Genomic DNA, 288,358 nt, shown 5'->3' with positions numbered 1-288,358 from the left:
ATGCCGTCCTTAAGTGTCAAGGATTGTTTTCTCAAAGGCACGTTTTACATGAAAGAAAATAAGGAAAGAACATCAGTGTCAGAGCTTCCCTCCCTCCAATGAAATTACTGTTGAGCATGCTTTGTGTTCTGCGGTAAAGGCATGTACTGATAACACCGCCAATGAATCACTTAGTACCCACCTCAGCTGTAGGAGGCAGGATGATGTTACTGCCCCTATCTCGTGATGGTTCAATGTTGCTCTCAGGGAATACATGAATGATGTGAGGGTGCTGGAAAAGAAGCACATTTCTTTTGGGCTATGAACATAAAGCTGGCCATTTAGCCCAGCAGTTCCCTGCCAGTGGTTATGTTACTCGTGCGTCTTTCCATCCATTCCCATTTAATCCTGCCTACTACTATCACCAGTTGTGTTCACAGCAAGAGCATTCACATTTCTGCTACCACTGGACACGGCATGCTTGTTTCTTTTAGTGCTCAGTCTCTTCTTGCTGAATATTCCCCAAGTGCTTGACCCCTTTGGACGCCCTCTTTGCTTGACAGGCAGCAACTGGCAATTGCGGAGTCTCACAAGGCTCTGCATGGTTGTTTCAACGTCGGATGGGGAAACAGGTGGCTGTGTGTCCATGAGCACTGCCCTGATGGGTGTAGGAGCAGGTAACTGTGTGCCCATGAGCACTGCCCTGATGGGTGTAGGAGCAGGTAACTGTGTGTCCATGTGCACTGCCCTGATGGGTGTAGGAGCAGGTGACTGTGTAACTGAGCAGCAAGAGAGGGTACCGCAGGTAGGGGAAGTGGAGATTTGAACAGGCAGGCATATGTATGGTCCATCAGATCATTAGGCCAGGGGGTGAGACGCTCAGTATCCAGGGTTTGTGACACGTGACTGATGTCTAGCGCGCGGCCACCTCCATCCGAAGGTGCTTCCGGGCAATTGTTGGGCATAGTAAATGGCTCCATCTCATCAGCCAGTCCTTGCTGCCAGCGGAGAGTCTGTTGCCGCAGCCAGTCCAGTCTCCTCATGAATGCTGCCGTTCCACTCTGCAGAACGGCCTGTTGTAGCTGGTACAATTGATCTGAAAGCAAGCGGTATTTTTCATTGTGGCTGAGGGGCCTTGGCTGTTCCTCTGTAATCACAATGGCAGCAGCCATGCCTGTCGTCGTTGGTGTCTGAGATGCACGCCAGCGACAATTGGGGGCGAGCCTGTCCAAAGGCAGACCCAGATGCCTCTGCACAACAACAGCATGTTTGCAGGGCAACAAAGTCTGAATGGAGAAGATGCAGCTGCAGGTAGCCTGGCAATCATGTATCTGCAGTGTGTACTGTTTGGCGCCAGAAATCACAGTCACTGTGCCTTCATCCTGCTACATGCGGTGGCCCAGACAATGGAAATGTTTTCAGAGCAACTCACAACAGGGACTGGAGAACATGCGGTGGCCCAGCCAATGGAAATGTTTTCAGAGCAACTCACAACAGGGACTGGAGAACATGCGGTGGCCCAGACAATGGAAATGTTTTCAGAGCAACTTACAAAGGCAGAGCAACTTACCTTGGAACAATCTCCTGTGTCAAATAAAAATGAAGCAAATCTCCAAAACGAATAAATAATTCAGATAAAATGCGAGAAAATGCCCGACGAAACCTCCCCTCCATCCACTTTCAAAAAGTCGCGCCGAAGCTTTGACACATGCACAGAGGCCAAACTGGCACGTCAGCGAGGAAGACGAAATAACGCGATGACGTCATCTACGCATGCGCACAACGGTCCTGGCAGGTCGGACCGCAGCGCATGCGCAGAGATGAGGAGACTGTGTGCGCATGCGCGTACCATGTCATCTGCGCATGCGCAAAGCGGTCCTGGTAAGCCGGACCGCAGCGCATGCGCAGGGGGATGAGACCGTCTGCGCATGTGCGCACCGCGGCGCATCCTGATGACGTGTCCGATGAAGTAGCGTTGTCATGAATTACTTTGTTTCAGTAAATCTTGCTTTCCTATCTGCTTCCATGTTGTGAAATGGCTGATTTTATTACAGTAAATTTGGAGTGAAAATGAGTGTTCTTTATGCAAACTCATGTCTCGGGGCATCACTAACAAGATGGATCTGATTTCAGTTTGCCTCATGAAAAGGGGTCAATTGGTGCTGTGCCATATTTTTTTCTCTTCCCATATCCATCGGGATGAAGGGTCAACTTTGCATGTGTTTCAGAGCAAGATAATGGATTTCATCGTTCAGAGGACACATTACTGAGATTGGACAGGTGCAGTTCCAGGAGTGGTTTACATTTCTCTAGCTATGCTGAGATTCAAGTGCACAAGACATTAAAAGCAGCACTTCGAGAATAAAACCATTTAAAAAAAAGACAAAAGGTATAGAATGTAAAAGTCAAGTCTTAATGTATAAAACCTTAGTTAGAGTACTGTGCAGTTTTGGGCTCCACATTATGGAGCGGATGTTTAGGCAATGGAGAGAGCACAGCGCAGACTTACTGGAGTGTTGCCTGGTATGAGGAAATATGAAAAGAGTTGGGATTATGGGGGAACTTGGTAATGGTGTTTAAAATTTTGAAGGGGAGAGTCAGAGTATATAGAATCAAACTGTTTCCGGTGGTTAGGGGCATAGAATACATGGACATTGATGTAAAAGATTTGGGACAGAGAATGGGAGAAACATTTTTTATATAGCTGGCAAAGCTCTGGAATGCGCTTGTGGAATATTAATGATTGAAGCAGAAACCACGTAACCATTTAAGACTAAGTTAGAAAGGTGTTGAAGGAAAAGGGAATAAAGGTATTTAGAAACTAAGTGGGAACATGGGATTGATTAGGACTATTGCTAGATAAACACCAACATGGCAATTTTCTGTGTTGTATTTCTAAGTAATTCTACAATCAATTACTACATTCATTTGGATTTATTTTAAACTGTTATGTCAAAATGTAACTGCAAATAGAACTCTCCATATTTCAATCAAGACAGATTAAATTACTGTGAATGTAGTTTAGGATTAACCTCTTTAATTGCTATCCACTTGCTGTGAATTTCAATTAAACAGTGTTAAGTGGAATTATCAACTGGTTGATACAGTGTAGGTTTGTGATTGGCTGGCCAACCAATTATGGAGTAATTTGTCAATAATTCCACAAATTGAGGAATACAATTAATTGAGACTGTGAGCATTACGACGTAATGAATGTCTCCTTTCTCAAAGGACCTGTGTTTTGATGGTAACTAGAAAGAACATTTAACCCATTGGTTTAGATGACAGTATCATGCAGGATAGATTTGCTTTGGAGTGGGTACAGTGCAGATTTACCACACCAGAATGATACTGGGGTTTAAAGGATTAAATTATGATGACAGGTTGAATAAATCTGTATTCCATTGAGGTTAGAAGATTGAGGGGTGCTTAAAATGTTAAAAGGATTCTATAGGATAGAAACAGAGAAACTATTACCTCTGATGCAGGAATCAAGAGCGAGGGGACAGAATCTTAAAATTAGAATCAGACCATTTAGGAGAGAAATCAGGAAGCAGATTTTCACACAAAAGGCGCAGTAGAAATCTGGAATTCTCTGTCCCAAAAGGTTGTGGATGCTTGGTCAATTAGAACTTTTAAGATTTAAATTGATAGATTTTTGTGAGGTAAGATTATCAAGAGATATGGAGTGAAGAAAGGTAAATGGAGTTGAGGTACAGGTTTTTTTTTTTAATTTCCAAAATATACTTTATTCATAAAAATCTGTAAAAATTACATTGCCAAACAGTTTCCAAACAGCACCAAAAAATACAAACATTGCAAGGGAGATCAGTTTCCTTCAATACTGTCATGAGTTTCTTCCAACCCTTCCGTTTCACAATTGTCATGTCAATTACAGTTTTACATTTACAGCAATTGAGAGTTGAGGTACAGGTCAGCTGTGATCTAATTGATCAGTGAGGATCTGAATGACCTACTAGTGTTCCTATTAAACCTCCTTATTGCTCTCCTTTACACAGACTGGTGTTGGTGACAGGTGGTCTGAGGTTTCATGCATAATAGTGATGTCGAGCATGATGCCATCCCCCCCCCCCCACTCTTTCCCCCCCCCCCCACTCTTCCCCCCCCCCCCACTCTTTCCCCCCCCCCCACTCTTTCCCCCCCCCCACTCTTTCCCCCCCCCCACTCTTTCCCCCCCCCCACTCTTTCCCCCCCCCACTCTTTCCCCCCCCCACTCTTTCCCCCCCCCCACTCTTTCCCCCCCCCCCACTCTTTCCCCCCCCCCACTCTTCCCCCCCCCACTCTTTCCCCCCCCCACTCTTTCCCCCCCCCACTCTTTCCCCACCCACTCTATCCCCCCCCACTCTTTCCCCCCCCACTCTTTCCCCCCCCACTCTTTCCCCCCCCCCACTCTTTCCCCCCCCACTCTTTCCCCCCCCCCCACTCTTTTTCCCCCCCCCACTCTTCCCCCCCCACTCTTTCCCCCCCCACTCTTTCCCCCCCCACTCTTTTTCCCCCCCCACTCTTTTTCCCCCCCCACTCTTTTTCCCCCCCCACTCTTTTCCCCCCCACTCTTTCCCCCCCCCCACTCTTTTCCCCCCCCCACTCTTTCCCCCCCCCACTCTTTTCCCCCCCCACTCTTTTTCCCCCCCACTCTTTTTCCCCCCCCCCCACTCTTTTCCCCCCCCCCACTCTTTTCCCCCCCACTCTTTCCCCCCCCTCTTTTTCCCCCCCCCCACTCTTCCCCCCCCCACTCTTCCCCCCCCCACTCTTCCCCCCCCACTCTTCCCCCCCCCGACTCTTCCCCCCCCCACTCTTCCCCCCCCACTCTTCCCCCCCCCACTCTTTCCCCCCCCACTCTTCCCCCCCACTCTTCCCCCCCCCACTCTCTTCCCCCCCCACTCTCTTCCCCCCCCACTCTCTTCCCCCCCCCACTCTTCCCCCCCCCCACTCTTCCCCCCCCACTCTTTCCCCCCCCCACTCTTCCCCCCCCCACTCTTTCCCCCCCCCCACTCTTTTCCCCCCCCACTCTTTCCCCCCCCACTCTTTTCCCCCCCCACTCTTTTCCCCCCCACTCTTTTTCCCCCCCACTCTTTTTCCCCCCCACTCTTTTTCCCCCCCACTCTTTTCCCCCCCCACTCTTTCCCCCCCCACTCTTTCCCCCCCACTCTTTCCCCCCCCACTCTTTCCCCCCCCACTCTTTCCCCCCCACTCTTTCCCCCCCCACTCTTCCCCCCCCCACTCTCTCTCCCACCCCCCACTCTCTCTCCCCACCCCCCACTCTCTCCCCCCACCCCCCACTCTCATCCCCCCCACCCCCCACTCTCCTCCCCCCCACCCCCCACTCTCCTCCCCCCCACCCCCCACTCTCCTCCCCCCCACCCCCCACTCTCCTCCCCCCCACCCCCCACTCTCCTCCCCACCCCCCACTCTCCTCCCCCCACCCCCCACTCTCTCCCCCCCCCTCTCTCCTCCCCCCACCCCACCCACTGTTTCTCTGTAGTTTGACTTGGAGGCTCTTTCACAAGGTGCTCAGGTTCCATGCATCAAATACCTTGCTGACTAACTAAGAGTGTACCAAAAGATTCCCTAAGTTGCCTGGCTGTCTTTGAGGAGTCTAACACTCCCAGTCTGGCACTTTACCACATGACTTCACTGTTTAATAGCTCCAGTTCAGCAAAACCTTCTTTCCCAAATTAGTTTTCTAATCAGAAATTAATGTGGGAGGAAAATAGCTTTTGCTTTAAAGCACTAGAATTGTGTTTTTTTGATTGATAGCAGGACCAACAATTCGCAGAATTTGCCACATGTTCCTGTTTATAAGTACTGCAAGTAATACGAGTACAAGATGGCTCCTAGGTGCTGTAGTTCAGCTGCACAGTGCATTTTGGACTACAGTTCATAAGAGTGATGTTGTGAGTTTGAGAATCTTTTTACCTGGGTAGGCCTCTAACTCAAGTGTGACAAAACTTGGGCCTGTAGTTGGAAATGTTACAGAGATTTCAGGGAAGAGAACTCTAGGAGTACGGTTTGTTGTATTGTCAATTATTGAATGTTTATTCTTTTGGAATGTTATTTTTAGTACTACAGCCTCAGGGCATTGAGAAAGAAAGATGATGGCTGGAAGAATTTCGAAAAATATTTTGAGCAATTTCATTGGGTCCCTTTCTCCTAGCAAGTTATTTGTTGGTAGTTTTTTTTTGTTATTGGTTTTCGATTGGAAGCTTTTTCACTGTTTGCTCATTCTTCATTGGTAGTTTTCCTACCTTCTTGCAGTTTGTGGGTTCAAAACAAGCTCGCAGACAAAAATTCTTGTGAGCCCAGATGGGCAGGTTGAATATTAATGGTCTCCCTGCCTTGTCCTTTTCAAGCTCCCAGCTTGCTCTTGGTTTGCTTTGTCATGTTCTGCCAACATCACCCAGCTCTGATCTGCGTCTGTTCCAACAGCCTTACAAACAGTCACATGCCATTATTATCTTACCACAGTAAAAACTGCTCCTTCGACAATTGCTACACAGAGTTTCCAAATCTAGTTGGACGTATTCCAGGACAGTTCATCGCATGACATCTTACATTCATTCCTCCACCCTTATGCTTCTGCCGCTGGTCACCCAACATGTCTATCCTTGCCGAGCAACCATTGGAAAGCAAACAGGTTCCTCATTGCTCGATTGGATGATTTTTGACTGTCAATTAAGCAACCTTTTTTTTCCTAGCTCCAATATGTTAATAACTAAGAGGATTGGAAGACTGGAAAGATATTTTGTTCCTAATTCCATAATTGAATTCTTACAACCAGAATAATGAATTCAACAAGGACACAATCACAGTGAAGATTACAGATATGGCATTTCAGCCACATGGTCAAAGGCTATTTTTGAGAACTGTACAGAAATACATCAGCTGTCCTCCAAAGATTAGAGCCCTAGCTTCATAGTTCAAATAAATAAAAGCTGCCATCTGTTGCCATTTGAAAGAAAATAAGGAAACCCGAGTCGTTTAAATATGTTATTACCGTTAAATGACTATTTCTAATAAAGTTACAGTGATCATGCAGAATTCATGATGGAATGGGGAGACAGACAGCTAATTAAAGCATGAGGCATGAGCTAAGCACTTTCAATAGTTAATGGGGTCTCTACTGCAGAATAAAACCTACTGAATCATTCATTATAGCTAATAACATGATTCAGCTGATTCTTTCTGATGAAGACTGAAAAGACTCTGTTAACTGCTCCTGGATGTCAGTTTACATCTCTCTAATATTTTTAGATATTTTTAGACTGTATATTAAACAAAGCCCAAATTAAGAATTGATTATTGGACTTTTCCACAAGTTAAGACATTAAATTTTAGAATCCTGTGACATTATATCGTAGAGGTAGAGTTAGCAATCCTCAGGATTGTTGTGGAGTCTCCAGCAATCACAACAACTTGCATTTACATAGGATTTTAACATAATAAATGTCCCAAAGTGCTGCACAGGGCATTATCAGACAAAATTTGACATCAGGCCACATAAAGAGATATTAGTACAAGTGACCAAAAGCTTGGTCAAAGAGGATGGTTTTAAGGAATATCTTTAAAGGAGGAGAGTCAGGGAAACAGGCAGGCATTTCTGTGGCCACGGACGTGAATCCAGGATGGTGTGTTGCCTACCTGGTGCCAGGGTCAAGGATGTCACTGAGCGGCTGCAAAGCATCCTGAAGTGGGAGGGTGAACAGCCAGCAGTCGTGGTGCACATTGGAACCAATGACATTAGTAGAAAGAGGGATGTGGTCTTGCAGTCAGAATTTAGATTACTCCCAGTGCCACGTGCAAGTGAGTATAGAAATAGAAGGATAAGACAGATGAAAGCGTGGCTGGAAAGATGGTGCAGGAGGGAGGGCTTTAGATTCCTGGGACATTGGGACCGGCTTTGGGGGAGATGGGACCTGTATAGGCCGAATGGGTTGAAAATACTAAAAAAAAAAGAGCTGGCACAGACAGGATGGGCCAAGTGGCCTCTTTCTGTGATTCTATGAGAGGTAGAGAGGCAGAGATTAGGGTCTGGACTGCTGTAGACCCTTGAATTAAAGATCAAACTTTCCAACATTACACAAGCAAATCAGAAGAAAAATCATAGAAGCGTTTAAAAAAAAAAAATTGTGCTTTCTTTTCATTTTCTTTGACACACTTTTCTTCTCGACAGTCTTGTTAGTTATAGCGTGGCTGCTATAATGATTGTGCTCTGTAGCTAAGATGCTAATTTCCACAGATTTTATGTGCGGTGTTATTTTAAAATTGAGTTTGTATTTGACCATCAGTTTGATTTGAGTAGTGTTATTGGTTCTGGAGCATAAGTATGAACTGTAATAGGGCATGCGTATGCTCTTCAAAGTTGGCTCGGTTGGTAGCATTCTCTTGCCTGAGTCAAAATTGTGCTTTTAAGCAACATTCCAGGGTTTGAGCATATAATCTAGAGTGACCAGTCCGGCGGAGTAATTGAGGACGTGATGCATTGTCACAGGTGCTGTCGTTCAGGGTAGATTAAACCAAAGCCCCATTTGCCTGTTCCAGGATTCAGTTTGAAAACAAAGATCTCATGCCAGTATTTGAAGAAAGGCCAGGACCACAATCCTCCTTCAACCAACACCAACAAATGGTCATGGCTGCTGTTTTGGTCTGCATAACATCTTTCATCAGTCATTCCATTTCAAAATCATTCATTGTTCATGAAGTTCTTGAGATGTTTTGAGATCTGTCAAGCATTTTATTCTTCTGATTGATCCCTACCAAACATGTGCTCAGTCATAGCTAATCGCATGTGCGATTCAGCAACTTTTAACCATTATCTTGATTTGCAGGCGGTTGCTCCATAGCTCCCAGGCCTGTCCTCCATTCTGAGTGCCCTCAGCCCTTTCCTCCTGCTTTCATATGTTGCAGTGTTGCGTCTTAGTACTGATGGAAGATATTAACATTCATCCATTTGCTGATTGCAGAATGTTTCAGCAGCTGTTGGTTTAAATTGATTGTCGTAGGATTACATTTTGCATGTGTATATAGTTGATACTTATGTAAATTATTATACAAGTATTTTAATTTGTGCTGAAAGCCTATTTTGAAAGTTGTACAAAATTATCTTTCAAGAACAGGGCGGCACAGTGGCGCAGTGGTTAGCACCGCAGCCTCGCAGCTCCAGCGACCCGGGTTCAGTTCTGGGTGCTGCCTGTGCGGAGTTTGCAAGTTCTCCCTGTGTCTGCGTGGGTTTCCGCCGGGTGCTCCCACAGCCAAAGACGTGCAGGTTGTGTAAATTGGCCATTGTAAATTGCCCCTAGTGTAGGTAGGTGGTAGGAGAATGGTGGGGATGTGGTAGAGAATATGGGGTTAATGTTTTTTTTTTCTTTGGCCTCCTTATCTCGAGAGACAATGGATAAGCGCCTGGAGGTGGTCAGTGGTTTGTGAAGCAGCGCCTGGAGTGGCTATAAAGGCCAATTCTAGAGTGACAGGCTCTTCCACAGGTGCTGCAGAGAAATTTGTTTGTCGGGGCTGTTACACAGTTGGCTCTCCCCTTGCGCCTCTCTTTTTTCCTGCCAACTACTAAGTCTCTTCGACTCGCCACACTTTAGCCCCGTCTTTATGGCTGCCCGCCATAATGCCCGTGTAGGTAGGTGGTAGGAGAATGGTGGGGATGTGGTAGAGAATATGGGGTTAATGTAGGATTAGTATAAATGGGTGGTTGTTGGTCGGCACAGACTCGGTGGGCTGAAGGGCCTGTTTCAGTGCTGTATCTATAAATAAATAAAAAAAGTAAAATGAACACACAGGAACACAAGAAATAGGAGCAGGATTAGACCATATGGTCCATCGAGCCTGCTCTGCCATCAATACGATCATGGCTGATCTTGGACTTCAACTCCACTTTCCCGCCCGCTTGCCTTATCCCTTGATTCCCTGAGAGACCAAAAATCTTTCTATCTCAGCCTTAAATATATCCAATGATGGAGCATCCACAACCCTCTGGGATAAAGAATTCCAAAGATTCACAACCCTTTGAATGAAGTCATCTCTCCTCATCTGACTCCTAAATGCTCGTCCCCTTATCCTGAGACCCTGCCCCTGTGTTTCAATGCGGAAACAATCTCTCAGTGTCTACCCTATCCAGCCCCTTCAGAATCTTGTATGCTTTAATGAAATTCCTCTCATTCTTCTAAACTCCAGAGAATATAGTCCCAATTTACTGAGCTTCTCATCCCAGGGACCAATTTAGTGAACCTTTGTTGTACAGTCTCCAATGCAAGTATATCCTTTTTTAAATGTCATGAGTCCTGCAGAAACCAAATTTAATTTTAAAGAAATTTTATTCAGCAGTCCAAACGCAAGTTGGGAGAGGGGGTTGGGTGGCCCAAGGCCAGCATTCCAAAGCTGGGAAATAGGAACACAACTACTGGAAATGAGGGGGAGGGCAGAAAGAGCAAAGTAAGCATTGGAATACAGAAATTACTAGACAATGAAGACCAAAATAGATCCAGTTTTCCTTCTAGCTGCCTATTAGTCACATGAGTCAACAATAATGGAGTTGTTTGTCTCATTGTGACAATCAACCTCTACAAAAAGATGCTGAAAGAAAAAGAAACTGGAGCGCAGAGACTACCATAAGATGAGGAAGGAGATATGAGAGAAGTTAAGTAGGAGGAAGGTACTGGGGGGGGGGGGAAGGAAGAACTAGAAAAGAGGTAACACCATTCTTGCGAACAAACTATTGAAATCTGTCTTGAAATTTGGCATGTTTAAATCTACTGATGCTTCAAAGAGGAGTATTATTTTGATAAAAGTCGAGTCGCAGCTTCCAATTTGATACCAATCAATTCATTCTTTCATCCTTTCTGAGTATGGCATGCTCTGCATTGTTGAAAATGTGACCATTTATTTCTGGCTGCAGGTGATGGAACATTCAGAGATTGCGCTGCAACATTCTGATAAACCTATTGATTGTTGTTTCAGATCTATAGGTACCTACCCGGCTTTGACTGGTTCTTCCTAGATCCAATCACCGAGAGTGGTATAATATTCCCAAGCGATGAGAAGTAAGTCAGTTATTTTTAAGAACATTTTAATGTAACAAATGTTTTAAAAAAAGTAATTATTTGGGCATTTGCAATACTAATTCTGTTTGTTCCACTAGTGGTAGGGAATATAGGATTAGTATAAATGGGTGGTTGTTGGTCGGCACAGACTCGGTGGGCCGAAGGGACTGTTTCAGTGCTGTATCTCTCTATGGCTCTATGAGCCCCCCACAATAATCAGACTGATTTTAATTGATGTTCTGCAGTGATGATGCATTCAAGTACTGATGGGAAAAAGTTTACATCTAGTGTCAGCCGTGGCTCAGTTGGTCGCACTCACCTTTGAGTCAGAAAGTTGTGGACCCCACTACACGGTCTTGAGCACATAATTCAGGCTGACACTCCAGTACAGTATTAAGGGTGTGCTGTACTGTCAGAGGTACTGTTTTTCAGTTCAGACGTAAAACTGAGGCCCCCTCAGATAGCCATAAAAGATTCCATAGCACTATTTATAGAAGAGCAGGCGAATTCTTTCCGGTATTCTGGACAATATTTATCGCTCAACTATCATCACTAAAACAGATGTTCTGGTCGTTATCATATTGCTGTTTGCGAGAGACGTTGCTATGCGCAACTTTGCTGCCGCATTTCCTACATTACAGCAATGACTGCATTTCAAAAGTACTTTGTTAGCTGTATAGCACTTTGGGATGTCCTGAGGTTGTGAAATACGATGCAAGTCTTTTTTCTTCTACAACCATTTGAAGCCAATTGCTTATGCAAAATATTTCAACCAACTCTGGCTGTTGATTTAAACTGATTGCTCAATGAATTATATTTTACATGTGTATATAACTTTGTTATTTATGTCAATTAATAAGTGGATATTTTATTGTGCTTAAAACCTAGTTTGAAAGTTTTTGCCTAGCAAACGTTTCCAGTTTAAACATTAACTTCATTTTAATAAAAACAAAATACTGCGGATGCTGGAAATAAAAACAGAAAGTGCTGGAAATACTCAGCAGGTCTGGCAGCATCTGTGGAGAGAGAAACAGAGTTAATGCTTCAAGTCTGTGACCTTTCATCAGAACTGCAAAGGTTAGAAATGTAATAGGCTTTGAGCAAGTGAACACTTTGGAAGGGTCAGAGGGGTGTCAGATTGAGGAAGGTTGTCTAGGCAGATAAGTGGATGGGCACTTAGTTCCTGGATCCGACAGTCCGCTGCTGGGTTTAGCTGCTGGGTTTCCCGAGGCTTGGGAAACCTGGCCATCCAGAGTTAAATTCAAAATGTTGCCAAAAAATGAGGATTGTCGTTTCATTATAGTTTTTAAAGTGCCAACATGGCTCCTGGGAGCCGGTTGGTCGCCCACCCCACCTCACTATCCCATGTGGAAGTAGGCGGGTTAGGGTCGGGATTCAAATTTTTAGCACTTTAACCTTCTACCTGACCCAAACCCACCTTTTTTGGGGGGGTTAAAATCGCTCCACCCCAGCATTTGAGCATATCATCGTGGCTGACATTTAAAATTAATGCTGAGGGAATACTGCATTGTTGGAGGTGTTGCCTTTCATCGAATAGAATCTTAAAATCTTACATCACAGGAAGAGGCCATTCAGCTCTTTAAAGCTTAGTCTTATTTGTAGGCAAATTCAGAACATAGTTTTTGTGAGAGTTAAACACAGGTTTGCAGAGCTAATATCATTCCTGTTATCCCAGTGCGACAAAATTCTGAGACTGTTGGGCATGAACTCAATTCTCATTGGCTTAATGCTATGTGATTGCACAAAACAGCCCTTCCTGAGAGGAAGAGAAAAACTAACCATCACTTACCCTCATTGAATGAATACATTTCCTTTTATCAGTTTTCAAACATGCATGTTTGCTATATAACTTTCTAGTTTTTTATTATCCTTTTAAAGAATAGTAACTTGAAAGCCAGTATGTTGGTCAAGTATTATAGGTTAAGCAATATTAAGAACCAAGAACAACAACTTATATTTATATAGTGCCCTTATCATAATATTACATCCTATGGTGCGTCATGGGAGCATCATATAACAAAATACAACACCGAGCCACTTAAGGTGATATTAGGTCAAGGTGACCAAAGGCTTGGTCAAAGAGGTATGTTTTAAGAAACATCTTAAAGGAGGAAAGCGAGCTAGAGAAGTGGAGAGGTGCAGAAGGGAATTCCAGAGCTTAGACCATAGGCAATTGAAGGCGCGCCCTCCAATGGTGGAGTGATTAAAACCAAGGATACTCGAGGCCAGAATTAGATGAGCACAGATATCTCGGAGGATTGTAGGGGTGGAGGAGATTAGAGATAGGGAGGGACGAATCCATGGAAGAATTTGCAAACAAGGATGAGAATTTTAAAATCAGAACTTTGCTTGACTGGAAGCCAATGTAGGTCAGCAAGCACAGGGGAGATAGGTGAACGGGACTTGGTGCAAGTTAAGACATAGACAGCAGAGTTTTGGATGACCGCAAGTTTACAGAAGGTAGAATGTGGGAGACCAGCCAGGTGTGTTTTGGTAACAAAGGCATGAATGAGTGTCTCAGCAGCAGATGTGCTGAGATGGGGCGAACACTACGGAGGTGAAAATAGGCAGTCTTAGTGATGATGCAGATATGTGGTCGGAAGCTCACCTTAGGGTGAAGTATGACACCAAGGTTGCAAACAGACTGGTTTAGTCTCAGACTGTTGCCAAGGAGAGGGAGGAAGTTGGTAGATGGGGAATGGAGTTTGGAGCATGGACCAAAAACAATGGATTTGGTCTTCCCAATATTTAATTGGAGGAAATTTCTTCTCATTCAGCACTGCATGTCGGATAAGCAGTCTGATAATTTAGCAACATTGGAGGAGTTGAGGGAGGTGATGGTGAGATAGAGCTAGGTGTTGTCAGCATAAAGGTGAAAACTAACGCTTTGCTTATGGATGAGGTTGCCGAGGGGCAGCATGTGGACGAGAAATAGGAAGGGGCCAAGGATAGATCCTACGGAGACACCAGAGATAACGATGCAGGAGCAGGAAGAGAGGCCATTGCAAGTGATACTCTCGCTATGATCAGATAGATAAGAATAGAACTAGGTGAGAGCAGTCCCACCCAGCTTGGCTGACAATGGAGAGACGTTGGAGGTCATAAAGTTATACAGAAACAGGCCCTTCAGCCCATTGTGTCTGTGCCAGCCATCAAGCACCTATCTAATCCCATTTTCCAACACTTGGCCCATAGCCTTGTATGCTATGGCATTTCAAGTGCTCATCTAAATGCTTCTTAAATGTTGAGGGTTCCTGCCTCTACCACCCCTCAGGCAGTACGTTCCAGATTCCAGCCACTCTCTGGGTGAAAAAAATGTTTCCTCAAATCTCCTCTAAACCTCCTGCCCCTTACCTTAAATCTATGCCCCCTGGTTATTAACCTCTCTGCTAAGAGAACAAATTTCTTCCTATCTAACCTATCAATGCCCCTCATAATTTTGTATACCTCAATCAGGTCCCCCCTCAGCCTTCTCTACTCTAAAGACAACAACCCTAGCCTATCCAGTCTCTCTTCATAGCTGAAATGCTCCAGCCCAGGCAACGTCCTGGTGAATCTCCTCTGCACCCTCTCCAGTGCAATCACATCGTTCCTGTAGTGTGGTGCCCAGAACAGCTGTGGCCTAACTGGCATTTTATACAGGTCCATCATAACGTCCCTGCTGTTATATTCTATGCCTCGGCTAATAAAGGCAAGTATCCCATATGCCTTACATATCTACCTGTGCTGCTGCCTTCAGTGATCTATGGACAAGTACACCAAGGTACCTCTGACCCTCTGTACTTCCTAGGGTTCTATCATCCATGGTATATTACCTTGCCTTATTAGTCCTCCCAAAATGCATTACCTCACACTTCTCAGGATTAAATTCCATTTGCCACTGCTCCACCCATCTTACCAGCCCATCTATATCATCCTGTAATCTAAGGCTTTCTTCCTCACTATTTACGACACCACCAATTTTCGTGTCATCTGCAAACTTACTGATCATACCTCCCATATTCACATCTAAATCATTAATGTACACTACAAACAGTAAGGGTCCCAGCACCGATCCCTGAAGTACACCACTGGTCACAGGCTTCCACTCGCTAAAACAGCTCTCAACTATCACTCTTTGCCTCCTGCCACTAAGCTAATTTTGGATCCAATTTGCCAAATTGCCCTGGATCCCATGGGCTCTTGCCTTCTTGACCAACCTCCCATGCAGGACTTTATCAAAAGCCTTACCGAAGTCCATGTAGACTACATCAACTGCTTTACCCTCATCTACACATCTAGTCACCTCAAAAAATTCAATCAACTTTGTTAGACACGAAATCAAGCATGTTGGACACAGGTGTGTGTGGTGTGGTCAGCCGTGTCAAAGGTGAGGATAGGTCGGGAATGATGAGGAAGGAAAGTTTACCTTTGTCACAGTCACATAATAGGATGTCATTTGTGACTTTGTTAAGAAATGTTTCAGTACTGTTGCAGGGGTGAAAACCTGAATGGAGGGACTCAAACATGGAGTTCTGGGAAAGATGGGCACAGATTTGAGAGGTGATAACACATTCAAGGACTTTGGAGAGGAAAGATAGTTGGAGATGGGCCGGTAGTTTGCAAGGGTCAAGGTTTTTTTTTTGAGGAAAGGGGTCATGACAGCAGATTTAAAGGACACCTGAAGAGAGAGAACCATTAACAATATTGGCTAACATGGGGACCAGGAGGGGGAGTTGGGTGGTTAGCAGTTTAATGGGAATAAGGTCAGTGGAGCAGAAGCTGGGTCTCATGGACAAGATAAACTTGGAGAGGGCATGAGGGGAGATAGGAGAGATACTAGAGAAAGATGTGAGGTCAGGGCTAGGGCAGGGGGAGCATTATAGGAAGTTTGGCCTGGTGGGCTAGTAGAAGAGACAGCTGATCGGATGGTCTCGATCTTGGTGATAGAGAAGTCCATGAACACCTCGCACTTATTGTTGGAGGTGAGGCGGTGGGGGGGGGAGCTAAAGAAGATGGGTTGCAGTAGAGAAAAGAAGTCAGGGATTATCTTTGCATTCCAGGATGATAGTGGAATAGTGAGCAGTTTTAGCAGACAAGAGCAGGACCCAATAGTGCTTTATGTGGTCCAGCCAGATCTGGCGGTGGATGGCTAAACCAGTTGTCCACCATATCCTTTCAAGTCTGCGGCCCTTGGACTTAAGGGAGCAGAGATGAGGGTCATGCCAAGGGGAATGGCCAGGGTGAGAGGAGAAGAGAGCATGTTGAGTTGGAGATTGAAATCACTGAGGCTGAATGAAGGGTGGAAGGTGAGGTGCTCAAAGGAGGAAAAAGTGGCAGTAGGCGGTTAGGCCAAGGTGTGATCTGGCAATGAGAACCACACTGCCACCGAGATGGTATAGCCAGGCATGGTGTTATTACCCCTCAGCCAGATTTCCATTGAGGTCATGATGTTGATGCAGTCATCCACAATAAGTTCACGATGTCAAGGACCTTGTTCACAAGTGAACGGACATTCAGGAGGGAAATGCGCAGAGAGGCGGTGAGAGCTGATCCGCTGGTATAGTCCACAGGGTCAGCAGTGGGAGGAATGAGTTTGATAGGAAGGAGATTGGCAAGATTAGCCCCCATCTAGTGCACTGTGCAGGAAGGTCAACGCGAGAATAGGGGCAATTGGAGTTGCTGCTTGTAATGAGTTGGCATCGGTTGCCTCAATGAGCCCTTCGGAGGATGTCGAGAGACACAGAGGGAAGCTCTAAGCTTATCTAAGAGGAAGTCAAGCTTGGAACAGCAGCAAAGGAGCAGGAAGGACGAGAAGTACTGAAGGGTTGGGGTAGGGAATTGGGAGAGCAGAGTACCCGAGAGTGGAGAAGTGAAAGAAGGCATGATGATGGAGATGGGTCCAGGAGGAGTAAAGAGAAAAGAAGTTGAAAAAAATGAGCAAAAATGGAAATAGAGTGATGGGCTCAGGTTCGGCATGGCAGCCAAAATGTGCACGCCAATGGATGCCGGGAAAGCTCAAGTGAAATAGGCCTGATTACATAAAAATTAGGATACATAAAAACCTGATAGGAAAAGGGAAATAGGAAATAGATAGGAGATAATAGAAAGGAGTTAAAATCAGAGCTCCCATGGTGAGATAACGATGGCGTTGTTAGGGTGGAGTCAGCATGGAGAATCAATGAACTGTTGTCATGGGGTCTTGAGAATGTTAAATATACAGTTTAAAGTGCAATGGCAGCGGGAAGGAGTGAGACTGAGTGAGACCGGCAGGGAGCGGAGAGCAGTCGGACCTGTGTGAGAGCAGTCCAGGCGCGCGGAGTTTTGAAAAAAAAAAGTCAACAGTGACATCACAGGAAAGCTGGAAGGTGATTGGTTGGTGAGTAACTGCTGTTAGGGAATAGCTCTAAATAGCTGGCTTAGTAACTAAGGTAAGAAAGGTCTACAGTTTATTTTCAGATATAGTAAGTAGTGTTTTTTAGGGAGTTCCATAGTAACGAGGACCAGGGAAGAAGGGCCCTAGAGTAATTGATATTATTTGATATCAAGCATCTTCCAAAAGGTTTAATTTAAAGGGTTAAGTCATGGCAGGAGAGCTCAAAGCTGTGGTGTGCACCTCGTGCTCTATGTGGGAAGCCGGGAACGATTCCAGTGCCTGGCACCAGCATGTGTGCAGTAAGTTTTAGTTTTAGTTTTAGTTTTAGAGATACAGCACTGAAACAGGCCCTTCGGCCCACCGAGTCTGTGCCGACCATCAACCACCCATTTATACTAATCCTACACTAATCCCATATTCCTACCACATCCCCACCTTTCCCTATATATTTCCCTACCACCTACCTATACTAGGGGCAAATTTGTAATGGCCAATTAACCTATCAACCTGCAAGTCTTTGGCGTGTGGGAGGAAACCGGAGCACCCGGAGGAAACCCACGCAGACACAGGGAGAACTTGCAAACTCCGCACAGGCAGTACCCAGAATCGAACCCGGGTCCCTGGAGCTGTGAGGCTGCGGTGCTAACCACTGCGCCACTGTGTCTCCAGCTGCAGCTCCTGGAAGCCCGGGTTTCAGAGCTGGAGCGGCAGCTGGGGACACTGGAGCATCCGCGAGGTGGAGAGTATCGTGGATAGCACGTACAGAGAGGTGGTTACACCGCAGGCTCAGACACCACAGGCAGGAAGGGAATGGATGACCACCAGGCAGAGCAAGAGGACTGCAAAACAGATATACTACATTGGATACTGTTGGGGGAGGAATGGCCTCTCAGGGGAAAGCAGCAACAGCCCAATTCATTGCACTATGGTTGGCTCTGCTGCACAGGGGAGGAGTAAAAAGTGTGGGAATGCAATAGTTATAGGGGATTCAATTATAAGGGATATAGATAGGCATTTCTGTGGCCGCAAACGAGACTCCAGGATGGTATGTTGCCTCCCTGGTGCTAGGGTCAGGGATGTCTCAGAGCGGTTACAGGACATTCTGAAGGGGGAGGGTGAACAGCCAGTGGTTGTGGTACACGTTGGTACAAACGACGTAGGTTTTATAAAAAAAAAGGATGAGGTCCTAAAAGCAGAATATAGGGAGTTAGGAAGTAAGTTGAAAAGTTGGACCTCAAAGGTAGTGATCTCAGGATTACTACCAGTACCACATGCTAATCAGAGTAGAAATAGCAGGATATATCAGATGAATACGTGGCTGAAGAGATGGTGTGAGGGGGAGGGTTTTAGATTCTTGGGACTGGTTCTGAGGGAGGTGGGACCGGTACAAACTGGACGGGTTACAGCTGGGCAGGACCGGGACTGATGTCCTAGGGGGAGTATTTCTAGAGTGGTTGGGGAGGGTTTAAACTAAAATGGCAGGGGGATGGGAACCTTTGCAAGGAGTCAGAGGAGGGGGGGATCAAAGACAAGAACAAAAGACAGTAAGGAGAATAAGAAAAGTGATGGGCAGAGAAATCAAGGGCCAGACTCAAACGGGGCCACAATGAAAAATAGTGGGAAGGGGACAAGTAATGTTAAAAAGACAGGCCGTTTTGTGCCTTAACGCGCGGAGCATTCACAATAAAAATTGGATGAATTAATCATGCAAATAGATGTAAACGGGTCAGGATTACGGACACATGGCTGCAGGGTGACCAGGGATGGGAAATGAACATCCAGGGGTATTCAGTATTTAGGAAGGACAGACAAAAAGTAAAAGGCAGTGGAGTTGCATTGCTGGTTAAAGAGGAAATTAACGCAATAGTGAGGAAGGATATTCATTCTGATGATTCGGGGAATCTGTATGGGTAGAGCTGAGAAACACTAAGGGGCAAAAAACGTTAGTGGTGTTGTATATAGACCCCCAAACTGTAATTATGGGTGACTTTAATCTGCATATAGATTGGGCAAATCAAATTAGTCACAATACTGTAGAGGAGGAATTTATGGAGTGTATACAGGATGGTTTTCTGGACCAATATGTTGAGGAACCAACTAGAGAACAGGCCATCCTGGACTGGGTATTGTGTAATGAGAGAGGAATAATTGACAATCTAGTTGCCTGAGACCCCTTGGGGATGAGGAACCATAATATGATAGAATTCTTCATCAAGATGGAGAGTGACGTAGTTGATTCTGAGACTAGGGGTCCTGAATCTTAATAAAGTAAACTACGAAGCTATGAGGCGCGAGTTGGCTATGATGGATTGGGAAACGTTACTTGGAGGGATGACGGTGGATCGGTAATGGCAAACATTCAAAGAGCACATGGATGAACTGCAACAATTGTTTATTCCTGTCTGGCGCAAAAGTAAAACGGGAAAGGTAGCCAAACCAGGGCTTACAAGGGAAATTAGAGATAGCATTAGATCCAAGGAAGAGGCATACAAATTTACGAGAAAAAACAACCGAACTGAGGATTGGGAGCTGTTTAGAATTCAGCAAAGGAGGTCCAAGGGATTGATTAAGAAGGGAAAAATAAAGTACGAGACTAAGCTTGCGGGGAACATAAAAACTGACTAAAAGTTTCTATAGGTATGTGAAGAGAAAAAGATTGGTGAAGACAAATGTCGGTCCCTTACAGTCAGAAACGGGAATTTATTATGGGGAACAAAGAAATGGCTGACCAACTAAATGCATACTTTGGTTCTGTCTTCACAAAGGAGGACACAAATATCATACCAGAAATGTTGGGGAACACAGGATTTAGTGAGAGGGAGGAACTGAAGGAAATTAGTATTAGTAGAGAAATGGTGTTGGGGAAATTGATGCGATTGAAGGCTGATAAATCCCCAGTGCCTGATAATCTACATCCCAGAGCACTTAATGAAGTGGCCCTAGAAATAGTGGATGCATTGGTGGTCATCTTCCAAGATTCTATAGACTCTGGAACAGTTCCTACAGATTGGTGGGTAGCTAATGTAACCCCACTATTTAAAAAGGGAGTTAGAGAGAAAACAGGGAATTATAGACCAGTCAGCCTGATGTCGGTAGTGGGGAAAATTCTAGAGTCCATTATCAAAGATTTTATAGCGGAGCACTAAGAGAACTTAGAGAATCGGACAGAGTCAGCATGGATTTACGAAAGGGAAATCATGCTTGACAAATCTACTAGAATTCTTTGAGGTTGTATTTAGTAGAGTTGATGAGGGAGACCCAGTGGATGTGGTTTATTTGGACTTTCAGAAGGCTTTCGACAAAGTCCCACATAAGAAATTAACGTATAAAATTAAAGTGCATGGGATTGGGGGTAGTGTATTGCGATGGATAGAGAATTGGTTCGCAGACAGGAAACAAAGAGTAGGAATAAACGGGTCTTTTTCCGAATGGCAGGCAGTGACTAGTGGGGTACTACAGGGATCGGTGCTAGGCCCCCAGCTATTCACAATATATGTTAATGATTTAGATGAGGGAACTAAATGTAATATCTCCAAATTTGCAGATGACACAAAACTGGGTGGGTGGGTGAGTTGTGAGGAGGATGCAGAGAGGCTTCAGGATGATTTGGACAAGTTGAGTGAGTGGGCTAATGCATGGCAGATGCTGTATAATGTGGATAAATGTGAGGTTATCCACTTTGGTAGCAAAAACAGGAAGGTGGATTATTATCTGAACGGCTATAAACTGAGAGAGGGGAATATGCAGCGAGACCTGGATGTTCTCGTACACAAGTCGCTGAAGGTAAGCATGCAGGTGCAACAGATGGTAAAAAAGGCAAATGATATAAGAACATAAGAAATATGAGCAGGAGTAGGCCATTCAGCCCCTCAAGCATGCCCCATCATGGCTGATCTGTCCCAGTCCTCGACTTCTCTTTCGGGCCTGCTCTGCCTAACACTCGACTCCCCGAGATTTCAAAAATCTGTCTACTTCCTCCTTAAATACATTTAGTGACCTAGCCTCCACAACTCTCTGAGGCTTGAATTCCAGAGATTCACCACCCTCTGAGAGCAGAAATTCCTTCGCATCTCAGTTTTAAATGTGTGCCCCCTTATTCTGAAACTATGTCCCCGAGTTCGAGATTCCCCCACTAGTGGAAACATCTTCTCAACATCTACCCTGTCGAGCCCCCTTAGAATCTTATATGTTTCAATAAGATCACCCCTCATTCTTCTGAACTCCAATGAATAAAGGCCTAACCTGTTTAGCCGCTCTTGATAAGACAGCCCCTTCATCCCAGGAATCAGCCTGGTGAACCTTTTCTGAATTGCCTCCAATGCTAGTATATCCTTCTTTAAATATGGGGACCAAAACTGTACGCAGTACTCCAGGTGTGGCCTCACCAACACCCTGTACAGTTGTAACAGGACTTCCCTATTTCTAAACTCTAAACCCCTAGCAATAAAGGCCAAAATTCATTTGCCTTCCTAATTACTTGCTGCACCTGCATGCTAACCTTTTCATGCACAAGAACACCGAGATCCCTCTGTACTGCAGTATTTTGTAGTCTTTCTCCATCGAAATAATAATCTTCCTTTGTATTCTTCCTACCAAAGTGGATTACCTCACACTTTCCCACATTGAACACCATCTGCCAAGTTTTTGCCCACTCACTTAACCTATCTATATTCCTTTGCAGATTTTTTGTGTCCTCATCACAACATGCCTTCCCACCATACGATTTTCGTATCGTCAGCAAATTTGGATACACTAACTCTGTCCCTTCTTCTAAGTCATTAATGTAGATAGTAAATAGCTGAGGCCCTAGGACCGATCCTTGTGGCACCCCACTAGTTACAGTATGTTGGCCTTCATAGTGAGAGGATTCGAGTACAGGAGCAGCGATGTCTTGCTGCAATTATACAGGGCCTTGGTGAGGCCACACCTGGAATATTGTGTGTAGTTTTGGTCTCCTTATCTGAGGAAGGATGTTCTTGCTATAGAGGGAGTGCAGCGAAGGTTTACCAGACTGATTCCTGGGATGGCAGGACTGACGTATGAGGAGAGATTGAGTCGGTTAGGATTATATTCGCTGGAGTTCAGAAGAGTGAGGGGGGATCTCATAGAAATCTATAAAATTCTAACAGGACGTGACAGGGTAGATGCAGGAAGGATGTTCCCGATGGTGGGGGAGTCCAGAACCAGGGATCATAGTCTAAGGATACGGGGTAAACCTTTTTGGACTGAGATGAGGAGAAATTACTTCACCCAGAGAGTGGTGAGCCTGGGGAATTCGTTACCACAGAAAGCAGTTGGCGGAGCAGGCTTGAAGGGCCGAATGGCCTACTCCTGCTCCTGTTTTCTATATTTCTATGTTTCTATACACTGCCTGAATTGGGATACCTTCACTTTACAGTGAGTAAGATAGATACGTTTCATTCTCAGCATCTTAAACCTAGTTGCTTTCTTGATCTAAATCTAGTGGCCCTTTTTTGCCCTCAGGTAGCCCTGATAGGAGTACGGAGAGTCACCTTCTCTGAACTGTGCAATGGAGACATTAAACTTGACAGCTCCCTTCAAGAAACAGGCCAACTTTGATTAAAGGTGTCACCTCCATTTTGAGTGTGGTATTTAAAACTACGATTTAAAACTAAGCAAAAATTAGAGATACTATGGTCAAAAATCTTGTTTCTGTCACTGCCATGACTGCATGTTCTTTTTATGTCTGTTTTGCTCAATTTTGTGTTAATTGCTTTTCTCTTTTACTTTTCCTCCAGTGTGCAGCATATCACCTGTCCATTGCTGATTCTTCATGCAGAAGATGATGCCGTCATCCCCTTTCATTTGGGAAGAAAGGTGTGTCACACCCTATGAGACCCAAACTTTCAGTGCTTGAATGAGCGTGATTATTTTTGTTAATATCTTTCTCAATGAAGCCTTGCAGCCTGCAGTTTTGCAAATGCAAGATGGCGATGAAGGTCCAATAAAGGTTTTTAATAATTCTGTTGTAAGATTAGTAATTTCCAGGCTTAGAGCCTAGTTCCTGATATCATACTGGTGTCAGCTGTGACTTGTGTAGTTAAACTACAGTCCCATCTGCCCTCTTAGGTGGAAGTAAAAGATCCCATGCCACTATTCGAAGAAGGGCTGGGAGTTCTCCCAATGTCTTGGGCAATATTTATCCATCAACCAACACTTAAAACAATCTATCTGGTCTTTGTTACATTGCTGTTTGTGGGACTTTGCTGTGTGCAAATTGGCTGACACGTATCCTACATAACAACAGTGACTATACTTCAAAAATACTTCATTAGCTGTAATGCGCTTTGAGAAGTCATGATGTTGTGAAGTATATATAAGTTTGTTCTTTTTTATCTAAATTCTTCTTCACAATTAATTAAGGCGAGTTAATTAAGTTACTACTTGCACTTACGTACTTGCTGCTAATCAGATTCCCAGTAAAACTTCCAAAAGGAAATGCAAATAAAAATAAAATCATTCACAGTTTAAACAGTTAGAAAAGTTTCCTTGGAGATTGCAGTCACATGTGAAACACAGGCAGCTGCAATTATTTTTAGTTCATCCCCATTTGAAAAGGCTCATCCACTGGGACCAGTCAAAGTGCATTCTGTAATCACAGTCCAAAGCATTTGAGTTGCACTGATTTTCAGTAATTTCAAAATAACTTTAATATTCTTATCCAAGATACTACTTTGGCCCTTGCTGGAATTATTGTATCCAATTCTAGCACCACACTTTTGAAAGGATTTGGAGAGGGTACACAAGAGACTTACGAGAATGGTTCCAGAGATAAAGATTACAATAGACTGTGGGGGGAAGTTGGGGTTGTTCCCCTTAGAATAGCAAAGGCTAAGAGGAGATTTAATAAAGGTATTTAAAATTGTGAAGGGTTTAGCTAGAGTAGATAAATAGAAACTGTTTCCGATGACTGAAGATTGATAACTAGAGGGCACAGATTTACTGTAATTAGCAAAAGAACCAGAGGCAACATGAAAAACCTTTTTTATGTATTAAGTGGTTAGGATTTGGAATCTACTGCCTGATAGGGTGGTGGGTACAGATTTAATAAGTAGCCTTCAAATGGAATTGGATAAATACTTGGAGAAAAAATTGCAGGGATATGTGGAAAGAGCGGGAGAGTGGGACTAACTGGTTTGCTCTTCAAAAGAACCAGTGCAGACTCAATGGCCGAATGGTCGTCTGTGCAGTACTATTCTATGATTGGCACTCAGCCAATTGTGATGGTGTGCTAGAGGTTTAACTTGCCTTGCCCTACCATTTTTCCAATCCCTGTTGTAGGAAAACTCTTGAGTAAAGGCCCCCGGGATTGGGTTGGAGTCTCCAGGAATTGAAGATTAATCTCCAGGACACTGCTATGAGCAGCACTATAGAAAAATCATTGGATATTAAAAAAAACTTTGAACACTTTTATGAGTTATAAAACTATTGGAGATGGGAAAAATGGCTATTTGACAGTTTAGAATTATCCAATTGAATATTGAAGAGTTTGCTTGCCCTGGCTTGGGAAGTCAGGGAGTCACGAGGATGGACATGTTGAGCGACCATGACAAGAGTGTGGGAGCAGAACAGTTGGCAGCAGGAGGTCATGCGATGAAACCTCCATGAAAACATTCAACCCGAATTGGGAACCCTAGTAAAAGCCAGTCACCTCCCTATCAGGTAGGGGAAAATCACCAAGTGTTATCCCCAGGCCATACTCATCCATCCTTTAGTAGTTACTCCAAATCAGCTTTATCAGCAGCTCAAATACTGGATGTTTCGCAACCCTTTCAGTCATACATGATATACAGTGAAGGAGGTTGGAGAAACTGACTCAGCAGATCAGGGGAACTGGCTGAAGATAGAAACATTTTAAATGTTCAGAGCTTTTATATTACAAAATTCTCTGCAATTTAACAAGAGGAAACAAAACATTTTTGCAATAGTTATTCACTCCAATATTAAGAGAATAGATGGAAGAGTAGAATCTTAGCACAGTATAGCACAGAAAGAAGCCATTCAGCCCATTGAGTCTGCACCAGAGCAAACCGGGTAAATACCACTCCCCTGCTCTTTCATCATAACCCTGCAATTTGTTTCCTCCTTCAAGTATTTATCCAATTTTGTTTTGAAAGCTTGTGATTTAGGCTAGGGAGAGTCAGGGAGAACCAATGAAGGAAAAAGGGAGAAAATAGCCTAAAAATGATTAACATGCAGTCTAATGAATGGGAGACTCCCAAAAGTGATGACATGCACAATAAATATCTTCTCCATCTGTGGGCCAGAAAATGTTGTCTTGCATTCTCTTGTGATTCATATTTTTCCCTTAAATACATAACACATCTATATATGTTGTGTTCTCAGTTTGATATTGGTACATATTCAAAAGACTATATGCTGATGGACACACAGTGAGGGGTGGGGTGGGTATGGCACAGGTAGGAAATCTGGTCACATTATAAGACACTGGATGAGTTTTACTACCACTGCATTATCTGAGCTGATTGTCACTCTAGTACAATCTTCATTCGGCATCCTCAGCACAACACTTCAGCGGGCCTGGCCTGGGGAATAGGCTGTCTTCAAGGAATGACAAAAACCTTGGAGAGTGAGAGTCTTTCTTAATTCCATGAGCATTAAAACTTTTTGTTTCTCCACAGCTTTATGAGATTGTTGCATCCTCACAGAGTAGTAGGAAAGTGCAATTTATTCCCTTCCACAAAGAACTTGGCTACAGGCACAAGTACATATACAAGAGCCCACAGCTTCCTCAGATATTAAGGTAAATGTTTTCTAACAGTAATGTGCTCTCATTGTTCCACTTCTGTCTGTCCCTTTGCAGTTACTACATCTCCAGTTTTGTTCAGTAAGAATATCATGATATGGAGCTAAAGGGGCGGGGTGGGGGGGGGTGGGTGGTTGTTGCGTGGTGGGTAAATAGAGTTCGGGTACAGATCAGCTACAAGAACATAAGAAATAGAAATAGGAGCAGGAGTAGACCAAATGGTCCCTTGAGCCTGCTCTGCCTTTTATTGCGATCATGGCTGATCTTCTGCCTCAACTCCACATTCCTGCCCGCTCCCAATATCCCTTGATTCTCTGAAAGATCATAAATCTGTCTATCCCAGCCTTTATATTTAATGATGGAGCATCCACAACCCTTTACGGTAGAGAATTCCAAAGATTCACAACCCTTTGAGTGAAGAAATTTCTCTTCACCTCAGTTTTAAATGATCAACCTCTTATCCTAAAACTGTGCCCCCATGTTCTAGATTCCCCAGCCAGGAGAAACAAATCTCAGTGTCTACCCTGCTAAGCCCCTTCAGAATCTTGCATGTTTCAATGAGATCACCTCTTATTCTGCTAAACTCCAGAGCGTCTTGGTCCAACTTACTCAGCCTCCCATTATAGGACAATCCTCCTTTCGCAGGAACCAATCTAGTGAACCTTCACTGTACTGCCTCCTTCCTTAGATATGGAGACCAAAACTGCGCACAATACTCCAGGTGTAGTCTCACCAAAGCCCTATACAATTGTAGCAAGACTTCCTTATTATTCTACTCCAGTCCCCTTGAAATCCAACATGCCATTTGCCTTCCTAATTGCTTGCTGTACCTGCATGCTAACTTTCTGTGTTCTTTGTACAAGTACACTCAAGTCTCTTTGAACATCAACATTTAAAAGTTTCACTCCTTTTTTTAACAAAAAATTCTGCTTTTCTATTCTTACTACCAAAGTGAATAACCTCACGCTTCCCCACATTTTACTTTACTTGCCACTGCTCACTTAACCTGTCTATATCGCTTTGCAGCCACATTGTGTCCTGCTTCCAGCTTACATTTCCACCGAGCTTAGTATCATCAGCAAACTTAGTTATATTACTCTCAATCTCTTTATCTAAGTCATTAATATAGATTGTAAATAGTTGAGGCCCCAGCACTAATTCTTACGGCACTCCACTAGTTACAGCTTGCCAACTTGAAAATGCCCCGTTTATCCCTACTCTCTCCTTCCTGTCCGTTAACCAATCCTCTATCCATGCTAATATATTGACCCCAATTCCATGAGTCCTTATCCTGCCACCTTTTGTGTGGCACCATATTGAATAATGTTTGGAGATCTAAGTATACTACATCTATAGCTCCCCTTTAACTATACTAGTCACATCCTCAAAAAAACTCTAATAAATTTGTCAAACACTATTTCCCTTTCCAAGAATCATGTTGACTCTGTCTGATCATACTATGATTTTCTAAGTACATTGTTAAGACTTCCTTAATAATAGATTCCTGCATTTTCCCGACAACTGATGTCCGGCTCACTGGGTTGTAGTTCCCTGTTTTCTCTCTCCCTCCTTTTTTGAAAAGCAGTGTTTCATTTGCTAACTTCCAATCCACTGGTACTGTTGTAGAATCTAGCAAATTTTGGAAAATTATAACCAGTGTATCCGCTTTGTCTGTAGCTACCTCTTTTAGAGCCCTAGGATGTTGACCATCAGGTCCTGGGGATTTCTCAGATTTTACTCCCTTAAGTTTCTCTGATAATTTTTCTATGCTGATATTAATTACTTAAAATTCCTCTCTCTTATTAGCTCCTTGGTTACCCTCTGTTTCCCACTTTTTACCTTTTAATCCATTTACCCAATCTGCCTTAGCCAGCTCATCCCTCATGCCTATGCAATTGGCTTTATTTAAGTTTAAGATTTTTGTTTTGGGCTGGAGAATGTCACTCTTAAAATTAGTATGGAATTCAATTGTGTTATGATCACTTTTTTCAGAGAATCTTTTACTATAAGATCACTAACTTACCTTCCTTATTATATAATATTAGATGTAAAATAACTTTGTCCCTAGTTCAGGGGTCGCCAACGCATTGATCGCGAGCTATTGGTAGCTTGTGTCGGCCTTTGAGTAGCTCGCATAATGCTCCTGATTGCTCACATCATCCTGCTAGCATTAACCTGCACATGTGCATCCCGATGTTGCCAAGTGCATTAACGTCACCACATACTGACGTCATAACAGGAAGAATGAACAGCGATAAAAGCCAAGGGAGCGGCAAGCAGGGTGCTGAGCAGTGAGCAAGCGGGGGAGCGAATGGTGAGGGTCCGTTCAAGTGGCAAACGGGGAGCAGGCAGTGATAAGCAGGGGTGGGGAATGAGCGGTGACTGGTGAAGAGGGAGGGAGCGAGTAGGCTGGGGTTGGGGGGGGGGGTCGCTGCGGGTTGTGAAGATAAGCGGCTATAGGGCCTTTTGTGCTAAATTGAGCAGCGCCATCTTTATTACTGAGAGCTGCCTGAGACATTGTGGACATTTCAGTTATTTGCGAGTAGTGCGGCACCTAGTGGTGTTGTCAGCAAATGTGTTATTTTCCTTTATCATAAGTAGCTGTCACTCAGGAAAAGGTTGGCAACCCCTAACCTAGTTGGTTTCACAAGCTATTGTTCTAGGAAGCTGTTGTGAAAGCATTTTACAAACTTATCTTCCAGATTATCTTTGTCCGTTTGAGTTGTCCGGCCTTTATGAAGATGAAAGTCCCCCATGATTATTACACTGCCTTTGTTACAAGCTCCAATTATGTCTTTCTTAGTGCTCAGTACAATTATATAACTACTGTTAGGGGGCCTATAAACTATTCCACCAGCATTTTCTGACCCTTGTTATTCCTAAACTTCACCTATACTGATTCTACTTCCTGATCAATTGAGCCAAGATCTTTATTTCTGTCTTTATATTATCCTTTATTATCAGTGTTACCCTGCATCCTTTTCCATTCTGCCTGTTGAGTACCCTAGAATATTTATTTCCCAACCTTGGTCACTTTGTAGCCATGTCTCTGTAATGGCAATTATATAAATCCATTTATCTCTAATTGTGCTGCTAGTGCATCTGGTTATAAATGCTTTGTGCATTCAGATATGAGCATATGAATTAGGAGCAGATAAAGAGCCTTTAATTTTTTTTTACCACTATTCTTTGCATGGTCTTTATTTGCTGATGCACTATTGCTGTTAAAACTCTTTGTGTCCCTTCCTGTCCAATCCTGCTTGTGTTTACCAAGTTGCCACTCTGCTCTATTTCCTCGATTGATCTGTAGATAGCTAAATCTCCCTTCACATGACCCCTCCCCTTTCCTCTTAGTTTATAGCACTATCCACAGCCCTAGTTATACAATTCGTCAGGACACTGATCCCAGCCCGGTTTAAGTGAAGCCCATCCCAACAAAACTATGATTGAATTGAATGGTGGAGTATGCTCGAGGGACTGAATGGCCTATTCATACATAAATACGAACATACGCAGGAGTAGGCCATTCAGCCCCTCAAGCCTGCTGTGCAATTTGATAAGATCATGGCTGATCTGATTGTGGCCTCCACTCTACGTTCCTGTCTACCTGCTATAACCTTTGACTCCCTTGTCAATCAAGGATCCCTGTAACTCAGCCTTAAAAATATTCAATGACCCTGTCTCCACTGCTCTCTGGGGAAGAAAATTCAATAGACTAACAACCCTCAGAGAAAAATTTCTTCTCATCGCCAATTTCCTAGGTGTGTGGCTATACAAATTTCCTAGTGGCTTCTGGCCTAAAAATGTTTGAAATGGTTGGAGTCTGCACAAAAGAGCCTGAAACCCATTGCAACCAAAAGCAGTCCCAATATACTTGAGTTCAGGAGTCCATCTCCAATGACTAACTTTCCAACTTTCTTTACTTCAGCAGAAGAGAGAGGGGGACAAACTGGGAGATCAATATTGTTGATAACAGGGGAAGGAAGAGAAAATGTGAGAGATCCACTTTGGGTTGAGAGTGAGGATAAGCAAGACCTCTTGATTTTAGGAAGCATACCAGGAGACATCCTGTTTAGGAAGATGGGAAGTGAGGTTGAGACCGTGTTTTGGAAGGGAAAGAAAGAGAGGTTGTTTTATGGACTGGGTGGGTGAGAAAAGGGAGCGAGAGGTACCTTATTGTGAGGAGAAGTAATCTGTCGAGATAAGAGGAGGAGATATGCTGTTCACTGGGGTGGGAGCAATTCTTGCTTTACCAGGAATGGGCTGAAAGGTTGTTGTCGGAGTCTAGGGAGCAATTGTTAAAAAACAGCATCACTCTGCTATCCCATGGGTAATGCCACAGAAAATTCATTGCTGATAGAAATGTTTGTGAGCCGTTATAAATCTTTTTCTTTCCCTTGGCCCAGGAAGTTCTTAACTGACCCAAGCTCCCATCAGTAATGAGGTGGACCACAGCAAACAGGTACATCTTCGAAGCCGCATGAAGACTTCAGTTTATATCAAGCGACTTGCATGACTTCTGTTGATTTGCATTCCACAAACCTATTTCATTTGAAGACAAAATGAAAATAATGCGTCTTGGATTTTTTTTGGTTACGCGCGAGGGAGCTCAGTTAACAGCACAGCTGAAGAATGAAGTGAAGGACTTAATATTTGAGAGTTTAGTTCTTGTTATAAAGAAATGAAGGCATACATTTTTTTCAAGACCACATTGATTGAATTCTTGCATATAGAGTGAAATATGGTTAAACTTCCAAAATACAAAAATAATTTAAGGATGATCTGGGTATTTTCAAAATATGAGTCTCGATCACACTCCATTTGTTGCTTCTGAATCACAGGTCTTTATTTCCAGCTGCAGCACTTTTATTTTTGAGAGTCCAGACCTGTTCATTTCTTAAGCCCAATAGTGTCGCATGTATCAATGGACATGCCTTTTCAGTTCTCTTGTGCCAGGTGAAGGTTTTATGAAGCTCATAAGATGTAATGACTTTCCAGCAATTCGGTTTGGTGCGAAAACCCTTGAAGGTTCGTACCTTTAGGCTGAGTTCAGGTGAGTCTGTCTCAGTATAATATCAAAGTATTTAAATAGACAATGTCAGCTGTAAACAATGGCACTATCTAGTATACTAAACAAATAATTTGTTTTTCTTCCAATTTCATGCCCATGTCTGTCTCTTGCTATTGTTATGCCCTCCTTCAGATAGAATGGGGGGAGGTGGGGATGGCAACTGTATATACCAGTCAGATGAAGGTTATTGTCTACTTGTTAAATGTAACAGTCCTATGCAAAATGACTGTGAACAGTCTCCTCCCAGTTCCTAGTGGATCTGAGCCTTATAGCACAAAATGGACAAAGTTGCTCAGGGAGGCCATAATGATGTCTGGTGTGGGAAAATCCATCCATTGGTAATCTGTTGAGGTTGGCGTACCTTGTGCTATATAGCTACGCTATAGGAGACCTTGATGCTGACATTTGGTGATAGAATTGACCAAACTATTTAAGTTCCCACCATTTTGATGAGCACAAAATTCCACCCAATTTTTTTAAAATTCCAAGCTAAATACTTAAAATTGGATCAAATGTTGGCCTGTATTTGCATCGATTATACCACTATAAGGCTATTGAGTGTTTTACGATTCCAGATAGTTTGAGAAGTTTGTGAAAGATTTCCATTGTCATGTCGACAAACAGTGGGCATTAGTGTGATCACCAGAACAAACCAAAAGAATTGCAGCTAACTGACCTGCTTATTACTTGTTTTGTGACCTATTATAATGTTGCTTATTCTATTAGTTCACTGGGCAATGCTACAACTGTAACAATACTTGAGTGAAATATTAAATTACTGGTTGGCTTCTGGGATATGACATAACATTCTACTAATATTGAAATAAAATCAGTTGCTGTAAAGTATGTTCTGAACAAAATATATACACCAATGTAAATAGTATAGCATTCATTATTAAGAGCAGAACTCTTATTTACACATTGCATTGTTACAGTGAAGAAGATTAAATGTTGATTAGAAATGATTGCCTAGTTTGCAGTCAGTAAGGGAAAGCAAACTCCTTGTGTAGATGCATAGTACAACTTATTTATTAAAACATTTACAAAATTGTCTTAAAACAGCTCAAATGTACCCTGAGCTAAGAGAATAAAATTAAAACTTGCAACTGTTGGAAAGCTGGAGTGAAAATAGACAATTTTTAAAAAAACACAACAGACCTGTTAGCATGAGAAAGGAAAAGACAAGTTAATGTTTTGGGTGACTATCATTCCCAATGAAACATGCATCTGCCATTACTTTCTCAGATTTGTCCATTTCCTGAATTGTTTTAGTGAAAATCACATTGACCTGTTTCAACAGTTGGAAAAAAAAGTTTCTTGGCCCTCCAGGAGGAGATGGATAGGATGCCTCCACTACCAGGACCAAATGTGTTATTGCTTCAAGAACAACATGTAGTCAGCCCCTTTGACTGGGGTAAGATTACATAGATTTTTACAGCACAGGCCAAACAATTCTTTGCAAGTGTTTATGCTCCACATGAGCCTCCTCCCGCCCTACTTCATCTCACCCTATCTATCATCATATCCTATTCCTTTCTCCCTCAGGTACTTATGTATCTTCCCTTTGATTGTCTAAGGACACCTAGCAAGGGCTTGTAAGCCATATCTGTCACTATCTCTCTGAAGTGGAAATATATCTTGACTGGTTCTTAGCTTCAAGAAGCAAAGATTCAAATAGACATTGTTTCTCTTTCTTGTGTATATGTTCATGGAAAATAACAGGGAGCCAAGTCAGGGTCTAGAGTACATCATATTTGACTTAGTTTGTCATGTATCTTTTATTATGAGATGTGCTATTGATCCCAATGTAGCGGATCTTTGGGCATCTAGACTTCAGTTTAATTCTGCCAGTCTCCATTTGTTAGAAATGGAGTTTAACAAGATATTGACTTGTCTAAGCTGGGACACATTTACATGCCAAATCTACTGATAATGTCTTGCGTGGATAGCTGATATTCTTCCCCCTACTATCACTTGGATTCAGTGAAAGACTATTGCGTAGAAGACCCCCAAGTAGAAATTTGGCGTGGGTTCTCCTGATCCCCTGCCATATCAATTTCTTAACCAGTTCTGAAAACCATGAAGATGTCATTCTTGGCTCAATTGGAGCACTGTCACCTCTGAGTCGGAAGGTTGTGGCTGTTAGCTCAATTACAGAGACTTGAGCACATAATCCAAGCTGAAACTCCAGTGCGGTACTGAGGGAATGCTGATTCTGAGGTGCTGTCTTCTGGATTCTTTGTTAAACCAAGGCACCATCTGCCTTCTCAGGTGGACACATAAGATCCCATTCAGTATTTTGAAGAGGAGCTGGGAGTTCTCCCAGTGTCCTAGCCGATATTTATCCCTCGACCAACACCTACAAATCCTGCCATCTCATCGTCATTTATCTCATTCTGTTTGTGGAGCTTTGCTGCGTGTAAAGTGGCTGTTCTTTCCTTACATTACATCAGAGTACACTTCAAAAGTAACTTCATTAGCTGTAAAGTACTTTGGATTGTCCTGAGGTCATGAAAGGCACTATATAAATGCTGGCCATTTTTCACCCATTCATCTTCCTTGAACAGATATCTCTGGCAACCAACTTGCTTTAGGCGTGAAGTGATTATTTCAGGGACCCCAGCAATAGCACTCTCACCTCATGAGTCAGACTGACTTGGGTTCATGCACCACTCCCGGGACTTGAGCCCATAATCTGGGCTGATATGTTGGTGCAGTACGAAGGCTTTGGGACAAGATGTTTGCCTGTTTAGGTGATTGTAAAAGATCCCATGTTATTAGAGGAGCAGGGAAGATCTGTGTGTGTCTTGGCCAATATTTATCCCTCAAACAACACCAGATCAACTGGAATTTTATCTCATTACTGTTGTTTGTAGGCAAAGCTCCTACAGTGACTACACTTCAAAGGTGATTCGCTGGCTGCAAAGCCCTGTGGGATGTTCTTAGGGCATGAATGGAGTTGTACATTTGCAAGTTCCTTCTTTCCAACTGCCTCTGTCCACAACTAGGAGGACTGCCCATGTGATCTTCCCTGCCTCCATACCCCACTTCCCCCTTCTTAACACTCATTTATTGAGAAGGTGCTTGATGGCCGGCACAGACATGATGGGCTGAAGGGCCTGTTTCTGTGCTGTATAACTCTATGACTCTACTCTTTGGCTCTCCACAAGTGCACTGCTGAAATCATGGGGATTGACTCTGTACTCGCACCCTTACCAAGGCATGAAGTGTTACTGGTCCAATGCGGTGCACTGGTTGGTTATTTATCGTTGGTTATTCATCGTTGTTGTAATTCTGTAATACTGTAAATGCATTAATGACCTCATGCCTGAACTGTTACTAGCTACTGCATTCGTTAGAAAAAAATAATTTTAGTAGAAGAGCTATAATCATTTTTTAAAGGATGAATATAATTTCGTTCATTTTGGTGAGCATTGAGTTTTCAATTGAAAGAAATTAAGTTGTAGAATTTTTGAGTCATTAAAATATTCAGAATCAATCAAAGTCCTTTAAACCTTTTCATAGAATTTTACAGCAGAGGTGGTGGCAATAATGCCAGCTCATTGCAAAAGCTATCCAATTTAGAACCACTCCTATGCTATTTCCCCTAATCCTGTAATTTTCTCCCTTTCATTTATCCAATTCTCCTTTGAAAGTTTGTATTGAATTAGCTTCCACCATCCTTTCAGGCAGTTTTTCTTCTCCAAAACAGTATGAACATCTTTCAGTGCTTATTATCTGTTGATCTTTTTGGAATTTCGAGCTGTTAGTCCTCTCACCTTCCTGTGATTGATTGGAACTTAGTTCCCTATCTTGCCTCTTGAGTTTGATGATTGTAGGTTTAAGCCCCACTGCAGAACCTTGGAGCTCATGATCTAAGCTGACATTCAGTGCAGCAGGGAGCAAGTGCTGCATTGTTGGATGTGCCAGTTTTTGGACAAGATGTTAAAAACTAAGGCTAATTCTGCCTGTTCCAATGATCCAAGTAAACATATAAGAACCTGGAGAATTATTTGAAGAGGGGCAGGGAGTTTTTCCAGCTCCTGGCCAATATTTATCCCTCAAACAAGGCCATCACCAGAATCGGACTGACTGGTCATTCAGCTATCTCATTGCTGTTAGTAGGATCTTGCCCATGTGCGAAACAAATGCTTTGTTTACTTATATAAAAAATCACTGCACTTTGAAGTAATTCATTGATGTGAAACATTTGAGATATTTTCAAGAGATGTGACAAGCTGCTAAATAAATGCAATTCTTTATCAAAAATTAAAACAAGCTTTGAATTTATAATTCACAAAAAAACATGCCCCCTGTACTTAGTGTTCTAATTTTGGCTGCTTTTGTTTTAGTCCACTTTTCCCTGGTTAAAAGGAAAAAAAAATCCAAAATAAATGCCAGCACGTGAGATTAGGGACAGTGTGTTATAACACATCACTGGGGACTTGATCTACCTCCTGTTGTTTTTTTTTCAACATCAATGATGTGTATTGTGATTGCTGAATTAGTGAGTTTGGAATAATTTAGAAACTAAATTCAAGTTGTGAACTGGTTCTTTTCATTAGGATTGGACAGCACAGGACCATTCTACCTGCCAGTTTCTCATTTACTCTATCAAAATGCATAATTTGAGCACCTCTATTAAATCTCCTCTTAACCTTCTCTGCTCCAAGAAGAACCAACATAGCGATTCTAGTCTCTCCACATTACATTAGGTACTTTGCATTTCTCCCATAGAGGTGCTTCAATTCCTGTGGTTTGGTTGAAGTACATTTAGGTTTTATTTAGGGCAGCTGGATTCCTGGTTGTTTGCCCAGTTTATGATGTCAGGGTAGATTTTCAGCTCTTGGGTAATTCCCCCTTTTTGATGCCATCAATAGTGTGTGTTGTAACAGATGATGCAATTGTTAATTACATTACTTAATAATTCTTTGGGGATGCATATGTAGGCAATTAAATAAATGACCACCCAATAAAGTGCTCACATGCTAAACAGCAGAGAAATGTAAATTGCAAAGTGAAGAGGATTGTCAGTAATGAATGACTTTTCCATTTGGGGGCCATGACCATTTAAAAGAAATATTTGCTCTGAGGGAGAGGAAAGCACTTTGTGTGTCCTCAGAGATTAGAATTAGAATTAGAATTAGAATTAGAATATTACAGCGCAGTACAGGCCCTTCGGCCCTCGATGTTGCGCCGATCATCTGACCTACACTATTCCATTTACATCCATATGTCTATCCAATGACCACTTAAATGCCCTTAAAGTTGGCGAGTCTACTACTGTTGCAGGCAGGTCGTTCCACGCCCCTACTACTCTCTGCGTAAAGAAACTACCTCTGACATCTGTCCTATATCTTTCACCCCTCAACTTAAAGCTATGTCCCCTCGTGTTTGCCATCCTCATCCGAGGAAAAAGACTCTCACTATCCACCCTATCTAACCCTCTGATTATCTTGTATGTCTCTATTAAGTCACCTCTCCTCCTCCTTCTCTCTAACGAAAACAACCCCAAGTCCCTCAGCCTTTCCTCGTAAGACCTTCCTTCCATACCAGGCAACATCCTAGTAAATCTCCTCTGCACCCTTTCCAAAGCTTCGACATCCTTCCTATAATGCGGTGACCAGAACTGCACGCAATACTCCAGGTGCGGCCTCACCAGAGTTTTGTACAGCTGCATCATGACCCCGTGGCTCTGAAACTCGATCCCCCTACTAATAAAGGCTAACACACCATATGCCTTCTTAACAGCCCTATTAACCTGGGTAGCAACTTTCAGGGATTTATGTACCTGGATACCAAGATCTCTCTGCTCATCTACACTACCAAGAATCTTCCCATTAGCCCAGTACTCTGCATTGCTGTTACTCCTTCCAAAGTGAATCACCTCACACTTCTCTGCATTAAACTCCATTTGCCATCTCTCAGCCCAGCTCTGCAGCCTATCTATGTCCCTCTGTACCCTACAACACCCTTCGACACTATCCACAACTCCACCGACCTTCGTGTCATCCGCAAATTTACTAACCCACCCTTCTACACCCTCATCCAGGTCGTTTATAAAAATGACAAACAGCAGTGGCCCCAAAACAGAACCTTGCGGTACACCACTAGTAACTAAACTCCAGGATGAACATTTGCCATCAACCACCACCCTCTGTCTTCTTTCAGCTAGCCAATTTCTGATCCAAAGCTCTAAATCACCTTCAACCCCATACTTGCGTATTTTCTGCAATAGCCTACCGTGGGGAACCTTATCAAACGCCTTACTGAAATCCATATACACCACATCCACGGCTTTACCCTCATCCACCTGTTTGGTCACCTTCTCGAAAAACTCAATAAGGTTTGTGAGGCACGACCTACCTTTCACAAAACCGTGCTGACTATCGCAAATGAACTTATTCTTTTCAAGATGATTATAAATCCTGTCTCTTATAACCTTTTCCAACATTTTACCCACAACCGAAGTAAGGCTCACAGGTCTATAATTACCAGGGCTGTCTCTACTCCCCTTCTTGAACAAGGGGACAACATTTGCTATCCTCCAGTCCTCCGGCACTACTCCTGTCGACAATGACGACTTAAAGATCAACAACAACGGCTCTGCAATCTCCTCCCTGGCTTCCCAGAGAATCCTAGGATAAATCCCATCTGGCCCAGGGGACTTATCTATTTTCACTCTTTCCAAAATTGCTAACACCTCCTCCTTGTGAATCTCAATCCCATCTAGCCTAGTAGGCTGTATCTCAGTAATCTCCTCGGCAACATTTTCTTTCTCTACTGTAAATACTGACGAAAAATATTCATTTAACGCTTCCCCTATCTCCTCTGATTCCGCACACAACTTCCCACTACTATCCTTGATTGGCCCTGTTCTAACTCTTATCATTCGTTTATTCCTGATATACCTATAGAAAGCCTTAGGGTTTTCCCTGATCCTATCCGCCAATGACTTCTCGTGTCCTCTCCTTGCTCTTCTTAGCCCTCCCTTTAGATCCTTCCTGGCTAGCTTGTAACTCTCAAGCGCCCTAACTGAGCCTTCACGTCTCATCCTAACATAAGCCGCCCTCTTCCTCTTGACAAGCGCTTCAACTTCTTGAGTAAACCACGGCTCCCTTGCTCGACAACTTCCTCCCTGCCTGACAGGTACATACTTATCAAGGACACGCATTAGCTGCTCCTTGAATAAGCTCCACATTTCGTTTGTGCCCATCCCCTGCAGTTTCCTTCCCCATCCTACACATCCTAAATCTTGCCTAATCGCGTCATAATTTCCTTTCCCCCAGCTATAATTCTTGCCCTGCGGTATATACCTGTCCCTGCCCATCGCTAAGGTAAACCTAACCGAATTGTGATCACTATCGCCAAAGTGCTCACCTACATCTAAATCGAACACCTGGCCGGGTTCATTACCCAGTACCAAATCCAATGTGGCATCGCCCCTGGTTGGCCTGTCCACATACTGTGTCAGAAAACCCTCCTGCACACACTGGACAAAAACAGACCCATCTAAAGTACTCGAACTATAGTATTTCCAGTCAATATTTGGAAAGTTAAAGTCCCCCATAACCACTACCCTGTTACTCTCGCTCCTGTCGAGAATCATCTTCGCTATCCTTTCCTCTACATCTCTGGAACTATTCGGAGGTCTATAGAAAACTCCCAACAGGGTGACCTCTCCTCTCCTGTTTCTAACCTCGGCCCATACTACCTCAGTAGACGAGTCCTCAAACGTCCTTTCTGCCGCTGTAATACTTTCCTTGATTAACAATGCCACACCCCCCCCTCTTTTACCCTCTTCTCTGTTCTTTCTGAAACATCTAAATCCCGGAACCTGCAACATCCATTCCTGCCCCTGCTCTACCCATGTCTCCGAAATGGCCACAACATCAGGATCCCAGGTACCAACCCATGCTGCAAGCTCACCCACCTTATTCCGGATGCTCCTGGCGTTGAAGTAGACACACTTTAAACCAAGTTCTTGCTTGCCAGTGCCCTCTTGCGTCCCTGTAACCTTATCCCCTACCTCACTACTCTCAACAGCCTGTACACTGGCACTGCAATTTAGGTTCCCATTCCCCTGCTGATTTAGTTTAAACCCCCCCGAAGAGCACTAACAAATCTCCCCCCCAGGATATTGGTACCCCTCTGGTTCAGGTGAAGACCATCCTGTTTGTAGAGGTCCCACCTACCCCAGAAAGAGCCCCAATTATCCAGGAAACCAAAACCCTCCCTCCTACACCATCCCTGCAGCCACGTGTTCAACTCCTCTCTCTCCCTATTCCTCTCTTCGCTAGCACGTGGCACAGGCAACAACCCAGAGATAACAACTCTGGTTGTTCTCGCTCTAAGCTTCCACCCTAGCTCCCTGAATTTCTGCCTTAAATCCCCATCTCTCTTCCTACCTATGTCGTTGGTGCCTATGTGGACCACGACTTGGGGGTGCTCCCCCTCCCCCTTAAGGATCCCAAAAACACGATCGGAGACATCACGTACCCTGGCACCTGGGAGGCAACACACCAACCGTGAGTCTCTCTCGTTCCCACAGAACCTCCTATCTGTTCCCCTAACTATGGAGTCCCCAATGACTAATGCTCTGCTCCTCTTCCCTTTTCCTTTCTGAGCAACAGGGACAGACTCTGTGCCAGAGACCTGCACCCCATTGCTTACCCCTGGTAAGTCGTCCCCCCCAACAGTATCCAAAACGGTATACCTGTTGTTGAGGGAAACGGCCACAGGGGATCGCTGCACTGCCTGCTGGTTCCCTTTCCTTCCCCTGACGGTAACCCATCTACCTACTTCTCAGAGGGGGAGGAGAGAAAGTTTAATATATTTACTTCCATCCAACGCTGGGATCAGCACACACAAGTATGACACCAGTTCTCTCTCGATTGGAGATGAATCCTTTTTATCCAACCAAGAAACCCAACATGGTTCAATTTCATAAGGACTCAAGTAGCAAGCAATAGGACAATAAAACTGATCATTCTGTAACCAATAATAAAACAGTGTACTAGTTTTGGGTTTGTACTGTAATTAAATCTGTATGAATATGTAGTAAAAGGACTTGCATTTATATACAACCTTTCACATCTCATGGCATGTCAAAGCACGACAGCCAATGAAATCCTTTTGAAGTGTAGTTACTGTTGTATTTTAGAAAACATGGCAGCTGATTTCAACATAGCAAGATTGTATGAACAACAATGTGATAATGGCCAGATAATCTGTTTTAGTAATGTTGGTTGAGGGATAAATATTGGCCAGGACCGTGAGAGAACTCCTTTCCCCTTTTTCAAAGTAGTGCCATGAGATCTTTTACATCTATCTGAGAGGGCAGACATTGCCTCAATTCAAAATCTCATCTGAAGGTTGACAACCTCCACCTGTATATCACTTACTCAGCACTGCACTAGAATGTTGCTCTAAATTGCAGGCGTAAATTACTGGATTGGGGCTTGAACCCACAATCCACTGACTCAGATGCGAGAGCACTACTGAGCTACAGCAAATACCTAAATAGGTAGTAGTCAGATAACACACACATGACCAGATAATGATCGAAAGTTCAGTAATTTATATATATTCATTTATTAGTTGAGGGCGGAGCTGGGATGTTTCTGTTGATGTCTAAGACTAATAGCTAGTATACAATTAGTGAGGCTGCCATTTAACCTGTTTATCTTAGTTTTAACCATTTTGCTGTAGTGGGAAGCAAAGTCTTATGGAAGATTGCTCTCCTGCTTAATCAGGTTTATTTGTAGTTTATTCTAGGAGTAACAGCTGTATAGAAAATTATGGGTATCAGTAATGGGTGCTACTCTTGCTGAACTGCTGTTCATGGATGTGATTATAGTTGCCCTATGTGCAAAACAGAGAGATAAATTACTTATTTTTTAACAAATGCTACTGATTACAGAGTTGCTTCAAATTATTTATTGGTTAAACTTGCAATAGTCTGTAGTATATGTGGCCTCAGTGTGTGTGTGTGTGTCTATACTGCCACTTGATATCTGCACTGAAGCTCACTCCCTGTTCAAACATGGAGTTCAGGCTGAATTAAAACCTACATGTTTAAATTAAAAATCATTGTCTTGTTTTACAAAAGGGAGTGGTCCTGTATTTGTTCTCCAGGTTTAGATGTTTAGCCACGAATTAAACATTAGAGTTTCACTCTTGATAAAATGCTCTAAATTCTCCCTCAGAGTCTCTGTGTCTAGGGAAAACTGCTTTGTTAGAGGATTGCCGGTGCAATTGGTTGAAGTATAATAGTTAAACAAGCAGGCAACCAATTCACTTGACTGTAGACTGTGCTAATAATTTAAATATTAATATTTTGTTTATTGGCTACTTGTAATCAATTTTTAAAAATAAAGCACATTCCATTTCAGCATATCTGAGCCATGTCTGACACCTGGGATTATTTTGAATAATGAAGAGATTTGATTATTGCAAGTTATTAATTTCAAGAGTTAGAATGCTTCAGCATAGTCACTTGGAAGCTCCAAAGAAAAGTTACACAATTGTGGCGGCTTAGGTTTTAAAGGTGAGTAACTGGAACCATGACTCTGCTAGAAATATATCTTCCAAACACGTCAAATCTTTCTCGAAGATGTGTAAAAGTGTCCCTGAAGGAGATGTTTTTGCATGCAGACTGAATCCAGACCACTTGGAGAAGTGCTTCTGGTATTCTTCATTTGAACCTCATTCAGCACAGAACATGGAACTATTCTAACACTTTATCAGCTTATGGCATTTAATACAGGTTAGTTCTCCAACCACTCCAATTTATCATGAAATGCAAATGTATTATAAATGGGTCCACAATTTTATTCTAAAACAAAAATAGGTGTAAGTAAGATCAATATTGTTACATCTTTGGCAGAGGTGTAAAAAACATTTTCTTCAGTGATACATTCAGTGCCCTCATGGCTAAATGCATTGTTCCAGCAGCACAGGCTATTTACATGACAGTGTTAGATATCTGTGTTTTCACACTAAAAAGTATACATCACAGTCTTGGCCCATATGCCAGCGATAATCAATTTGTTTGGCCCTGATTTTTGCAGTGGTAATAAATGCAAAACTGTTTTCAGTGTTTGCCGCCATTACTCCACTGAAAGTGACAGCGATTTCTGAAGTCTGCACATGCACAGTGTAATGCATAAATCCAGAAGTTGTTGTCAGTGATTCAACACTTCTCCAGAGACAGTGCTGTTGAGGCAACCCCCCCACCCCCCACCACCTCTGCCCCACCCGCCCCCCACCCCCACCAGACTACAATCAATAGAAATCAATTGAATTGATGACAACTTACACTCTTGTACTGTCAGCCTCATCATAAGGGCGGCACAGTGGCGCAGTGGTTAGCACCGCAGCCTCACAGCTCCAGGGACCCGGGTTCGATTCCGGGTACTGCCTGTGTGGAGTTTGCAAGTTCTCCCTGTGTCTGCGTGGGTTTTCTCCGGGTGCTCCGGTTTCCTCCCACAAGCCAAAAGACTTGCAGGTTGATAGGTAAATTGGCCATTATAAATTGTCACTAGTATAGGTAGGGAAATATAGGGACAGGTGGGGATGTTTGGTAGGAATATGGGATTAGTGTAGGATTAGTATAAATGGGTGGTTGATGTTCGGCACAGACTCGGTGGGCCGAAGGGCCTGTTTCAGTGCTGTATCTCTAATAATAAAAATAAAAATAAAATAAAAACCCTTGAAGAAGTTACACCTTGTTGAATAAGGTGCAACTGCGTTTTTAATGGCATACTGACTTCATAATTATTGCCAAACACCCTCAATGGTCTCAACAAAGCTATTTTTTTATTTGTGGAATGTCAGATTTCTCAATAATGATAAATCCACATTTTTAAAAAAAGCTTAATTTTTATTTCAGCTTCTATCCTAATCCAACTGAAGTTTAAATTAAAAGTGAAGGATATTAAGTGCTTTTTACCTGGTTTGCTGTGTGTGAATACTTCAATGTGATTGGTTGCTTGCTGACATCATTGCTGCTACGGGCCAAGACATCCTCTTGACTTGATGCTGTTGGAAAAGGGGGAAACCATGCCACAGCAATTGCTGGAGTTTTGTGTGCATCTATCTTTGAGGTCAGTGATGAGTGCCCTTGCTTTGCCGCTGACCGCATAATGTTTTGATTTTATATACTTCAGCATGTCGCTGGGTCAAATGTCTGGAGCTCCCTGTTCAACAGAAGTGTGAGAGCGCCTTCACACAGACTACAGCTGTTGAAGAAAAAGGCCAAATAAATGCTGACCTTGCCAGTGTCCAACAATGAATTTTTTAAAAAGAGTGCTAATTACTAGCTATGGTTCACAAGTTCCCTGTGTGTGTTGAAGTACACTTTAAGGTGCCCTGATAAGAGGTTTTTAAATTCATGAAGGGGTTCAGTAGAGTAGAAGTCGAGTTGTTTCCACTTGTGAGGGAAATCAAAATTAGGGCCCATAAATATAAGATAGTCACCAACAAATCCATTAAAGAACTCAGGAGAAACTTATTTAATTAAGGGAGTAGTAAAAGAGTGTAGAACCTGTTTGGCAATGGTGCAATGAGCTTTGCATACTTCAAACTTTTCAAGACTTCAATAACAGTTTTTTTTGCCACATGTGGACAATAGGAAGTAGTTGAATAGCCCTGTGAACATCAAACATATTGGCATCTAGCAATGTCTTGTGAATGGTTTTGGAGGGGGACAGTCAATTGATCTTGCACATTTTGTAAGCTGCTAAATCTAGGACTTTGCTTGAACATTAACTGATTTTATGTACTGTATATTTTTAAATAAACAAAGATCCTGCGTACCTCAAGCTTGCCATTCATTTAGTCTCAGCTGCCTTCCTTGTTTCATAGGTGTTGCCGCACATTGGTGAGGGCCTGCTCTTCTTTGTTTTATATTCTTGTGTTTATTGAGTGAGATGATGTGATAAACACTGGCCCAGAGTTTCCTCCATGTTTTTGTCCAGATATGCCTGTAATCTGGATGCATCATGTGGATTAAAGGATCTTGGAATTAACATATTTAACTACAATATGCTCTAAATTTCTTCCATCTTTTACATCCATCCATCAAATCCTCCATCTGAGTTTCTGCCACAAAACTGGCTCTGCCCCTCCACTCTCAAACATGTATATCTTCCAATCCTGTTTGGTGGGGAGAGTTTCTTGACATTGCAATCAGATGTTCACGCACAGCAGGCATGAAAGTTGTTCTGATAGCTTAATTGCAATTCTTTAAAAAAAAATAATTTCTCCTGGCTGAGACCTGCTCAGTATTTTCTGTTTCTTTGAAACCATTTTTAATGGCACAGTATGAGTCACAGTAGGAGAGAAAAGGTTCCTAAACATGCTTTTCCTGCTGTGCATGAATAATGAAACGCGTTGAAACTATTACATTTTAAGACTCAAGGAAAAAATATGCTGGTGTGGGTGTGACATTTCCTTGGGTCCCCATTGTTTAGGCCCATTTGATATTATTTATTTATTTAGAGATACAGCACTGAAACAGGCCCTTCGGCCCAAGGGCATAATCTAATGAGATTGGTTGGACACTTAAGTGTCATTTGTAAAATAGACACAGATTCAGGCCCAAGGAGGAAACTCAAGGCTGATAAATGACATTTATGAAGTTCACAAGGAGAAAAATATATATATTTCAGTTCCAGTGAGAAACTTGAGACCTAATCTCACTAATCACTGTCATGTTACTTTAATGCTTTTTTTCTTTCTCATTCCAGCTCACTAAAAGGTCAATTTTAACTTTTGAGTGTCCAATTGGCAAGCAAAATACCAAAGATGTTTTTGAGGCCCGGGGGCCTCATTTAAATAGAACATGTCAAGCTGCTTCCCCCAAAAACAGATATCCCTGTGCTGCTCTCTAGATTCAGGCTAGTGCCATACCAGGCACGCTAAGTGGGGCATGTGGGGGAAGAACAGGACAGCAGTCGCCCAGAGAAGGCTGCTCCTGGGTCGTGGCCTCTATCACGAGTGAAACTTATGGGAGAGTGTGTAGTGTAAGGTCTGACTGCTTCTGCCCTAAAATGACAGTCAAGATGCCATGTCATAGCACCCTGATTTGCATATTTAAAGGTGGGCCTTCCACCTGAAGCAGTTTGGTACTTTAGCCTCCCAACAGAAGCTCCTGTGAGAACTGCAGCAGGTGGATTATCAGTATGAACAGGAGTAACCCCGTTTTGAGTTCATGTTTTGTCAAGTTAGAATCAATCCAAGTATCTTTGGTCTCGTGCACTGCTGCAGACAAGGGTATGGTAGTGTTGTGATTATGTTACTAGATAACGACCCGGAAAATGTTAGTTCAAATCCCACCATTGGAGTTTGAGAATTTGAATTCAATTTTCACAAATCTGTAAATAAGATGCTGGTCTTTGTAAAACGTGACCATGAAGCTGTATTATAGAACCATAGAATGGTGACAGCACAGAAGGTGGCCCTTCAGCCTCTCATGACCATACTGGCTCTCTGCAAGAGCAACTCACCTAGTCCCACTCCCCTGCCTTTTCCCACTAGCCCTTCAAATTTTTTTTCTTTAGGTAATTGTCCAATTCTCTTTTGGAAGTGCCAATTGACTCTATGTCCACCACACTCTCAGGCAGTGCATTTCAGATCCTAACCACTCGCTGTATTAAAAAAAAAACTTTTCCTCATGTCAGCATTGCTCCTTTTGCCAATCATCTTAAATCAGTGCCCTCTGGTTCTTGATCCTTCCACCAACAGGAACAATTTCTCTCTATCTACTCTGTCCAGACCGCTTGTGATTTTGAGCACCACTATCAAATCTCCTCTTAATCATCTCTTCTCCAAAGCAAACAGCCCCAGCTTCTCCAACCCATCCACTTAACTAAAGTTCCTCATCCCTGGAACCACTCGTGAATCTTTTCTGCATCCTATCTAATCCCTTTCAAGATTGTCGAAAAAGACCCTCAACTGGTTCACTAATGTCCTTCAGGGAAGGAAACCTGCTGTCTTCACCTAGTGACTCAACCCACACCAATGTGGTTGGCTCTTAACGATCTGAAGTGGCCTAGCAAGCGCCTAGGTTGTATCGAAACACTACCAGTGGCTCAAGAAGGTGGCTAACCACCACCTGCTCAGGGCACCCAGAGAGACAATAATCTTTAGTAGAATAAAACATCTCAATGCACTTCACAGAAGCATTATAAAACAAAATATGACACTAAGCCACATAAGGAAATATTAGGGGAGATGACCAAAAACTTGGTCAAAGAAGTAGATTTTAAGCAGGGTCTTAAAAGAGAAAAGTGAGGGCGAGAGGTTCAGGGAGGGAATTCCACAGCTTAAGGCCTAGGCAGCTGGAAAAGATTAGAGATATGGAGGGGAATGGCCACAACGGGATTTGAAATCAAGGATGAGAATTAAGGGGAGGTGGTGGCTTAGTGGTATTGTCACTGGACTAATAACCCAGAGACCCAGGGTATTGCTCTGGGGACATGGGTTCAAATCCCACCACAGCGAAAGGTGGAATTTGAATTCGATTAGTAAATCTCGAATTAAAAAGTTAGTCTAATGGCCATGAGACTATTGTTGATTGTTGTAAAAACCCATCTGGTTCACCAATGTCCTGTAGGGGAGGAAATCTGCTGTTCTTACCTGGTCTGGCCGACATGTGACTCCAGACCCACAGCAATGTGGTTGACTCTTACATGCCCTCTGAAATGGCCTAGCAAGCCACTCAGTTGTATCTAACCGCTACCGTCAATAAAAAGGAATGAAACCAGACGGATCACCCGACATCGACCTAGGCACCGGAAACGACAACGGCAAACCCAGCCCTGTTGACCCTGCAAAGTCCTCCTTACTAACATCTGGCGGCTTGTTCCAAAATTGGGAGAGCTGTTCCACAGACTAGTCAAGCAACAGCCTGACATAGTCATACTCACGGAATCATACCTGACACTGTCCCAGACACTGCCATTGCCATCCCTGGATATGTCCTGTCCCACCGGCAGGACAGACCCAACAGAGGTGGCGACACAGTGGTATACAGTCGGGAGGGAGTTGTCTTCAACATCGACTCTGGACCCCATGAAGTCTCATGGCATCAGGTCAAACATGGGCAAGGAAACCTCCTGCTGATTACCACCTACTGCCCTCCCTCAGCTGATGAGTCAGTACTTCTCCATGTTGAACAGCACTTGGAGGAAGCACTGAGGGTGGCAAGGGCACAGAATGTACTCTGGGTGGGGGACTTCAATGTCCATCACCAAGAGTGGCTTGGGTAGCACCACTACTGACCAAGCTGGCCGAGTCCTAAAGGATATATCTGCTAGACTGGGTCTGCGGCAGGTGGTGAGGGGAAAACATACTTGACCTCATCCCCGCCAATCTGCCTGCCGCAGATGCATCTGTCCATGACAGTATTAGTAGGAGTGACCACCGCACAGTTGTTGTGGAGACAAAGTCCTGCCTTCACATTGAGGATACCCTCCTTTGTGTTGTGTGGCACTATCACCGTGCGAAATGGGATAGAATTCAAACAGATCTAGCAATGCAAAACTAGGCATCCATGAGGCCATCAGCAGCAGCAGAATTGTACTCAACCATAATCTGTAACCTCATGGCCCGGCATATCCCTCACTCTAACATTACCATCAAGCCAGGGAGACCAACCCTGGTTCAATGAAGAGTCCAGGAGGGCATGCCAGGGAGCAGCACCAGGCATGCCTTAAAATGAGGTGTCAACCTGGTGAAGCTACAACACAGGACTATCTGCGTGCCAAACTGCGTAAGCAGCATGCGATAGCCAGAGCTAAGCGATCCCACAACCAACAGATCAGATCTAAGCGCTGCAGACCTGCCACATTCAGCCGTGAATGGTGGTGGACAATTAAACAACTAACTGGAGGAGGTTGCGCCACAAATATCCCCATCCTCAATGATGGGGGAGCCCAGCACATCAGTGCGAAAGATAAGGCTGAAGCATTTGCAACAATCTTCAGCCAGAAGTGCTGAGTTGATGATCCATCTCAGCCTCCTCCTGAAGTTCCCAGCATCATAGATGCCAGACCTCAGCCACTTCGATTCACTCCATGTGATATCAAGAAATGACTGAAGGCATTGGATACTGCAAAGGCTATGGGCTCTGACAATATTCAGGCAATAGTACTGAAGACCTGTGCTCCAGAACTTGCCTCCCCCCCACCCCCCAACCCAGCCAACTACCACCCCATAAGCCTACTCTCAATCATCAGTAAAGTGATGGAAGGTGCCATCAACAGTGCCATCATGTAGCACTTGCTTAGCAATAACTTGCTCAATGACACTCAGTTTGGATTCCGCCAGGGCCACTCAGCTCCTGACCTCATTACAGCCTTGGTTCAAATATGGACAAATGAGCTGAATTCAAGAGGTGCGGTGCGAGTGGCTGCCCTTGACATCAAGGCAGCATTTGACCGAGTATGGCATCAAGGAGCCCTAGCAAAACTGAGGTCAATGGGAATCGGGGAAAATCCTCCGCTGGCTGGCGTCATACCTAGCGCAAAGGAAGATGGTTGTGGTCGTTGGAGGTCAATCATCTGAGCTCCAGGGCATCAATGCAGCAGTTCCTCAGGGTCATATCCTAGGCCCAACCATCTTCAGCTGCTTCATCAATGACCTTCCTTCAATCATAAGATCAGAAGTGGAGATGTTCGCTGATGATTGCACAATGTTCAGCATAATTTGTGACTCCTCAGATGCAGAAGCAATCCGTGTAGAAATGCAGCAAGACTTGGACAATATCCAGGCTTGGGCTGACAAGTGCCAAGCAATGACCATCTCCAACAAGAGAGAATCTAACCATCTCCCCTTGACATTCAATGGCATTACCATCACTGACTCCCCCACTATTAACATCCTGGGGCTACCATTGACCAGAAACTGAACTGGAGTAGCCATATAAATACCGTGGCTAGAAGAGCAGGTCAGAGGCTAGGAATCCTGCGGTGAGTAACTCACCTCCTGACTCCCCAAAGCCTATCCACCATCTACAAGGCACAAGTCAGGAGTGTAATGGAATACTCTCCACTTGCCTGGATGGGTGCAGCTCCAGCAACACTCAAGAAGCTCGACACCATCCAGGACAAAGCAGCCCGCTTGATTGGCACACCATCTACAAACATTCACTCCCTTCACCACCAACGCACAGTGGCAGCAGTGTGTACCATCTACAAGATGAATTGCAGCAATGCACCAAGGCTCCTTCGGTAGCACCTTCCAAACTTGTGACCTCTACCACCTAGAAGGACAAGGGCAGCAAATGCATGGGAACACCACCACCTGCAAGTTCCCCTCCAAGTCACACACCATCCTGACTCGGAACTATATCACCTTTCCTTCACTGTCGCTGGGTCAAAATCCTGGAACTCCCTTCCTAACAGCACTGTGGGTGTACCTACCTCACATGGACTGCAGCGTTTCAAGAAGGCAGCTCACCACCTTCTCAAGGGCAATTAGGGATGGGCAATAAATGCTGGCCTAGCCAGCGACTCCCACATCCTATGAATGAATTTTTTAAAAATTGAAGTTTTTTAAAGCAGGGGGCCAGCAAGCACTGGGGTGATGGATGAATAGCGTTTGGTGTGGTGCAAGTTAGGATATGGGCAACAGAGTTTTGGATGGCATGTTTACTGAGGATAGAATGTGGGAAGCCAGTCAGAAGAGTTGGAATGGTCAAGTCTGGAGTTGACAAAGACATAGATGAGGGTTTCACCAAAAGACCTGAGGTGGGATGGAGATGGGCAATGTTATGGCAGTGGAAATGAGCAGTTTTAGTGAAAGCGCGGATATGTGGTTGAAAGTTCATCTTGGGGTCAAACATGGCAGAAATATGAATTGGATAATTATCTGAAGAGAAAAAATTTGCAGGTCTATGGGGAAAATACAGGGGAGTGGGACTTGGTGAGTTGCTCTTACAGAGAGCCAGCATGAACACGACAGGCCAAATGGCCTCCTTCTGTGTTCTAACTATTCTATGAAACGACATCCTGGTTCAGCCTCAAAGTTTCAAGGGAGGGAGCTGGAATCAGTGGCTATGGAATAGAATTTGTGGCGGGGCCCGAAGACAATGACTTCAGTCTTCCCACTATTTAATTGGAGAAAATTTCTGTTCATCTACAACTGGAAGTCAGCTAAGCAGTCTGACAATTTAGAAACAGTGGAGGGGTCGGGAGAAGTGGTGGTGAGGCAGAGCTGGGGGGCCGTCAGCGTACTTGTGGAAACTGATGTGTGTTCGAATGATGTTGCCGAGGGGCAACATGTAGATGAGAACTAGGAGGGGGTCCACGGATTGCACGGTAACTGTGCAGGAATGTGCAGAGAAGTTACTGATGCTTATTCTCTGGCTACGATTAGATGGATAAGAATGAAACCAAGCGAGTACAGTCCCACCCAACTAGACAATGGTGGCGAGGCGTTGGAGGAAGATGGTATGATCCAGGGTGTCAAAAGACTGCAGATTGGTCGAGAAGGACAAGGAGGGATAATTTGCCTTTGTCACATATGTCATTTGTGACTTTGACGAGCCGTTTCTGTACTGTGGCAGGGGCAGAAACCTGATTGGACAGACAGTAAATGCTGGCTTTGCCAGGTCCACCCACATCTCAAGAATAAATAAACCAATTTTTAAAAAACTTCAAGAACAATGGTTCATCTTATTACTGCCCACTCTGCAGCTCTGCGGTCGGAAGGTGAACTTCGCTCCTACTTAGCTCCTTTCTCAATTTTCCTGCTAGAATCTGTCAAAGAAACCAGGTGGGAGATGATTAGAAATGTATTTTCAAAAGGGAATTTGTTATACATATGGAAAGGGAAAACTTGCAGGGTTATAGGGAAAGAATTTGCTAACCACTTCCAGTGGGGTGAGCGGGGAATTGGATTAATTAGATATGCGTTTCAAAGTGTACTGTGGTGCTTATAGTAGATGTGCTGTTTTAAGAAAATGAACTGATGATGCTTGCTTAGGTAATATATTCATAGTGGCTATTGCTTCACAGAACACTGGGTAGGATGGGGATGGATGCGTATGGGAGCATAATGTGTTGCTTCAGTTGTTGGTATACTTTGATGGGGAGTGCCATCTAGTGGCAAACACTGACTGCAGCTGGATGGGTACAATTTGTGATTTAGTTTCATAGATTATTGAGGCAGTAAAATTAAATATATTGAAAAGATTAGAGTTGGCATGTTGATTTCTTAGCCTTAAATTTGGCAGTTTTTATTGCATAATAAGCATTTTTTTTTCTCTTTCTTTTGGGCCTCCTTATCTCGAGAGACAATGGATACGCGCCTGGAGGTGGTCAGTGGTTTGTGAAGCAGCGCCTGCAGTGGCTATAAAGACCAATTCTAGAGTGACAGGCTCTTCCACAGGTGCTGCAGAGAAATTTGTTTGTCGGGGCTGTTGCACAGTTGGCTCTTCCCTTCCGCCTCTGTCTTTTTTCCTGCCAACTACTAAGTCTCTTCGACTCGCCACATTTTAGCCCTGTCTTTATGGCTGCCCGCCAGCTCTGGCGAATGCTGGTAGATATTCATATTTAGTGATTTGTTGGAACCCTGTATTCATCAAATTCATTTATTATAAGGTCATGGCTTGATGCACAGAGAGGGAATTCCAGTCATTACTCAGGACATTCAGTGAAGTTCCAACTAACATTAGGCATAGGCCTGGCAATTTTTAAGCCAATAGACCTATCCCAGACCCCATTAAGCTCCCATGGTCTGGCTCCCTTTCAATGCCCACTCTCTAGTTCCTTTAAACTCCCACTCCCTGGCTACTTCAAATGTCCACTCTCCAGTCTCTGTTGCAATCTTGCTCTGCTGAAATTCCTTTACTGACTCCTTCATTTTTTTTCCCTTGCTGCTTACCAGGGTCTTGCCCTGCTCCACTACTGTAGAAAGTGGAGTGGAAACAAAGGTTTACAAATACAGAAAAGAGGAGACAGAAGAGGAGAGAGATGAAAGTGAGGAAGAGGAGTGAAAGAGAAGTTAGAGAGAAAAACGGGAGTGAAAGAGGAGACAGCCCTCACATTTTGTCAACATTCAAAGTACATTTTAATTTCCAGCTAAATGATAGGAAAGTAACATTTTAGGTCATTCTGGAAGTGAAGCTGCTTTGCAACAATATTTACATCCATTTGTACCAGTGCTGGAAAATGTAAACAATACAAATAAAATGTTTGCACCATCTCATCTAAAATGGGCTTGATAACATTAACAAGAACAACTATATATAGTTTTGCTGTGTTACAATATGTCAGTGCACCAAAAGCCTGTGTTGTGGGACTGAATAGGATGGGGATGGGTTTGGGAGGTCCTAGTTTGTAATTGGACACATTGAAGTTACCAACGGGTATTAGCAGAGGACTTGGCAGCACTTTCTCTGCTTACCCTCTTGGTCAGGTAATGGTGCCTTAAACATGAAACAAAAGCCTCCTCAGTAACACCCGTGGCTAAGTGGCAGCCCTCTCATCTTGGAATCAGAAGGTTGTAGATTCAAGTCCCATTCCAGTGCCTTGAACACATCATCCAGACTGATGCTCAAGTGCAATACTGAGGGAGTGCTTCCTGTTGGAGTTGCCATCTCTCAAATGAGACGTTAAACTGAGTCCCCGTCTGCCCTTTCAGGTGGACATAAAATTTCTCTAAAAGCAAAATACTGTGGATGCTGGAAATCTGAAATAAAAACAGAAACAGCTGGAAATGTTCAGCAGGAATGGCAGCGTCTGTGGAGAGAGAAACAGAGTTAACTTACCTGATGAAAGATCACAGACCTGAAACGTTAACTCTGCTTCTCTCTCCACAGATGCTGCCAGACCTGCTGAGTATTTCCAGCACTTTCTGTTTTTATTTTACATATAAAATTTCACTACTTTTAATAAGAACAGGTTAAGTTTTCCCCCCATGTCCTGGACAATATTTATCCCTCAACCAACATCACTAAAATGGATGATCTGGTCATTGCTGCTTGTGGGGCCTTGCTGTGTGCAAACTGGCTTCTGCGTTTCCTGTATTACCACAGTGTCTACACTTAAAAAGTACTTTGTTGGCTGTAAAGCACTTTGGGACATCCTGAGGTCATGAAAGGAACTATATAAATGCAAGTTCTTTCGTTTACTGATACATTATGGAAAAATGTTTTTCTCTTCCTATTTTTGAACCATTCTTTACATTATTTTTATTTTTCCTTCGTTTCTATTTATCGTTTCTTGCTTCAGAGAGCGAACCAGAGGCAGGAAGGGCCTCTTGTAAACAAGGCCAGGGAACACTGGTGCAGCAGAAAGATGAAAGCTCCTGTTCCAATGAGCTCAAATCCAGTACACACTTTAACCACATCCAGGTTTGACAGAGTTTGAGGAAACGGATATCATATGAAAAAAAATTCAGTTCATTGACAGACCAGGTTGGGTTCCTTGAAAACACAGTGCAGGATCCAGAAGGCACCAATAACTAACCGAGGACATATAGTAGGTCATTGTTTTACTGACTGTTCCCCTCCGCTTACTTCATTAAAGATGTATCTTTGAACTGCAAAGTTGATCCAAATGTCCAACAAATCAATAAAAAAGGCCAGACCGTGACTTTGAATGAGGAAATCACCACACATGTTGCGAATGAATGTTTTAATTTATTCTTAAATCCTCTCTCAGGTTTTGTTTCAAGCCTTCATAACTGCTCCTAACTTCAGTAAAGGTTGTCCCAATGCTCATGCATAAGGAAATCCCTGACTAGCTTACTTGTAATTACAGGTACTACACTCAAGAGAACCACCATCAAATTAAACAGTACAGTCACCTGTTAAAGGCATTAGCGGAAGAAACAGTACAAAAGCTATTTATCCCTCAACCACTGTGTCTGCTCACTGGACACAACCAAGATTATTAAACATCTAGCGCAAAAAATAAAAATGCACAATCAAAAGGTTAACCTTTCTCCGAACAACAGACAAATCTATAATTCTTTAAAGAAATCTACATAAAAAAAACTGATCTATGTAACAGACATCAAACATCCCTTCACTTAAACACGTTTTAATAAGGTGCACAGCAAGTGTGTTTTATGAGACAAAAACTAATGCAAGGCCATTTCCATAATAAACACTAATCTGATACATGGGCAGAGGCATGGGACAAAACACATCAGCCTCAAATGCACACACTGCCCATCTTGATAACTGACAGGCACTTAATGTACTAAGCTTTGGGTTCATTAGGAGGAGGAATCTTCACATCAGAGGGCTCAACCCCCCAGATCTCTCTGGCATACTGCGTGATGGTCCTATCACTCGAGAACTTGCCAGAGCTCGCGATGTTTTTAATTACCGTCTTGGTCCAATCCTTTGGATTCTGTGAACAAAGAACATCACTCATTGATTTGCAAGACATGGCTAGAAAAATAAAGCTTGATAAAATTCACAGACAGAAACAGGCACCAACGCACAGACAGGAGCAGCATGATACTGACAGACAGAAACAGGCACCGAGACACAGGCAGAAACTGCATGGTACTGAGACACAGACAGAAACTGCATGGTACTGAGACACAGACAGAAACTGCATGGTACTGACACAAAGACAGAAACAGACACTGAGCTAGAGACTCTCAGACAAGACAGGCACTGAGAGACTGAGGCACTTAAACTGAGATCCACATACAACACATACTACTTATCTACAGATAATCACTCTGTCACACACATACAATTCTAACCAATAATTTTCTGATGACATTTTACCAATCCCTGATTTGTTCTGTGCAGTGGCTCCCTGAAAAGGGAGGGGGGCTGTCGGAGGCGGGGGAAGGGCAGTGTAGCGCGACAGGTGGCAGGGGTCGTGGAGGGTCCATTGCCAAGTGATCTTTACAGGGCAGGATAGGCTGATGATGGCCTTCCCACCCAGAGGCCAATTGTGGCCCTTAAGTGGCCTATTAATGGCCAATTAAGGGCTTCTTCCTACCACTGCTGGGGTCTTACCAGCGGCAGGGGGGTACCTTCGCCACACGGGAAGGATGCCTTGTAACACGAGGCATCCTCCATGGGGGCTTGGGTGGGGGGGGTTCCCTCCTTCATGACCAATTTGTGGCCGACAGAGGACCCCCACCGGGGACCACTCCCCCCCCGGGACTGCCCTCCCCCTGAACTACATGACCACCCACCTGCCCCACCTCGCCGGGGCCTTCTGAACTGGCCCCGGCGACCCTGCCTCAACTACCTCCGGTCCGGGGTTCCAGCAATGGGCCTGGGTCTGAGGCCTCTGCAGTGCTGTTCCTGGTGGCACTGCTGATACTGCTGAGCAGCTGGCCCGCTGATCGGCCTGCAGCTCTTGGAGGCGGGATCCCCATCTTTAAAGGGACAGCAATCCCAGCTCCTGAAACTTTGAAGTTAAAAAGACCACAGGATCACTCCAGGGGTAGGGGGTGGTGTAAAAAGGCTGAGGCGAGCTTTCCCCCATCTTATCAGCCCGACACCAGGAGCCCCGGTTCCAGCATAAAATCTAGCCCATTGTGTGGAGCTTGTCGACATTTTAATCTGCTAAGGTGCAAGGATTTCCTTCTATTTACTAAATGAAAATTTCAGTGTTGAGGCTCATACTTGTGACTACTCAATAAAAAGAGTTACTGTGGAGATTGTATACAGGGGGCTACAGATTCATTGATCACTATTTATGTCAGTCAGTCCTGTAGAATGATCAATACCAGTATTCCAAATCAAAACACATCTGATTGTATGTCATAAAATCATCAAATGTTACCACACAGAAACAGACCAATGACTCATCATATGCCAGTGTGTTTTCTTTACTGTCTAATCTCTCCCTGATTCTTTCCCCCTGCATTTGTTTAGATAATTTATAACAGAGTCTGATTGGAATGAGGGAAATGTAAACAGGGGCATTTAACTCCACATTGTGAAACTCAAATTTTACATTTCTCCCCAGAGACAATCAAGATAGTGGCTGGAATTTAACACCCCATCCACCCCATGCCAGAAAATCAGGTGGGAGGCGGTGGTGCTGTACCCCTCCTCTACCTATCCCTGCTGCTATTTTACCAGCGGCAGGGTCAATGGCAAACGGCCCTCCCTCCCTTAAGCCAACCGAGGCCCTTGTGGCCAATTAATTGCCACTTAAGGGCCTCTTCCCACCGCTGCTGGTATTTTACCAGTGGTGGATAGACACCGGCGCCTGAGGAGGCTGTCTAGTACCACATGGTGGCCTCCTTGCAGGCTTGAGAGGGTGGGGTGGACCCTCCTGATCAGGCACACTGTGCCCCATGGAGGTCCCCCCCTAGCAGCACCGACCCCCCCGCTCTACACTCCGACCCCCCCCACCCCCACCCTCGCTCCCAACCCCGGAACCTAGTTGATTGTCTCCGGCAAGGCCTGACTCCCGCTTACCTTTTTGGAGGCCAATGTCCATGGTTCTCTTCTTGCTGGGTGCAATCCTAACTGTGGCCACTACTCCCAGTGGCACTGCTGGGATTGAAGAGCTGCCAGCCCATGATTGGCCAGCAGCTCTTGGAGGCGGGACCTCCCGCCTCAGAAAGGCTGAAGCCCCAATTGAAGCCAATTATCCTCAGCCATAAAAAATAGCAGCGTGGCTTTCAGACCCGGTGGAGATGGGCTCACTCCTGGCTTTCTAGCTGGTAGGCAGGGCCACCACCTCAATGCTAAATTCCCACCATTGGGTGGTGCAGTGGGTTGGCACTGACCCTTCACCCTAGGAAATGGGTTCAAATCTAGCACTGACTGACCTGATGAAAAGTCACACCCGTTAGTTAAATGTCAAGGTCTTACATGAAATTAATCTGTGCCATTTCAATTCTGGTCATAGACTGCACCTCATAATGCTCCATGCTCCAGCACTAATAACCATCTCTGTAATAAGCACAAAACTCACTGATTGATACAAATCAAATGCCTGATCCCCAGGCATTCAGCTGACTTCCCTGCAGGCCTCAGGACTAAGTTTGATTAATTACTTGGTTATGGGCCTTCTATTTCTCCCTCTCTCTGCTTGGAAATAGCTTAATAATATCCTCTCTGACTGCCCCACCTTTAGAATCATATAAAGTTTATGGCACAGAAAGAGACCACTTGGCCCCTCATGTCTGGGCCGGCCGAAAAATTAGTCACCGAGTCTAATCCCACCATCCAGGTTGGTCGGTAGCCCTGCAGGTTATGGCATTTGAGGTGCATATCCAGACACATTTTAAATGAGTTGAGGGTTTCTGCCTCTACTACCCTTTCAGGCAGTGAGTTCCAGACCCCCACCACCCTCTGGGTGAAAACATTTTTCCTCATCTTCCCTCCAATCCTTCTACTTTAAATCTATGCCCCCTAGTCACTGACCTCTCTGCTAAAGCAAATAGGCCCTTCATATCCATTCTATCCAGGTCTCTCACAATTTTGTACATTTCAAATCAAATCTCCCTTCACTCTTCTCTGTTCCAAGGAGAACAACCCCAGCCTATCCAATCTTTCCTCACAGCTGCATTTTTCCAGTCCCCGCAACATCCTCATAAATCTCCTCTGTACCCTCTCTAGTGCAATTACATCCTTTCTGTAATGAGGTGACCAGAAATGCACACAGTACTCAAGTTGTGGCCTAACCAATGATTTTTGCAGTTCCAGCATAACCTCCCTACTCTTATATTCTACACCTCGGCTAATAAAGGAAAGTATTCCATATGCCTTCTTAACCACATTATCGACAAGTCCTGCTACCTTCAGAGATCTGTAGACATTCACTCCAAGGTCCCTCACTTCCTCTATACCTCTCAGTATTCTCCCATTAATTGTGTATTCCTTTGCCTTGTTTGATCTCCCCAAATGCATCATCTCACACTTCTCTGGGTTGAATTCCATTTGCCACTTTTCTGTCCATCTGACCAGACCATCAATATCTTCCTGCAGCCTACAGCTATCCTCCTCGCTATCTACCACACAGCCAATCTTTGTCATCTGCAAACTTCTTGATCATGACCCCTACATTTACGTCCAAATTGTTAATATATACCACAAAAAGCAGGGGACCCAGTACTGAGCCCTACGAAATGCCACTGGAAACAGCCCTCCAGTTGCTGAAACACCAGTCAACAACTACCCTTTGTTTCCTGTCACTGAGTCAATTTTGTATCCACCTTGCCACATTTCCCTGGATCCCATGGGCTTTTATTTTTTTTTTAAACCAGTCTGCCATGTGGGACCTTGTCAAAAGCCTTGCTAAAATCCATGTAGACCTTCTCTTCCATTGTCTGCCACATTCACATTTAGTTCCCTACTTAGGAAAGTGATGTGCCTTTCCTGCTGGGTGGTGGAGTATCTTTTCTGGGTAGGGCAATACCTGTGATGGTGAACTACAGCACTTCTTTCAATAAACTGGTCCTCAGCATTTATAGCAGCCCTGATGCACCGGTAAAACCATGAAACAGATAGAACAGCTTTACAGCACAGGGTATTATGGGTATTGTAGCTATTATTAACGAATGACTGACACACCGAGTGACCAATGATGGGAGTGTGGGGGCAGTTGGAGGTCGTGCAATGAAACCTCCCACAATATGGTTCAGAGTTGGCAAGCCAATGGAGTGATTCACCAAGTGTATTTGGAGACCGCATTAACACAATAAGCCCTGCAGGAGTCTCACCTTATAAAGCTCACTAACTTTCTCTTGACATTTGATGTATGCTTCGAAGTCAGCAAACACTTTAAACCTGCAAGAAATGAAAGCCAAGATTAAGTGCCCAATACAAAGACCCTGCAAACAGCCAGCCCAAAGAGAAGGACTGGATTAAATACACCAGTACTTAAACACAAATGTCAGATAGAAGCACACAGTTATTTGGAATAACTAATTCAGCTTGTGTATGTATGGCCAGGGTTTCAAATGAGAACAAAAAAATGTCAAACAGCATTTGGCAACTTTGTCTTTTGAAATCTCAACTAAATTAATATCTGTTCGATAGGCAGAGAGCTTGGAGACAGAGCTGAATGAATCACAATTGGAAGTTGAGAATTTGGTGATAGCAGGAATGCAGTGGAGAGGAGGAAAGTGGTTTCTCATGTCAAACATGAAACAGAGGAGCTGCAGAACCCAAAGATTCTAAAGTATCTAGGTTAAATATTTGGATACTTAATATTTAGGTGCTTTGTGTTTAGTACCTCAATGGTTCTTGATAAGCTCAGTAAATAATTTATCGGCAGGAGGTACCTGAACAGAGTTGGGACTAATAACCTTGTGAGCAGGTTAACTAGTGCGGTGGGGGGAGGGTTTAAATTAATTTCACAAGGAGTTGGGCACCCAGTATGTAGTATTAAAAAGGAGAAACAAGGTGCACAGAGAGACAGCATGAGAAATAATACAGAATTAGGTAGGATCATAGAAAATACATGGAGTACATATATGTAAAAGCACGAAGCGTGGTTAGTAGAGTTGGTGTGCTGCAGGCGCAATTAGCCATGGCGGAAATATGATGTAGTGGTGATAACAGACCTGGCTCAAAGAAGGGGAGGATTGAATGCTTAATATCCCTGGGCAAAAGGTATTCAGGAACGAGAGGGAAGTAGAAAGAGGGGTAGCAATTTTGATTAAGGAAAATATGACAGTGCTAGTAGGTCTTTGAGGGGTCATAGACAGAATCTATTTAGTTGGAGTTAAGAAACAATAAAGGAGCTTCTATGCTTCTTAGTGTATTTTACAGGTCACCAAATAGTGGGAAGGAGATAGAAGAGCAGATTTGCAAAGAAATTACTGAGCTGCAAGAACTATAATGTGAGACTTTAACTACCCCAATAAGGGCAGCGAAGGGGAAGAATTTCTGGAGTCCAGTATATTTCCTGACCAATGAGGAAGAAGGCCTTGCTGGTTCTAGTCCTAGGGAATGAAGAGATCATGTGGAGGATATCAGAATCAGGGAACATATTGGGGATAATGATCATAGTATCATAAGGTTTAGATTATTTATGGAGAAGGACAAGGAACAATTTAGAATAAAAATACTGAACTGGAGGAGGGCTAATTTCAGTGAATTGAGGAAGAATCTGGCCTGGGTAAACTGGAGTCAACGTTTGCCAGGCAGAAATGTAATGGAGAAATGGACAGCCTTTGAACAGGAGATGGTTCGGGTACAGTCTAGTACATTCCTACAAGGGGAAATGGGAGGGAAACCAAAGCCAGAGCTTCCTGGATGAAGAAGGAGCTGGGGAGTAGGATGCAGCAGAAAAAGGGGACGTATGACAAATATCAGCTTAGTATTACAAGGGGCAATCAGGATGAATATAAACAGTACAGAGAAGTGAACAGGGAAGTGAAAATGAAATAAGGGCAAAGAGAATAGATTGGCTGCTAACATAAAATGGTATCCAAAAGTCCTCAATAGGCATATTAACGGTAAAATGGTTGTCAGAGGTGCAGTGGGCCGATGAGGGCCCAAAATGGAGATCTTTTGGTGGAGGAAGAAAGCATGGCTGAGTATTTTGCATTGGTGTTCACGAAGGAAAAGTGTTCTGCCAAAGCTGTGGTAAACAAGGAAGTTGCTGGAATATTAGATGATTAAAATAGATAAAGAGGCAGTACTAGAAAGGCTGGTAGTAATTAAAGTGGATAAGTCACATAGTCAGGATGGGATGCATCCTAAGTAGATGAGGGAAATAAGGGCAGAAACTGTGGAGGTTCTGGCCACAATTGTCCAATCCTTCTTAGATACAGGGATGGTGCCAAAGGACTGCAGGATTATAAATATTCAAAAAAAGGGGAGAATGATGAATTTGGCAATTATTTGGCACTTTAAAGTCAATAGTGGGAAGGTTTTTAGAAACAATATTCTGGGAGAAAATGAACAGTTGCTTGGACAAGCAAAGGGGAGCCAGCACGGACTTGTTAAGGGCAAATTGTGTTTGACTACCTTGAGTTTGTTGATGAGGTAACAGAGAGTGGTTGAGGGCAGTGCAGTTGATGTGTATAAGAACTTTCAAAAGGCACTTGATCAAGTACCACATACTAGGTTTGGTTGCGGTGGGGAAGAGACAGTTGCCCACCTTCTGGAATGTGCCTTTGCAAAGCAGGTGTGGAAAGAGATGCAGTGGTTTTTGTCGAGGTTCATCCCAAGCAGCTCTGTAACAGGAGTCTGCGCTCTACGGGCTGTTCCCAGGGACGCACACCGAGATAAACATCAACTGCTGCTGGAGGACTATCAATTCGGTGAAAGACACTCTTTGGTCTGCCCGAAACTTGCTGGTGTTCCAGCGCAAACAGTTGTCCACGACTGAATGTTGCAGACTGGCACATTCCAAGGTCCAGGACAACGTCCTGAGGGACGCACTAAAGCTTGGGGCAGCCACGGCAAAAGCTCAACGGGGAAAGACCACTGTGTAAGGTCCCCCCACCAAGGTGAACTGAGGGTCTGGATCCACGGAAAACCCTTCGGGCTGTATCCAGAAAATATTTGTTTGCTGCAAAAAGTACATGACAGGTAAAATGAAATGGAAGGGTTGTGAGGCAACTCACTCCTGTATTGAAGGAAACTGATCTCCTTTGCACTCTTTGTATTGTTGACTTGGTGCTGTTTTGAACTGTTTTGTAATGTTTTTTTTTATACAGTTTTTTATGAATAAAATATATTTTGGAAATAAAAAACATATTAGGCTTGTTAATAAAATTGAGTCCCAAGGAATAGAAGGGGCAGTAGCAGCTTGGACACAAAATTGGCTAAGGAACAGAAAACAAGAACTGTGGTGAATGGCTTTTTTTTTTGGACTGAAGGGGTGTCCCCCAAGGTTCAGGGAACATGACTACTGCTGTTTTTGATATACATTAATGACTTGGACTTGGGGGTACAGAGCACAATTGTGAAATCTAGATAGGACATGAAACTTGGAAATGTTGTGAACAGTGAGGAAGATAGTAATAGACTTTAAAAGTGCACAGACAGGCTGGTGCAATGGGTGGATACCTAGTAGATAAAATTCAATGCAGAAAAGTGTGAGGAGATACTTTTTGGTAGGAAGAATGAGACGACAATATATGCTAAATTGTATAATTTTAAAGAGGGTGCCAGAAGAGGGAGATCTTAGGGGTGTTTGTGACCAAATTTTGAGGGTGGGAGGACAACAGTTAATAAAGCATATGAGATTGTGGGCTTTACAAATAGAGGTACACAGTGCAAAAGCCAGGAAGTTGTGCTAAACTTAATATAAAGCACTAGTCCAGCCCAGTATTGTGTCCAATTTTGGGCACCACACATTAAGAAGGACGTGAAGGCTTTGGAGGGGATACTGAAGAGATTTATTAGAATGGTTCCAGGGATGAGGGGATAGACTGCATAAGCTGGGACTGTTCTCCTTAGAGCAGAGAAGAGTAAGAGATTTAAGAGAGGTGTTTAAAATGATGAAAGGTTCAGACAGAATAAATAAAAAGAAACTGTTTCCAATGGCTGAAGGGCCAACAACCAGAAGGCATAGATTTAAGGTGATTAGCAAAAGAACCAGAGGTGAGATGAGGCAAAACCTTTTTTTAAACCTGAGTGGTTAGGATTTGGAATGCACTGCCTGAATAGGTTCAATAGTAGCTTTCAAAGGAGAAGAAACTGCAGGGATATGGAGAAAGAGCGGGTGAGTGGGGACTAACTGGATTGCTCTTCAAAAGAGCAAGCGCAGTGTCAATGGGCCGAATGGCCGCCTTCTGTGCTGTACGATTCTATGTTGATCATGGATGTCATAAAAGGAGATTATGAGATCCATGATCAAAATAGAATCATACAGGAGCATCCATTAGTCTGCAGAACTACATGGTCCTCGTTTAACATCGACTATGACACTGTGGGATGAATTTTATGAGCATGCTGCAAATCGCAGCAGTGCGCCTTGAAGTTGGCGCTCCGCCTGGCTCAAGCGGCTGCCGCTGAGCTCCCACGATATTTCACGTGGGGCCCGATTTAAATGGAGGGGGCGGAATGGCCAGCCTGATGACGTAGAGGGGGCAGTCACTCCGTCCCCGGCAATGGCGTCCGGTGCCACTGCACAGGCGCCAGCACCATTTTTAAAGGGCTTCAAGCCGACAGATGATTTGAATGTTTAATTGGAACATGACCTTTAATTTAAATAAAAATAGTAACGTACACATCAAAGCCCCTTTTCCACCCCCCAATCATAAACCAATACATTTATTTCCCTCTCCCCACCCCCCCCCCCCCACCTGAAAAACAATTTTTACCGGTCCCGACCTTTCACCCCCAAACTTTATGATCTTTGCCCTTCAACCCCTTCCCACCATCCCCTCAAGCAATGGAATAAGTTTTCACTGCTCCCCACCCCCCGCTCCCCTGACCTGAAAATTAAACTCCTCCTCTCTCTCCACCAGTGTCTCGTATTTGAATCCTCAAACAGGGATACGAAGGCGTGGGACTTCCAGCCACTGGCTGGAATATCGGCGTGGGTTGGCCGCCAAGTCCAGGTAAGTAAATTAACATGCATTTGCTTTAATTTTATGAGACAAATGAAGGCTCTGCTGCTGTGCGGTGGGGGTGGGGGTGGGGGTGGCCGCACCGGTAAAATACGGCGGGGTCTTCTTGGCGTCGGGGGGTCAAGGCAGGACTCTCCCGGAAGAATTTTCCGCCCCCCACCCCCCAAACAACTCCAGACATCAGAGGCCAGGTAAAATTCAGCCCTATGTAACAGATATTAGGTAACATATGTATGGAGTCAAGGACCTCACTGCCCATTTACCTTCACTGGAAAAGGTCATAGCGTAGATCAATGTTATAGACCAACAATCAAGCAATCACAACTGTAAGAATCCACACTGGGGGAGAAAGGAGGAGTGTAGGGGTGTGAAGGGGAAAGTTAGATGGGAACATCCAGAAGAGTTAACTGCTATAAATATGAGTCATTGCACAATTCATTGTTCAGCCAATGTAACACAGTGGTGATGTTACTGGACTAGTAATCCAGAAGCCGAACTAATGCTCCAGAGGCACAAGTTCAAATCTCACCACAGCAGCTGGTGAAATTTAAATTCAATGAAATTAATAAATCTGGAATAAAAAGCTAGTCTCAGTAACGATGATCACAAAAACTACCGGACTGTAATAAAAACCCACTAATGTCCTTTTGGGAAGGAAATCTGCCATACTTACCCAATCTGGCCTACATGTACCTTCAGACCTGCAGCAATGTGGTCGACTCTTAACTGCCCTCTGAAATGGCATAGCAAGCCACTCAGTTGTATCAAAACCCTACAGAAAAGTTAAATAAGAATAGGTCCATCTGGCACTGCCTGAGGCAAAGGAAATGACAAAGGCACAACCTGCCCAGTTGACCCTGCAAAATCCTCCTCACTAACATCTGAGGTCTTGTGCTAAAATTGGAAGAGCTGTCCCACAGACAAATCAAGCAACAGCCTGACACAGTCATAGTCACAGAATCATACCTTAAAGCCTTCATCAATGACCTTCCTTCCATCATAAGGTAACAGTAGAGATGTTCGCTGATTATTGTACAGTATTCAGTTCCATTCACAATTCCTCAGATACCCGCATGCAGCAAGACCTAGACAACATTCAGGCTTCAGCTGCTAAGTGGCAAATAACATTTGTGCCACACAAGCGCCAGGCAATGACCATCTCCAAGAGAGAATCTAACCATCTACCTTCAACATTCAATGGCATTACTATCACTGAATCCCCCACCATCAAACTAACATGGGGGGTTACCATTGACCAGAAACTTAACTGGACCAACAATACAAATACTGTGGCTTCAAGAGGTCAGAGGCTGGGAATTCTGTGGCAGGTAACTCACCTCCTGACTCCCCAATGCCTGTCCACCATCTACAAGGCACAAGTCAGGAGTGTGATGGAATACTCTCCACTTGCCTAGATAAGTGTGCTCCAACAACACTCAAGAAGTTCGACACCATCCAGGACCTTAAACATTCACTCCCTCCACCACTGGCACTATAGCAACTCATCAAGCCTCCTGCGACAGCACCTTCCAAACCTGTGGCCTCTATCACCTAGAAGGAGAAGGGTAGCAGACATATGGGACCACCACCACCTGCAAGATCCCCTCCAAGCCACACGCCATCCTGATTTGGAACTATATCGCTGTTTCCTCACTGCAGCTGAGTCAAATCCTGGAGCTCCCAAACAGCACTGTGGTGTACCTACACTACATGGACTGCAGTGGTTCAAGGCAACGGCTCACCACCACCTTCTCGAGAGCAATATGAATAGGCAACAAATGCTGGCTTTGACAGCGATGCTCACATCCCATGAACTAATAAAAAAAAATACTTTGTGTAAAACAGCTTTAAAAAAGAAACTGTATCTTGATGCCAGTCAAAGCTTCCCATCTCATTTGGAACAAGTGACAGAACTGGTCAGGCGGCTGAGCCTAGTGCAGAAAAGATACGAGGTAGCAATCAAAATGGAGGCAAGTGAACAAAGAACAGTACAGCACAGGAACAGGCCATTCGGCCCTCCAAGCCTGCGCCGATCTTGATGCCTGCCTAAACTAACACCTTCTGCAGTTCCGGGGCCCATATCCCTCTATTCCCTTCCTATTCATGTATTTGTCAAGATGTCTCTTAAACGTCACTATCGTATCTGCTTCCAGCACCTCCCTGGCAGCAAGTTCCAGGCACTCACCACCCTCTGTGTAAAAAAACTTGCCTCGCACATCCCCTCTAAACTTTGCCCCTCGCACCTTAAACCTATGTCCCCTAGTAACTGACTCTTCCACCCTGGGAAAAAGCTTCTGACTATCCACTCTGTCCATGCCGCTCATAACTTTGTAAACCTCTATCATGTCGCCCCTCCACCTCCGTCGTTCCAGTGAAAACAATCCGAGTTTTTCCAACCTCTCCTCATAGCTAATGCCCTCCAGACCAGGCAACATCCTGGTAAACCTCCTCTGTACCGTCTCCAAAGCCTCCACGTCCTTCTGGTAGTGTGGCGACCAGATTTGCACGCAATATTCCAAGTGTGGCCTAACTAAGGTTCTGTACATGACTTGCCAATTTTTATACTCTATGCCCCGACCAATGAAGGCAAGCATGCCGTATGCCTTCTTGACTACCTTATCCACCTGCGTTGCCACTTTCAGTGACCTGTGGACCTGTACGCCCAGATCTCTCTGCCTGTCAATACTCCTAAGGGTTCTGCCATTTACTGTATACCTCCCACCTGCATTAGACCTTCCAAAATGCATTACCTTACATTTGTCCGGATTAAACTCCATCTGCCATTTCTCCGCCCAAGTCTCCAACCGATCTATATCCTGCTGTATCCTCTGACAATCCTCATCACTATCCGCAACTCCACCAACCTTTGTGTCGTCCGCAAACTTACTTATCAGACCAGATACATTTTCCTCCAAATCATTTATATATACTACAAACAGCAAATGTCCCAGCACTGATCCCTGCAGAACACCACTAGTCACATTCCTCCATTCAGAAAAACACCCATCCACTGATACCCCCTCTGTCTTCTATGACCGAGCCAGTTCTGTATCCATTTTGCCAGCTCACCTCTGATCTCGTGTGACTTCACCTTTTGTACCAGTCTGTCATGCGGGACCTTGTCAAAGGCTTTACTAAAGTCCATATAGATAACATCCACTGCCCTTCCTTCATCAATCATCTTTGTCACTTCCTCAAAAAACTCAATCAAATTAGTAAGACACGACCTCCCCTTCACAAAACCATGCTGTCTCTCGCTAATAAGTGCGTTTGTTTCCAAATGGGAGTAAATCCTGTCCCGAATAATCCTCTCTAATAGTTTCCCTACCACTGACGTAAGGCTCACCGGCCTATAATTTCCTGGATTATCCTTGCTACCCTTCTTAAACAAAGGCACAACATTGGCTATTCTCCAGTCCTCTGGGACCTCACCTGTAGCCAATGAGGATGCAAAGATTTCTGTCAAGGCCCCAGCAATTTCTTCCCTTGCCTCCCTCAGTATTCTAGGGTAGATCCCATCAGGCCCTGGGGACTTATCTACCTTAATGCTTTGCAAGACACCCAACACCTCCTCCTTTTTGATAATGAGATGACTGAGACTATCTGCACTCCCTTCCCTAGGCTCATCATCCACCAAGTCCTTCTCTTTGGTGAATACTGATGCAAAGTACTCATTTAGCACCTCGCCCATTTCCTCGGGCTCCACACATAGATTCCCATCTCTGTCCTTGAGTGGGCCAACCCTTTCCCTGGTTACCTTCTTGCTCTTTATATATGTATAAAAAAGGCTTGGGATTTTCCTTAATCCTGTTTGCCAATGACTTTTCATGACCCCTTTTAGCCCTCCTAACTCCTTGCTTCAGTTCCTTCCTACTGTCTTTATATTCCTCAAGTGCTTCATCTGTTCCTAGCCTTCCAGCCCTTACAAATGCTTCCTTTTTCTTTTTGACTAGGCTCACAATAGCCCGTGTTATCCAAGCTTCCCGAAACTTGCCAAACTTGTCTTTCTTCCTCACAGGAACATGCTGGTCCTGGATTCTAATCAGCTGATGTTTGAAAGACACCCACATGTCAGATGTTGATTTACCCTCAAACAGCCGCCCCCAATCTAAATTCTTCAGTTCCTGCCTAATATTGTTATAATTAGCCTTCCCCCAATTTAGCATCTTCACCCGAGGACTACTCTTATCCTTGTCCACAAGTACCTTAAAACTTATGGAATTATGGTCACTGCTCCCGAAATGCTCACCCACTGAAACTTCGACCACCTGACCGGGCTCATTCCCCAATACCAGGTCCAGTACGGCCCCATCCCTGGTTGGACTATCTACATACTGTTTCAAGAAGCCCTCCTGGATGCTCCTCACAAATTCTGCCCCATCCAAGCCCCTAGCACTAAGTGAGTCCCAGTCAATATAGGGGAAGTTAAAATCACCCACCACCACAACCCTGTTACCTTCACATCTTTCCAAAATCTGTCTACATATCTGCTCCTCTACCTCCCGCTGGCTGTTGGGAGGCCTGTAGTAAACCCCCAACATCGTGACTGCACCCTTCCTATTCCTGAGCTCCATCCATATTGCCTCTCAGGTCTCTCTGTGAATTTATTACATAAACATAACTAGGAAACTACGGCAAAAATTTTTGAGGCACACGACAGATACTTTCTCTGACGGCTCAATGGCACTGAATGTCAGAACATCAACTTTCGATGTCATGGAATATCACGCTATAGTTTTGACAGGCCTTTTCTAGTTGGTTTCTCATCTCAGCTGTACTGGATGGGAACATGAGGACCTATCTTGCCAGGACTTAGTATCAAGCATCAAACCAATTCAGAACCCAAGTTATTGTTACACCAGGTATTAGTTATTTACTATTTACTTAGAACCTGTCTGACCTGGCTAGGTGAAGTTTAACAGCTTGGTGGGAAATGGTAGTTATTATTAATACCAAAGCAACACAAAAGGGCCCTGATATACTTGTACGATATACTTTTATTAAATAGGTCAGAATGTTTATTTAAACAAAAGTAATCAAGTAAACATTTTGTAAGACAGTATTTTAAAAATTATTGTGGAATTATGTCCTGAAACTTGGTAATTGCTACAGGATTCTGGAGGGTGCAGTTTTTCAACATGTGGGAATTTCAACATACAGCAGGGAAGGATAAAAGCTAGGAAAATACTAAAATATATTAGTGTATTGCACTTAAAAAAAAATCATTCTTGGGATGCAGGCATCCCTAGTTGCCCAAGTTTGGTACAACTGAGTGGTTTTTTAGGTCACTTCAGACTGGCAATTAAGGGTCAACCATTTTAGTGTGGGACTGGAGTCACATATAGAGCAGACTGGGTAAGGAGGCAGAGTTCTTTCCCTAAAGGACACTAGTGAACCAGTTGGGTTTTTAACAATCTGACAGCTTCATGGCCACTTTTACCAGATTTAAAAAAAATTCAAATTCTCCAACTGCCCAGATAGGTTTTGAACTCTTGTCTCTAGATTACTCGTTCAGTAACATGGCCATCGTGCTGTATGTGCCAGTGGGTAATCCATCAGTGGGTGCATCTGTCTGATGCCAGTTACCTGTCATGGTGCATCAACATATCAACTATGTCTTTAAACAGCTCTGGCTCTTTAGGGGAGAAATATCCACCACTAATCTGATCCATGGCTTGCCTCAGCTCTGGCAGCTTGTCGAAGTAGTCTCTGGCATTGTACCTGTACAGGACACAAAATCAAAGAGTAAGTTGTACACAAGCTCTTCTTCCACAGGCGCAATTAAGGAACTGGAGGAGGCCATTTGGCTTTTCAAACATGTTCCGCTATTCATGACTGACCTGCACCTCAACTCCATTTACCCGTCTTTGCACATATCCCTATAAGATGCAGCTAAAACATTTCCTGGGCAGTCAAGTGCTCTGTTATGGACTATTTGATACAGGTGAGGAACTAGAAATACCATTGGGCAAATATTGCAACAAGAATGACCGACTTTCACAGCAATGCTCCTCCCTGCATCATGCAAGAGGAATACTGATGGGACAAGATTTGGACTGTGTCCATGGGGACTAGTTATCTACAAATGGAAGTTTCAAATACTATTTACAATTCACAATTACTTTCACTGTGTAAAATGGTAAAGGAACAGACAGACAAGCAGAGCAATATGTTGACAAAGAAAGACTTGCATTTATAGAATGCGTTTCACGACCTGAGGACGTTGCAAAGCACTTTGCAACCAACAAAGTACTTTTGAATTGAAGTCACAGTTCTAACGTAGGAAACGCAGAAGCCAATTTGTGCATAGCAAAGTCCCACCAACAGTAATGTGATAATGGTCAGATAATCGGTTCTTAGTGGTGCTGAGTGAGGGATAAATGTTGGCCAAGACACCGAATAGAACTCTCCTGCTCTTCTTCCTCCATTAGTGCCGGTGGATCTTTTATGTCTACCTGAGATGATGGATAGGGCCTTTGTTTAACGTCTCATCCAAAAGTTTGCACATCTAACACAGCAGTACTGCACTGGAGTGTAAACCTGGATTTTGTGCTCAAGTCTCTGGAGTGGGGCTTGAATCCATGACCTTCTGACTCAGACAAGAGTGCTACTACTGAACCATGACTGACATTCAATAAAGACATAGATCTCATCTGTGTGTTGGAGCAAGTCATCATCTGTTAATTTATTACCAACCCCTTTTTATCAAGTGCCTCGACATCGTCCACTCTCATCCCGAAGATGAAGAGGTTCTCCTCTCCCGCCTCTTCTGCCATTTCTACGTTAGCACCATCCATGGTTCCTATTGTTAGGGCTCCGTTCAGCATAAACTTCATGTTCCCAGTGCCCGAGGCCTCTGTACCGGCTGTTGAAATCTGCTCAGACAGGTCGGACGCAGGAATCACTGTTACGAGAAATGAAAATGGTGGGGGGGGGGGGGAGGCAAAAAAGCAACAGCTTAGCTCTACTGTTTTACAAATGTTGGAAATGCTTTGTTTCCACCTTTGCTGGGTTGATTCTTTCAAATTCTAGCTCCACTCTACAACAACTTGCATTTATATAGCACCTTTAATGTAGTAAAACATCCCCAAGCCCTTCAGAGGAATGTAATTAGACACAAACTGACAACGAGACATCTAAGGAGATATTAGGGCAGGTGACCAAAAATTGATCAAAGTGGTAGGTTTTGAGGAGGCTTTTAAAGGAGATGAGAGCGGTGGAAAGGTTTAGGGAGGGAATTCCAGAGCTTAGGACCTAGACAACTGAAGGCACAATTGCCAATGGTGGGGCAAAGGAAGTGGGGGATGCACAAGAGGCTAGATTTGGAAGATAGTAGCAATCTCGGGGGGGGTGGGGGGGAGGGGTGTAGGGCTGGAAGAGGTTAGAGATGGGGAGGAGCAAGGGATCTAAAAAGGATGAGAATTTTAAAATTGCAACATTGAGAGACTGGGAACCATCATAGGTTAGGAAGCACAGGAGGTGGTGGGTGAATAAGCTTTGGTGCAAGTTAGGATACAAGCAGCAGAGTTTTAATGAATAACCAACAGTCCTTTATTCTAATGAACATCCTTTCACTGTTCTGTTGTTTCCTTATCCAATATGCATTATGTATTACTCACAAATTTTGATTCTAGTCTCTGAGTAAGGTTTTTCCTCTTTGGTTTGCCACCTGGCCATATATCCAGATATCCTCAGCAAATTTTATGCCCCCAGCACGAGGGATCTAAAAGGTAGTCTATTGCTCTCCATTTCTGGAGGTCTTGAATGGAATCTATTCTTCATTCAATTTGGATGGGACCATATTAGCTGCTTCAAATATGGTTGTGTAATTGTTGCAGTCCTCGAAAAGTCCAATTCAAAACTTAGAGAAATGTTTGTACCAGTTCCTGTTAGTAGTTTTTTCATTATCACATCAGATTAAGAAAGACTTGCATTTATATAGCGCCTTTCACTATGTTGTGACATCCAAAAGCACTTCACAACCAATGAACTACTTTTGAAGTGTCGTTCACTGTTGTAATGTAGGGAAATGCAGCAGGCAATTTGCGCACAGCAAGGTCCCACAAACAACAATATGATAATAACCAGATTATATATTTTAGTGATGTTGCTTGAGCGATAAATATTGGCCAGGACACCAGGAAGAACTCTCCAGCTCTTCTTTGAAATAGTTTCGTGGCATCCTTTACATTCATCTGAGAGGAGAAGTGGGGCCTCGGTCTGACTTCTCATCCTAGATTGCAGCTCTCCCTCAATATGGCACTGGAGTGTCAGCATAGATTTTGTGCTCAAACCTGTGGACTTGAGCCCACCTTGAAACACACTTGAAACCTTCTGACTCAGAGGCTTGAGTGCTACCGCAGACACCCGAGACAAATATAGAATTTTTTTAATGCTCGTTTTCTGTCATTAGTTTGAGTAATAAGCTAACACCTTTGAGTGAAAGTCACAGTTCAGCTTGCCTATAATTTACTTAATTGTACTGAGCTTATTCTTTAATGCTACTGGAAGAAATGAACAACATATGTAAGTGTTTCATTGATTGGGTGGTTTGGTATATTGCTCCTTAAAAAGTGAAAGAAAATCATGGAAGGAATTTGTGCTCAAAGTCCTCACTGACTCCTGGGGAAAAAAAAAGTTATGATCTGCCTGAAAAATTGGTGGAAACAGATTCAATTGTAATGATCAAAACGGTACTGGATAAGCACCTGAAAAAGAAAAAATTGTAGGGTCAAGGGGAAAGAGCAGTATAGTGGGACTAATTGGATAGCTCTTTGAAAGAGCTGACAGAGGCAAGATGGGCTGATTGGCCTCCTTCTGTGCTGTACAATTCTAAGTCAACTTTACTACTCCATGGAAAATGTCTACTTCCCTACAAGGTTATCCCATGATGTCAATGAAAAGGAGGAAACCATGCTATCCAACAACAAACGGTTTGTTTTTAATGGCCTGCAGCTTGATATCAACCTAGGAACTGACGCAGAGCCACCCAACTACAGGACAATACAGCACTCGCTGGGTGTGTACTGTGTCTTGGTAGCACATTTTTTCAGGGTCCAACAACTTCGTCTTTTGGGATATTACCCTGCTCTACCTTTGCCTCAGTCCATCTGTTGGTGTTGAAATGTCATCTATGCTTTTGCTGTCTCAAATGCTTCCTTGGCTGGCCTCCCATTCTCCACCCTCCAGAAATCAAACCCAAATATTGAGATTCCCTCCATAAACCTGTATGCCTCTCTACCCTTTTCTCCTCCTTTAAGACATTCTAAATTTTTGGTCCCCTGTCCTTAATATCTCTTCATGTGGCTTAAGTGACAAATTTGTGTCTGATAATGCTACTGTGAAGCACATTGTGACATTTTACTACATTTAAAAGATGCTATATATGCACTCATGCATGGAGAAATGATGAACTATATAACGAACGTATAAAACAAACCCAAAAACTGGCACTTTTCCTGAAAAACAAGATGGAGTCAAGAGGTCAGGTGACCTTATCTTGTACTACCAATACACATGGAAACTAAAGAACCCTGAGTCAATCTTCATGTCTGGTCCAGCCTTGGAGAAGGCGTTAAGATGTAAAAGGCACATTCTGCGTTAATGGCTACCTCTCCTCAACAAATTGTGTTAACAATGGCATAAAAGACATGGTGGGCTAGATTTTACAGCCCCCCTGACGTCAGGGGGTCATGGCAGGGGGGGTCCTGAAAATGCCTTCGGCAGAGGCACATCATGGGCCTCAATGCCAGGCGGGCCCAGCCTGATATTGCTGGTGGCGCCGAGGCCTCGTGATGGCCCCCCCACCACTTGGCGTCGGGAGCCAAATCTAAATATTTAAATAAATGCAAATGAATGAATAAATGATTTACCCGCTTCCACCGTCTGTTCCGGTGCCACATTGGTGCCGGTGGCCGGTGCTGACGTGCCTTTGGATCCCCGTGCAGTGGGAGGGGAGCAGGGTAAAACTAATTTCATTGGTCTGGGGGTGGTGGGAAGAGGTAAAGTTTAAAGTTGATGAACTTTGGGCGGGGGGAGGGGGGCGGTGGTGGGGAGGTCAGGAGCACAAGGCAAGTGTTTTGGGGAGGTTTTTATTTCCATGGTTCTTTTGGGGGGTGGGGGGCGGGAAGAGGGTCAGGATAAATTTATTTCAATTTTTGCAAACACTATCTTTAAAAATTTAAATGGTAATATAGGGCTTGAAGCCCTTTAAAAATGGCATTGGTGCCTGCACAGTGGCGCCTGACACCGTTGCCGGGGGGCAGACTGCCCACCCCCTCCATGTCATTGGTGGGGAACGGTCCGCCCCGGCCATGTTTAATATCGCTGAGGCTCCGCAAAGCTCGGCCTGCACGTGCCAAAAAAAGATTATTCTAACGTTTTATCAATCACCTGCTAAGCCAGATTTGGAATACTTTGTTCAGTATTGGACACACTACTGGGGGAGAACTCTTCACTGGTTGAAGTCATATCTAGCACAAAGGAAGATGGTTGTGGTTGTTGGAAGGCAATCATCTCAGCTCCAGGACATTGCTGCAGGAGTTCCTCAGGTTACTGTCCTAGGCCCAACCATCTTCAGCTGCTTCATCAATGATCTTCCCGCACTCATAAGGTCAGAAGTGGGGATGTTCGCTGATGATTGCACAGTGTTCACTACCATTCACAACTCCACAGATACTGGCGCAGTCCATGCCCGCATGCAGCAAGACCTGGACAACATTCAGGCTTGGACTGATAAGTGGCAAGTAACATTCGTGCCACACAAGTGCCAGGCAATGATCATTTCCAACAAGAGAGAATCTAACCATCTCCCCTTGACATTCAATGGCATTAGCATCGTTGAATCCCCCACCAACAACATCCTGGGGGTTACCACTGACCAGAAACTGAAATGGATCAGCCATATAAATACTGTGGCAACCGGAGCAGGTTATTGGCTAGGAATTTTGTGGAGAGTAACTCACCCTCTAACTCTCCACAGCCTGTCCACAAAGCACAAGTCAGGAGTGTGTTGGAATACTCTCTACTTGCCTGGATGAGTGCAGCTCCAACAATACTCGAGAAGCTCAACACCATCAAAGACAAAGCAGCCACTTGATTGGCACCCAATCCACCACCTTAAACATTCACTCCCTCCACCACCAGTGCACAGTGGCTGCAGTGTGTACCACCTACAAGATGCCTACAGCAATTCACCATGGTTCCTTCGACAGCACCTTCCAAACCTGTGATCTCCATCACTTAGAAGGACAAGGGCAGGAAACACTTGGGAACCACCACCTGCAAGTTCCCTTCCAAGTCACACTCCATTCTGACTTAGAACTATATTGCTGTTCCTTCACTGTCGCTGGGTCAAAATCCTGGAATTCCCTCAATAACACCACTGTGGATGTACCGACACCACATGGATGCAGCAGTTCAATAAGGCAGCTCACCACCATCTTCTCAAGGGCAATTAGGGATGAGCAATAAATGCTGACCTTGCCCGCGATGCTCGCTTCTCAGGAGCGAATTTTTAAAAAATGATATTGGTGCACTTGAGAAGGCTTTGAAAAAACTGACAAGAATAATACCAGTCTTAGGCCTCTAAATTACAGAAAGAGCCTTAAGAGCTGAAGCGCTTTCGCTGACTGGATTAATTCATGTAAATGCAAATGGACAATTCAATTAAGAATTTTGATCAAAGAACACATGTTCGAAGTTAGCAAGTCTCAGAAAAGATTAAAAATTCCATACTCCCCTGCCAGTACCACCTCCCCAAACTGAATAATAAATACCTTGACAATAGTTCTTGATCCTATGTTGACTACCCTTTTCGAAAAGGAGCTGTTGAATGTCTGATTGGGGATGAGATGGGTGATGAAAGATAGGTATAGTCTGCGACAATAATGGTGCACTTTAAAAAAAAAAATTCTTGGAATGTGGATGGCATTTATTGCCCATCCCTAGCTGCCCTAACAAGGTGGGTGATGGGGCTTCTAGCAGTTTGGTACAAATGAGCGGCTTGCTAGGTCACGTCCGAGGGTAGTAAAGAGTCAACCAAATTGTTGTGGGACTGGACTCTATGTAGCCCAGACTAAGTAAGGACAGCAGATTTTCTTCCCTAAAAGGACACGGGTGAACTTGTTGGGTTTTTCTGACAATTTGACAGTTTCAGAGCCATTTTTACTGATAGAAGCTTTTTATTTACATTTTTTTTTAAAAACTGCATTCAATTCTCAAACCGCCAGTGGGATTTGAACTCACGTTCTTCTGATTATTAGTCCAGGCTTCTGAATTACTAGTCCAATGACATAACAAATACACTACTGTACCCATACATATTGCTGCAACAGAGTTCGTCGTGGTGGGTTAATGTATTCTATTCATGGAAGAGACCAAGGTTAAATAGTGGAGAGGTGAGATGGATGAATGTTCTGTCCTTGATTTATCTCTGGGATCAGGGTGTATTTATATAGAACTTTCCCCTGTGAGGTTAAATTGACAGGGTAGAGTCTACAATAGGATAGTTTGTAGCTGGCCTGTGGAAAGAGCAGGCTTAGAATGGTAACGAACTTTTCTCGTTCATACTTTGCTCTTGAGGGTTGAAGCTTTTTTAAACATCTATATCAGAAGTCTTCAGTTAAGAAACAATTTTCTTTGGTGGGGGCATCCAGAACAAGGGGACATAACATTAAAACGAGAGCTAAGCCATTTGAGGGTGATGTCAGGAAGCAATTCTTCACACGAAGGGTAGTGGAAATCTGGAACACTTCCCCCTCCCGCCTGACCCCCGCCACCCCCAAAAGCTGTTGAGGCCAAGTCAGTTGAGAATGTCAAAACTGAGACTGATTGATGTTGGGTTAAGGAGCTAAAGCAGGTAGATAAGAGTTAAAATACAGATCATAATGATCTAATTGAATGGCGGAATAAACAGAACATTCATCCATCTCACGTCTCTACTATTTAATCTTAGCTTGCTTCCATGAATAGATAATGTTGACCCACCACCCACCATTACTAACTCTGTTGCAGCAGTATGTACTGGTACAGTAGTGTGTTTATATTACTGGACTAGTAATTCAGAAGCCAGGACTAATAATAAGAACATGGCAGTTTGAGGGGCTGAATGGCTGCTTTTGTTCCTATGTTCAACACATTTCAACATATTGTTTGCCATTGCTCCATGACCTTTTGGTCAGCTATGTGGCCTTGTCCAATCTACACCTTCTCCTTTGTTATCTCTTGCTCCACCCCCACCTCACTTGCTTATAACCTGTGACATTTTTAATATTTGTCAGTTCCGAAGAAGGGTCACTGACCCGAAACATTAACTCTGCTTCTCTTTCCACAGATGCTGCCAGACCTGCTGAGTGGTTCCAGCATTTCTTGTTTTTATTTCAGATTTCCAGCATCCGCAGTATTTTGCTTTCATTTGTTCCTATGTTGTTGTTTTACTATATTATTACATAAATTTACAGTTTCTGGAAATCTGACTGATTAGAACCATGTCTCATGGTTTTCGTTTCCTCTCTGGCAATAGCCAACAAATTTAAACACAAGTACAAGAGGATTAGATTCCTGTGACTCTGTCTGCATTACCTTTCTCAGCCAGAGACACCCGGTAGTTCTCCAGGAAGATGACCTTCAATCTGTCACCCACAATTGGGTCATTGTTGACGACATTTCCAACAGAAGTGATGAGTTTGATGATTATCTTGGCCATATGATAGCCTGGAGCTGCCTGTAAAGGACCAGGGGAAACACAATGAGCAGGTAGCATGGCCCAACCTGTACAAGAAACATCCAGTAACTTTATTGGCAAAATGGATATATGAAAATAAATGGGCCAGTTGGCAAATTGTCAAGATACAATGAAATATATACGTATCTATATAAATATACACACACACATATGTAAAATATATACATATATCTCATCAGCCTGATCCTGTGTCAAGGTAGGATCATAGGAACAGGAGTAGGGTATTTAACCCTCAAGTCTCTTTCACCATTCAATTAGATTATAGCTGATCTTAACTCCACCTACCCGCTTTGGCTCCATATCACAAAATCTATCAATCTCAGTTTTGAAATTTTCAATTGACCTAGGCTTACAGCCTTTTGAGGGACAGTTCTAAATTTCCACTGTCCTTTATTTGAAGAAATGCTTCCTAACATCACCCCTGAATGGTCCTGCTCTAATTTTAAGGTTATTCCTCCTTGTTTTGGACATTCCCGCTAGCTACCCTATCAAAATCTTTAATCATCTTAAATACCTCAAAAGATCATCCCTTAATCTATACTCAAGGCAACAGAATACAGTCTGTGCAACCTGTCCTCATAATTTGGCCCTTTACCCCCAGCATTATTATGCCAAATCTGCACTGTACACCTTCCAAAGTCAATATATCCTTCTTGAAGTGCAGTGACTGGGCCGAAGGTAGTACTCTAAATAGGATCTAACCAGAATTTTATACAACCATAACATAACTTCCATCCCTTTGTATTCCAGCCCCCATGAGATAAAGGCCAACAAAGTAATAAAAACAAGAAATGCTGGAGTCACTCAGCAGGTCTGGCAGCATCTGTGGAAAGAGAAGCAGAGTTAACGTTTCGGGTCAGTGACCCTTCTTCGGAACTTGCACTTGTTACAATTGTCATAATTAGAAGTACAAACACGACAGATACAAATGAAAGTTAAACAGCTAGAAATTGGTTTGCTCACATTTTCAGGTGTGGGGGGTTGCAATTCACCTGCGCCCGGTCTGACTGAGACAGGCAGCACGCAAACTTTGTGCTGCCTCCTCATTTCCATGATTGTAATATTCGGCCAAGTGCAATCCAAGCTGCTGTCTGGCTGAACGCTCAACAGGGGGCCCAGCATCGTGCGTGGCAAGGACGTATCCCAGCTAGCCTGCACCTTTTAAAGGCAGCCTGCCTTTCTTGGAGGGCAGCTGCAGTCATTAGAAGGAAGCTGCTGATGACAGTCTCTGCACGAACTGGATGGAAAGAAAAGTACCCCAGATGGAGCAACAGGAAAGGGAGAGCTCCCAGATTCTCGGATGCGGCACTGGAGGCCTTAGTCCTTTTGGCTGACAGCAGAAGAAGCCATGTTTCCACAAAGGGACTGGAAGCTCTGAAGAGCACCCTAGGAAGGGTGTGACCAGGGAGGTTAATTCAGAGTCTTGACCAAGGACCTGGCAGTAGTGCCGTAGGTTCAATATCCTCACACAAGTGGTCAAGGTCAGTGACTGCATCTTCACATGCCATCTTCTACCCAACACATCACCAACCTCTCTCGCTGTTCACTGCAACATACCCCCATCACTGACTCATTTGCAGTCCCTAGCAGTCAGGAATCAGCCTTAACATTCAAATACTCTATCTCACTCTCTCACACACCTTCCAGCCTCACACCCACCTCTCGCTTCTTCTACACACCTCCAGCTATTCACATCTTCCAAACAAAGTGCAACACAATCACTGACATTCTTCCCTCTCTCTTGTAGGACAAGGTGGCTCATAACTGATGCGCATCACTTAAGCTCATTGCAGTAGACTGTACTCCACACCATGGACCAGCTGTGGTAGAGGCCGTTGCATCTGGCATCAAGTATCAGCGAGATCATTCAGGATGACAGTATGTTTCTAACTATGGCTCTTCTCAAACCCCACGTCATCCTTATCCTGCTAACTGACATGAAGTGCAAGCTGCCGAAGATGTGACCGTGGACCTCTTGCTTTCCACGCCATCCCACCCCACTTCCCTCACCTTAATCCTCCCCTTCTGATTTTCTGCTTTCAGATACTCAAGAACTGCTGCATGGACTGCTATTGCAGCCTCAGGAGGAAGGGCAAGATCGGCAGTGAACCTCCGATGTTGAAGCGGCATCACTTGATCTGACATTCGCAGCCACCATCTCAGATACTGACAGTACGCGCATCTTAGAGGGTAGCATATTGTTGGGATCTGAACATAGTGAATCACCGAGCACGAGTGGGCTGCGGCCAGGCCAGAGGGATAGAACAGTTCATTTGCCAGCTCTCTGGAGAGCATGGTCACAGATGAATTCTGCTACATGGGACTCAGATGAGGACTTCGATGGGACAGCCTATAGCAGAATGCTGATAACCATGCACATTGGCAGGCCTGCCAGACAGCGTCTTGTCACTGTCAAGGAGCATGGAGGAGTTCGGCTCTAATGTGGCACAGTGCATGGAACCGATCTTTTCCACCATGGAAGCAGTGGCTGACTCCATGCAGCATTTGTGGATCCAAAAGTAATGCAGCATCTGGTGGCTATTGTCTCAGCTTCCACTGCAGCACAGGCACAAGCCACTGTAAGAAATGGCTGTCTAATACACTTATAAAATCTTAAGAAGATTAATTGAATATTATAGAAATAGCTCTCTCTCTCTTAATAAAGATTCTATAGCAGTCAGCCAGAGCGGACAAGTACCGGACAGCGTACGCCTATTATCTCTAGCATGACTCTAGCACTGGCTCTGAAACAAGACATTCCGAAAGCTGATAAGTTGGAGCCTCATACCCTCTCTAGACCAGTGTCTGGCTGAAGTTTACAAACGATAACAAGCACGAGATAAGGTGAAAGGTGACTTCAGGAGACAGAGTGATGAGCATGGGAGGAGTTCACTTTTAGTATCTGTCCCTCGATGATTGGGCAATTGGAATCAAACAAGTTATTGACATAGGGTAAACTACCAGTCCCAAGAAATAAAGCATATAAACATGTGCTCGGGATGGAAATCGTCAGTCTTCTTCGGACAGAAGGAGAGCTTACTAAAACTTGGCTTCGCTGAGTGTTAGGCTATAGCCTAGCACTTTGGTTAGCTCAAAAAGACTTGGGACCCTGTGGACCAAAGAGACCACCAACATCTCACCTGCCTCATCCATTGGGGAGACTGCCAACACCATTCTGCCCCACCTCATGATCTGGGAACTGTAATCTTTCCAACCTGTCGTATGTCTTTTCTGTCCATTTAGGTTACGCATCATCACATTTAAACTATTGCTTCTTAATATACATTATATTTAAACTGTTGCTTCTTAATAAACTGCTTCAATATCACATTATCAGCTCAACCCCCTCCTTTGGGTATCTGTGACTCCGAACCTAAATCTTACACTATCAATGTCTCAGTGCTGCAATGGCAGTTCAGATGGAACTCACGAGATCCATTCTTGCCGTCATGCAGAGTCAGACTGCTGTCATCATGGCTACAGATTTCAGTTCTCATTTATAAGCTTTCGTGTCAATCCAGCAATATGTCCTCCAACAGGTTACTAGGATTGTTGAAGTGCTGCCTTGGGAGAGTGGCAGTGGCACCCTGGAGCATAAACCTGCTGTCCTCTCTCAGGATGACCGTATTTGTGCTCCTACCACTGCACTCCAACAGTCCTCTTGATGTTGCCTCTCAGTCAGCCAACCCAGACTGCTGTCATCAATGCCAAGGTGGTGCAGTCTGAAGCAAGGCCTTGTAGGCCCAGTGTTGCTTGAGGCCGCCTGCAAGGCTCCCCCAGTGAAATAAAGGCCTGCTACCCGACGGGACCTGATGACATGTGTCGGGTTCGGGTCAGGTCGGGCTGGCTCTGACATTCTCTATCACCACCTCAGGTATGTGACTCTAATATTAATTTACTTTTTGGACTTTAAAGGTGGTTTTGTTACAGTTATTTTAAGCTTCTGCAGGTAAGGAACAAAGTGAAAAATGGAAGGTAGGTTAACTGATGGTCGGGTTGGGTCGGGCGTAGGAAAAAATGGAAGGACTCAGGCTGGGTCAGGCTCGGGGTCGGATGGGGTTCTGTCGGGCTCGGGTCGGGTCTTATTTGCAGACCCGAGCAGGCCATTACAGTGAAAGTCAGTAGCCTTCCACCAGCCACGCTGCAGCCACAGGGATAGCACTGCCGAAGAGCACTAGCACAGGCAAAGGCATCTGCAAGAGAGGCACTAAAGGAATGCAAAGGACTGAATAGTTGAGTTTCTTTTGTGTTACTGGATAAAGGTGTTACGGAAGGGCCTTTGATGGTGGCTTTTATTGCAGGAATTTGGCCAAACTAATGCTGTAATGGGATGTCACTAATAGATGAGAAGGTGGGGAGTAGAGGACCAATGGTGATGAAGGGATGATGTCCTAAGGGAACCGGAGTCTCAGCAGGTGCTCGTGGACAGCCAGTGTTGAGTGAAGGGGTCTCAGATGCCTCCTCCTCTTTCCGAAGTGGCCTCTGTATGCTTGGTGGCAGTGGCTGTGCCCTCATAATAGTGAGGATGCAGGGAACATAACAGACCACTATAAGCTTGGGAGACACGCTCCGATGAATATTGTAGGGGTCCACCCCACCTCACCCCAAAGTGATCCAGGCAGCAGAACCATTGTTTAAAAACGTTGTTGGTCTGCTCAATGATGTTTCTGATGGCAGCATGGCTCTCGTTGTATGTCCTCCTGTGGACCGGTGGTGGAGGAGGTTTATGAGCCTTGTGTACAGTGCGTAACTCATTTCTCCAAGCAGCCAGCCTCTGGCTCTGCGTGGTGGCTTGGAAACAATGGGAACTGCAGACTGCCTCAGGTGAAAGGCGTTGTGGCTGCTGCCAGGATGGTGAGTAGTCACTGACCTGATGGTTTGGCCATGGTCACACACCAACTGCACATTAATGGAATGGAATCTTTTGCATTTTACATTTTCCTGTTGGCATGTGGGGTCCGCAGAGCCACGATGTCTCCTGCACTATTGGGAATCCCACTATCTTGGTAAAGTCACATGTCCTTTCATCCTGTTTTTTTCTGGTTAGAAAGAAGACAAATTACTCACCTCTCCTCACATACAGGGCCCCTATCATCTCTCAGATGTAGCAATGGACAGCGAACTGGATATGTTTGCAATGTTGCCTGCTCCGGCCTGCAAGGATCCGGTTGCGTAAAAGTTTAGGGCCAAGGTGATACAGATGGCCTTCACCCTACAGCCATCTCCTTGGTGAATCTCAAGCACCTCAGGCATTGGTCCTAGCTGAGCAGCAGATATGAAAAGTATTCCCTGAAAATCCTGGCTGGATAGGGCCTTCTGTGGAGAGCCCTTCTCCTCCCTCCGCGCAGAGCTTCCCCGCTCTGCAGGCTCTGCTCCATATACCTGTCCTGTTGCAGACACAGAGGCACTGGAATTACAGTCCCCATAACTAATGCAGCCTTTGTGTGGACAGTGTTACGACCTTCTTTGGGCCTCCTTATCTCGAGAGACAATGGATACGCGCCTGGAGGTGGTCAGTGGTTTGTGAAGCAGCGCCTGGAGTGGCTATAAAGGCCAATTCTGGAGTAACAGGCTCTTCCACAGGTGCTGCAGAGAAATTTGTTTGTTGGGGCTGTTGCACAGTTGGCTCTCCCCTTGCGCCTCTGTCTTTTTTCCTGCCAACTACTAAGTCTCTTCGACTCGCCACAATTTAGCCCTGTCTTTATGGCTGCCCGCCAGCTCTGGCGAATGCTGGCAACTGACTCCCACGACTTGTGATCAATGTCACACGATTTCATGTCGCGTTTGCAGACGTCTTTATAACGGAGACATGGACGGCCGGTGGGTCTGATACCAGTGGCGAGCTCGCTGTACAATGTGTCTTTGGGGATCCTGCCATCTTCCATGCGGCTCACATGGCCAAGCCATCTCAAGCGCCGCTGACTCAGTAGGGTGTATAAGCTGGGGATGTTGGCCGCTTCAAGGACTTCTGTGTTGGAGATATAGTCCTGCCACCTGATGCCAAGTATTCTCCGAAGGCAGCGAAGATGGAATGAATTGAGACGTCGCTCTTGGCTGGCATACGTTGTCCAGGCCTCGCTGCCGTAGAGCAAGGTACTGAGGACACAGGCCTGATACACTCGGACTTTTGTGTTCCGTGTCAGTGCGCCATTTTCCCACACTCTCTTGGCCAGTCTGAACATAGCAGTGGAAGCCTTACCCATGCGCTTGTTGATTTCTGCATCTAGAGACAGGTTACTGGTGATAGTTGAGCCTAGGTAGGTGAACTCTTGAACCACTTCCAGAGCGTGGTCGCCAATATTGATGGATGGAGCATTTCTGACATCCTGCCCCATGATGTTCGTTTTCTTGAGGCTGATGGTTAGGCCAAATTCATTGCAGGCAGACGCAAACCTGTCGATGAGACTCTGCAGGCATTCTTCAGTGTGAGATGTTAAAGCAGCATCGTCAGCAAAGAGGAGTTCTCTGATGAGGACTTTCCGTACTTTGGACTTCGCTCTTAGACGGGCAAGGTTGAACAACCTGCCCCCTGATCTTGTGTGGAGGAAAATTCCTTCTTCAGAGGATTTGAACGCATGTGAAAGCAGCAGGGAGAAGAAAATCCCAAAAAGTGTGGGTGCGAGAACACAGCCCTGTTTCACACCACTCAGGATAGGAAAGGGCTCTGATGAGGAGCCACCATGTTGAATTGTGCCTTTCATATTGTCATGGAATGAGGTGATGATACTTAGTAGCTTTGGTGGACATCCGATCTTTTCTAGTAGTCTGAAGAGACCACGTCTGCTGACGAGGTCAAAGGCTTTGGTGAGATCAATGAAAGCAATGTAGAGGGGCATCTGCTGTTCACGGCATTTCTCCTGTATCTGACGAAGGGAGAACAGCATGTCAATAGTCGATCTCTCTGCACGAAAGCCACACTGTGCCTCAGGGTAGACGCGCTCGGCCAGCTTCTGGAGCCTGTTCAGAGCGACTCGAGCAAAGACTTTCCCCACTATGCTGAGCAGGGAGATTCCACGGTAGTTGTTGCAGTCACCGCGGTCACCTTTGTTTTTATAGAGGGTGATGATGTTGGCATCGCGCATGTCCTGGGGTACTGCTCCCTCGTCCCAGCACAGGCATAGCAGTTCATGTAGTGCTGAGAGTATAGCAGGCTTGGCACTCTTGATTATTTCAGGGGTAATGCTGTCCTTCCCAGGGGCTTTTCCGCTGGCTAGGGAATCAATGGCATCACTGAGTTCCGATTTGGTTGGCTGTATGTCCAGCTCATCCATGACTGGTAGAGGCTGGGCTGCATTGAGGGCAGTCTCAGTGACAGCATTCTCCCTGGAGTACAGTTCTCGGTAGTGCTCAACCCAGCGGTCCATCTGTTTGCGTTGGTCAGTGATTATGTCCCCCGATTTAGATTTGAGGGGGGTGATCTTCTTGATGGTTGGCCCAAGAGCTCTCTTCATGCCATCATACATTCCTCTGATGTTTCCGGTGTCTGAGGCCAGCTGAATATGACTGCATAGGTGTTGCCAGTAGTCGTTTGCGCAACGCCTAGCTGTTCTTTGTGCAGTACTTCTGGCTGCTTTAAGTGCTGCGGATGTTAAATCGCTGGGGGCTTTCTTGTAGTTCAAAAGTGCAATGCGCTTAGCGGCTATGACAGGTTCCAGCTCTTCATTATGAGATTGAAACCAGTCTGCATTTCTCTTCGCACTTTTGCCGTAGGTGGTCAAAGCTGACTCATAGATGGCGTCTCTGATGTGGGCCCACTTGGTCTCAGCATCCCCTGTGGGAGTGTTTTGAAGGGCTGTTACAAGTGAATTTAGAAATTTTTGTAACAGCTGTGGGTGAGAAATTCTGCTCGTGTTGATGCGCGGGTGGCCCTTCTGCTTGGAATGATGCAACTTCTTTGGTCTGAGTCTAACCTTGCTGCACACCAGGGAGTGGTCGGTGTCGCAGTCCGCACTGTGGAAGCTGCGTGTGATTTGAACACTGTTTAAGGCGGCTCGCCTTGTGACAATGAGGTCTAGCTGGTGCCAACGACGTGATCTTGGGTGCCTCCATGAAACCTGGTGACAGGGTTTAGTGTGAAAGAACGAGTTGGTGATGCAGAGGTTATGATAGGTACACAACTCAAGCAGTCTCTGCCCGTTCTCATTCATCCTTCCAACGCCATAGCGCCCAAGGCAGGAGGGCCATGAGTCATGGTCGGCCCCAACCCTGGCATTAAAGTCCCCCAGCAGGAATAGGTGTTCGGTGTTGGGGATGCTGCTAATGATGTTATGGAGTTGTTCATAGAACTGGTCTTTAGCTTCAGGTGCGGAACAGAGTGTTGGAGCATAGATGCTGAGTAGGTGTACTGGACCAGAGGTGGTGAGCAGTCGGATGGACAGTATGCGTTCCGAGCCATTTGAGGGAGGCTCTATCATGCTGAGCAAGGAGTTTCTGATGGCGAAGCCCACTCCATGCTGTCTTGGTTCTTCAGGATCCCTGCCCTGCCAGAAGAAGGTGTAGTCTTGCTCTGCTAGAGAGCCCTTCTCCTCCCTCCGCGCAGAGCTTCCCCGCTCTGCAGGCTCTGCTCCATATACCTGTCCTGTTGCAGACACAGAGGCACTGGAATTACAGTCCCCATAACTAATGCAGCCTTTGTGTGGACAGTGTTACGACCAAGGCGGGAGTAATGCACTGTTAATTCAGTCCCATTACTCCACAGGTCATAGCATAAAAAATAAAGTTTCCCACCTACCGAAGACCAGCCAGATTAAACACTGTATTTTTCCCCCAGAATAAAGCACACCAAATCACGTTTCATTAAACAAAAACTTTAACTATTTATTAGAAATAAAAATAGGTCTTTACTAACAAAATAAATCTATACATGAAAAAACCCTCATTTCCTTAACCCTCATGCACACACACATACATTCAAAAAGAAACTGTTAACCAGTTTCAAAAGGGGTTTTTGGGTTGTAACTGTTTCTTAGGAATAGAAGGAATAATAAAAAATAATTGAGGTTCATGCTCTGGTAGGATATTTTCAGTACAGTGCGGTGTGTCAGAGTCAAATAGTCAGATGCCACTCGAAGTCTCTCCAGGCAAGGTTGATGAGCAGTCTGTGATGGGTAGGTGTTTACAGCAATTTAACTGCAGCAGGCATCACATAGGTCTTCCATCAGGGGTGTAGCAACAGATCTGCTTGGGTTTTGAAGCAGCAGTCTAGCAGTAGAAGAATACAGGAGGCAGCAGGAATCTCTCTGGATGCAGAAATTCTTCAGAGACTGGAGCCAGCAGGAATCTACTACTTTTCAAATGCAGGATTCCTTTTCAAGACATGCAAGTTCTCCTTTACAAAGAGAGAGGTAGCACTTTTCTGGGTCTTTTCTTTCTGGCTACAGGCAGGTCAAACAAAGATTTCAAATGTCTGCTCTTTGTCCAATTCACAGGCTTTTAAAGGGTCCAAAGTGAAAAAAGCACCTTCCTGAATATGGTCACATGTCCAGACACAGCGTCTCCCCCTGGTCACTCAAGCTGCTCTGAAGAAAGGACAAACCCCTGTGATTTCCTTGAAACTGCTGACCTTCCTGTCCTTTTACAAGTTTAACTTCCTTTCAAAACATTGCTGGAATTCCAATTATTTTGCAGGTGTCCTTCACTGAGCAAAATCCTTCTTTCTTATTTTTTAAACACATAGAAGTCCAAGATTTTAGTACAAAATATAAAACCTTTGTGACAACAGGTCACAAAACTCCTCTGCCCTCCCTGTATCAATGCAGCAACACTCCCATCCAAATCCAGCAATCCACCACAACACCTCCAAAAAGATACCGCAATACTTCCACAAACATTGCAACAGCAGAAATGTGTCAAAAGTACTTCACCTGCAAGTTGGATGGTTGGTCCTTTAACTAGCACTAGTGAGGTGGTGGTTCTCCCATGCAGCTGAACACCTGTGAAGCTATGAGTGATTTGCACAGATGGTCACAGAACCTGTGCGGTCCAATTTTGCAGAACATGTGTCAAATCAGCCAAAAGGCTGTTTGAAGTCATGATCTGCCCACTGCGAAAACTTCCAGTGCATGGCATGGCACACCTGCACTAGCACCCTTCCCAGCATGGGGTGCTGCACGAACCGCACCAGAAGTGGCCAGAAACACTGCACACACCATTTTTCAGATCCAGGTTTTCTTAGCAAACCCCAATGGCGTTAGAGAGTCCAATTTTGCAGCCAAACTCTCAAGTGAGATTTTCCAACATTTTATAAAATATTATTTTTAAATAGGTGAATTTGGAGTAGAGTTGCTTCCCGTTTTTCTCCCGATATAGGTGAACTTCCTAGCCACTCTCAATGCCTTCTATATCCAGCCAAATATTCCCATGTCCTTAGAACAGCTCAGCTGGAGCCTCCCAGCATGGTCATTGGGAACTGGATGGAAGTTAAACCTGTGCGTTGCTGTGTCTCTCTCAGTACTGAATCACTGCAACACCACTATCTCGTATACCAAAGTTAGAGGACAGAACTGTGGAAATTAGTTCCAACATATGGCACAAGAGCTGGTAGCGGGTGGGCTTGTAACCAACATTCCCCTATGTGGCAATGACTGGGAGTGACATTGGGAGTCAAGGTGAATCGAATGGAAAGTCAAATACTTCCAACACAGGAATATAGATGGGGAAAACTAAATAGGCCAACTGATTGAAAGCATTTTTTGCTCAACTCTTGACAGCCAGTTATGGAGTGGCAGAATTCCTCAGACTGCCTTCTTGGCCAGCAGGGAACAGGGCACTAGGAAATTTGGTGGTGGGGAGAGGAAGAGAAATGAGGCCAACAGATTTTAGAGGAAAAATATGTCACAAATAATAAAATCTCACCATACTATATATGTGTGAAATAGTACAAGCATTATCAACCTCTGTCACATAAAGTTGAAGTGTGCATTTTCACTGTCAATAAATCTATGCTTACCCAGTTTCAAATAAATATAAGCAAAGTTACCACTGGTTCCAAGAACTTCCTGATTCTTTCAGCTATGACCTATTCTGTGACTACACACACTTAATACAATAATTACACTACAGGTTCTGTCGCACATGCCAATACACCTTCAGCTGCTATCTCGTAACACTGTTTAATCCATTTTGTCCTACATCACACGGCACATTCATCTTCAAGATGGCATCTAAAACAAAATGGATTGTGAAACCTCAGTGCAACAAGAAAACCAATCACTGACGACGGGAGGGGGGGGGGGGGGGGGTGGGGGGGAAATGACGCGGGGAGATGGAAGGGTTGAATTCCACAGGTGTTAACTTGACCCCTACATTGGATTACTTGGAAGAAAAAATAATAATGTGGCTTTATATAGGCCTTTAACATTGTAAAATGTCCCAAGGTGCTTCATAGGCGTTCAAGGTGCCTACTCCTGCTCCTAATTTGTATGTTTGTATGAAACAAAATTTGACACCGAGCCACATTTCAGGATAGGTGACCAAAAGTTTGGTCAAAGAGCTAGGTTTTACAGAGCGTCTTAAAGGACCAGAGATAGGTAAAGAGGTGGAGAAGTTTAGGGGAGTGAATCCCAGAGATTACAGCCTACACAGCTGAAGGCATGGTCACCAGTGGTGGGACAATGGGAATGGACAGGTCGTCAGAATTGGAAGAGTGCAAATATTTCACCAATCTGCAGATCTGGAGGAATTTACAGAGATAGAGAGGTTATGGAGGAATCTGAACATGAGAATGAGAATTTTAAAATCAAGGCATCGTCTCATCTTACTCTTGTTTCTAAAAGCTCGGACAAAGCGCATCATTCAGGCAGCTACAAACACAACCTTCTACGACCAGAAACACTGGTTTCTCTAAAGGAACGTGACCCGCTGCTAAAATGAGATCCCTTCACTTTTCCTTACCTTCCCTCCAATCAGGACTGTCCTTGGCACAAAGACTTTGTTTGGCTCCTTTTTGATACCTGAAATAAATGAGAGATCGTTTCAAAATAAAACACTGTTACTGCTACCTTTGATTTTCATGTTTACAAATGCAATATGAACATCTACGATTACTATTACAACTTCTACAATTACTACTAAATTTCCATCAGCTCAATACTGACTATGTTGTGGAAGTAAATTTTTAAAATTCAGTCTCTGAATGTATGCATCACTGGTAAAGACATTTATTGGTCATCAATAGGTGCTCTTAAGAAGGTGGTGGTAAGCCACCTTCTTGAACTGCTGAATCCATTTGGTGTAGGTACTCCCACAGTGTCATTAGGTAGGGGGTTCAAGGATTTTGACCCAACCACAATGAAGGATTGGCACTAAATGTCCAAATCGTGACTTAGAGAGGAACTTGGAGGTGGTGGTGTTCCCATGCTCCTGCTGCCCTTATTCTTCTAGGTGGTGGAGATTATGGGTTTGGGAGATGTTGAAGAGTTGATGTAGTGCATCCTTTAGACAGCACAAACTGCAGCCAAAGTATGCTGGTCGAGTGGATGCTTAAATTCACTCCACTGCTGTTGGTTCTGAACAAACCTGGCTGCCTGAGTCATCTGTATCCCCTGCTGTGACAAGTCATTCTTGGCATTGTCTATCCAGTGCTTCCTTGGTCCTCCTCAGCTTCTTAGCTCAAAGCAAGCTCAAATTAGGTACTTTACAGCTCTCCAGCCTCAACATTGAGTTCAACTTTACATCATAACCACTACTCCAATTTTCTTGAACAGGTGCTGGAAATGGCTGTGTTTATTTGCACTGCAAGTGGGTCAGACCAATTGGTTTCCTTGGAGGACAAGACACACCCAACAGTTAGTCTGGAATGTAATTTGATCCTGCCTGCTGTAAAGTAATTTGATCAGTCATTGTCAGGCAAGCTCCAAAGCTCAGAGTGCTAATACTACCGCTTTCAGAGAACAGAAAGGGCTCACATTCCTGAGTTAGGTGCACTCATTGCATGCTTTCAATACATACTTCAAAGAGTTAAGCAACACCTTGATTTTTAACATTCTCATCCTTGTTTTTAAATCTCCCTATGGCCTGGCCCCTCCCTATCTCTACAATCTCCTCTAGCCCTACAACCCTCAGATTTCTGCGCTCCTCTAATTCCAGCCTCTCAGTGCTCACAATCCCGAGCTCAGAGAATATGCAGCGCTCACACTCCCAAGCAGTGAACAGGCCTTGTTGCAAGTTAGGATATGTGCAGTAAAGGCCTGCTACTCGACCTGAACCTGTTGGGACCTGACAGCATGTGTCAGGTTCGGGTCAGGTCGCACTTCCGGGTCTGGCATTTGGGCTCGGGTTGGGTCGGGCTGGGCCGGATTGGACACACTCCATCACCACCTCAGGTAAGTGACTCTAATGTTAATTTACTCTTTGGACTCTAAAGATGGTTTTGTTCCAGTTATTTTAAGCTTGTGCAGGTAAGGAACAAAGTGAAAAACAGAAGGTAGGTTAACTGATGGTCGAGTTGGCTCAGGCGCGGGAAAAAATGGAAGGACTCAGGCCGGGTCGTGCTTGGGGTTGGATGGGGTTCCGTCAGGTTCGGGTCAGGTTTCATTTACAGCCCCGAGCAGGCCTTTAGTGTGCAGCAGAGTTTCAACAAGCTCAAGTTCATTGAGGGTGGAAGATGGGAGGCTGACCAGGAGAACACTGTAATAGTCAAGCTTGGCAAATAACACATAAATTTAATGTAACGGGATGTCGGTAGGATCACAGAATAAACAGCACAGTGGCACAGTGGTTAGCACCGCAGCCTCACAGCTCCAGCAACCCGGGTTCAATTCTGGGTACTGCCTGTGTGGAGTTTGCAAGTTCTCCCTGTGTCTGCGTGGGTTTCCTCCGGGTGCTCCGGTTTCTTCCCACATGCCAAAAAGACTTGCAGGTTGATAGGTTAATTGGCCATTATAAATTGCCCCTAGTATAGGTAGGTGGTAGGGAAATATCGGGACAGGTGGGGATGTGGTAGGAATATGGAATTAGTGTAGGATTAGTATAAATGGGTGGTTGATGGTCGGCACAGACTCGGTGGGCCGAAGGGTCTGTTTCAGTGCTGTATCTCTAAACTAAACTAAACTCTCATTCATTTAAGAACCACCCCAGTTTCTCTACTCTCATTTCATAACTGAAGTCCTTCATCCTTGTAAATTTTAGTAAATTTTCTCTGCACCCTCTTTAAGGCCTTGGCATCCTTCCTGAAGTGTGGTGCCCAGCATTGGCCACACTGTCTCAGCTGAAGCCTGAACAGTTTTTAAAAAGGTTTAAGACTAACTTCCTTGCTTTTGTACTCTATGCTTCAATTAATAAAGTCAAGGATCCTGCAAGCCTTTTAACAGCCTTCTCTACTTGACCTGCTGCTTTCAGAGACTTGTTTATGTACACTCGCAGCTCTCTCTATTCTGCACCCCTTTTAAAAGTGCACCATTTAGTTTATAATGTCCCTCCTATTCTTCCTACTTCTCCCTCCAGCCCTTAGTCCCCCACCAAATTCCTCCACCTTCGAAGCCCTAGTCCCCAATGAAACCATTATTCTCTCTCACCCTAGCCGTTCCCCCGGTACAGACCTCATCTCCACATCTCAAGTCCAAGGGACGTGGACTTGAAAGGATATGGAGGTCAACTGGTTTAGCCATTCACCGCGAGATCTGGCTGGACCACATAAAGCTCTATCAGGTCCTGCTCTAGTCTGCTAAAACTGCTTAATATTCCAGGATCATCCTAGAATACAAAGATAACCCCTGGCTTCTTTTCACTACTTTAAGCCATCTTCTTAAATCCCTCTTCCCTGTTTCCTCCAGCCTCATGCCAAAAAAAAAAGTGCGAGGAGCTCATGAACTTCTTTGTCACCAAGACTGAGACCATCAGATCAGCTGCCTCTGCCACTTCCCTCACTTCCCCTAGCCCACTGGGCCAAACTTCCTCTAAGGCTCCTCTGCCCTAGCCTGAACTTTTATCTTTCTCCAGTTTCTCCATCTCCCCCATGCCCTCTCTGAGATCATCTTTATATGAGGCTCGCCTTCTGCTCTCAATCCTATTCCCATGGAACTGCTGACCACCCAACTTCCCTTCCTGACCCTCATGTTAGCTGATATTGTTAATGGTTCTCTCTCCTCAGGTTCTGCCCCTCTCTCCTTCAAATCTGCCGTCATCGCCCATCACTTCAAAAAAAAACAACCCTCGACCCCTCTGTACATGCAAACTACGGTCCCATTTCCTCTCCGAAGTCCTTGAACGTATTGTCGTTCTTCCAAATTCCTGCCCATCTGTCCTGGAACTTCATGTCTGAATCCCTCCAAACAGGTTTACACCTCTGCCACAGTACGAAATGGCTCTTTTCAAAATCACAAATGACATCCTATGTGACAGCGGCAAAGGCAAATTAGCCCTCCTTGCCCTTCTCGACCAGTTTGCAGCCTTTGACACAGCTGATCACACCATCCTTCTCCAACCATCCATCATGCAGCTGAGAGGTACTGCACTTGCCTGGTTCCATTCTTATCTATCTAATCGTAACCAGAGAATCGCCATCAATGGCTTCTCTTCCCATTCCTGCACAGTTACCTCTGGTGTCCCCAAGTATCTATCCTTGGCCCTTTCTATTTCTCATTTACATTTTGCCCCTCGACAACATCATCCAAAAGCACATCAGTTTCATACGTATGCTGACGACATCCAGCTCTACCTCACCACCACCTCTCTCGACCCCTCCACTATCTCTAAACTGTTAGACTGCTTGTCTGACATCCAGTATTGGATGAGCAGAAATTTCCTCCAATTAAGTATTGGGAAGACTGAAGCCATTGTCTTTGGACCCCGCTACAAACTCCAATCCCTCATCACCGACTCCATTTCTCTCTCTGGTAATTGTCTGAGGCTCACCCAAATTGTTCCCAACATCGGTGTCATATCTGACCCGAGATGAGCTTTCATCCACATATCCGTGCTGTTGCCAAGACCACCTATTTCCACATCTGTAACATTGTCCAACTCCGCCCCTACCTCAGCTCTTCTGCTACTGAAAGTTATCCATGTCTTTGTTACTTCCAGAGTCGACCAATCTAACACACTCCTGGCCAGCCTCTCACATTCTACCCTCTGTAAACGAGATCATCCAAAACTCGGCTGCCCGTGTCTTAACTTGCACCAAATCCCATTTACCCATCCCCTCTGTGCTCGCTGCTCTATACCGACTCTCAATTCAGCAACTCCTTGACTTTAAAATTCTCATCCTTGTTTTCAAATCCCTCCATTGCCTGGCCCCTCCCTATCTCTTCTAGCCCTACAATCCTCAGATATCTGCGCTCCTCTAATTCCAGCCTCTCAAGCATTCCCAATTTTAATTGCTCCATGCCTAAGCCCTAAGCTCTGCAATTCCCTCCCTAAAGCTCTCCGTCCCTCTACCTCACTTTCCTCCTTTCAACCCAAGTCTTTGACTAAGTTTTTGGTCATCTACCCTAATATTTCATGTGGCTCAGTGTCATATCTTGTTTTATAATGCCTCTGTGAAGTGCCTTGGGACGTTTTATTAAGTTAAAGGCGCTATATAAATATGTTGTTATTATTCTGCCCCCAACCCCACCGAGTTCCTGATCTTCTCCCCTCCTCAACCCCCAACACTACACCCCCTCCTCAGGGTTCCTGACCTACCCTAACCCTGACCTTCTCCCCTCACCCCACTCAGAGTCTCTGGCTTTCTCTCTCCCTCTCAAGAGTCTCTGGCTTACTTCCACCCCAGAGTTCCTGATCCCCTCAAAGCAAAAGAAAAGTCTGTGAGGAAACATGGTTCTGGCCACTAAGCACATGCATAGCCGTAAATGAGGTGCACATGCATAGTTCTGTTGGATGGACAGGGCTGTCTTTGGGCTCAGCCGTCATGTAGGCACTTTTGTCATTTAAATCACTCCTGTTCACCACTTAATCGCCCTTTGTTCTCTTCCCCCAACCATCCCTGCCAGCTCCCTTTTTACCCTGGCTCTGCATTTGCGTAAAAACTGTCCAATTTCTGATTTCTTCCAGTTCTGATGAAAAGTCAGCAACCTGAAACAGTGGGGGGAATTTTAATACTGGCAATGGGGGGGAAACCAATGCCAAGATTCCCATGATGCCTCTTTTCCAGAAGGCCCGCCGAATTTAGTGCGAAGCACTTAATTGGACAGCGAAGGGCCTTCCATAAGATTTAGGACCCCGTCGCCAGAAGTCCTGGCCTTGTATAGTTGCCCGCCAATCAGAGGCTGGCAGCTGCAGGGCCACCGCAGATGGTGGCTGCTGCTGTAGCTGCAGTGACCAGACACCAAGAAGTGGTGCTGGAACCAGGTTTAAGGTAGGTCAGGGTGAGAGGAGTCTCGCTGGTGGGGGTCAGCAGCAAGGACAGGTAGATGGCTCTCAGCATACCCCCCACCCCTTCCCGATGCTGGGTATCTCGTTCAGGCACTAAGTGCCTTTGAATGAGGGACCCCTCCCCCACTCCCTCAATCAGGAAGCTGTTCACACGGTTTTTCATGCCATGGTTTTTCGTGCCGTGCTTCCCGTGTGGCAAAAGGGCCAACGCCACATGGTTAATTGTGGCTGTGGTGGGAAGAGGCCCTTAATTGGGAGTTAATTACCCAATTAAGGGCCTCAATTGGCAGCATGGTGGGAAGGCCATTCCTAGGCCTTCCCGCCCGAGACTAAATTTTGGAGGAGACTGGATGGTGGTGGGGTCCCTCCAGTACAACTATAACACTGGCATCTACCTGACAATGTGGAAAATTGCCCAGGTATGTCCTGTGCACAAAAGCAGGACAAATCCAACCTGGTCAATTACCAACCCATCAGTCTACTTTCGATTATCAGAAAAGTGATGGAAGGTGTCATCACCTATTAGGTGACACTTACTCAGCAATAACCTGGTCAAGGAAGCTCAGTTTGGGTTCCGACAGGGCCACTCAGCTCCATAGCTCATTACAGCTTTGGTCCAAACATGGACAAAAGAGCTGAACTGAAGAGGTGAGGTGAGAGTGACTGCCCTTGACATCACGGCAGCTTTTGACAGAGTGTGGCATCAAGGAGCCCTAGCAAAACTGGAGTCAATGGGAATCGGGGAAACTCTCTATGGTTGGAGTCATACCCAGCACAAAGGAAGATGGTTGTGCTTGTTGGAGGTCAATCATCTCAGCTCCAGGACATCACTGCAAGAGTGCCTCAGGGTAGTGTCCCAGGCCTAACCATCTTCAGCTGCTTCATCAATGACCTTCCCTCCATCATAGGTTAGAAGTGGGGTCGTTTACTGATGATTGCACAATGTTCAGCACCATTCGCAACTCCTCAGATACTGAAGCAGTACATGTCCATATTCAACAAGACCTGGACAACATTTAGACTTGGCCTAAAAACTTGCAAGTTACATTTGTGCTACACAATTGCCAGGCAATGACCATCTCCAGCAAGAGAGAATCTAACCATCTCCTCTTGACATTCAATCGTATTACCATCACTGGGGCTCAACATCCTGGGGCTTACACTGACCAGAAATTGAACTGGATCAGCCATATAAGTACAACAGCAGGTCAGAGGCCGGGAATTCTGCGGAGCGTAACTCATCTCCTGACTCCCCAAAGCCTATCCACCATCTACAAAACACAAATCAGGAGCGTGATGGAATACTCTCCATTTGCCTGGATGGGTGCAGCTCCAAAAACACTCAAGAAGCTTGACACCAGCCAGGACAAAGCAGCCCGCTCAATTGGCACCCAATCCACCACCTTAAACATTGCCTCCCTCCACCACCGAGGCACAGTGGCAGCAGTGTGTACCATCTACAAGACGCGCTGCAGCAATGCACCAATGTTCCTTTGACAACAAAAAAACCTGTGGCCTCTACCACCTAGGAGGACAAGGGCAGCAGATGCATGGGAACACCACCACCTGCAAGCTCCTTTCCAAGCCACACACCATCATGACTTGGAACTATATCACTGTTCCTTCACTGTCACTGGGTCAAAATCCTAGAACTCCCTTCCTAACAGCACTGTGGGTGTACCTACACCACGTAGACTGCAGTGGTTCAAGAAAGCGGCTCATCACCACCTTCTCATGGGAAGTTAGGGATGGGCAATAAATACAGGCCTAGATAGCAACGCCCAGATCCCATCTCTGCCTGTGTCCCCTCACTCTCTGTGTCTCCGAAAAGGCGGGGAACCCCACCTCTGCTTTCTTTCCCAGCCCCCCTGGAGAAACCCTCCAGTCTTTTGCTGTCAAAGTTTAAGGGGGCCGGATCCCCATCCCATTAATGACTTAATCCGGACAGGCAACCAGCCCCCAAGAGCTGCTGGCCTATCACAGGGCCGACAGCTCAGCAGTATTGGCAGTGGCACCGGGAGCGGTGGCCACTGCCGGTACTGCAGAGGCCTCAGACAGGCCCAGCGCTGGAACCCCACAGAAGAGGTAGGTGAGGTGGGGTCACTGGGACCAGTCCAGAAGGCCCTGACAAGTGGGAAGGGTGGGGTTGTGGGTAGCTGGTCCAGTGGGAGGGAGTCCTGGGAGGTACAGCCTTTCCTGGTGGGGGTCCTCTGTGAGCCACAAATTGCCCACGAAGGAGGGACCCCTCCCCCACCAAGCCTGCACGGAGGATGCCTCGTTTTCGAGGGTGTCCCCACCACTGGTAAGATCTCAATGGTGGCGGGAAGAGGCCCTTATTTGGCCTCTGGGCAGCAAGGTCATCATTGGCTTATCCCGCCACCAGGAGAATTTGAACCGGGATTCCCAATGCATTCCGTGGGATGGTGATTCTGCCCCGATTTTCTGGTAACCCCCAACCCCCACGAAAGCCACCGCTGGGATGAGAACAAAATCCTGCCCTTTGTGTCTGTGTGTCCCCCTCTCACTCTGGCCGATATTTTAAGCCCCCCCAAAAGAGCAGCCTGCTGGTGGGTGGGGGGCGTAAAATGGAATGAGAGGCAGGGGGTGGGGGGGGGCGGGTGCATGAGGGGGTCAAAATATTCCAGAACTCGCTGGAGGGTCCCAGCGGATTGGAAAAACGCTAATGTGATGCCCCTGTTCAACAAGGGAGGGAGACAAAAAGCAGGAAACTAGGCCAGACAGCCTAACATCGGTCGTTGGGAAAGTGCTAGAGTCCATTATTAAGGAAGAAATAGCAGGACATTTAGAAAACCTTAAAGCAATCAAACAGAGACAACATGGTTTTGTGAAAGGGAAATTATGTTTGACAAATTTGCTAGAGTTCTTTGAGGATATAACAAGCAGAGTTGATAAAGGGGGACCAGTAGATGTAGTGTATTTAGATTTCCAGAAGGCATTCAACAAGGTGCCACTTGAAAGATTATAGCACAAGATAGGAGCTCACGGTATTGGGGTAATGTATTAGCATGGATTGAGGATTGGTTAACTCACAGAAGACAGAGAGTCGGGATTAATGGGTCTTTTTCAGGTTGGAACGACGTAACTAGTGGAGTGCCACAAGGATCAGTCTTAGGGCCTCAATTATTGACTATCTATATGAATGACCTGGAGGGGGCAGAGTGTAATATATCCAAATTTGCTGATGATACAAAAATAGGTGGGAGGGCATGTTGTGATGAGGACATAAGGAATCTGTAAGGGGATACAGATAGTTTGAGCGAGTGGGCAAAAACTTGGCAGATGGAGTTTAATGTAGGAAAATGTGAGGTCATGCACTTTGGTAGGAAGAATCAAAAGGCAGACTATTATTTAAATGGAGAAAGACTTCAAAAAAGTGCAGCACAGAGAGATCTGGGTGTTCTTGTGCGTGAAACACAAGATGATTCACTAGGCTGATTCCTGGGATGAAGGGGTTGACTTATCAAGAACGGCTAAACAGGTTAGGCCTTTATTCATTAGAGTTTAGAAGAATGAGGGGTGATCTTATTGAAATATACAAGATTCTATGGGGGCTTGACAGGATAGATGTTGAGATGATGTTTCCACTTGTGGGGGAATCTCGAACCAAGGGACATAGTTACAGAATAAGGGGACACTCATTTAAAACTGAGAGGCATAGGAATTTCTTCTCTCAGAGGGTAGTGAATGTTTGGAATTCTCTATCCCAGAGAGTTGTGGAGGTTAGATCACAAAGTATTTAAAGAGGAAGTAGATAGATTTTTGGAATAAGGGGGAGTTGAGGGCTATGAGGAGCTGGCATGAAAGAGGAATTGAGGTCTGGGGCAGATCAGCCATGATCTTATTGAATGGTGGGTCTGGCTTGAGGGGCTGAATGGCCTACTCCTGCTCCTGTTTCTTATGTCCTTCCCGCACCGCTCCCGCCTCTGCTGCCAATTTACGCGGGGCGGCAAGAAACTACCTGCCCGCCCCAGGCCCTTAAGTGGCCAATTATCCTCCACTTAAGGGTCTCTGCCCGCCGCCACATGCATTTGACGTTTGGCTGGCAGGCGGCTGAGGCCTCAGAAAACCTGCCTAATAAAACTAGGCAGCCTTCTCGGGAGCTGGGGAGGGAACCATCCTGATCGGGCACCCTGTGCCTCATGGAGGGCCAGCCCCGAAGCCCAAACTGCCCCAAATGCACAACATGCCTCACCTCCTGTAGCCTTGTCGGGGCCCAACCAATTGCCCGCGGCGAGGCCCCAAAAACTTACCTCATTAAGGGCCAGCCGTCATCCTCCTTCTGCAGCTGGGTGTAGTCCCAGCACTGGCCACAGCTCCCGGTGGCGCTGCTGGCCCGCTGATTGGCCGACAACTCCATTAGGCGGGACTGCCTGCCTCAATGAGGTGGAAGTCCCACCCAAGACCAATTAATGGTCTGGGAACCGTAATATCCAGTCTGGATCCCCAAGTCAGGCGGAGGAAGGATCACCACAGACTCTGGGCAGAGCACTGCTGGCTAGGCTAGCATTTATTTCCCATTCTTAATTGCCCTGGAGAAGGTGGTGGTGAGCTGCCTTCTTGAACCACAGCAGTCCATGTGGGGTAGGTACACCTCTAGTGCTGTTAGGAAGGGAGTTCCAGGATTTTGACCCAACGACAGTGAAGGAATGGCGATATAGTTCCAAGTCATGATGGTGTGGGGCTTTGAGGGGAACTTGCAGGTGGTGTTCCCATGCATCTGCTGCCCATGCTACCTACTTATGTGTAAACAGTAGGTAACTAGCAGTAGCTGTGCAGCTAAGGGGTTAAATGCAAAGTCTTTAGTCTCCTCTTGGCAATCCAATGAACAGTCATTGACAAAGAATGCATAATGGGTGTGATGCAACATTAACCATTCGCAGATTGCGACTTACGGTTGTAGAGAGTGATAATATGTAAACAGTTCAACAGCTGCCTCTTATACTCATGGATCCGTTTCACATGGACATCGAAGATGGAGGACGGGTTTATTCTGACCTTGTACTCACTTTCCAAATAAGCGGCAAATTTCAGTTTGTTCTCCTAAAACAAAAGTGTCATCAAAACATTGAGAGGATTCATTCGTCTTTTACATTTACTGTATACTTATTGTTATAAAAGGAAGTACTCTTGAAGTGTAGTCACTGTTATAATGTAGGAAGCAAAGCAACCAGTTTACACACAGCAAGGTCCAACAACAGCAATGAGATAACGACCAGATAATCTGTTTTAAAGATGTTAGTTCAAGGACAAATTTTGGACAGGACACTGGGGAGAACTCCCTTTCTCTTCTTCAAAAGACTGCCATGGGATCTTATAAGTTCACTTGAGACAGAAGGGCCTCAGTTTAACGTCTCATCCAAAAGACTACACCGTCAGTACTGCACTGAAGTGCCAGCTACGATTATGGGGCTCAAGTCTCCGGAATATGACTTGAACCCACAACCTTCCGACTCAGAGGAGAGGGTGCTACCACTGAACCAAGGCTGACACCTAAGGCTGCGTTGATGGCACCTTACAAATACGTGGTCTTTAGTTTCACACAACCTAAGTTATAGAAAAAGAGCTCATCTGAATCGTTTATTGTACCTGTTTAACGTTGGCCACATCTCTAATGAAAGCTTCATTGTTGACATAGCCCAACAGTTTCTTCAGCTGGTGTAGGTCTGTGATGAAACCCTCGCCAATCCTCTACGGGGAAAAAGATTGCATTTATATACCACTGTTAATGTAGGAAAATGTCCCAAGGCATTCCACTAAATAGTGCTGTGGGATCATTTCCATCCACTTGAGGGGACAGACAGGGTCTTGGGTTTAACTCCTCAACCAAAGGCCACTGCCAACAATGCAGCAGTCCCCTGCATTGAAGTGTCATCCTGGCTATGGGCTCAAGTCTCTGGAGTGGTACTGGAACCCACAACCTTCTGACTCATAACAGAGATTGCTACCACTCAGTCAAATCTTAAAAAAGCTAAAATCAAAGGTAATAAAGCAAGTTGGATAGAGATCACACAAGAGAACAGGAAGAAACAGATACAATGCAATGAATAATAGGTTGCTTTTGTTCCAAAAATGTGTTATTTAAAATATAACCACTATAGTTTAAAGTAGTAAAACTACTAACATCTCACTATTATTATTGATGAATCTTTCAATCTCATTGGGCTGGATTTTAATAGCCCGCCGTCACTCCCAGTGGCGAGCTCAAAAAATGGTGGTACACTTGCCGAAGAGCCGCTGTGATTTCCTGTGTGGTGGCTCATTTAAATAGCCGGGCACCCCGTCCACCAACCCCCCCACCCAACCAATCATGGGGAGGGGGCGGGCTGTCTGTCTCTGGCAATGGTGCCAGCTGCCAGCGGGCAGGCGCTAGCGCGATTTTTAAAGGGCAGGCAAATTTGAATTTTTAAAGTGAACCCCAAAATCTGCAAAATAAAATTTTAACGCCCCTTTCCAACCCCCAAAGTTTTTGCACTTTTCCCCCCTCAAAACACTTATATCTGAGTTCTGACCTTCGCCCACCCACCCCCCCAGACTGCAAAAAGTTGAAAGTGCATCCCTTCCCACCATCCCCTACATTGATGATGCTTATTTGGCCCCGTTCCTCCCGCCATAACAATTGTAGCTCCTCCCCCCTCCCCACCAGTGTCACGCTTGCTTTCCTCAGATGGGGAATTGAAGGCACGGGTGTGCTGGCCACCATGCCGACGCTCGGGGTGGGCTTGGAAGATTCAAGGTGTTGATTTAAATTTAGTCATCTCATTAATTTAAATATGTAAATCCAGGTCCAGTCACCCAGCGGTGGAGGGGCCACCACGGAGCCTCACTGCCACCGGGAGGATTGGGCTAGGCCCTCCTGGCGTTGACCTCCATGGCAGGCCTCTGCCGCAACCATCTTTCGGCCCCCACCCCGCCATGGAGCCCGCGTTGTGGGCTTGGTAAAATACAGCCCATAGTGTGTGACTTGAAATCCTGGGGAGAAAAATAATTTAAGATAATTGACCAATGAACCAGAGGGAAGATGAGGAGAATTTTCCTTTTCATGCAAGTTATGATCCAGAATGCACTGCCTGAAAAGGTGGTGGAAGCAGATTCAATAGTAACTTTCAAAAGGGAGTTGGATATATACTTGAAAAGGAACAGCTGCTGGGCTCAACAACAACTTGCAATTATATAGCACCCTTAATGTGGTAAAACATTCCAAGGGGCTTCACAAGAGCATCATCAAAAAAAAAATGACACTGAGTTACGTAAGATATTAGGACAAGTGACCAAAAGCTTGTTCAAAGAGGTAGGTTTCAAAGAAGGTCTTCAAAAGGAGAGATAGGCAGAGAGGTATAGGGAGGGTTGAATGCACGACTGTTTAAAATCACAAGGCCGAGTCAAACAATTAATGGGTGTTTGTAAAATGACACCAATATCTTTAAGCTCTGCAAATCTATAGTTGTTGTAACAGGATCTGTGCAATAAATGATGAGAGCAGGAAACTGCCATTGCTCCCAATGTACTTCTAGTTTCAGTAACAGAATCTAAGCCTTGATTGAAAATATAACCTATACAAAAAATTAAGTTGGTAGAATAATTTAGAGGGGTTTACAGGGTTAAATTATGAGGACAGGCACCATAAACTGCACTCATACTCCCTTGAGTATAGGAGATTGAGGGGTGTCCTAACCGAGGTATTTAAAATGCTGAAAGGATTCAATAGTGTAGATACAGAGAAACTATTTTCTCTGTTGCGAAATCCAAAACATGGGGGTACAGTATTAAATTTAGAGCTAAGTCATTCAAGAGTGAAATCAGGAAATATTTTTTCAAAGAAAGGGTAGTAGAAATCCTGAACAGACTCCAACAAAATGTTAGCTTGTTCCTATATCTCTCTCCCCCTCCAATTCACTACAACCTTTGAATGGGATGCTGTGCAGCCATTGAAGGTTCTTGAATAATAATTCACTGTTAATTGAGTTTCTATCCCCATCTCTAAATGCCAACAGAATTCTCACCTCAGCTATGACATCTGCAAGGCCTGGGTTGCACAGCAATAGCCAACGTCTTGGAGTGATCCCATTTGTCTTGTTCTGGAACTTGTGTGGCTCAAGTTCGTAGAAATCCTTGAAACTGGAAATAAAATCAAAGACTAAAATAAGGAAATGAAGTTTTATTTTCATATTTGGATGCTAACTTGATATTGTAGTGACAGATTGGGGAAACGGAAGATGTTATAAAAACAAAATACTTAGAAATAATTTGCACCCAGATGCACAAGTTATTTTAGTAGGTTATTCAAAATAAAAAAAGACTTGCATTTATGTTGTACCTTTCATGACTTCAGGTCATCCGAAAACACTTCACAACCAATGAACTAATTTTGAAGTGTAGACAATGTTGCAATGTAGGGCTAAAATGGCATGAAATTCAGGGCTAAGATGGTGGCAATAATTTTACAGTAGTATAATTATATACTGAAAACCTATATTCTATTTGAAGTGTTGTGTTTTTAAACACAATTGGATGATTATTTCTGCCACAATCATGTACAGCAAATTGGAATGAGGACAATACATAATGGTAGAAATTAATCCCCAATTTAATTTTTCACATTTAACTTTTCAAGCTTTGTTATTCCAAATTAAATTTGTAATATCAAAAAAACCAAGTCCAATAAATAGCTCATTTATTTAACAGCCTTCACAACCCCCCCCCCCCCCCCCCCCCACCCACCCACAATAGTTTTTAAATAGACTATCACAGGTAGAATCTGAGTCATACTTTTCATATTAACTGTTCAATCATCATCCCGTGAACAGTTCATTTGAAAGAGACGTCGCAACTCAACATTGATGACACAATGTAGTGTTAATCCATGATTTGTAAAAAAAAGATTTAAATAAGGGCCATACCAGTCACAAGAATATTCATTCTGTGAAGTTACAGAATTTTCATATTTGTGTTTAACAAGTGCAAGTTTACTTCATAGAAGTAAATTTGTGAATGTTTTTACTGTGTTTTAAAGATATCAGAGGTGAAATCTACTTTAATTTATGCTTTCTACTTTTGACTTTTTGATTTCAGACATGCCAATGTATCAGATTCAAGTGCAATATCCTGTAATGGTACTAAAAGTTTACCAATAACAGACTTAAAATAAACATATATAAATATACACACATACATGATGTAGCCAGAAGGACCATTTGCTTTGCTCTGGTACAAAAAAGGACTTATTTTCTTTGTTCATTCCCTCCTATACTGCAGGATGATTTTCACCAAGTCCCTCATTTCTGTACTTTTTTGTTCATTCTCAGGATGTGGGCGCCACTGGCAAGGCCAGCATTTACTGACCATCCCTAATTGCCCTTGAGAAGGTATTGGCGAGTGTTCCTCTTGAACCGCTGCAATCTGGGTTTTTTTCATTCATTCATGGGATGTGCGCATCGATGGCCAGGCCAGCATTTATTGCCCATCCCTAATTGCCGTCGAGAAGGTGGTGGTGAGCTGCTTTCTTGAACCGCTGCAGTCCATGTGGGGTAGGTACACCCACAGTGCTGTTAGGAAGGGAGTTCCAGGATTTTGACCCAGCAACAGTGAAGGAACGGCGATATAGTTCCAAGTCAGGATGGTGTGTGACTTGGAGGGAAACTTGCAGGTGGTAATGTTCCCATGCATTTACTGCCCTTGTCCTTCTAGTTGGTAGAGGTCGCGGGTTTGGAAGGTGCTGTCTCAGGAGCCTTGGTGCATTGCTGCAATGCATCTTGTAGATGGTACACACTGCTGCCACTGTGCGTCACTGGTGGAGGGAGTGAATGTTTGTGAATGATGTGCCAATCAAGCGGGCAGCCTTGTCCTGGATGGTGTCGAGCTTCTTGAGAGTTGTTGGAGCTGCACCCATCCAGGCAAGTGGAGAGTATTCCATCACACTCCTGACTTGTGCCTTGTAGATGGTGGATAGGCTTTGGGGAGTCAGGAGGTGAGTTACTTGCCGCAGGATTCCTAGCCTCTGACCTTCTCTTATAGCTACGATATTTATATGGCTACTCCAGTTCAGTTTCTAGTCAATGGTAGCCCCTAGGATGTTGATAGTGGGGGATTCAGCAATGGTAATGCCATTGAGTGTCAAGGGGAGATGGTTAGATTCTCTCTCGTTGGAGATGGTCATTGCCTGGCACTTGTGTGGCGCGAATGTTACTTGCCACTTATCAGCCCAAGCCTGGATATTGTCCAGGTCTTGCTGCATTTCTACATGGACTGCTTCAGTATCTGAGGAGTCACGAATGGTGCTGAACATTGTGCAATCACCAGCGAACATCCCCACTTCTGACCTTATGATTGAAGGAAGGTCATTGATGAAGCAGCTGAAGATGGTTGGACCTAGGACACTACCCTGAGGAACTCCTGCAGTGATGTCCTGGAGCTCAGATGATTGACCTCGAACAACCACAACCATCTTCCTTTGCGATAGTTATGACTCCAACCAGCGGAGGATTTTCCCCGATTCCCATTGACCTCAGTTTTGCTAGGTGCCCCTTGATGCCATACTCGGTCAAATGCTGCCTTGATGTCAAGGGCAGTCACTCTCACCTCACCTCTTCAGTTCAGCTCTTTTGTCCATGTTTGAACCAAGGCTGTAAAGAGGTCAGGAGCTCAGTGGCCCTGGCGGAACCCAAACTGAGTGTCACTGAGCAGGTTATTGCTAAGCAAGTGCCGCTTGATGGCACTGTTGATGACACCTTCCATCACTTTACTGATGATTGAGAGTAGGCTGATGGGGCAGTAATTGGCTGGGTTGGATTTGTCCTGCTTTTTGTGTACAGGACATACCTGGGCAATTTTCCACATTGCAGGGTAGATGCCAGTATTGTAGCTGTACTGGAACAGCTTGGCTAGGGGCGCGGCAAGTTCTGGAGCGCAGGTCTTCAGTACTATTGCCGGAATATTGCCAGGGCCCATAGCCTTTGCAGTATCCAGTGCCTTCAGTCTTTTCTTGATATCACACAGAGTGAATCGAATTGGCTAAAGTCTGGCATCTGTGAAGCTGGGGACTTCAGGAGGAGGCCGAGATGGATCATCCACTCGGCATTTCTGGCTGAAGATTGTTGCAAATGCTTCAGCCTTATCTTTCGCACTGATATGCTGGGCTCCCCCATCATTGAGGATGGGGATATTTGTGGAGCCACCTCCTCCAAAGAACAAAGAAATTTACAGCACAGGAACAGGCCCTTCGGCCCTCCAAGCCTGCGCCGATCCAGATCCTCTATCTGAACATGTCGTCTATTTTCTAAGGGTCTGTATCTCTTTGCTTCCTGCCCATTCATGTATCTGTCTAGATACATCTTAAAAGACGCTATCGTGCCCGCGTCTACCACCTCCGCTGGCAACGCGTTCCAGGCACCCACCACCCTCTGCGTAAAGAATTTTCCACGCATATCCCCCCTAAACTTTACCCCTCTCACTTTGAACTCGTGACCCCTAGTAATTGAATCCCCCACTCTGGGAAAAAGCTTCTTGCTATCCACCCTGTCTATACCTCTCATGATTTTGTACACCTCAATCAGGTCCCCCCTCAACCTCCGTCTTTCTAATGAAAATAATCCTAATCTGCTCAACCTCTCTTCATAGCTAGCGCCCTCCATACCAGGCAACATCCTGGTGAACCTCCTCTGCACCCTCTCCAAAGCATCTACATCCTTTTGGTAATGTGGCGACCAGAACTGCACGCAGTATTCCAAATGTGGCCGAACCAAAGTCTTATACAACTGTAACATGACCTGCCAACTCTTGTACTCAATACCCCGTCCGATGAAGGAAAGCATGCCGTATGCCTTCTTGACCACTCTATTGACCTGCGTTGCCACCTTCAGGGAACAATGGACCTGAACACCCAAATCTCTCTGTACATCAATTTTCCCCAGGACTTTTCCATTTACTGTATAATTCACTCTTGAATTGGATCTTCCAAAATGCATCACCTCGCATTTGCCCTGATTGAACTCCATCTGCCATTTCTCTGCCCAACTCTCCAATCTATCTATATTCTGCTGTATTCTCTGACAGTCCCCTTCACTATCTGCTACTCCACCAATCTTAGTGTCGTCTGCAAACTTGCTAATCAGACCACCTATACTTTCCTCCAAATCATTTATGTATATCACAAACAACAGTGGTCCCAGCACGGATCCCTGTGGAACACCACTGGTCACACGTCTCCATTTTGAGAAACTCCCTTCCACTGCTACTCTCTGTCTCCTGTTGCCCAGCCAGTTCTTTATCCATCTAGCTAGTACACCCTGGACCCCATGCGACTTCACTTTCTCCATCAGCCTACCATGGGGAACCTTATCAAACGCCTTACTGAAGTCCATGTATATGACATCTACAGCCCTTCCCTCATCAATCAACTTTGTCACTTCCTCAAAGAATTCTATTAAGTTGGTAAGACATGACCTTCCCTGCACAAAACCATGTTGCCTATCACTGATAAGCCCATTTTCTTCCAAATGAGAATAGATCCTATCCCTCAGTATCTTCTCCAGCAGCTTCCCTACCACTGACGTCAGGCTCACCAGTCTATAATTACCTGGATTTGCCCTGCTACCCTTCTTAAACAAGGGGACAACATTAGCAATTCTCCAGTCCTCCGGGACCTCACCCGTGCTTAAGGATGCTGCAAAGGTATCTGTTAAGGCCCCAGCTATTTCCTCTCTCGCTTCCCACAGTAACCTGGGATAGATCCCATCCGGACCTGGGGACTTGTCCACCTTAATGCCTTTTAGAATACCCAACACTTCCTCCCTCCTTATGCCGACTTGACCTAGAGTAATCAAACATCTGTCCCTAACCTGAACATCCATCATGTCCCTCTCCTCGGTGAATACCGATGCAAAGTACTCGTTTAGAATCTCACCCATTTTTTCTGACTCCACGCATAACTTTCCTCCTTTGTCCTTGAGTGGGCCAATACTTTCTCTAGTTACCCTCTTGCTCCTTATATATGAATAAAAGGCTTTGGGATTTTCCTTAACCCTGTTTGCTAAAGATATTTCATGACCCCTTTTAGCCCTCTTAATTCCTCGTTTGATTGGTCCTACATTCCCGATATTCTTTCAAAGCTTCGTCTTTCTTCAGCCTCGTAGACCTTATGTATGCTTCCTTTTTCCTCTTAGCTAGTCTCACAATTTCACCTGTCATCCATGGTTCCCTAATCTTGCCATTTCTATCCCTCATTTTCACAGGAACATGTCCATCCTGCACGCTAATCAACCTCTCTTTAAAAGCCTCCCACATATCAAATGTGGATTTACCTTCAAACAGCTGCTCCCAATCTACATTTCCCAGCTCCTGCCGAATTTTGGTATAGTTGGCCTTCCCCCAATTTAGCACTCTTCCTTTGGGACCACTCTCGTCTTTGTCCATGAGTATTCTAAAACTTACGGAATTGTGATCACTATTCCCAAAGTAGTCCCCTACTGAAACTTCAACCACTTGGCCGGGCTCATTCCCCAACACCAGGTCCAGTATGGCCCCTTCCAGAGTTGGAATATTTACATACTGCTCTAGAAAACCCTCCTGGATGCTCCTTACAAATTCTGCTCCATCTGGACCTCTAACACTAAGTGAATCCCAGTCAATGTTGGGAAAATTAAAATCTCCTATCACCACCACCCTGTTGCTCCTACATCTTTCCATAATCAGTTTACATATTTGTACCTCTACCTCACGCTCGCTGTTGGGAGGCCTGTAGTACAGCCCCAACATTGTTACCGCACCCTTCCTATTTCTGAGTTCTGCCCATATTGCCTCACTGCTCGAGTCCTCCATAGTGCCCTCCTTCAGTACAGCTGTGATATCCTCTTTGACCAGTACTGCAACTCCTCCACCCCTTTTACCTCCCTCTCTATCCCGCCGGAAGCATCGATATCCTGGGATATTTAGTTGCCAATCATGCCCTTCCCTTAACCAAGTCTCAGTAATAGCAATAACATCATACTCCCAGGTACTAATCCAGGCCCTAAGTTCATCTGCCTTACCTACTACACTTCTTGTATTAAAACAAATGCACCTCAGACCACCAGTCCCTTTGCGTTCATCATCTGCTCCCTGTCTACTCTTTCCCTTAGTCACGCTGACTTCATTATCTAGTTCCTTACAGGCTTTAGTTACTACCTCCTTACTGTCCACTGACCTCATTTGGTTCCCATCCCCCTGCCACATTAGTTTAAACCCTCCCCAACAGCGTTAGCAAAAGCACCCCCAAGGACATTGGTTCCAGTCCGGCCCAGGTGTAGACCGTCCAATTTGTAATAGTCCCACCTCCCCCAGAACCGGTCCCAATGTCCCAAAAATCTGAACCCCTCCCTCCTGCACCATCTCTCAAGCCACGCATTCTTCCTGACTATTCTTTCATTTCTACTCTGACTATCACGTGGCACCTCTGAGGTCCTACTTTTTAACTTGGCTCCTAACTCCCTAAATTCTGCTTGTAGGACCTCATCCTGTTTTTTACCTATATCATTGGTGCCTATGTGCACAACGACAACTGGCTGTTCACCCTCCCCTTTCAGAATGTTCTGCAGCCGATCGGAGACATCCAGTTAGTTGTTTAATTGTCCACCACCATTCACGACTGAATGTTGCAGGACTGCAGAGCTTAGATCTGATCCGTTGGTTATGGGATCGCTTAGCTCTGTCTATCGTGTGGTGAAGGTACACCCACAGTGTTGTTAAATAGGGCGATCCAGAATTTGACCCACAACAATGAAGAAATGGCGTTATAGACCAAGTCAGAACATTGGCCAAATATTACCACCCCCCACCCCAACCCCGGAAAGGAGCAGGCTGGTGGTGGGGGTGTCGTAAAATTTACTGGGTGGCAGGGCATGCCATTCCCAACACCTCCCCGCCCCCACTGCAATTTTACATGGGGCAGCAAGAAATGGCCTGCTCACCCCAGGCCAATCAAGGTCTTAAGTGGCCAATTAACTGCCACATAACGAGCCTCCTCCCATTGCCGCTGATATTTTACCAGCAGCCAGCTGGCGGCTCTGGTCCCCAGGTAAAATCTGGTGGCCTTCTTGTGGGCTGTGGGGGACCTCCTGATGGGGCACCCTGTGCCAAAACGGAGGGCCCCCACCCCACGGCCCAACCCGCCCCCTCTGCACAACACTCCCCCAGCAACCCCCCCCCACCCCACAACCAAACCCCTTGCCTCGTCGGGGCCTGGCCGATTGTCCCTGGTGAGGCCCCAAAACTTAACTTGTTTTTGGGGCCGTCGTCCCTCTTGCTTCTTTTGGCTGGGTGCAGTCCCGGCAGTGGCCACTGTTCCTGGTGGCGCTGTTGGGACTGAGAACTGCTAGCCTGCTGATTTGCTGGCAGTTCCATTTGGCGGGACTTCCTGCCTTAGAGTGGTGGAAATACCACCCAAGGCCAATTAAAGGCCTGGGGGAGTGTAAAATCCCAGCATTGCTTCCCAAGCCTGGTGGAGGTGGGCTCGCCCCCAACTTTTTGGCCGATGGGCAGGGTCTCCTGCCCAAAAAGAAATTCCAGCCATTGTGTGGCTTGAAGGGGAACTTAGAGGTGATGGTGTTCCCAGGCCCCTGCTGCCCTTGTCCTTCGAGGTCAAAGTTGTCCAACATACAGCCTACAAGCCAGAAGTCGGCCACTGCAGGTTGCCATCCGGCTTGCCAGTCCTCTGACTGACAGCGGCCTGCTTGTAGCTCTCCTGTCTGTTTACGTTAAGTGACGGGGTAGACAGGGCCTGCATCTGAGGGATGGTGGATGCCTGCCTGTGATTGGTCTCTATCTATGACTGACAGCGGGCTGCCCGGGCAGGGTGAGTGCTGATTGCCAGTATGAGGCGCAGGCGCTTTGGGATCGGCCGCCCCTGTTTACGTGCGGTTCAGGGAGTGAGCGGGAATGGGAGCAAGGAGCAGCGAACCATAAGTGGGAAACAGCGAACAGTGAGCAGGGAGTGGCAAACCATGTGCAGGGAGCAAGAAAGGCACGCAGAGGGGGAGTGGGAGGGGTAGCACAGAGAGGGAATGGTGAGAGAGACACAGGGAGGGAATGGGGAGAGAGAGAGGGGGGGGGGAAAAAAAGAGAGTCGGGGGGGGGGATGAGAGAGCACAAGGTGAGAGACACAGAGAGGGGGAGAGAGATATACAGAGGGGTGAGAAAAAGAGATCAAGATCACTCCCGACAAATGGACATCTATTTGGAATACTCCGCATTGCTACATCAAGCGTGCGGGCAGTGGTTGATTACTAATGCAAGCAAAAACTATGCCAGGTATGTCATTAAATCGGTGTTCAACACAGACAAGAAAGTAAATCAATAAATAAGTCTTCTCATGTAAAGCTTCTTCACAAAAATGCACATTAGTTGTTGTTTTGATTAATAAGATAAATTTTTAATGCCTTTATCTTTCCAAAATTTTCTCACGAGCCCCTATGTAGGACAAAAATTGTAATGTGGCTCCCCACGCAAAAGATTCGGACATCCTGTTCTAGGTGGTGGAAGTCGTGGGTTTGGGAGGTGTTTCCGAAGTCTTGGTAAGTTGCTGCAGTACATCCTGACATAGCACACACTGCACTGCAGCAACTTGCCAAGGTACACTGGTGGTGGATGTTTAGATCAGTGGATGAGGTGGCGATGAAGCCGATTGCTGTGCCCTGGATGGTATCGAGCTTCTCAAGTGTTATTGCAGCTTCACCCATGCAGATGAGTGGACAGCATTCATTAATCTATGTGTGGAGCCATAGGAAATGGGCAAGGTCTTAAATGAATACTTCTCGTCTGTATTTACCGTGGAGGTGGTCATGGAAGCTAGTGAGTTCAAGGGAGGGAACAGTGATATCCTGGAACATATCAACATTACAAAGGAGGAGGTGTTGGAGGTTTTGAAGCGCATTAAGGTGGATAAATCCCCAAGGCCTGACCAGGTGTATCCTAGGATGCTATACGAAGCAAGGGAGGAGATTGCTGGGGTCCTGGCAGAGATTTTTGTACCATCGTTAGCCATGGGTGAGGTACCGGAAGACTGGAGGATAGCTAATGTTGTGCCTTTATTGAAGAAGGGCAGCAAGGATAAGCCTGGGAACTACAGGCCAGTGAGCCTTACATCAGTGGTGGGAAAGTTATTGGAAGGGATTCTGAGAGACAGGATTTATATGCATTTGGAAAGGCAAGGTCTGATTAGGGATAGTCAACATGGCTTTGTGTGTGGGAAATCATGTCTCATGAATTTGATTTAGTTTTTTGAGGAAGTGACCAAGAGGATTGATGAGGGCAGGGCAATGGACGTTGTCTACGTGGACTTTAGCAAGGCTTTTGAAAAGTTCCCGCATGGTAGCCTGGTCCGGAAGGTTCGAACACATGGGATCCAGGGTGAGCTCGCCAATTGGATACAAAATTGGCTTGGTGATAGGAGGCAGAGGGTGGTAGTGGAGGGTTGTTTTTCAGATTGGAGGCTGGTGACCGGTGGTTTGCCACAGGGATCGGTGCTGGGCCCTCTGTTGTTTGTCATATATATTAATGACTTGGATGTGAATGTAGGGGATATGATTAGTAAGTGTGCAGATGACACAAAAATTGGTGCTATAGTGGACAGTGAAGAAGGTTGTCTAAGGTTACAACAGGGTATAGATCAACTGGGAAAGTGGACAAGGGATTGGCAAATGGAATTTTACACAGACAAGTGCGAAGCGATGTATTTTGGGAAGTTAAACCAGGGCAGGACATATACAGTGAATGGCAGGGCCCTGGGGAGTGTTCTTGAGCAGAGAGACCTTGGGGTGCAAGTACATAGTTCCCTGAAAGTGACAACACAGGTAGACAGAGTGGTGAAGAAGGCATATGGCATGCTTGCTTTCATCGGCCGAGGCATTGAGTACAGGAGTTGGGACGTCATTTTACAGTTGTACATAACGTTGGTTAGGCCGCATTTGGAGTAGTGTGCGCAGTTCTGGTCACCGCACTACAGGAAAGATGTGATTAAACTAGAGAGGATGCAGAAAAGATTCACAAGGATGTTGCCTGGTTTGGAGGGCTTGAGTTATAAAGAGAGATTGGATAGGCTGGGTCTGTTTTTCCTGGAGCGAAGGAGGCTGAGAGGGGACATGATAGAGGTATATAAAATTATGAGAGGCATAGATAGGGTAGATACCATGTTTCCCATGGTAGGGGTGATTAAAAACTAGAGGGCATAGATTTAAGGTGAGAGGGAGGAGGTTTAAAGGGGATCAAAGGGGTAAATTTTTCACGCAAAGAATAGTGGGTATCTGGAATGAGCTGCCAGAGGAGGTGGTGGAGGCAGGAACAGTAGCAACATTTAAGAGGCATCTGGACAGGTACTTGAATGAACAAGGCATAGAGGGATATGGAATTTATGCAGGCAGGTGGAATTAGTATAGATAGGCATTATGGTTGGCATGGACACGGTGGGCCAAAGGACCACCTATGCTGTACGACTCTATGACATTCCTGACTTGTGTCTTTTAAGTGGTAGAGAGGCTTTAGGGAGTCAGGAGGTGAGCCACTCACCACAGAATACCCAGCTTGTGACCTGCTCTAGTGGAAACATAGGAACAGGAGTAGGCCATTCAGCCCATCGACCTGCTCCACCATTCAATTAGATCATGGCTAATCATCTACTTCAACACCATTTTCCTGCTTTCCATATATCTCTTGATGTCATTAGTAGCCAGAAATCTAGCGATTTCTGTCTGAAGCACGCTAAACGATTGAGCTTCCACAGCCCTTTGGATAAATTCCTAAGATTCACCACCCTCCGAGTGAAGAAACTGCTCTTCATCTTAGTCTTAAATGGCCTACCCCTTATTCTGAGACTATGTCCCCTGGTTCCAGACTCACCAGCCAGAGGAAACATCCTATCTACATCCACCCCCCTGTCATGCCCTGTAAGAATTTTCTAAGTTTCAATGAGGTCACCTCTTATTCTTCGAAACGCTAGTAAAGTGTGCGGATGGTCCAGCTGAATCAATAGCGACCCCTTCTTCTCATACCCTGCTGTCCTTCATCCATCTTTATTGAATTATAAAAGTAGCACTGGTTGGCACATCATCAACAGCTGCTCTGCTTGAGTTATCAACAGGGTTAAGCATTCTAGAAGATGCAACTCCTTCACTAAAACATCTGTTTGAGCTGACACACTGGTTCAAATGTTCCAAAGATCCTGCAGTCATGCAAACTTGTAGATGACGACGAATCGGTCAACGGCTACGTCATCACATTCTCACTACGACACTGTCACTGAATGTTAATGATTTGTTATGGATTGACAAACTCCAGGATTTTTTTGGTACCCAGTTGTGACAAGTCTGATTTTTGCCTTAAATAGTGTTTTTTTAAAATTGACTTTTTTCTTAAGTAGTGCTGAATATTTGATTTTAATAGTTTTATAAAAGCAAGTACGTGCCTTTAAATCACTTCCTGATTGCAACAATTTTGCATTGATTAAACTCTTAATGCACAAGCAACATTTTCCATTTTTGTAGTCTCCCTATTGAAAACAGCCACTGTGGAAAGTATAATACCAAGACAAAGTTAAGTGAACATTTCAGCTTACAACAGATATTCAAATCGAATTGCAACTGCAACATGTAAATAGTTAAGAGAAAAAAAACAGTTGCCCTTTTCATAAATAGAAGGTGTGACATCAAAAGGAGCCTTCAGCTCTACAACACTTTAGGGATCTTTAGCCAGATGAAAGGATATCCTACTTCCAGTCAAAATAAACGACTAAAGCACTTTATTAAAAGTGGACTTAGTATGAATTTTAATTAGATGATACAGTGAGAGACCTAGAAGGGGGCCAGGAGAAGGAAAGATTTCTTCTGGTCACTGACCTAGTCAGATATACTCTTTTGTTCCTGCTTACTAGAGAAACTGGTCTTCATACTTGATGATGTTTTGAATATTTAGTTTGGAGTCAATAAGTATAAAAAATTATTTACAAGACTAATGGAAAGCTAACATTTATCTCAAGAGGTCCAGAATACAAAGAGGTAGAATTTATGCTTCAGCTGCATACAGCATTGGTCAGACACCATCTAGAGTGCTGTGTTCAGTTTTCAACACTACACTTCAGGAAGGATAAATTGGCCTTTGAGGGGTTGCTGTGCAGATTCATTAGAATGACACTGGGGCTAAAAGGGTTAAGTTACAAGGAAAGGTTATATCCCCTTGAATATAGAAAATTAAGAGGTGATCTAATTGAGGTGTTTAAAATGATTAAAGGATTTGACAGGGCGGATGGAGAGAAATTAATTTCTGTGGTGGAGGAGGCTAAAACAATAAGAACAATCAGAAGTGAAATCAAGAACCATTTTTTTACACAAAGGATAGTGGAAATCTGGAACTCTCTCAAAAAGCTGTTCAAGACAGGTCAACTGAAAATTTCATAACTGAGACTGATAAGATTTTAGACAGCTTCGGGTACTAAAGGGATAGGGAACCAAAGTGGATAAGTAGAGTTAAGATTCAGATCAACCATAATCTAGCTGAATGGCGGAACAGGCATGAGGGGATGAATGGTCTACTCCTGTTCCTCACTGCTGAAAGATCTATGGTAGCTCTCAAGGCTGAGCAAATAAAGAGTTGTGGCCTCTGCTGAACCTCCTTATCAGCTAAAATGGTGTCCAACTGGAATCCCTTTTACTAACTGAACATTGCTAACAGAAAGTCACTTAAAAGCTAAAGTTAATATATTTAATAAAGTTAAAGTTAACCTTTTCTTTACACAAGGGCAACTGTCTATCTGTTGCCGGGACACCACTTACACTGTGCTTTTCACAATTTCTGTGTGAATTTGTGCAACCCCGTTGACAGCGTGCGATCCAACGACACTCAGGTGAGCCATGTTAATCCTCTTGGGATCTCCCTCTTCGATCAGCGACATGCGTGTCAGGCGGGCCACATCACCAGGATACAGGGCAGCAACGTTCTATAACAAAAAGTGGATACTTGGGTCAACCTGAACTAGTAATTGATAAAACAAGATTCTTTTAGTCCTTTACCAACACATACAGATGTGTTGTAATGAGTAATATTTAAATAGTAGTGAGTAGATGAAGTACAACCTTAAAAAGAGCCCTGTAAGCAGACAAGCAACGCGTTCAAGATTAAATCTTTGGTTACTATATTCTCCCTTTCTCTCCACAAACTTAAGAAAACTGAACAAGTCCAAATCTGAAGAGAAGTCACTTTAGCAAGACAACTAGGACCCAACACAATGTGAATTGACTTTGATTTTGTTAACAATTATAATGTGGGTGCCAAGTTTTGCTAGTTTGATCTATTTTTTAGCTAACTGGAAAAAGAGATAAACAGTTACATTTTCCATTGAATGTTAAAGGCTAAACTATTTTTTCAACTCTGCCACATTTCGAACAGAAAGTGTTCAAAATACAGCAGAACTGTGACCCAAGTCTGTGTGTAACTGATTTTCAAAGGGAAGGGATCCTGCTGTCCTAGCTTGGTGCTCAAGCTGTGGGAGCAGGGAATCTGCATGCAGCACTGTTCTTACATATCCTGGAGAAAATCTTCCTTAATTGCATGACCGGCAATTTAAGCCCGACTGTCATTCTACTGACATTGATGAAAAAAGCTTGCGTTTGTATTGCGCGTTTTCTGACAGGACGTTCCAAAGCGATTTACAGCCAACAAAATACTTTTCAAGTGTAGTTACTGTGTAATGTAGAAAATACAACAGTCAATTGTCACACAAGATCCCACAGACAGCAATGTGATAATGACCAGATTATTTATTTTAGTGATATTGCTTGAGGGATAAGGGGGTCCTTGGCCCCCAAAGCATCTGTGGGAAGATTTCAAGGGGTCCTCCACTAAAAAAAAAATGTGTGGAATGCAGATCTTGCTCAGTCTGCCTACGCCTCTCTCTATGAATATTTATTGTACTTTCAAAGCATGTTCTGATTTTAATTTTAGAAATAATTTTGGACTTTAAATTCACCCACCTACTTCAAATCGAAAAGGCATTTCCTTTCAGATACAAGATTGCTGGATTAAAAATACACTTCTCGTCTCCCGGTGGGAAAGGCCACTGAAAGGAATCTGCTTTAATCAGCTGATCAATTATGCAAAGCAGTGACAAAAACAGAAAATGCTGGAAATACTCAGCAGGTCAGGCACGAAGGTCAAAGAGACCTGAAGCATTAACTCCGTTTTGCCCTCCACAGATTTTTATTTATTTAGAGATACAGCACTGAAACAGGCCCTTCGGCCCACCGAGTCTGTGCCGACCAACAACCACCCATTTATACTAACCCTACAGTAATCCTATATTCCCTATCACCTCCCTACACTAGGGGCAATTTACAATGGCCAATTTACCTATCACCTGCAAGTCTTTTGGATGTGGGACGAAACTGGAGCGCCCGGCGAAAACCCACGCAGACACAGGGAGAACTTGCAAACTCCGCACAGGCAGTACCCAGAATCGAACCCGGGTCCCTGCAGCTGTGAGGCTGCGGTGCTAATCACTGCGCCACTGTGCCGCCTGACCTGCTGAGTATTCCCAACATTTTCTGTTTTGGTTTCAGATTTCCAGCATCTGCAGTATTTTGCTTTTGTGTGCAAAGCAGTGCTTCTGAAAGCTGCATTGAGTGGAATGAGGCTGGGCCTATGAGATTCAAATACATGAGGTGGCGCATGAAGCGGGGGAAGAATGGGGTCGCAATGGGCTCAGAGTGACAAATGAACTGCATGTGCAACCAAGGTGGGCCAGCAGGCAGAACCTGGGCATCTCACTGTCTCTCAGCCGTTTGTTTCAGGTTCAAGGCTCGGGCCCCTGAATCCTTTCCTTTGTGTTTGTTTTTGCTGCTTAATGTTCCTTCTTACCCAAGTGTTGGTTGTGTCACCCTGGGGGAATTATAACTATTCTAACTGTTTGAAACACCTGGAGGTGGTGTGGGAAGTGCAGTAGCACACAGAAAACCCAAAAGTCTGGATTCTTTTACACTTTGTAGAGTTGAAGCGTTTTACATCACTGATGGGTTCCCTGCCCAAAGGTCAGCCTGACCGACAGGCCTAGTTTCGTTGGGCAGGGAATGCTGGAGAAGAGGCCTCAGGATCAGGTAGGTCTCATCCTGAACCCTGGGGTGTTTTGTGGGGGGTTGGGGGGGGGGGGGGGGGGGGGGGGGAGGGCGGGTAGTCCCCAGTTCCAAGGGGGTCCAATCCCAGACCTGGGTGGGGGTGGAATGCCTGATCCCCTGACCCCAGGGGGAGTCCAATCCCACACTGGGTTTGCATGTGGTAGGTTCTGATGGTAGTGAGGAGGGGTGGGAACTTGGGGACCAGGCGAAAATACTCCTACTCCTCCTGGCCCACAAGGTGTGTTGCACTTGTTTTCTCTCTGAGGCTGTCCTCACGTTGCTCCACCTGCCACCTTTCCTAAGACCACAGTTAAACCTGCAAAGCAAGTTAAATCAGAGGGTGCGAGCCTTATTAATGTATTTAAAATGCCAACCCACCTCCTGGGAGCAGGTTGGTTGCCCATCCCTTGTCCCACCTGAGTAAAAGCCAGAAGTTAGTGGGTTGGAGCTGGCTTCCAGGCATGCTTCCATTTTTTGGCCATTTAAGTCCCTAACGATACCCAATCCGACCCACTCATCCATGTTACAATAGCCCCTAAAGGCCGCCTCTTCCAGTGTTCTGATAGTGATTTTTCTTTCCGCGCGTGCTCTCCCCCGCCCTCTCTCCCCCCCCGCCCTCTCTCACCACCCCCCCCCGCCCCCCACCTTCACTTTTCTGTAAACAAAAAAGGCTCTTTAGGTTTAGCTGAAACAAAATAATGGTTAAATCAGGGAACAGGGGGTTTGTCATTCAATGTGGAATTGGGAACCAGTTGTTTGCTCGGTCCTAAAGTTCAACAGGTTACTTTCCAACTTCCTTATAAGGAAAAGGGATTTCACATGATTAGAGTATTATCTTTGTTCAAACATGTACAGACTGTGCTTTCGCATCAGTGTTTACCAAGCACGAGGACTTTACCAAAGCTATAGTAAATGAGGAGGTTGTCAGGACACTGCACAAAATAAAAATAGATAAAGAGGTATTAGAAAAGCTGACAACACTAAAAGTAGGTAAGTCACCCCACCTGGATGGGATGCATGCTGAGGGAAGAGTTGAAATTGCAGAGGCACTGGCCACAAAGTTCCAATCCTCCTTAGATACAGGGGTGGTGCCATCGGACTAGAGGATAAACCTGGCAATTATAGGCCAGACAGTTTAATGCCAGCGGTGGGGAAGCTTTTAGAATCTATAATCGGGAGGAAATTAACAGCTTCTTAGACAAGCATGGACTCAATAAAGGAGAGCCAGCATGGACGTTATGGGCAAATTGTGTGACTAAAGTGATTGAGTTTTTTGATGAGGCAACAGTGGATGAGGACAATGCAGTTGATGATGTGTATAAGAACTTTCAAAAGGCATTTGATAAACTAACACATATTAGGCTTGTTAGCAAAATTGAAGCCCATGGTGAAAAAAGGTACAACAGCAGCTTTGATACAAAATTGACTAAAGAATAGAAAGCAGTAAGTTTTGGTGATGGCTGTTTTTCGTACTGGAGGGAGGTATACAATGATGTTCCCCATGGTTCAGTACTGGAACTACTGCTGTTTTTTATGTACATTAAATGACTTGGGGGATCTGGGGGTACATGACACAATTTCAAAATTTGCAAATGACATGAAACTTGGAAGTGTAGTAAACACTGAGGAAGGTAGTAATATAGTTCAAGAGGACACAGGTCAAGCTGGTGGAATGGGTAGATAAATGACAGATGAAATTCCACACAGGTGATACATTTTGGCAGAAAGAATGAGGAGAGCCAATACAAGTTAAATGGTACCATTTTAAAGGAGGTGCAAGACCAGAAAGATCCGGCAGTGTTTCTGCACAAATTTTGAAGGGGGCAGGACGGTACAATACAGCACATGGAATCCTGAGCTTTATTAATAGAAGCATAGAGTATAAAAGCCAGGAAGTTATGCTAATCCTATATAAAACACTAGGTCGGCCCCAGCATGAGTACTGTGCCCAATTCTGGACACCAGAATTTAAGACGGGTGTGAAGGCTTTGGAGAGAGTACAGAAGAGACTTACTGGAATGGTTCCGGGGATAAGGGATTATGGTTTTGTGTAAAGACTGGAGAAGCTGGAGTTGTTCTCCTTAGAGCAGACAAGGCCAAGAGGAGATCTGACAGATGGGTTTAAAAGTATGAAGGCTTTAGATGGGAAAATAAAGAGAAACTGTTTCCAACGGCTGAAGAGTCGATAACAAGAAGGCACAGATTTTAAGGTTTTTTTTCAGGTTTGCACTTGCTGCTGTTCAATATTCAGCGTATTCACACCTAATCTGTACTAATGCTTTGTCTTTCAACACACCATTAACATATTATTTGCCTTTGCTCCGTGACCTTTTGGTCAGCTATGTGGCCTGGTCCAATCTGCACCTTCTCCTTTGTTATCTCTTGCCCCACCCCCACCTCACTTGCTTATAATCTGTGACTTTTCTAATATTTGTCAGTTCCGAAGAAGGGTCACTGACCCGAAACGTTAACTCTGCTTCTCTTTCCACAGATGCTGCCAGACCTGCTGAGTGATTCCAGCATTTCTTGTTTTTGTTACAGATTTTAAGGTGATTGACAAAAGAACCACAGGATACATGAGGGAAAACATTTTTTTCTGCAATGCATGGTTAGGATCTGGACAGTACTCATGAGGTGTTGGATACACCAAAGGTTATCGGGGGTAGGTGGAAATGTGGAGTAATCAGTTCAACCATTCGTATGTTCAATAGTAGTCTTCAAGTGGGAATTGCAAAATACATGAAAGAAACAAATTGGAAAGAAATAGGGAAGGAAAGGGGGGAGTAGGACCACTAGATTAAAGCCTGCCTACCCGACCCAAGCCCGACCAAACCCGACTACATGTGTCTTTATCAGGCCCGGTTCGGGTTGGCTGTGGTCGGGTTTTGTTTTAAGAACAAAGAACAAAGATAATTACAGCACAGGAACAGGCCCTTCGGCCCTCCAAGCCTGCGCCGATCCAGATCCTCTCTCTAAACATGTCGCCTATTTTCTAAGGTTCTGTATCTCTTTTCTTCCTGCCCATTCATGTATCTGTCTAGATACATCTTAAAAGACTCCATCGTGCCCGCATCTACCACCTCCGCTGGCAATGCGTTCCAGGTGCCCACCACCCTCTGCGTAAAGAACTTTCCACGCATATCCCCCCTAAACTTTTCCCCTTTCACTTTGAACTCGTGTCCTCTAGTAATTGAAACCCCCACTCTGGGAAAAAGCCTCTTGCTATCCACCCTGTCTATACCTCTCATGATTTTGTACACCTCAATCAGATCCCCCCTCAACCTCCGTCTTTCTAATGAAAATAATCCTAATCTGCTCAACCTCTCTTCATAACTAGCGCCCTCCATACCAGGCAACATCCTGGTGAACCTCCTCTGCACCCTCTCCAAAGCATCCACATCCTTTTGATAATGTGGCGACCAGAACTGTACGCAGTATTCCAAATGTGGCCGAACCAAAGTCCTATACAACTGCAACATGACCTGCCAACTCTTGTACTCAATGCCCCGTCCGATGAAGGAAAGCATGCCGTATGCCTTCTTGACCACTCTATTTACCTGCGTTGCCACCTTCAGGGAACAGTGGACCTGAACACCCAAATCTCTCTGGACATCAATTTTCCCCAGGACTTTTCCATTTACTGCATAGTTCACTCTTGAATTGGATCTTCCAAAATGCATCACCTCACATTTGCCCTGATTGAACTCCATCTGCCATTTCTCTGCCCAACTCTCCAATCTATCTATATTCTGCTGTATTCTCTCACAGTCCCCTTCACTATCTGCTACTCCACCAATCTTAGTGTCGTCTGCAAACTTGCTAATCAGTCCACCTATACTTTCCTCCAAATCATTAATGTATATCACAAACAACAGTGGTCCCAGCACAGATCCCTGTGGAACACCACTGGTCACACGTCTCCATTTTGAGAAACTCCCTTCGACTGCTACTCTCTGTCTCCTGTTGCCCAGCCAGTTCTTTATCCATCTAGCTAGTACACCTTGGACCCCAAGCGCCTTCACTTTCTCCATCAGCCTGCCATGGGGAACCTTATCAAACGCCTTACTGAAGTCCATGTATATGACATCGACAGCCCTTCCCTCATCAATCAACTTTGTCACTTCCTCAAAGAATTAGATTAGATTAGATTAGAGATACAGCACTGAAACAGGCCCTTCGGCCCACCGAGTCTGTGCCGAACATCAACCACCCATTTATACTAATCCTATACTAATCCCATATTCCTACCAAACATCCCCACCTGTCCCTACCACCTACCTATACTAGTGACAATTTATAATGGCCAATTTACCTATCAACCTGCAAGTCTTTTGGCTTGTGGGAGGAAACCGGAGCACCCGGAGAAAACCCACGCAGACACAGGGAGAACTTGCAAACTCCACCCAGGCAGTACCCTGAATTGAACCCGGGTCCCTGGAGCTGTAAGGCTGCGGTGCTAACCACTGTGCCACTGTGTCGCCCCATTCATATTTCTATTAAGTTGGTAAGACATGACCTTCCCTGCACAAAACCATGTTGCCTATCACTGATGAGCCCATTTTCTTCCAAATGGGAATAGATCCTATCCCTCAGTATCTTCTCCAGCAGCTTCCCTACCACTGACGTCAGGCTCACCGGTCTATAATTACCTGGATTATCCCTGCTACCCTTCTTAAACAAGGGGACAACATTAGCAATTCTCCAGTCCTCCGGGACCTCACCCGTGTTTAAGGATGCTGCAAAGGTATCTGTTAAGGCCCCAGCTATTTCCTCTCTCGCTTCCCTCAGTAACCTGGGATAGATCCCATCCGGACCTGGGGACTTGTCCACCTTAATGCCCTTTAGAATACCCAACACTTCCTCCCTCCTTATGCCGACTTGACCTAGAGTAATCAAACATCTGTTCCTAACCTCAACATCCGTCATGTCCCTCTCCTCGGTGAATACCGATGCAAAGTACTCGTTTAGAATCTCACCCATTTTCTCTGACTCCACGCATAACATTCCTCCTTTGTCCTTTAGTGGGCCAATCCTTTCTCTAGTTACCCTCTTTCTCCTTATATATGAATAAAAGGCTTTGGGATTTTCCTTAACCCTGTTTGCTAAAGATATTTCATGACCCCTTTTAGCCCTCTTAATTCCTCGTTTCAGATTGGTCCTACATTCCCGATATTCTTTCAAAGCTTCGTCTTTCATCAGCCGCCTAGACCTTATGTATGCTTCCTTTTTCCTCTTAGCTAGTCTCACAATTTCACCTGTCATCCATGGTTCCCTAATCTTGCCATTTCTATCCCTCATTTTCACAGGAACATGTCTCTCCTGCGCGCTAATCAACCTCTCTTTAAAAGCCTCCCACATATCACATGTGGATTTACCTTCAAACAGCTGCTCCCAATCTACATTTCCCAGCTCCTGCCGAATTTTGGTATAGTTGGCCTTCCCCCAATTTAGCACTCTTCCTTTAGGACCACTCTCGTCTTTGTCCATGAATATTTTAAAGCTTACGGAATTGTGATCACTATTCCCAAAGTAGTCCCCTACTGAAACTTCAACAACCTGGCCGGGCTCATTCCCCAACACCAGGTCCAGTATGGCCCCTTCCCGAGTTGGACTATTTACATACTGCTCTAGAAAACCCTCCTGGATGCTCCTTACAAATTCTGCTCCATCTGGACCTCTAACACTAAGCGAATCCCAGTCAATGTTGGGAAAATTAAAATCTCCTATCACCACCACCCTGTTGCTCCCACAGCTTTCCATAATCTGTTTACATATTTGTACCTCTATCTCACGCTCGCTGTTGGGAGGCCTGTAGTACAGCCCCAACATTGTTACCGCACCCTTCCTATTTCTGAGTTCTGTCCATATTGCCTCACTGCTCGAGTCCTCCATAGTGCCCTCCTTCAGCACAGCTGTGATATCCTCTTTGACCAGTAATGCAACTCCTCCACCCCTTTTACCTCCCTCTCTATCCCGCCTGAAGCATCGATATCCTGGGATATTTAGTTGCCAATCATGCCCTTCCCTCAACCAAGTCTCAGTAATAGCAATAACATCATACTCCCAGGTACTAATCCAAGCCCTAAGTTCATCTGCCTTACCTACTACACTTCTTGCATTAAAACAAATGCACCTCAGACCACCAGTCCCTTTATATTCATCATCTGCTCCCTGCCTGCTCTTCCCCTTAGTCACACTGACTTCATTATCTAGTTCCTTACAGGCTTTTGTTACTACCTCCTTACTGTCAACTGACCTCAATTGGTACCCATCCCCCTGCCACATTAGTTTAAACCCTCCCCAACAGCGTTAGCAAAAGCACCTCCAAGGACATTGGTTCCAGTCCGACCCAGGTGTAGACCGTCCAATTTGTAATAGTCCCACCTCCCCCAGAACCGGTCCCAATGTCCCAAAAATCTGAACCCCTCCTTCCTGCACCATCTCTCAAGCCACGCATTCATCCTGACTATTCTTTCATTTTTACTCTGACTATCACGTGGCACTGGTAGTAATCCTGAGATTACTACCTCTGAGGTCCTACTTTTTAACTTGGCTCCTAACTCCCTAAACTCTGCTTGTAGGACCTCATCCCGTTTTTTACCTATATCATTAGTGCCTATGTGCACAATGACAACTGGCTGTTCACCCTCCCCCTTTAGAATGTTCTGCAGCCGATCTGAGACGTCCCTGACCCGTGCACCTGGGAGGCAACATACCATTCGGGAGCCTCGTTTTCGACCACAGAACCGCCTATCTACTCCCCTTACAATCGAATCCCCTACGACTATAGCCCTTCCACTCTTTTTCCCGCCCTTCTGAACAGCAGAGCCAGCCACGGTGCCATGGATCTGGCTACTGCTGCCTTCCCCTGGTGAGCCATCTCCCTCAACAGTATCCAAAACGGTATACTTGTTTTGGAGGGAGATGACCGCAGGGGACTCCTGCGCTGCCTTCCTGCTCTTTCTCTGCCTTTTGGTCACCCATTCCCTTTCTCCCTCAGCAATCCTAATCTGCGGTGTGACCAATTCACTAAACGTGCTATCCACGACCTCCTCAGCATCGCGCATGCTCCAAAGTGAGTCCATCCGCAGCTCGAGAGCCGTCATGCGGTCTAACAACAGCTGCAGCTGGACACACTTCCAGCACGTGAAGGAGTCAGTGTCATCAGCCATGTCCCTGAGCTCCCACATTGAGCAAGAGGAGCATGATACGGGTCTGAGATCTCCTGCCATTTTTAATCTTAAGTTTAAACTTAGTTAAATGAAAAAGGAACGTAAAGTTTTTACCAATCACAATAAAACCAGAGAAATCGAAAAAGCCTTACCTTATAAACACCCCACCGAGTCCTTTTTTTTTGGTTAGAGGAGGAGGGCGGGTGGGAGACACTACAAGTGTGGTGTCTCGGGTTCAGAAACCGCCCAAATATATAGTGTTTTACTTACCCAGCAGCCCCCTGGCCTCCGCCGAAAAACAAAAGGAAATTAAATTTACTTTCAAACTGACTTTCCCAGCTGCTCACTTGCTCACACTCTGCTCCCGAAAAAGCTGCTGCACTGAAAGGAAAGTTATTTTAAACCGCCCAAATATATAGTGTTTTACTTACCCAGCAGCCCCCTGGCCTCCGCCGAAAAACAAAAGGAAATTAAATTTACTTTCAAACTGACTTTCCCAGCTGCTCACTCGCTCACACTCTGCTCCCGAAAAAGCTGCTGCACGGAAAGGAAAGTTATTTTAAACCGCCCAAATATATAGTGTTTTACTTACCCAGCAGCCCCCTGGCCTCCGCCGAAAAACAAAAGGAAATTAAATTTACTTTCAAACTGACTTTCCCAGCTGCTCACTCGCTCACACTCTGCTCCCGAAAAAGCTGCTGCACGGAAAGGAAAGTTATTTTAAACCGCCCAAATATATAGTGTTTTACTTACCCAGCAGCCCCCTGGCCTCCGCCGAAAAACAAAAGGAAATTAAATTTACTTTCAAACTGACTTTCCCAGCTGCTCACTCGCTCACACTCTGCTCCCGAAAAAGCTGCTGCACGTTTTGACGCAATTCTTTTCTGTACTAATAACATATTTGATATTTTCAGGTCCAGTATGAAAAACAATTGAAGGACTCGGGCCCGGGTCGGGTTTGGGTTTGCTGTGGTCTGGTCGGGCCCGGGTCGGGTTTTAATTTTATACCAGAGCTAGGCTTTAAACTAGATTGCTCTTCAGTAGGGTGGTGCAGACACATGGGCCGAATGACCTCCTCTGTGCTGTACTGTTCTATGATTGTATGAGAGGGTCATGGAAATATGGAACTTTCTCCCCAAAAAAGACGTTGAGGCTTGGTCAGATCAATGGATTTTTGTTGGGTAAGGGAACTAAAGATTATGGAAATAAGGTGAGTATAGGAGTTAAGATATAGATCAGTAACAATCTAACTGAATGGCAGAACAGGCTCGAGGGGCTGATCCTGTTTCCCTTAAATTCATCATGTACGCATGTAACATTTTTACGGTGACTGATAGTTGCAGTTGCCATGTATCTTCCAATGCAAAGTGCACACTGTTGAATTTCTTTCTCATGTTGAACTTGAAGCTTCATCAAACTTCGGGGCATAATTTTAACCTAACCTGCTCATTGGGAAATGGACTGGATTGGTTGTAGTGCTGATTTTACATCCTGTCCAATATACTCTTCACTGAACTCAATGGAAAATAATATTGGGCGGGGTGTAAAAACAACATTTAAACAGGTGGATTAGGTGAAAACGATCCCCTATGTGTCTGTGCCATCAGATAGCAGGCGGGCAACTCTCAGACCTCTTTGGCAGTCTGTTGTTAGGGGTGGGGGAGCAGGCACACAATTTCAAGTCTCAGCCAAAGGAGAGCATCCCACCCTATTTCCCCTTCCCTCTCAGGGCAACATTTTGGCCTCTTTTGGGTACTCTCCAGTGCGGGTTTATTAAATGGCAGAACAGCTTGAGGGCCTGTGTAGCCTATGCTTATTCCTATGTTCCCAGAGTGCACACTATTGAACTAGTGCGTTTTTAGGAAAAAAGTTTTCTGTGAGCCTTTCCTGTAATACTTAATTGTTTTAAGAACTTCAAATAAGAAACAAAAAGATGAAGCAACAAATTGAGTCTGTGTAAAGCTGTGTAAATCCAAATGATTTCTTCCTTCTCTGCTTTTTTTCAAAAAATAATTGAGCATCTGGAACTCTCATCCTCCAAAGGCTGTGAATGTTAGGGGATACTTGAAATTTTCAAGGTAGAGCAAAAAGGTTTTTTTGTAACGTAAGGGTTTCAAAGTACATATTGAGCAAAGGCAGGAGTTGAGGTAGAGATCAGCCATGATCTAACTGTATAGCAGAACAGACTTGAGGGGCTGAATTGGCTACTCCTGTTCCTCAAGGCTCATAGTGTAGGATATCTCTAAGGTTGAAGAGTAGATAAATCAGGGAGTCTATAATCAGGGGAAGTCAAGCCTGGAATAAAAACAGAAAGTGTTGGAAATACTCAGCAGGTCAGGCAGCATCTGTGGAGAGAGAAGCAGAGTTAACATTTCAAGTCTGTGATGTTTCATCAGAAGTCAAGCCTGGGATTTATAAGCCTGAAGGCTGCAGAAGGAATGGAAAACTGAGTGAGATAAAGAGCTCAGTGACAGAAGCAAGGGAAAGTGAAGGACGTCACGTGGAAATTGTTTTAATATTTCTTACGTCCAAATGTTTCTGATTGATTGCATAGATGATTTGCAAGTGTCTCGGCAGAAGACGTTCGAACATCTGAACTGGCCAGCGTTCCAGAGCCTCGGGTAGCACCGTGTGGTTGGTATAAGCACAGGTTCGGATTGTTATATCCCAAGCCTTTCAAGAAAGAAACAAAAAATCAATCATACAATATGAGTCATTTGATATGTGGTAAGTGTGACATGCTTTGGTGATTCAGATAACTTTGAACCAAAGCTTTCCACCACTGGGGTTTCCCACATCTCATGTTTGGGTCCGTTGTAGACTAATTGATAGAGATTAATTGCTATGATCAGTCAAAAACACCATTATCCTTATATCAAGCAACTATCAGGATGGCAGAAGGCGAACTAGAAGGAGTAGATGGTCATTGGTCTATGTACACACTCAGCGGTCTTACTTCAAATGATACTTTCGGCAATCATCTGGCTATTCCTACTAAATAGACTCCATTGTTAAGTAATCCTTTTTATTTAAAAAGGGAAAAGTAACATTATCTCCTAACTGGTTGGCGACCATTGGCAAAAACAGCTGATCACAGACAACTGAATGGAATCTGCACTTTGGAGCCTGATAACAAGCGTAAACTCATCTCTATAGTTAAGTTGTATCACTTTAGAATCATTTTCCTGGATAAAAGACCTACATGCTTTAAGCTGCCAGTTTTAGGTCAGTAAAACCCAACTGATTCACTAATGTCCTTTTAGGGAAGGAAATCTGCTGTCCTTACCCAGTCCAGCTTATATGTGACTCTTAATCACACATCAACATGACTGACACTTAACTACCCTCTCAAGTGGCCTAGCAAGCCACTCAGTTGTACCAAATCGCTACCCAACACAAAGAGCAGCTGTTTAAGATGAAGGTTCACCACCAACTTCTCACTGCAAAAAGAAAGGGACAATAAGTGCCAGACTTGCCAATGATGCCTGGATCCCAGGAATGAATGAGTGTGAGAAACTATTGTAGATTAAGGACATGCAACATTCAGACTTCGCAACCCAAAAACTTTTCTTGACATAAACGATTACTGGATTGCTTTCCCTCTTCCTCTCTCAATTCAATTAAAGGGGCATTGTCTGAAAATGGATGGTGCAGACTGTCTGATACATAATGTGATACCATGCTTCCTCACTGCTACTGACCTTCTCTTCTCCCTACCCAAATTAAAGCCGATATTAGCACTAGAAATGTATGTTATTTGATGGCAGCTGCCTTTTCAATTTCAAATGAAATGAAGTCTTCGGTTTTGATTATTATTCAATCTCAGGATGTGGGCGTCACTGACAAAGCTGACATTTATTGCCCATCCTCAGCTGCCCTGAAAGTTTTATACAACTGAGTGGCTTGCTAGGCCACTTCAAAGAACATTTAAGAGTGAACCACACTGGTGTAGGATTGGAGTCATATAGGCCAGACCAGGTTAAGGATGCAGGCTTCATTCCCTAAGGAACATTAGTGAACTGATGGGGTTCTACTGGCCAAAAAACAGCTGCTTGAGGCAGGCAGGCCTTTGATGCAAAGGCACAACTGACAGCCTCCCTGCTGTGGACTCTGGCAAAGTGGAAAGGCATCTGCCAGAACACATTGTGCACAGGATTTCCAGCAATAGCCTGGGTCACAGCCAGGCCAGGTCCAACAAGAAAATACTCAACTCATTTTAACTGAAATTTTGTTTTTATGATTCTGGTACAGAACATTAATTAGAGATCCTATAGAATGGAAAATCAGCACCTCAAATCTGAATTAAACTTACAGCTCATGAAATATAAAACAGACCTGGCCAACTTATTTGGAACTCTTCTATCCACCTACAGTGCTCAAAATCTGGCCTAGTCAAAGAATCTTCCCACATTGCTGAAAGATGGATAGTTATTCACAGAATGGAGGTAAATATCAACCTTGTTCTTACTGACCTACTTTGGCTCCTGCTCTGACACTGCCTAAAATTCTCATCCAAGTGTTCAAATCTCTCCATGGCTTCACCCCTCCTTATCTCTACAACCTTCCAAGCTCTCAGTGATCCTCCAATTGTGGCCTCTGGCGCCATCGTTGGCGACCATGCCTTCAGCTACCTAGGCCCTAACCTCTGGCATTCCCTCCCTAAACAGCCAAGCCTCTCTACCTTTCTCTCCTCCTTAAGTCATTCCATACAATCCTACCTCTATGACCAAGCTTTTGGTTATCTCCCTATTGTGCCTTTATGTAGCTGTCAAATTTTGATAGATAACATTCCTGTGAAGCATCTTTGGATATTTTACATTGTTAAAGGTACTATATAAATACACGTTGCTGTTGATGTAAAGTACCCAGGATGGTGTTTATTTTTTGAAAAAGATAAATGGAAATTACTTCTCAAACCCATACCTTTTCCCAATCCAGCTTCTCCACATCCACCAGGATTCTCATCAGCTCAGGAATGGCCAGGGCAGGATGGGTGTCATTGAGCTGAATGGCAACCTGTGAACAAAGGGACATCAACTTTAATATCTTCTAATGCATCAATAAGATCATCAGGTTTACTGAAGAGTGAAATGGGAAGAGTACAAAGACTCTGAGCAACACGACACACACACTACATAAATGCAACTCATGATTCCAAGTTTGATTGAAAGTCTGTCCATTAATTGGACACTAGGATATGTGTTCATTCTCTCTCTCGTAGGCTGGCAGCTTTAATTCCTCTACTTACATGCAAGTCATTTCTGTGTTACCCCATGGCACAGTAGTAAGTAGCACTTTTGCCTGAGTCAGAAGGTACTGGGTTCAAGACTCACTCCAGAGACTTGAGCACATAACCTGCACTAACACTTACAGTGGAGTACTAAGTAAGTTCTGTACTGTCGAAGAGCAGAAACATTCTTCCCAGTGTCCTGGTCAATATTTATTCATCAACATCACTAAATAAAACACATTATCTGCTCATTATCCCATTGTGATTCATAGCAGCTTGCTGTGAACAAATTGGCTTCCATGTTTCCTGCAACAGTAACTACACTTCAACGGTTACTTCATTTTAAAGAATTCTGGGACAGACTGGGGTCATGAGAGGTGCTGTGTAAATGAAAGATATTTCTTTCTTTCACATTACAGCAAAAGTCATCTCCATCATGGAATGTGCCTTGCAGCTGTGAGTAAATAGAACCTTGCTGCCAACTGCGGACACAGATCTCACAACTCACAATAATTTAATCTGCCCTTCCTCCTTGGCACAGCCATCAGCAACCGGAGTCAGCAATTTTTGCTTTGAAACAATTGTTTTTTTATGCATTCTGTTTGTCCTGCTGAGTCATCATAGCACCAGTGCATCTGTTTTATTTTCCTATCAGTAATAAAACCAGCTTCAAAGATGAGGATGAGAAAAAGCAAGAATGAAAGAGATGGATACAGAAGAGAGACAGACAGTCAGATAGATAAACAAGAGAAAGAGAGAAGAAACAGTGAGAAGAAACAGACAGCACAGCTCAGAGTCATTATGGCACAGAAGGAGACCATTCGGCCCATTGAGTCCATGCGGCTCTGTAGAGCAATCCAATAGATCCCCACTCTATCCCCATAGACCTGCAAATTTATTTCCCTCAAGTGCCCATCCAATTTCCTTTTGAAATCATTGATCGTCTCTGCTACCACCACCTTCATAGGCAATGAGTTCCAGGTCATTGCTACTTACTGCGTAATAAAGTTCTTCCTCACTTCCCCTCTGCATTTCTTGCCCAAAACCTGAAATATGTGTCCCCTTGTCCTTGTATGATCAGCTAATGGGAACAGCTTTTCTTTGTCAACCTTATCTCAACCTGTCATAATCTTGTATACCTCTATTTAATCTCCCCACAATTCCTTTACTCCAAGGAGAACAACCCCAGCTTCTCCAACCTAACCTTGTAGCTAAAATTCCTCATCCTTAGAACCATTCTGGTAAATCTCCTCTGCACTTTCTCCAGGACCCTCACATCCTTTCTAAAGTGTGATGACCAGAACTGGACGCAATACTCCAGTTGTGGCTTAACCAGAACTTTATAAAAGGTTCAGCATAACTTCCCTGCTTCTCTACTCAATACCTCTATTTATTATTATTGGCTATCCCTTGCAGGCGAGGATGATTGTCCTCTGAGAGTCCAAAAGGTGGCTGTTGAGGCAGAGTCGGGATCTAGACTTTATGGCACGTCGGGCATTTGGTGTCATTTGGGATGTTTGGTCGTGTATTATTAGTTCGAGTCATGGCTTGTTCTTTTCTCCGTTTTCACTTTTCCTCTTCATTTTGTTGTCGTTGGGTCTCAAAATGTGGGATCCTTCTCACAGACTCTGTCTCCATCTGGATCGGTCCAGGGCGATGGTCTCCCAGGAGCTGATGTCAGTGTTGCATTTCTTCATGTTGGCTTTCAGCACACTCGAAGTGCGTCTTCTGTCCTCCTCTGCTGCATCTGCCCTGCATGAGCTGGGAGAAGACAACCTGCTTTGGAGAGCCTGGTATCTGACATCCAAACTATATGACCAACCCAACAAAGCTGATGGTGGATAATCATAGCCTCGATGCTTGTGGTGCCTGCTTGTGAGAGGACACTGATGTTGGTGCGCCTGTCCTCCCACTTGATGTGTAGGATCGTTGCAGGCACCGTTGATGATATGGGGAGGCGGTGGTGTAGTGGTGTTGTCACTGGACTAGTAACCCAGAGACCCAGGGTATTGCTCTGGGGACATGGGTTTGAATCCCACCACAGCAGAAGGTAGAATTTGAATTCAATTAGTAAATCTGGAATTAAAAAGCTAGTCTAATGACGGCCATGAAACCATTGTCGATTGTTGTAAAAACCCATCTGGTTCACTAATGTCCTTCAGGGAAGGAAATCTGCTGTCCTTACCTGGTCTGGCGTACATGTGACTCCAGACCCACGGCAATGTGGTTGACTCTTACATGCCCTCGGAAATGGCCTAGCAAGCCACTCAGTTGTATTTAACTGCTACAAAGTCAATAAAAAGGACTCCCTTCCTAACAGCACTGTGGGTATCCCTACCCTACATGGACTGCAGCGGTTCAAGAAAGCAGCTCACCACCACCTTCTCAAGGGCAATTAGGGATGGGCAATAAATGCTGGCCTGGTCAGCGATGCCCACATCCCATGAATGAATTACAAATAAAAATATGTCTCCAGTGCCTTTGGGTGCCTCCTACACATCATTCATTTTTCAGCCCCGTACTGTAAGGATCACAACCACATGGTAGACAATGAGCTTAGTTTCAGTATTGATGTCGCAATCTTCAAACACTCTCTTCCTCAGGTGGCCAAAGGAAGGGAGGCAACACACCAGGTGCGACTCATGATGATGGTTACATAAATGCTTGTCTGTTCCCCTAACTATGGAATCTCCTATAACGGCTGCATTTCTGCTCTATGCTGTTCCCTCCTGTGCAGTCCCTTGCTCATTGCTACCATGGTCTGGACTGCACTCCTTCAAAGTGTCATTACTACCAGCAGCCTCCAATACTGAGTACCAGTTTTAAAGTGGCATACACCCTGAAGACTCCTACACTTCCTGCCTCTTCCAGATGGCCACCCATCTACTATCCTGAACTCTCTCTGCCTGTGGGGTGGCCAACTCCTGGAATGTACAATACAGGAAACACTCATCCTTCTTGATACTCCGCAGTGACTACAGCTGCCCCTTAAGCTTGGAAATTCTGAGCTCGAGCTCAAGCACCTGGAGACACTTCCGACACACGTGGTCCCCCAAGACACATGAAGTGTCCTGAAGTTCCCACATGGTGCAGGAATTGCTAGCAACAAGTCTCAGCTGCTCAACCATGATCTAAAAGTTGAGAAAGTGGTTAAAAAGGCATATGGGATCCTTATAAATAGAGGCACAGAGTACAAAAACAAGGAATTTATAATGAATCTGTATAAAACAGTGATTCAGCCTCAACTGGAGTGTTTTGTCCAATTCTGGGCTCCGCACTTTCGAAAGAATGTGAAAGCTTTAGAGAGGGTGCAGAAAAGATTTACGAGAGTGGTTCCAGGGATAAGCAACTTCAGTAAAATGAATAGATTGGAGAAGTTGAGGTAGTTCTCCTTACAGAAGGAGATTTGATAGATTTGTTCAAAATCATGAGGGTTCTAGACAGAGTAGATAATTTGTTCCCAGTGGCAGAGGTGTCAAGAACCAGCGGACACATTTAAAATGATTGGCTAAAGAATCAAAGGCAGCATGAGGAAAAACTTTTTATGCAGTGAGTGCAGCGATCTGGAATCTACTGCCTGAAAAGCTGGTGGAGCAGATTCAATTATGGCTTTCAAAAGATAATTGGATAAGCACTTGAAGGAAAAAAATTTTCATGGCTATGGGAAAAGAGCGGCCGATTGGCCTCCTTCGACACTGTAACCATTCTATGATTTTATGGAGGGTCATTGGAAACATTGGTGGCTTTAAAAAAAAAGAGAAACTTGTATTTATAAAGCACCTTTTACAACCTCAGGATATCCCATAGTGCTCTGCAGTCAATTAAGTACTTTTGAAATGTAGTGACTGCTTTAACATAGGAAACACAGCAGCAAATTTGTGCAGAGAAAGATCCCACAAACAGCAATGTGGTAATGGTCAGATGATCTGATTTAGTTTTTGGTTGAGGGATAAATATTGGTCAAGGGACAACTCCGCTGCTCTTCTTCGTAGTAATGCCGCGGGATGTTTTTTCAAACTTATTCATTCTGGGATGAGGGTGCAGCTGCAATGGCAGCATTTATTGCGCATCCCTAGTTGCACTTCAGAAGGGGGTGATGAGCCGCCTTTTTGAACCGCTACAGTCCTTGTGATGAGTGTACTCTGACAGTACAGTTAGGTAGAAAGTTCTAAGATTTTGACCAAGGAACAGTAAAGGAAGAGTGATATAAGTCCAAGTCAGGATGGCATGTGACTTGGGAGAGGAACTTGGAGATGATGGTGTTCCCATGTGCCCACTGCCCTCGTCTTTCTCGGTGGTACAGGTCATAGATTTAAGAGGTGCTATTGAAGAAGCCTGGACGAGTTGCTGTAGTGCATTTTGTAGATAGTACACACTAAAGCCACGGTGCACTGGTGGTGAAATTAGTTAATATTTGAACTGGTGCATGTACTGTCAATTAAAAGGACTGCTTTGTCTTGGATGGTGTTGAGCTGCTTGAGTGTTGTTAGAGCTGCATACATCAAGACAAGTGGAGAGTATTCCATCATACTCCTGACTTGTGTCTTGTAGATAGTGGAAAGATTTTGGGGAGTCAAGAGGCGAGTTGCTCGCTGCAGAATACCCAGCCTCTGACCTGCTTTTGTAGCCACAATATTTATGTGGCTGCTCCAGTTCAGTTTCTGGTCAATGGTAAACCCCAGGATGTTGATGGTGGGGAATTCAGTGATGGTAATGTCATTCAATGTCAAAGAGAGGTGGTTAGACACTCTCTTATCGGAGATGGTTATTGCCTGCCACTTGTGGGATGCAAATGTTACTTGCCACCTATCAGCCCATGCCTGGATGCTGTCCAGGTCTTGCTGCATGTGGGCATGGACTGCTTCATTACCTGAGGAATTGGAAATGGAACTGAACACTGTGCAACCATCAGCAAACATCCCCACTTCTGGCCTTATGATGGGGGGGAATGGTCATTGATGAAGCAGCTGGAAATGGTTGGGCCTAGGACACTACCCTGAGGAACTCTTGCAGTAATGTCCTGGGGCTGAAATGATTGACCTCCAACAAACACAACCATCTTTCTTTGTGCTAGGTATGACTCCAGCCAGAAAGAGCTTTCCACCTGATGTCAGTTTTACTCAGCTCCTCAGTGTCACCCTCAGTTAAATGGTGCCTTGTTTTTGCAGGACCAAATCACTGCATTGCATAGTAAATTCAATTACACTCCAGCTATGATCATTTACAAGCAGAAGGGGGAGAGGGCAGAAATCAGAAATTGGCGGCCCATCTCACTGCTTAATGTTGATTACAAGATTCTGTCCAAAGTCATAGCCAGTCGAGTCAAGTCTGCTCTGGAGTTGGTGATTCACCCCGATCAGACCTGTACTGTACCCGGCAGGAAGATCTCTGATAGTCTCGCGCTACTCAGGGATACGATCGCCTACGTACGGGACAGGAGGGTGGACACCTGCCTCATCAGCCTGGACCAGGAGAAGGCTTTTGACAGGATATCGCACACCTACATGATGGACGTGCTTTCCAAAATGGGGTTTGGGGAGGGAATCTGCAATTGGATCCAACTGCTCTACACAAACATCAGTAGCGCAGTGTCAATCAACGGGTGGGAATCTGAAAGTTTCCCGATCAAATCTGGAGTCAGACAGGGCTGTCCTCTGTCCCCGGTCTTGTTTGTTTGCTGTATTGAACCCTTTGCTGAGTCTATTAGGAAGGATGCGAGCATAAGAGGGGTGACAATCCCAGGCAGCGGAGGCACTCAGGTCAAAACCTCCCTGTACATGGATGACGTCGCCGTCTTCTGCTCGGATCCGCTGTCCGTGCGCAGACTGATGAGCATCTGCGACCAGTTCGAACTGGCCTCGGGAGCCAAAGTTAACCACGGCAAGAGCGAGGCCATGTTCTTTGGGAACTGGGCTGACCGATCCTTTGTCCCCTTCACCGTCAGGTCAGATTACCTGAAGGTGCTGGGGATATGGTTCGGAAGGGCCGGGGCGTGCACCAAAACATGGGAGGAGCGAGTAGCCAAGGTACGACAAAAGTTGGGCATGTGGGGGCAGCGATCTCTCTCCATTGTGGGTAAGAACCTGGTCATCAGGTGCGAGGCGCTCACGTTGTTGCTCTACGTGGCGCAGGTCTGGCCCATACCCCACTCCTGCGCCGTGGCAGTCACCCGAGCCATTTTCCGCTTCGTCTGGGGATCTAAAATGGACCGGGTCCGGAGGGACACGATGTTCAAATCTCTGGACATAGGCGGGAAAAATGTACCCAACGTGGCCCTCATCCTGATGACCACCTTCGTGTGCGGCTGCATCAAGCTATGTGTAGATCCCCAGTACGCAAACTCCAAGTGTCACTACGTGCTGAGGTTCTATCTGTCCCCGGTGTTGCGAAGGATGGGCCTGGTCACATTGCCGCGGAACGCACCATGCAGTTGGGCGCCGCCGTACCACCTATCCTTCGTGGAGCAGTTTCTGCGGAAAAACACCTTTGACCACCGGTCCATCAGGCAGTGGTCTGCACGGAATGTCCTCAAGGCCCTACGGGAAAAGGAGACGGTGGATCCTGTCGGATGGTTCCCCGAGCAGACCGTCAAAGTCATTTGGCGGAATGCCTCATCACCAGAACTTTCAAACAAGCACCAAGACGTAGCTTGGCTGGTGGTGAGATGGGCCCTCCCCGTCAGATCCTTCATGCACACCCGAAGTCTCGCCCCCTCCGCACAGTGCCCCCGCATTGGCTGTGGTGGGGAAGAGACGGTCGCCCACCTCCTCCTGGAATGTGCCTTTGCAAAGCAGGTGTGGAAAGAGATGCAGTGGTTTTTGTCAAGGTTCATCCCAAGCAGCTCTGTAACACAGGAGTCTGTGCTCTACGGGCTGTTCCCAGGGACGCACACCGAGACAAACATCAACTGCTGCTGGAGGGCTATCAATTCGGTGAAAGACGCCCTTTGGTCTGCCCGAAACTTGCTGGTCTTCCAGCGCAAAGAGTTGTCCACCGCCGAATGTTGCAGACTGGCACATTCCAAGGTCCAGGACTACGTGCTGAGGGACGCACTAAAGCTTGGAGCAGCCGCAGCAAAGGCTCAATGGGGAAAGACCACAGTGTAAGGTTCCCCCACCAAGCTGGACTGAGGGGCTGGATCCATGGGAAACCCCTCGAACTGTATCGTTAATATTCTCAATTGCTGTAAATGTAAAACTGTAATTGACATGACAATTGTGAAACAGAAGGGTTGGGAAGAAACTCATGACAGTATTGAAAGAAACTGATCTCTTTTGCAATGTTTGTATTTTTTGGTGTGGTTTGGAAACTGTTTGGCAATGTAATTTTTACAGATTTTTATGAATAAAGTATATTTTGGAAATAAAAAAAAAATATCATTAGAAAGCTTACCTTGTCTGGGAATGTTTCAAATGAAGTGCGGACTGGATCCCGACAGCCAAACTTTGAAGACTTGAAGCGACGGATGATGTCCTGCAGTGAGGCTGCTACCACAAAGTATTCCTGCTTTAAACGGAGCTCTTTACCTTCAAAAAACTAAATGATTTGATGGGTTAGTGTTGTATCTTTCTGTTGCAAAACTAACAACAATATTAAGGCAGATGCACTCAAACAACGATATAGTCTCACCATATTGCGTGGGCCCAAGCATTTTGGGGGTGGGGGCAAGGTGGTGGGGGTGCTGAAAAGGTGTTGGGCAGCAATGTCACCTTCAATTACATTGTAATCATTTCAGGGAGTAGAAGACCTTTGGTCCATCTAGCACTTCTACCCAAGCTATTCCTTTGGCGCATTTCTAGTAACCCTGAATCCCATTTGTCCACAAGAACCTGTCCAGTTCCTTCTTGACACCCCATTAGGGTTTTTTGTTCCACCTTCCATCCCAGTATATGTCCCATATACTTACCATCCTTTTGGTTAAAAAAGTTGCTCCTGCATTTCCTGGTTTCTTTTGTTGTCCTTATTTGTAAACATGACCCCCATGCTTAAATTCTGTGCAAGGCAGAAAAGCTTACTTGGATCCAAGTTGTCCAAATCTTTCAAAATATGGAACACTTCTCTCTTATCCCCTCTCAGTCTTTTCTTTACAAGAAAAAAGTTTTGGTTACATTCCTTTCTTTCCCCCGAGGTCCAAATCCTAAATTGCTTCATGGTCACTTTTACTGATGCTTTCTTTTTAGTTCCAGATTTTAAAAATTGAATTCAAGCTCTTAAACTTCCACCGTTGGGCTTCTTTGGATTACTAATTCAGGCCTCTGGTTACTAGTCCAGTAATGTCATCACTACTCTACTATAACCATGATAAGTGACCTTCAGATTTCACCTATTCTTATCCCTTTCCCCAAGTGCCCAAGGCCAGACTTTCCAAGAGGACCACCACAGAAGATCAGCTGGCGTGTGTTCCTTATAGACATGGAGTGGCCATCACTAAGTGTTCCCTCAGTTCCTTAGAATTACATAAAATTTAAGGCAAACTGTTCTTTGCCTATGTCTATGCTCCATATGAGCCTCTTCCCACCCCTCTTCATCTAACAGTGTCAGCATATCCTTCTCCACATTTCTCTCTTAGGTGCTTCCCCTTAAATGCATGTATGCTTTTCACACAACCAATCCTTGTGGTATCGAGTCCACACTCTAACCATGCTTTGTGTTAATAACTTTCTCCTGAATTCCCTATTGGTGACTATCATATTAATGGCCCATATTGTTGGGCTTCCCCACAAGTGGAAATGTCGCTATGGCAACCCTATTAAATCCATTCACAATTTTAAAGACCTCTGTCAGGCCACCCTTCAGCCTTTTCTTTTCTACAGAAAATGTGAGACACAGGAAACAATTAAAACAATTTAACACTTGGGGAAAGGAGAAATTGCAGAGCTATGGGGAAAGTGCAGGAGAATAGGGCTAACTGGACAGCTCTTTCAAAAAGCTGGCACAGGCATGATGGGACAAATGGCCTTATGTGCTGTAATATTTGATGATTTACTGCATTGAGTACAACCTACCAAATTTCTTTCAGCAGCCATGGTTACACCTCCCACAGCCTTCCCTCCCTCACAACCGCAGACTTCAGCATTAAGCAAGGCCACAGCAGCTTTGCTTCATATTAAAATGTTTCCCACACCAGCAGTGCAATTCTTTTGAGATATCTGGCACTATATTGAGAAGGGAATTAGGACAATGGGTTGCTGGGAGCAGGTTGGTGTTTGTGAAGGGCCTCTGGGAATGTCATCGTCTACAGAAGCGGGGGAGGGGGGAGTCTCTCACAGAAAAGTTTGGAACCACCTTGTTGAAAGCAGCAGTTTAGTCCAGGCAGTGGATGGCATACTTACATTGTCGTTGGGGTACAGTACTCTGGATATATTCTCAGCCAGGTTTCGATCTAAGACAGCCTGGATATAGTCACCAACGTTAACTATTAAAACAAAACCACACAATTGTCTCCATTTAATATCACCAGAAACTGATTCTAATTTTATTGCAAGGAAAGTAAAACACTTGTCAGTGCTATGACCCGCCTGTCTTCCATCCACATCAGCAATGGTTCAGTTGGTAGCGCTCACACCTCAGTCAGAGGATTATGGGTTCAGGTTCCACTCCACAGACTTGAGCACATAACCGAAGCCAACACGCCCAGTGCAGTATTGAGGTAGTTCTGTCCTTTGGATGAGTTAAACCATGGCACTAATCCAAGTCTTTTTCTTTCTTTTCATCCAGTTATGGCGCCAACAAAGAATCTCTTCCTTTGCCAGATGTAATTAAACTAACTAAATAATTCTGGGGTATAATAATTCTAGCCATCATCACACAGCTGTTTGTCAGAGCTTGCTGTGCACTATTTGGCTACTGTGTTTCCTCACATTACAACAGTGACTACGCTTCAACAGTGATTCATTCACTGTAAAGTGTTTTGAGACATCATACCACAACACTCCCTCAAATTTCCATTCGCTGTGTGCAGCCTGCTTGTTACACTCTACGGTGTTTTTAAGTGCGGCCGAGCAGGTGCGCATCTTAAAAAGGAGCGTTGCTTGTGCACTGCCTGTTTGTTCCCTATGCAGCACGTCCCTGATTGCTGCGCGGCTAGGCACCCATGCAGCTTAGAGGGAACACTGGTCATCAATGTAAGTCACTTCTTCCTTTCTTTGGGGGAAGAGAGCCTTTGTTCTGATTGGGTCGCACCCAAGATATTTTTATTTTCAAAACAGTCTGTCTGAGAAATCCAATTTATTTGCAGATTGCCTCTACATTAATATATTCAAATTGTGAAGAATAGATTTTGCAACAGTTCATAGCACAGTGCCAAAAGTTGTCAAGCTTATAATCTATTCTGTGGAGACTCTAAGCACTTGAGACAGCATATCATTCACCCATACTTACAGCACCATATAAAGGAAAAAAATGGCCAAGCTTTTACCAACCTCACTCCTGTACTGGAAATCAACGCATTTCATTTTGATATCACAGAGGCATTCATAAAAAGACTGGAGAGTCTATCTATTGTAGATAAACCTATTAGGTCTTCTTTCTGTGAATTATGCGTTAAAATCAGTACCACAAGAACTTACTTTTACATAGAATTTTTAACAGAGAAAAAATATTCGGAGGCACTTCACAGAGCACAAATCCAACAACAATTGACAAAGAGCCTAAGAAAGCGATATCAGGATGGGATGGCTAAGAGCTTGGTCAAAGAAGCAGGTTTTATGGAGAGACCTGAAGAAGGAAAGAGAGGTGGAGAGGCAGGGAGGTTTAAAGGAGGAAATTCCAGAGTTCAGGGCCCGGACTGCTAAAGGCATGGCCACCAATGGTGGGACAAAGGGAGTGGGGGATGGAATAAGAGGAAAGGGTTGAAGGAAGTGGCTGCAGAGATAGTGGAGGCATTGGTCGAAATATTCCAGAACTCACTGGACTCCGGGAGGGTCCCAGCAGATTGGAAAACCGCTAATGTGGTGCCCCTGTTCAACAAGGGAGGGAGACAAAAAGCAGGAAACTATAGGCCAGTCATTGCTAGAGTCCATTATTAAGGAAGAAACAGCAGGACATTTAGAAAAGCTTAAAGCAATCAAACAGAGTCAACATGGTTTTGTGAAAGGGAAATTATGTTTGACAAATTTGCTAGAGTTCTTTGAGGATATAACAAGCAGAGTTGATAAAGGGGAACGAGTAGATGTAGTGTATTTGGATTTCCAGAAGGCATTCGATAAGGTGCCACATAAAAGATTATTGCACAAGATAGGAGCTCATGGTATTGGGGGGTAATGTATTAGCATGGATTGAGGATTGGTTAACTCACAGAAGACAGAGAGTCGGGATTAATAGATCTTTTTCAGATTGGAAAGACTTAACTAGTGGAGTGCCACAAGGGTCAGTCTCAGGGCCTCAATTATTTACTATCTATATGAATGACTTGGAGGAGGGGGCAGAGTGTAATATATCCAAATTTGCTGATGATACAAAAATAGGTGGGAGAGCATGTTGTGATGAAGACATAAGAATCTGCAAGGGGATATAGATAGGTTGAGTGAGTGGGCAAAAACCTGGCAGATGGAGTTTAATGTAGGAAAGTGTGAGGTCATGCACTTTGGTAGGAAGAATCAAAAGGCAGACTTATTTAAATGGAGAGACTTCAAAAAAGTGCAGCACAGAGGGATCTGGGTGTTCTTGTGCATGAAACACAAAACGTTAGCATGCAGGTGCAGCAAGTAATTAAGAAGGCAAATGGAATTTTGGCCTTTATTGCTAGGGGGTTGGAGTTTAAAAATAGGGAAGTCTGTTACAACTGTACAGAGTGTTGGTGAGACCACACGTGGAGTACAGTGTACAGTTTTGGTCCCCTATTTAAGAAAGGATGTACTGGCATTGGAGACAGTTCAAAAGAGATTCACTAGACTGATTCCTGGGATGAAAGGGTTGACTTGTCAAGAATGACTACACAGGTTAGGCCTTTATTCATTAGAGTTTAGGAGAACGAGGGGTGATCTTATTGAAACATACAAGATTCTGAGGGGGCTTGACAGGGTAGATGTTGAGAAGATGTTTCCACTAGTGGGGGAATTTCGAACTAGGGGACATAGTTACAGAATAAGGTGACACTCATTTAAAATTGAGATGCGTAGGAATTTCTTGTCTCAGAGGGTAGTGAACGTCTGGAATTCTCTACCCCAGAGAGTTGTGGAGGCTAGATCACTGAAAGTGTTTAAAGAGGAGGTAGATAGATTTTTGAAATATTGGAGAGTTCAGGGCTATGAGGATCTGGCATGAACGAGGAGTTGAGGTCTGGGGCAGAGCAGCCATGATCTTATTGAATGGCGGGGCAGGCTTGAGGGGCTGAATGGCCTGTTTCTTATGTGCTTATGTTCTTAGGAATGCAGTGGTATGGGGGGGGGGGTAATGTGGGCTTGGAGGAAGTTACAGGAATAGGGAAGGGAAAGGTCATGCAGGGATCTGAAAACAAGGATGATAATTTTGAAAATCGAGGTGTGGATGTAAAAGATCCCTTGGCACTATTTACAGAGGAGCAGGGGAAGTCTTGCAGTATCCCTCAATCAACACCTAAAACAAATTATTCAGCCATTTTTCAGGGGACCACTGGAAATGTCTTCTAGGTGGGACTATTGGTGCAATAGCAGGAAATCTATATTAATGAGCTATAGCATCCCAGGGTTGCTAACCCTTTGTGATCGTCCAGATAAATCCAGAAATTAAAGATTAACCTCCTGGATACAGCTGAGAGTAACCCAGGAGAAAATTTGTTATGTTTCAATTTCTTTTGGCAATTTAACTTATTGGTTATAAAAATATTGGGGATGGAAAAAAGGCCATTTGACTGAGTCATGAATCATGCAATCAGATAATGAACAGTCTGTTTACTTTCTAATTATGGAATGGCGGGTGCCAACAGAATGGACATGTTGGGCAATCAGTGGCAGGAGTACTGGAGCAGGGCAGTTGGAGGTTATGTGAAGACACCTCCTGGACCCTATAGCATCCTGTAGTGCCCAGGCTGGCGATCTTCCAAGTCTTCATGGACAAATTTGATTGATTTGTTGCCCTAAGTGCCAAGTTGGCCTAATTTTAGTGAGTTTAAAGAGAATGTCAGTCAGCACACGCCTTGGAATAGAATCTGATTGGACACAAACCAGGACTGAGTAACAGGATGGGAATCCGCTTTCACTGTTTAAGCAGCATTGCTGGCCCTACGCCAACACCCATTAATGAGCCAAGTATTCGGATGCTGTCATGTGACTCAAAGTTAGTGTCACTCTGCAACTGTTAACGTTCAGAGAAAGGTTCAGTAAATAGTTTGCTCTGTACTGTATATAATAGTTTAGCTGCAATAAACCTGTTTGGATCTTCAGCATAACTGGACTCCAAGCATCTCATTTATGTTGCATCAGACAACATAGCTTATTACAGTTTATCCAGTTTTTATGGTGCTGTGAGTGAATGCCAGGCCCACAACTGCCTGCCACTGATCACGTAATCTGTCCCATTGTTTTCTCTTCAATTCTGAGTACAGATTTTAATTCATGTTCGATTGGGCACTAAGATAGCCTCTTCCCTCTAGAACACTGTCTGCTTAAGGCCCCACCTCACCTCTGAGGATGCTGAAACCTTCACCCATGACTCCATCACCTCAAGAATCAACATTTCCACACTAGTCTCCACACCTGCACACTTCACTTCAGCTATTTCAGAACTCTGTGGCCAATGTCCTCCTCGATACAAAGTGTCCCTATACTCAGTCTTCACTAAATTCCACTGTGCCTCAACAAAAAAGCACACACACTCAACTTAAAAGAAACGCTGCGTTTGCTGACAGCACAACCACTAGATGGTGCAGTACTGGAACATGCGCAAATGCAGGCTCATCGCCTGAAACGTCACTGTCTGCGATGTCTCAGGCAGCTGCCAGTAATAAAAAGGGCACTGCTCAATTTGTCACAAAAACAAATTAAATCCAAACCCCCTCAATGGCTGCGATCGCCGCCTCGATCCCACCCCCAACAGTATCCCGCTCCCTCCCACCATCGCCGCTTCTCTTCACCGCTGCCTCCCACACCAGTTTGCTTGCCACTCGCTTCCCATGCCGCCCCATCACCGTTTGGCCACTTGCTCCAGCTACAACACTGGCATCTACCCAGCAATGTGGAAAATTGCCCAGATATGTCCTGTACACAAAAAACAGGACAAGTCCAACCCGGCCAATTACCACCCCATCAGTCTACTCTCAATCATCAGCAAAGTAATGGAAGGTGTCATCAACAGTGCCATCAAGCAGCACTTGCTTAGCAATAACCTGCTCAGCGATACCCAGTCTGGGTTCTGACAGGGCCACTCAGCACCTGACCTCATTACAGCCTTGGTTCAAACATGGACAAATGAGCTGAACTGAAGAGGTGAGGTGAGAGTGACTGCCCTTGACATCAAGGCAGCATTTGACCGAGTATGGCATCAAGGAGCCCTGCAAAACTGGAGTCAATGGGAATCAGGGGGAAAACTCTCTGCTGGTTAGAGTCATACCTAGCGCAAAGGAAGATGGTTGTGGTTGTTGGAGGTCAATCATCTGAGCTCCAAGACATCACTGCAGGAGTTTCTCAGGGTAGTGTCCTAGGCCCAACGATTTTCAGCTGCTTCATCAATGACCTTCCTTCAATCATAAGATCAGAAGTGGGGATGTTCACTGATGATTGCACAATGTTCAGCACCATTCGCGACTCCTCAAATACTGAAGCAGTCCGTGTAGAAATGCAGCAAGACCTGGACAATATCCAGGCTTGGGCTGATAAGTGGCAAGTAACATTTGTGCCACACAAGTGCCAGGCAATGACCATCTCCAACAAGAGAGAATCTAACTATCTCTCCTTGACATTCAATGGCATTACCATCGTTGAATCCCCCACTATCAACATCCTAGGGGCTACCATTGACCAGAAACTGAACTGGAGGAGCCATATAAATACCATGGCTACAAGAGCAGGACAGAGGCTAGGAATCCTGCAGCAAGTAACTCACCTCCTGACTCCTCAAAGCCTGTCCACCATCTACAAGGCACAAGTCAGGAGTGTGATGGAATACTCTCCACTTGCCTGGATGGGTGCAGCTCCAACAACTCTCAAGAAGCTCGACACCATCCAGGACGAAGCAGCCCACTTGATTGGCACCCCATCCACAAACATTCACTCCCTCCACCACCGACGCACAGTGGCAGCAGTGTGTACCATCTACAAGATGCACTGCAGCAATGTACCAAGGCTCCTTTGACAGCACCTTCCAAACCCACGACCTCTACCACCTCGAAGGACAAGAGCAGCAGATGCATGGGAACATTACCACCTGCAAGTTCCCATCCAAGTCACACACCATCCTGACTTGGAACTATATCGCCGTTCCTTCACTGTCGCTGGGTCAAAATCCTGGAACTCCCTTCGTAACAGCACTGTGGGTGTACCTACCTCACATGGACTGCAGCAGTTCAAGGCGGCAGCTCACTACCACCTTCTCAAGGGCAATTAGGGATGGGCAATAAATGCTGGCCTAGTCAGTGACGCCCACATCCCATGAATGAATAAAAAAAATGCCATGAGCCCTTTTATGTGAGGGCAGATGGGGCTTCGGTTTAGTATGCCATTTGAAAGATAACACCTTCCAACAATGCAGCACTCCCTCAGTATTGCACTGGAAGTGTCAGCCTAGATTTTGTGCTCAAGGCTCTAGAGTGAGAACGTGAACCCACAACTTTCTGACTAAGTTTTAAGAGTGCTACCACTGAGCCACAGCTAATTTTCTCCAACCAGTTTCCTCTATTCCCCTTGCTTGTCGCTCAATGCATCTGCTCCATCATTGGAGTCTGATTTTTCAGCCATTAAATCTATCCCTCTTGAACATTTCTTCTCATCACCTCTCCCTCCCCTTAAAAAATCTTCTACAAACTTATCTCCAAAACTATAGCTTTGATCTCTCCCCACAAATCTCTTCAATTCCTGCTCAGAGAATTCTTTCACATGAGGACCACTAAATAAATGATGACATCAGCAGGCCATTCATTGTGGAATACATACAATAGTTAAATAGGCTTATACTGATACCACAGACAAGATTTTCACAACTGCAGAGAAGTTCCTAACATCTTACAGTCCTTCAGGTTGAAGTCGTTGGGAGCCTTGGCAGACCACAGCCTCATGGTGTTGACAGTGTTGTTCCTGAATCCTGGCACTGGAGTATCATACGGCATGGCAAGGACAACCTGTTTCATTAACACAAGGTCATTATTTGGCGCATAGGTCTCATCAACAGCAGCAAAGATGTTAATAATTTCCAACACCAATGATTTAAGGTCATATGATAACTTTAAGTTTCGCTGCAATGAAGATTTTTGTTGATCAGTGTAGGGTATTATAAAGTAACTTTCCTCAGGAACAGGAGTAGGTGATTCAGCCCTTCAAACCAGCTCTGCTGTTCAATTAGATCATGGCTGATCTGCCTCTTAACTCCATTTATCCTCCATTGCTCTAGATCTCTTCAGTCCCTTACCGAATAAAAATCTATCAATCTCACTCTTGGAAGGCCAACTGACTCCCGGCATCAAGAATTCCAGATTTCCACTGCGCCTTTTTTGAAGAAGACTTTCCTGATTTTGCTCCTGAATGGCCTAGCTTTACGTTTAAGATTAGGCTCCCCCGTTTCTGATTCCCCCACTAAAGGAAATAGTTTCTCTACATCTACCCTAACAAATCCTTTTAACATTCTAAATACCTCCATCAGATCACCCCTCAATCTTCTAAACTCAAGGGAATTTAAAGTCATATCCGCAAACTATCCTTGCAATATAACCCACTAAGCCTCAATTCTGACGAATCTACATTGCGCCCATTGTTATGAAAGCGCTTCCATTTTAAATTTTTTTTTGAGGACTTGTGTTTTAAAACTGAAAAGTGGATGGATGTGTATTTTTTTAACCAAGTTCACTGAAAGGACACTTGAGATGTTGTTTGAAAATGACCTTTGCTGGAAATCATGTGCTTTAAGCTCAATAAACAACAGAAACCTTGGTGGGATAGTAAGTTGCAATAAAGAAATAAGAAATTTACAAATGGATATGGATAGGTTAGGTGAATGGGCCAAAAGTGTGAGATTATCCATTTTGGTCGGAAGAATAGAAATGCAAATTATCTAAATAGAGAGAAACTTAAGAGTGCTTTGGTGCAGAGGAATGTGGGTGTCCTTGTGCATGACTCGCTGAAAACTAGTAAGCAGTTGCAGCAGGTAATAAGGAAGGCAAATGGAATTTTGGCATTTATTGCTAAAGGAGTAGAGTATAAAAGTAGGGAAGAGTTACTGCAACTGTGCAAGGCATTAGTGAGACTGCACCTGGAGTATTGCGCACAGTTTTGGTCCCCTTATTTGAGGAGGGATGTAGTTGCATTGGAGGCAGTTCAGAGGAGGTTCACTAGATTAATTCCAGAGATGAGGGGCTCGTCTTATGAAGAGAGATCGAGCAGTTTAGGCCTTTACTCTCTAGAGTTTAGAAGAATGAGAGGAGATCTAATTGAGGTATATAAGATGATTAAGGGGATTGACAAATTAGACGTGGAGAGGATGTTTCCTCTTGTGGGGCAATCTAGAACGGGAGGTCATAGTTTTAGGATAAGGGTAGAAGATTTAAAACAGAGATGAGGAGAAATTACTTCTCTCAAAGGGTTGTGAGTCTGTGGAATTCACTACTCCAGAGTGCGGTGGATGCCAGGACATTGAGTAAATTTGAGGAGACAGACAGATTTTTAATTAGTAATGGGTTGAAGAGTTATGGAGAACGGACAGGAAAGTGGAATTGAGGCCGAGATGAGATCAGCCATGATCGTATTGAATGGCGGAGCAGGCTGGAGGGCCTGAATTGCCTCCTCCTGCTCCTAGTTCTTATGTGGCCTGGGGAAGATATTTACAGAGAAGCCACATGTCAAGGTTTATGGCGGTCATGAGGTTGACTTTTTGTTTGGGGTTTGGATATTATTTTCAACTCAGTTGGGGTGTGAACTGTTTTGAAGACAGTTAGAGATCAACTTGTCAAAGAAAAAATACCTTTCTCTACCTTTTGAAGAAACCCTGCAAAGACCCAATGTGGGAGAGCAAAAATCCCTGGTGCTGCATCTCTCCTGAGAAGCTGGAAAAACCTGCCAGATTAATTCTCAACACCACCGGAAAAGAATTGCTTTAGAAAAGATCCCACTGACCCGTCACCGTATACATGGATGCCAGATCAAAAGCGACAACTGACATCTTTCCATATCTCCTCTTTTTTCTGCAAGAATTAGCAAGTATTTGGCCAAAGTATTTGTTTTGTCTTTTTTAAACAGACCTCTTGCAGAGAGAATTTCTGTGTTTTTTCTGTGCATGTGAGAGTATGTGTATGGGGTTTAAAAAGGGAACTTTCAAATCTCAATCTGTGTGTTAAGACTTTGCATCGTTACTGGCTAAGTCACGTTTTATAATAACCTGAGAATTTTGTTGATTATTAAAGGAATCTGGTTGGTGTATTTTATTCTGGGATAAAGAGTAGAGTATATGATTGACCACATTGGTAACTGTATGTTGTGACCAGTGGAGAAGTGGAACTAGAAAAGACAGTGCACTCTTCCCACCTCTGTGACGGATAATCCTAAAGTCAACGACATGCAATTTTAAGTGAGGTAATAATAAGTGAAAAGAGGAAAAGTTTTTTAAAAAACTGGTTTCTTATGCAATAAAGTCTACACTACCAGAATGTCTTCGTCAGTTGCTACAACCTTTGTGGGGAAGGAGGATGTATTCCTGGAGTGATGTGAGAAACTTAACCAAGGTTAGGCTAAAGGAATTAGCAGAAAGGTTCATGTTACAGTTAAAACCAGGGTCTAAGAAATCCGACATAATTGAAGCAATGGCACACCATGTGAAATTGGAAGGAGGAACAGACAATCCAGATGATAACTCAGTTGAATTAGCTAAAATTCAGTTGCAGATGAGGCAGCTTGAACTTGACAAAGAAAAAGAATGAAAAAAACTTAGGCTTGAACAAGTGGCGCAGTGGTTAGCACCGCAGCCTCACAGCTCCAGGGACCCAGGTTCAATTCTGGGTACTGCCTGTGTGGAGTTTGCAAGTTCTCCCCATGACCGCATGGGTTTTCGCCGGGTGCTCCGGTTTCCTCCCACAGCCAAAGACTTGCAGATGATGGGTAAATTGGCCGTTGTAAATTGCCCCTAGTGTAGGTAGGTGGTAAGGAATATGGGATTACTGTAGGGTTAGTATAAATGGGTGGTTGTTGGTCGGCACAGACTCGGTGGGCCGAAGGGCCTGTTCCAGTGCTGTATCTCTAAATAAATAAATAAAAGAAAGCGAATTGACCATGAAAAAAACTTGAATTTGACAGAGAAAAGGGCAAAAGAGAAAGCATTTCAAAGAGAAGGAAGGGAATTCAAAGTTAAAAAGCCAGAACTAAGTCAAAAGAGTGGCCTTGGCTCAAAGAAAAATTTTGATGAGTGAAGATCTGACTCCAGCCCAGGACCCAGTGGAGAGCTGTTGACATTTGTACAAGCCCTCCTGAAGCCAAACAGATGAAGTGGCCGCAGGAAAGCTGCAAACTGCTTATGCAGAGCAGGTTGATGGGCAGAGCTCACGAAGTTTATGCCATGCTTTCTGAGATGGCAAAAAAGGCTATTCTCACTGCTTATGAGTTGGTCCCTGGAGCATACAGGCAGAAATCTCAGAACCTCCAGAGACAGTCTGGGCAGACTTAAATAGAATTTGAGAGGATAAAGCAAATTAATTTTGATCGCTGGATGCAGGCACTAAAGGTAGAGGCCACATACGAGAACCTCAGGCAAATAATTCTCCTGGAAGAATTTAAAAATTCACTCCCTCTGTTGGTAAGAACCCATGTAGAGAACCAGAAGGTTTCAACAGCCAGACAGATAGTGGAAATTGCTGATGATTACAAGCTTGTTTTTAAGTCTAAGTTGTGCGTCACCCCCACAAACCCGAGAAGGATAGAAGGTGGGGAGGTGAAAGGAAGGCAAGTAGCCGGGGACAAGAAGGGACAGCTGGAAATGCTCCGGGATCTCCTCCTCAGGTCAGAAAGGAAGATGGTGAGGGTGCAAGTGAGGTCCAAAAGACCTTTGCCACAAGCTGGGACACCTTCATGCAGAATGCTGGAAGTTGCGGGGTTAACCCATGGGTCTTATTTGGGCACCCAAGGTCAATGTCGAGAAAGGGGCCCTGACCAGGAGTATGACAGATCAGGCTGTAGCTCTGACTGCAGCCCGAAGGCCAAGTACAAATACCGCTGTGAGTGCGGGGGTCATGAATAAGGAAAAGTAACTTCTTATCCCTCAAGTGAGGCAGGTAAACCTCTAGTTATACTTAGGATACAGGAGCCACTCAAACTCTTTTGCTGAGGAAAGGTATAACTTTTCACCAAAGAGCGCATTGAATGCCAAGGTTTTAGTGAATGGTATCGGCTGGGAGTATATGCCCGTACCTTTGTATCTGGTGCACCTGGAGTGTGACCTAATGTCTGGATCAGTAACTGTAAGGGTTGTCCATAGCTTGCTTGTAGATGGAGTTGACCTACTCCTGGGCAATGATTTGGCCAGAGCGAAGGTAGTAGCTTCTCCAGTAGTTACAGAAAGATCAAGTAAAGTCAAAGAGACAGAACAGTTGCAGGAAAAGGTTCCAGCAATGTTTTCTTCTTGTGCAGTGACCAGAGCAATGGCTAAACAAGTTTCATTGTCAGAGGTAAAATTGGCACCAGACAGATAGCTGAATATCTGAAACTTTGGGGATTTGGATAATCTGAAGGAAATGTTTAATAAGTCTTCTCTGATCAAGCTCAGCAAGGCAATCCAGAGTTAAATAAAGTGGCCCAATCGGCTCTAACTGAAGGGAGTTCCGGAAGGCTACTTTATTAAAAATGGGATTCTGATGAGGAAGTGGAGTCCTCCTCATTGACGTATAGATGAAAAATGGATGGTTGTTCACCAGATAGTGGTACCCCCAAGTATTGCCAGGAAATATTAAAGATAGCGCATGAAATATCTATCGCAGGACATGTGGGGCTCCGTAAGACCCAATCACATATAGGTCGACATTTTTCTGGCCAGGTCTTTCCAGGCACATGGTACAGTTTTGTAAAACATGCCATACATGCTAGATTGTGGAAAAGCCGCAACCTGCCATAAAACCGGCACCTCTAATTCCCAAACCTGTTTTTGGTGAACCATTTAGTAGGGTGTTGGTAGACTGTGTAGGACCTTCACCTAAATAAAACTGGGACACTAATATTACTCACTATCATGGATATGGCTACTCGGTTTCCAGAGGCCATTCCCTTGAGAACAATTTCTGATAAGGTAGTGGTAAAGAAGTTAACCCAGTTCTTCACTAGATATGGATTACCGATTAAGATTCCGTCGGATCAAGGTTCCAATTTAAAGTTGAAAATTTTCCAAGAAGTTATGAATAACTTGGGTATAACACAGTTAAAGTCTTCAGCATACCACCCACAGACCCAAACGACTTTAGAACAGTATCATCAGATCCTCGAAACGATGATCTTGGCATACTGTCATGAAAATCCTCATGATTGGGATAAGAGGCTAGAAGTTCTTTTGTTTGCCACTCGGGATTCACCTAATGAGTCTACTGGTTTTAGTCCTTTTGAATTAATTTATGGACATGAGATAAGAAGTTCTTTAAACTAATTAAAGAAAGGTTTTTTTTTAAAACAGATGGACAAATCTTCTGTGTTACATTACGTATTTGTGCTCCGGGAGCGGCTCACGAAAGTCTGCAAAGTGGCTCAGAAACACCTGAAAGCTTCCCAAACAACCATGAAGAAACGGGCAGACAAGCACGCCAAGATCTGAACATTTTGGTGAGGCAGTGGCGTATTGATAATGTCACTAGTCGAGTAACCCAGAGCACCAGGTTAGTGCTCTAGAGACATGGGTTCGAATCCAAAACGGCAGTTTTTGGATTTTGAATTCCATTAATAAAAATATGGTGTTAAAAAGCTGGTCTAGTGGTGACCATGAAACCATTGTCAATTGTTGTAAAAACCCATTTGGTTCACTAATGTCCTTTCGGAAAGAAAATCTGCTGTCTTTACCTGGTCTGGCCTACAAGTGACTCCAGACCCACAGCAATGTGGTTGACTCTTAAATGCCCTAGCAAGCCACACAGTTTATCAAACCGCTACAAAGTCTAAGAAAAGGAATGAAACCAGACAGACTACCCGGCATCAACCTAGGCACCAGAAATTACAGCGACAAACCCAGCCCTGTTGACCCTGCAAAGTCCTCCTTACAAATATCTAGGGACTTGTGTCAAAATTGGGAGAGCTGTCCCGCAGACAAGGCAAGCAACAGCCTGACACAGTCATACTCACAGAATCATACCTTGCAGACAACGTCCCAGACACCACCATCACCATCCCTGGGTATATCCTGTCCCACTGGTAGGATAGACCCAGCAGAGGTGGCAGCATAGTGGTATACAGTCAGGAGAGCGTTGCCCTGGGAGTCCTCAACGTTGACACCGGACCCCATGAAGTCTCATGGCATCAGGTGAAACATGGGCAAAAAAACCGCCTGATTACCACCTACCGCACCCCGCCCCCCCCACCCCACCCCCTTCGGCTGATGAATCAGTGCTTCTCCATGTTGAACGCCAATTAGAAGAAGCACTGAGGGTAGCAAGGGCACAAAATGCACTCTGGGTGGGGGCACTTCAATATCCATCACCAAGAGTGGCTCGGAAGCACCACTACTGACTGAGCTGGCTGAGTCCTAAAGGAAATAGCTGTTCGACTGGGTCTGCAGCAGGTGGTGAGGGAACCAATAATAGGGAAAAACCTACCTGACCTCGTCCTCACCAGTCTACCTGTTGCAGATGCATCTGTCCATGAACCACCATCGTGTTGTGTGACACTACCACCATGCTAAATGGGATAGATTTTGAACAGATCGAGCAACTCAAAACTGGGCATCCATGAGGCGCTGTGGGCCATCAGCAGCAACACCGGAATTGTACTCAACCACAATCTGTATCCTCATGGCTAGACATATCCCCCACTCTACCATTACCATCAAGCTGGAAGACCAACCCTGGTTTAAGGAAGAGTGCAGGAGGGCATGCCAGGAGCAGCACCAGGCATACCCTGAAAATGAGGTATCAGCTTGGCGAAGCTACAACACAGGACTACTTGCATGCCAAACAGTGGAAGTAGCATGCAATAGACAGGGCTAAGCAATCCCACAACCAACGGATCAGATCTGAGCTCTGAAGTCCTGCCACATCCAGTTGTGAATGGTGGTGGACAATTAAACAACTGACAGAAGGAGGAGGTTCCACAAATCTCCCCCATCCTCAATGATGGGGGAGCCCAGCACATCAGTGCAAAAAACAAGGCTGAATCATTTGCACCCACCTTCAGCCAGAAGTGCAGAGTGGATATTCCATCTCAACCTCCTCCTGAGTTCCCCAGCATCACAGATGCAAGTCTTCAGCCAATCCAATTCATTCCATGTATTATCAAGAAATGGCTGAAGGCACTGGATACAGCAAAGGTTATGGGCCCCAAAAACATTCCGGCTGTTGCACTGAAGACTTGTGCTCCAGAACTAGCCACGTCCCTGGCCAAGCTGTTCCAGTTCAGGTACAACACTGGCATCTACCTGGCAATGTGGAAAATTGCCCAAATATGTCCTGTGCACAAAATGCATGAAAAATCCAACCTGGTAAATTATCGCCCTATCAATCTACTCTCAATCATCAACAAAATGATGGAAGGTGTCGTCAACAGTGCTATCAAGCGGCACTTGCTCAGCAGTAACCTGCTCACGGATATTCAGTTTGGGTTCCACCAGGGCCACTCAGCTTCTGACCTCATTACAGCCTTGATCCAAACATGGACAAAAGAACTGAACTCCAGAGGGGACGTCAAGGCAGCATTTGACCAAGTATGGCATCAAGGAGCCCTAGCAAAACTGGAGTCAATGGGAATCAGGGGGAAAACTCTCCACTGGTTGGTGTCATACCTAGCACAAAGGAAGATGGTTGTGGTTGTTGGGAGGTCAATTATCTCAGTCCCAGGACATCAGTGCAGGAGTTCCTCAGGGTAGTGTCCTCAGCCCAACCATCCTCAGCTGCTTCATCAATGACCTTCCCTCCATCATAAAGTTAGAAGTGGGGATGTTTGCTGATGATTGCACAATGTTCAACACCATTCACAACTCCTCAGATACTGAAGCAGCCCATGTCCATATGCAGCAAGACCTGGACAACATCCAGGCTTGGGCTAATAAGTGGCAAGTAACATTTGTGCCACACAAGTGCCAGGCAATGACCATCTCAAACATGAGAGAATCTAACCATCTCCCTTTGACGTTTAATGGCATTACCACCGCTGAATCCCCCACTAACATCATCCTGGGGGTCACCATCGTCCAGAAATTGAACTGGACCAGCCACATAAATGCTGTGGCTACAAAGGCAGGTCAGAGGCTGGGAATTCTGCGGCAAGTAACTCACTTCTAGTCTCCTCAAAGCCTGTACACCATCTACAAGGTACAAGTCAGGGGTGTGATGGAATACTCTCCACTTGCCTGGATGAGTGCAGCTCCAACAATACTCAAGAAGCTCGACACCATCCAGGACAAAGCAACCTGCTCGATTGGCACCCCATCCACAACCTTCAACATTCACTCACTTCACCACCGATGTAGAGTGTCAGCGGTGTGTACCATTGACAAGATGCACTGCAGCAACTCACCAAGACTCCTTCGACAGCACTTTCCAAACCCGCGACCTCTTCCACCTCGAAGGACAAGGGCAGCAGATGCATGGGAACACCACCACCTGCAAGCTCCCCTCCAAGCCACACACTATCCTAGCTTGGAACCATATCGCCATTCCTTCACTGTTACTGGGTCAAAATCCTGGAACTCCTTTCCTAACAGCACTGCTTGTGTACCTACACGCCAAGGACTGCAGCAGTTCAAGAAGGCAGCGCACCACCACCTTCTCAAGGGCAATTAGGGATGGGCAATAAATGCTGGCCTAGCCAGCGACGCCCTCATCCACGAACGAATATAAAAAAGCCAGGATGTACAACCTTAGCCACACGATGTGGATGTGGGGGAATGCCATTCTATGAAACAGCATCCTTATTGCTTAGGTCCAGAGAAACAGGCCCAGGTAAAAGCAGAAATCCAATACATGCTGCAAAATCACCTAATTGAACCCAGTTAAAAGCAGTTGGAGTTCCCCGGTCGTGTTAGTGCCTAAACCTGACGGTTCAACTAGACTCTGCATAGACTACAGAAAGGTTAATGCAGTAACAAAGGCAGACGCCTACGCAATTTCTTGTTTTGAAGACTTTATTGACAGAGTAGGCAGTGCCACGTTTCTTACAAAAATAGATTTGTTCAAGGGATACTGGCAGTTTCCTTTCACACCGTGAGCTAAAGAAATATTGGCCTTTGTCACACCCGACGGTCTTTTCCAATGCCAAGTGATGCCATTCAGGCTAAAAAATGCTCCTTCAACCTTTCAGAGACTAATGAAGCAAACGATAGCTAACTGTTCCTAACTGTGTGGTTTACCCTGATGATGTGCTGGCATACAGTGATACTTGGAAGGACCACTTGGAACAACTAGAAGCTGGGTTTAGAACATTACAATCAGCTGATTTAGTGATAAACTTTGTCAAAAGTGAATTTGCAAAAGTGAGAGTAACCTACCTCGGGCATATAGTAAGGCAAAAACAAGTGTTGCCAAGAACAACAAAAGTACAAGCATTGATGGAGTTTCCTACCCCTAAGACTCAGCGAGAAATCATGAGGTTTTTGGGGATGTGTGGTCTCTACTGCAAGTTTGTACCAAATTTTAGTACAATAGCTGCTCCACTGACAGATTTGCTACAAAAAAAACCAAGGTAGTGTGGTCAGAGGAGTGCCAAGCATCTTTTGAGAAGCTGAAAGCCATTTTGATTAATGAACCAGTGTTGGCTGCCCTAAATTTCACTCAGCCCTTCAAGGTAGCAATTGATGCTCGTGACCTGGGGGTCGGTGCAGTCCTGTTACAAGACGATGAATCAGGCATAGAAAGGCCAGTGGGATACTTTTCCAAAAAGCTAAATCAACACCAAAAGAGATATTCAGCAGTGAAAAAAAAAACCCTGGGCTTATTCCCAGCTCTTAAGCATTTTGAAGCCCATGTCTGCCACGACTAGAGAGAGACACCGGTAGATACTGATCATAACTCCCTAGCCTTTGTGGAAAATTTTAAAAACCAGGATGCCAGACTATTTCGATGGAGTTTACAATTGCGAGCTTATCACTTAAAGATGATCCACATTGCTGATGCTTGGTCTAGGATCTAACTTTGCTTTGAGTTTTCTGAGTGCAAAGATGGTACAAAGCTGAACTGTATTAGCTATAGATAAAGAGTGAATGTGACCGAGTGCGTAAATGTGTTTTAATATTTTTCATCTTCTGTTTTTTTCACTCTTTGTAATGAAACACATTTAAAAGTGGCGTTTCATTCCTCCAAGGATGTAGGTGTTATAAAAGTGCTTCCATTTTTAAATTTTTTTTGAGGACTTGTGTTTTAAAACTGAAAAGATTCCATGGATGTGTATTTTTTTTTTACCAAGTTCACTGAAAGGACACTTGAGATGTTGTTTGAAAACAACCTTTTCTGGAAATCATGTGCTTTAGACTCAATAAACAACAGAAACCTTGGTGACCTGGGGAAGATGTTTAGAGAAGCCACATGTCAAGGTTTATGGAGGTCACGAGGTTGACTTTCTGTTTGGGGTTTAGATATTGTTTCCAGTTCAGTTGGGGTGTGAACTGTTTTGAAGACAGTTGGAGATCAACTTGCCAAGGAAAAAATACCCAGCTCACCTCTTTCTTTACCTCTTTGAAGAAACCCTGCAAAGATCCAGTGTGGGACAACAAAAATCTCTGGTGCTACATCTCTCCTGAGAAGCTGGAAAAACCTGCTAGATTAATTCTCAATGCCGCCTGAAAAGAACTGCTTTAGAAAATATCCCACTGACCCATCACCGTATATGTGGATGCCAGATCGAAAGGGACAACTAACATCCTTTCATATCTCCTCTTTTTTCTGCAAGAATTAGCAAGTATTTGGCCAAAGTATCCTTTATCTTTTTTTTTTAAAAAACAGACCTCTGCAGAGAGAATTTCCATAGTTTTCAGTGTGAGTTTGTAAGGTTTAAAAAGGGAACTTTCATATATAATCTGTGTGTTAAGACTTGGCTTCTTTACTGGATAAGTCTCGTTTTATAATAAACTGATAATTTTGTTATTTATTAAAGAAACCTGGTTTGTGCATTTTATTCTGGGATTAAAATAGAGTATTTAAATATTATCACAGACTTGTATTAATTTTTTCTCCTCGGATGAAAACAGCATGTGCCTTTAAGACTGTTAAGGGAGGGAGAATTCAGGAATTTCTAAGGCAGTGTGTGCCAGCAACTGCACTGTTACGTGGCAACAGCAGGAGAGAGGGAGAAGTCACATGGTGTGGTGTTTCGATTTGACTGTGTGTGGAGATGGCTGGGACTGGTCTGAACCAGTTAGTTTTGGCAGACTCTCCATTGAGGCATGCTACTGAAAAGAAAGCTGTCATTTCTCTCAGCAAACATTCTACAGGGGAGCTACGGGCCGAGTTAATTGCCTAAAGAAGAAAAGCTTTCTGTTGTCGAGAAACTGTTTGTATAGCTAAAGGAAATGTTGATGCCTGTTGCAGCTGAAGAGTTTGAAAGAGTAAGAACAGACTACTGCATCAAATCCATGTGAAGCCCTCGAGTGGCCTTTGACTACTTTCACATTAGAATACCTCATCCATCAGGAACGTAAGCTGCAGCTAATTTTTACAAACACCACTTTTAAAAACCAGTTAACTAACTACTGTTATTTTTTAATGTATGAGTGTGAATGGGGGAGTTAAGATTAAATAAGAAGTTACAAAGTCTTTAGACATAGGTTTATCTTAATATGAACATACAAATTAGCAGCAGGAATAGGCCACTCGGCCCTTCGAGCCTGCTCCACCATTCAACAAGTTCATGGCTGAACTGATTACTCCACATTTCCACCTACCCCTGATAACCTTCCACCCCCTAGCTAATCAAGAATCTATCTACCACTGCCTTAAAAATATTCAAAGACTCTGCTTCCACTCTCTTTTAAGGAAGAGAATTCCAAAGACTTATGACTCTCTGCGGGAAAAATATTTATTCTCATCTCTGTCATAAATGGGCGACCCCTTATTTTTAAACAGTGACCCCTAGTTCTGGATTCTCCTGCAAAGGGAAACATCCTTTCCATATCCACCCTGTCAAGACCCCTCAGGATTGTATATGATTCAATCATGTTGCCTCTTACTCTTCTAAATTCCAGTGAATACAAGCCTAGCCTGTCCAATCTTTCCTTATAAGACAGCCCAACCATTCCAGGTATTAGTCTAGTAAACCTTCTCTGTACTGCCTCCAACACATTTACATCCTTCCATGAATAAGGAGACCAGTACTGTACACAGTACTCCACATGTGGTCTCACCAACGCCTGTATAGCTGAAGCATAACCTCCCTATTCAATTACCCTCGCGATAAACGATAACATTCTATTAGCTTTCCGAATTATGTGCTGTACCTGCATACTAACCATTTGCGATTCATGCACTGGGACACCCAAATCCCTCTGCATCTCAGAGCTCTGCAATCTCTCACCATTTAGATAATATGCTTCTTTTTTATTCTTCCTGCCAAAATGGACAATTTCACATTTCCCACATTAAACTCCACTTGCCAGATCCTTGCCCACTCACTTAACCTATCTATATCCCTTTGTAGCTCCCTTATGTCCTCTTCACAAGTTACTTTCCTACCTATCTTTGTGTCATCAGCAAATTTCGCAACCATACCTTCGTTCCCTTCATCTAAGGCATTTATATAAATTGTAAAAAGTTGAGGCCCCAGCACACCACACGTTACATCTTGCCAACCAGAAAATAACCCATTAATGCCTACCCTCTGTTTCCTGTTAGCTAACCAATCTTCTATCCATGCCAATATGTTACCCCAGTACACCATGAGCTTTTATTTTGTGCAATAACCTTTGATGTGGCACCTTATCAAATGCCTTCCGGAAATCTAAGTACAATACATCCACCGGTTCCCCATTACCCACGGCACATGTAACTCCCTCAAAGAACTCCAATAAATTGGTTAAACATGATTTCTCTTTCACAAAACTATGTTGAGTCTGCCTAATTACCTTGAATTTTTCTAAGTGCCCTGCTATAACGTCTTTACCAATAGTTTCTAACATTTTCCCCAAGACAGATGTTAAGCTAACTGGCCTGCTTTCTGTCTCCCTCCCTTTTTGAATAAAGGATTTACATTTGCTATTTTCCAATCTAATGGAATCTTCCCCGAATCTAGGGAATTTTGGAAAATTAAAACTAATGCATCAACTATCTCACTAGCACTTCTTTTAATACCCTAGGATGAAGTCCATCAGGACCCGGGGACTTGTCAGCCCGCAGCTCCAACAACTTGCTCAGTACCACTTCTCTGGTGATTGTAATTTGAGTTTCTCCCTCCCTTCCATTTCCTGACTTACAGCTAATACTGGGACGTTACTTGTATCCTCAATCGTGAAGCCCGATACAAAATATCTGTTCAATTCATCTGCCATCTCCTTATTATCCATTATTAATTCCCCAGACCCATTTTCTATAGGACTCTTTTCTTTTTCAAATATTTATAGAAACTCTTACTATCTGTTTTTATATTTCTAGCTAGCTTTCTCTCGTACCCTAATTTTACCTTCCTTATCAATCTTTTAGTCATTCTTTGCTGTTTTTTATATTCTGTCCAATCTTCTGACCTGCCTCCCATCTTTACGCAATTATAGGGTTTTTCTTTAAGTTTGATACTATCTTTAATTGTTTTAGTTAACCACAGATGGCGGGCGCCATCCTTGGAATTTTTCTTTCTCGTTGAAAGGTATCTATTCTGCATATTCTGAAATATCCCCATAAATGTCTGCCACTGCATCTCTATTGACCTACCCCTTAACCTAATTTTCCAGTTCACTTTACCTTGCTCTGCTTTCATGCCCTCATAATTGCCTTTATTTAAGTTTAAAATATTAGTCTTGGACCCACACTTCTGTCCCTCAAAGTGAATGTAAAATTCAATCATATTATGATCGCTGCTACCTAGGGGCGCCTTAACTATGAGGTCATTAATCCTATCTCATTGCACAATACCGGTTCTAATATAGCCTGCTCTCTGGTTGGCTCCAGAACATAGTGTTCCAAGAAATTATCCCGAAAACATTCTATGTACTCCTCATCTAGGCTACCTCTGCCCATCTGATTTTTCCAGTCTATATGTAGGTTAAACTCCCCCATAATTATCACTGTACCTTTCTGACAAGCTGCCATTATTTCTTCCTTTATACCCCATCCTACAATGTGGTTAATACTGTTTAAGATTTAGTTTTTTATATAAATAGTTACTTTGTTGTTGTCTAAAGATACCTGATTTGGTCTGTTTTATTCCGGGGGTTACTACTGTTTTCCAGTTGGGTGGAAAGTTTTAAATAATATGGAGTGACGGAACTGAACTGACAGTGCATTGCTCTACCGCGCTTGTAACAATATATGTTGTGACCTGTGGAGAAGTGGAACTAAGAAAGACAGTGCACTCCTCCTGCCTCAGTCATACCAAATCCAATATATCCTTCCTGAGGTGCAGCGCCCCGAACTGAACGCAGTACTCCAGGTAAGGTCTGACCAAGGCTCTATACACCGGAAGCATGACTTCCTCCTGTTTGAATTCCAGCCCCCTTGAGATAAAGGAGATTCCTTTTTGTACCCATCTGTTACGAAGTGGCCTACAGTAGAATACTGTTTTCTTTTCCAATAATGTAATTTTTATATAACCACATCTTTTCCTTCCACCATCAATTAAAAACAAAAGCACTTCCTCTTGAGATTTTCCAGGCTTATTTACCTGTGTGAGGTATGAACATCTTTAATGCATTTCAACGGACTGACTGTGTACACCCAGGCTTCTAGCACTAACATCATTTGCTGGCAGGAATTGAGGGTTTTTCTCTGTTGAGCTCCAAAATGTTGTACTGTAGAACGGTAGGTTCTAGATTTATGGGGGGTTAAATTAATCTTCCCTTCTTGATGGAAAGCACCTCACTTTCTCTCATTGACTTCTCCAGCGGCACATAAAGATTATTCATGCGACAAAAGCACAAGCAAAAATTGGTATCTTACCACTCCACTATAGTTTGATAGTGCAACAGCAATCTGTAGTCCCCCTTAATAGTTCTACATACTGCAGGTTAAGCGGTACGCACCTGAGTATCAACCCATCTGATGCCGCCTGCAGCATGCTCGACCCGTCCATAGAAATGAACAGGAAGGGTGTATTCTGGTCGTGCCTTTTCCCAAGGGTTACCATAGCGCAGCCAATCATCAGCTTCTTCTACCTGCAAATGAATAAATAAACAAAGGGAGCATAATGGCAACAATTTATAATCTCCTGTTAATTTTTTTGTTTTCTATAGGCATGCATTTCTTTGTAATTTAGAAAAAAATCAAAACAAATATAAAATATAAAACAGTGCAAATATTTATTTTTGTGACAAAACTGAAGTAAAAGTATAAACGAGTGGATTACATAGGATATATGGCACAGATGTATGCTACTCGGCCCAACCAGTCCATGCTGGCATTTAAGGTTCACTCGAGCCTTCTCCCATCTTACCTCATCTAAATCTATCATCCCTCTATTCCCTTCTCCCTCATATGCTTGTCTAGCTTCCCCTTTAATGCATCTATACTATTCACTTCAACCACTCCCTGTGGTACTGAGTTCCACATTCTCACCACCCTTTGGATAAAGAAGTTTCTTTTGATTTCCCTATTAGATTTTTTGGTGACTATCATATTGATGGCTTCTAGTTATGCTCTTCCCCACAAGAGGAAACATTTGCTCTGTATCCATTCTATCAAAACCTTTCATAATTTTATAAAGACCTCGATCAGGTGACCCCTCAACCTTTTTCGAGGAGACCCAGCCTGTTCCTCCTTTCCTGATATGTATACCCTCACATTTCTGATATCATCCTTGTAGATCTTCTCTGCACCCTCTCCAGTGCCTCTATATCCTTTTTATAATATGGCAAGCAGAACTGCACACAGTACTCTAAGTGTGGTCTAACCAAGGCTCATTACAGGTTTAGCATAACTTCCCTACTTTTCAGCTCTATCCCCCTAAAATAAAGCCTAGTGTTTGGTTTGCCTTTTTTTATGGCCTTGCTAAACTGTGGCGTAACTTTTGTAATTGGTGTATTTGTACTCTGTTCCTTTACCCCGCCTAGACTCGAACCTTCCAAGTAATAAGTGACTTCCCCATTCTTCCAACCAAAATGTACTACCTCATATTTACTTAGGTTGAACTTCATTTGCCAATTATTTGCCCATTCAGCAAGTTTCTTAATGTTCTCCTGTTAATTTGTTGCAGTCCTCCTCAGTATTGACTATCCCCGCCTCAATTTGGTGTCATGCACAAATTTATAAATTGCGTTTTTGAGAGCCGGCTCATATATTACGTGAACTAGGAAGAGTTGCATACCTATTATGCCCTTGATAATTTATTCTACTATTCACCTGATACATATGGGGGGCAGATGGAAAAGAGTTTATTCTCAGATCTTTGTAAATGCACTGTGCAATTGGTTGCTTTGAGTGTCAGCCGTAGCACATTCTCACCTCTAGACAGAAGGTTGTGGGTCAAGCCCCACTTCAGAGACCTGAGCATTATCCTGGCTAATATTTATTTCTCAATCATCACTGGTCATTATCACACTGCTGTTTGTGGGACCTTGCGGTGCACAAAACTGGCTGCTGCTGTTGCTGCATGAACAGCAACTACAATTCAGAAATACGTCATTGGTTGTAAAGTGCTTTGGGATGTCATGAAACGCGTTATATAAATGCAAGTTCCTTTATTGTTTCGCTTTCTATGATGTGTGCAAGAGGAGCCTTGAGTGACTCATCCTTGGATATTTTTTCCTCCTTCTGTCTGGGGAAGCTCAACATCTTCTGAACACCATGGCTGAGAAGGGAAATCGTCCTCTGAAAAGGGGGAAAATGGTGAGTGTTATGAAGTCTTCGTGTGGAAACTGAGTTCTGTACAGCTTATGTTTGTGTTTTTGAGACGGTCCCTGATTTGGGGCTGGGGTTTCAGGTTGGAATTCAAACAGACGTTAGACAAACAGTTCTGTGATTGAAATCCAACAATTTCTTTTTAAACCAAGGATATATGTTACTGGAAGTTTTTAGTTTCAGTTTCAAGAAAACTCTAGTGTTGGAGCCAGCTAAAAGAGCGGGGTGAGTTTCAGGATTTCAGAATTGTGAAGGTCTGCAGTGGTTGTTTAAAGAAGCCCGCACTGAGAGTTGACCATTGGTTGTTGATGGTGCCACACCATCAAGATGGTGGTGTAAAGGTCAAGGTGCATCAAGAGGCAACAAGACTGAACCCTTAAAGGTAAGACTGCATTTATCACTATCGGCAGGACATCATTACTTCCATATCTGCATCCTGGAGGACCAGACTTGAAATAATACTACCTGAGGAAGATCCTGATCTTCTTGTACTGTGGAACTGTTCAATGCCTTTTTCCTGATAACACTGCTCAGTGGATGGTAAGGACCACATTTGTTGCATCTGCTAATTAACATGTAACCTTTAAGATTATATACATCGATTGTGATTTAACTGTTAGTTCATGTTTAATTTATTTATTTATTTAGAGATACAGCACTGTAACAGGCCCTTTGGACCACCGAGCCTGTGCCGACCAACAACCACCCATTTATACTAATCCTACATTAACCCCATATTCTCTACCACATCCCCACCATTCTCCTACCACCTACCTACACTAGGGGCAATTTACAATGGCCAATTTACCTATCAACCTGCAAGTCTTTTGGCTGTGGGAGGAAACAGGAGCACCCGGCGGAAACCCACACAGACACAGGGAGAACTTGCAAACTCCGCACAGGCAGTACCCAGAATTGAACCCAGGTCGCTGGAGCTGTGAGGCTGCGGTGCTAACCACTGCGCCGCTAACCACTGCGCCACTGTGTCGCCCATGTTGGTTTTGGTTTGCTTGTTAAAGTAAAATTTATAAAATTGAAATCTTGTCCATTTGATTTTTGTTTCCTAAATCGGGGTCATACAGTGGATTTGATTCTTTTTGTTTGTTGGTGGTCTCCACGGGGATCATAACAAAATTGGGGGCTCGTCTGGGATTTGGGCCCACGATTAGGCTCTAAAACAGGTCCACTGGAATTTTTCAGAGTTTAAACAAACAAGATTCCACATTTACTTTGGCAGGGTTCAGTGGTAAATGAACATGAGTACCATCAACGTTCAATAATTTGACTTGTAGTATATTGCAGCAGTTGAAAAGGGTCGATTTGGTTGCTATATCAGCACACTTGGGGCTTAGTGTAAGGCCTGGGGCTAGGAAAGCAGAGATAATCCAAGAATTGTTTCCTCACTTGAAGCTTGAGAAAGAAAAGGATGCTTCTGCTAGTATTCAAATAGAACTAGCCAAAATTGAGTTCGAGAAGATGAGATTGAAAAGAGAAAGAGAAAAAGACAAGAGAAAAAAAGGATAAGCAAAGAAAAAGATAGAGAATTACAATTTGAAATGAGAAAACTTGAATTTTAAACAGAAAGGGAAAGGAAAGAAAGAGAGAACAAGAAATGCGAAAATTGGTATGAGATCATGAAGTGAAAATGGAAAGGATCAAAAAGGGTCGACATGGTAAGGATGACCCAGATGAAACTCCTCAGATTTAATTTAGCAAATAATATATGTTTGCTGCCTAAATTTAGAGAAGAGGGAGTATAAATGTACTTTGTATCATTAGAGGAAATTGCCATAAATCTGGAGTGACCTAAATCATCTTGGCCTATGCTCCTATAGGGCGTTTTCGTAGGGAAAGCTTTGGTGGTGTATTCATCTCTGTCAGATGAACATTCACGAGACGATGGCAGAGTAAAGACTGCTGTTCTCAATGCCTGAGAGTTGGAACCAGAGGCTTAGACAAAAAATTCAGGAATTTAAAAAAAACAGGGCCAGACATGTATGGAATTTGCTAGGAGAGAAGGAAATGGTGTTTGACAGGTAGTATAGATTGATGAAGATTGTGCAAGATTTTGAGAGCCTTAGAGAAGTAATTTTGATGGAAGAAATCAAAAATAGTGTCCCTTCAGGAATAAGGTCCCACCTGGAAGAACAAAGTTGGTAAAATAAGGGATGCTGCAGTAATGGCAGATGATTACAAATTGATCCACAAAAGCAGTAGTTACCAAACCCCAGTTTGTAAACTTTCAGAGAAGTTGGAGAGATAAGAAGGTTGATAATGAAAAGGGATATGGTTCTAGTGAGAAAGATGAGAAAAGTAAAGACATGGACACACCTCAGGTTAGTGAAAGAGAAAGCTAGTAGGAAAAGTTTGGTTCAAGGGGACCGACATGCTATTTCTGCCTTAAGGAATGATATGTGAAAGCTGAGTGTTGGAAGTGGAAAAATAAGGCCGTTGCATGTGAACAGTCATAGGGTGTTTCCACAGCAGATACTGTCCTAGCAAGTGATTTAACGTCAAGCAGGTAGTTACTCTCATGTTCACTGATTCTCAGGTAACAGAAAGCTATAAAAGCTTTTGGCTGGAGGGTGAAGTATCCTCACAGTAGTCTGGTGAAGCAGGCAAATCATCGTCATCCTTAGAGGTACAGGGGCACACAGTCGCTGATGTTGGCAGGTGATCTAAACTTTTTCCCAGTAGTTCGCTAAAGGTGGTAATCCAGGGCATAGATAAAATCTATTTATTCATTCCTTTAGATCAGTTTGATTTAAAATGTGATTTAATTACTGGTCCTGTTACTGTTGGTTTCATTCCTAGTTTGCCCATTGAGAGGACAGATTTTCTCCTAGGGAATGACTTGGCTGGGGATAAGATATTGTGGCATCTCCAGTAGTTTCAGAGAAACAAGCTAAGGCTGCTCAGACTAAAGTTTTGCAGGAGGAATTTCCCGAATATTCCCAGATTGTGTAGTGACAAGATCCCAGGCACACAAGATTAAACAAGCTGAGAAGGATTCAGTTGTTGTGGAGGACAATTTGGGGGTTTGGTTGGTTGAAACTTTTTTCAAGGATTTGCATGGAGATGTTGGTGATCGAGGCTCCAAAGCGAACAATGGTGAAATGTTTAGCAGATTCTCTTTGATTGAGGCACAACAGACAGAGCCTGACTTAAGAAGCTCGTCTCAGATGGTGTGTTCTGAGGCAGAAGCTGAAAAGGTCCCCGAGTGTGATGTCAGGAATGGATGAGGAAGTGGAGACCTCCCCAGAGGCCCGCTGATGAGGATTGGACTGTAGTCCATCAAATTGTTGTCCCTCTTTGCTACCACAGTGAAATTTTGAGAATTGCCCATGAGATTCCAGGTCATTTGGGTATTTGGAAGACAAAGGCGAGGATGATGATACATTTTTACTGATCAAAGCTGCACAGGGATGTGGCTGACTCCTGTAAGGCATGTTACACATGCCAAATGATTGGGAAGCCACAGCCTTCGATTAAGCCAGCACCATTAATACCAATAGCTGCATTTGCCGAGCTGTTTTGTAGGGTTCTTGTGGATTGTGTTGGACCTTTACCAATGACTAGGTCAGATCACAAGTATCTCTTTACCATCATGGATTGGCCCACTCAGTTTCCAGAGGCAATACCTCGGAAAAAGATCACAGTGAAACTTGTGATTGAGGGGTTGATTCAGTTTTCCACTCAGTATGGGTTGCCAAAAGAAGTTCAGCCTGACCAGGGGTCAAATTTCATGTCAGGTATTTTTCAGGAAGTTATGTGTACTTTGGGAGTGAAGCAGCTCAAATCATCTGCTTATCATCCGTAGTCCCAAGGTGCTTTGGAAATATATCATGGACTGAATTTGGTTTGTCCCTGTGTCTGTTTTTTGCCAGGAGGATGCCTGGTGGGCCGAAGGGCCTGTTCCAGTGCTGTATATCTCTAAATAAAAAAAAAGACAGCACTGGATTTGAGATGGTGGCAGGTGTAGCCTCAGAGTGGCAGCAGCAGGAATGGGATCGGGACAATAGCAAATTAAACATGAGAAAAAAAACTTTTTGACACAGCGAATGATTATGACCTGGAATGCACTGCCTGAGAGTCTGGTGGAGGCAGATTTAATCGAGGCCTTCAAAACAGAACTGGACAATTACCTGAAGAGAAAAAATTTGCAGGCCTATGGGGAAAAGGCAGGGGAACGGGACTAGGTGCGTTGCTTTTGCAGAAAGCCGGCAGATACATGACAGGCCGAATGGCCTCCTTCTATGCTGCAATCATTCTGTGATTCTATGATTCTAACCCCAAAGAGCATGATTAAGGCCTATCGTTTTGAGTATCCCCATGACTGGGATAAAGGAATATCATGTTATGCAGACCCCCCCCACCTGCCAAGAATGAGGCTATTAATTTTGTCAAATGAACATTGATTTTAAATAAAAACAAGAAATGCTGGAAATACTCAGCAGGTCTGGCAGCATCTGTGGAGAGAGAAGCAGAGTTAACGTTTCAGGTCAGTGACCCTTCTTCAGAACTGGCAAATATTAGAAATGGAAAAGGTTATAAACGAGTAAAGCGGGGGTGGGGCAAGCGATCACAAAGGAGAAAATGTAGATAGGACAAGGTCACAGAATAGCTGACCAGAAGGTCATGGAGCAAAAGGCAAACAACATGTTAATGGCGTGTTGAAAGACAAAGCATTAGTACAGATAGGGTGTTAACGGACTTGAAATTGAACAGCCGCAAGTACAACCATGAGAAAAACAGTGGGTAAGCAAACTGAACAAACTAAGATTTAAACTTGATTTTAAACTTGCTGGAGTGAAGAAATGACTTGTTTGAAAATCACCAGACACTGGGCTGGAAGGACAATTGTATACTAAGAGACGCTGCCAGTGAAGACAAATGACTATTCCCTGCTCTAATTAACCCAAATGGATTTTAATCACCAGACATCAAAGGTATAAGCAAGCGCATTCCAGGCCCTGCTAAGATGATACAATCCACAAAGCCAGGACTGGTCACATGACTAACTGGTTGGTCCAGGTTTTTTTGAACGAGGCATAGAACAGTTTGATTTCAAAAGGCTGGAACAAGGAAGCCTCTCTCTCTCACTTTCTCCCAAACCACCGGACCCACAAGAGTGAAAAGACTGCTACATCGGAACAAGTTGAAGCATGAATTGGGCCTCAATGAATTACAAGACTTAACGGCAACCAAAGACTCCACATCGAACTTAAAGGGACTGTAACCACCATCTATTGCCTCAAATTTTCCCCCTTTATTCCTTCTACTTTTTCTGTCTATCTGCATGTGCGTTTAGCACGTATACATGCTAGCGTGGTCGTGTCGCATATTCGTAATTGTTAACTGAATTAGAGTTTGAGATTAATAGATTTATACAAGAAAGGTAGAAGTTTAAGGAAACCGGTTTGATTTCTTTGCCTTACAATTGGAGCAGTAAACAAGGATTCACTAAAAGGGGAGCTAAAAATACAGTGTTTTAAAATTAAACCCTGTAACAGTTAAACCAGGCAACGGCTGAGGGGGAACCCCTAGACCCCTTCTCACCTGGTCGTAACAATCATTTTTGTTATTTGCAACAAGAGACACACTAAATGAGTCTACTAGTTTCAGTCCCTTCGAATTGGTCTCTGGGCATGGGGTTAAACTCACAGAGATTTTTCGCACAGGAGGAGGAAACTACCCTCCCAGATTATGTGTCAGAGTTGCGAGAGAAACTCTCAAACGATTGTGAGATGGCCATAGAACGTCTCAAGGTTTCTCAGCAGGTGATGAAAACCCAAGCAGATAGAACAGCTAAGGCACATAGTTTTCAAACTGGAGATAAAGGTGCTAAGTTTGTTGCTTTTTCCTGGTGAACCATTGAAAGCTAGGTTTAGTGGACCTTACTTCATCAAAAGGAAACTGTGAGGTCAACTATTTGGTTAGTACAGCAGGCAGATGGAAAAGTCAAAGGATGTGTCATGTGAATATGCTAAAGAGGTACTATTACTGTGAGCATAGTCAGCCAGTAGGTGTAGCACAGGTGGTAGAAAACGTAGATGGTAATACTGGTGCCCATGATAAACCAGAGGAGGAGTCTGAGACTGAGTGTTCCCAGATTGAGCCCCCTGTGGTGAAACTGGAGAACACAGAAGTATTAGAGGGTCTGGATGAGGTGCTACTACATCTACCTGAGCACCAGAGGGAAGACATAGCTGACCTATTGAGGGAGTATAAGCCTGTATGCACAGATAAGCCAGGTCGTACTTCTCTGGCAATCCATGAGGTTGATGTATGGGAAGCTAAACCCATTAAACAAAATCCCCTACAGACTGAATCCTAGTAAATCGGCTAAAGTCAGGGACGAGGTTCAATACATGTCGAGTAATGACAATTGAACCTAGTCAAAGTAGTTGGGAGTTTAGTTGAGAGTTCTCCTGTTGTTTTAGTACCAAAACTAGACGGTTCTCAAAGGTTGATTACCGAAAGGTTAATACAGTAACTCAGATGGACTTCTGCTGATCCCAAGGCTTGAGGATTGTATTGATCCACCTTTGTGAGCAAGATTGATTTGCTTAAAAGAATATTGGCAAGTCCCCTTACCCGATCTAGCCAAAGAAATATCTGCTTTTGTGGCACCAGATGGTTTATTCCTGTGTAAAGATATGCTATTTGGTATGAACAATGCACAGGCCACATTTCAAAGACTGACCAATTAAGTAATTACCGAATTGAGTAATTGTGTTCTGTACCTCCATGACCATTTGGTGTACAGTGGCATGTGATCATGTCTGACATTTAAGAGCTCTATTTGACAGGTTGGCCAAAGCTAACTTTATCATAAACCCGGCAAAGAGCGAGTTTGCTAAGGTCAAGGTCACTTATTTAGGACATATCGGGGTCAAAGTCAAATATTACCATGGGATGCCAAGGGTCAGATGATAATAGATTTTTCTGTACCCAAGACAAAGAAAGACATGTTACAGTTTCAGTTACGGTCATCAGCAAACTTGGAAATATGGCTCTCTATTTTGTTATCTAAGTCATTATTAAATGTAAGTGATTAGTTGAGGCCCCGCACAGATCCTTGTGGGACAACACTAGTCCCCTCGTGCCAATTAAAGTACATAGCCATTAATGCTACTCTGTTTTCTACCACCTAACCAATCTCCTAGTCAGCTCAATAATTTGCCTCCAATTCCATGAGCATTAATTTTAGCTATCTACAAGTCAGTCTGCAATGTTAACTCTATATTAATTAGGTGTTAATTATATCCAGGTGGGTATAAATGGAGACTCATCTGTGCTTATACATATAGGCGCAGTCAGAAAGAAGGGTCATTGCTTGAAGGTGCACTATACGCAATGTGTTTCTCTGTTGTTAGGACCAGGTGAGAAAGGTGTCTGGGGTCCCTCTCAGCCTACACCTGATGTTACCATAACAGGGTTTTATTTTTAAACACACTGTGTTTTTAACTCCCCCTTGGTGAATCCTTGTTCACCACTTTTCAATTATAAGGCAAAGAGACCAGCACAAACAGGTTTTCTTAGGTTTAAAGAAGAAAAGTTTACATTTATTAAACTTAGACTCTAATTCAGTTGACGCCTATGGATAAACGACGCGCCCATGCTAGCATGTATACACGATACACACATGCAAATAGAGACAGAAAAGAGAAGAAAAATAAAGTGGAAAAGTTTGAGGCAATATTTGAAGAGTTTTTGTACAGTTTTTCGAGCTCACTGTAGAATCCTTGATTGTAGGTAGATCTTGCTTTTCATTGGGGCCCAGTATTCTTCTTAAACCTTGTTCACTGTAGGAGGCTTTTCACTCTTGGGGGTTCATGTGTCTTCAGTGGATTCAGAAGCTTGATGGGAGCAAACAGGAGAGATCTTCTCAGTCCAGGAGCAAGCAGTCTTTCTGCTCAAACTCTGTGGCTTGTTCAAAAAACCCGGAACAGCCATTTAGTCATGTGACCAGCTGCTCCAACCAGTCCTGGCCCCTGTGGATTGCATCACCCCAGCAGGCCCTGGAATACACTTCCCCAACCCCTCACTGTCTGGTGATCAACATCCATTGTGGGTTGAATGTGTCAGAAATGGTCCTTTGCCTACACAAGCACCATCTGTTAGTATGCAAATGTTTTTTCCAGCAACGGCTGATCTGTTCAACAAATCATTTCCTCACTCCAGCAACAGTTAAAAATCAATGTGCCTCATTCTTGGCAGATGGGGGGCCTGCATGACACTGTAAATAAAAGCTTATATGTGCATAAAGACTAGGCTTCAGTGTTCTATCCTTCACCACCTGGCTATTTAAGTTCTAACATGGAAGATAGAGTCTGTTAGTTGTCATATAGCTGTATGTGAAGTTGTCCAACAGTAATAACAAATACGCTCGTTTTTGACTCTTCTGTTCAACAGATCATTAGGGAATCATTAGATCATTCCAGCAAACTCACCTGCCAACCATTGTGAATCCTCTGATTAAAAATACCAAATTCATAGCGAATTCCATAGCCGTATGCTGCCAAACCCAGGGTGGCCAATGAATCTAGGAAACAGGCTAAATTCAAGAATAAATATAATTAGCAAAAGTATCAGCATTGTTTTATTGGTACATTCACTTTTCAATGGTAGCTTGCCATGTTAAAAATGAGAGGGTAGCGTTTCCACTCAGTTGTGCTGGTTTTTCCCGTAATTTGCCTGTATTCGGCCAAAACAGTGCAAAATGAAGAATTTCAATTGCAAGTTACAGCCAGTGCAAATCAGGCTTCCGTGGTCTTTTTAATGCTACTCTGTCTTCTACCACCTAACCAATCTCCTAATTGTGCTGGAAGCTGGCCCCACCACAAACCTGGCCACAGCAGCCCCACCCCCCCACAATCAAATTAATTACCATGGTTCATTTCTGCTAATTGCATCCGTTTGTGGGCCTTCAAGGAGACTCTTATAACAAACTTTGTTTTTAGGTGCAAAGACATGAACAGGCACCTATTAAAAGCTTTTAAATATTTTTTAAAATTCTTTAAGGAACTGATGATTGTGCACCAATTAAACTAGTAAATGGTTCAATGATTTTTTTGAAGTTATTTACAGTTATTTAAAATCGGGTTTCTCACAGGTGGTGGACTAGACACTTAGTAAAAATGCTTGGGGTAGAAATTTGTCTCGGGCATTAGTGGATTGGCCGTACATTATACATGGTGCCTGATATTTAATTCCATTGCAATCAATTGAATTATATCAGGTGCTGTATAGATCAGATGGCCGATCCGATACCTTCCTTCTTGTACGCGATACTGCCAACTGGAGGGAGGATTAGGGTGGGGGGGGGGGGGGGGGGGGTTGGGTAGGCATACTGGAGACAAGTCACTCAACCCCAGAATACCCACAGTGAGTTACAATATTAAAGCAAACTTCACACTGGGTTTGAACACAGCTCCAAAAAGTTTACTGACCACAAAGTTGAGGGGAAAGGAGAGGAAGGAAAAGAATCCAAATAGATATCTGTTCCAGACCCAATTCTAAAACAATTTTGTTGCGTGTGTGCACAGAGGGGTAAAAATAGATTTTAGAGACTCTTGTAAAGTGAGAATTTTGACTACCTGCCAGTCGACCAAGACCTCCATTGCCAAGTCCAGCGTCTTCTTCAATTTCTTCCAGTTCTTCAATGTCTAAACCCAGCTAGAAGTTGGGACGGGACAGAAGTGAAAGTTTCATCAAATAAGAATATTTAATCTTTGCCACAAACAAGCTCCTCTTTTTCTGTTCATTTGGTTCAGGGTAAATGTAATCTTATGTCCTAGTTTCTCTTTGATCTAATTTATAAAGTTATAACTCATGGAATAAAAGGGACAGTAGCAACATGGATACGGAATTGGCTGAGTGGCAGGAAACAAACATGGATGTTTTTCAGGCCGGAGGTAGGTTTGTAGTGGAATTCCCCAGGGTCAGTGTTGGGACCCCTGCTTTTCCTGATATATATTCATGACCTAGGCCTTGATGAACGGGGCACAATTTCAAAGTCTGCGGATGATACAAACTTGGAAGCATTGTGAACTCTGAGAAGGATAGCGTAGAACTTCAAAAGGACATAGAAAAGTTGGTGAAATGGGCACACAGATGACAGATGAAGTTCAATGCGGAGAAATGGGAAGTGATAGATTTTGGTACGAAGAACATGGAGACACAATATAAAATAAAGGGTACAATTCTAAAGGGGATGCAAGAGCAGAGGGACCTGGGTGTATATGTGCACAAGTCATTGAAGGTGGCACGACAGGTTGAGAGGGTGGTTAATAAAGCACACAGTATGCTGGGCTTTATTAATAGGGGCATAAAGTATAAAAGCAAGGAGGTTATGTTGAATTTGTACAAGACACTAGTTCGGCCTCATCTGGAGTATTGTTTCCAGTTCCGGCCACTGCGCTTTAGGAAGGATATGAAGGTGTTAGAGAGGGTGCAGAAAAAATTCACGAGAATGGTTCCAGGTATGAGAAACTTCAGTTATGAAGATAAATTGGAGAAGTCGGGACTGTTTTCCTTGGAGAAGAGAAGGCTGAGAGGAGATTTGATAGAGGTATTCAAAATCATGGAGTCTGGACAGAGTAGATAGGGAGAAACTGTTCCCACTCATGAAATGAGCAAGAACGAGAGGGCACAGATTTAAAGTATTTGGTAAAAGAAGCAAAAGCAACAGGAGGAAAAACTTTTCGCGCAGCAAGTGGTTAAGGTCAGGAATGCACTGCCTGAGTGTGTGTTGGAGGCAGGTTCAACTGAAGCATTCAAAAGGGAATTAGACTACTATATAAAAAGGAAGAATGTGCAGGGTTACGGGACGAAGGCAGTGGAGTGGCACTAGGTGAAATGTTCACTAGGAGAGCCGGTGCAGACACAATGGACCAAATGGCCTCCTTCTGCGCTGTAACAATTCTGTGATTCTGTGATACAAAAACACTGCATAGAGGCAATTTTGCTACTTTAGCTCATGATAATGTACATTTTGTTATTTCCCCTATTCATTGAATCTTACAGCACAGGAGGTGGCTATTGGGCAGCACAGTGGCGCAGTGGTTAGCACCGCAGCCTCACAGCTCCAGGGACCCGGGTTCGATTCTGGGTACTGCCTGTGCGGAGTTTGCAAGTTCTCCCTGTGACCGCATGGGTTTTCGCCGGGTGCTCCGGTTTCCTCCCACAGCCAAAGACTTGCAGGTTGATAGGTAAATTGGCCATTGTAAATTGCCCCTAGTGTAGGTAGGTGGTAGGGAATATGGGATTACTGTCGGGTTAGTATAAATGGGTGGTTGTTGGTCGGCACAGACTTGGTGGGCCTGTTTCAGTGCCGTATCTCTAAATAAATAAATAAATATTCGGCCCATCGTGCTTGTGCCAGCTCTTTGATGGGGTGTTTTAATAGAGGTGCTCAAAGTCATGAAGGGTTTTGATAGAGTAGATGGGAAAAAACTGTTTCAACTGGCAGGAAGGTCAGTAACCAGAGGACACAGATTTAATATAATTCGGAAAAGAACAAAGGGGGAGATTAGGAGAATTTTATTTTATATAGTGAGTTATTATCTGAAATTTGTTGCCTGAAAGGATGGTGGAAGCAGATTCAGTAGTAACTTTCATAGAGTCATAAAGTTATACAGCTCAGAAACAGGCCCTTCGGCCCACTGTGTCCGCTCCGGCCATCGTGCCCATCTATTCTAATCCCATTTTCCCACACTTGGCCCGTAACCTTGTATGCTATGGTGTTTCAAGTTCTCATCTAAATACTTCTTAAATGTTGTAAGGGTTCCTGCCTCTACCACCTCTTACAGGCAGCGTGTTCCAGATTCCAACCACCCTCTGGGTAAAAACATTTTTCCTCAAATCCCCTCTAAACCTCCTGCCCCTTACCTTAAATCTATGCCCCCTGGTTATTGACACCTCCAAGAAGGGAAAAAGTTTCTTCCTATCTACCCTATCTATGACCCTCATAATTTCGTACACCTCAATCAGGTCGCCCCTCAGCCTTCTCTGCTCCAAGGAAAACAACCCTTGCATATTCAGTCTCTCTTTGTAGCTGAAATGCTCCAGCCCAGGCAACATCCTGGTGAATCGCCTCTGCGCCCTGTCCAGTGCAATCATATCCTTCCTATAGTGTGGCGACCAGAACTGTACACAGTACTCCAGCTGTGGCCTATATATATCCAACTACAAAAGGGAATTGGATATATATTTGAAAAGGAGAAATTCACAGAGCAATGGAGAAAGAACAGGGAAAGTATGAATAATTAGATACCTCTTAGAGAGCCAGCATGGGCATGGTGGGCCAAATGTCCCCCTTCTGTCTTGTAAGATTCTATTGGAGGTGCAGTCTTTCTGTCCATTTCAAGAATGACACCTCTTGGCCATGAAAATTGACTGCTAAATCTCAATATTCTGGATGTTGAACAAATCAATACAACCTCCTAAGTAATGCACATATGGTGCAGCAATAAAATCCTCTTTCGGGTGAAGTAGTACATTGATTGCTGCTCGGAAACCGTGCTTACCAAGCAAATATTGAAGAAAACCTAAGAATAACACTGCAGGTTCCAATGAAGTATAGAACAGAAAGATGAGTATGACCTGTGTGACTGGAGATTACTTTAACTTGCTGAACCATTTATTGGTTCAGTATGCTTCAAAATGGGATTTTTATAGCACTACGGTTAAAGGGAGCCAAGATCAATCTTTGGTGTTGGTGCTCTTTCCAACGCAATTGTAAAGTTGTAAAATAATTTTAAAGTTATTAGCAGAAATATATACCTATAAGCAGAATAAAAATATTCAGCTCCAACCTAAACTGTCCAGCAGAAATGGACTGGCTAGCCTTTCCTTTTCCACCTTTAAACTCAACCTGATGTCCGCCGACCTACATTGGCTCCCGGTCCAGCTACGTCATGGTTTTAAAATTCTCGTCCTCCATGGCCTCGCTCCTCCCTATCTCTGCAACCTCCTAGAGCCCTACAAAGCTCAGAGAACTCAGAGTTCCTCTAACGCTGGCCACTTATGCATCCCTCACTTCCTTCGCTCCACCCAATGGTGGCCATCTTTAGCTGTCTATGCCTTAAGCTCCAGAATTCCCTCCTTAAACCTCTTCGCCTATTCCTCTTCCTTTTAGACATTTATCAAAACTTTTTGAACAAGCATTTGGTCACCTGTGTAATATCCCCTTCCTTGGCTCAGTGTTCATTTTTCTGATTTACATTCCTGCAAGTGGCCTGGGATGTTTACTATGTTAAAGGCACTATCAGTGCAAGTTGTTGCTGTTAATGTAGAAGGCATCCCAGTCACTTTACAGAAGCGTAATGGATGCTGGGCAATAGTAGAAAAGTTAAGACTGATGACCAATAGGATGGTGGGAGCAAAAGAATGAGTTCTGAGGAGGCTTTTAAAGATGGAGAGGGAAGTAGCAATGGAGGGAGGGTTCAGAAAAGGTGTTCCATAGAGTCAGGCCAAGATGGCGGAAAGCTTTCACTCTAATGATAGCTCAGACGGAGGGGATACACTAGAGGACAAAGAGCCATGGGGCAAAGGCTGAGGCATGGATGAGAATGCAGAGGAAGGCACAATGAAGACGTAAACTGAAGATGAGAATTTTCAATAGACTGGGGGCAGGGAGCATAGGTGAGCAAGACTTAGAGTGGAGTATCAAAAGGACGGTCAGAGATTTACACAAGTAAAAGACTGAAATTTAACACCCCCCCCCACCACCCCCCAGGAGCAGGCTGGGAGGTGGGGCAGGGGCATGAAATTGGGTAGGGTGGCAGGGTGCCATGCCTGTTGCCCATCTGCCCCACAATTCCCCAACAGTATGGGCCACCCCCACTGGAACAAACCCTTCTGCACACCGCCCCCCCACCACCATCGAGCCCTGCCCTTCTTACCCACACCGGGGTGTGGCTGATTGGCTCCAGTGAGCCCAACCCCACTTATCTGTTCCAAGGCCAGCATACATCGTGGCTCTTCTCGCTAGAGCTGCCGGCCAATCAGCAGGCCGGCAGCTCTTGGATGTGGGACATCCTGCCGCAGAGAGACAAAAGCCACGACTGCAGACAATTACGTGCCTGAGCCATACAAAATTGCAATGTGGCTTCCAGGCCGGTGGAGGCGAGCTTGCCCCTCGCTTTCCAGGCGGCCGGCAGGGCCACTGCCTCAACATTAAATTCCAGCCCTAGTTTGTCTTGGGTGGATACTGAGAGCACTTTGGAGAAGTGAAATCAGGAAGTCAAAAATCTGAATACAGTTTCGGCAGCGAGGCAAAAGCAGAAGGAGGGGATATTGCAGAGAAGAAATCAAACGGTCTCGATGATGCATGAGTTTGAAACTCAGCTTAAAAGTTGAAAGGAAGACAACAGGGATCAAGAGATAGAAAGAAAGTAAAAAGATAAATAGGTTGGGGGAGGAAGGAATGAAAAGAAAGATATCTTATCTTTAACAGAGCAAAATCGATCAAAGTAAGGATGCAATGCACTTATACCAGCCTTCCTCACAACCCATATTGTCAAAAACAGAATAGGTTCATTTTAAAATAAAAGGGGGATTTTCTTCCTGTTCACAGTTGGTCAGGTTTAAAGTATGTAGTATTCATAAGACCTTGGCCTAAGCAGTGAAATTAAAACTATGACAAGATAATAATGAACCAACATTGTGAAAAGAAAACTTACAGCACCATTATATAATTCAAAGGTAGCTTGAATATTCCTCAACCTAACCAATAATAGACTCCTATAATTACACATTGGCCATCATGTCTATGCATCACATTGCTGTTTATGAACTAGGTAATATTACACAGCAGCCCAGATTAGGTAATACAATACTGCAGTCCAGCCAATTGCACTCACTATTGTCAGGCATCATACCTGATAAATGGCCTCATCACTGGCATTCTCCAACCCCAGGTTCACCATTGTGTTCTGCAGGGTCCGACCCATGTAGAACTCCAGAGATAGGTAGTAGATACGCTGCAATAAACAGAGGGAAAAACAGTTTATCACAACAGCAAAGGATGATAATGGAAAAGTTGCATTTATGTTGCATCTTTCATGACCTCAGGATGTCCCAAAGCACTTTACAATGAATTAAGTACTTTTGAAGTGTAGTCACTGTTGTAATGTAGGAAACACAGCAGTCAATTTGTGCACAAGGAGGTCCCACAAACAGCAACAACAACTTAGATTTATATAGTACCTTTAATGCAATAAAATGTCCCAAGGCACTTCAGAGGAGCATTATAAAACAAAATATGATACCAAGCCACATCAGGAGATATTAGGTCAGATGACCAAATGTCTGGTCAAAGAGGTAGGTTTTAAGGAGTGTCTTAAAGGAGAAAAGCGAAGTAGAGAGGCAGAGAGGTGTAGGAAGGGTGTTCCAGGGCTCAGAGCCAATGCAACTAAAGTTGCAGCCACCAAAGATTCAGCGATTAAAATCAAGGATGCTCAAGAAGCCAGAATTAGAGCAGCGGAGGGTTGTGGGGCTGGAGGAAACTACACAGATAGGGAGGGGTGAGGCCATGGAGGGATTTGAAAACAAGAATGAGAATTTTAAAATCAAGACATTGCTTGGCCAGGAGCCAACATAGGTCTGCAAGCATAGGGGTGATAGTTGAAGGGGACTTGGTGCGAGTTAAGCCACGAGTTAAGCAGTGAGATAACGACCAGATAATCTGTGTTACTGATGTTGATTACATTTTAAAGACACTTGTAGTAGAATCGTGGCTTAGTGAAATCCATTTCGGGAACATTTAATGACTTTCATAATTTCAAATGACAATGGTATTGGATTTCAAGTGACCACCAACACAGCATAGGGTATTGTAACATAGTGGTTATGTTACTGTAATTTAGAGACCTGCATTAATAATCTAGAAAACATGGGCTGAATTGCAGTTCCAGGGTCCTGATCCAGATGCTGGGTTGAATCCTGGGTCGGGTACCTGGAGGCGATTGTGGTGGGACCACGAAGGAGATTTCAAGCAGGCAGCCAATTAACAGGTCACCTCTGGAACCTCCGTCCAAGTAAGGAGAGTGAGTGGGCTCCACCGGGAGAGGTAGGTGCTGCTGCTGTAGGTGGAGGACATGAGGTGCCCTCTGAAAACTTGTAAATAATACAAAATACACTGTGGCCACAGCTGCCAAGCCATCACAGTGGAGGGGGAAACCTCTCCACAGGATGGCCTGCAGCTAGGGCTGTGGCCTTCATAGCCCAGTGGGGATCCATGCTGGGCTGCGCTGCAGGATGTGCATCTGGTGCCCCCCCCACCCGTCACCAGGAGGTCACCACGATTACTCTATGGGCTCCAGCCATGTCAGGGGGCCTGTCTAACATCTGAAAAATCCAGATAGCATGTGTAGAGGGCCAACAATTGGCCTAAATAGCTACCAGCTGCTGGTAGCCTAGTAGCTCTCACCTCCTTGAAAATACGTTGGAGGTGGGACATGCTGGCAGACTAGTACACCGGCCAGTAGCAGGAAATTGCTGGCATGCCCGCCTCCATACCTGCCTCGAGATGAAAATTCTGCCCATGAGTTCAAATCCTAGTAGGGAAGTTTGAGAAAATAAAAATCTGGAAATACAGAATCAGTAAAAATGGCCAATAAAAGTCCAACTGATGCCCTTTAGGAAAGCAAACCTGCCATCCTTATCTGGTCTGGCCTATATGTGACTCCAGTCCCACATTAATATGGTTGGCTCTTAATTGCCCTCTGGCCTAGCATGCCACTAAGGTGCATCAAACCATTTTAATAAGGCAGCCACTATCACCCTCTCAGGCAATAAATGCCGCCCTTACCAACAATCCACACATTGTGTCAAACAGCACAGCAAGGGGCCATTCAGCCCATTGTGCTGACTGTTTGTAAGAGCTCCAATTATTCCCATACAGCTCTGCAAATTTTTCCTTTTGTGTATTTATCCATTTTTATTTTGAAAGTTATTATGCATCTGCTCCCACTATTCTTTCAGGCAGTGCATTCCAGATCATAACATGCTGTGTAAATAAATTCTCATCTCCCTCCCCCCACCTTAATTTTTTGCCAATTATCTTAAATCTGTTTCCTCTGGTTACTGACCCTCCTACTAGTGGAAACAGTTTCTCCCTATCTACTCTAACAAAACCCTCATAGTTTAGAACACTTCTATTAAATCTTCTTTTAACCTTCTTTACTGCAGCAAACTGCAGCAGTTCAAGAAGGCAACTCACCACCACCTTCTCAAGAGCAATTCGGGATGAGTAATAAAGTTCCAGAATTCCATCCCTAAACCTCGCCGCCGCTCCTTCCTCCTTTTAGGCACTCTTTAAAACTTACCTCTAAACCTCCTCAATATCTAATACATTCAGCTGACCATTCCTAGTCATTTTTCTACACTAGCGTCCTTAGCAAGAAAGGAACAAAGCAAACATATCTTTCCCTCTGGTAAAGAATGAAAATACTTTGAAATAAATAGTATCACCATATTTATAAACTACTTAGATAATGGGATAGAAAGACACATATCCTAGTTTTCCAATGACAAAGATGGCAACATTGTAAGCAGTGTAGACGCAAACATAAAATTAAAGAGATATTAATAGATTAAATGAATGGGCAAAAATGTGGCAAATGGATTTCAATGTAGGCAAAGTGAGGTCATCCACTTTGGATCTAAAAAGGATAGAACAGAGTACTTTCTAAATTGTAAAACGCTAGAAACAGTGGAGGTCCAAAAAGACTTTAGGTCCAGGTACTGTTACAAAAGTGCCTCTATTATGTTAAATATATTTTTTGAGGATCCATCTTTGAATGATTGAAGAAATGCTAAGCTTTGGGGGTTTCAAAGGGGGTCATGTAAAGGCCACTTGACTTTGAAAAATAATTCCTGGAAACTTTTTTTTTAAAAGGGGCATTGAGAGGTCCTGTGAGAAAAACAAGCCTTTCCGGGAAATCACCTGACTTCCAGCTCAATAAACAACAAAGAACTTTGGACACCTGGAGAAGTTGTTTACAAAGAAGTGACAGGTCAGGATTGATGGAGGTCAAAAGGTTGATCTCCTGTTGTCAGTTTCACTTTTAAATTGTTTTGAATTGGGGTTGAACTGTATAAAAAGGAAGAGAACTTCCAAGGAAAGAAGAGAATTCCCAAGGAAGCCACAACCCAGCTCCGCTTTCCAGCACCTCTCTAAAAGACCCTGAGAAGTCCATTGTGTCAACTCATCTCGTCTCCTGTCTTTGAAGAAATGCCTGCTAAATTAATTCTCAACGCCACCCAAAAAGAACTGTTCGAAAAGATCCCAGTGACCTGTCTACGTGTACTCAGAGGCCAGACTGTATGCCAGTTTTGGAGCACAACATCTGCTGTTTCTTCAAGAATGAGCAAGTATTCAGCCCAAGTGTTTTTTTGTCTGTAATAGAGCTCTATTGAAAAAATCCCTTTATTTTTCTGATTAACCGGGGTGTGTGTGTGTATATATGTGAGTGTGTGAGGGACTAAGGTAAAAAGGGAACTTTAATATTTCAATTGGTGTGTTTATGCTTTACTTCATTACTGGTTAAGACAGGTTTGATAATTTTGATTTTTTATTAAAGAAACCTGGTAAATGTGTTTTATTCTGGGAAAAATAAGAGTATATGACTGACAATATCGGTAAGTGGGAAAATTTAAATATATATTGTGACCTGTGGAGAAATGGGATTAGAATGAACAGTGGACTCCTCCCGTCTCGGTCGTAACATATAATTGCGTGCTCTTTGTGGGATAAACCCAACAATGATGATGTACAACTGTAAGTGGGCAATAATAATTGAAAAAGAAAAAAGAAAAAGAACCAGATTTCTTGTGCAATAGAGTAAAATCTACATCACCGGAATGTCTTTAACAGTTGCTGTGACTTTTTGGGGTGGGGGGGGGGGGAGGGGGAAAGAAGAATGTATCCCTGAGTGATCTGAGATACTTAACCAAGGTTAAACTAAAAGATTTGGCAGAACCGTTGGTGTTAAGAGTTAAAACCGGGAGCTAAGAAAGCAGACATAATTGAAGTAAAAGCACACTATTTGAAATTGGAAGGCGTCAGCAAACCAGAGGGTAGTGCAGTTGAGTTAGTTAAATTTCAGTTACAAATGAAAAAAACTTGAGCAGGAACAGGAAATAGAAAAACTTAAGCTTGAACAGAAAAAGGAGGAAAAAGAATTGTAAAATCTTGCGCTTGAAAGAGAATTAACAACGAAGAAGCTTGAATTTGAAAAGGAGGAAAGGTAAAAAGAGATAGCATTTCAAAGAGAAAGAGAAGGGAATATGAACTTAAAAGATGGAACTAAGACAAAGGAGTGGTCTTGACTCCAGTGAAAGTTCTGGTGAGGAAAGATCTGGCTGCAGCCCAGGACCCAGTAGAGAGATGTTTAAATTTGTACAAGCCTTCCTGAAGTTTGAGGAAAGGGACGTAGAGGTATTTTTCATTTCTTTTGAAAAGATAGCCGAACAGATGAAGTGGCCAAAGGAAAGCTCAACACTGCTTATGCAAAGCAGGTTGATGGGCAGAGCTCATGAAGTTTATGCCATGCTTTCTAAGGAGGCTTTTGCAGATTCTGAGATGGCAATAAGGCTATTCATGCTGCTTATGAGTTAGTCATTGAAGCTTATGGACAGAAATTTCAGAACCTCTGGAGATTGTCTAGGCAGTCTTGTATAGAATGAGAGGGTAAATCAAATTAATTTTGATCGCCGGATACAGGCACTAAATTTGGAGGCCATGTATGAGAACCTTAGAGAACTAATCCACCTGGAAGAATTTAAAAATTCACTCCCTCCATTAGGAAGAACCCATGCAGAGAACCAGAATGTTTCAATGGCCAGACAGGCAGCTGAAATTGCTGATGATTATAAGCTTGTGTATAAGCTCAAACCCTTTGTCTGTCACCACTGCAAATCTGAGACGGATAGAGGATGGGAAGGTGAAAAGAAGGCAAGTTGCTGGGGACAAGAAGAGACAGCTGGGAAGGCCGCCCAAAAAGAAATGTTCTAAAAGATCCCAATGACCTGTCTACGTGTACTCAGAGGCCAGACTGTATGCCAGTTTTGGAACACAACATCTCATCTGTTGTTTCTTCAAGAATGAGCAAGTATTCAGCTCAAGTAATTTTTTGGCTATAATAGAGCTCTAAAAACAAAAATCCCTTTACTTTTCTGTATAATCCATGTGTGTGTGAGAGAGAGAGAATGTGAAGGGCTAAGGTAAAAAAGGAACTTTAATATTTCAATCTGTGTGTTTATGCTTTACTTCATTACTGGTTAAGACTTGTTTTATAACAAACTAATAATTTTGTTGTTTATTAAAGAAACCTGGTTGGTGTGTTTTATTCTGGTGAAAAATAGAGTATATGATTAACCGTATCGGTAAGTGGAAAAATTTAAATATATGTTATGACCTGTGGAGAAGTGGAACTAGAATGAACAGCGCACTCCACCCGCCTCAGTCGTAACTACACAGATCATTAAAATGTCATGGAAAGACACAGAAAATATTCAAAAAGACTAATGAAAGGCTGGGCTTTATATCTAAAGAACTAGAATACAAGGGGTTAGAGGTTGTAGAAACATAGAAAATAGGAGCAACAGTAGGTCATTCAGCCCTTCGGGCCTGCTCCGCCATTCAAAAAAGATCATGGCTGATCATCTAATTCAGTACCCTGTTCCCGCTTTCTCCCCATTTCCCTTGATCCCTTTGGCATTATGAAATATATCTATCTCCTTCTTGAATATATCTAATGACTTGGCCTCCACTGCCTTCTGCGGTAGAGAATTCCACAGGTTCACCACCCAAGAAATTTCTCCTCATCTCAGTTCTAAATGGCATACCCCGTATCCTGAGCCTGTAACCCCTGGTTCTGGACTCCCCAGCCATTGGGAACATCCTCCCTGCATCTAGCCTGTCCAGTCCTGTTAGAATTTTATAGGTTTCTATGAGATCCCCTCTCATTCTTCGAAACTCTAGTGAACATATGCCTAGTCTACCCAATCTCTCCTCATACGTCAATCCTGCCATCCCAGGAATCAGCCTAGTAAATCTTCTTTGCACTCCCTCCAAGGCAAGAACATCCTTCCTCAGATAAGGAGACCAAAACTGCACACAATACTCCAGATGTCACGCTACAGCTAAGCAAAGACCTGGTTAGACCACAACTGGAGTACTGGGAGCAATTCTGAGCAACACACCTTAGGAAGGACATAGTGGTCTTGCAGGGACTGCAGCACAGGTTTACCAGAATAATACCTGGACTCCAACGGTTAAGTATGTGGAGAGATTACACAAAATAGAGTTGTATTTCCTGGAATTTAGAAGGTTAGGGGTTATATGATTGATGTTTTCAAAATATTAAGGGAAACAGATAGGTTAATTGAGATAAACTATTTCTACTGTTTGTGGAGTCTAGGTTTAAGGAGGCATAGCCTAAAAAAAAATCAAGCCAGAACTTTCAGGAGCAAATTTAGGAAACACCTCTGCACACAGAGTGGTAGAAGTTTGGAACTCCCTTCCACAAACAGTAATTGATGCTATATCAATTGTTCATTTTAAATTTCAGATTGATAGATTCTTGCTAACCACAAGTATTAAGGGATATGGGAGTTAGCTGCAGATCAGCCATGACCATACTAAATGATGGAACATACTCAAGGGTAAATAGTCTATTCCTGTTCCTGTAAATTCTTTGAGTTTTGATGAAAGATCAACCACCTGAAAAATTAACAATCTCACTCCTCAGATGCTGCCTGACCTTTTGAGTGTTTCCAGCATTTTCTGCTTTTATTTCCTATAAATTAATCGAGATTATGAAAAGTTTTTACTATGACAAGCAAACCATTATTTCTTCTGGCTCATATGATCACTAATCACTGCTTTTTTATTGTAGAGGGGGCAAGTTGAAGGTCTACAGAACCAGGAAAAGCACAACACTTATGAAACTCCATCTTTAATTTGGAATGGAAGCACAGCAAATTACTAGAGATATGCACGATTCGATAAATGTCAGGCTGAAAATATAAATCAATAATATATCCACACCCAAACACACACTGGTACCATATCAGCGCCTGAACACACTCCAAATACCATACAAGCATGTGAATTTACATCAGTACCATATCAGCACTTGAAAATATCTTCTAAAATCTTTCCCAGTTTTCCTACTTCAATTTGCAATCTGTTTACATTGTTTAGCTTCCGCAGCTGGAAATAATTGTTCATGACAAAACACTAAAATTGGCCTGTGACTCAGGCAGGTAGGAAAAGGGAAAATAATTACTTAGTTGCCTACTTCTGACCACTATCCAATGCTTCCTATTGGGCAGTGCTTGTGTATGGGGTGGGGTTGGGCAAGGAGAGGACTGGGCTCATCAACATTTAAGTAGTGGCTTTGGTGTAGCAAAATATCCAAAAGTACTTTACAGGAAGATTATCAGCCAAAAATTGACACTGAGCCACAGGAGGAGATAATAGGACAGAACTCCCACAGCCAAAAGACTTGCAGGTTGATAGGTAAGTTGGCCATTGTAAATTGCCCCTAGTGTAGATAGGTGGTAGGAGAATGGTGGGGATGTGGTAGGGAATATGGGGTTAACGTAGGATTAGTATAAATGGGTTGTTGTTGGTCGCCACAGACTCGGTGGGCCGAAGGGCCTGTTTCAGTGCTGTATCTCTAATTAAAATAAAATAAAAATAAGACCAAAGCATTGTTCAAGGGATAGGTTTTAAGAATAATCTTAAAGAAGGAAAGAGAAAGGTGAAGAGATTTAGGGAGAAAATTACAGAATTTAGGGCCTAGACGGCTAAAGGCATAATGGCCAATGGTGGAGCGAAGAAAGCGGGGGATGGACAATAGACTATAATTGGAAACACTCGAGTTCTCATAGGGCTGGTGGAGATTACAGAGCTGGGAGGGTTGACGCCCTGGAGAGATGCAAATAAGAATCTTAAAATCGAGATAGCTGGTAGACTAGGAGACAAACTCAGTCAGTGAGCACAGGGCTAATGCGTGAATGGTGCAGGTTCTGATACATGCTGCAGAGTTTTGAACGAGCTAGAAGTGAATGCAATGTGCAAGATGGGAAGCCAGCCAGCTGTGACATCTCTCCAAAGTCAACAGTCTGTTAACAGTCGCTCTCCAGGCTCGGCCATAAATAGCCATTTGGGGAAGTTACTGGAGGATGACCAGCCACATTGGAATTGTATCCCTGCACATTGTCAGCATCAGAAAATGAGGGGGAGGTTGGGAAATTGCCAATAAGCTGTGAAATTGTCTGACTCACGTCCACTTTATGTTCTGTTTACTGCATTAACTAGTATTGGACTGCAGATAAAATACACAGGCTTGCTTAATGCTTTACTTGAGAGAACATGAAGATTATTGCCCAAGGTTAACCCTTTGATACCCAACCATCTTCAGCTGCTTCATCAATGACCTTCCTTCAATCATAAGGTCAGAAATGGGGGTGTTCGCTGATGATTGCATAATGTTCAGCACCAGACTCCTCAGAGACTGAAGCAGTCCGTGTAGAAATGCAACAAGACTTGGACAATATCCAGGCGTGGTGGCAAGTAACATTCGCACCAGGCAATGACCAACTCCAACAGGAGAGAATCTAACCATCTCCCCTTGACATTCAATGGCATTACCATTGCTGAATTCCCCCACTATCAACATCCTAGGGGCTACCATTGACCAGAAACTGAATTGGAGCAGCCACATAAATACCATGGCTACAAGAGCAGGTCAGAGGCTAGGAATCCTGCAGCGAGTAACTCACCTCCTGACTCCCCAAAGCCTGTCCACTATCTACAAGGCACAAGTCAGGAGTGTGATGGAATACTGTCCACTTGCCTGGATGGGTACAGCTCCAACAACACTCAAGAAGCTAGACACCATCTAGGACAAAGCAGCCCGCTTGATTGGCACCCCATCTACAAACATTCACTCCCTCCACTACCGACGCACAGTGGCTGCAGTGTGTGCCATCTACAAGATGCATGCAGTAACGCACCAAGGCTCCTTAGACAGCACCTTCCAAACCCGCGACCTCTACCAACTAGAAGGACAAGGGCAGCAAATTAGAGCAGCAGTGGTTAGCACCGCAGCCTCACAGCTCCAGCGACCCGGGTTCAGTTCTGGGTACTGCCTGTGCGGAGTTTGCAAGTTCTCCCTGTGACCGCGTGGGTTTCTGCCGGGTGCTCCGGTTTCCTCCCACAGCCAAAGACTTGCAGGTTGATAGGTAAATTGGCCATTGTAAATTGCCCCTAGTGTAGGTAGGTGGTAGGAGAATGGTGGGGATGTGGTAGGGAATGTGGGATTAATGTAGGATTAGTATAAATGGGTGGTTGGTGGTCGGCACAGACTCAGTGGGCCTGTTTCAGTGCTGTATCTCTAAATAAAATAAATAAATGCATGGGAACACCACCTACAATTCCCCTCCAAGTCACACACCATCCTGACTTGGAACTATATCGCCGTTCCTTCACTGTCACTGGGTCAAAATCCTGAAACTCCCTTCCTAACAGCACTATGGGTGTACCTACCCCACATGGACTGCAGCAGTTCAAGAAGGCAGCTCACCACCAGCTTCTCAAGGGCAATTAGGGATGGGCAATAAATGCTGGCCTGGCCAGTGATGCCCACATCCCATGAATGAATAAAAAAAACTATACTGAACATCTCTAGAAAGCTACTAATAAGCATGTGAATAGTCTATAAATTTCCAATGGCAAAGAATTCGCACAGGTGCTGTTACATTTCCCCACTTAACAGTACCAATTCCTGTGTAAAGCACTGACCTTGGGATTACCAAAGTAGTGAATGTGCCATTATGGTTGGGGCTGTGATTTATACAGTATTTGTGTTCACTGCAGAGCTGAAAAATTCAACTGCTTTATTATTTGGGAGCAGAAGAGTGAGAGGGGGGTTTTGACGCTTGGGCAACTCTCAACCTCCATACATTCGCCCAGGCATGCGCCATGGAGAGGTCACTCCATAGTTGCCTCACAGCGACTGACACCACTGACCACCTCTAGGCGCTTACAAGGAGGCCAAAGAAGAAGAAGAAGAAGAAGAGTGTTTGAACAAACGTAAAAGCTGAAAGGAAGAAGGAACTTGCATTTAGAGAGCATCTTTCACAACAGCAGGGCATCCCAAAACACTACACAGCAAAAGATATACTTCTGTAGTGTAGTCACTGCTGCAATGAGAAACTCTCAAGAGAGCGAGTGCCACTTGCACAAAATGAGGTCCCACAAACAGAAATATGGAAATGACCAGATAATCTCTTTTAGCGCCATTGGTTGAGGGATAAAACAGATTACTGCTCATTATCTCTGCTGTTTGTACGACTTTGCTGGGAACAAACTGACTGCTGGGTTTCCCTACGTCACAACGTTGATGATACTTCAAAAGGTCTTTGGGACATCCTGACATTGTGGCAGCACTATAAAAATAAGGTCTTTTTTTAAAAAAAGAATGAAAAAAAAGTCATGTTCCGCAATAGCTCAAAAACATGAAGTCCAAGTGCCAGTTACATGTCACTGAACTGTCAATAACTGCGACAATTCACTCCAATTTCTTTGTGCACTTTTAAAAGCACAATCTCAGCGAATGAGTTATATTTGAGTAATGTGGCGTATAAACTCATTCTTTTATCACAGATTGAACTACAGGACTGACCAGCTCTGAAAGAATATTCATTGTCTCAGTGTTCCATCGTCACCTAATGTACACTCTTTTGAAAGCAGAGGTCCAATATTTTCCATATCTTGGAAATTTTGGTTGGTGTCTGAACATCCCGAATGGCCCCAGCTTACTTTCACAACTGCTGTTAAGCTAAATTATCCTGCAATGGCTCAATGCTATCCCTCTCGCTCAAGGCAGAAGGTTTCAGGTTCAAGCCGCACTCCAGTGACACAAGCACATAATCCAGGGTGATACTCCACTGCAGTACTGACGGAGTGCTGCACTGTTGCAGTTACCGTCCTTGGAATGGCAGATTAAACCAAGGCCCTGTCTGCCCTCTCAGTCTGATGTAAAAGATCCTGTGGCACTATTATAAAAAAAAACCGGGGGATTCTCCTCAGTCTCTTGGCCAATACTTATCCCTCAAACACCTAAAACAGATATATTGGGTTGGATTTTTGGCCCCCACCAGAGTCGGGTTCAGAGGTGGGCGGGAGCTAAAAAGAGCCCCGCCAGCTGGCATAACGTTTCCCCACTCCATCCCGTCTCCAGGCCATTTTTGCAGAGATAGGATCGGGGGGCTAGCAGGGCTACCCATCCACATGCAATGGGTAGCCAATCAGACTCATTGAGAGTCTAATTGAGGCCAATTAAAGAAGATGGAGTGAAATTTTCCAGTTGGCCTCCACAGGTTCCAGGAAGCACCGGGGGCCAGGTTAGGTGCCTGGAGGAGGCCTCCCAGCAACAGGCCTAGAGGCCCTCTCTGCCTGCCTGCCTGGGTGCATGAACAACCACAGGCCCCCCTGTAGAGAGGGGTCCATCCTTCCCCTGCTACAGTGGCGGCCTGGCTGTAAAAATCACTTTAATTAAAGATATAAAAAAAGTTGGAGTGTGGGGGCCTCCATCTTGAAGCATCCTCTCTCTTACTTATCTTCCATTACAGCCTGCTGGTCCTCTCAAGGTGGAAGGCCTCTGATTGGCCCTCCAGCTTCGAGAACCCTCCTTCCATCCTTACTTGGATGGCAAATCTGTCTCCAGGCCATTTAAGTGGTGCCCCTTGAAAATCACAATGAGTGATTGTTCCCCTCCCCTCCACCCCAGGGCCAGGTTCAGGACCCAGAAACAATCCGACCTGTGTTTCCCAGCCCCATAGGGAATACCTAGCCCATCATTTCTGTCTCCTGTACATGTTAAACCCTCCTTCATTCTTCACTCTATGATGTGTGAAATTATCTCATCACTCTGTAGGAGATAAAAAATTTAACTGGATCTGATCTTATTGCGCCACTCGATCTGAAAAAAGCTGTATTTAAAAAAGCTGGTTTTCTTACTGGCTAACTGGACCATCAAACTCCCCATAGCAAATATTAAACCAAGATGCTGCGATCCTTGGGTTCGACAAAACTCTATTCTGTTCTGAGTAAAGGTGTTTCATCTGAAAAGTTTACTCATTTCTCTCTCCATAGATGCTGCCTGACCTGTTGAGTGTTTCCAGCATTTTCTATCTATTTTATATTTCCAGCATCTGCAGTATTTTGCCTTTGCTTCGCAGTATGCTGCAGTGTTGCATTCAGTTCTAGGCACCCAACTTAGGAAGAATATTTTGGCCTTGGAGGATATGCAGCACAGATTGACCAGAAGGATACTGGGGCTTAAAGGGTGAAGTTATGAGGGCAGGTTGCATAGAGTAGTCTTATACTCCCTTGAGTATAGAAGATTAAGGGGTGGTCTAATTGAGGTGTTTAAGATGATTAAACAATTGAATCGGGGAGATATAGAGAAACTATCTTCTGGTGGTGGAGTCCAAAATGAGAGATCATAACCTTCAAATGAGAGCTCAGCCATTCAGGAATGATGTCAGGAAGCACTTCTTCACGTAAAGGGTAGTGGAAAGGTGGAGCTCTCCCTCAACAAGTTGTTGAGGCTAGGTCAGTTGAAAATTTCAAGATTGCGATTGATAAGATTTTTGCTTAGGCAAGGGTAATAGGATTAAAGAACCAAGGCAGATAGTTGGAGTTAAGATACAGATCAGCTATGACCTAATTAAATGGTGGAACTGGCTCGAGGGTCAGATCTAGCCATGCTCCTAGCCAAGCTGTCCCAGTGCAGCTACCTGACAATGTGCAAATTTGCCCAGGTGTCCTGTCCACAAAAAGCAGGACAAATCCAATCCAGCGCCATCACTGAACTCTCGATCATCAACAAAGTGATGGAAGGTGTCAGACAGTGCTATCAAGTGTCACTTAAACAGCAACAACCAACTCAATGATGCTCAGCTTAGGTTCCGCCAGGGCCACTCAGCTCCTGACCTCATTATAGTCTTGGTCCAAACATGGACAAAAGAGCTGAATTCAAAAGGGGAAGTGCGAGTGATTGCCCTTGATATCAAAGCAGCATTTGACAAAATGTGGCATCAAGGAGCCCTAACCAAATCGAAGTTAATGGGAATCAGGGGACAACTCTCCACTGGTTGGAGTCCTACCTAGCACAAAGGAAGATGGTTGTGGTTGTTGCAGGCCAATTATCTCAGCCCCAGGACTTCACTGTAGAAGTTCCTCAGGGTAATGTTCAAGGTACAACCATCTTCAGCTGCTTCATCAATGACCTTCCCTTCATCCAGAACTGGGGATGTGCACTGATGATTGCACAGTGTTCAGTGTCATTTGAGACTCCTCAGATAATTAAGCAGTCCATGCCCTCATGCAGCAAGGCCTGGACGATATTCAGGCTTGGGTTGATAATTGGCAAGTAACATTCACACCAGACAAGTACCTGGCAATGACTATCTCCAACAAAAGAGAATCTAACCATCACCCCTTAACATTCAACAGCATTACCATCGTGAGTTTGGAAGGTGCTGTCAAAGAGGTGTGGGGAGTTGCTGCAGTGCATCTTGTATACTGCTGCCACTGTACGTCAGTGGTGGATGGGGGTGCTGATCAAGCGAGCTGCTTTGTCCTGGATGGTGTTGAGCTTCCTGAGTGTTGTTGGAGCCACACTCATCCAGGCATGTGGGAAGTATTCTATCACACTCCTGACTTGTGCCTTGTATGTGGTGGACAGGCTTTGAGGAGTTTGGAGGTGGGTTCCTCGCTGCAGATTCCCAGCCTCTGACCTGCTCTTGTAGCAACAGTACTTATGTGACTGCTTCAGTTCAGTTTCTGCTCAATGGTAATCCCCAGGATGTTGATAGTGGGGATTCACTGCCTCCACTACTGACACACAGTGGCAACAGTATACAGGATGCACTGCAGCAACTCACCATGCCTCTTCAATAGCATCTTCCAAACTCGCGACCTCTTCCACCTAGAAGGATAAGAGTAGCAGACACGTGGAACACAACCATCTGCAAGTTCTCCTCCAAGTCACATGCCATCCTGACTTGGAAATATATCGCCCTTTCTTCATGGTCGTTGGATCAAAATCCTGGAACTCCCTCCTTAACACCACTGTGGGTGTACCCACCTCAGATGGACTGCAGCGGTTCAAGAAGGCACCATCTTCTCAAGGGCAATTAGGGATGGACAACAAATACTGACCTTGCCAGCTTTGCCCACATCCCATGAAACAAATTTTTAAAAAGCTTACTCCTGTGCTTAGTTCCTATTTTCCTTCATGTGTTGATTTGTACTAAGGTATTCATTCCAATGATGTTGCTCTCTTTAAAATTCATATAAAAAACTGAGACTAAAAGGTAATTTGAGTGAAACAGTTTAAACAAATGCCAAACCAAATTACACTGTATCCTAGAAAGCATTTTCCAGCTTACAGCATGCAAAGTTAAACCCATAGTCTCAGTGAAGCAGAAGAGTGTGCACTGAGCAAAACTCAAAGAAACAAGCCTCAGTTCTCAAGTTTTCAAACTATGTAGCAGAATGATTGCACCACTTAGTTCCTCCTTGAATATGTCCTTTTTCTGAATACATATGTGAAACTGTATGGATGACTCTTGCTTTAGTATCAGCTCCACAGAATGAAAAATACCACGTAAATAACTTGAGTGTTGCGACAGTGTCGGCTCAGTGGTAGCACTCTCACCTCTAAATGAGATGGTTGTGGGTTCAAAGTTGCATTATATAAAAACATTTTTGGTGCATACAGCCCGAGGGGTTTTACACAGGTTCCAGCCCCTCGGTATACTATAGCGGGAGGACCTTACACAGTGGCCAGTCCCCATTCAGCCTTTGTGATGGCTGCCCAAGCTTTAGTGTGTCCCTCAGCATATAGTCCTGGACCTTGGAATGCGCAGTCTGCAACATTCGGTTGTGGACCATTCTTTGCTCTGGAAAGCCCAACAAATTTCAGGCAGACCAAAGAGCATCTTTCACCGAGTTGATAGTTCTCCAGCAGCAGTTTATGTTTATCTAGGTGTGCATCCCTGGGAACAGCCCGAAGAGCACAGAGTACTGCATTACGGCGCTGCTTGAAATGAACTTTGACAAAAACCACTGCATGTCTTTCTAGCCCTGCTTTGCAAAGGCACATTCCAGAAGGAGGTGGGCGACGGTCTCTTCCCCACCACAGCCATCTCGAGGGCAGAGTGCGGAGGTGGTGAGACTCTGGGCGTGCAGGAAGGATCTGACAGGGAGGGCCCTTCTCACAGCCAACCAAGCTACGTCTTGCTACTTGTTTGAAAGTTCTGGTGATGAAGCATTCTGCCAAATGAGTTTAACAGTCTGCTCGGAGAACCATCTGACAGGATCTACAATCTCCTTTTCCCGCAGGGCATTGAGGACGCTACGTGCGGAACATTGCCTGAGGGACTTGTGGTCAAAGGTGTTTTTCTGCACAAACTTCTCCTCAAAGGATAGGTGGTACGGCACCATCCAACTGAATGGAGCGTTCCGCGGCAACATGGCCAGACCCATCCTTTGCAACACCGGGACAGATAGAACCTCAGCACGTAGTGACCCTTTTTCTTTTATTAGTTTGTGGGATATGGGCGTCACTGGCTAGGCCAGCATTTATTGCCCATCCCTAATTGCCCTTGAACGGAGGGCTTGCTAGGCCATTTCAGAGGGCATTTTAAAAGTTAACACATTGCTGTGAAATCACATGTAGGCCAGACCAGGTAAGGATGGCAGATTTCCTTCCCTAAAGGACATTAGTGAACCAGATGGGTTTTTACAACAATTGACAATGGTTGCATGGTCACGATTAGACAAGCTTTTAATTCCAGATTTATTAATTGAATTCAAATTCACCATCTGTCGTGGTGGGATTTGAACCCATGTTGGTGTTTGTGTACGGGGTGGTCGATGCACAGCTTGATGCAGCCACAGACAAAGGTAGCCATCAAGATGAGGGTGACGCCGGGTACGTTTTTCCCCCTTTAACTAGAAGGTTTGAACATTGTGTCCCTGCAGACAAGGTCCATTTTTGATTTCCAGATAAAGCGAAAAATGGCTTGGGTGATTGCCATAGTGCAGAAGTGGGGTATGGGTCAGAACTGTACAGCAACACTTGAGAGCGTCTCGCACCTGATGACCAAGTTCTTCCCCTCAATGGAGAGGGAGCGTCGTTCCCACATGACCAGTTTCTGTTTCACCATGGCTCCTTGCTCCTTCCAGTTACTGGCACACGTCCCGGCCCTTCCAAACCATATCCCCAAAACCTTCAGGGAGTCCGACCTGACTGTGAAGGGGACAAAGAATCAGTTGGCCCAGTTCCCAAAGAACATGGCCTCCCTCTTGCCGTAATTTACTTTGGCTCCTGAAGCCAGTTCGAACTGGTCGCAGATGTTCATTAGCCTGCTAACTGACAGCAGATCAGAGCAGAAGGCAGCGACATCGTCCATGTACAGGGATGCTTTAACCTGAGTGCCTCCGCTGTCTTTGATTGTCAACCCTCTTATGCCCGCATCCTTCCTGATGGATTCAGCAAAAGGTTCGATATAACAAACAAAGACGACAGGGGAGGGAAGACATCCTTGTCTGACTCTAGATTTGATCGGAAAACGTTCCGATTCCCACGCATTGACTGAAACTGCACTACCGATGTCTGTGTAGAGCAGTTGAATCCAATTGCTGATTTACTCCAGAGACTTGAGCAGATAATGCATGCTGACACTCCAGTGCTGCACTGAGGTGCTGCTGCACCGTCAGGAAATGCTTTTTTCAGATGATACATTAAACAGAGGCTGCTCTTTCAAATGGATATAAAAGATCCCAAGGCACTATTTGAAGAACAGGGGAGTTCTCTCCGGTGCCTTGACCAATATTTAGCATCTAACAATACCACAAAAAAAAGTTTATCTTACTGCTGTTTGCAGGACCTCAAAGCTAAATCAGGGGACATAATCACTGACCAACACAAACAAATGGACCGCTGGGTTGAGCACTACCTAGAACTGTACTCCAGGGAGAATGCTGTCACTGAGACTGCCCTCAATGCAGCCCAGCCTCTACCAGTCATGGATGAGCTGGACATACAGCCAACCAAATCGGAACTCAGTGATGCCATTGATTCTCTAGCCAGCGGAAAAGCCCCTGGGAAGGACAGCATTACCCCTGAAATAATCAAGAGTGCCAAGCCTGCTATACTCTCAGCACTACATGAACTGCTATGCCTGTGCTGGGACAAGGGAGCAGTTCCTCAGGACATGCGCGATGCCAATATCATCACCCTCTATAAAAACAAAGGCGACCGCGGTGACTGCAACAACTACCGTGGAATCTCCCTGCTCAGCATAGTGGGGAAAGTCTTTGCTCGAGTCGCTCTGAACAGGCTCCAGAAGCTGGCCGAGCGCGTCTACCCTGAGGCACAGTGTGGCTTTCGTGCAGAGAGATCGACCGTTGACATGTTGTTCTCCCTTCGTCAGATACAGGAGAAATGCCGTGAACAGCAGATGCCCCTCCACATTGCTTTCATTGATCTCACCAAAGCCTTTGACCTCGTCAGCAGACATGGTCTCTTCAGACTACTAGAAAAGATCGGATGCCCAAAGCTACTAAGTATCATCACCTCATTCCATGACAATATGAAAGGCACAATTCAACATGGTGGCTCCTCATCAGAGCCCTTTCCTATCCTGAGTGGTGTGAAACAGGGCTGTGTTCTCGCACCCACACTGTTTTGGGATTTTCTTCTCCCTGCTGCTTTCACATGCGTTCAAGTCCTCTGAAGAAGGAATTTTCCTCCACACAAGATCAGGGGGCAGGTTGTTCTACCTTGCCCGTCTAAGAGCAAAGTCCAAAGTATGGAAAGTCCTTATCAGGGAACTCCTCTTTGCTGACGATGCTGCTTTAACATCTCACACTGAAGAGTGCCTGCAGAGTCTCATCGACAGGTTTGCGGCTGCCTGCAATGAATTTGGCCTAACAATCAGCCTCAAGAAAACGAACATCATGGGACAGGACGTCAGTAATGCTCCATCCATCAATATTGGCAACCACGCTCTGGAAGTGGTTCAAGAGTTCACCTACCTAGGCTCAACTATCACCAGTAACCTGTCTCTCGATGCAGAAATCAACAAGCGCATGGGTAAGGCTTCCACTGCTATGTCCAGACTGGCCAAGAGAGTGTGGGAAAATGGCGCACTGACACGGAACACAAAAGTCCGAGTGTATCAGGCCTGTGTCCTCAGTGCCTTGCTCTATGGCAGCGAGGCCTGGACAACGTATGCCAGCCAAGAGCGACGTCTCAATTCATTCCATCTTCGCTGCCTCCGGAGAATACTTGGCATCAGGTGGCAGGACCGTATCTCCAACACAGAAGTCCTCGAGGCGGCCAACATCCCCAGCTTGTACACACTACTGAATCAGCGGCGCTTGAGATGGCTTGGCTATGTGAGCCGCATGGAAGAGGGCAGGATCCCCAAAGACATATTGTACAGCGAGCTCGCCACTGGTATCAGACCCACCGGCCGTCCACGTCTCCGCTTTAAAGGCGTCTGCAAACGCGACATGAAATCCTGTGACATTGATCACAAGTTGTGGGAGTCAGTTGCCAGCGTTCGCCAGAGCTGGTGGGCAGCCATAAAGACAGGGCTAAAACGTGGCGAGTCGAAGAGACTTAGTAGTTGGCAGGAAAAAAGACAGAGGCGCAAGGGCCAACTGTGCAACAGCCCCGAGAAACAAATTTCTCTGCAGCACCTGTGGAAGAGCCTGTCACTCTAGAATAGGCCTTCATAGCCACTCCAGGCGTTGCTTCACAAACCACTGACCACCTCCAGGCACGTATCCATTGTCTCTCGAGATAAGGAGGCCCAAAAGAAAAGAAAGAAGAAAAGAATGGTGTGCAAACTGGCTGCTAGCTTTCCTACATTGCAACAGTGACCATACTTCAAAACTACTTAATTAGCTGTGAAGCAAACATGGCCTGAGGTCATGAAAAGTGTGATGTAAATGCAAGCCTTTCTTTCTAGAAACTGACTCCTCTCTATTCTGCAGCCAGAGGTATCAAGTCAACTGCAGCAACATACTGATTGACAGTAACTAAATCAGCAGAGTAGGCCGAATGAACTCAAAATCTAGCTCCTCTGATGACTGAAAAAGAACACAGATCCTGCTCAGTCCCTGTCAACTCAAATCCAGCTTCAACTCCCGAAGTCTCTGATCATTCTAGTTGAGTTTCCAAATTTCAGTAATGCACAACACAGCACATTCATAAAGTGAGACATTTTCAATTGGAAGAGAAAGCTTTGAAAATTATAATTAAAACTGGGATTGAATCATATTTCTGAGAAAGCATCTTCACTCGTTGTTAACTTGAAGTATTGAACTGATGATCTCAGAATGTTAAGAAAGCAGTAAGTGTTTCATGATGAAAAAGAAAATATTTTGAGTTTTATATGTCATAGCTTGCAAAACTAGAGTGAAGTGCCAGGACTCAGGGTTCAACATTTTAAAATGTTTACTTGAAGATACTGATCAATTAGTGCAAAGGTGGAGTTTATCTAACAGTGCATGTGTATCATACAACAATCCAGACAAACATTTGGACAGAAGATTATGTTAATCAGTTCAAGGATAAGAAACACATAAATACAGCAGACTACTTAAATAACTAAATCTGCCTGGACACCAGCTTCTCTCATGCACACAAGCATTTCCAGTCTCTGCACTCTAGCTAGGTTAAATCTCACATGTGGTTAGTTTTGGGGTCAGAACCTTTAGATTAAGACCATTTAAAGGAAAATATTTTTGTTGTTCTTCCAATCCACAATGATTCAGCAATGGTCAAAATAACAAAATCACGTGTCAGTCTTGGTTCAGTGGTAGCTCTCAGTTATTAGATTGTGGATTCAAGCCGCACTCCAGAAACTTGAGCACAACATCAAGCCCAGCACTTCCTGTGCAGAACTGAGAAAGTGCTGAAGTAACAGAGATATTGCCCTTTGAGTGAGACATTAAACCTCCTCAGGTGAACATAAAAGATCCAACGGCACTATCTGAAAAGCAGGAGAGTTCTCATGGTGTCCTGCCCAATATTTATCCTTCAACCAATATCATTAAAAAACGATCTGATCATTTATTTCATTGCTGTTTGTGGGACCTTCCTGTATGCAATTTGGTTGTCACGTTGCCTACAACAGTGACTACATTTCAAAAGTAAATTGGTTGTAAAGTGCTTTGAGACATACTGAGGTCGTGAAAAGTATTATATAAAGGCACATTCCTTCTTTTATTTTAAAATAACAAAAAAAAAATGAATTCCTAGCATTTAAACACAGTTCTGTTCTATTTTGTGTTACTTAAACTGCAGCAACACTAGTCCAGTCAGGATGGTGTTGTCTCAATCAATGGCCTGAAAGCCATCTCATCGTGCAGTACCTGCTGACTTAGAGTTATTTATTCACAGGGAAGTGAGGAAGAAGCCTAGGGGTCACCCCAGATATTTATATTCTGGAGTCCAGTTCTGGAACAGCATTCGCTCTCTAACCACTGCCCCTTCTCAACTAGAGGGAGGAGATGGAACTCTAATAGAACAGGAACTGAAGGAAATTAACATTTAATAAATAAAATGTAGCATCCTCAAACACAGGCTCAGCCTCTATTTACAGCAGGTTCATGTGATTTGTCATGGCTATGCAAAAACAATTCATGAGAGGACAGAAATAGGTGGCTGGCATTAGAAGCCCCAACAGGCTGACCCATGGGACAATTCTCCACATGCATAGTTCCACATCTCAGCCCTGCGAATGAGCAGGTGGGGGAGAGTGAGAGGAAGGCTTAGCGAGAAGGAAGACTGAATCAAGTCACCTCGCACAATTCACAGCCTTCTCTTTATAGCTGGTATCATAGCAACATTGCTAGAAATTCATGAGTGAATCTCTGCCAATGATAGCACACAAGAACTCCCCCCACCATCATGCTCCCCCCAAGCCTGACCAAAAATTTCAGTTGAACTGCAAAACAAGAAGTGTTTTAAATACTGAGAGTAAGATTTTAAAAAATAAAACCCCATCCTTACCTCTTAAAATGATCATAATTCCTCAACTACTTTTTATTTACTTCTGCCTGTGTAATTTTTTTAAATGTGCAAGTGCAGAACAGATCTGATAATTGGTTACAGTCACATTTGCTGCAAGAGCTTCCTCTCTCAGTTCCTGGGTGAAGGCTGACCATTTTGATGAGTTTAAAAAGGAGCTTTGGGACCCCAATGGATATATAAATGCAAGTTGTTGTTAAGGTATAACAACTTTAACATAATAGAAAAATCCCAAAGTGCGTTATCAAACAAAATTTGACACCGAGCTAGATATTGGGACTGGCGACCAAAAGCTTGATCAAAGAGCTAGATTTTAAGGAGCAATCTTAAAGGAGAACAGAGAGACTGAGAGGATTAGGGATTCCACAGCCTAGGGGCCCGACAGTTGAAGACATTACCACTACTGGTGGAGTGAAGGAAACTGGGAATGAGCACGAGGTCAGCATTCGAGGAGAGCAGAGATCTGGGGCTGAAGGAGATCACAGAAATAGAGGAACGCATGGCTATGGAGGAATTTGAACACAAGATGGGAATTTTAAAATTGAGGCATTGCCGGACCAGGAACCATTAACATTAATAGAAACTGCCAGCGTTCAAGATCGGAGTGAATAAGTGAATGAAAGGGGAAAAAAGGTTGAAAGAATACAGGAACATGGTAGGTAAACGTGATTTGGATTATTTGCTCACAGAGACTAAACACCAACACGAACTGTTGTAACTTACAAACGTATGAATTAGGAGCAGAAGTAGGCCATTCAACCCCTCTAGCCTGCTCTGCCATTCAATAAGATCATGGCTGATCTGTTTGTGTTTTGAATTCCACGCTCCCATCTACCCTCGATAACTCTTGATTCCCATGCCTAATAAGAAGCTACCACTGCGTTAAAAATATTCAATGGCCCCACCTCCACCACCTTCTGAGGCAGAGAGTTCCAAAATCTCACAACCCTCTGAGAGAAAAAATTCTCCTCATCTCTGTCCTAAAAGAGCGACCCTTGATTTTAAAACAGTGCCCCCTAGTTCTGGACTCACCCACAAGAGGAAACATCCTCTCCACATCCACCTTGTCCCACCTTGCCAAGACCTTTCAGGATCTTATAAACTTCAATCAAGTCTCCTCTCACTCTTCTAAACTCCAGTGAAAACAAGCCCAGTCTGTCCAACCTTCCCTCATGAGACAATCCGCTCATTCCAGGTATCAATCTAGTAAACAAAAACAAAAAGTTTGCTTCTCTCTCTCCACAGATGCTGCCAGACCTGCTGAGTATTTCCAACACTTTTTGTTTTTGTTTCAGATTTCCAGCATCTGCAGTATTTCTCTTGCATTTAACAATCTAGTAAACCTCCTCTGAACTGCCTCCAACGCATTTACATCCTTCCTTAAATACGGAGACCTAAACTGCACACAGTATTCGAGATGTGGTCTCACCAATGCCCTGTATAACTGAACCATAACATCCTTACTTTTATTTTCTATTCCTCTCATAATAAAGGATAGCATTCCATTAGCCTTCTTTATTACTTCCTGTACCTGTTTACTAACTTTTTGTGACTCATGCACTAGAACACCTAGATCCCATTGCACTTCAGAATTCTGCAGTTATTCTCCGTTTAAGTAACACTTTTTTTAAATCTTCCTGCCAAAGTGAACAACTTCACATTTTCCCACATTATACTCCATCTGCCAGATTTTTGCACACTCACTCAACCTATCTATATCAGTCTGCATCCTCCTTACCTCCTTTTCACAACATACTTTCCTATCTATCTTTGTGTCATGTGCAAAGTTAGCTACCATGCCATCATCTAAGTCATTGATATAAATTGTAAAAGGTTGAGGCCCCAGCACAGACCCCTGCAGGACTCCACTCGTCACATCCTGCCAATCAGAAAAGGACCCATTTATGCATACACTTGGTTTTCTGCCAGTAATACTGTAAAGGGCAGAGAAGGGGAAGAGTTTTTGAAGCGTGTTCAGTAGAATTTTCTTGATCAGTATGTTTCCAACTCAACCAGGAAAGAGGCAGTGCTGGATCTGGTTCTGAGGAATGAGATGGGCCAAACGGATTAAGTGTCAATAGGGAACATTTACAGAACAGTGATCATTGCATCATAATATAGAGGTTAGCTATGGAAAAAGACAAGGAGATTTCCTGAATAAAAATATTTAATTGAAGGAGGGCCATTTTCAGTGGGGTGAAAACAGATCAGGCCCAGGTAAATTGGTATCAAAGATTGGGACACAGAACCATAACAGAACAATGGGCTGCCTTTAAATAGGAGATGGTTCAGCCACAGTTGAGGTACATTCCCACGAAGAGGAAAGGTAAGGCAACCAAAGCCAGAGTTTTGTGGATGAGGAAAGAGATAGAGAATGCGGAGTTTGCAAGTTCTCCCTGGAACGGGGGGGGGGGGGGGGGGGGGGGTTCCGCTGGGTGCTCCAGTTTCCTCCCACAGCCAAAGAGTTGCAGGTTGTTAGGTAAATTGGCCATTGTAAATTGCCCCTAGTGTAGGTAGGTGTTAGGAGAATGGTGGGGATGTGGTAGGGAATATGGGGTTAATGTAGGATTAGTATAAATGGGTGGTTGTTGGTCAGCACAGACTCCGTGAGCCCAAGGGTCTGTTTCAGTGCTGTATCTCTAAATAAGTAAATAAGACGAAGCAGAAAAAGGGTGTGTATGACATATATCAGGTCGATAATACAAGTGAGAACCAGGAGGAATATAGAAAAGTTCAGAGGGGAAATGAAAAAGTAAGAAAGAGAGGCAGAAAGAGAGCATGAGGAAAGACTGGCAGCCACATATAAAAGAGAATCCAAAAGTATTCTACAGGCATGTAAATAGCAAAACAGTAATAAGAGGAGGGGCTGTGTTGATTAAAGACTATAAAAGGGGATCCGCGCATGGAGGCAGAGGGCATGCATGAGGTACTAAATGAGTACTTGGCATGTGTCTTTACCAAGGAAGAAGATGCTGCCAAAGTCATAGTGAAATAGGAGGCAGATGAGACACTGGATGAGCTAAAAATTTATAAAGAGGTATTAGAAAGGCTGGCTGTACTTAAAAGTTGATGAGCCACCGGGACTGTTTGGGTGCATCCGAGGATGCTGAAGGAAGTAAGGGTGGAAACGCAGGAGGCACTGTCTGTAATCTTCCAATTCTCCTTAGATGCAGAGGTGGTGCCAGAGGACTGGAGAACTGCAAATGTTACATCCTTCTTCAAAAAAGGGTGTGAGGATAAACCCAGCAACAGTAGGCCAAGCAGCCTAACCTCGGTGGTGGGAAAGTTTTAAGAAATGATAATTCGGGACAAAATTAACAGTTCCTTGGACTAATGTGAATTAAATTAAGAAAAGCCAGCATGGGCTTGTGAAAGGGAAATTGTGTTTAACTAATTTGATGAGTTTTTTTCATGAGGTATCAGCGAAGGTTGATGAGGTGTGCATGGTGTTTGATAAAGTGTCACATTACAGACTTATCAGCAAAGTTGAAGCCCATGGAATAAAAGGGACAGTGGCAGCATGGATATGAAGTTGCAGGAAACAGAGAGTAATGGTGAATGGTTGTTTTTTGGACTGGAGGCAGGCATACAGTGGGGTTTCTCAGGGATTGGTACTAGAACCATTGCTTTTCTATATATATATTAATGACCTAGGCTTGGGTGCACAGGGCACAATTTCAAAATTTGCGGATGACACAAAACTTGTGAAGTGTGAGGAAGATAGTGATAGACTTCAAGAGGATGTAGAAAGGCTGGTGGAATGGGTGAACACGTGGCAGATAAAATGTAATGCAGAGAAGAGTGAAGTGATAAATTTTGGTAGGCAATATAAGCTAAAATCGTACAATTTTAAGGGGGATGGTCAGGAACAGAGAGACCCACAGAAGTCTTTGAAGGTGGCAGGGCAGGTTGAGAAAGTGATTAAAAAGGCAGAGTCCTGGGTTTTATAAATAGAGGCATAGGGTACAAAAGCAAGGAAGTTATGTTGAACATTTATAAAACACTGGTTTGGCCTCAACTGGAATATTGCGTCCAATTCTGGGCACCACACAGGATGTGAAGGTTTTAGAGAGTGCAGAAAAAATGTGAGAATGGTTCCGGGAATGTGAGGGACTTCAGTTACAAAGATAGATTGGAGAAGCTGGGCCTGTTCTCCTTAAAGAGAAGGCTGAGAGGAGATTTTGCAGAAATGTTCAAAATCATGAGGGATCTCAATAGAGTAGATAGAGAGAAACTGTTCCCAGTGGTGGAACAGTTGAGAAGCAGGGACACAGATTATAAAGGTAACTAGCAAAAGAATTAATGGCGATATGAGGAATAACATTTTTAGGATCTGGAATGTACTGCCAGTGTGTGTGATGAAGGCAGATTCAATTGTGAATTTCAAAAGGAAACCGGATAAACACCTGAAGGGAAAAAAATGCAGGGCTCTGGGCAAAGGGCTGGAAAGTTGGTCTAGCTAATTTGCTCTTGTAGACAGCCAAAACGGGCAAGATGGACCGAATGGTGCTGTAACCACTCTTTGACTCGAAGCAGACGCAAACAAATAAAGTGGAGTTTTTGTTTCCTGAATGCGTATATCTTTGGCCTCCTTGTCTCGAGAGACAATGGGTAAGCGCCTAGAGGTGGTCAGTGGTGTCAGTCGCTGTGAGGCAACTATGGAGTGACCTCTCCATGGCGCATGCCTGGGCGAATGTATGGAGGTTGAGAGTTGCCCAAGCGTCAAAACCCCCCTCTCGGCCTTTCTGGTGGGGTCCAAAGGAGTGCAGAGCACGACGTTTGGCACCGGTATGGCTGCAGGAACTGCCGGAAACATGCCAAAGGTGACACATGACCGCCTACGGGGTTCCACTCCGGATTTTCTGTTAGGGTTTACTCCCTTAGCCGTGGTCTCTCCCGAGACGCCCACAAGGCAGCTGTTCATTTGACAAATAAAACAAGTTAGGGTTATACCCTCATAACCAAAAAATACTTGCTGCAGTCAGGTGGGAGTTGAACAGTGCAAACCACCCTCACCAGGTGGCCGTAACCAATTGGGGGCTTGTCTGGGATCTGAACTGCCAGACAAACGGGAAATTTGGAAAACGGGAGGGAAAATTGACCTCTAAATTGTGGAAGGGTAAACAAACAGGTTTTCTTGTACTCTTCTGTTTTCCTCTACAGTGCTAGGAACAAAAGAAATGGCCACATTTAATGCTAAGGAGTTTGTGCAGCAGGGAGAGATATCCCATGATACAAACATACGAACACGAATTATGAGAAGTAGGCCATTCGACCCCTCTAGCCTGCTCCGCCTTTCAAGAAGATCATGGCTGATGTGTGTGTGTCTGGAATTCCACACTCCCATCTACCCACGATAACCTTTGATTCCCTTGCCTAACAAGAATCTATCTACCCCCACCTTAAAATTATTCAATGACCCTGCCTCCACCACCTTCTGAGGTAGAGTGCTCCAAAGTCGCACAACCCTCAGAGAAAAAATTTCTCCTCATCTCTGTCTTAAAAGGGCAATCCAAATTTTAAAATGGTGCCCCCTCGTTATGGACTCACCCACAAGAGGAAACATCCTTTCCACATCCACCTTGTCAAGACCATTCTTGATCTTATGTACTTCAATCAAGTCTCCACTCACTCTTCTAAACTCCAGTGAAAACAAGCCCAGTCTGTCCAACTTTTACTCAAAAGACAACCCGCTCATTCCAGGTATCAATCTAGTAAACCTCCTCTGAACCACCTCCAACGCATTCATATCCTTCCTTAAATAAGGTGACCAAAACTGCAGCAATGAATAAAGAAGGCTAATGGAATGCTATCCTTTATGATGAGAAGAATTGAAAATAAAAGTAAGGATGTTATGCTTCAGTTATACAGGGCATTGGTGAACAACAGGTATACCGTTTTGGATACTGTTGGGGGAGACGACTTACCAGGGGTAGGCAATGGGATACAGGTCTCTGGCGCAGAGTCTGTCCCTGTTGCTCAGAAGGGAAGGGGTAAGAGGAGCAGAGCATTATGTACCCTCTCCAAAGCCTCCACCGTCCTTCTGGTAGTGTAGTGACCAGAATTGCATGCAATATTCCAAGTGTGGCCTAACTAAGGTCCTGTACAGCTGCAGCATGACTTGCCAATTTTAAGACTCTGTGCCCCGACCGATGAAGGCAAGCATGCTGTATGCCGCCTTGACTACCTTATCCACCTGCGTTGCCACTTTCAGTGACCTGTGGACCTGTACGCCCAGATCTCTCTGCCTGTCAATACTCCGAAGGGTTCTGCCATTTACTGTATACTTCCCACCTGCATTCTTTCTTTCTTTGGCCTCCTTGTCTCGAGAGACAATGGGTAAGCGCCTAGAGGTGGTCACACCTGCATTAGACCTTCCAAAATGCATTACCTCACATTTGTCCGGATTAAACTCCATCTGTCATTTCTCCGCCCAAGTCTCCAACTGCTCTATATCCTGCTGTATCCTCTGACAATCCTCATCACTATCCGCAACTCCACCAACCTTTGTGTCATCCGCAAACTTACTAATCAGACCAGCTACATTTTCCTCCAAATCATTTATATATACTACAAAGCGCAAAGGTCCCAGCACTGATCCCTGAGGAACACCACTAGTCACATCCCTCCATTCAGAAAAGCACCCTTCCATTGCTACTCTCTGTGTTCTCTGACCGAGCCAGTTCTGTATCCATCTTGCCAGCTCATCTCTGAACCCATGTGACTTCACCTTTTGTACCAGTCTACCATGAGGGACCTTGTCAAAGGCTTTACTAAAGTCCATGTAGACAACATCCACTGCCCTTCCTTCATCAATCAACTTCGTCACTTCCTCAAAACACTAGATCAAGTTAGTGAGACACGACCTCCCCTTCGCAAAACCATGCTGCCTCTAGCTAATAAGTCCATTTGTTTCCAAATGGGAGTAAATCCTGTCCCGAAGAATCCTCTCTAATAATTTCCCTACCTCTGACTTAAGGCTCACCGGCCTATAATTTCCTGGATTATCCTTGCTACCCTTCTTAAACAAAGGAACAACATTGGCTATTCTCCAGTCCTCTGGGACCTCACCTGTAGCCAATGAGGATGCAAAGATTTCTGTCAAGGCCCCAGCAATTTCCTCCCTTGCCTCCCTCAGTATTCTGGGGTAGATCCCAGACTCATCATCCACCAAGTCCTCCTCTTTGGTGATGCAAAGTACTCATTTAGTACCTCGCCCATTTCCTCTGGCTCCACACATAGATTCCCTCCTCTGACCTTGAGTGGGCCAACCCTTTCCCTGGCTACCCTCTTGCTCTTTATATACATATAAAAAGCCTTGGGATTCTCCTTAATCCTGTTTGCCAATGACTTTTCATGACCCCTTTTAGCCCTCCTGACTCTTTGCTTAAGTTCCTTCCTACTTTCTTTATATTCCTCAAGGGCTTTGTCCGCAGCTTATTCCTTTAAAAAGACTGCGAAGGCTTTGGAGATGGTATAGAAAAGACTAGAATGATTCCAGAGACGAGGGATTATAGTTACAGGGATAGATTGGACAAGCTAGGGTTGTTCTTAAAGCAGGGAAGGCTAAGAGGAGATTTGATAAAGGTACTTCAAATTATAAAGGGTTTAGATACAGTTAAGAAAGAGAAAATATTTTCAATGGCTGTAGGGTTGAAAATCAGAGGGCACAGATTTGAGCTGATTGGCAAAAGAAGCAGACCCAACATGAGGAAAAGAAGTTTTACACAACCAGTGGTTAGGATTTAGAACCATAGAAAAAGTACAGCACAGGAGGCCATTCAGCCCATCGTGTCCGCACTGGCCTAATAAACTAGCCGCCCAAACTAATCCCACATCTGGTCCATAGCCCTGCAGGTTACAGCACTTCAGGTACATGTCCAGGTGACTTTTAAAAGAATTGAGGGTCTCTGTCTGCACCACCATTCCTGGCAGCGAATTCCAGACACCCACCACCCTCTGGATGAAAAAGTTTCCCCTCATGTCCCCTCTAATCCTTCTACCAATCACCTTAAATCTGTGTCACCTGGTAACTGACCTCTCCGCCAGGGGAAACAGGTCCTTTCTGTCCACTCTGTCTAGGCCCTCAATCTTGTTCACCTCTCAGGCTCCTCAGGTAAACAACCCTATCCTATCCAATCTTTCTTCATAGCTGCAACCTTCAAGCCCTGGCAACATTCTTCTAAATCTTCTCTGTACTCTCTCCAGAGCAATTATGTCCTTTCTGTAATGTGGTGACCAGAACTGCACGCAATACTCCAGCGTTTTATAAAGTTCCAGTATCACATCCCTGCTTTTGTACTCTATACCTCGGATAATAAAGGAAAGCAATCCATCTGCCTTCTTCACCACTCTATCCACCTGTCTTGCCACCTTCAGGGACCTACATTCCAAGGAACCCACTTCTTCTACCCCTCTCATTATCCTCCCGTTTATTGTGTATTCCCTCGCTCTATTTGCCCTCCCCAAATGCAGTACCTCACACTTCTCTGGATTGAATTCCATTTGCCACTTTTACGTCCACTCAACCAAACCATTGATATCATTCTAGAGTCCATGGCTTTCCTCTTCACTATTAGCTACATGGCTAATTTTTGTGTTATCAGCAAATTTCCCAATCATACCTCCCACATTTAAGTCCAAATCATTAAATTAATATATATCACAAACAACAAGGGACCCGTATATTAGGGGACAATCCCTTAGAGTTATTGTATAACCAAATTAGACCAAAGCCACACAAGGAAAATTCAAGCTGCATGAGTGATACGGCCAAACCTATGCCTGTCCATATTTCATTAACGTCAAATTACGAATTTAAGGCAATTTCAGAGTATTAAAGATTACGATAGACTGGATTACGAGAGAAATTGTTAAGACAATAAGAAAGTTGAAAGCTTCGTGTATTTTTTTAAATTATGGATTTCACTATAACTCTCCAAATTATATCAACCATTTTCTTTGTTGCAGGACCTAATGATTGTTAAAAAATAAACCCCAGAACATGTTAATTGATACTTAAATGGAATGTGAAGGCAATGCAAAACGAATTCAAATACTTTGGGGAAAGGACTTTTTCAATCAACAGTAAACCGTTTTAAAACGGATCTGACCATGAAGTGTTTTTGCATAACCACTATATAAAGTTCGTCTTAGTTTTGCAATGGAAGGGTAAATTTCCAATGTAATGTTGTGCAAGCAGCATCAGTCAATGGTTGATATGCGGAAGAGTTAATGATCCCCGGCGGGGGAAGGAACGTGACTGGGCTGCCTTGGTGGATTACAGCGAATTTACCTACCTTGGGATCTTTCTCATAGTAATACTGCTGGGTGCGGATCCACCGTCCAACCAGGTGGTCGCGGATGGTGTGAGCCAGGGCGAAGTAGTAGTCCCGAGGGGTGGCGACATTTCTGTCCTTGACCAGTGTGAAATGCAAATGCCTGTTGAAGCATTTTTTCAACTCCACCACATCCCCGAGCTCAGCGATCCCTCTCACGCTTATTTGCTTCCTCCTCTCGAAGTCTGTTAGTGGGGTGGCCATGGTATTCCCTTTGCTGGGAGGTGGTTCTGGGAGAAACAAAGATGTACACAGCACTCCAGCTCAGATCGGAGTAAGAGCCGAATCGTTAGTTGCCTCCTTCCTGCTACGAGACGTGCTTAGTACGTAGCGCATTGGACACAGGAAGGAGGGGTGGGAGAGAGGCTGAACATCGATAGCAAGTGAGCCTACCCCGCTGCAAACGACGGCACACGAAAAACTGCATTGTACTGCACAACGTCCAGTAAATGCCGAGAGTAACACGTCTCAAGGTGCATGGTCACAGAGAGCCAATTTAGAGTGCACTACCAGATAAATAATGAAACAGCACCCCCATAACAACTGATTGAGACAGATTGCACGCTCATATGAACAGAGTGAAATAGATTGCACCTCCAGATACACAGTGAGATAGTCTGCAAGTCACTATGAACAGTGAGATGGATTTGTTCCCATATAAATAGATATCGACTGCAACCTACTACCTAGGCAGGAGGAGTGCACTCTTTGTTCTAGTTCCCCTTCTCCACATTTCACAAGATATATTTAAAAACATTTCCACTTACCGATATGGTCAATCATAGACTCTATTTTTATCCCAGAATAAAACACACCAATCAGGTTTCTTTAATAAACAACAAAATTATCAATTTATTATAAAACAAGTTTTAACCAGTAATGAAGCAAAGCATAAACACACAGCTTGAAATATTAATGTTCCCTTTTTACCTAGGCCCCTCACACTCACACACACCGGTTAACCAGAAAAATAAAGGGATTTTAGTTTTTAGAGCTCTATTACAGACAAAAAACACTTGGGCTGAATACTTGCTCATTCTTGAAGAAACAGCAGATGAGATATGTTGTGTTCCAAAACTGGCATACAGTCTGGCCTCCGAGTACACACAGACGGGTCACTGGGATCTTTTAGAACAGTTCTTTTCAGTCAGCATTGAGAATTAATCTAGCAGGCTTTTCTTCAAAGACAGGAGACAAGATGAGTTAACACAATGGACTTCTCAGGGTCTTTTAGAGAGCTGCTGGAAAGCTGTGCTGGGTTGTGGTCCTCTCTTCTCTCCTTGGAAGTTCTCTGCCTTTTTATTCAACCCCAACTCAAACCAGTTCAAAAGTGAAACCGACAACCTCTTGACCTGTCACTTCTTTGTAAACAACTTCTCCAGGTGTCCAAAGGTCTCTGTTGTTTATTGAGTTGGAAGTCAGGTGGTTTCCAGAAAGGCTTGTTGTTCCTGGAAGTCATGTGATCTCCCAGGAAGGCTTGTTTTCCTCAGAAGACTTCTCAGTGCCCCTTTTAAAAAACATGTCCCAGGACTGTTCTTCAAAGTCAAGTGGCCTTTACATGACCCCCTTTGAAAACCCCAAAGTTTAACATTTCTTCAATCTTTCAAAAACGAATCTTCAAACAATATTATTTTTTAAAACAGAGGCACTTTCATAACAAACCCAATATAAATACTGAGAATAATTGCATCCCAATATAAACATTGAGATAGATTGCACCCCCATATGAACAGTGAAATACATTGCACCCCCGTATAAAGTGAAATACATTCCCCTCATAAGCAGTGAGATAGCACGAGTCCCGAAGGCTGTGTTGCCTGTCCAGTGCCATGGTTAAGGTCATCTCCTGGGGGCTGGAGAGGAACTTGGAGTGGGAGGGGTGGTCCACATGGGTACCAACGACATAGGTAGAACTAAGAAAGAGGTTCTGCTAAGGGAGTATAAGCACTTAGGACTAAATTAACGAACCACAAAGGTAAAAATCTCTGGATTACTACCTGAGACACAAGCAAATTGGCTTGAGTAAATAAGATCAAAGAGTTGAATGTGGGGCTCAAAGATTGGTGTGGGAGAAATGGGTTTTGATGAGAAAGACCCATCCGTGGCTCACTCGGGAAGTTAAGGAGAGTACTAGACTAAAAGAAGAGGCTTACAATGTTACAAAAAATAGTAGCAAGTGTGAGGATTGGGAGTGTTTTAGAAACCAGCAAAGGGCCACCAAAAAGTTGATAAAAAGGGAAAAAATAGAATGAGAGTAAACTAGACAGCAATATAAAAACAAATTGTAAGAGCTTTTATAAGTACATAAAAAGGAAGAGGGTAGCTAAAGTAGACATGGCCCCGTAGAGGCAGAGGCAGGAGAAATCATCATGGGGAATGAGAAAATGGCAGAGCCATTGAACAAATACTTTGTGTTTGTCTTCACAGTAGAAGACACAAGTTCCATAGGCAATAACCTAGGGGCTAAAAAGAGTGAGGAAATTAAGGATATTGATATCAGTCGAGAAAAGGTATTGGAGAAACCTGAGGGACTAAAATCTGACAAGTCACCGGGACCAGATGGCCTACACCCTAGGGTTCTAAAAGAGATAGCTGCAGAGATAGTGGATGCGCTGGCTATGATTTTCCAGAATTCCTTAGATTCAGGAATGTCCCATCGGATTGGAAGTTGGCAATTGTTACACCGCTTTTCAAGAAACGAGGTAGAAAGAAAACAGGGAACTACAGGCCAGTTAGCCTAACATCAGTCGTTGGGAAGAAGCTGGAAAGTATTATTAAAGAAGTCTTAACACTGCACTTGGAAAAGCATAGTATGATTAGAATAAGTCAGCATGGTTGTACTAAAGGGAGATCCTGTTTGACAAATTTATTAGAGTTTCTTTAGGATGTAACTAGTAGGGTAGATAAAGAGGAAACAGTAGATGTAGTATACCTGGATTTTCAAAAGGCATTCGATAAGGTGCCACATAAAAGATTAATAGGCAAGGTAAGGGCTCATGGTGTTGGGGGTAATATGTTAGCATGGATAGAACAGTAGTTAACAGACAGGAAGCAGACAGTGGGCATAAGTTGGGCATTTTGAAGTTGGCAGGCAGTGAATAATGGGGTGCCGCAAGGATCAGTGCTGGGGTCTCAGCTATTTACACTCTATATTAATGACTTCGATGAAGGGACAGAGAGTAATGTATCTAAGTTTGCTGATGATACAAAGCTCAGTGGAAAGGTAAGCTGCGGGGAGGATGTAGAGAGGCTGCAAAGAGATATAGACAGGCTAAGTGAGTGGGCAACAAGATGGCAAATGGAGTATAATGTAAGAAAGTGTGAAGTTGTTCACTTTGGTCATAAAAATAGAAAAGCAGAATATTTTTTCAAAGGTGGGAAGTGTTGATGTTCAGAGAGACTTGGTGGTACTCGTACAAGGAACGCACAAAGTTAATATGTAGGTGCAGCAGGCTATTCGGAAGGCAAATGGCATATTGGCCTTTATTGCAAGCGGATTGGAGTACAGGAACAAAGAAGTCTTACTAAAATTGTACAGGGCTTTGGTGAGACCGCACCTGGAATACTATGTGCAGTTTTGGTCTCCACATTTAAGAAAGGACAAACTTGCACTGGAGGCAGTGCAGTGAAGATTTACTAAAATGTTCCTTGGGATGAGGGGGTTGTTCTCCGATGAGAGGCTGAGTAAATTGGGCCTATATTCTCTGGAGTTTAAAAGAATGAGAGGTGATCCAATTGAGACATACAAGATTCTGAAAGAGCTTGATAGGGTAGAAGCTGAGAGATTGTTCCCACTGGTTGGGGAATCTAGAACACGGGGACACAGTCTCAAGATAAGGGATCATTAATTCAGGACTGAGATGAGGAGAAATTACTTCACTCAAAGGGTTGTGAATCTTTGGAATTCTCTACCCCAGATGGTTGTGGATGCTCCATCATTGAACACATTTAAGGCTGGGTTAGATAGATTTTTGGTCTCGCAGGGAATCAAGGGATATGGGGAACAGGCAGCAAAGTGGAATTGAAGCCCAAGATCAGCCATGATCGTATTGAATGGCGGAGCAGGCTCGACGGGCCATATGGTCTACTTCTGCTCCTATTTCTTGTGTTCTTGTGATTCATGGGGCACTGGCACGAGTACTGCAGAAAGAGGGAGCTGTACCTTTGGGATGGGCTTCACCTGAACTGTACCGGGACCAGTGTCCTGGCGAATCATATAATTAGGGCTGCAGAGAGGGCTTTAAACTAAATAGTGGGAGAAGGGTTCATATGAGGAGAGATGTGGAAAGTTAAAGAGAAAGGTGTTATGGCCACATGGTGTGACGTGGGTGGGTTCCTCCTGTTCAACTCCCCACTTGACTGAAGCAAGTGTATTTGTATCTAGAGCTTAGCCCCTTGGGGTTTTATTTTTCAAATAAACAGACAGCGATAGGTTTTCTTGTAGGTTTTTAAAAAGAAAAAGTCAATCGTTTATTGGTCAATACGCCTTATCCCAAAAGTGTCACAACCTCATTCACTCACGCATTCGCTCACACACAAATACATAAGAAACAGATAGTGAAGGGAAAGAGGTAGATGGGTTTTACTGGGGAAGAAGGGTTACGGTAAACCTGTTGAATTCTCTTGAAACTCGAGTTCTAGATAGTTGCAGGCCTGAGATATTTGTAGATTTCTCTCTTGATTGAAGGTGCTGTTGAAGATGGTGGGTGACTTCTAGCTCTCTCAACTGTATAATATAGATGTCGGATTTTTTTCAGCAGGGCATTTGCTTTCTGGAATGTCAGCTGATACAAGTAATTTCACCTTCTGGGTCAGTCTCTCTATCTCTCTCTGGTTGTCTTTGTTTTTAAAGTTAAACTGGGTCACCTCTCACTTCCTGTTACGAGACACTTTGTTTCTTCCCCATGATGATCACATAATGGCCCAGGACATGGCTACTTCACACCTCCATTGTTTTCAAAGAGGACATACAATTCTTGAATTTTTGAGGATAGTTGTGAGATGGGTTTCATTAACATTTTGGTTTCATTTGGCTTTGAAGATTTGCCCTTTGTCTTTGTCAGACTGTTTGAATGTACAAAAGGCAAATCCCCTTTTCCTTCGGCAGCCATTTGGACCATTGTTCATTTTTTAAAATAAAGTTTTTTTTTTAAAGACAAAGTTTGTTTTTTCCTAATTTAGTCTGTGAATATTGTATTTGTATCACACTTCCGATGTGCGTGACACCTCTCCCAAAAGGGAAAAAATGAAATTCCCTGGATTTCATTTTTGTGTTTTTTTGGGGAGGTTTAGAAAGAGGGAAAAATAGAAACAGTAAGACAGTTTAGGGTCACACCACATTGCACATTCATTTCATTCATTCCTCAGGCTTCCAGTCTACATTTTTCATCATCCTTCCTTTGGATGAGGTACCTAAAAATTGCATTTCTTTTGGTTATGTATTGTCAAATGGGGTTGTAGTTTCTCTGACACCAGTTTGTACTACTTTAGGAGTGTTAATCTCCAGGATCTTGTGATTGTTGTTGAAGCTTGTAGTATGCAAATTTTTGTTACTACTTGTGGAAAGATTCTCTGTTTGTACAAGCTAAAACCCCTTAACTAACATTTCCACAATACATGGCATTAACCATTCAAGTTCTGGCACATTGATAGTTCTTATTTCTAGGGTGATAATGGGGGGATACATTTTTTTTAGCCTCTGTGAGATGTCTGGGATTTCTTCCTGCCCCTTGTTCTACTGGATTCTGACTCTGAATTGTTGGGTTTGAATAGTTTTGGATTTGGTATCTGAGTGTGTGATTCTTCAGTGGGTAGATCACTTTTAGTTCTCTTGTGATTTTCAGAAGTGTGGTTCACTTTAGTGTAAGTTACCTTCCTTTTTCCTTTTACTTCATAGATAGGTGTTCCCTGTCTGCCCCATGTCCTCTGGGACACTACTGCTCGCAGTTAGTTGTCAGTTTTCCACTGCACTCTCCTGTAGCACTTCCCAACTCTTTGTTTTCCTGTTTTAGAACATTCCTCATCCCTATTTAAATCTTTAAAAAATGTTTCAGCTAACCATATCTTGGTTGCTTTTCTTTTAGTTTTTTTTCCAGCTTTTATCATAGCTTCTTTAAATCTTTTTGGCTGTTTCTGGGCCCTTTAAAATTTTTCTGGCTCTATCACCCCCTGTGGAATTTTTGGGACTTCTCCAGCCCTCTGCAATTGTACAGAGTTTTGTATTCTACCCTCAGTTTCTCCAGTCTCCATGTACTGCTATGAACCCTCTGGGTACAATACTGTGCTTTCTGCCAAGTCACTGCCCAGCAATAGGTCTACCCCCTACATGGGTTATCTCGGAATGATTCTGATGGTCACTACCGAACAGTGACCAACTTACTCCATAGGTAAATTTTAATTAAGGGAACCTTCAAGCATTTGCCAGTAAGCTCTTTTACTAATACCGTGGTATTTGTTCTGCTTTCCAGGGGCATTTCTGCCAGTTTGGCTGCCAGTAGTGTTTGAAAACAGCCGGTATCCCTGAGGATGGTTATCGCCTTGTCTCGTGCCTGGGACACAAAAGGAATCATTTTTCCTTTGTGCAAAAAGTTCTGATATGTGCTTTGCTTTTGCATTATAATAGAACACAGGCTTATAACTTTCAAAGCCACAGACACAGGCTTGACTGCAGCACCACTTGCTGGTTTTTTGGTATACCAACAATTGGCCTGGACATGCCCAGATTTGCCACACTGGAAACATGTCAGGTGGACTCCTACTGGTTTATCCCCTGGGTTTCTTCTTTTGAAAGTTGGAGACTGGTCAAGTTTTCCTTCCCTGCTCTCCTTTTCTCTCAAGGCCATCTCTGCTTTTTCTGCATCCCTTCTATCTCTCCCTGGCTTATATGAGTCACTAGACCTAAATTTATTCAGAGTTAGGGATTTATGTTTTAATTCATAGTTGTCAGCCATTTTTGCTGCTTCCCTTACTCTTGTGACTCTTCGTTCTTCAATGTCGGTTCTAAGGATAGTTGGGATGCTATTTTTAAACTCTTCCAGCAACATCACTGCTCTCAAATATTCAGATGAGGGTTCTAATTTGAGAGACCGTATCCAGCGATCAAAAGCCATTTGTTTGATTCTTTCTAATTCAATGTTCGTCTGTATGAGTCTTTTCTGGGTGTGTCAGAATGTATATGCTCCTGGTACCAACTCATAAGCATTTAGAATTGCAGTTTTAATTTGTTCATAATCAGAGGAACTTTCTTCTGATAACAGGAAAAAAGCTTCATGAGCCTTATCCACAAACTCGCCTTGTAAGTGGAGAGTTCAAACTTATTTCGGCCATTTTAGCTTGGTAGCTATTTTCTCAAATGAGACAAAATTTGACTCAACCTTCTCCTCATTAAATGTTGGCACCAGTCTTGAATGTCTCAGCACATCAAAGTTTTGCTGTGAATTGGGGATAAGGTTTGAATGATGAGCAGCATTTTCATTTTGGATTTGCAGTCTCCGTTACTCAAACCTTCTTGCTGCTTGCTCTCTTTGCATCTCTCTTTCCTCTTTTTCCTTTAGAAACTCCCTTTCCTCATTTTCCTTTTGAAACTGCATCTTTTTCTTTTTCAACTGAAACTTCCTTTCTTCCTTTTCCTTTTGAAACTCTCTTTCCTCTTTTTCCTTTTGCTGAAGCTCTTCCCTTTTCATCTGTAACTAGATTCTAGCTAGAATTATTTTTTCAGACTCTGATTCTGGGCTTTCCTCTTCTAGTTCAGGGGTAAGTTTAAAATGGCTGGCTAGACTTTTCACCAGTTCAGGTTTCTTTGCTTTTTAACTGTAAGTGATTCCTTACTCAAGAAGGGATATACTTACATCGGAAGCAGTTCAGAGAAAGTTCAATAGGCTGCTTCCTGGGATGAAGGGGCTGTCTTAAGAGGAAAGGTTGAGAAGGTTGGGCCTATACTCATCGGAGTTTACAAGAATGAAAGGTGATCTTATTGAAACATATAAGATTCTGAGAAGAGGCCTGCTAGCCGACCCGAACCCGACAGGACCCGACGACATGTGTCGGGTTCGGGTTGGTTCAGGCCCATCTTCCGGGGCCGGCTTTCGGGCTCGGGTCAGGTCGGGCCGAGTCCAGATCGAGTCGGGTGGAGCCGGACACATACGGCAAGTGCTCAGCTGGTAAGTATTAAAAATAAAAAAACTTACCTGAGCTGGGAGTCCGGGACGAAACTGAGTCTGTGCAGTGAGCGAGTGACGTCACTATGCGCTGCAGCTTCTTGCAGGTTCGATGTCAGGTACATAAGTAAAGGGATGGTTGGGTCGGGCTAAGGTTGGGCCAACTAGTGGTGGGTTTGGGTCGGTTCGAGCTCAGGGCAAAATTGCAGGGACTCGGGCCGGGTCGGGCTCGGGCCCGCTGTGATTCGGTCGGGTTCTTTTTCCCGACCTAAAGCAGGCCTCTAATTTTGAGAGGGTTTGACCAGGATGTTTCCCTGCTTGGGGGAATCTAGAACGAGGGGGCACAGTTTAAAAACAAGGGTTCTTCCATGTAAGACTGAGATGAGGAGGAATTTCTTCTCTCAGAGGATCATTAATATTTGGAATTCTCTTCCATAGACAGCAGCGGAGGCTGGGTCATTGAATATATTCAAGGCTGAGTTGGACAGATTTTTGATCTACAAGGGAATCAAAGGTTATGGAGGGGGGGAGGGGGGGGCGGGCTGACAGGAAAGTGGAGTTAAGGCCACAATCAGATCTGCCATGATCTTATTGAATGACAGAGCAGGCCCAAGAGGCTGAACAGCCTACTGTTGCTCCTATGGTGGTGGACAATTAAACAACTAACTGGAAGAGGTGGCTCAAATATCCCCTTCCTCAATAATGGGGGAGCCCAGCATATCAGTGCAAAAGATAAGGCTGAAGCATTTGCAACAATCTTCAGCCAGAAGTGCCAAGTGGATGATCCATCTTGGCCTCCTCGTGAAGTCTCCAGCATCACAGATGCCAGTCTTCAGCCAATTCGATTCACTCCGCGTGATATCAAGAAACGACTGAAGGTACTGGATACTGCAAAGGCTACGGGCCCTGACAACATTCCGGCAATAGTACTGAAGACCTGTGCTCCAGAACTTGCCACGCCCCTAGCCAAGCTGTTCCAGTACAGCTACAACATTGGCATCTTCACGGCAATGTGGAAAATCGCCCAGGTATGTCCTGTACACAAAAAGCAGGACAAATCTAAACCGGCCAATTACCGCCCCATCAGTCTACTCTCAATCATCAGTAAAGTGATGGAAGGTGTCATTGACAGTGCTATCAAGCGGCACTTACTTAGCAATAACCTGCTCAGTGACACTCAGTTTGGGTTCCGCCAGAGCCACTCAGCTCCTGACCTCATTACAGCCTTGGTTTGAACAAGGACAAAAGAGCTAAATTCAAGAGGTGAGGTGAGAGGCACTACCCTTGACATCAAGGCAGCATTTGACTGAGTATGGCACATCAAGGAGCCCTAGAAAAACTGGAGTCAATGGGAATCAGGGGGAAAACTCTCTGCTGGTTGGAATCATAGCTAGCGCAAAGGAAGATGGTTGTGGTTGTTGGAGGTCAATCATCTCAGCTCCAGGACATCACTGCAGGAGTTCCTCAGGGTACTGTCCTCGGCCTAACCATCTTCAGCTGTTTCATCAATGACCTTCCTTAAATCATAAGGTCAGAAGCTGATGATTGCACAATGTTCAGCACCATTCGCAACTCCTAAGATACTGAAGCAGTCCATGTAGAAATGTAAAAGCTGCCTGAGAAGCGGTCACACATTCGCAGAAAGCATCTGTGGTGATCACATATCAGGTTCACCTAGGTTGAGAGGGCTCCTTTAATTGTGGCATCTGCAGGTGGTAGCCTGGTGGGAGGTCTGATGGCCACATGAGTGCAGTCTATGAACATTACCACCTATGGTTCTCTGGCAATGGTGCCAGAACCAATGGCCCTCTGGGCCTGGCTATGAAGCGGACATACTCACTGGCTCTCCAGTGCAGGGAACTGGGGACCTCCCTGATGCATTGATGTACTGCGGACTGTGTGATCCCACAAAGGTCTCTGGTGGGCCCCTAAAAAGCTGCAGAGGTGTCAGGCTTGAGAACCACTGCCACTATGAGGAACAACAGCCCAGGGGCTGCAGGTCATCCTTGAGCAAGGCACAGAGACGTGTCACCACCCTCGCTACATGCGCAATCGCCTCTGACACTGGCGCTCTGACATCCGATGGCATGTCATGTGGGGCCTGTAGATGCATAGCAAACGAAATGGCGAGCTCCCCTTGCGGGCTGCTGCTCACAACTGGGGGCCTTTACGTGGATCGCATCTGCTGTTGATATTGCCTCTGGCGCATATGGATCCTCACGAGCAGAGGATCACACAAAGTAGGGTAAGCCATACCTATTTCCGTGTGATAAATAAAGTTGAACCCTTCATGTATTTGAAGGATCCTAACAGGGACAGGGATTGGTGTTGATGGGTACATCAGCTGCTTTCCTGGAGCAACTATGTGGCGTGCCATGGCATTGCCCATCTTGGCCAACACTCAGAGTGGCACAGAATGACCACATAAAGATCATACCAGCTGAATTGATTGCCCCCACCATCCATCTAGCCTTAATGCTCCTGCCCTTTCTAGCACCCTCCTCACACACGGGGTGCCTAGGTGTGCCATTGCTCCCTGACAAACACAAACAAACACAGAACGTACACTGTTAACGGAGGGATGGCACACAGTACCTCCCTTCATGCCAGCAGAGCTTTCCCACCAGTAATTCCAGACCCCTCCCTCTAAGAATGCAGAGTGAGACCCCTGTGTATCTCCCCCTCCCTCCTCCCTTCCAGTATGCAGAGTGAGGCCCCTGTAATGCCATCCTCCCTCCTCCCTTTAAGAACGCAGAGTGAGACCCCTGTGTATCCCCCCCTCTTCCAGTATGCAGAGTGAGACCCCTGAAATGCCCCACTCTCTCCTCCCTTTAGGAATGCAGAGTGAGACCCCCTGAAAAGAAACTTACCTTCTGCCATGAAACCTTCTGCCTCTGTGGACCTGCCGGCTTTTCCAATCGTGAACGGGACAGCACTTGACGGCCGCCCGTTCATCGAAAAATAAGGAAGTGTCAATGGAGAGGTGGCGGGCTGCATAATCAACAGGGGTAAGTACCGTTTACCATATGCAAATTGTTGTGCCGCCGGTGTGGGCTGGGTGGGGGGGGGGTGCGTGGACCGACGACCCCGTGCCACCGGTAATTTGGGGAGGGCCCTTCTCAACATTGCGGGTCGAGGCGGGCCTCTCTCCGCAGCATTTTACCGGCCCCCGCGCCGTGACCCGTGGCATCAAGGGGCCGGTAAAATTAAGCCCACTGTGTGCAGTTTTGGTCTCCACACTTAAGAAATGATATACCTGCACTGGAGGCAGTGCAATGAAGATTTACTAAATTGGTCCCTGGGATGAGGGGGTAGTCCTATGATGAGAGGCTGAGTAAATTGTGCCTATATTCTCTGGAGTTTAGAAGAATGAGAAGTGATCTAATTGAGACATAAAAGATTCTGAAAGGGCTTGATAGGGTAGAAGCTGAGAGATTGTTCCCACTGGTCAGGGAATCTAGAACACGGGGACACAGTCTCAGGATAAGGGGCCAATCATTCAGGACTGAGATGAGGAGAAATTACTCAACAATCAAAGGGTTGTGAATCTTTGGAATTCTCTACCGCAGAGGGTTGTGGATGCTCCATCATTGAATACATTTGAGGCTGGGATAGATAAATTTTTGGTCTCACAGGGAATAAGGGATATGGGAAGCAGGCAGGAAAGTGTAATTGACTCCCAAGATCAGCCATGATCGTATTGAATGGCGGAGCAGGCTCGATGGTCCATATGGTCTACCTCTGTTCCTATTTCTTGTGTTCTTGACATATCATCATCACCATGGGTCAAGCTAGCAACAGATCTGTGCTCTGTGGGCAGCGAAGACTATCTGCTAGTGGCTGACAAAATTCCCTATTGTGCAGAAGCATCGAGACACAACAAGTACAGCAGGGGCCAACATTGTTAGTGCCAAATTTAGTCTTTTTGGTGCCCTGGTAGAAGTAGTGCCTGACAATGGCCCACAATACACCGGAAAATCATTCCAGCAGATGTGTGAACAATGGTCCATCAACCATGTCACATCATCACCCAGATAACATCGTTCATATGGTTAGGACAGTCAAATTGCTGATCAAAAAGTATTCAGAGTTGATGATTCATCTTGGCCTCCTCCTGAACTCCCCATCATCACAGATGCCAGACTTCAGCCAATTCGATTCACTCCGTGTGATATCAAGAAACGACTGAAGGCATTGGATACTGCAAAGGCTATGGGACCTGACAATATTCCAGCAATAGTATTGAATACCTGTGCTCTGGAACTTGCCGCGCACCTAGCCAAGCTGTTCCAGTACAGCTACAACACTGGCATCATCCCGGCAATGTGGAAAATTGCTCAGATACGTCCTGTACACAAAAAGCAGGACAAGTCCAACCTGGCCAATTACCGCCCCATCAGTCTACTCTCAATCATCAGTAAAGTGATGGAAGCTTTCATTGACAGTGCGATCAAGTGGCACTTGCATAGCAATAACCTGCTCAGTGATGCTCGGTTTGCATTCCGCCGGGGCCACTCAGCTCTTCACCTCATTACAGCCTTGGTTCAAACATTGTCAAAAGAGCTGGACTCAAGAGGTGAGGTGAGAGTGACTGCCCTTGACATCAAGGCAGCATTTGACCAAGCTCTAGCAAAACTGAAGACAATGGGAATCGGGTGGAAAACTGTCCAGTGGTTGGAGTCATACCTAACACCAAGGAAGATGGTTGTGGTTGTTGGAGGTCAATCATCTCAGCTCCAGGACATCACTGCAGGAGTTCCTCAGGCTACTGTCCTAGGCCCAACCATCTTCAGCTGCTTCATCAATGACCTTCCTTCAATCATAAGGTCACAGTGGGGATGGTCGCTGATGATTACACAATGTTCAGCACCTTTCGCGACTCATCAGATACTGAAGCAGCCCATGTAGAATAGGATAATATCCAGGCTTGGGCTGATAAGTGGCACGTAACATTTGAGCCACACAATTGCCCGGCAATGACCATCTGCAACAAGAGAGAATCTAACCATCTCCCCTTGACATTCAATGGCATTCTTCTTTGGCCTCCTTGTCTCGAGAGACAATGGGTAAGTGCCTGGAGGTGGTCAACGGTTTGTGGAGCAGCGCCTGGAATGGCTATAAAGCCCAATTCTAGAGTGACAGACTCTTCCACAGGTGCTGCAGAAAAATTTGTTTGTCGGGGCTGTTACACAGTTGGATCTCCCCTTGCGCTTCTGTCTTTTTTCCTGTCAACTGCTAAGTCTCTTCGACTCGCCACACTTTAGCCCCGCCTTTATGGCTGCCCACCAGCTCTGACGATCGCTGGCAACTGACTCCCACGACTTGTGATCAATGTCACAGGACTTCATGTCGTGTTTGCAGACGTCTTTAAAGCGGAGACATGGACAGCCAGTGGATCTGATACCAGTGGCGAGCTCGCTGTACAATGTGTCTTTGGGGATCCTGCCATCTTCCATGCGGCTCACATGGCCAAGCCATCTCAAGCGCCGCTGACTCAGTAGTGTGTATAAGCTGGGGATGTTGGCCACCTCGAGGACTTCTGTGTTGGAGATACGGTCCTGCCACCTGATGCCAAGGATTCTCCGGAGGCAGCGAAGATGGAATGAATTGAGACGTCGCTCTTGGCTGACATACATTGTCCAGGCCTCGCTGCCATAGAGCAAGGTACTGAGGACACAGGCTTGATACACTCGGACTTTTGTGATCCGTGTCAGTGTGCCATTTTCCCACACTCTCTTGGCCAGTCTGGACATAGCAGTGGAAGCCTTTCCCATGCGCTTGTTGATTTCTGCATCTAGAGACAGGTTACTGGTGATAGTTGAGCCTAGGTAGGTGAACTCTTGAACCACTTCCAGAGCGTGGTCGCCGATATTGATGGATGGAGCATTTCTGACGTCCTGTCCCATGATGTTCGTTTTCTTGAGGCTGATGGTTAGGCCAAATTCGTTGCAGGCAGCTGCAAACCTGTCGATGAGACTCTGCAGACACTCTTCAGGGTGAGCTGTTAAAGCAGCATCGTCAGCAAAGAGGAGTTCCCTGATAAGGACTTTCCGTACTTTGGTCTTCGCTCTTAGACGGGCAAGATTGAACAACCTGCCCCCTGATCTTGTGTGGAGGAAAATTCCTTCTTCTGAAGACTGGAACACCTGTGAGAGCAGCAGGGAGAAGAAAAACCCAAACAGTGTGGGTGCGAGAACACAGCCCTGTTTCACGCCACTCAGGATAGGAAAGGGGTCTGATGAGGTGCCGCTATGCTGAATTGTGCCTTTCATATTGTCATGGAATGAGGTGATGATACTTAGTAGCTTTGGTGGACATCCGATCTTTTCTAGTAGTCTGAAGAGACCACATCTGCTGACGAGGTCAAAGGCTTTGGTGAGATCAATGAAAGCAATGTAGAGGGGCATCTGTTGTTCACGGCATTTCTCCTGTATGTCAATGGTCGATCTCTCTGCACAAAAGCCACACTGTGCCTCAGGGTAGACACACTCGGCCAGCTTCTGGAGCCTGTTCAAAGCGACTCGAGCAAAGACTTTCCCCACTATGCAGAGCAGGGAGATTCCACGGTAGTTGTTGCAGTCACCGCGGTCACCTTTGTTTTTATAGAGGGTGATGATATTGGCATCGCGCATGTCCTGAGGTACTGCTCGCTCGTCCCAGCACAGGCAATGGCATTACCATAGCTGAATCCCCCACTATCAACATCCTGGGGGTTACAACTGACCAGAAACTGAACTGGAGTAGCCATATAAATACTGTGGCTACAACAGCAGGTCAGAGGCTAGGAATCCTGCGGCGAATAACTCACCTCCTGACTACGCAAAGCCTGTCCACCATCTACAAGGCACAAGTCAGGAGTGTGATGGAATACTCTCCACTTGCCTGGATGGCTGCAGCTCCAACAACACTCAAGAAGCTTGACACCATCCAGGATAAACAGCCCGCATGATTGGCACCCCATCAACAAACATTCACTCCCTCCACCACCGACGCCCAGTGGCAACAGTGTGTACTATCTACAAGATGCACTGCAGCAACGCACCAAGGATCCTTAGACAGCACCTTATAAACCTGTGACCTCTTCCACCTAGAAGAACAAGAGCAGCAAATGCATGGGAACACCACCACCTGCAAGTTCCCCTCCAAGCCACACACCATCCAGACTTGGAACTATATCGCCGTTCCTTCACTGTCGCTGGGTCAAAATCCTGGAACTCCTTTCTTAGCAGCACTGTGGGTGTACCTACCTCACATGGACTGCAGCGGTTCAAGAAGGCAGCTCACCACCACCTTCTCAAGGGCATTTAGGGATGGGCTATAAATGCTGTCTAGCCAGCGATGCCCACATCCCATGAATGAATAAAAAATAATATAAAATGAGACAGAACGCTCCCCATATAAAGTGAAGTATTCTACACCCTCATTATAAATACCAAGACAGAATGCACACCTATAAATTGTGCAATAGAGTTTACCCCCATATTGTGAGATAGACTGGGCTCACATATAAATAGTGAGTCAATTAAACCTATAAATGTAGTCAGACAGACTGCACCCCCAATTGTCTGCCGCATTTTCCTACATTAAAATATTGACCACACTTCAGAAGTATTTAATTGGTTATTAACTGTTTTTGGATGTCCTGAGGTTGTGAAAGGCGCTATATAAATGCAAGTTCTTTTCTTTCCTTTTATTGTAAATATTGTGAAATTTAAGTACAGTTTAAGAAGGGAATTATAGGAAATAACAAATTCAGCCTTGTTCTACCCAATTATTGTTCAGGTTAGTTATAGTTAGAAGCACTACTCTACTCCCTGTTTAATGTGTGATTTCATGATCTCATCTATCAAGACAGGACTAACTTGCAGCTTGCTGTGGGCAGATATTATTCCACTGTGGAACAAATGTTAGTTTTTTTTTGTATAGTTGGGAATTCCTGTGGTATAGTACAACCCTGATTATTTATACTCCTATTATCCACATTTTTAATTACCCATGAGAACTTTAGCAGAAGGTGGAATGTTCAGATTAACAATCCTCTTGCCAGCAAGATCAGGAGGAGCTGCTCAGCTGATCTGCTGTCTCCCAGCTCACGCTTTCCATTCTAAACACATTTTTAAATATTTAAAAATTAATTCTCGAGGAGTGGGCACCATTGGCAGTTATTTCCCATCCTTAGCTGTCCTGAGTTAGATACAACTGAGTGGCTTGCCAGGCCATTTCAAAACGTGAATTTTCGTTATGGAGTTGGGAATCCATTGGAAAGTAGTTAATTGGCCTGGGTTAATGCCTGGCCAATGGAGGTGCCGGAAGCGTCCTAGAGGCGGGAACAGGTCAAAGCATCAGGCTTGAATGGCACCCCATCCACCACCTTCAATATTCACTCCCTTCACCACCTCCAATTGGGCACCGGACTCGCACCCAGGCCAATTAACTACTTTCCAATGGGTTCTCGACCCCATAACAAAAATCAGCCCAATAGGTCAAATGGCCTCCTTCTGTACTGTATGATTCTGTGAGAACCGTGAGTTCAAATGTTATCATGGCACTTTAAAAATCTTAAATCCATTCAAAAAATGTGGAAATAAAAAGCTGGTTTCAATAAAAGTGACCATGGATTATCATAAAATCCAAGCTTGTTCAGCCGTCCTTACCCAATTTGGCCTATACAGTCTCACCAAGGCTCCTTCGACAGCACCTTCCATAACCTGTGACCTCTACCATCTAGAAGGACAAGGACAGCAGATGCATTGGAACGCCACCACCTGCATGTTCTGCTCCAAGCCACACACCACCCTGACTTGGAACTATATCGCCATTCCTTCACTGTCGCTGGGTCAAAATCCTGGAACTCCCTTCCTAACAGCACTGTTGGTATACCTACACATCTCATGAATGAATAAAAAAAATTCAGGGCAATCTTAAAAGACAAGTGGCAGCCATGGCCGGGCTAGCCATTGCCTTTAGTGATGCAGCACCAGGGAGATCGGAGGGCCTCTGTAGGCCAGCACCCCATTTCTCTGATACCTTCCTGGAGGCACTAATTGATGTAGTATCAGTGAGGAGAGAGCTGTTCTTCCAAGCCTCAGGAAGGAGAAGTCGGCCCAGCAAGACCAAGAAGGCGTGGATGGAGGCCACCGAGGCCAGCAGCTGGGAACCCATGAGAAGGACCTGGGTCCAGTGTAAAGAAAGGTTCAATGACCTCTTGTGGTCTGGTAAGGTGAGTGGTCAGCAGCACCTGGTTCATTGGGTACCAACTCCCTAAGCACCAGAAAGCATGTGAGATTACCTCAGAAAATGTTCATGGTTCTACCGCACATTGTCAAAGTAAACAGTCACAACATTGAGACATAGCCACCCTCACATATGGGGCAACATTCAGATGAGGACATCACTGATGGTAGCATCAGCCCACGTGTATATCATGCTGTAGGAGATAAGGGAGGGAAACCTACTCATGAAACGTTCTCCTCTCATCCTGCAAGGGAAGAGAGTCCATAATATACAGGAGATGGCCAGAAAGGGAGGTGGAGTGGGCCCAGCTCCAGACGGCGATAGCAGTGGAGGAGACAGCACTAGAGATCGCCGGGGTGCTCTTTAGACATTTGGTAGGGGATGGCTAGATGAAAGACCAAGAGCAACAGGGTCATTGGGCAGCTCTTTCTTGAAGTGAAGGGCATGGAGGAGATGCCTGCCCAATGTGAGCTATGGATTTAAGACTGCTGTCATCTGAGGGAATGGTTGTGCTGGGGCACTTATTGAGTAGGACCGGTTCTTATCACTATTTTCTTGTGTGTCCTATAGGGCTAGTTGCAGAGAGGCACCAAAGTGGACCTGCCAAATCAGTGCCGACATCCTTGGCAGTTGTGGCGGGGGGAGGTGGAGGAGTCTACGGAATCTGCACTGTCACATCATATCTGGCATCTTCCACCACTGCATAGACACTTTGTTGGGCCACAGATGTAGCATAAAAAGGGGAACACAGGGTGAACCACACAACACAAGCGCGCAGTAGTAGGAAGGTGAGGCAGAGACAGCTGTGGGCAGTCCGCCTTAGAAAGACAGAGGACAGACACAGTGATGCTTCACAGGGCAAAGATGCTGACCTCAGGACTCACAGACAAGATGAAGCAGTGACAGATAAGTTCCTATTTGTCAGAGTTCCCTGAGGTCTTGAGGAACCATGGGCATGTATGCAGTGCATGTGCTCTGTCATGACTCAGGGATTCAATCATAGGAGCTCCTCCACTGAGAGATTGGGCAACTTCTTGGAGAGCCAAATGCAGCATCACTCTGAGTGGGTGCAGGAGCCGCGTGCTGATATGCACAGAGGGAGTAACAATTTCTGTAGCATTGACCACTCAGTGCCCCTGATGGTGCAAAGGTGATCAGAGTGGATGCCAGCTGCATCCCGGTCAGTGGCCGTTTTCAGCATCCACAGGCGCTAGGAAAGAGCTGAGATGGTCCTAGCGGCAGACGAACAGGCCACCCTCAGGAGACACTGGCATCACCCTTCGGCCTCTCACCCCCTGTGATTCAGGAGCCATCTGTGTGCCAGGGCCCTGTCATGGAAGCAGTCCCTGCCATGATGCAGGCACAGCAGTCTGTGGAGGAGCCCACACATGCACCTCCAAGATGAGGATGGAAGCCATGGCCATCTTAGCTGGAGGCAGAGAGTAGGAGTCGGCTCACCTTATCCTCTGCCACAGTGGGAGCATCCCCTATAAGTGTTGGGGAGAGGAAGGCGCCACGGTGTTGAATTTACTTAAGGGTCACCTGGGTGCTACTGTCTACATCTGTCTGTTATTTCGTTTGCCTCACAATATAACGTCTATATTTCACAGGTGTTCTCTGACAGGTGTTGATACCTCATTTCAAAAGGGGAACATCGCATTGTGGGGCAGGTGGTGGGATGTGGGGCCCTGTGAATGTTATGTGCCTATGCCTTGTGATGTTGGATGATGGTGAATGGAGGAGCCCTCCATCTGTATGCTCATGGCTGCCAATGAAACCTCACAGTTTAGGGTCATAGCAGTGAAATAGCTCTGTATGCTCTGGAAGGTGAGTTGTGGAGTCATCAGCTGCAAGGGCTCAGGGGAAGATCAGGTGATCTTGAGGTCTGGGACGGCATGGCTGGGCATCCTCTGCTGCCTGGGCATCGACCACCTCTGCAGCTATCCTTTCCTCTTCCTCTTCTTTCTCCTCCCAGTTCTCCTCCAAGGTGGAGTGGCGTTCCAGCTCCTCCTCCTCCTCCTCCATCTCCAGGTTTCTTTCCAGTGTCATGAAGTGCAGGGCACAGCAAACAACCATGATACGGGAGACTCTGGCTGGCTCAACTGACCAGTCAAGGCAACAGAAGCGCATCTTCAAGAGGCCAATGATTTTTCAATGCAGGTCTGTGTTAGGAGATGCCTCTGGTTGTAGCTCCTCTCACCATCTGTGTCTGGGTTTCAAGCAGACATCAGGAGCCACCTCCTTAAGGGATAACCCTTTTTCTCCAGCAGCCACCTACGGAGTCTGGATCAGGGCCTGAAGAGGTGCGGCACCTGGGACTCTCGCAAGATGAAGGAGTCATGACAGCTGCCCAAGAACTAGGCACAGACTTGCAAGGCCTGTGGTCATAGACCAGCTGGACATTCAATGAGTGGTCGTGTTCAGGAATCTGACTGGCTGGTCTGTTGGTGCCTCATAGCTACATGGGTGCAATCAATGGCCCCCTGGATCTGAGGGAATCCATCGATGGCAGGAAAGCCCAAAGCTCTCTGTGCCTGTACTGTCCCATCTGAGTCAAAGTGATTGTAGTCCTCCAACCTCCTCAATATGACATCCATCACCTGCCTGATGGCGTTATGAGCTGCCGATCACAAGATGCCATCTAGGTTTCCAACTGCTCCCTGGAACAAGCTGGTTGCATAGAAATTCAGGATGACGGTGATCATGACGGCTGCAGGTAAGGGACTGCCATGGGGGCTGCGAGGCCATTGTGGATCAGAGCACGCAGATCTGAGACTATCTACCTGGATAGGCGCAGGCTCCTATGGCACTGATGCTCTGACATTTGCAGGTAGCTGATTCTTGGGCGATAAACCCGATGTCTTGGGTAGTGTCCTCTTCCCCTTGCACCCCCCTGCTGTGTTCCTCTGGCCTCCTATTGTCCAAGAGGTTGCATCTGCTGCAGCTCTTCCTAGCTGCTATGTCCAATGTTAGAGTAGCCTGTTCCCATGTGAACTCTCTCAGCTGCACCTTGTGTATTCACCGGGCCTTCCCCTGCCAACCCTAGGTGCCCAAATGATGCCAGCAGTCTCACGTCCCTCACCAGATTCCTGTCATTCACCCTGAGAAAAGGAAGTCTTACAGCTCCAGCAGTGGTTACTCTGTGGCACTTTCGGAGTAGTTGAGCTTTATTTTGTGCCTTACAGACATGTTCAGTGAAATGAGTATGCTGATAAAACTACACAAAATGAAGTAGACTGCACACATTTTGCTATAAATTACAATTAGAGCTGTCGTTAACAGGCTGAAAAAATCAGCAGTCTCTGCAAGCGAACAGGGCTATAAACTAATAAGGGGCGGTGGGAGGATTCAGGAAAGGGTAAGTTCAAAAGCAGTAAGGGAAATGTCAAGGCTCTAGAGCAGAGCTGCGTTTTGGGTAAAAAATAAGCAGAGTGGATCAGGAAGGGACAATGAGGGTAACAAAGGTAATAGCACATTAGTGACTAAGATGCATCAGGGAAATTTAGAAAAAAAATCAAAGCTAAAGACACTATATATGAATGCATGAAGCATTCACAACTAATTAGATGAATTAATAGCACAGATAGATATTAGTCGGTTTGATCTAACAGCTATTATGGAAGCGTAGTTGCAAAGTGACCAATGTTTGGAACTGAATACACCTGGACTCTTAACTTTTAAGAGAGAGGCAAATGGAAAAGGAGAAGGAACAAAAGTAAACATGGGTCCCTTAGAGGCAGAGGCAGGTGAAATTATAATTGGGAATGAGGAAATGGCAAAGACATTAAACAAGTACTTTGTATCTGTCTTCACATTAGAAGATACAAAACCATTGCAGAAGTAATGGCGAACCAAGGGTCCAGTAAAAATGATGAACTTAAAGAAATCATTATAAGAAATGTACTGGAGAAATTAATGAGACTAAGTGACGACAAATTCCCTGGACCTGACAGCCTGCATCCTAGGGTTTTAAAAGAGGTAGGTGCAAAGATAGTGGATGCATTGGTTTTGATTTTCCAGAACTCCTTAGAATCTAGAACAGTTCCAAAGGAATGGAAAACATAAAACATAACCCTGTTAATTAAGGACGGAGGAAGAGAGAAATCGGGAAACGATACGCCAGTTAGCCTAACATCTGTAGTAGGCAAAATGTCAGAATCGATTATAAGGGATGTGGTATCAGGGCACTTAGAAAATCATAATATGATTAAGCAGAGTCAACATGGATTAATGAAACAGAAATCATGTTTGACAAATCTGTGAGAGTTTTTTGAGGATGTAACTAGTAGGATGGATAAGGGGGAACCAGTGGATGTAGTGTATCTGGATTTTCAAAAAGCATTTGATAAGGTGCCACACAAGGGGTTACTGCACAAAATTAGGACTCATGGAATATATTAGCACAAATTGAGGATTGGTTAATGGACAGAAAACAGAGAATAGGAATAAACAAGATATTTTTGGGTTGGCAGGATGTAACTTGCGGTGTACCACCAGGATCAATACTTGGGACTCAGCTATTTACAATCTATATTAATGACTTAGATGAGGAGACTGAGTGTAATGTATCCAGGTTTGCTGATGATACAAAGTTTGGTGGGAAGGTAAGCGGTGAGGAGGATGCAAAGAAACTGCAGAGGGATAGTGATAGGTTGGATAAATGGACAACAACATAGCAGATGGAATACAATGTAATGAATTGTGAAGTTATTCATTTTGGTAGGAAAAATGAAAAAAAGCAGTATATTTTTGAATGGTGAGAGACTGGTAAATATTTCCATTCAGAAGAACCTGAGCATCCTTGTACATGAGTCATAGAAAGTTAACATGCAGATAAAGAAAGCAATTAGGAATGCAATGGTATGTTAGCTTTTGTTACAAAGGGATGGGAGGATAAGAGTAATGAAGTCTTACTACAATTATATAGGGCACTGGTGATGCCATGACTGGAGTACTGTGTGCAGTTTTAGTCTCCTTACCTAGAGGGAGTGCAACAAAGAACAAAGAACAGTACAGCATAGGAACCGGCCATTCGGTCCTCCAAGCCTGCGCCGATCTTGATGCCTGTCTAAAGTAAAACCTTCTGCACTTCCGGGATCCGTATCCCTCTATTCCCACCCTATTCATGTATTTGTCAAGATGCCTCTTAAACGTCGCTATCGTACCTGCTTCCACCCCCTCCCCCGGCAGCAAGTTCCAGGCACTCACCACTCTGTGTAAAAGACTTGCCTCGCACATCCCCTCTAAACTTTGCCCCTCGCAGCTTAAACCTATGTCCCCGAGTAACTGACTCTTCCACCCTGGGAAAAAACTTCTGACTATCCACTCTGTCCATGCCACTCATAACTTTGTAAACCTCTATCATGTCGCCCCTCCACCTCCGTCGTTCCAGTGAAAACAATTCGAGTTTATCCAACCTCTCCTCATAGCTAATACTCTCCAGACCAGACAACATCCTGGTAAACCTCTCCTGTACCCTCTCCAAAGCCTCCACGTCCTTCTGGTAGTGTGGCGACCAGAATTGCACGCAATATTCCAAGTGTGGCCTAACTAAGGTTCTGTACAGCTGCAGTATGACTTGCCAATTTTTATACTCTATGCCCCGACCGATGAAGGCAAGCATGCCGTATGCCTTCTTGACTACCTTATCCACCTACGTTGCTACTTTCAGTGATCTGTGGACCTGTACGCCCAGATCTCTCTGCCTGTCAATACTCCCAAGGGATCTGCCATTTACTGTATACTTCCCACCTGTATTAGACCTTCCAAACTGCATTACCTCACATTTGTCCAGATTAAACTCCATCTGCCATTTCTCCACCCAAGTCTCCAACCGATCGATATCCTGCTGTATCCTCTGACAATCCTCATCACTATCCGCAACTCTACTAACCTTTGTGTCGTCCGCAAATTTACTAATCAGACCAGCTACATTTTCCTCCAAATCATTTATATATACTACAAACAGCAAAGGACCCAGCACTGATCCCTGCGGAACACCACTAGTCACATCCCTCCATTCAGAAAAGCACCCTTCCACTGCTACCCTCTGTCTTCCATGACCAAGCCAGTTCTGTATCCATCTTGCCAGCTCACCTCTGATCCCGTGTGACTTCACCTTTTGCACCTGTCTGCCATGAGGGACCTTGTCAAAGGCTTTACTGAAGTCCATGTAGACAACATCCACTGCCCTTCCTTCATTAATCATCTTCGTCACTTCTTCAGAAAACTCGATCAAGTTAGTGAGACACAACGTCCCCTTCAAAAAACCATGCTGTCTCTCGCTAATAAGTCCATTTGTTTCCAAATGGGAGTAAATTCTGTCCCAAAGAATCCTCTCCAATAATTTCCCTACCACTGACGTAAGGCTCATCGGCATGTAATTTCCTGGATTATCCTTGCTGTCCTTCTTAAACAAAGGAACAACATTGGCTATTCTCCAGTCTTCTGGGACCTCACCTGTAGCCAATGAGGATACAAAGATTTCTGTCAAGCCCCAGCAATTTCCTCCCTTGCCTCCCTCAGTATTCTGGGGTAGATCCCATCAGGCCTTGGGGACTTATCTACCTTAATGTTTTTCAAGACGCCCAACACCTCCTCCTTTTTGATATCAACATGACCCAGACTATCTACACTCCCTTCCCTAGACTCATCATCCACCAAGTCCTTCTCTTGGGTGAATACTGATGCAAAGTACTCATTCAGTACCTCGCCCATTTCCTCTGGCTCCACGCATAGATACCCTCCTCTGTCCTTGAGTGGGCCAACCCTTTCCCTGGTTACCCTCTTGCTCTTTATATACGTATAAAATCCTTGGGATTCTCCTTAATCCTGCTTGCCAATGACTTTTCATGACCCCTTTTAGCCCTCCTGACTCCTTGCTTAAGTTCCTTCCTACTTCCTTTATATTCCTCAAGGGCTTTGTCTGCTCCCAGCCTTCTAGCCCTTACGAATGCTTCCTTTTTCTTTTTCATTAGGCTCACAATATCCCTCGTTATCCAAGGTTCCCGAAACTTGCCAAACTTATCCATCCTCACAGGAACATGCTGGTCCTGGATTCTAATCAACTGACGTTTCAAAGACTCCCACATGTCAGATGTTGATTTACCCTCAAAGAGCCTTCCCCCCATCTAAATTCTTCAGTTCCTGCCTAATATTGTTATAATTAGCCTTCCACCAATTTAGCACCTTCACCCGAGGACTATTCTTATCCTTATCCACAAGTACCTTAAAGCTTACGGAATTATGGTCACAGTTCCCGAGATGCTCCCCTACTGAAACTTCGACCACCTGGCCGGGCTCATTCCTCAATACCCAGTCCAGTACAGCCCCTTCCCTAGTTGGACTATCTACATATTGTTTCAAGAAGCCCTCCTGGATGCTCCTTACAAATTCTGCCCCATCCAAGCCCCTAGCACTAAGTGAGTCCCAGTCAATATAGGGGAAGTTAAAATCACCCACCACAACAACCCTGTTGCTTTTACATCTTTCCAAAATCTGTCTACATATCTGCTCCTCTATCTCCCACTGGCTGTTGAGAGGCCTGTAGTAAACCCCCAACATTGTGACTGCACCCTTCCTATTCTTGAGCTCTACCCATATTGCCTCGCTGCATGAGCCCTCCGAGGTGTCCTCCCGCAGTACAGCTGTGATATTCTCCCTAACCAGTAATGCAACTCCCCCACCCCCTTTACATCCCCCTCTATCCCGCCTGAAGCATCTAAATCCCGGAACATTTAGCTGCCAATCCTGTCCTTCCCTCAACCAAATCTCTATAATAGCAACAACATCATAGTTCCAAGTACTAATCCAAGCTCTAAATTAATCTGCCTTACCTGTTATACTTCTCGCATTGAAACAAATGCACTTCAGACCACCAGTCCCACTGTGCTCAGCAACATCTCCCTGCCTGCTCTTCCTCTCAGTCTTACTGGCCTTATTCACTAGTTCCCCCTCAGTTATTTCACCTGCTGACCTACTGCTCTGGTTCCCACCCCCCTGCCACACTAGTTTAAACCTTCCCGAGTGACGGCAGCAAACCTCGCAGCCAGGATACTTGTGCCCCTCCAGTTTAGATGCAACCCGTCCTTCTTGTACAGGTCTCACCTGTCCTAGAAGAGATCCCAATGATCCAGATATCTGAAACCCTCCCTCCTACACCAGCTGTTTAGCCACTATCTTCCTATTTCTAGCCTCACTGGCACGTGGCACAGGGAGTAATCCCGAGATTACAACTCTAGAGGTCCTGTTTTTTAACTTACTACCTAACTCCCTGAATTCCCCCTGCAGGACCTCACCACTCTTCCTGTCTATGTCGTTAGTACCAATGTGTACCACAACCTCTGGCTGTTCACCCGCCCCCTTCAGAATGCCCCCTGCCCGTTCAGAGATATCCTTGACCCTGGCACCAGGGAGGCAACATACCATCCTGGAGTCTCTTTCACATCCACAGAAGCGCCTATCTGTGCCCCTGACTATAGAGTCCCCTATAACTATTGCTCTTCTGCGCTTTGTCCCTCCCTGCTGAACAACAGAGCCAGCCGTGCTGCCACTGCTCTGGCTGCTGCTGTTATTTTCCCCTGATAGGCCATCCCTCCCAACAGTATCCAAAACGGTATACTTGTTAGAAAGGGGGATAGCCACAGGGGATTCCTGCACTGACTGCCTGCCCCTTCTAGCGGTCACCCATCTATCTGCCTGCACCTCGGGTGTAACCACGTCTCTAAAACTCCTGTCTCTGATGCTTTCCGCCACCTGCATGCTCCTAAGTGCATCCAATTGCTGCTCCAACCGATCCAAGGGGTCTGTGAGCAGCTGCAATTGGGTACACTTCCTACAGATGTAATTGTCCGGAACGCTGGAAGCGTCACGGACCTCCCACATCTCACAGGTGAAGCACTTTACCCCTTTAACTGACATTTCTAGCACTAATTAATAAATTAATTTAAAAGAAATACTTATTAAATCCTTACTAAATTAAACTACAATTAACTATACGGTCTCTAGCGCTAGATTTCTGCTATAAATATTAAATGCTAAATACAGTAATCTCCTGCCTCCGGTTTAGTTACTCCTCTACTTATTAATTAGTTAGTTAATTAACAAAAGTTCAGTAGACTGGTTCCTGGAATGAGGAGATTGTCCTATGAGGAGAGATTGAGTACACTAGGTTTATACTCCCTGGAGTTAAGAAGAATGAGAGATGATGTAATTGAAAAGTACAAAATTGTTAAGGGGCTTGATAGGGTGGTTGGTGAGAAAGTGGTTTCCCTGTGTGGGGAATCTAGAACACGAAGTTACACGCTTAAATAGGGGGTCGGCCATTTAGGATGGAGATGAGGTGAAATTTCTTCACTCAAAGGGTTGTGAATCTTTGGAATTCTCTACCACAGAGAGCTGTGAATGCTCAATCATTTAGTATGTTCAAGACACATTGATAGATTTTTGGCTACTAAGGGAAATAAGGGATATGGGGATAGTGTGGAAAGGTGGAGTTGAGATAGAAGATCAGCCACAATATTGTTGAATAGCCCAGCACGCTCAAAGGATCAAACTGCCTACTTTTGCTCCTACTTCTTATGTTCTTATGCTCTTATAACAGCCATGTTATTGTTACAGTTTTGCAAGAGGTTAAGAAAAATCTTATTGGCATCCTCTTTGGTTAAGGAATTTCCCATGTCAAATTGAGAAGCATCATTGACTGAGTTAAATGATACCAGATTAAACGTGCTGATCAGGCCTGTCAACAATTTATACAGCATTCTTAACAATCTTAAGATTTACCAAAGTACTTTTGAAATGTAATTGCGATTGTAATGTAGGAATCACAGCAGCCAATTTACACACAGGCCTCCAAACAGTCAGGCAGTAGTAGAGGAGCAGATATGTAGGCAAATCTCAGAGAGGTGCAAAAATAATAGGGTAATAATAGTAGGGGATTTCAACTTCCCCTATATTAGAGGGGATAGTATTAGTGCAAAAACCTAAAGGGGGCGGAATACTTCAAGTGCATTCAGGAGAGTTTTCTGAGCCAGCACATAGAGTCCTACAAGAGGAGGGGCAGTACTGGACCTAATCATAGGGAATGAAGCCGGACAAGTGGGAGAAGTGGCAGTGGGGGAGCATTTCGGGGTTAGTGACCATAACTCTGTAAGATTTAAGGTTGTTATGGAAAAGGACATGGAGGGACCGGAAATAAGAGTACTGAATTGGGGGAAGGCAGATTTCAATATGATAAAACAGGATCTGACCAAAGTGAACTGGGAGCAGCTTCTTATTGAAAAGTCTACATCAGACCAGTGGGAGTCATTTAGAAGGGAAATTGTGAGGGTTCAGGTGCAGCATGTTCCTGTAAAGGTGAAGAATAGGACCAACAGGTCAAGGGAACCCTGGATGTCAAGGGATATAGAGGATTGCACAAGGAAAAAAAAGGAGGTGTATGGCAGATTCAGAGTGCTGAAAACAGTGGAGGCCCTAGAGGAGTATAGAAAGTGTAGGGGAGTACTTAAAAAAAAAAGTAATTAGGAGAGCGAAGAGGAGGCATGAAAAATCACTGGCAGACAAGATAAAGGAAAATCTCAAGGCGTTTTATAAGTATGTTAGGGGCAAGAGGATAACCAGGGAAAAAGTGGGGCCCATTGGGGATCACAGAGGCAATCTGTGTGGAGCCGGAGGACATAGGGGAGGTTTTGAACGATTACTTTTCATCTGTGTTCACAATGGAGAGGAACGATGTAGGTGTAGTGATCAGGGAGGGGGATTGTGATATACTTGATCAAATTAGCATTGTAAAGGAGGAAGTATTGGCTGTATAAGCGGGCTTAAAGGTGGATAAATCCCCAGGGCCAGATGAGATGTATCCCAGGCTGCTATGTGAGGCAAGGGAGGAGATAGCAGGGGCTCTGACACAAATTTTCAGATCCTCTCTGGCCACAGGAGAGGTACCAGAGGATTGGAGGACAGCGAATGTGGTGCCATTATTCAAGAAGGGTAGCAGAGAGAAACCAGGTAATTACAGGCCGGTGAGTCTAACATCAGTGATAGGGAAATTATTGGAAAAAATTCTGAGAGACAGGATTAATCTCCACTTGGTGAGGCAGGGATTAATCAGGGATAGTCAGCATGGGTTTGTCAGAGGGAGATCGTGTCTAACAAATTTGATTGAATTTTTCGAGGCGGTAACTAGATGTGTAGATGAAGGTAAAGCAGTTGATGTAGTCTACATGGACTTCAGTAAGGCTTTTGATAAGGTCCCGCATGGGAGATTGGTTAAGAAAGTAAAAGCCCATGGGATCCAGCGTAATTTGGCAAATTGTATTCAAAATTGGCTTAGGGGAAGGAGGCAGAGGGTGATGGTCGAGGGCTGTTTTTGTGAATGGAGGCTTGTGACCAGTGGGGTACCACAGGGATCGGTGCTGGAACCCTTACTGTTTGTCGTGCACATTAATGATTTAGACGTGAATTTAGGAGGTATGATCAGTAAGTTCGCAGACAACACGAAAATTGGAGGTGTCGCAAATAGTGAGGAGGAAAACCTTAGACTACAGGACGATATAGATGGGCTGGTAAGATGGGTGGAGCAGTGGCAAATGGAGTTTAATCCTGAGAAGTGTGAGGTGATGCACTTTGGGAGGTCGAACAAGGCAATGGAATATACAATGGATGGAAGGACCCTAGGGAGCACAGAGGGTCAGAGGGATCTTGGGGTGCTTGTCCATAGATCACTGAAGGCAGCAGCACAGGTAGATAAGGTGGTTAGGAAGCCATACGGGAAACTTGTCTTTATTAGCTGAGGCATAGAATATAAGAGCAGGGAGGTTATGATGGAGCTGTATAAAATGCTGGTTAGGCCACGGCTGGATTACTGTGTACAGTTCTGGTCACCACACGACAGGAAGGATGTGATTGCAATGGAGAGGGGTGCAGGATGTTGCTGGGCTGGAGCATTTCAGTTATGAAGACAGACTGGATAGGCTGGGGTTGTTTTCCTTGGAGTGGAGAAGGCTGAGGGGGGACGTGATTGAGGTATACAAAATTATGAGGGGCATTGATAGGATAGATAGGAAGAAACTTTTTCCCTTAGCGGACAGGTCAATAACTAGGGGGCATAGATTTAAGGTAAGGGGCAGAAGGTTTAGAGGGGAGTTGAGGAGAGATTTTTTCACCCAAAGGGTGGTTCGAATCTGGAACACATTGTCTGAAGAGGTGGTAGAGGCAGGAACACCCAGGACATTCAAGAAGTATTTAGATGAACATTTGAAACGCCATAACATACAAGGCTACGGGCCAGGTGCGGGGAAATGGGATTAGTTAGGATGGCTGCTCGATGGTCGGCGCAGGCGCCGAAGGGCCTGTTTCTGTGCTGTAAAAATCTATGACTCTATGACAGCAAGGTGGCACAAACAACAATGACATAATGACCAGGTTTTTTTTTAATGATATTGGTTGAGGAATAAATATTGGCCAGTCAACCAGGAGAACTCACTTGTACTTCTTTGAAATAATGCTGTGGCATCTTTTATGTCCACCGGAGAGGACAGACTGGGCCTTAGTTTAATGCTCATCTGAAAAACGACAGCTGCAACAGTGCAGCAGTCCCTCACTAATGCAATGAAATATCAGCCTGGATTATGTTCAAGAGTGGAACTTGAACCCATAATCTTCTGATTCAGAGTTGAGACTGCTACCAACTGAGCCATAGCTGACACTTTGTTAGATGCTTGATTTGTAGTTGCAAATCAGTCATACATTTTTTTTTAAATTTCCAAAATATACTTTATTCATAAAATTCTGTGAAAATTACATTGCCAAACAGTTTCAAACAGCACCAAAAAATACAAACATTGCAAGGGAGATCAGTTTCCTTCAATACTATCATGAGTTTCTTCACAACCCTTCCATTTCACAATTGTCATGCCAATTACAGTTTTACATTTACAGCAAATGAAAATATTAATGATACAGTTCGAGGGGTTTCCCATGGATCCAGCCCCTCAGTTCAGCTTGGTGGGGGGACCTTACACTGTGGTCTTTCCCCATTGAGCCTTTGCTGCGGCTGCTCCAAGCTTCAGTGCGTCCCTCAGCACGTAGTCCTGGACCTTGGAATGTGCCAGTCTACAACATTCGGTGATGGACAACTCTTTGCACTGGAAGACCAGCAAGTTTCGGGCAGACCAAAGGGCGTCTTTCACCGAATTGATAGTCCTCCAGCAGCAGTTGATGTTTGTCTCGGTGTGCGTCCCTGGGAACAGCCCGTAGAGCACAGACTCCTGTGTTACAGAGCTGCTTGGGATGAACCTCGACAAAAACCACTGCCTCTCTTTCCACACCTGCTTTGTGAAGACACATTCCAGGAGGAGGTGGGCGACCGTCTCTTCCCCACCACAGCCACCGCGGGGGCATTGTGCGGAGGGGGCGAGACTTCGGGTGTGCATGAAGGATCTGACGGGGAGGGCCCTTCTCACGACCAGCCAAGCTACGTCTTGGTGCTTGTTTGAAAGTTCTGGTGATGAGGCATTCCGCCAAATGACTTTGACGGTCTGCTCGGGGAACCATCCGACAGGATCCACCGTCTCCTTTTCCCGTAGGGCCTTGAGGACATTACGTGCAGACCACTGCCTGATGGACCGGTGGTCAAAGGTGTTTTCCCGCAGAAACTGCTCCACGAAGGATAGGTGGTACGGCGCGGCCCAACTGCATGGAGCGTTCCGCGGCAATGTGACCAGGCCCATCCTTCGCAACACCGGGGACAGATAGAACCTCAGCACGTAGTGACACTTGGTGTTTACGTACTGGAGGTCTACACACAGCTTGATGCAGCCGCACACGAAAGTGGTCATCAGGATGAGGGCCACGTTGGGTACATTTTTCCCGCCCTTGTCCAGAGATTTGAACATCGTGTCCCTCCGGACCCGGTCCATTTTAGATCCCCAGATGAAGCGGAAAATGGCTCGGGTGACCGCCACAGCACAGGAGTGGGGTATCGGCCAGACCTGCGCCACGTACAGCAATAACGTGAGCGCCTCGCATCTGATGACCAGGTTCTCACCCACAATGGAGAGAGATCGCTGCCCCCACATGCTCAACTTTTGTTGTACCTTGGCTACTTGCTCCTCCCAGGTTTTGGTGCACGCCCCGGCCCTTCCGAACCGTATCCCCAGCACCTTCAGGTAATCTGACCTGACGGTGAAGGGACAAAGGATCGGTCAGCCCAGTTCCAAAATAACATGGCCTCGCTCTTGCCGTGGTTAACTTTGGCTCCCGAGGCCAGTTCGAACTGGTCGCAGATGCTCATCAGTCTGCGCACGGACAGCGGATCCGAGCAGAAGACGGCGACGTCATCCATGTACAGGGAGGTTTTAACCTGAGTGCTTCCGCTGCCTGGGATTGTCACCCCTCTTATGCTCGCATCCTTCCTAATAGACTCAGCAAAGGGTTCAATACAGCAAACAAACAAGACCGGGGGGAGATGACAGCCCTGTCTGACTCCAGATTTGATCGGGAAACATTCCGATTCCCACCCATTGATTGAGACTGCGCTACTGATGTTTGTGTAGAGCAGTTGGATCCAATTGCAGATTCCCTCCCCAAACCCCATTTTGGAAAGCACGTCCATCATGGAGGTGTGTGATATCCTGTCAAAAGCTTTCTCCTGGTCCAGGCTGATGAGGCAGGTGTCCACCCTCCTGTCCCGTACGTAGGCGATCGTATCCCTGAGTAGCGCGAGACTATCAGAGATCTTCCTGCCGGGTACAGTACAGGTCTGATCGGGGTGGATCACCAACTCCAGAGCAGACTTGACTCGACTGGCTATGACTTTGGACAGAATCTTGTAGTCAACATTAAGCAGTGAGATGGGCCGCCAATTTCTGATTTCTGCCCTCTCCCCCTTCCGCTTGTAAATGAGGGTGATGATGCCTTTCCTCATGGATTCTGCCATGCTGCCGGACAGGAGCATACTCTCGTGTACTTCCAGCAGGTCCGGGCCGACCCAGTCCTACAGGGCCGAGTACAACTCGACCGGTAAGCCGTCGCTTCCGGGAGTTTTACTCGTCTTGAAGGACTCGACGGCCTTTGTCAGCTCGTCCAGAGTTAGCGGCTTGTCCAGTCTCTCCCTCCTGCTGTCATCTAAGACCTCTGTGATAGATGACAGGAAGGACTGGGAGGCTCTGCTGTCTGTGGGCTTCACGTCATACAGCCCAGCATAAAAGGATTTGCCGATCCTTAGTATGTCGGACTGCGAAGACGTTACCGAGCCATCTTCTTCCTTCAGGCTGCTGATAACAGAGCTCTCTCTGTGTACCTTTTGGAAGAAGTAACGCGAGCACGTCTCATCCTGCTCGATGGAGCTGACTCTGGACCGGAAGATGATCTTGGAGGCCTCCTTGGCAAAGAGCGAGGCCTGCTGGCTCTTCACCTCTTGGCGATCCTCCTTGACCTCAACCCCAATTGACTGCAACCGGAGCAGATTTTGCATACTTTTCTGGAGTCGGGACATTTCCCTCTGTCTCTCTCTCGCCCTCTGAACACCTTTGTGGATGAAGAACCTCTTGATGTTCTCCTTAATCGCTTCCCACCAGTGAACTGGAGACTCAAAGAGGGGTTTCACGGTCCTCCAACCTTTGTAATCCCTTTTGAGTTCCTCAACGTTCTCTGGGGTCAGCAGTGTAGCATTGAGCTTCCATGTCCCTCTGCCAACCCACTAGTCGTCCTGTAAGTGACAATCGGCCAGTAAGAGGCAGTGGTCGGAGAAGAACACCGGCTTGACGTCGGTGGATCCGACATCACTGCTGGATCGTCCAGCCGCATCGATGATGCAGATGAAATCATCGCCTCGGATGACCGGCCGGGACGTCGCCAGCAGCAGTGGGAGCTGCTGGAAGACGGTCAGCCGCTCGCTGCATTGTACCGGAGCGTACACGTTGATCAACCGGAGTGGAGCGTTGTTGTACATCACGTCTGCTACGAGGAGGCGACCGCCCACCACCTCCTTAACTTCGGAGATGGTGAAGTTACCTCCCCGCAGCAGAATACCCAGGCCGGAGGAACGGCAATCATTACCCCCCGACCAGATCGATGGCCCGTGGGACCACCATCGCAACCACTGCCTGTAGGTGCTGAGGTGTGGTATTCCACACTCCTGCAGAAACAGTAGGTCAGCTTTGACCTTGTCAAGGTAATCCAATGTTGAAATACATCGCGTAGTAGATTTAATGCTACGCACATTAATGGAAGCAATTCTTACACCCATTTTTTAAAGTTAGTTGTTGCTTCCCATACCATTTGTCCTTGCTAGTCCCAGTCCTTCGGGATGTTCCTGCATACCCATCGTGTGCGCAAGCAGTTTCACGTTGGTTGGGCTCAGAAACCCCTCCTGGTTTTTCATGCAGTGTTTGTTCCGCTGGGGTGACATTGGGGGGGTCTTATAGGCAGAGAGGATTGGGTTGTCCTCAGCTGCTTCCATCTGTTCCTCCTCGAAAACATCACTGCTCCCGGCTTCCCGGAGCTGAGATGCGCCAGACGTGTCTTTGCTCCCGGTGTCCCGGAGCTGAGACGCGTTGGCCACGTCATTACGTGTGGCGCTTTGGGGTTGGGGCACGCCGGGCCCATCACAGCTTCCAGGGGGCTGGGATGCTTTATCTTCCATCTCCTTGGAGTTCTGCCACCTCTTTTGAAGGGGCTGTCGTTCCAGCATTCCCCCGTCCAGTGAAGAGGAGTTATTGCAGTCTGATTCAGAAGATAGCCTCCTCTTGCCACTGGTTTGGGTGGTGGCCTGTTCCGCTTTGGGATGTTTTTTCTTTGTGGTTTTCCTCTGGACCACTTGCCACTGACCTGTTTGTCCATCTGCTGCCTGCTCCTCCATTGATTCTGTCTGTGGAGGAGGGGTTTCCGAGCGCAGGGTAGGTGCTGGGTCGCTGGTTTCAGCTGTCTCCCCTTCCTTCTCCTTCTCAGGTTGGAGTTCCTCACTGCGGAGAAGGTTGCTGGTCTCCTTTCGAACACCGGACGCCTTCGTCGAACCTTTTCCCGGCCTTTCCTTGGACCGTGCCGCCTGAGCATAACTGAGGCAGCGTTTGGGGCAGGTTTTGTAGAGATGGCCTGCCGCACCGCACAAGTTGCAACACTTAGTCTGCTTACAGTCCTTGGTCTGATGGCCTTCCTTCTTGCAGTTCTTGCAAACAACCGTGCTGCAGTTGGCTGCCATGTGACCAGATTTGCCACAGGTGCGGCAAACTCTGGGCTGCCCAGCGTAGACCAAGAAGCCTCGACTTCCCCCGATTGTGAAGCTGGAGGGAGGGTGGATGATGGCTCCACTGGGATCGACCTTCAAGGTGACCTTGACCTGCCGCTTGCTGGTCCAAATCCCAAAGGGGTCCTTGACATCAGTGCTGCTGCTGGCCACCTCGACGTACCTGGTGAGAAAGGTGAGTACATCCACCACCGGAACATGGGAGTTGTAGAGGTGAATCGTCACCACCCGGTCCCGTTGTGACGGAAGCGTGAAGAGCGGCTCCGCTGTGAGGATCGACAGTGGCGCCCGGTCCCCTTTCTCCTTGAACGCCTTCAGGAACTTGATGCATCCCGCCACGTTCCGGAATGTCACGTCGAAGTATCCACTGCTGGGGAAATCCTGCAGGCAGAAGACGTCCGTCGCTTGAAATCCGCAGCATTCGAAGAGAATTTTCTTGATGAAGAAGGTGCGATCGACCGGTGCATCCCCTTCCTTGTCCTTCACGACCACCCGAACGGTGTTGCGCACTCCCTGGCCCGAAGCTCGAAGATTGGTTATAGCCAATTTACTCAAAGCTTCCCCAGGATCAAAAGGCAATGATCATGGTCTCTTCTCAACCAAGTAAGCACTGATAAGAACAGATACTACACTTGATCTTAGCCAAAAGGCCGAGAATCAGTCATACATGCACAGCATTACCTTGTATCAAAAGCCTGAAGAGTTTTTGAACTACCACGAAAAGGAGTGTCGATCTTGCTTTGCTTCCATCACCTTTATATCACTGCTTCACTCTTCAGCCAGACTGAGGTGAGTACTTCTGCTGTTCAACTGTCCTTCATTTCCCCCCTTTTAAAATAATAATCAGCACTGGTCTTTGTCATCTCTTTTTTCATCTCCCTGTTAATGCATAGAGAATCATAGAATGATCACACCACAGAAAGAGGCCATTCGGCCTGTCGTCTTTGTGTTGGCTCTCTGCCAAAACAACTCACCTAGTCCCACTCCCCTGCCTTTTCCCTATGACCGCAATTGTTGACAACGCGATCGGTAGGTGGCGCTGTTTTGGCACATGCGCAGATACAGCATGTGCCTCGAAAACGTCACAGCCTGCGACTTTAGCAGCTGCCAGGACTAAAGATGGCGCTGCTCAAAAAATCACAGAGATGAAACCTAACAAACACGTGGCAGAATACAACGGCCGGAGTGAGAGAGTGGAGCGGGCCAGGGAGAGCAGCGCGGGGAGACCAGCGGTAGCGGTGCCGGGGGGTGGGGGGGGGGGGAGAAAGAGGGAGAGGGGTGGGGGGGGGGGAGAAAGTGGGAGGGGGGTGAGAAAGAGGGAGAGGGAGGGGGGGAGAAAGAGGGAGGGGGGGGAGAAAGAGGGAGGGGGAGAAAGAGGGAGGGGGGAGAAAGAGGGAGGGGGGAGAAAGAGGGAGAGGGGGGGAGAAAGAGGGAGGGGGGGAGAAAGAGGGAGAGGGATGGGGGGAGAAAGAGGGAGAGGAGGGGGGGGAGAAGGGAGAGAGTGGGGGGGGGGAGAAGGGGAGAGAGTTGGGGGGGGGGGAGCAGCGGAACGGAAGAGGAGTGCCTTTTTCTGTGCATGCGCCACAAACACAACCAGCAAAAGACTTACTGGCCAGTCCCTGGACCCGGTGACACCAAAGGTCTTCGCACGTTCGCTCCCCGCGGCTCTCTACGGCCTCTCGCTTCCGGCCCTCTCCATTCAGCCGTTCCCTCCAGCTGCGGATGCCCCAATCCAGTTGCTTTCTCCCCTACCCAGTTGCTTTCTCTACTTCTCCACAGTACTTCAGGCATTGCAACTGTTTGGGTCCCTGCATTTTGCATGCTCCCTCTCCCCACCCCTCCCCCTCTTCACCCACCCCTCCCCCTCTTCACCCACCCCCCTTTACCCCCCTACCTCCACCCCTCCTTTACCCCCCTACCTCCACCTCTCCTTTACCCCCCTACCTCCACCCCTCCTTTACCCCCCTACCTCCACCAAAGTTGAATATCTGAAGTGCAGTTGCAAAGTCGGGGAAATAGCATGCAAAACAAAACCTCAACAATTCTGGGTTTAATTATTGAAAAGTTTTATTAAGTTCATTAAGTATCCGAGGAACTGCTGTGCATGGATACATGAGTGTTGTGTCCAGCATTCCGTTAGACAGACAGGCCGAGTCTCTGCTATGCACAGCTAAAGAGATTGTTCCTGGAGAGCCTTGTGGTGAATGAACGCTTGGCTCTCTATTCCACTACTGTATTGTCCATGTGAAGAAGGCAAAGTCTCAAGAGGTCTGAGCTCAGTCTATTCTTGGTGAATGTTCCCCAAGCGCATCCCAATGTGCATTCCCAATTCATCTATAAATGCAATGGTCCTTTCCACATCGTGATGAGCTCCGCAGCATGATCCAGTTGCCTTCGTTGCTTGAATGCTGACCGGAAGTCTCGAGGATTGTTTTCTGGACGGCATGTTTTACATGAAAAGAAGAAAAGCAAATCAGAGTCAGAGCTTGCCTCCCTACATCCACTGAAATTACTGTTGCGCACACTTTTTTAAGTTCTGCAGTGAAGGCACCATTGATAACGTCGCCAATGAAGCACTTATTACCCACCTCAGATGCAGGAATCATCACGTCCTTGCGTCATCTCCTGTACTGCCTCCTTTGCTGGAATGCCGTCCTTAAGTGTCAAGGGTTGTTTTCTCAAGGGCACATTTTACACGAAAGGAAATAATGAAAGAACATCAGTGTCAGAGCTTCCCTCCCTCAAATGAAATTACTGTTGCGCATGCTTTATGCTCTGCAGTATAGGCCAATGAATCACTTAGTACCCACCTCAGCTGTAGGAGTCAGGATGATGTAACTGCCCCTATCTCATGATGGTTCAATGCTGCTCTCAGGGAAAACATGAATGATGTGAGGGTGCTGGAAAAAGAAGCACATTTCTTTTGGACTATGAACATAAAGCAGGCCATTTAGCCCAGCTGTTCCCTGCTCGTGGTTATGCTACTCGTGTGTCTTCCTATCCATTCCCATTTAATCCTGCCTACTACTATCAGCATCATCTTCCATTTCTTTCACTCTTATCTACCTTTGCCTTAAAGCAACACTGAGGATGGAGAATGGTGTGGCTGCACTCCCACCTCACCAGTTGTGTGGAGCAAGAGCATTCACATTTGTGCTACCACTGGACACGGCATGCTTGTTTCTTTTAGTGCTCAGTCTCTTCTTGCTGAATGTTCCCCAAGTGCTTGACCCCTTTGGACGCCTTCTCTGCTTGACAGGCAGCAGCTGGCAATTGCGGAGTCTCACAAGGCTCTGCAGGGTTGTTTCAAGGGCGGATGGGGAAACATGTGGCTGTGTGTCCACGTGCACTGCTTGGATGGGTGCAGGAACAGGTGACTGTGTAACTGAACAGCAAGGAGAGGGTACCGCAGGTGGGGGAAGTGGAGCTTTGAACAGGCAGGCGTATGTATGGTCCATCAGATCATTAGGCCAGGGGGTGAACCGCTCAGGATCCATGGATTGTGGCACGCAACTGATGTCCAGCGCGTGGCCACCTCCATCCGAAGGTGCTTCCGGGCAATTGTTGGGCAAATTAATTGGCTCCATCTCATCAGCCAGTCCTTGTGTTCATGGCGCATGCACAGAAAAAGGCACTCCCCTTCCGCTCCGCTGCTCCCCCCCCGACCTCCCTTCCTTCCCTCCCTCCCCTCCTTTCCCCCCTCCCCCCGACCTCCCTCCCGACCTCCCTTCCCCCCCCACCGTTCCTCCCTCCCTCCCTTCCTTCCCCCCCGTCCCTCCCTTCACCCCCAAGTCCCTCCCTCCCCCCCACCTTCCTTCCTTCTTCCCCCCCTTCCCTCCTCCCTTCCTCCCCCCTTCCCCCCCTTCTCTCCTCCCTTCCCCCCCTCCCACCTCCCTTCCCCTCCCTCCTCCCTTCCCCCCTCCCTTCCCCCTTCCCTTCTCCCTTCCCCCCCTCCCTTCCCTTCCCCCTTCCCTCCTCCCTTCCCCCCCCTCCCTTCCCTCCTCCCTTCCCCCCTCCCTTCCCTCCTCCCTTCCCTCCTCCCTTCCCCCCTCCCTTCCCCCCCCTCCCCTTCCCTCCTCCCTTCCCCCCTACCTTCCCTCCTCCCTTCCCCCCTCCCCCTTCCTTCCCCCCCCTTCCCTCTCCCCTTCCCCTCCCTTCCCTCCCTCCCCCCCCCCACCCCTCCCCTCCCTTGAAATGTATTTTCAGAGCAACTTACCTTGGAACAATCTCCTCTGTCTAATAAAAATGAAGCAAATGTCCAAAATGACTAAATAATTGAGATAAAATGTCCGACGAAACCTCTCCTCCTTCCATTTTCAAAAACTCGCGCCGAAGCTTTCGGAAGATTGACGCACATGCGCACACGGTCTCGGGCCATCTGCGCATGCACTGCGGTCCGGATTGCCAGGACCAGTCTGCGCATGCGCAAAGGCCAACCTGGCGTGTTCCCCGAGGAAGGTGACGTTACGCGATGACGTCGTCTGCGCATGCGCAAACTGGTCCTGGCAATCCGGACCGCAGCGCATGCGCAGATGGCCCGAGACCATGTGCCCATGTGCGCACCGCGGCGCATTCTGATGACGTAGCGTTGTCATCAATCACTTTGTTTCCCCATAGCCCTGCAAATTTTTTCTCCAAATAATTATCCAGTTCTCTTTTGAAAGCCTCAATTGAATCTGCCTCCATCACACTCTCAGGCAGTCCATTCCAGATCCTAACCACTCGCTGCATAAAAAAGTTTTTTTCTCATGTTTAATTTACTACTGTCCCGATCCCATGACTACTGCTGCCACTCTGAGGCTACACCTGCCAACACCTCAGATCCAGTACTGTCTTGTGACCAAGCATCCTCCTGGCAAAAAACAGACATATGGACAAATCAAATTCAGTCCACAATCAAGGAGAACACTGCTTGTGAAGGCATGTTAATGGAGTTAAGATACAGATCACAGAATCACAGAATAATACAGTGCAGAAGAGGCCCTTCGGCCCATCGAATCTGCACCGATACATTAAAACACCTGACCTGTCTACCTATTCCCATTTGCCAGCACTTGGCCCATAGCCTTGAATGTTATGACGTGCCAAGTGCTCATCCAGGTACTTTTTAAAGGATGTGAGGCTACCTGCCTCTACCACCCTCTCAGGCAGGGCATTCCAGACCATCACCAACTGCTGGGTAAAAAAGTTCTTCCTCAAATCCCCCTTAAACCTCCCGCCCCTCACCTTAAAGTTGTGACCACTCGTAACTGACCCTTCAACTAAGGGGAACAGCTGCTCCCTATCCATCCTGTCCATGCCCCTCATAATCTTGCACACCTCGATCAGGTCACCCCTCAGTCTTCTCTGCTCCAGTGAAAACAACCCAAGCCTAACCAACCTCTCTTCATAGCTTAAATGTTCCATCCCAGGCAACATCCTGGTGAATTGCCTCTGCACCCCCTCCAGTGCAATCACATCCTTCCTATAATGTGGCGACCAGAATTGCACACAGTACTCCAGCTGTGGCCTTACCAAAGTTCTGTACAACTCCAACATGACCTCCCTGCTTTTGTAATCTATGCCTCGATTGATAAAGGCAAGTGTCCCATATGCCTTTTTCACCACCCTATTAACCTGCCCTTCTGCCTTCAGAAATCTATGGACAAACATGCCTAGGTCACTTTGTTCCTCAGAACTTCCCAGTGTCAGGCCCTTCATTGAATACTTCCGTGTCACATTACTCCTTCCAAAGTGTATCACCTCACACTTTTCAGCATTAAATTCCATCTGCCACTTTTCTGCCCATTGGACCATCCCGTCTATATCTTCCTGTAACCTAAGGCACTCCACCTCACTGTTAACCACTCGGCCTATCTTTGTGTCATCCGCGAACTTACTGATCCTACCCCCCACATATATAAATGACAAACAATAGGGGACCCAGCACAGATCCCTGTGGTACGCCACTGGACACTGGCTTCCAGTCACTAAAACAGCCGTCTGACATCACTTTCTGTCTCCTACAGCTAAGCCAATTTTGAATCCACCTTATCAAGTTACCTTGTATCCCATGTGCATTTGCTTTCTTGATATGTCTCCCATGTGGGACCTTGTCAAAGGCTTTGCTGAAATCCATGTAAACTACATCAACTGCACTACCCTCATCTACACACCTGGTCACATGCTCAAAAAAAATTCAATCACATTTGTTAGGCATAACCTCCCTCTGACAAAGCCATGAGCCACTATTCCTAATCAAATTTTGCCTCTCCAAGTGGTGACAGATTCTCTCCTTCAGAATTTTCTCCAATAGTTTCCCTACCACTGACGTGAGACTCACTGATCTGTAGTCCCCAGACTTATCTCTACAACCTTTCTTAAATAGTGGGACCACATTAGCTGTTCTCCACTCCTCTGGCACCTCCCCCGTGGCCAGAGAGGAATTAAAAATTAGGGTCAGAGCCCCTGCAATCTCCACCCTCGCCTCCCACAGCATCCTGGGACACAAATCGTCCAGACCTGGAGATTTGTCCACTTTTAAGCCTTCCAAAACCTCCAATACCTTGTCATTCCCTATGACAATTTGCTCAAGAACCTCACAGTCTCTCTGAATTCCATATATACATCCTCATTCTCTTGGGTGAAGACAGTTGTGAAGTATTCATTCAACACCCTACCAATGTCCTCTGTCTCCACCCACAAATTTCCCCCTTGGTCCCTAATCCTACTCTTTCCCTGGTTATCCTCTTCCCATTGATATACTTACAGAATATCTTGGGATTTTCCCTACTTTTACCAGCCAGAGCTTTCTTATATCCCCTGTTTGCTCTCCTAATTGCTTTCTTAAGCTCCATCCTACACTTTCTGTACTCCACTAATGCTTCCATTGATTTGCTCTCCTTGTATTTGCTAAAAGCCTCTCTTTTCCTTCTCATCATACCCTGAATGTTTCTGGTCATCCATGGTTCTCTGGGCTTGTTGCTCCTACCTATCATGATATAACTGAATAGCAGAACAGGCCTGTGGTGCTGAATGGTCTTCTCCTGTTGCTATGTCCCTCTGAGATTGCAATCTACAGGCCAGTGGTTGCAGTTTCAGACAAGACTTTTGTAAATTGTTTAACACCAGCATATTTTACAAAAGAATCATACAGCACAGGAGGTCATTCAGCCCATCAAGCACATTGCCACTCTTTGAAAGAGCTCTTCAATTAGTCCCACTCCCCTGCCCTTAGCCCCATGTCCTGTGACATTTTTCTTTTTAAGTATATATCCATTTCCCTTTTGAAAGTTAGCACTGAATCTGATTTGACCAGCTTCTCATTAATCATTCTTCATTAGTTCTGACATGACTACTTCAAGGCAATTAGTTTTCACAAGCAACAATACTAGGTACATTATATATACAACCTATCAAAATATATTTGTCAAAGGTGTATTGCAATCACATTGAAACATGTCATTGCATTAGTTGCATATTTTATCATTATGATCATTACCCAAAGGGTTTCAAAACATATTTTTCATTGGTATAAGAAGAGTGAATCTTGCTCCAAGTGAATGAAACATTACCAATCAGGTATTAAACATTTTAAGAACAAAACAAACAATTTTCATTTATGTAGTGCTGTTAACACAGGAAAACTATAAAAATTATAGAAAAAAAATTGACATCCAACCAATGAAAGAAACATTAGGCCACGTGTCCAAAAGCGTGATCAAAACAACAGGCTCGACGGAGTGCACTGAAAGAGGAGAGAGATCGATACAGAGAGGTTTGAAGAGTGAATTCCACTGCTCAGGGCTGTGGCAGCTTTATGTACAGCCGCCAGTGGTGGGACGAAGGGAGTGGGAGATAGACAAAAGGTTAGAATTGGAGGAGGGCGAAGGAGGGTTGTAGGGCTGGAAAGGGTTACAGAGATTTCGGATATATAGAACTTTCTTAACAATTGCTGTGATATTTGTTAAAGTGACACGTTAAACACCCAATTTCTTCCCAATCCCATTCCTCTCACCAAGCTCCAGCACGTGGGCATACGACGCGCGACGTCTGAAAAGGCGGTAGTTGACGGCGCGGAGCATGTGCCGGCCGTTGGCCGGTCACGTGGCCTCACGAGGTGGCGGAGACGGCTGCGATTGTTGGGCCGCGTCCGTTAGGCGGGAAGTACGAGCCAGGCGCGAGCGGGGAGAACAAGCAGCACCGTTACCCGGCCAGGACCTCTGGTCACGTGGTGAGTCCTACCGCCCTTGGCCTGACCGGTACCCTCCCTCCCCTCCGCCTAAACCCCAACGGGAGACCGGCAATCGCGACGACGGAGGGCCCGAGCCATCCGGGTACCCAAGATCCCTGAGGGTGTCACAAGGCGAGGGGGATGAAGGGTTAGTAACGGGATATGAGAAGAAAGGGGAGGCGATAAAAAAGGATGGGAAAGGGGGAGAACAAGGGGATGGGGTGAGGAAAGTGGAGGGGAAGCAGATGAGGGAGAAGGTTGAAGGCGAGGAGGAGTGGGGCAGTGGGAAAGGGAAAAGGGATGGGTGGGCATTGAGGGAGAGTATGTGGGGGTAATGTGAAATAGAGGATCAAAAGGTAGGGAAGGGGATGAGAGGAAGGTTGAGGAAGGAGGTGAAGAGGGAGGGAGGCAAGGAACAGCCATGGGTGGTAAATTTTGATAGATTTGTTGTTCCTTGTTTAGAAACCCATTCCCACAGAAAGTGATAACTTATTCATAAATTCTGATAAATCAAATTGGTAAAGGGAGCTCAGGTGATGGATTCATTTAGTGTTTTCGGTACAGTTTCTTGGAGCAGCATCTTCTAGAGCCAACTAGAGAGCAAGCTATACTAAATCTGGTACTGTGCAAGCAGACAGGATTAATTAATGACCTCACAGTGAAGGCGCCCCTAGGTAGCAGTGATCATAATATGATCGAATTTCACATTTGGTTTGCGGGAGAGAAGAGTGAATCTAAGACCACTGTTTTAAACTTAAATAAGGGCGAGTATGTGGGCATGAAGGCAGAGCTGGCTAAAGTAAACTAGCAGATTAGGTTAAGGGATAGGTCAGTAGAGATGCAGTGGCAGACATTTAAGGAGATATTTCAGAATACTCAGAAAAGATACATTCCAGTGAGAAAGAAAGACTCTTAGGGAAGGACACTGCATATGTGGCTAACTAAGGAAGTTGAAGAGGGTATCACATTGAAAGAAAAGGCATATAATTCTGCAAAGATGAGTGGCAGGGCAGAAGATTGGGCAGAGTATAAAGAAAACCAGGAATGACTGAACGGTTAATAAGGAGGGAGAAATTAGAGAGAGAGAGAGCTAGCTAGAAATAGAAAAAGAGATAGCAAGATTTCTACAGTTATGTAAAAAGGAAAAGAGAAGTAAAATGAACGTTGATCCTCCAGAGAGTGAGTCTGGGGAATTAATAACAGACAATAAGGAGATAGCGGATGAATTGAACAGATATTTTGCATCTTTCTTCACTATAGAGGATACAAATAACATCCCAGAAATAATTGGACTCATATTTGTTAAAGTTCAGGAGGTGAAAAGGAGGGAGGAACTTAAAACGATTACAATCACCATGGGAAGGGTACTGAAAAAATTATTGGAACTAAAAGCTGACTAGTCCCCAGCTCCTGGTGGACTTCATTCTGGGGTCTTAAAAGAAGTGGCTGCTAAGCTAATAGATGCATTGATTTAATTTTCCAAAAATCCCTAGATTCTGGAAAGGTCCCATCAGACTGGAAAACAGCAAATGTGACTTCTCTATTCAAGAAAGGAGGAGACAGAAAGCAGGAAACTACAGGCCAGCTAGCTTAACATCTATCATAGGGAAAATGCTTGAATCTATTATTAAGGAGATAATAGCAGGGCACTTGGAAAATCTCAATGTAATCAGGCAGAGTCAACATGGTTTTATGAAAGAGAAATCATGTTTGACCAATTTGTTGGAGTTCTTTGAGGAAGTAACAAACAACGTGGATAAAGGGGAACCTGTGAATGTGTTATACTTAGATTTCCTGAAGGCATTTGACAAGGTACCACAACAAAGGTTACTAAGCAATATAAGAGCTCATGGCGTTGGTAACATATTAGCATGGATAGGATTGGTTAGCTCATAGGAAAGAGAGAGTTGGCATAAATGGGTACTTTTCGGGTTGGCAGTATGTGACGAGTGGACTGCCACAGGGATCAGTGCTGGGATCTCAATTATTTACAATTTATATCAATGACTTGGATGAAGGGATTGAATGTATGGTTGCTAAATTTGCTGATGACACAAAGATAGGTAGAAAAATAAGTTGTGAAGAGGACATAAGAGGCTAGATTTTACCAGCACCGCCCCCCACCCTCCCTGCCTCCCTTGATGTCAGGGGTTGTGGCGTGGGGGCCCAGAAAATATTTCTGGAAGAGGCCCGCCACAGAAGGCTTTTCCCCATTTTACTGGCAGTGGCAAGGCCTCGGGGCAACCCTCCCACCCCCCCCACGACCACACAGCGATGGAGCCTTAATTTAAATACTGAAATAAATGTTAATGCATGCATAAACACTTACCTTGTCCCAATGGCCATCCCACGCCAACATTCTGGGTGGTGGCCGGAACACTCACGCCTTTGGATCTCCATTCAGAGTGGGGAGGAGTGCATTTTTCAGGCGGGGGAGTGGAGTGGGGAAAGCTCTTCCGATTGTTGGGGGTGATGGTGGGAAGGAGTTGAGGGTTAAAGTTAATAAAAGCAAAAAACTGCAGATGCTGGAAATATGAAATAAAAACAAAAAATTCTGAAAATACTCAGCAGGTCTGGCAGCATCTGTGGAGAGAGAAACAGAGTTAACGTTTCAGGTCAGTGACCTTTCATCTGAAAGGTTAACTCTGCTTCTCTCTCCCCAGATGCTGCCAGACTTGCTGAGTATTTCCAGCATATTTTGTTTTTATTAAAGTAATAAAGTTCAGAGGGGAAAGATCGGGATCGGAATAAAAGTTTTTTTGGGGGGAAGGGCAATTAATGAATTAATTAGTCATTGGGGGTGTGGGAGAGGGGATTGAAAATGTTAATAAATGTATAACTTTATTTTTGAACATTCTGTGATTTAAAAAATTTAAATGTAACTGAAGGGCTTGACGCTCTTTAAAAATGGCGTCGGCACCTGCGCAGTGCCACCAGATGCTGTTGCTAGGGACGGAGCGCCCGCCCCCGATGACAGAGGGGGCGGGCGCTCCACCCCTCCATGCTAATGAACCGCCATGCAGAATATCGTGGCACATGTCTCACGCGTGTGTCCTGCGTTTTTGAAGCTCGCCGCCGACCACGACAGCGAGCTATTAAAATTCAGCCCAAGGAGTCTGCAAAGGGATAGGTTAAGTGAGTGGGCAAAAACTTAGAAAATGGAGTGTAATGTGGGAAAATGTGAACTTATCCAATCTGGCAGGAAGAATAGTAAAGCAGCATATTATTTCAATGGAAAGAGATTGCAGAATTCTGAGATACAGAGGGATCTGGGTGTCCTGGTACATGAATCACAAAAGGTTGGTATTCAGATACAGCAAGTGATTAGGAAGGCAATGTTGTCGTTTATTGCAAGGGAGATGTTTTGCTACAGTTGTATAGGGTATTGGTGAGACCACATCTGGAGTATTGTGTACAGTTTTGGTCTCCTTAGCTTTGGAGGAGCCTCAGCCAGTGCCCTTATCCAATAGGTACGAGGTTCTTGCTCCCGATGTGGACGAAGGCACAGGCTGCAGGGAGGTGACCACAGCACTATGGTTCAGAGTGCCATTCAACCGGGGCCGGGGGTGGCGGGGGAATAGCACAGTTAGGGAAATAGATACTGTTCTCTGCTGCAAAGACAGGGAGTCCTGAAGGCTGTGTTACCTATCTGGTGCCAAGGTTAAGGACATCTCTTCTGGGCTGGAGAGAAACTTGGACTGGGAGGGGAAGGATTCTGTTGTCGTGGTCCACGTAGGTACCAAGGACATAGGTAGGACGAGGAAAGAGGTTCTGCTGAGGCACTATGAGCAGCTCGGGGATAAATTAAAAAGCAGAACCACAAAGGTAATAATCTCCGGATTACTACCTGAGCCACGTGAAAATTGGCATAGGGTAAATAAGATTGGAGAGGTAAACGTGTCGCTCAAAGATTGGCGTGGGAGAAAAGGGTTCTGATTCATGGGACACTGGCACCAGTACTGGGGAAGGAGAGAGCTGTTCCGTTGGGACGGACTTCATTTGAACCATGCTGGGACCAGTGTCCTGGCAAATCGTATAACTAGGGTTGTAGATAGAACTTTAAACTAATTAGTGGGGGGGGGGGGGGGGCGAGGGTTCAATTGAAGGGAAGTTTTAAAAAATCAAAAAGAAATGAGAGAGCAGAGGTGCAGGGTAGTGAAGAGGCGAACGGTAATCAAAGTGTGACAGGAAGGTGCAGAAAATATAAGCAGAAGAGTGCAGCAGAAATTGCGGCACAGTGGCGCAGTGGTTAGCACCGCAGGCTCACAGCTCCAGTGACCCGGGTTCAGTTCTGGGTACTGCCTATGCGGAGTTTGCAAGTTCTCCCTGTGACCGCGTGGGTTTCCGCCGGGTGCTCCGGTTTCCTCCCACAGCCAAAGAGTTGCAGGTTGATAGGTAAATTGGCCATTGTAAATTGCCCCTAGTGTAGGTAGGTGGTAGGAGAATGGTGGGGATGTGGTAGGGAATATGGGATTAATGTAGGATTAGTATAAATGGGTGGTTGTTGGTCGGCACAGACTCGGTGGGCCGAAGGGCCTGTTTCAGTGCTGTATCTCTAAATAAATAAATGAGTAATAATGGCAAAAAGTCAAAGCTTAAGGCTCTTTATCTGAATGCACGCAGCATTTGCAACAAGATAGATGAGTTGATGGCACAAATAGAAATTAATGAGTATGACTTGATAGCTATTACAAAGACGTGGTTGCAGGATGACCAAGACTGGGAACTCAATATTCAAGGGTATTCAATGTTCTGGAAAAAAAGGAAAAGGAGGTGGGGTAGCTTTGTTAATAAAGGAAAGTATCAGTGCGGTGGTGAATAGTGATGTCGGTGCAATAGATTGTGATGTGGAATCAGTTTAGGTGGAAATAATGAATAGCAAGGGGAAGAGGTCACGGGTGAGAGTCGTCTATAGGCCCCCGAAGACTTGCCTCATTGTAGGACAAAGTATAAATCGGGAAATAACGGAGGTGTGTAAAAAGGGCGCTATAATGGGTGATTTTAATCTACATATTGACTAGACAAATCAGGTTGGCAGAGGTAACATGGAAGGCGAATTTGTAGAGTGCATCAGGGATTGTTATTTCGAGCAATACGTTGCAGAACCTACCCGGGAACAGGCTATTTTAGATCTAGTAATGTGTAATGAGGTAGGATTAATAAGAGATATCGTAGTTAAGGATCCTCGAGGGGTAGCGATCGCAACATGGTAGAATTTCAAATTCAGTTTGAGGGCGAGCAACGCGGGTCTCAAACCTGTGTCCTCAACTTAAGCAAAGACAATTACAGAGGTATGAAGAATGAGTTGTCTAAAGCAGGCTGGGAAAATAGACTAAGGGGAAGGTCAGTGGATGAGCAGTGGCAGACATTTACGCAGATATTTAAAAACGCTCAGCAAACATTTATCTCGGTCAAAAAGAAGGACTCGATGAGAAGAATGAGCCACCCGAGGTTAACAAAGGCAGTCAAGGAGAGTATCCAATCAAAAACTAAAGTATACAAAGTGGCAAAAACTAGTGGTAGGCCAAAGGATTGGGAATTTTTTTAGGAACCAGCAACGGATGACTAAAAGCTAATAAAGAGGGAGAAAATTGATTATGAAAGTGGATTGGCAAGAAATATAAAAACAAACAGCAAGAGCTTCTACGGTATATAAAAAGAAAGAGAGTAGCTAAAGTGAGCGTGGGACCCTTGGGGGATGCGACTGGAGAATTGATAACACAGGGAAATGGCAGATAATTTAAATCAATATTTTGCATTGGTCTTCACGGTGGAGGACACTATAAACATCCCATAGATATCAGATAAGCAAGGAGCTACTGGGAGGAAAGATCTTGTAACAGTCTCTATCATGAGGGACAAAGTATTTGACAAACTAATGGGACTAAAGGCAGACAAGTCGCCAGGACCTGATGGCCCACATCACAGGGTTTTAAAGGAAGTGGCTGCAGAGATAGTGGAGGCATTGGTTGAAATATTCCAGAACTAACTGGATTCCGGGAGGGTCCCAGTGGACTGGAAAACCGCTGATGTGATGCCCCTGTTCAACAAGGGAGGGAGACAAAAAGCAGGAAACTATAGGCCAGTCAGCCTAACGTCGGTCGTTGGGAAAATGCTAGAGTCCATTATTAAGGAAGAAACAGCAGGACATTTAGAAAAGCTTAAAGCAATCAAACAGAGTCAACATGGTTTTGTGAAAGGGAAATCATGTTTGACAAATTTGCTGGAGTTCTTTGAGGATATAACAAGCAGAGTTGATAAAGGGGAACCAGTAGATGTAGTATATTTGGATTTCCAGAAGGCATTTGATAAGGTGCCACATAAAAGATTATTGCACAAGATAGGAGCTTGCAGTATTAGGGGTAATGTATTAGCATGGATTGAGGATTGGTTAACTCACAGAAGACAGAGAGTCGGGATTAATGGATCTTTTTCAGATTGGAAAGACGTAACTAGTGGAGTGCCACAAGGATCAGTCTTAGGGCCTCTATTTACTATCTATATGAATGACTTGGAGGAGGGGGCAGTGTGTAATATATCCAAATTTGCTGACTATACAAAAATAGGTGGGAGGGCATGTTGTGATGAAGACATAAGAATCTGCAAGAGGATACAGATAGATTAAGTGGGCAAAAACTTGGCAGACGGAGTTTAATGTAGGAAAGTGTGAAGTCATGCACTTTGGTAGGAAGAATCAAAAGGCAGTCTATTATTTAAATGGAGAGAGACTCCAAAAAAGTGTAGCACAGAGAGATCTGGGTGTTCTGATGCATGAAACACAAAAAGTTAGCATGCAGGTGCAGCAAGTAATTAAGAAGGCAAATGAAATGTTGGCATTTATTGCTAGGGGGTTGGAGTTTAAAAATAGGGACGTCTTGTTACAACTGTACAGGGTGTTGGTGAGGCCGCACCTGGAATACTGTGTACAGTTTTAGTCCCCAGTATTTAAGAAAGGATATCCTGGCATTGGAGGCAGTTCAAAAGAGATTCACTAGGCTGATTCTGGGATGAAGGGGTTGACTTATCAAGAACGGCTAAACAGGTAGGCCTTTATTCATTAGAGTTTTGAAGAATGAGGGGTGATCTTATTGAAACGTACAAGATTCTGAGGGGGCTTGACAGGGTGGATGTTGAGAAGATGTTTCCACAAGTGGGGGAATCTCGAACTAGGGGACATAGTTACAGAATAAGGGGACACTCATTTAAAACTGAGATGCGAAGGAATTTCTTGTCTCAGAGGGTAGTGAACGTCTGGAATTCTCTACCCCAGAGAGTTGTGTCGGCTAGATAACTGAAATATTTAAAGAGGAGGTAGATAGATATTTGAAATATCAGGGTTTGAAGGCTATGAAGAGCTGGCATGAAAGAGGAGTTGAAGTCTGGGGCAGATCAACCATAATCTGACTGTATGGCGGGGCAGGTTGAGGGGCTGAATGGCCTACTCCTGCTCCTATTTCTTATGTTCTTAGGTTATTTAAGAAAGGATATTAATGCATTAGAGGCAGTTCAGAGAAGGTTCACTCGACTGATACTTGGGTTGTGGGGGGTGGGGTTTTTCCTTATAAAGAAAGGTTGGACAGTTGGGTCTGTATCCATTGGAGTTTAGAAGAATGGGAGGTGATCTTATTTAAGCATATTAGATACTGCGGGGGCTTAACAGATTGGATGCTGAAAGGATGTTTCCCCTTGTGAGAGAGAGTAGAAATTTAAACTAGTTTAAAAATAAGACGGTGATGAGGCGAAATTTTTCTGAGTTTGTGAGTCTTTGGAACTCTCTTCCCCAGAGAGCGGTGGAGGCAGGATCATTGAATATTTTTAAGGCAGAGGTAGATAAATTCTTGACTAACAAGGGAGTCAAAGGGTATCGGGGGTAGGAGGCAAAGTGAGTTGAGGCCACAATCAGATCAGCAATGATCGTATTAAATGGCGGAGCAGGCTCGAAGAGGCTGAATGGCCTGCTCCTACTCCTAATTCATATGTCGTAGAACCAAGCTTAACCCGGCTAGGCTCTGTTTAACCTATCATCCGGTGCAGTTAGGTAATTGGGCAAACCATGTTAATTAATCTATTGAACACAAGGGCTGTGAATCAAAGGCTTGCTGAAACTAGGCAGTGGGAAGTGAATGCTGGCACAGTGGAAATCTTAGATGACCCATCTGTTCTAATTGTTATTGTCACTATCAACGGTAGTTGTTCTTGGGCTTATTATTACTGACTGTTCCAAATTTGGGTCTGCTGTTGGCATCTTCTTTGGCTCCATGGTGTCAGTCACTGCCATAGCAGTCTGAGCCTCTGTTATGGGAGTTGACTCATACTGTCTATATTCAGTTGTACAATGGAATAATCCTGTGGTGTAACTCTTGCGATCCAAAACTACATAAGAATTATTTAGATGAGCACTTGAAACACCAGAGCATACAAGGCTACGGGCCAAATGCTGGAAAATGGGATTAGAATAGTTTGGTGCTCTGATGGCTCTATGACATTCAAGTCATTCTTCAATCACTTTGAAAGCAGAATGAGTAAACAATTGGTGAGGTAAGGGCAGCTGAATTTCATAATGCTGCTTTGTTTCACTGCAAATGAACATACACAGTAATAGTTAAGATCAGATTTTACAATTCATCCTACATAATGACGGCCCCAAATCCAGTGGCCCTCTCAGCTTGACTTTCTGTATCAGTATGAAAGTGAATTTATTGACTGGCCCTCTTTGAGATGGCATTGGTGACCATCTTGATGCAGCAAAGAGCTGCAGACTGGGAGATCATACACACATCTCCAGTGGATCCCTGGAATGATCTTGAGGCATAGAAATTCAACACCATGGTGACCTTCAGCACCAATAGCATTGGGTTCCCATGGGGCTCGGCTCGGCCTCTATCAGGGCACACAGCTCTGACTGGCCCTGTGGAGAGGTGGAGTCTTCAGCGACATTGCTGCTCTGATGTTTGAAGCTGGCTGAGCCTTGGACGGTAGACCCTCATTGGTGGGTATCCTCTTCTGTGTACATGAGGCTAGTTTCATGCCTTTCTGCACCCTCCTCCTGCATGTGTTCCTCCCCCCAGCTCCAAGGCTCAATCTTCTGGTGACCCTCAGGTTGTTGTTGTGCCACTCCTTGTGGCCACTGCTCTCTGCCTCTCTGATGCTCCTCCTCACTGGAGATCCTGAAGTCTGAGTTAATGAGGCCCATGGCAGGTAGCTGCACTCAGGTCTCAGGGCCTCTCACCATTTCCTCCTGCTTTATTCACACAAGTGCCACTTCAGAGATGACAATGTAGCACTATGGCCCCAATGTTCTGGCAAGTTTGTCCCTGCTCCCGACTGCCAGTGTCCACACTGTTCCATCCTCCTTACCAAGCCAGGCTAGCGTTCACAATGGCTGTACCTGGAGGCAGCACTGACTTCCCACTAACTCACTGCCTCTTTATACCTGGTGAGGCTCTGAAGCCCTGTAGTTCCTGTGCACTCTTTCGAAAATTTGAAAACCCTGGTAAAATTGCAGTTAATTGCCTGTTTCACCGGCTTAATTACCTTCCTGTCACGTTTGAACGCGAGGTCCTCCCATTATGCTGGCCACTCTTCAGAATATCCAGTTGTGACGTAAAGACGTTGGGCTTCTGTGTTGACACTTTTTGTTTGGCACGACATTCTGACTCCTCCCGTCTCCCAGCCCGTCACTATAAGGCTGGGAAAATTCAGCCCAACATTTCAGAGCAATACATTGGGGCAACCTTTCATCCAAACTGGAAAAAGTTAGTGTTTGAACAGGTTTTAAGCAAGCACAGAGGCAGGGAAAGTGGGGAGGAAAGGAAAGAGCAAAAGGGATGGCTTATGATAGGGTTGAAGGCAGGAGAGCATAAATTACAAATGGGGTGATGTTATAAGGCAAAAAGGGGGTGATAATGGGACAACTAAAGAAACCCTCGACTTCTCTGTCTCCATTTCTGGGGATAGGCTATCGACCAATATCCACTATAAGGCCACCGATTCCCACAGTTACCTCGACTACACTTCCTGATACTTTGCTTCCTGTAAGGACTCTAATCCATTCTCACTTTCTTCATCTCCATCGCATCTGTTCTGCTGATGCAGCATTCTATACTTCCGATATGTCTTCCTTTTTCCTCAGTTGAGGATTCTACCCCACAACATGGTTGACAGAGGCCTTGACCATTTACATTCCATTTCCAACATTGCCCTCGTCCCTTCTCCCCCCTCCAAGAACCACAATAGGTTTCCCCTTGTCCTCACCTTCCACTCCACCAGACTCCACATTCAATGTATCATCTTCCACCACCTCCAGCATGATGCCACCACTAAAGGCATCTTTTCCTCCCTTCCCTTTCAGTTGGAAGCAGGGACATACTTGCCAGCATTTTGAAGGGATCAATCCCTCTGTGACATCCTGGTCCACCCCCCCCCCCCCCCCCCCCCACCAAAATCACCTCCAACAGCCCTTCCCCCCGGCACATTCCCATGTAAATGCTTGAGATGCAACACCTTCCTTTTATCTCCTTCCTTCTCTGTCCAAAGCCCCAAACACTCCTTCCAGGTGAAACAGCAATTTACTTGTACTTCTTTCAATTTAGTATGCTGTAATTGCCGCTCACAATATGATCTCTGAGACTTTGGGGGGACCAATAAGAGATAGGATGACCACTTTATGAAACACCTCCATTCAGTCCACAAGGGTGATCCTGAGTTTTCATTTTAATTGTCTGCTCCGCTCCCACTCTAACAACCCGCCCCTCCCCCCACTCCGCCCCGCACCCCATCCTTGTCCTCCTACACTGTTCCAATGAAGCTCAACATAAACTTGAAGAACAGCATTTCATCTTTCGATTCGGCACTTTACAACCTTCCGGACTCAACATTGAGTTCAACAATTTCAGATCATAACCTCTGGCCACTTTTCTTTTTGGACAGCAACTATTAGTGATGATTTTACTATTATTTACATCTCCTCTAGACATATATTTTGTTTCTTTACTTGTCTGATTACCATCCCCTTATGCCTTGCACCATCATTCCTTTTTTCATTTAATCTCTACTGCTTTTGACTCTACCGTGTACCTTCCCTTTTGTTTTTTTTCCCTGCCGTCCTCCCTTTCCCTGCTTCTGCATTTGCTTAAAACCTGTTACATGGCTATCTTTTTCCAGTTCTCATGAAACGTCATTGATCTTGAAACAATAACTCTGTTTTTCTCTCTCCACAAATGCTGCCAGACCTGCTGATATTTCCAAGATTTCCTATTTTTATTTCTGATTTCCAGCATCAGCAGTATTTTGCTTTTTTTTAACCATGATGGTTCTAAGGCTGAGGGATCACAATTACTTGGATAGACTGGAGAAGCTGGATGTTCTTCTTAGAGCAGAGAAGGCTGAGGAGATTTTATAGAGCTGTCTCAAATCATGAAGGGTTTTGATAGAGTAAATTAAGAGAAACTGTTTTGCATGGCTGAAAGGTCACTAACCAGAGGATTTAAGGTGATTGGCAAAAGAACCAAAGGCGACACAAAAACTTTTTTTATGCAATGGGTGGTTAGCCTTGATTTGGTGCTTAATTCCTGGAGTGGGACTTAAACCCATAACCTTCTAACTCAGAGACAAGAGTGCTACCAACTGAACCATAGGAGAATCTAGTAAATTTCCTTGCCAACTTTAATAAACAAGTAGGAGACAATTATTTCCTGTAATGCAATAGAATTTAACTAATGCACACATCCCTGATGAACCTCAATGGTATCCTCCTTTAGGAAATTTCCAAGATACTGAAAAGACTGTAGCTTACCCAAATTTACCAGCTCCATCAGAATCTGTTCCAAAGGGTCAGCAACCTTCTGGGAAAATTAAATATTACATGTCATCTTACCTGACTATCTGCCTATATATTTTATAGACATGCCCACGAGTCCAACTATGTCAGTCTCCATTTCAAACATGTTACCAAATCTACTCCATCCAATCCTTACATAATTTTACAAACTTTATCATATCCCACGAGCCTACATTTGTCTAATGCAAATAACCCTAACCCTCTAAATGTATCCTTGTAACTGAGAGACACGAGCTGCTCCTCTGCACTCATGGTAAAGCCTCAATATTCATCACCAGAGGTGAGGAATAGAACTGGGTAAAATACATCAAGTGATGACAAGCTAAAGTTTTACGTAACCCAAGTGTAGTGATAATTTTGTTTTCCTATGGTCATCTCCCATGGTTGTGAACCTTTGGTAAATAGTTAGTGACTAAATTGTTTCCCCGTGACATTACTTATAATGGGCATCCATTAATGAAATAAATATACCTTGAGTTTCTTGACTCTATGTGCACAAGACATTAAATTACATTTGCCATTTACAAGCCCATTTACAACTTATCTAAATCAGTAATACAAAAGCAAAGTACTGCAGATGCTAGAAATCTGAAATAAAAACATTAAAAAGCTGGAAATACTCAGCAGGTCAGGCAGCACCTGTAGAGAGAGAAAAACAGAGTTATGTTTCAGGTTGATAACCTTTCATCAGAAAAGTTAGAAATGTAATAGATTTCAAGTGAGTGACGGGGAAAGGTTGGAAAAAGAATAAGGTCTATGATAGGGTGGAAGACAGGAGAAATTAAATCACAAAAGGATTGGTGGTGCAAGGCCAAAGGGAATGGTAATGGGACAAGTAAAGAAACAAAAAATGTGTCTAGAGGAGGTGTGAATGGTAGAATGATGAACAACTACCGCGTAAAAGCGAAAAAAAAAGAAAAATAAGATGAAAACCAAATTCTGGAAAGAAAACGGAAACAAAATGAGGGCAGAGGCTACGGTCTGAAATTGTTGAACTCAGTGTTGCGTACAGAAGGCTGTAAAGTGCCTAATCAAAAGATGAGATGCTGTTCCATGAGCTTGCCATGAGCTTTATTGGAACACTGCAGGAGGCTGAGGACAGAGAAGTCTGCTTGACAGCAAGGTGGAGAATTAAAAAGGCAGGCGAACGGAAGTTTGGAGTCATGCTTGCAGATTGAACGGAGTTGTTCTCAAAGCGATCACCCAATCCACATTTGGTCTCCCCACTGTAGAGGAGACTGCATTGTGAGCAGCGAATACAGTATACTAAATTGAAAAAAGTACATATAAATTGCTGTTTCACCTGGAAGGAGTATTTGGGCCCTTGGACAGTGAGGAGGGAAGAGGTAAAAGGGTCGGTGTTGCATCTCCTGTGCTTACATGGAAAGGGGAGTAGGTGTTGGGGTTGATTGAAGAGTAGACCAGTATCGTGGAGGGAATGGTCCTTTCGGAATGCTGAAAGGGGAGGGGAAGATGTGTTCGGTGCTGGTGTCATGCTGGAAGTGGCGGAAATGACAGAAGATGATCCGTTGAGTACGGAGGCTGGTGAGTGGATGAAAGGGTAAAAGCAAAAGTGCGGGAAATGCAACAGACACGGTCAAGGCCCTGTCAATCACGGTGAGGGGAAATTCTTGGTTGAGGATAAAGGAAGACATGTCCGAAGCGCTGGTATGCAAGGTTGCATCATCAGAACAGATACGATAGAGGCAGAGATAGTGGTTAAATGGAATGGAGTCCTTCCAGGAAGCAGGCTGTGGTGAAGTGTAGTTGAGGTAGCTGTGGGAGTCAGTGGACTTATAGTGAATGTTGGTTGATAGCCTGTCTGCAGAAATGGACACAGAGAAGTTGAGGAAGGGAAGAGTCGGAAATGGACAATGTGAAGGTGAGAGAAGGGTGGAAATTGGAAGCAAAATTGATGGCATTTTCCAGTTCGGGTGAGAGCAGGAAATGGCACCAATACAGTCATCAATGCATTGGAAGAAGAGGTGAGGGAAGGGGCCTGAGTAGACCAGGAACAAGGAATGTTCTACATATCCAACACAAAGGCAAGCATTTCTAGGATTCATGTGGGTACCCATATCAACTCCGCAGTACTTTGCTTTTGAGTCAGAGGGTTGTAGTTTTAAATTTAAGAATCATATTTGCTAGGACTAAGCAGTATATAATGGAGTTTTATTTGACTGAATGCAACTATGAAATATTGCGGATGCTTGAAATCAAAAATAAAAACAGAAAATGCTAGAAATACTCAGCCGATAAGGCAGCGTCTGTGGAGAGAGAAACATTTAATGTTTCAGGTTAATAACCTTTCGTCATAACTGGAAAAAATCAGAGATGTAACAAGTTTTATGCAAGTAGAGGTAGGAGAAGGGGGGAAGAAAAGAAAGGATGACCTGTGATAATGTGGAAGGCAAGAAAGATTAAATGACAAAAGGAATGATGGGGCAAGGCAAATAGATAGTAATGGGACAACTAAAGAAACAAAATATGGGTCTAGAGGAGGTGTAAATGGGAATAGCAGAATCATCACCAACAGCTCCCGTCCAAATTAAACGGGGCAGAGTTTATGATTTAAAATTGGTGAACGCAATGTTGAGTTTGGAAGGCTGTAAAGTGCCTAATCAAAAGATGAGTTGCTGTTCCCCGCGCTTATGTTGAGCTCCATTGGAATTGTGTAGAAGGCCAAGGACATGCTAACTCAGTTTCTGTCTCCATAGATGCTGCCTGACATGCTATTTCCCCCATTATCTGTATTTATTTGCCTATGCCTTGCTAATAATGTACAGGCAAGGAAGAAATATTTTTTTTTAAATTGCTTAATGGGGAGGCCTAAATTGGGGTAGGGAAGGAATACTTTTTATTTAAAGTAATTCCCCAATTTGTAGAAAAAATACATACCCTTAAATCCGATTTGGTGTTTTTGCAAAATATCAGTTTTCTGCATGAAGCTCCTCGAGTTGGATCTCTCTACCTGTTAGGCCACTTCAGTGCATCTTCCTAGAAAACGACAGGAGCAATAATTTTGTAATTGCCCAAATGATTCTTTGGTGCTGTGGAACCCTAGAGAACCACACTAGAGGCTTGGGATACAGAATTCCTAATCTGCAACATTTCCTGGATCCTGTTGCCTTAAGCCAGTTAATGTCATTTGTATGGAGCTGTTTTTGAATGCACAGGGAGAATTGATCCTGCCTATAATCAGGAGATTGTGGAGGCCTATGCATTGAGTAGCTGCTTGGGCAAGATCTTAGATGGTACTTGGGGACGTAAATAGACTCCTAGCACAGAAAGAGGCCATTTGACCCAACAGGCCTATTATGGTGTTTATACTTCACACTAGCCTCCTCCCACCCTACTTCATATCATCCTGTCGACATGACCTATTCCTGCTCCCCTCATGTACCTATCTTGCTTTCCTTTAAATGCATTCATGTTATTCAACTCAAGCAAGCCTTGTGGTCGCAAATTCCACATTCTCATCACTCTGACTAAAGAGGTATTTATCATGAATATTGAATTTATTAGTGACTATCTTATATTTATGGCTCCTTGTTTTGGACTCCTCCACAAGTGGCAACATCGCTTCTACATCTACTCTATTGAACCCTATCATAATTTTGATGACCTCTTTCAAAAAACGAGCCTCAGCCTTTTTAATCTTTCATGATTAGCATGACCTCTCAGTTATGGTATTATCCTTGTAATTTTTTTGCACCTTCTCCAGTGCCTATATAACCTTTTTTATAATATGGAAACCAAAACTGTGCACAGTACTCCCAAGTGTGATACCACCACAAAATGTACAGCGAATGAATCAGCATCTGAACAAGTAACATTTGATGATCAACTTTTTATGAGAACTGGTACAGTCTGGCTGAAGAAGCCTGTTACCTGAAATCCTTTAAACTTTCAATGGACTATCATACCCATTAGCAGCCTCTGAACACTGGTTTTAACTCCATGTGGAGCATAGGCCAGATGGGCTGAATAACTTGTTTCTGTGCTGTACATTCATTGTATGAAGAATGGGTTTTCAATCTTTAAAAGTGAAGGGTTATAATGAAATCCGTTTTATTTGGGATGAATTAGTATAAATGGGTGGTTGTTGGTCGGCACAGACTCGGTGGGCCGAAGGGCCTGTTTCAGTGCTGTATCTCTGTATCACAGTGGCGCAGGGGTTAGCACCGCAGCCTCACAGCTCCAGTGACCCGGGTTCAATTCTGGGTACTGCCTGTGTGGAGTTTGCAAGTTCTCCCTGTGTCTGCGTGGGTTTCCTCCGGGTGCTCCGGTTTCTTCCCACAGCCAAAAGACTTGCAGGTTGATAGGTAAATTGGCCATTATAAATTGCCCCTAGTATAGGTAGGTGGTAGGGAAATATATAGGGACAGGTGAGGATGTGGTAGGAATATGGGATTAGTGTAGGATTAGTATAAATGGGTGGTTAATGGTCGGCACAGACTCGGTGGGCCGAAGAGCCTGTTTCAGTGCTGTATCTCTAAATCTAAAAATAAAATCTAAAAATACATAGCTTGTTTCTACATAATCCATCTATAATTTTCCAGTTTATAGAATGATCTGAACAGTGAAGATGCAGAAACTCATTTTGCAGTTCAAAACTTCTACATCGCCCACATAATCAAGTACTATTGCTTACTGTTATCAACAGATTTAACAGCTCTGTACAATGATTTCGACGTCACACAAGCACAGGAATTTTGTTTCCGAACCAATGGGGAACAAGTCAGTTTCTGCCCTGGCTGGTATTGGAACAACACTTGGTAAGAAACTGGAAGAGCAAGGCTTTGATAAGGTAACACATTTTGATGGAAGGAGGCCAAATACTCCTTGGAATAAATTACTAAATTGGGTGGAGGAATAGAGTCTCTCTTGCTTAAAACCTGTTGCATCTCACTTTTTTCCAGTTCTGAGGAAAGGTCACTGACCTGAAATGTTAACTGTTTCTCTCTCCACAGATGCAGGCTGGTCTGTTGAGTATTTCCAATGTTTATATTTCAAATTTATGGCAACTGCAGAATTATTCTTTTGTACTAGTATTTAATTCATTGCCACTTCTTTTCCAAGAATGCCCACCTTCAAGAGGTTTGATCTTCTGTCTGACATGATTTGCATTTGTCTCTTTTACCCCGCTCGCCGCCTTTGCTTTCTGTTTCTCTTCTCATGTTTAATCAGGTATCTACTAAAACTCAATTTCACACTCACATCTCCTTCTTCACCAACTGTCTTTGGCTCCAGCATATTCTACGTAGATTCCAACTGAAATTTCACCCTTCGTGTTTCAGGTTCACCCATGATTACAGTTATCTGCATGATGTTCAGCATTCCTCAAACCACTGTTCTTGCCACCTCCTGAGATCTACGCTCAAAGCTATTGCTGCCAATCTTGGTCTCTCGCTTTAGCAGCAACTGACTTGCACTCTTTGAGTTGCATTGATCTGCAGTTCCATTTCATCCTTCACCTCATCCACTTTTTTAACTAAAAGCTTTTTCTTTCTTTCAGGTATCAAGGATTGCAAGCTTCAACAACTCTAGGACACAATGCACCTTCAGATCCTTCTTTCACTTTCCTCTGATTCCACCCCTCCTAATTTAATTCCTTGTCCTGTTATCACTATCTGCCTTGAATGATCAGACTTCAGCAAAAGCCTCAACTTCATCCCCTTACGCTCCCACCTCAATGAATTCCAAGCTCAGCATGATGCTGAACTCTTCTTCCTTCACCTCCATGCCCACTTCTTTGGCCAAGTGTCTTACCCCTGCCCCGCACCCCCGACACAGTGGACTGTTTTTCCTGTCATCGAAATTCTCCTTCCACCTGGAACCCTCCCACTGGCCTCTTACTCTCCCTAGATCTTTTCCTTGAGAACTGTCGGTATGATATGGCCATCTCAATTCGTTAAATCTGCTGACAAGGTCAGGGGTGTTGTTTGGCAAATAGACCTCTATCTTGCAGAGGCTGACCATCATCTCCAACCTCCTTCAGAGGAATACCTCACCACCAAATATTAAGCCATAATTTCTCATACCATCACTGACCTTATCCCATCTAGAGATGATCCCCGCCCGAACAGCCTCCAATGTAATAGTTCCCCAACCCTGCAAAGCCTGTTTTTATTTTCTTCACAAGATCCACAAATAAGACAGACCTGGTACCCCCATCATTTCAGCCTGCTCTTTTCCCACAGAACCTATTTCTTCCTATCTTAACCTTATTTTGCTCTCTTTGTCCAGTCTCTTCCAACCTACATCTGTGACTCTTACGCCATCATCCACACTTCAAAGGTTTCCAGGTTTCTGGGCTATAACCATCTCCACTTCACTATAGACATCTAGTCCCTTTAAATCCCATCCCAAACCAGGACAACCTGCGGGCCCTCCACTTTTTTCTTAACAGAGGACCACCCAATCCTCATCTGTCACCACCTTCCTCCATGCGGCTACAACTTGCTCTTAATTTCTCCTTTGAATCCTCTCACTTACTCCAAATAAAAGGTGTTGTTATAGGAATCCGTATTGGCTCTGACTATGCTGCCATTTTTTAGATACATGAAACATTCCTTGTTCTAATCCTACTCAGGGCCCCTCCCTCACCTCTTTTTCTGGTATATTGATGACTGTATCTGTACAGCTTCCTGGTCTCAACCCGAACTGGAAATTTCAAATTTCCACCCCTCTCTCCCTGGTCCATCTCTGACTCTTCATTTTTTCAACCTCTCTATAATTTCTTTGGATAGGCTGTCAACCAATGTCTACTATACTAAAAGCTCACTGATTTCCATAGCTCCCTGTGAGGATTCTATTCCGTGCTCCCAGTTTCTTTGTCTCCATCGCATCTGTTCTGAAAATTCCACCTTCCACACCTTCAGATATGCCTTCCTTTTTCCTTAACCGAGAATTCCCCTCCATCATGGTTGGCAGGACCCTCAACCATGTCTGTCCCATTTCCCGCACTTATGCCCTCACACCTTCCCCATCCAGCCAGGACCGCAATATGGTTCCCCTTGTTCTCACCTTCCAACCTACATTCAACAGATCATTCACCACCATTTCCGCCACCATCAGTGATACCACCAACATCTTCCATATCATCCCCTCTCCTCCTCTTTCAGCATTTGGAAGAGACGGTTCCCTCCACTTGACCCACTCTTCAATCATCCTCAGCACCTGCACCCTTTCCCATGCAAGCACGGGAGATAGAACACCTTCCCTTTCACCTCCTCCTTTCCCACTGTCCAGAGCCCCGAACACTACTTCTAGGTGAAACAGCAATTTACTTGTACTTCTTTCAGTTTAGTATACTGTATTCACTGGTCATGTTGTAGTCTCCTCTGCACTGGATAGAGCAAACACAGATTGGGTGATCATTTTGTTCAAGACATCCATAAAGTCTGCTAGCATGTCCCTCAGCTTGCACTTTAATTCTCCATCCCACTCTGACCTCTCCTTGGCTTCCTGAAGTGTTCCAATAACAAAAACAGCGTATTTATATGACATTGTTAATGTAGTAAACCTTTCGAGGCACTTCGCTGGAGCATTATCAAACAATATTTGACACCAAGCTATATAAGCAATATTAGGACAGATGATCAAAAACTTGGTCAAAAAGGTATGTTGTAAGGAGCATCTTAAAGGAAGGGAGAGAAGCGGAGAGGTTTAGGGAGGAAATTAGGTGAATGCACAGCTGCCAATAGTAGAGCGATTTAAAATGGGGGATGCGCAAGAGGCTAGCATTGGAGGTGCACACAAATTTCGGAGGGTTGTAGGCTGGAGGAGGTTACAGAGATGAGGGGGGGTGGGGGGGGAAGCGAGGTCATGGTGGGATTTGAAAGCAAGGATAAGAATTTTAAATTTGAGGCCTTGTCGGACCTGGAGTCAATGTAGCTTAGGTAGCACAGGAGTAATGAGTGAATGGGATTTGGTGCAAGTTAGAAAGCAGGCAGCAGAGATGAGCTGACATTCATGGAGGGTGGAAGATAGGAGGCTGCCAGGACAGTGTTGCAACAGTAACAGGTAGAAGTAAACAAAGGCATGGATGAGGGTTTCAGTAGTAGGTGAGCTGAGGCAGGGGCAGAGTCAGGTAATGTTAAGTAGATGGAAGTTGGCGATAGTGTGAATATGTGATCAGAAGTTCATCTCAATATTAAATATGACATCATAGTTATGAATGGTCCAGTTCAGCCTCAAAGAGTTGTCAGGGAGAGGGATGAAGCCAGTGGCCAGGGAACGGTGTTTGTGGTAGGGACCAAAGACAGTGGCTTCTGTCTTCCCAATTTTTATTTGGAGGAAATGTCTGCTCATCCGTAATGGATAGCAGACAAGCAGTCTGACAGGTTAGAGGCAATGGAGGGATTGAGAGATATGGTGATGAGTTGGGATTAGGTGTCATCAACATACATGTGGAACTGGACATATTTTCGGATGACGTTGCCAAGGGGCACAATGTTGATGAGAAATAGGAGGAAGGTATCATCATTCCTCAGCCATGTTTCTGTTAAAGCCATGATGTCAATTTAATTACACAATAAGCTCAGAGATGGTAAGGGCCTTCTTCACAAGTGAAAGGACATTCTGTAGGGAGATGTAGAGACGGGCAGTAATTAAAACAGGAAGTGTTGGAAATACAGCAGATCTGGCAGCATCTGTGGAGAAACAGAATTAACATTTCACGTCAATGACCTTCCATCCGGGGTTCTGATGAAAGGTCACAGACCTGAAACATTAATTCTGTTTCTCTCTCCACAGATGCTGCCAGACCTACTGAGAATTTCCAGCATTTTCTGTTTTTATTTCAGATTTCCAGCATCTGCAGTATTTTGATTTTATTGGAGAAAGGCAGTGATGGTTGCAGAGTCCACAGGATCAGCACTCAGAGGTGAGCAAGATGAGAAGGAGGTGAGAAAGATTAGCTACTAGCAGGCATACAGGGCAGGAAGGTCAGCGAAAGAGTGGGATGGGGAAGTTGAGGTTGCTGCTCATAAGGGGGTAGCAATGTATGCCTTGATGGGCCATTCAGAGGATGCCAAGAGTGGCACAGAGGGAAGCTATATAGGCTTATCTAAGATGGAGTCAAGTCTGGGATGGCAACAGGAGAGTAAGGAGATTGAGGAGTGCTGAAGGGTTGGGGTAGGGATTTGGAATGGCAGAGTACCCGAAAGGGGATTAATGAAAGGAAGCATGACGACAGGAAAGATGGGCCTAGGAGGGGGTAAAGATAGAATTGAAAAGTAGGGAGTTTATGCTAACTCCATATCGCACCTTGGTTAGACCGCATTTAGAGTACCGCGTTCAGCTCTGGTCACCATATTATAGAAAGGATATAGAGGCACTGGAAAGGGTGCAGAGAAGATTTACAAAGATGATGCCAGAAATGTGAGGGTATACATATCAGGAAAGGATTGACAGGCTGGGTCTCCTTTCTCTTAATGAAAAAAGGCTGAGGGGTGACCCAATAGAGGTCTTTTAAAATTGTGAATGGTTTGGATAGAGTGGATACAGAGGTACAGATTTTGGGCGGCACAGTGGTTAGCATCGCAGCCTCACAGCTACAGCGACCCAGGTTCAGTTCTGGGTACTGTCTGTGCGGAGTTTGCAAGTTCTCCATGATCGCGTGGGTTTCCGCCAGGTGCTCCGGTTTCCTCCCACAGCCAAAGATTTGCAGGTTGATAGGTAAATTGGCCATTGTAATTTGCCCCTAGTGTAGGTAGGTGGTAGGAGAATTGAGGGAAGGTTGGGATGTGGTAGGGAATATGGGATTAATGTAGGATTAGTATAAATGGGTGGTTGTTGGGTCGGCACAGACTCGGTGGGCCAATGGGCCTGTTTCAGTGCTGTATCTCTAAATAAAAAAATATATAAATAGAGAGAAGGTTTCCACTTGTGGGGAAGAGCATAACTCGAGTCCATCAATATAAAATAGTACCAAGAAATCCAATAGGAAATTCAGAAGAAACTTCTTTACCCAAAGGGTTGTGAGAATGTGGAACTTGCAACCACAGGTAGTGGTTGAAACAGTACAGAAGCATTTAAGGGGAAGCTAGACAAGCATATGAGGGAGAAGGGAGTAGAGGATTATGCTGATAAATTTAAATGAGGAAAGATGAGTGGAGTATAAACACTGGCATGAACTGGTTGGGCTGAATGGCCTGTTTCTGTGCCAGATATGCGATGTAATCCTATATAAAAGAAAAAAGCAGCTATAAAAGTGATGTGTTTGTATCCGCTGAAGCTCAAGGAGCAACATCTGATTTATTGATTAGGCACTTCACAATTTTCCAGGCTCAACATTGAGGTCATCATTTCAGATCATAACCATTGCTGCCATTTGTTTGGACAGCAGGAACTGATAATGATTCTGCTGTTCATTTAATCACTCCTGCCTTCCAATCTGTCACATCTTTTAATCTTTGCTCCTTCCTGCCCTGCCCCCCCACTCCCGCCATTTCCTTCTTTCCTTGTTTAAAACATTTCCCTGTTCTAATGAAATGCCACTGGCCTGAAATGTTGTGGAGAATTTTAACCTACAAAAATGGGCTTGAGTCAGTTAGGATGAAAAAATATTAAAAGATTTGAAACCAAATCCCAACTTGCCTTGAACCCACCCACTTAGGGTTTAACAGAGGTGGGATGAGGGGCAGGCAACTGACCCACTCCCAGGAGGCAGGTTAGTAATTTAAATATTATGTTGAGGATGTGTGCCTCAGATTTAATCTTCATTTCCTGGCAACTAAAGGGAGACGAGAACTGCTGGATCCAGCAGATAAGTAATACCTTTCCACTTTTTGGCTAGATCCAGTTTACCAGTGTTTGCCCTTCCTGCTGCAATCAGACACCCTGAGCCACATGGTCCCCTAAAGCCATGATCTCCACCTCCACCCCCCACCCCCCAACGACATTTTACAAAACTTCCTTCCCTCCTCTATGCTCCCTGTTTGTATCCTCCGATCTCCAATCTCTTTTGACCTCCAGCCACCACCCCCCCGTCGCTGCCAGTCTCTCCACCACAGCTTTTCCAATCCCACTTCTCTGTTCTAATTCCTAGCTGTGGCCTGTTGCCAAAAACTTATCTCCTTCCTGACTTCCAAACCCAGCCCAACAGTCAGCCTACTGCTCAATCTGCTGCAGCTGGGAAACTAAAGTAAAATTGTTAATCAGGCCCTGATACTAAATTCGGCAGGGCCTATAGGGAACTCATTCTTCTGGGTTTGATGATCAGTGCCCCACTCCCTGCCCTGCGTCCCAGCTAATATCGGGGCCATTCATTGTTTCTTTCTCCATTGATGTTGTCTGGCATGCTGCGTTTTTCCAGTATTTTCTGTTAATATTTGATTTCCAGCGTCCATGATATTTTGCCTTTTATAGAGGAGCAGAGGGATCTGGGGATACAGCTATATAAGCAGGGATGCATATAAGAGCATAAAGGGGCTCATTTTAGAAGGATAGAATTGAAAAGCAGTGAAGTTATGTTAAACTTGTCTAAAACATTGGTTAGATCACATTTGGAGTACTGTGAATTGTTCTGGTCTTCATACTATAAGAAGGATATAGAGACACTGGTGAAGATACAAAAATTATTTACTAGAATGATACCAAAACAAAGAAGTTACACCTATTAGGAAAGATTGAACAGGCCGGGGCTCTTTTCTCTAGAAAAAAGAAGACGAATGGGTTATCTGTAGAGATCTTTAAGATTATAAAAGGGTTTGATAGAGCAGACATGAAGAAAATGTTTTCATTTGTGGGCAAGAGCAGAACTGAGGGCCATAAATATTAGATTTTTAAAAATTTGTTTGTGGGATATGGACACCGCTGGCTAGGCCAGCATTTATTGCCCATCCATAATTGCCTTTGAGAAGGTGGTGGTGAGCTGCCTTCTTGAACTACTGCAGTCTATGTGAGTTAGGTATACCTACAGTGCTGTTAGGAAGGGACGATTTTGACCCAACGACAGTGAAGGAATGGCAGTATAGTTCCAAGTCAGGATGGTGTGTGACTTGGAGGGGAACTTGCAGGTGGTGGTGTTCCCATGCATCTGCTGCCTTTGTCCTTCTAGGTGGTAGAGCTCGTGGGTTGGAAGGTGCTGTTTGGTGCATTGCTGCAGTGCATCTTGTGGATGGTACACAGTGCTGCCACTGGGCGTCAGTGGTGGAGGGAATGAATGTTGTTGATGTGGTGTCAATCAAGTGGGCTGCTTTGTCCTGGATGGTGTCAAACTTATTGAGTGTTGTTGGAGCTGCACCCATCCAGGCAAGTGGAGAGTATTCCATCACACTCCTGACTTGTGCCTTGTAGATGGTGGACAGGCTTTGGGGAGTCAGGAGGTGAGTTTCTCGCCGCAGGATTCCTAGCCTCTGACCTGCTCTTGTAGCCATGGTATTCATATAAACATAGAAAATAGGAGCAGGAGTAGGCCATTTGGCCCTTTGGGCCTACTCCACCATTCAAAAAAGATCATTGCTGATTGTTTAATTCAGTAGCCTGTTCCTGCTTTCTCCCTATATCTCTTGATCCCGTTGGCATTAAGAAATATATCTATCTCCTCCTCCAATATATTTAATGACTTGGCCTCCACTGCCTTCTGCGGTAGAAAATTCCACAGGTTCACCACCCTCTGAGTGAAGAAATTTCTCCTCATCTCGGTTCTAAATGGCATACCCCGTATCCTGAGACTATGCACCCTGGTTCTGGACTCCCCAGCCATTGGGAACATCTAGCCTGTCTAGTCCTGTTAGAATTTTATAGGTTTCTATGAGATCCCCTCTCATTCTTTGAAACTCTAGTGAATATAGGCCTAGTCGATCTAATCTCTCCTCATATGTCGATCCTGCCAGCCCAGGAATCAGCCTAGTAAATCTCCTTTGCACTTCCTCCATGGCAAGAACATTCTTCCTCAGATAAGGAGACCAAAACTGCACACAATATTCCAGATGTGGTCTCACTAAGGCCCTGTATAACTGCAGTAAGACATCCTTGCTCCTGTACTCAAATCCTCTTGCAATGAAGGCCAACATACCATTCGCCTTCCTATCTGCTTGCTGCACCTGAATCCTTGCTTTCAGTGACTGGTGTACAAGGACACCCAGGTCTCGTTACACCTCCCCCTTTCTCAATCTATCACCATTCAGATTATAATCTGCCTTTCTGTTTTTACAACCAAAGTGGATAACCTCACATTTATCCACGTTATACTGCATCTGCCATGCATTTGCCCACTCACCCAACTCATCCAAATCACATTGGAGCCTCTTTGCATCCTCCTCACAGCTCACATTCCCCCCCAGCATTGTCTCATCTGCAAACTTGGAAATTTAGTTCCCTCACCCAAGTCATTAATATATATTGTGAATAGCTGGGGCCCAAGCACTGATCCCTGCGGTACCCCACTAGTCACTGCCTGCCACCCAGAAAAAGACCTGTTTATTCCTACTCTCTGTTTCCTGTCTGTCAACCAATTCTCAATCCATGCTAGTATATTACCCCCAATCCCATGTGCTTTATTTTTGCACACTAACCTTTTATGTGGGACCCTATCAAAAGCCTTCTGAAAATCCAAATACACCACATCCGCTGGTTCTCCCTTATCTATTCTACTAGTTACATCCTCAAAAAACTTCAGTAGATTTGTTAAGCATGATTTCCCTTTCGTAAACCCATGCTTACTTTGTTCAATCCCGTTTATGCTTTCCAGGTGTTCTGCTATCACATCCTTTTATAATACTCTAGCATTTTCCCCACTACTGATGTAAGGCTAACTGGTCTGTAATTGCCTGTGTTTTCTCTCCTTTTTTTTTTAAATAGTGGGGTTACATTTGCCATCCTCCAATCTGTAGGAACTGCTCCAGAGTCTATAGAATTTTGGATGATGACCACCAATGCATCCACTATTTCCAGGGCCACTTCCTTTAGTACTCTGGGATGTAGATTATCAGGCCCTGGAGATATGTCAGCCTTTAACCCCATTAATTTCCCTAGCACTATATTTTTACTAATACTGATTTCCTTCAGTTCCTCCCTCTCATTAGACCCTTGGTTCCCTAACGTTTCTGGCAGGTTATTTGTGTCCTCCTTTGTGAAGACAGAACCAAAGTATGTGTTTAATTGTTCTGCCATTTTTTTGTTACCCATTATAATTTTCCCCGTTTCCGACTGTAAGGGACCTACATTTGTCTTCACTAATCTTTTTCTCTTCGCATATTTATAGCTTTTCCAGTCAATATTAATGTTTCTCGCAAGTTTACTCTCATACTCTATTTTCCCCTGCTTAATCAACCTCTTTGTCCTCCTGTGCTGAATTCTAAACTGCTCCCAATCCTCAGACTTGCTGCTTTTTCTGGCAATTTTATATGTCTCCTCTTTGCATCTAATACTATCCCTAATTTCTTTTGTGAGCCACGGTTGAGCCACCTTTCCGGTTTTATTGCGCCAGACAGGAATGAATATTTGTTGTAATTCATGCACACGTTCTTTAAATATTATCCATTACCTATCCACCGTCAACCCTTTTAGTAAAGTTCCCCAGTCTACCATCGCCAACTCGCGCCTCATACCTTCGTAGTTTCCTTTATTTAGATTCAGGATCCTAGTTTCGGATTCAACTACTTCACTCTCTATCTTATTGAAGAATTCTATCATGTTATGGTCGCTCCTCCCCAAGGAACCCCGCACAACAAGATTGTTAATTAATCCTTTCTCATTGCACAATGCCCAGTCTAGGATAGCCTGTTCTCTAGTTGGTTCCTCAACGTATTGGTCTAAAAACCCGCCACGTACACACTCCAGGAACAACTCCTCCACAGTATTATTGCTAATTTGGTTTGACCAATCTATATGTAGATTAAAGTCACCCATGATTACAGTTGTACCCTTCTTGCATGCGCCTCTAATTTCTTGTTTAATGCCATCCCTTACATTTCTACTACTGTTTGGGGGTCTATAGACAACCCGCACCAACGTTTTCTGCCTCTTGGTGTTTCTTAGCTCCACCCAATTTTCCGAGCCAATATCCTTCCTCACTATTGCATTGATTTCCTCCTTTACTAACAACGCTACCCCACCTCCTTTTCCTTTTTGCCTGTCCTTCCTAAATATTGGATACCCCTGGATGTTCAGTTCCCATCCTTGGTCACCCTGTAGCCATGTCTCCATAATGGCAACTATATCATAACCGTTTCTTTCTATTTGCGCTGTTAATTCATCTACCTTATTGTGAATGCTCCGCGCATTAAGACACAATGCCTTTAGACTTGTATTTTTAACATTGTCAGTCATCTTAGCTTTATTTTGCACTATGGCCTCATTTGTTTCTCGCCCTTGTTTTCTCTGCCTTTCACTTTTGCTTCTTACCTTTCTGTCTTTCATTTCTATTCTTGTTTCCCCCTCCTCTGTCTCCCTGCTCAGATTCCCATCCCCCTGCCATTCTGGTTTAAACCCTCCCCGACAGTACTAGCAAACAACCCCCCACCCTGCCCCCCCCTGAGGAAATTAGTCCCGGTCCTGCTCAGATGTAACCTGTCCAGCTTGTACTGGTCCCACCTTCCCCAGAACCAGTCCCAATGTCCCAGGAATCTGAATCCCTTCTCCCTACACCATTTCTCCAGCCACGTATTCATCTGATATATCCTGCTATTGCTGTTCTCACTAGCACTGGCACTGGTAGTAATCCTGTGATTACTACCTTTTGAGGTCCTACTTTTTAATTTACATCCTAACTCCCTATATTCAGCTTGTAAGACCTCATCCTTTTTTTTACTTATATCGTTGGTACCCATATGTACCACGACAACTGGCTGCTCGCCCTCCCCCCTCAGAATGCCCTGCAGCCGCTCGGAGACATCCTTGACTCTAGCAGCAGGGAGGTAACATACCATCCTGGAGTCTCTTTTGCGGTTCCAGAAACGCCTGTCTGTTCCCCTTACGATTGAATCCCCTATCACTGCAGCCCTGCCCTCTTCTTCCTCTCCCTCGTGTGCAGCAGAGCCACCCATAGTGCATTGAACTTGGCTCTTGCTGCTTTCCCCTGAGCCATCTCCTGGGGACTCCTGCACTACCTGCCTTCCTGGACTCTGCCTGGTGGTCACCCATTCACTCTCTGCCTTTGCAGCATTTGCCTGCGGTGTGACCACCTTGCTAAACGTGCTATCCACGATGATCTCAGCATCGCGGATGCTCCACAGTGAATCCACCCGCAGCTCTAGCTCCTTAATGCAGGTAGCCAGTAGCTGCAGATGGGTACACTTCCTGCACACATGGTCGTCTGGGACACTGGAAGCATCCCTGATTTCCCACATAGCACAGGAGGAGTATATCACGGGTGCGAGATCTCCTGCCATGACTTACCTTTAGGTTACTCAGTTGCATCCTTTAATTAAAAATCACTAATTACGCTAGGGGCCTTGTTCTACTCCAAACACTACCCATTACAATCTAAAGTCCTTACTTTTGAAGCTAATGGACTGCAGTAGTATAAATAGTAGAAAAACTCACCTGAACCTACTTACCAATCAGCTGCTTTCCTCTGCCCGCGTCACTTTTTGAATCCTGACGTCACTTGGAATTCCACCGCCTGAAGGTCCCGAAGGTATGACTCTCCTCAGCTCCTCTCGGGTCTCGGCCTCTCAGTCTCTGTTCACGCCCTTTATCTCTCTCTCACTCTGCTCCGCCTCTCCTCAACTCCTCTCGGGTCTCGACCTCTCTGGCTCTGTTCACGCCCTTTATCTCTCTCTCTCTCGATCTCTCTCTCTCCTCTCGGGTCTTGGCCTCTGTTCACGTCCTTTATCTCTCTCTCTCTCTCTCGCTGCGCCTCTCCTCAGCTCCTCTCAGGTCTCCAGTTCAGTTTCTGTTAAATCGTAATCCCCAGGACGTTGAAAGTGGGGGAATTAAGCAATCGTAATGCCATTGAATGTCAAGCGGAGATGGTTAGATTCTCTCTTGTCGGAGATGGTCATTGTCTGGCACTTGTGTGGCGCGAATGTTACTTGCCACTTTTTAGCCCAAGCCCGGATATGGTCCAGGTCTTGCTGCATTTCTACACGGACTGCTTCAATATCTTAGAAGTAGCGAATGGCGCTGAACATTGTGCAATCATCAGCGAACATCCCCACTTCTGACCTTATGATTGAAGGAAGGTCATTGATGAAGCAGCTGAAGATGGTTAGGCCAAGGACACTATCCTGAGGAACTCCTGCAGTGATGTCCTGGAGCTCAGATGATTGACCTCCAACAATCACAACCATCTTCCTTTGTGCGAGGTTCGATTCTAACCAGCGGAGGGTTTTCCCCGTGATTCCCATTCACTCCAGTTTTGCTAGGGCTCCTTGATGCCATACTCGGTCAAATGCTGCCTTGATGTCGAGGACAGTCACTTTTACCTCACCTCTTGAGTTCAGCTCTTTTGTCCATGTTTGAACCAAGGCTGTAATGAGGTCAGGAGCTGAGTGGCCCTGGTGGAACCCAAACTGAGCGTCATTGAGCAGGTTATTGCTAAGCAAGTGCCGCTTGATAGCACTGTTGACAACAGCTTCCATCACTTTATTGATGATTGAGAGTAGACTGATGGGACGGTAATTGGCTGTGTTGGACTTGTCCTGCTTTTTGTGTACAGGACATACCTGGGCAATATTCCACATTGCCGGGAAGATGCCAGTGTTGTAGCTGTACTGGAACAGCTTGGCTAGCGGCGCGGCAAGTTCTGGAGCACAGGTCTTCAGTATTATTGCCAGAATGTTGTCAGGGCCGATATCCTTTGCCGTATCCAATGCCTTCAGTCGTTTCTTGATATCATGCGGAGTGAATCAAATTGGCTGATGTCTGGCATCTGTGATGCTGGGGACTTCAGCAGGAGGCTGAGATGGGTGATCAATTTGTCACTTCTGGCTGAAGATTGTTGCAAATGCTTCAGCCTTATCTTTTGCGCTGATATGCTGGGCTCCCCCGTCATTGAGGATGGGGATATTTGTGGAGCCACCTCCTCCAGTTGTTTACTTGTCCACCACCATTCACGACTGGATGTGGCAGGACTGCAGAGCTTAGATCTGATCCGTTGGTTATGGGATCGCTTAGCTCTGTCTATCGCATGCTGCTTAAGCTGTTTGGCATGCCAGTAGTCCTGTGTTGTAGCTTCACCAGGTTGATACCTCATATTGAGGTGTGCCTGATGCTGCTCCTGGCATGCCCTCCTGCACTCTTCATTGAACCAGGGTTGGTCCCCCGGCTTGATGGTAATGATAGAGTGAGGGATATGCCAGGCCATGAGGTTACAGATTGTGGTTGAGTACAATTCTGCCCACAACGTCTCCTGGACCCCAGTTTTGCATTGCTGGATCTGTTCAAAATCTATCCCATTTAGCACAGTGGTAGTGCCACACAACACGATGGACAGTATCCTCAAGGTGAAGACGGGACGTCGCCTCCACAAGGACTGTGTGGTGGTCACTGTTACCAATGCTGTCATGGACAGATGCATCTGCGGCAGGCAGGTTGGTGAAGACGAGGTCAAGTTGTTGGTTCCCTCACCTCCTGCCGCAGACCTAGTCCAACAGATATATCCTTAAGGACTCGGCCAGTTCGGTCGGTAGTGGTGCTACCGAGCCGCTCTTGGTGATGGACATTCACCCAAGTGCTGTTCAACGTAGAGGAGTACTAACTTAGCAGTTTGGGGGTGGGGTTTGGAGGGGGGTGGGGGTGCACGGTAGGTCGTAATCAGGTTTCCTTGCCCATGTTTGACCTGATGTCATGTGACTTCATGGAGTCTGGAGTCAATGTTGAGGACTCCCAGGGCAACTCCCTCCCAACTGTATACCACTGTGCAGCCGGGTCTGTCCTGCCGGTGGGACAGGACATACCTGGGGATGGTGATGGCGATGTCTGGGATATTGTAAGGTATGATTCAATGAGTATGACTATGTCAGGCTGTTGCTTGACTAGTCTGTGGGACAGTTCTCGCAACTTTGGCAGAAGGCCCCAGATGTTAGTAAGGAGGACTCTGCAGGGTCAACAGGGCTGGGTTTGCCGTTGTCGTTTCCGGTGCCTAGGTCGATGCCGGGTGGTCCGTCTGGTTTCATTCCTTATTTACTTTGTAGCAGTTAGATACAACTGAGTGGCATGATAGGTCATTTCAGAGGGCACTTAAGAGTCAACCACATTGCTGTGGGTCTGGAGTCACATGTAGGCCAGACCAGGTAAGGACAGCAGATTTCCTTTCCTAAAGGACATTAGTGAACCAGCTGGGTTTTTACAAAAATCGATAATTGTTTCATGGCTCTCATTAGACTAGCTTTTAATTCCAGATTTTTATTAATTGAATTTAAATTCCAGCTTCTGCTGTGGTGGGATTCAAACCCATGTCCCCAAAACAATAAGAAATGCTGAAACCACTCAGCAGGTCTAGCAGCATCTGTGGAAAGAGAAGCAGAGTTAACGTTTTGGGCCTTCTTCGGAAGGGTCACTGACTCGAAACGTTAACTCTGCTTCTCTTCCACAGATGCTGCTAGACCTGCTGAGTGGTTCCAGCATTTCTTGTTTTTATTTCAGATTTCCAGCATCCGTAGTATTTTGCTTTTATCCCCAAAGCAATACTCTGGGTGTCTAGGTTACTGGTGCAGCGAGAATACCACTACGCCACCAATAGTGAATTCAGGGGAAGCTGCTTTACTCTAGTGTGACTGGAATGGAACTTGCTACCTCAAGCAGTAGTTGAGGCAACTAGCATAGGCACATAAGGGAGAAAGGAATAGGATATGTTGATCGTGTTAGATGAAGAAGGGTGGGAGGAAGCTTGCGGAAATACCTGTTCGGCCAAATGGCCTGTTTCTGTGCTGTCCATACATAAAATATTTTCTGTACAGAGCTCTTCATGGTGACAGTGAGTGATAAGCATAGGTATTTGTCTGTACCTTTCATATACAAACTGAGCCCTTTATAAATCAAAACTAATGTGCTTACTAAAAGGAATTCATAATTTTTTTTCTCTCTTTCAGGCATATGTATTGTTAGGCCAGTTCCTTGTTCTGAGAAAGGATGATGAATTGTTTAGAGATTGGTTGAAAGACATCTGTGGGGCCAACAGCAAACAAGCTGGACAGTGTGCCACTTGTTTAGAAGAATGGTGCAATGCCTTCCTGTAGTCAATATTCTTATCTAAAGCATGTATGGTCTAGTTTAAATAAATGTTTTGCAGACTAACACCAATTTTCCCATGTCTCAAGTATGTTCAAAGCTGATCTTAAACATGTATGAAGTTCACTACTTCCAATCCAGTTTAAATAATTGTTTTGTAGACATCAATCCTTTCTGCAAAGAGATGAGCATCACATTTAAATACATTGCTGTTTTCTGATGCAGGCTACAATAAATGGTTATGGTCAAATGTGTATGTGTGTGCCTATGCTCTTATAAACAAAAGGATGAAAAAAACCCAGGACTAAAGTAGCAGTAAAACTAGTAATCTAAAAAATGAAAAACACGATATAGTAAATAAAAATCTTTTGTTTTCCAATGGGAAGTATTGACATTTGACCATCATTGGTGTATTTTAAGTGTTTATTTATAAAAGACAGACTCCTTAAAGAAAGTCAATATACAAGGGGTTTAAAATGTTTAGAATTTCACTCTAGCTTTACATCTTGCATAAAAGTAAAATACTGCAGATGCTGGAAATCTGAAACAAAAAGTGTTGGAAATACTCAGCAGGTCTGGCAGCATCTGTGGAGAGAGAAGCAAAATTAACGTTTCAGGTCTGTGACCTTTCATCTGATGGCAGGGGGAAGGGTCCGAGATTTGAGTTTGTTTGAAGTTGTGTATCGTACTTAAGAATTCAATGCTCTTTGCTCTTGTTGACATAGTACATTACCATCTGTTCATGTTTACTGATTGAAAAGACATTTTCTGCAATAATTGTCTTGTCTTTCTCAAATTAGGACATTGAATCTCTAGGAGTGTCAGTATTTATGGAGGGGCTCCCCACACAAAGCCTTTAGATAGGGCACTTGGGAGGACTTTCAGTACAGAATATTTTATAAGTGTACACATACTTATTTGTGCTGCAGCCTGCTCAAAGGGTGTTAGTTCAACAGGTGCCGATTGCCAAATACTCAATGTGCATTCAGTGGCAGCAGGGAAAATATTCCATCCCTCAGCACTGATTATACTTTGGCTGCTTAATATATAATTTTTTTTTTACAGTTAATCTTTTTAAATGTGCCATTTTGCTTCACAGACATGTGGTTCAATGCAGTACTTATTTATGAAAGGAGCACATATTCCAAAGTGGTGGCAAATTCCAATCCTGAGGAAAGGCAGTGAACTCTGCACAGTAGAGTGTGTTATGGAAATAATCCCTTCTCAGGAGATTGCAGTGTTTCTATACAACAGTGGTAAATATTCATAACGAAGCTGTTCATGCCCAGCCAAGAAATTTCAGTACTAACCTCGCTGCCTAATGTTTCATTCTTAAAGGAATTTTCATGTATTATGCACAGGATGATCATTTTAAAAGGTAAAGTTATTCCAAGTCTGTGCTGGAACGTATTTAGTTTCATTAAAATGTTATAGATGTAACTGTGAAAACATTTGTGATTTACTTCTAGAAAACACATTGGCCAGGAAATTGGTCTTGTGGCAGAAACCAGTGTAAAGTGGTTGGTGAGCCTGCAATGAGAAGGGCGTGGGAAGGGAAAAGAGGATATGGCCAGCATGGTCACTGTTGGCTTCATATTAAGTGAAGATTTTTTTTTCAGTTTGGCAGTCTCCAACAGCCCTTCAAGGACCATCTATTGGGCCACTGGAACTGGAAAAACTGCAATGTATAAGGTTTGCCACATTTGGCATCAGGGTCATAAAACAGGTATTGGGCCTCTAAATAACATTTTCAAGGGTCCCAACAATTTTTAGGTAGATGCCCCATGCACTTGGAAGTAGCTAGCTACCAATTCTTTGGGTTGGTTGGGGCAGGGGGTGGTGGCGGCAGACTGGGAGGAACTCGGGCACAAAAATTGATCCCCTGCTTCATCTTTCCATTATGATCAGATGCGATGAGAGCTGATTTTCCTCCCATTACGACTGCACTGTGCAAAGCTATGTAAGCCAGATCCTATATTATACTGCAGCTAATATTGAGGGAATTATTTAAAAACACACATTCTGCATTGGAAATATGTACAGCACAGACAATGGAAATGGCTTAAAAAAATTCTCCAGCAGTTAATTTTCTTAAATGCACCATTTTGCTTCACAGACATATGGTTCAGTGCAGTACTCGCTTATGAAAGCTCGTATTCCAAAGTGGTGGAAAATATCCAGTAGCTTTAATAATTCCAAAAAAATCATCTCTTCTCAGCATGCAACATTCACACTTGGTTTTGAGAACTTGTAATGAAGTGTAACTTAGAACCAACATTAAAACAGATTTTGCTGGGATGAGCAACTCGTGGAGTGCCCCATTAGACGACTTTTCTCACCCTACAGCTCAGTTTTTTTCTCCATAATTTAAAAACATAGGTTGTTCAGCTCATTGTGTCTGTGTCAGTTGCTGGAAATTCAAATTGATAATGGCAACGAGGCATCTAGGACCTTGGTGAATGGCAGGACCAATACATGAACTAATAAGAATTAAGGATCGAGAAAGAGACCGGAATGACAAATAAGGAAATAGGATGAATTATAGTCAGAAAGACAAAGAGAAAAAAAACACAGAAGTGAAATGTGTAAACACTTAAAATTTTGAAAACCTCCAAGAACAATTTATGACCTGCAGGAATAAGATTCCACAATTTCCATTGTTCCCTCTCTGGGCTGGAGAGATTGAGTGGCATTGATATCTTGTCATTAATATGGTCTTTGCGCTGTAAACCTGCCAGCCCTGTCTCTCTGCGGTGATTTAAATTCCAATTTAAAGTGTAAATGCACCAGTCTCTTAAAGCTCACAGGGAGGTTGAAGGCGAGCTTCTGTTCTCGCGAGGTTAATAGAAGAGTGCCACAAATTATCCAGCAATTAGTGGTACTTCACAACTCATGGGGGCATCTCTTCCTTGCCACAAATTGCTGGGTTATTTACACACCAACTGCAGGTGCCATTAAACCTGCCAGTATTTTCCAGCAAATTCTGGGCCCATATTCTGCAAATTTAGTTTCTGCAAAAAATGACTTTATGATCTATGGTATTTTCCTTAAAACTGTTTAAAATTTGAAAGAAATCACTTCTTTTGGAATGTCTAAAGTTTAAAAAATCCAAAACATTTAATCAGTGGTTTATAACTAGGATGAAGACCTGCCAGTAAAATCAATATAAACAAAAATGCTGTAATGACAAAAAAAAAACTCAGGTTGACTTTCCAAATTATTAACTGCACATGCTCTCTTCGTTTTCTCCTTCCCTCCTCACAGACAGGGATCAAAAGGGTTTTCCAACACAATGCATGTAAGGCAGCTTCTCAAACCTTTCTTCTTCTTTGGCCTCCTTGTCTCGAGAGACAATGGGTAAGCGCCTAGAGGTGGTCAGTGGTGTCAGTCGCTGTGAGGCAACTATGGAGTGACCTCTCCATGGCGCATGCCTGGGCGAATGTATGGAGGTTGAGAGTTGCCCAAGCGTCAAAACCCCCCTCTCGGCCTTTCTGGTGGGGTCCAAAGGAGTGCAGAGCACGACGTTTGGCACCGGTATGGCTGCAGGAACTGCCGGAAACATGCCAAAGGTGACACATGACCGCCTACGGGGTTCCACTCCGGATTTTCTGTTAGGGTTTACTCCCTTAGCCGTGGTCTCTCCCGAGACGCCCACAAGGCAGCTGTTCATTTGACAAATAAAACAAGTTAGGGTTATACCCTCATAACCAAAAAATACTTGCTGCAGTCAGGTGGGAGTTGAACAGTGCAAACCACCCTCACCAGGTGGCCGTAACCAATTGGGGGCTTGTCTGGGATCTGAACTGCCAGACAAACGGGAAATTTGGAAAACGGGAGGGAAAATTGACCTCTAAATTGTGGAAGGGTAAACAAACAGGTTTTCTTGTACTCTTCTGTTTTCCTCTACAGTGCTAGGAACAAAAGAAATGGCCACATTTAATGCTAAGGAGTTTGTGCAGCAGGGAGAGATATCCCATGATACAAACATACGAACACGAATTATGAGAAGTAGGCCATTCGACCCCTCTAGCCTGCTCCGCCTTTCAAGAAGATCATGGCTGATGTGTGTGTGTCTGGAATTCCACACTCCCATCTACCCACGATAACCTTTGATTCCCTTGCCTAACAAGAATCTATCTACCCCCACCTTAAAATTATTCAATGACCCTGCCTCCACCACCTTCTGAGGTAGAGTGCTCCAAAGTCGCACAACCCTCAGAGAAAAAATTTCTCCTCATCTCTGTCTTAAAAGGGCAATCCAAATTTTAAAATGGTGCCCCCTCGTTATGGACTCACCCACAAGAGGAAACATCCTTTCCACATCCACCTTGTCAAGACCATTCTTGATCTTATGTACTTCAATCAAGTCTCCACTCACTCTTCTAAACTCCAGTGAAAACAAGCCCAGTCTGTCCAACTTTTACTCAAAAGACAACCCGCT

General features: G+C 44.7%; 3 protein-coding genes and 1 pseudogene across 3 annotated transcripts in view; 2 read left to right on the top strand and 2 right to left on the bottom strand.

The window, feature by feature from the left end:
• abhd12 (abhydrolase domain containing 12, lysophospholipase) overlaps window positions 1–36,808 on the top strand; it is a 177,492-nt gene extending 140,684 nt beyond the window's left edge. The window contains exons 10-13 of the mRNA XM_068044525.1: window positions 10,963–11,045; window positions 23,181–23,259; window positions 26,085–26,206; window positions 30,616–36,808. Of these exons, the coding sequence (XP_067900626.1) occupies window positions 10,963–11,045; window positions 23,181–23,259; window positions 26,085–26,206; window positions 30,616–30,649 (318 nt within the window). The 3' untranslated portion in view covers window positions 30,650–36,808. The remainder of the gene's footprint in view (window positions 1–10,962; window positions 11,046–23,180; window positions 23,260–26,084; window positions 26,207–30,615) is intronic.
• A 17,103-nt stretch (window positions 36,809–53,911) lies between these two features.
• Window positions 53,912–209,438, bottom strand: pygb (phosphorylase, glycogen; brain). The gene is made up of 20 exons (XM_068044523.1): window positions 209,066–209,438; window positions 178,509–178,610; window positions 173,223–173,301; window positions 172,077–172,180; window positions 161,808–161,939; window positions 146,499–146,610; window positions 139,694–139,776; window positions 137,754–137,897; window positions 130,055–130,147; window positions 127,658–127,804; window positions 115,626–115,789; window positions 102,837–102,951; window positions 100,423–100,524; window positions 99,729–99,876; window positions 89,398–89,456; window positions 77,343–77,484; window positions 70,458–70,665; window positions 69,348–69,482; window positions 58,950–59,016; window positions 53,912–54,649 (listed from the first exon to the last, which is right to left on the bottom strand). Exons 1-20 carry the CDS (start codon window positions 209,306–209,308, stop codon window positions 54,497–54,499), a joined length of 2,532 nt encoding a protein of 843 aa, XP_067900624.1. The 5' UTR covers window positions 209,309–209,438; the 3' UTR covers window positions 53,912–54,496.
• Window positions 209,439–244,292: 34,854 nt separating this feature from the next.
• LOC137376836 (U2 spliceosomal RNA) lies at window positions 244,293–244,401 on the bottom strand (annotated as a pseudogene).
• A 7,485-nt stretch (window positions 244,402–251,886) lies between these two features.
• On the top strand, window positions 251,887–283,925 carry LOC137376765 (barrier-to-autointegration factor-like). The gene is made up of 3 exons (XM_068045762.1): window positions 251,887–251,951; window positions 268,457–268,600; window positions 283,779–283,925. The coding sequence occupies exons 2-3, from the start codon at window positions 268,475–268,477 to the stop codon at window positions 283,923–283,925; spliced, it is 273 nt and encodes a 90-aa protein (XP_067901863.1). The 5' UTR covers window positions 251,887–251,951; window positions 268,457–268,474.
• Window positions 283,926–288,358: the final 4,433 nt, after the last annotated feature.

Source organism: Heterodontus francisci, chromosome 13, assembly GCF_036365525.1.
Source record: "Heterodontus francisci isolate sHetFra1 chromosome 13, sHetFra1.hap1, whole genome shotgun sequence".
NCBI classification, from domain to species: Eukaryota; Metazoa; Chordata; class Chondrichthyes; order Heterodontiformes; family Heterodontidae; genus Heterodontus; species Heterodontus francisci.
The sequence above is the reverse complement of the archived record's forward strand: the minus strand, read 5'-3'. Positions and strand labels throughout refer to the sequence as shown.

Coding starts and splice junctions, on each gene's coding strand:
- LOC137376765 (XM_068045762.1), top strand. CDS start 268,475: ATGATTTCGACGTCACACAAGCACAGGAATTTTGTTTCCGAACCAATG. Junction 268,601..283,778: donor AAGAGCAAGGCTTTGATAAG/GTAACACATTTT, acceptor TCTCTCTTTCAG/GCATATGTATTGTTAGGCCA.
- pygb (XM_068044523.1), bottom strand. CDS start 209,308: ATGGCCACCCCACTAACAGACTTCGAGAGGAGGAAGCAAATAAGCGTG. Junction 161,940..172,076: donor GGATTCACAATGGTTGGCAG/GTGAGTTTGCTG, acceptor ATTCATTTGCAG/GTAGAAGAAGCTGATGATTG. Junction 127,805..130,054: donor AGAAGCTGGATTGGGAAAAG/GTATGGGTTTGA, acceptor CTTTCTTGAAAG/GCTTGGGATATAACAATCCG.